Source organism: Acanthopagrus latus, chromosome 12 (assembly GCF_904848185.1).
Source record: "Acanthopagrus latus isolate v.2019 chromosome 12, fAcaLat1.1, whole genome shotgun sequence".
In the NCBI taxonomy this organism is placed as follows: domain Eukaryota; kingdom Metazoa; phylum Chordata; class Actinopteri; order Spariformes; family Sparidae; genus Acanthopagrus; species Acanthopagrus latus.
The window spans coordinates 9853950-10097742 of NC_051050.1; the positions used below are offsets into that span (position 1 = coordinate 9853950).

General features: G+C 42.1%; 10 protein-coding genes across 19 annotated transcripts; 6 read left to right on the forward strand and 4 right to left on the reverse strand.

Moving 5' to 3' along the window:
- The first annotated feature begins 25300 nt into the window (after positions 1 to 25300).
- On the forward strand, positions 25301 to 114987 carry LOC119029651 (A-kinase anchor protein 2). 4 transcript variants are annotated; one of them, XM_037116653.1, is made up of 17 exons: positions 25301 to 25460; positions 34527 to 34578; positions 47622 to 47702; positions 54543 to 54664; positions 69165 to 69279; positions 69646 to 69667; positions 70662 to 70787; positions 72617 to 73441; positions 80913 to 80998; positions 104163 to 104384; positions 104620 to 104982; positions 106061 to 106159; positions 106249 to 106344; positions 106472 to 107933; positions 108108 to 108286; positions 109227 to 109265; positions 110990 to 114987. In XM_037116653.1, exons 1-17 carry the CDS (start codon positions 25417 to 25419, stop codon positions 111122 to 111124), a joined length of 4068 nt encoding a protein of 1355 aa, XP_036972548.1. In that variant the 5' UTR covers positions 25301 to 25416; the 3' UTR covers positions 111125 to 114987. The 4 variants fall into 4 exon arrangements, with proteins under 4 accessions (XP_036972548.1, XP_036972549.1, XP_036972550.1 ...); XM_037116654.1 differs by having other exon boundaries at positions 109227 to 109253; XM_037116656.1 differs by having other exon boundaries at positions 25358 to 25460; positions 34086 to 34578.
- A 1258-nt stretch (positions 114988 to 116245) lies between these two features.
- LOC119029652 (thymic stromal cotransporter homolog) lies at positions 116246 to 125341 on the forward strand. Its single transcript, XM_037116658.1, has 7 exons — positions 116246 to 117298; positions 118446 to 118616; positions 118863 to 119078; positions 119185 to 119356; positions 121544 to 121627; positions 123392 to 123548; positions 123998 to 125341. The coding sequence occupies exons 1-7, from the start codon at positions 116819 to 116821 to the stop codon at positions 124053 to 124055; spliced, it is 1338 nt and encodes a 445-aa protein (XP_036972553.1). The 5' UTR covers positions 116246 to 116818; the 3' UTR covers positions 124056 to 125341.
- A 152-nt stretch (positions 125342 to 125493) lies between these two features.
- snx30 (sorting nexin family member 30) lies at positions 125494 to 142543 on the reverse strand. Its single transcript, XM_037116360.1, has 9 exons — positions 142218 to 142543; positions 137702 to 137917; positions 136072 to 136182; positions 135788 to 135946; positions 134919 to 135108; positions 133658 to 133857; positions 132429 to 132518; positions 131847 to 131999; positions 125494 to 129978 (listed from the first exon to the last, which is right to left on the reverse strand). The coding sequence occupies exons 1-9, from the start codon at positions 142338 to 142340 to the stop codon at positions 129901 to 129903; spliced, it is 1320 nt and encodes a 439-aa protein (XP_036972255.1). The 5' UTR covers positions 142341 to 142543; the 3' UTR covers positions 125494 to 129900.
- Positions 142544 to 143295: 752 nt separating this feature from the next.
- LOC119029517 (SOSS complex subunit C-like) lies at positions 143296 to 145854 on the forward strand. The gene is made up of 4 exons (XM_037116361.1): positions 143296 to 143653; positions 144150 to 144246; positions 144458 to 144545; positions 145322 to 145854. Exons 1-4 carry the CDS (start codon positions 143629 to 143631, stop codon positions 145418 to 145420), a joined length of 309 nt encoding a protein of 102 aa, XP_036972256.1. The 5' UTR covers positions 143296 to 143628; the 3' UTR covers positions 145421 to 145854.
- Positions 145855 to 146214: 360 nt separating this feature from the next.
- Positions 146215 to 150999, reverse strand: LOC119029515 (coiled-coil domain-containing protein 106). Of its 3 annotated transcripts, none has more exons than XM_037116359.1 (6): positions 150884 to 150999; positions 148984 to 149292; positions 148422 to 148893; positions 148073 to 148246; positions 147518 to 147709; positions 146215 to 147401 (listed from the first exon to the last, which is right to left on the reverse strand). In XM_037116359.1, exons 2-6 carry the CDS (start codon positions 149281 to 149283, stop codon positions 147094 to 147096), a joined length of 1446 nt encoding a protein of 481 aa, XP_036972254.1. In that variant the 5' UTR covers positions 149284 to 149292; positions 150884 to 150999; the 3' UTR covers positions 146215 to 147093. The 3 variants fall into 3 exon arrangements, with proteins under 3 accessions (XP_036972254.1, XP_036972252.1, XP_036972253.1); XM_037116357.1 differs by lacking the exon at positions 150884 to 150999 and adding an exon at positions 150729 to 150877; XM_037116358.1 differs by lacking the exon at positions 150884 to 150999 and adding an exon at positions 149491 to 149630.
- On the forward strand, positions 149777 to 163910 carry LOC119029514 (sorting nexin-18-like). Of its 2 annotated transcripts, none has more exons than XM_037116354.1 (5): positions 149777 to 150468; positions 152552 to 153877; positions 154372 to 154665; positions 156072 to 156454; positions 161662 to 163910. In XM_037116354.1, exons 2-5 carry the CDS (start codon positions 153147 to 153149, stop codon positions 161886 to 161888), a joined length of 1635 nt encoding a protein of 544 aa, XP_036972249.1. In that variant the 5' UTR covers positions 149777 to 150468; positions 152552 to 153146; the 3' UTR covers positions 161889 to 163910. The 2 variants fall into 2 exon arrangements, with proteins under 2 accessions (XP_036972249.1, XP_036972251.1); XM_037116356.1 differs by lacking the exon at positions 149777 to 150468 and adding an exon at positions 150596 to 150613.
- A 1568-nt stretch (positions 163911 to 165478) lies between these two features.
- LOC119030517 (chondroitin sulfate proteoglycan 4-like) lies at positions 165479 to 204868 on the reverse strand. 2 transcript variants are annotated; one of them, XM_037118192.1, is made up of 23 exons: positions 204774 to 204868; positions 197681 to 197817; positions 180113 to 180276; positions 178422 to 179495; positions 177880 to 178284; positions 177676 to 177797; positions 177092 to 177200; positions 175469 to 176797; positions 174568 to 174660; positions 173665 to 174162; positions 173384 to 173518; positions 172803 to 172988; positions 172521 to 172703; positions 172038 to 172214; positions 171729 to 171927; positions 171494 to 171625; positions 170385 to 170560; positions 170096 to 170291; positions 169829 to 170000; positions 169322 to 169736; positions 169002 to 169154; positions 168015 to 168596; positions 165479 to 167492 (listed from the first exon to the last, which is right to left on the reverse strand). In XM_037118192.1, the coding sequence occupies exons 2-23, from the start codon at positions 197685 to 197687 to the stop codon at positions 166398 to 166400; spliced, it is 7602 nt and encodes a 2533-aa protein (XP_036974087.1). In that variant the 5' UTR covers positions 197688 to 197817; positions 204774 to 204868; the 3' UTR covers positions 165479 to 166397. The 2 variants fall into 2 exon arrangements, with proteins under 2 accessions (XP_036974087.1, XP_036974086.1); XM_037118191.1 differs by lacking the exons at positions 197681 to 197817; positions 204774 to 204868 and adding an exon at positions 183063 to 183275.
- Positions 204869 to 205052: 184 nt separating this feature from the next.
- LOC119030145 (ras-GEF domain-containing family member 1B-B-like) lies at positions 205053 to 220160 on the forward strand. The gene is made up of 14 exons (XM_037117532.1): positions 205053 to 205273; positions 212539 to 213063; positions 213158 to 213280; positions 213712 to 213849; positions 214067 to 214282; positions 215102 to 215176; positions 216326 to 216418; positions 216770 to 216872; positions 217367 to 217446; positions 217546 to 217641; positions 217738 to 217833; positions 218145 to 218268; positions 218382 to 218454; positions 218562 to 220160. Exons 2-14 carry the CDS (start codon positions 212545 to 212547, stop codon positions 218593 to 218595), a joined length of 1770 nt encoding a protein of 589 aa, XP_036973427.1. The 5' UTR covers positions 205053 to 205273; positions 212539 to 212544; the 3' UTR covers positions 218596 to 220160.
- A 78-nt stretch (positions 220161 to 220238) lies between these two features.
- On the reverse strand, positions 220239 to 233114 carry antxr2b (ANTXR cell adhesion molecule 2b). Of its 2 annotated transcripts, XM_037118250.1 has the most exons (17): positions 232821 to 233113; positions 231463 to 231534; positions 229847 to 229918; positions 229565 to 229646; positions 229237 to 229341; positions 228705 to 228773; positions 227386 to 227466; positions 227232 to 227292; positions 225981 to 226076; positions 224898 to 224967; positions 223125 to 223203; positions 222877 to 222972; positions 222648 to 222698; positions 221523 to 221618; positions 221236 to 221409; positions 220965 to 221045; positions 220239 to 220399 (listed from the first exon to the last, which is right to left on the reverse strand). In XM_037118250.1, the coding sequence occupies exons 1-17, from the start codon at positions 232943 to 232945 to the stop codon at positions 220361 to 220363; spliced, it is 1449 nt and encodes a 482-aa protein (XP_036974145.1). In that variant the 5' UTR covers positions 232946 to 233113; the 3' UTR covers positions 220239 to 220360. The 2 variants fall into 2 exon arrangements, with proteins under 2 accessions (XP_036974145.1, XP_036974146.1); XM_037118251.1 differs by lacking the exon at positions 222877 to 222972 and having other exon boundaries at positions 232821 to 233114.
- Positions 233115 to 236493: 3379 nt separating this feature from the next.
- LOC119030374 (progestin and adipoQ receptor family member 3-like) lies at positions 236494 to 243438 on the forward strand. 2 transcript variants are annotated; one of them, XM_037117895.1, is made up of 7 exons: positions 236494 to 236678; positions 237247 to 237489; positions 237653 to 237815; positions 239809 to 239964; positions 240116 to 240313; positions 240499 to 240589; positions 240816 to 243438. In XM_037117895.1, exons 2-7 carry the CDS (start codon positions 237293 to 237295, stop codon positions 240956 to 240958), a joined length of 948 nt encoding a protein of 315 aa, XP_036973790.1. In that variant the 5' UTR covers positions 236494 to 236678; positions 237247 to 237292; the 3' UTR covers positions 240959 to 243438. The 2 variants fall into 2 exon arrangements, with proteins under 2 accessions (XP_036973790.1, XP_036973789.1); XM_037117894.1 differs by lacking the exon at positions 236494 to 236678 and adding an exon at positions 236766 to 236925.
- Positions 243439 to 243793: the final 355 nt, after the last annotated feature.

Below are 243793 nucleotides of genomic sequence, written 5' to 3' on the forward strand. Positions count from 1 at the left end.
CGACTAGTTGTAGCATTAGCGCCGTGAGTGCCCTGCTGCCAAAACTGGGACAGACACGTTGAAGTGAAGCCCATCTCTGCTACAAGAATTTACTGAAGAAACACTGGTGTGTTCAGTGATCTAGATTCAGGCAGCACGCTACATTACACTCTGCGCTCAGGCGGCCCCTCTGCCAATCCTCGGCTTTTTCAGCCCAGTTCTTCTTCCCCTCTCCCCTCCCTTCGTCTCTCATCGGTGGCCTCCAGTCACATTAACCAAACTGAGCAGAAAAACGGATGTTACTGTAAAATCGGGAAATGTGCAGTCAGCAACAGTTTTAATTAACAATAGTGCGGAGGAGGTCCGAAGACATGGTTGAAGATTTGAGCACTAAATTTAGGGTGTTGTACTGGATCTTAACGAGGGCAGTGGAAGCCCAGAGGATCGGGCTTGTAACTGGAGGGCTGTGAGGTATACGTTCCCAGATTATCAGAGCAAAATGGCATGAGACAGGAAGTAAAAGCACACTCTTACTTAAATAACCGCCAGGGTACCTGTAATGGCTCAGGGCATCTGTCTAATAGCAGAAGACTGTGGATATTTGGGTCAGTGCTGTTTCTGCGTAGATGTGAATGCGGGGAAGGAGCGCCAACTTCCGATGTTATGGAAGAATTCGGAACCTAAAAGTCAGACACGCATAAACAGAGACCTGAGGACTGTCAGATCTGGTCAGAATAGAGCAGGTGATGATCACGCCAGGTTCAAAATGCGGTCTACCTGAACAAACAGGTTCATCTGGCCCACATACTGCATTGAGTGACGGTACTGAGCGTTCCACTCTTGTTTTGACAGATCTGAGCATCTTTTCCTTAAAGGTCCGATGTGCAGGATTTCATAGCATCTGCCGGTGAGGTTGGGAAAAACGCAGAAAGCCCTCCCTCGAGCTTGTGTCTGGTTTTTCTACTGTTAAAACATGGTGGTGCACTACGGTGACCCTGCTCCTTCTATAGATATGAAAGTCTCATTCATAATTCATAATGAAGACACCACATATTTTGGCTGATTATACAATAATGAAAACAGAATTATGATTATATTCCATCTCTGCCATTGAACCTTCCTAATTCCCACACACTGGAGCTTTGAAATATATCCCATCTAACTACTCTAGATCCAAACCAACTCAGACTGTATCAGAATGAGTCAACAAAAAGGAAGAATCACAAAAAAATCTTTCTTCAAGACTATACGTTTCACAAAAGGCGATATGAACATGCAGTCTACTTGCACCGCAGTCATTTTGCTTGCTGCTGGGACTAAAATAAACGGTATGAACACTTCCTGCGCCAGTGTTTCAAAAAACACACTCTATATGGTGATTATGATGCATGGTGCAATCAGAGCTGACTCGGGTCCACGATGGTATCAGACGTGCTGATGCACGGACCAAACAGCTGCACCAGCGCATCATATTTTGCCATGTACTGCAGATGCACCCCTGATTTAAGCTTCAGCAAATCATCTGTCTAGTAAAGTTAAATAGATTAGTGTCTCAGGCTCACTAGGGGGTGAGGGCGGGGGGAGTGTTTTGGAAAAGCTCCGGTTCCCAAGGTTCTCCCACTGGAAGGTCTGTCGTGGGAAAGATTCATCTAGTTGTTTGTGTTTATAAATATTTTGATGGCTCGCTCTCTCTCTCAGCAGAAACTGTTTGCTCACTGAACTGAATGCGTTGTTTCTGTATGTTGATATCCAGATGGATATTCTGCCAGGGTATTCTGTTACACTGAAATCACTTTTGTTACCAGCCAACGGTAAGATGCTGAAGAATTTGAACGACCTGCGAGAACGAAACATAAAGACGAGGTCGGCCGAGTTCAGCTGCTTTCGACGTCAAGAAAGATGTGAAATAAGCGAGCATAATTTCTTGTGCCAGATGCACAGGATCCAGCTTCATGGAAACAGCTGACTTCCTGTTTTTTCTTTTCTTTTCCATGGTGCCCTGAGCTTAGAAAGAAAGAGGCGAGAGCTCACCCGTACAGCTGCAGTCTTGATGAGGTTTGAAAAGGCTTGTTGACAAGAGGGAAACAGTTGGGTTGCAAGTACATGAACAGCGTAGCATAATGGAAGCATGCAGAAGGGCACTTTATACCTGTTAGCATTCCTGGAAATCTAAGTATAATGATCTTTAACCCCAAACCCAGTGCGAGCACAAAGTTAATTAAAAGCTATGGTCTTGGGCTCTTTTGTAAAGGTCAGATGCAAAAAAATTTTCAGGATGTTTGCGAGCGGTTCTGGCATTTATCTGTAGTTTGGACACACTGAATTATTTATCTATTTTCCTCGCCTTTATTTTTCATTCTAAAAATAAGCCTGCAGGTGACCTGTAGTAACACAATGACTCCACATCATATAGTCTTACATGGTCCAAGGTCAAATTAGGTAACAGCATCACTGAAATTGAATATCTAACACACATTTTTCGAAGCAAATGTGAAGAAAGGGCTTTTTCTGAGAGTTACAGAGGCAAAAACTCATTATGGTTCTTTATTTCATTATTTACACTAACTTTGTACATATAACATAGTGCTTAGGCAAAAAAACGGCCTATTCAAAGAGCAAAATGCACACAACTACAGGAACTTGCATAATACATTTTTGTACATTTGAAATCACATGGCTACATGATACATCAGTCATCAGGAGGCTGGTGTGTAAGTTGCTCAGGAGAGAGGAAAAAAGAGAGAGAGTGGGTAACATGTCATCACTAGCTGAATGTTATGGGCTTTAGGGCGGACATAGACACACCTGAGCTGTCAATCATATGGGACAGTACAGTGTTTGTTGGATTTATTACAGAAATACACCCAGACACCTTATTGGTTGCAAAATATTTTTTTTTTTTGTTGATTGTACTTTGCTTGTGTGTTTTTATGTTGAAATAGTTTGCATGAGTAGAACTGACTACACTGACTATACAATGAAACTGAGGTGTTTAGCTGAATGCTCAGCTGTATTTGTAAAGTTGGGCGAACTGTAATTGAGTCTGTCAGTTAGGAGTTTCACCACAAAGCTACACAAGTTCAATGAAATGGAAAACCATTCTGGGTCCCCCCTATTGTTACATGATGATGGCAGGGTGAGCGTTTAAGAAAAAAGGAACGCCAATCCGTGGATCCATTCCTGGCTTTGGAAAAGCTTACACCAGCATGTAATTTACTGCATTTGTACCTGCGATTTCCTTAAATCTACTTACACGTGAAACAAGAGATGTGAAAGACGAAACAGAGCACCGTATGTAGGACGCTTTTGATGATTGGGCCTGTTTGTAGATCCATATGCACACTCATCCTGGGGACTACACACACACAGATACACACAGAGGAATATCAGCTTTCACTACATCACACAGTGTGGATGCTTGTCATCTCATATACTGTACGCCTGCCGTTATTCTGCCAAAGGAACTTTGCACAGACCCAACAGTATAGTGTAGTGTTTCACCCGTATGACAATAGAGGAAGCAATAAAGCACGTTGGGAAAGAGATGATTAGAGGCACACAATAACAAGATTGTGTTTTATTAATAACCAGACCCACTGATGCGCGATGATTTACCAAAATAAATTAGAGTCTGAAGTGAAATATTCATTAGGATGATCTAAAGTTTACATGACCCAGCTCTGCTTCCTACCCGAAGCTATTACTAACTTCCATCGAATCACAACATTGTGAAATGAGCACAGTATCTCAAAAATATGATTAATATTTTACACAAAGGGAAAAGTGTGCAAACAAGGGAAGGACAACATGGAAAAAGTGGAACAATACAGGTGGATGTGAAGGCAGGTGGGCAGAAAAATAACCGTAATAGAAAATAAAGCAAATGCAGTGGGCATATTCACAGACAGTGGCCATGGCTAATTACAAACATAGGGCATTAGCAGGGAGGCACTCTCCTGGTTAAGAGGCTACCTGGAGAAAAGGTAACGGTGTGTCAAAATGAATGACTTCAAATCCCAACTAGTCAAGGTTACTTGTGAGGTTCCCCAAGGCTCAGTGTTTAGACCAGTGTTTTTCAAGCGTTGATCAAACCAACAGCACAGGAACAGGTCAAATCTGCCTGTCATCGTCAGAAGATACATTAAAATATACTAATGTATGCCATATCATCATCTGTGACAGATGCTTACTGTGACCCATATTTACGTGTCTTGTTTGGTGGCGACCTCTAGTGGCCTTATTTATCATTATTACAGCAGCAAAGGAGGAAGTCAGGTAAAGAAGGATGGAGGGCAAAAAGGTAATATTCAGTTGTATAGGTATGAGGATGTGTGAAAAGGAAAAAAAAAACAATTATAACCTCATGGTATCCAAAAGCTGTTTCATATTAAAGAAAATCAGCATGATCGAAATCCATCTAATCCATATAAACAGGATATTTTTCACAATCAGACCTGATCAGGGAAGGGAACAGTTCATTCAGTATTAATTTTACTGTATGTACGACCTCATAACTTCAAGTCAAACATTGTTTTACTCAAATTGTTTATTTCAAATTAGTTTTAATTACCCCAAATAAATATTGAATAGATGCTTTAGCTCCCTAAAATGAACATTAGCCTAAATATATTGACCAAAGGCCTTATTTTGTTGTTTGGTCTTTTCATGCCACTCCAAAAAAACCCTGTAAATGTCAGACAACATCAATCCTAATGTCCACCGTGTATCGTCTGTTTTCCCTGCTCATTTCACTACATTTTTGTGAGAAAAGTGATAGTCACACTCCAAATCTCCCTCTTCAGCAGTTTGCCAACTGCCATGACTCCTCTCTCCAGCACTCAGTTAAGTGTCTCAGTGGGTTTCAAAAGACTCTTCCTGACTCTTTCTCCTCTCTGTACTCCATCTGAATAAGTGGCTGAATTTGTGCTACGATCTACTTATTGATGGAGCTTTCGGAGTCGCGCCGCTTCATGTGTGTCTGTGTTCTGTGTGTCTACGGCCCCATTATTCAAGAAGCTTATTGATCGGAGGGTGTTTGGTTTCTCGGTGGCTCCTAAGTGGTGGGCTCGTTTCCATGGTAACGTAACAGGCTGGCCGCGAAAAGCGCCGGCCTTGGCTGTGATCAATGTTGCTGGAGAGACTTGCAAGCGGCCATACGCATGCATACATGCACACTCACACACATATATACACACACAGTCCAAAGACCAGACAATGGAGATGTTTTAAACATAATACTGTCTGTTTCCAGCGCTACCCAGAGATTCTCTCTTTCATTGTCACAATGGGATGTAATGTACATTTTGTAAACAGTGCTGCACTATGCTGTGGCTTCTCCATTTTATTATCAAACTATGTAGGCTATTGGCCTGACAGACAGGCTGTAATGAAAACAAGCTTTATTGTATGGAAAATGCAAGGAAATATGCATCCATACCATACAGAACACAGATTCAAAAATAAATAAAACATAATGATAAAAAAATGGGGTTTCTTGCTTGCTGTAAAACTAAAAGTTGGTCAGTGAAAATGGTCTAAAAACAAGTGTCTCACTGACTCTCTACTTCTGTCTTGTAAAGGGTCGTTTCAACTAAAAATGAGACAAAAACAATTCATTTTGAGTTTTTGCTGTGAGGATCGATAATTATCATTCATCGTACCATGTTTATTATTGTTTTAGCTAACCTCCTTTACGTTTTGCAGTTAGCAATCCCCTCCCTCCTTTCTATGTTACCACACTTGTACAATTCCTTCCTTTTTTTCCTTCCTTTCTTTAAGTGTTTTTTCATCACTTGGCATGTTCGGCAGTGTTAGCCTATAGAATCTAGTGGGGGTGGGAGCACAGGAATTGGCAGCTCTCCCCATTCCACCATATTTGGTGTTGATACCAGGAGGATCCTGCTCTCTGCATGTTCCCCAAGCAGACAGGACCGCTTCTTCATGGAGTTCTCTCTCCTGATTGGATAAAGTTGACAGGGATACCAGTCTTTTCTCTTTTGCTGCATGAGCAGTGGGAGGAGAGACATATGTTACTGGTCAAGCACTCTTTAACTGAAATTACTGTTGAAATAGAGACCGATTTAACACTTACAGTAGCTTTAATCTGGCAGTCATGAGTTGCAAAGCAATGCTATAACTTTCTATTCATGCTTTCTCTGTTAACTGGGTGTTTTAGTGTTCTATGTTGAAAAAGCGATATAACAGACGTAAGTTGACATGGCATGAGCACCTGTTTGTGACCAGTGCAAACTAACTGATGTGACCTTGATCACACTTGAAAAGTGTCAAAATAGTGACCTGGTGGACATTAAAAGATGAAAAACTGTCCCAAAAACCTTTGCAGAATGATGTTTCATTGACATTAACCCTGTCACAACATATCTTCTTGATGGATACAGTTCTATTAAAATCAAGTATCATCTGACAGGCTGTGCAAGGCACCCACAGTTAGTCAGGGGCGGATTAAATGGACATTTTCCTGTAGGTAGACTTTGGTGAGCGAAGTGGTCAGCTTCTTCTAAAAGAGGAGAAATGTGCGTGTTGACAACAAAACATGCATCCCCTGCTATACCCCATGCAGCATTGTATTCAGTAGCTTTCTAATGTTAGCCACAGGTAAGGCCACAAACAGGAAGTGTCAAATACGTGTGCTGTCAGTGGAGCTAGCCCAGTCAGATCCCACCAGAAAGAGTTAGCATCTGAAACCCAAGAGACTAAATACAAAAATCTATCCACAAGAAAGCTGGATTTTCCTGAAATATAAATGCATCAGACACATTTATGTATATTCATTAATTCATAACCATATGCATATTGCTCTACTGAGATTGAATCAGGAGGAAAAACTTTCTCTTGAAGAGGAAAGTTCACGCTGTCGTCTCCTGGCAAAAATAAAAACAACAACCAGAAAAAAAAAAAAGAAGAAAAAAAACACGTCCACACACAGCCTGTATTGTGTGGGAGTCATGCTGATCTGCTGCTATAAATAACTTGGCTCAGGAGGTTGTCGTGGCAACCAACAAACCGATGCCAGGGTGGGAACGCTCAACTCCTTGAAGAGAGAAAGAGCACGCTGAATGGAGGGACGGTGTAGAGGAGAGGGGCTGGATGGGGCAGGAAATGGAGATGGGAAAAGAGCAATGTACGACAGACAGAGAGAGAGAGAGAGTGGAAAAGATGAAGTGGAGAGGAGGAGGAAAGATGAAAAGGATAAGACAGATGGAGGATAGAGGGTAGGAGTGGAGAGAGGGAGGAGATAAAAAAAAAAAAAAGAAAGGAGGAAGGATAACAAAAATAAAAAGGGAATGAAGAAGAAAAAAGAGGTGAAAAGAATGGAGAGGCGGGAGGAGAATGAGCACCGGAGGAAGATCAAGGAGGAATGAAACAAGAACAACAGATAAGAAGTAGAGCCAAGAGGAGAAGGTGAGGCAGGTAGAAGTAGAGAGGAGGATGAAAAGCCGTGAAAAAAGAAAGATGGAGGGAAGTTCACAAAGAGGGAAGAAAGCAAACAGCCTTGAGTTATTACTACACAATATTCGCCGATATGTGGTGCGTATCCACCATTTACTACATGGTCTCAGTCTGTTTTGCATGGTTTGGGCCCGGCCTCTCGGTTCCGGTTAGTTGTCCGGAGTGTCGCCAGCTGGTCTAGCTTAGATGCTAACTTTGATAGATACTGTATCTCTGCAGCACAATACAAAGACAAAATTCTTCATCCTGTTTATGCATTTAGATGTATTTTTTTTAATGCTTTTACCAATTATTCCCACATATTGCACCTCGAAGGGAAATTGAGTGTGAAGGAAATAGTGAGATCTAGGGGTGTTAATAAACTAACGAAAACATAATAATGAATATCATATTCAATTTCTGACCCTGAATCATCTTTAATCCTTCATCGTACAGTGATAAAGTACACCTCCGACTTTGAAGCATGTTTGTAGTAGACCAGGGTCTTCAGATTGAAGTCCATACAGTACATATATATTCCTCTGAGCCTTGCTTTGAAAAGAAGAGGCCCGATCCCATTACCCCCCAGCCTCACCCCCTCCTTTAGCCTCACAGGACAGATGCTGATCCTGACCTAGACTCTGTCTGCCTCCAACCCCACCTCCGACTAACACAACGGCTGTCTGGCTTAATATGTGGCGCACCGCTGTGTGAACCGACACTAATGCTGACATGAGGCTTTAACAGGATCACAGGGAGAGGAGGGGGTGGGTCACGGCTGGGAAGCCAAAGGGTGCAGAGGGCAGAATTGATGTGCGAGAGGGGGCGATAGGGGAGAAGGAGATGTGTAAATGAGTGGGAAAAAATCACAAGGGACGGGTTAAAGGGGAGCCGAGGGCAGAAATATGGAGGGCAAAAGAAGACGGGAGATAGATGTGTGAGGAGTGGGGAGAGGGTTGATGGGAAAACACAGACCGAAGACGTTCGGGGAGGATGTGGGCTTAAGGAAGAGAGAGACGAGGGGGGTGCTGGGAGGATTAGTGAGGCAAGACAAAAGCCCAGTGCTGTGGAGGGAGCAGGAGCTTTTCATCTGCATCAGCCATAAATCATCACACCCTTCTTCTGTGGTGCTTTTCTGTCCTGCTTTATCTGTTTGATCATAAACACAGCCGGTGGAAAATCCTCTCCGTTGTTGTTGCCTCTGTGTCTACATCCCTCTTCATTCGCCAGCCTCATCTCCAACTCCTTCGGTGTCTTGCCACTTCTCGTTTTCTCCATCGTCCTCCACCGCTTTCTGCGTAGACACGTTTGAAGGCAGTGGAGGGGGATTTCCCCAGAGAAATCCCACAAGACTGAAGCCCTCCGGAGTGTTGCAGTGAAGAAGCTATCGTCTTTTCTTGCGAACTCAAAGTTGTGCTTCAGAGCCTTGTTAGTGTATATCTAACTTTTTCAAAATACGGAATCCAGAGGGAGAAGGTTTGTAAATCCGTCCTTTAAACTGTCGGTCCATTGCTGCACCCGAACTTCACTGAACTTCAAACTGAAGGATGAATCTGATTCAGCAGAATATGCAGTCAAGACTATAGCTTCTTCCATTACAGGACTCATGTGTTAAAGGGCAACAAAACACAGTTTTTAGCATTCATGGCACATATGATTAACACGATTACATATTTAGAAAGATATCAATCATTCAAAGTGAAAAGAGACCGGAGCGCGGTCTCGTTCATTCTCGGGTGCTATACAATTCCTGCACAATGAGCGCACTGCTTGACTAAACAGACTGGCCCAGTTTTCATATCCACCAAAACGAGGATGCCGCTGCACGGGAAAAGACGATGACGCAAACAGACACGACTTCAGATGAGGCTTTCTTCATCAACCACTAAAGAAGTGTTCCGTCTTTGGAAATACGGGCCTAATGTACCATCACAATCTAGTCACTATAGGGTTACAAAGTGTGTTAAATGTGAGAAAGGACCACTGCTCACTATAGATCATCCACTCAAGCATCCACGCTGCCATAATAACATGCTGGTCATATGTATCATATCAACATTTCTGCAATACATTTTATGTCAGATGTTGTGTACATCAGGAGGAGAGTCCAACTGACTCTCTCAATAAAGGCAAATCTTATCTTCATAACTGAAGGAACACAAGTAACAGAGTTGTTTTAAGCCAAACTACGATTATTTCCTCGACCTAAGCAAGTCATTTTAGTGCCTAAACCCAACCCAACTGCAAGTGTAGGAGGAAGGTTCAGCATGTGTGGAATATGTAGTTTTGAGAGTCACTGGCAATCAACCTATGTGTCTGTTTCGCTTTGAGGATGTGTTGTTTTAACAAGACGTGAGAACAATTTTAGCCACGTGCATAGTAAAAAATCTTGTGTTTGAAACCCCAGAGAAGATCTTTTCGAACCCTAACCAAGTGGTTTTAGTGCCTCAACCTAATCAGATCAAGCTATTTTCACATAAAGCTGAAAAATGAAACCTAAAGTCGTGATACGAATAAGTTAATGAATGCCAATATTTAGTCTGGCAGTTGACATAAAGCTGTTTTCCGGTTGCAGATCTGAATCTCAATGACTCTGTCAGCACTGAAGACGATCACGCGTCACCTCTTGCGGTGAGCTGTTTGAGATGAATGGGAGCAGATGTTCTTCGAGGGGCCTGAGACGCATGAATGGGGCCGTGATGTCACTGGATGATGCTTTTGCGGTATGATTCAGCCGTGCACTTTGCGTTATGAAGACAGCGATTGACGCGGATGAAGAATAAACCTTAGGAGCTCTTTCTCTGGCTGAACGCTTTCCCCTTAAAATGAGGCGCTCCATCACATCGTGTCACGTCTGAAAAGTTCACCCCGGCCTCAATAATTTAAATCTTAATTCAAAACCCACATGCTAAACCTTCAGTAACCCTCTCCTCCTCACAACTTCAGATAAATTCATCTTAAGCCTAATCTCAACCCTAAACCCCTCAGTCGGACCCAAAAATAGCTCCTAAAAAAGTGCGAAGAGCTGATTTCTCCCAGGTTGTCCGACCTTGTGAGGACGACGCCCTAATCAGCATGGGGAGACACACGCGCACACTCTGACACACACAAACGTAAAAGCGCACTGTCGCACGCACTTGAGTGGAATTTCATGCGCAGGCCTCGGGGTGTTCTCTGAAACTCTGTACCTTGTGGTCTGACCTAAACGATGACACAGGATTACACACACACACACACACACACACACACACACACACACACACACACACACACAGAGGTAAGTTCGACTGCCTATTTGTGTGATTAAATCAGTGTTGTAAGGTGGAGGAGGCAGCATTCATCTCCATTAGAGACTCAGAGGGCTGAAAGCTCGCAGAAACACTGTGACTCATACGCACGCTCACACACACACAAACACACACATACACACACACTGGGGACACAGGGAATCAAACACATTAGTTATGGAGTTTGCTCGGGGCACTGAAGTGTCCAAAAGACAAACATAAAAATGGGAACACACACACAACTGCACCCAAATACTTCATTTTCTGTGGATTTTGTTTGATTCAGTTCTGCAGTGTGAGTGCACACGGCGGGCACGGGTCCCACACCGAGGGTCTGAACTGTGATTCTGAAAAAAATAAATAAATACTGTCCTCCGCCCCAATAACATCATTTCTTTTCCGGCCAGAGAAGAAATCTGCCGCCCATGAGGATAAATAATGTAGACTTACATCTGCAGCAGATAAATAATCAAACATACAATCTTTTGTTTCCTCCCCTCAGCCCTCTTTAAGCACCGACAACCTTTCCCTCCCCTCCTCTTCCCTCGCGTTTTGTCACCTCTCCTCCCCGAAACACAGTCTCACAGGCCAGTGAACACACAAGTACAAATGTGATGCAAATCTATCGGCCACCCGTCTGTGCATGAATATCTCACATGCTGTGCGATTTGTGCGTCTGGAACGGACCCGAATATATAGAATGTCTTTTTGAGCTCATACTGTCGTGAGCCCTGGCGCTGCAAAGGTCACTGATGTCCCGCCAAAACAAATTTGTCATCATTAATGCGGTGAGCTGATATGAACATGATGTTTGAGTGCACGCAGTAAATTACTAGTTTTTACATCATGCACACATCGAAGTGATGCTGCTGACATTATAGATGTCAGCGCCGAGGTAATTACACTAACAGGATGTGAGAGGGGTGTAACGTAAAATGCACGGCTGGGCATCGCTGCTCTGTTGGTGCTGCTGGAAGGACTTCGTCCAGACACATGCTGCATCTTGTGAGTTTGTTTTTCATTACACGATGTCAAGTCTGGGAAGGCCGATCTGAACTAGGGATAGGAATTGGTGAGATTTATAAATACATGCTGATTCTTTATCGGTTCCCTCACTGATTCCCGAAAAAAAAATGAAGGCCTACACAGGTTTTCAGCACCGACACAACTGTTATCCAATCATGCTGTCTCTGAGTTTGAACATGGTGGGCGAGTTGAGCGTCATCATTTAAAATGGATAAAATGAGTGAATGTACATGCAGGCAATAATGTGTAAGGTAACTTATTCCTCACAGGGTTGCAGAAGGAAATAGAGGCTCATAAAGGCCTTCATGCTGCACATGGGCTGGATGTAAACAGCAGCAACAACATGGTGAAGATAGTACAGCTGGCGTCTTCACATCAAGAGATGTTGAACATCTGTCTGGGAAACAATGTCCGTCCACTCTGACTGAGTGTCAACACCAAGCAGCAGTGTTACAAACACTGAGTACACCTCTCTTACTTACAGCCCGTCGAGTTGCAACAGCTTGATCCGAGGTGTTGTGGTGGAGATAGGTCTCTGTGGGCACAACCGTCTCTCATTTTGTCCATGTCCTTATTCTGCGATCGGACTCCCGGCCAGGAGAAACCTTAAACCAAGCTGGATTAGCATGGCTCTTATTCCAGCTCCCCTCCTCCCCGCGGTGGTCCAAAACGGTCGCTGCTCTTAAACCAAAGCAATCCGCTTTCTTCTCCAATGATGATGAAAGTTTCTGTCACAGGCAATATGTGTCTGAGCACTAAAACGGAAAAAAAATGACAGCTGAAGAAACCAAACTGTGGCATCATTTTGGAGGAGCGACCGGCTGCTGCATCCTCATGTGCAGCATCTCTAAATCAATAATGTTAATAAAATGTGTCGGTGTAACTCGCTGGCTTGATTCCTTAATTATGTCACCCCACTTCACCTTGACTGTGACATCACTATCCATCAAGAGGAATGTGAAATAACACTCCTTTGTGTTATAATCTCTGCTTTGTCTCATGTTAACCGTCTTAATCACGAATTGGGATGACTGCGGCAGGGTGCATCACGTGACTTACAGTCATCCTGCTGTATCATCGGTCTTCTTTTCAGGGTTAGGGTTACACGCACACACACATGCACACACACATGCACACACACGCACATGCACTTTGACACAGATCCTCTTTTAAACACATGAAACATATCTTCATTTAGCGCTAGATAATAATCCGTCAAAGCCACACAGCATTAGTTCAATAATTTAAAAAAAAAAAACCTGAAAACCTGAAGCCAAACCACTGTTCAGCTAAGCGTTCTCTGAAATCTGTCTTTTTGTCCACAGCCCTTTGAAGATGAGCTGTGCAGTACAGAGAAAGCGAACTGCGTTAATTATAGCCTCCTCCAAGTCCTCGTTGTTTGACGCTATTCCCAAAGCAACCAACTTCCTGTGATTTAACAAGATAGGAACCAAGACAGATGTAGATGAGCAAAATCTAAATCAAGTCCAGAAAAGAAAAAAAAAAAAAAAAAAACCATCCTGTGTGAGGGCACTGCAATGCTAATGCTGCACTACAGTATGCTTCTCGACTATGACAAATGAAGTCGGAACGAGCTGAGGGGTTTACAAATTTGACAAATCATGAAAAAGGTATTGAAATGACGAACAAGGGGAATGTTAAAAAAAAAATGTAGGCTTAAATTAAATGATCTTATTAAAAAGGGACTGGAAGTGAAGGGAGGCAGGACAACAAAGACATTTTCCTTGTCTGGGAGAATTTATGACAACAGGAGAGAGGGAGTGGGAGGTGCGGCCTAAATTAGGGAGAGCGAATCGAAGAAGAAAGGGAAGAGGAGGATGAATAAAAAAACGAGATATGAACGAAAGGGGATCTGGAGACTTTAAAAAAAAAAGGGGGGGGGGGATTATGCAGGCAGTAAAAGCAGCTGCATTATGAAACCGTATTTTTGCAGCTGTGGCCTTGGGCACAGCATGAATTTATTAGGTCTAACACACAGGTCCAGTCAGCCGAGTGAGGAGCACACACAATGACAGAGACAGAAACGGACTCATGTACACTGGCACTGTGTCGAACCCACCGCGTGCATCACGGCTGCAGACCATCCTCACGCCACCGCCGATTTTTACGACTCGCTTTCCTTGAATTCATTTTCTGTTTTTTGGTGGAGCAAACACAAAAAAGTCTGCTTGGAACCAAGCGTCTCCCCCTGAGGTTTCCTATAACATTTAGTTTAACCTTTCTTTATGGAGGGGGTGTGGGCTGATTACCCTTGTTAAGGCTTTAAACACACAAACCCACGTATTCAAGCCTGGAGGAATCCAGGACGGGGACATTCCTGCACTGTCGCACACACACAGGACCAGCGACGGACACCAGCAGGGTAATGCAGGAAGGCACGTTAGCTGACTGTGCAGCACGAACAGATTAAACATTTGTTGATGGCTCCAAACATCACAGCCCAGTGTTCTATGTGACCTACAGCTCTGATCTGCAGTTTCCAGAGCAGAATAAGGGTTAGGATTATATTTCTGTCTGTCACATCTGAGCACAGAGCTCACCGAGCCTTGTCTTCATGTTTCTTTAGGTAGAATTTTCAGTTCAGTGGTGTGAAAACACTGTGCTCGCTAGGAATAAGATCATGTTTTAGGCTTACCCGGTTCTGTCGGCTCAAAAGTATCCTGAACACAATATCTGTTGCCCAAAAGATGCAGACGTCAGACAGCTCATTCAAAATAAAAGATATAAATACATGTATATAGAAGAATTCTTAATATAAAAGAATAAAGATAAAACACAGGCACAAAAGTCAGCTCACATACACGAAATGTGAACATCATATGACACATGTTTAATTCAGGTTGATACGATATGTATAGACATTGCAAGTTGAACATACAGTATCTGTTGTTTACAGAAACATAAAATGGAACAGTGTGGGCCATCTGTGATAATACATGAGGGTAAAAGTGAAGTCGGACTCTTGAATTTGATGACCAATATACTGTGCATCACACAGTAGCAGCCACTAGCTCTACACAATATACTTACTTGTACGTATGTACCTATATACTCATCCATTTCCTAATCCCTGACCATCACAGCTCCTCAACCCTCAAACAAAGTCTCCACACTCCAACAGCTCTTTGTAGAAGGGAGGTCCAGATAACATGTTATTGCTCCCCAAAACTGTGCTCTATCTCAAGAACCTGAAAGAGATGTAATTAAAACATAGTAGCACACACACACACACACAGACTACAGTGCACTGTTAAAAGCATTCACACACTCTCTCTCTTCAAGTATCCTGCTGGCTCCGGCTATTTCTTCCTCACACAGCGTTGTTTTAATGGTGTCCAATCATTACACACAGTCACACTCACACACATACACACAACACAAACACACACACACACGGACACACACCTGTGCCCCGGGGGGAATTACGACCCGTTAATTGTAATATTGATGCTGTAGTTGAGGCTGGGTTCCAAAAACACCAATCACATCCCTCATTTGATAAACACCACAACAACCCTTACCTGTGTGTGTATGTGTGTGTGTGTGTGTGTGTGTGTGTGTGTGTGTGTGTGTGTGTGTGCTCACATTGGTGAGTGTGTGTGACTGTACGCTTGCTTTGTCTTCATGTGAATACATTGTGTGTACGTGTTCGTGCATGTGTGTGTGTGTGTGTGTGTGTGCAGGCATGCAGTGGTGTGCTGCTCTCCATTTTAATGGCAATTCCGACGGAGCCTTTCCCATCTCCCCGTCGCCATGGCAACCGAGCGGGTTAGCGGCCACATTTGTCTCGGGGGCCCTGGCCTTCTTTTGCGTGCCACAGCTGCGCACACACACGCACGCACACACACACACACGCACCAGGGCACACACATACACACCCAAACTGAAATCATAATTAGAAATACATTAAGCCCACTGAACAAACATTTACTTCTCAGTGCACACACACACACACACACACACACACACACACACACATCACGCTACAATCTATGCACTCACAGCTCCGCCCCTCCACCCTCTGAGCGCAGGGTTCTCCCCAAAATGATTCCCACACGCCTCCCCCTCCTCCAAACCAATGCTTGGGATTTCCCAGTTAAATACTAAAAGGGCTTTCCCAACTGTTCCTCCCACAGAAAGCTCTATAGCATCTCCCTCCCTCTCACATACATTACACACACACATACACACATACACACACACTACCCCAGTGCTCTGAACCTCTGAGGCTATTAGCGTGGTCTTTGTGTGTGTCTGCAGGAGCTGGCTGGCCAGTCAATGGGCTGGAACGAAAAATTAACACTCCGGTCTCTGATGTTTTATTCACGCTGCTCACATGTGGGAAAACTGTTGACCTCAACTGGATGCTGATGATGACTAATGTAACCGCGAACTGCACCTCAGCTCAAGCCAACAACAAAAAATCCCAGGCAGACGGCCACACCAGCTCAGCTTTCTGCCTTCCCGTCTGGAAAACAATGTCAAGAATCGATTCGAGCACAGCAGCCAGAAAGCGAAGCGGTGACGTTTCAACCTAACTCCCGCACCTCTTCCAACTACTGGGGTCAAACGTTTAAACTTGGTACTGCAGGCTAAAAATGAAAAATGATTCTGCAACCAAGTGACCAAGCCTCTTCTAAAACTTATTCAGACTCTGATTTTGACAGATAATTTTAGAAGATGTTTTGCGAGATGTTTATGAACAGCTGCTGCGATAACAGACTGTAAGAGAATGTAAGAAACTGATGACAGCTCAGTTTATTAACACGCATAGGTTCCTGTTGATGTCTTACTTGTCTAGTATGTAGTGTGCAGCCAATTAAAAATGATGCTTTTCCTCAGCAGATGCCTGTTGGGCCTTTGCAGAACATAATGACTGGAGGCATTTGTATTTTATAGGTTTTAAGTGGTAGAAATGAGCTTCTGTATTTCAGTTAGTAGTATAAGACTCTAAATAATGACTAGCTCTGGAAATTGTGTAAATAACACTTCAGGGACAGTTTTCTAAAAATCCGTCTGTGTGTTTCTATGCAAAATAATCCCTAATATATATTTTCAATGAGCAATCTTTGCCCCCATGACTCTTACTACATCACTGCATCAACCCTCCTATTGTAGTTTCTATGCCTGAGCACACAATTCACTGCAGCTGGATCAGATCTTTTTAGGTGTGAGCGCAGAGGTTCATTCATGACCTTGCGAAAACATGTCTGACAAAACCTGGAGTTAACAGACAGACGGGGAAAAGGTCAGGGAGGCCATCCGCATCAGATCCAGGAATGGCCGTCTCAACCGAGGATGCTTTTTGGTATTCACAGGGAACTATTTGACCATCATTCAAAGGTCGACCTGGTGGTATTGTGTTATTTTGCAGGTGCTGGGAAAAACTAGGGGGAAAAAAAAAACAGAAAAACATTGGAAAATAAATTGTTATGGACAAAAACCTAATCATACAAACTATTATTTTTTTAATTTAATGAATTCTCAGATATCCAAATATCGTGACCCATCCTTTATCAGTTCTAAGACAGATCGTGAAGAAAGCCAAATGCTGTGGAAAAAGATAGTGATTAAACCTTGAGTTAATAAGTTTATCACCGTTAACTAAGCCTTAAAGCCTCTACGCAGGATGCACTTACTTTTGATTAAATTCAAAAAAGGCAACAGGCTGAACACATTCATGTTGCAGTGGCTGATATCATGCTTTATAACAGTACATCAATATTGTGAAAGGTTACAAATCAACTCATAACACATGATTCAACTTTTACTATACTTTTTTTTACTTATTTGTAGATTACGAACTCAATCATTAAATAAGAGTAATAATGAAAATAACAAGATTTCAAAATACTCAAAGATACATAACAAAAGAAACCAACAAATAGAATAGATCATAGTGATATAAGCCTCTGTAAACCTTGTATATGTTGCAACTTTGCATTTCTTTTGGCTCAATTTCCAATTCTATCCTGTGACAATGCTGTAGTTATGCTCTGGTTATGTTTAGGCACAAACAGCACTTGGCCATTACACCCATTTTTCACATATTTCTAAATTGTTTTGGTTACCACAAATATGACTTTCTTTGCCACCAGCACTTTTTGAAATTGTCCCATGTCTACACAAAATCACACTGTGGTCCACAATTTACTTGTTGATGTCAGTGACAAAGAAGAAGAAGAACAACAACAACAACAATAAGATGATTTTCTGGCTATCTGAACAAGATGACCTGAATAATGTATTACTAACTGTTTAGTGTTGTAAAACAAAAAAAACTGTCTAAGTTGTGAGGTTACCACATATCAAAACGCTCTGACTTATTTAGGGCTCTTTTTTTGCCCCCCAGTGTAATAAGATGTCAGATATGTGCTGTAGTAGAACAGTTTGGAGCACTTTTGAAGTGGGTCAGAGTAAATCCCAGTTGTGGTTCCTGTGGTGTCGCTGGTTTATCTAAGCTGACAGACTTTCTGGATCAACAACCAAAACCCACCGGAGCATGAAGCACCACCAGCTCGCTCTCTGTCTGTTTTTTTCAAGGGTTTTGCCTGTCAGTCCGTCTGTCTGCAGTACAGTATTACTGTAGCACTAATGGAACGTCACATTAGACATTGATTTTCAGTCATTAGATGTTGCTCTCTAAGTCTCGGCTCAGTGTTGCCTCCACTAACATTCCCTTTTAATTAACTGATCAGCGTACCCTTTGTTATGGCATCACTGAGGGTATACATAATAAAAGCACAAAAATAATACATCTTGAAAGTGATCATGGCTCAAAATTGAAGGGATGCTCTGAAAGCCCTTGAAAGTTATATACTATCATTAGAATATGTTGCCTCCTCTTGAAATTCTGACAAGCAGTGCCCTCTAACGGATGTCCACTGGTGGTGCGGCCACTGTTTCTCTCTCTATTGACTGTGCATTGTTGTCCACACACGGCCTGCATTATTTCACATGTAAAACATTCGTACACATTTTTTTTGCTTGCCACTATTTTAGTATTCTTGAGCTTAAAGCGAACATGATTTAACAGGACAAAATAAGGACACTCCCACACAGAGTTCAAAAGTCTGCCAACTCCCCTCCAGTCAGTTAGAACTGAAGAAGCAAGCCTCTTGGGTGAGAGAGTGAAATGTCTTCAGGAATCTGAAACAAGTCCATTTGCCTACGATTCAGCACTTGGATTTACATTCCATTAATGATCCTTCAGGAATTGCTGTATGCCCCAATGTCTGTTATAGTCAAGTCACATATTTTCAGTTAGCGCACTAAATCCTCTAGATGGCGGTATACTCCACACTTTCAACAGACATTAACCACCACCACCACCATCATACTAGATTACACATACTGTATGGTATGTTTAATATGGCATGACAGACTACATGACTGTAGTCCCTTGAGGTGCAATGAATGACGACACGTGATCGGCTTGAAGATGATTTAAACGTACAGGTGTAAGAGAGCTGGGCACAGCAACAGGGGCAAATTTTATAACACCCCCCGCCCCCCATCTTCAAAATAAATTACCACTTTCAACAATCAACAGTTCTCAAGCAAAGTACTGAAAATGTGACAGAAACATTTGGCTATTAGTGGAATACATATAAAATTATGTGCATAATAAATTCATTCTTTACTCGCTGTGTGCACTAAAACAGTGCATGATGACATCAAACATGTTGAGCAAACAAGTTGAAAGCACGCTGTGGGCTGAAAGAGTTGGAATATTTGTCCTATCTGCAAATCAAATCCATTGTGAAATTGTTACCGTCTGATGGCGTTGACATACAGCTGGAAAACAAGGGGGACTTGTTTTTCGACCCATGGGAGCTGCTGCCCGGGAGGCAATGTCTCAGGTTGCTGCATTCTGCTGCCACTGACACCAACACCCAAATAAATCACAATGGGAATGTGACATGGGTGCGCCGATAATACAACACAAAGGCACGCAGCACTTAAAAATAATACTAGAATGTCTAATAAAGAGGATACACATGGCCGACATAATACCCTGCACAGCGAAATAAATATACTCATATCCATGTGTTTGTAGAGGGTACACTGATGCACTTGCTGTATGTGATTGTCCCATTTAGATAGATAGATAGATGTCAATCCAGTGTCTTGTGAACTTGTGAACTGTGAACTGAGGTACTATAGCATTGGCCTCCTATCAGCCAAAGGAATCATCCATCCATCCATCCATCCATTATCTGTACATTATATGTACGCCGCTTAATCCTCTGCAGGGTCGCGGGGGGGCTGGAGCCTATCCCAGCTGACTTAGGGCGAAGGCAGGGGACACCCTGGACAGGTCACCAGTCTATCACAGGGCTCCAAAGGAATCATTTAAAAGATATTATCTGTTATGATTCTGTATTATAATGTCAAAAAAAACTCTGGACCTTTGTTATATATCTTGCTGAGTTGAGTACTGACAAGTTTCCAACATTTACGTATGTCCCCCCTCCTGTTTGTGACATATCATTCATGAATTAAACCACATTTTTCCTCCAGTTCCAGTCGGCAGTCGAAGTTACAGAACAAAATCACCCAATAATGGGGGTCACCTCTGTCGACTGCTGCTGCAGTCGGTTTGATAAACAGGAGTGAGGATTAATCCACTTTCCCCAAAAGTTGAAAAAGTAATCTGTCCTCCTGTCAGTAAACGGCACTGAGTCAGAGCAGAGTCCAGTGTGAGTCTGGGTGTTTATTCCTCCAGAATAAAGCTGGTTGGCTTATTTGTTGTTGCAGTTCTTGTGTTGTTGTGTGTTTAATGAGCTAAAGGCAATGGAAACCAAACTGTTTCCTTAAGGGAAAAAAAGCCATAAGGATTTGATGGAATCAGTTGACTAGGCTGTCTTGATTCTCCAAGATGATGATAGGACTAATGGACTCGTTTGACCTAGGAACTTTTTTAGACCTTGTCTTGAGAAAGATAAGTTTCCAAATCACAGTGTTTGAATGTCTTTTGTCATATCCGGCCTTCATTTTTTTTTTTTTATATTCATTCATTTACTGTAAGCTACAAGGTGCCCTCACTTAGCAATAATGATCGATGGTGGACACACTGACAGCTCTCACATACCACACAGCTGGCAGGGTGGGAGTAAGTGAGTCTGGTGTGTGTGTGTGTGTGTGTGTGTGTGTGTGTGTGTGTGTGTGTGTGTGTGTGTGTGTGTGTGCGTGTGTGTGTGTGTGTGTGTGTGTGTGTGCGTGTGTGTGTGTGTGCGTGTGTGTGTGTGTGTGTGTGTGTGTGTGTGTGTGTGTGTGTGTGTGTGTGTGTGTGTGTGTGTGAAAGAGAGAGAGCGTGAAGGGCAGAGGGCGCATGTATGATGTCCATTTAAGGTCACTACCTAAACTCGAAGAGGAGCCTCAGAATAACTGGCATACCACACCATATGATAACCAGGGGCTCTACGTGAAGCTTCAGGCAGAGACAGAGAGGCAGAGAAAGACAGAGCAGGGAGATAAGTTGGGAAGGAACAAGTCTTCCTGCAAGTGTAAACATCTAAATGTGTGACAGGCAGGAATGTGAAACGTCTTGGCACTTTAAGAGATGCGACCTTCACTGTGTGCTCTGAGCCTTTGGAATGACATGCTGTCGACTCAACCGCCGGTACAAAAACAAGAAACACTGAGAAATTCAGCTGTGTTATTAAGACACTCTTTCTTCAGAGCTCATTGGACTCCTTTTATTAATCCACACTATGGAAACTCTGTTACTTCTGCACTATTTCCACCATAAAAATGTAAAGCACTGTTGGTGTTGGACCTCTGTTTCACTTACAATTATACATGCCAAGGCTTTACATCAGACCCTAATCTACAGCAGTAGGGCTGAAACTACCTTTTTTTTTTTTTTTTAAGTTGATCAAATATCCACTATTTTCTCAATCAAGCGATTAGGTGCTTGGTCTATAAAATGTCATAAAATTGTGAAAAATTACATCTTCTGTCCTCAACCAAAAGATATCGGGGCCACTGTCAATTCATAGTTTATCTAAATGGTTGAGGGTTAATTTATGTGCAAGGGCAACAATGTACAGCCATGGGCAAAAAAAGGGCGATGACAGCAAGAAAGGAAAAGAGAGGGAGGAAAGGAAAGAAGGAGAAATGGAGAAGAGGCTAGGATGAAAAACAGGAATAGTTAGAAATAGATGGGATAGAAAAGGTGGGAAAAGAGGTAGAGCAGGACGGACAGAAGCTACCAACAGAAACAAAAAGTAGAGAAATTGCTTTCTCTCTGCCCTCCAATTACTGCTGCTAAGTACTCCGCCAGCAGGTTACAGACCCAATAAAACTGTGCTGGATAAATATCTGAGGCAAGGCACCATAGACTGAACTGTTCTCAGTGTAGCAGCAGCACTCACAGTAGCAGCTGGATTCTTGTCTTGTCGAGCATCGGAGAAGGAGGTGTTTGTTGGAGGAGGAGGCAACGTGCCAAAATACCATCAGCCAGCTCTCTACTGTAAATGTCAGTTGTCTCCGTCTTGCTTAGATTGTGACAGCTGTTTCTTTTTGGCTGCACTGTCATAATTTTCCACACTGTCTTGCTTGACACAGTGAACATCTTTTTGCAGTTTGACTGGTGCTGCTTTGATGACTATCCTCAAGTTCCCAACTTTGAAAATAGTTGCTATCATATTACGACAGGCATTCACATATGCTCATCAGCCAGCTCATACTGCGACCAGAAACATGTTACTGTTCATACTTAAAGGATAACGCTTGAGGAGCCCTACCACAAGTTGCCTTGAGGGTAATGTAGGAGCCAGGTTTTAAAAAGGAAGAAGAATGAATTAAATAAATAAAAAAAAGACTTAACTTAAATCTTTTTTATTTATTTAATTCATTTTTCTTCCTTTTCAAAACCTGGCTCTTAACTTACTACTTAACTTCCTAGCGTGAAACAGTTATGCTAAGCTCGTAGCATAACTTACATAACATACGTAGGCTACATTTGTAACTTAAGTTATAGAAATAGCATACTTAACTGAAAACATGATGTTTTCCTAAACCTAACCAAGTAGTTTACATTTCTAATGTTAACGAAACTGCAGTCAAAATGAAATGATGAACTGTCCCGAACGGCTGTTGCTTTTACGCTGCAGTCAAGTTGTTTTGGGAGTCCGTGGCAGTGGACCTATTGAATTGTTTTTGTAGGAGGATGTTTCAAATATCTCTGGTCCTGCTGTATTCGTTTTGATTTAACGTGTTCATAATGGGTATATTTGAAGGAAAGGCTTCAAGGTTAGATGTTAGTGTTAGTTAGCTATGTCAGAACACTGTGAGGCCAAAGACTATTGTGCAGAGCCTCAACTTCATGTTATCTGTATGTGAATGAAAAAGCGGTGAGTCTTTATCAGCTAACTGTGGTATTTTATTTCTATTGAAGTGAGTGAGTGAGGAGCTTAGATGCTAGCCCTCAATTAGCATTATTAGCCTATGTCACGTTACTTACACGCTAGTTTATGGCCCTCACATGGCCCTGCACAACACATATGTCATGTTGAGTTAAAAACATGTTCAAACCTTTATTAAGTTACCTGTTGTTAGTACAGTTGTGTGCTTAGTGTTGGGCTCAACATAGAGGTGATAGCGTGAACCATCTTTTCCCGATCTGTCGCCGAAGCTTTGCTAACATCGTCACAGGAAGTTACTCTGTGAGACGAGTGACTGTTGGCTTTCACAATAAAAGCATCCCAATTGTTGGAAGAATAATTCAACGCAAATGCACAAAACAGCCAGTGTTATGCTACAGTAAATTGGCATAGCGTTAATATATCTGAATATCCTGTGTAATAAGAGCTTAGATGATAATAGAGTATAAAGGAACTGTCATGCGAATGTACAGCTATTAGCTATCTTCTAAGTTCATGAGACTTTTAGTGAATACTAGCCAGGACATTATTATGTGTTGTAATATAAAACATATTACTGCAAGTATGAGGTTAATGTTTACCTAAAGTTTGTCTTAAATCAGTTGAATTTTGCTATTATTTTCTTTATTGAAACCATCGCAAGATATTACTACACAGCTGTCAATGCATGGCCACTGGATTACCTGTGCATGTGTTACTGTGAGCAAAGGAAGACATAAACGGCCTCTCAGCAGTGTCTCAAATCTGCATTTCATACTCTGGTTATTTGGTTTGCTTTTCAAAACCTGGTGCTTACATTACCCACAGTGCATTTTAGCCACTAAGTGGCATATCTGGAGGCAATTCATCAGATTACCAGCTAAATTTGTTGGTCTCAGCTTCTTTAATATGATGATTTACTGCTTTTCTTTGTCACCTATGATTGTCTTTGGGTCTTGGACTGCTGGTAAGATAGAAGAAGTAGTTGAAGTGATCACTTTGGGTTCTGGGAAATTGTCAAGAGCTTTTTTCACTATTGATATTTTATAAACAAAACAACTGGCCATTTAATCGTAAATTTTAATCGTTGGCAGATTCATTTAAAGTGTAAACTTACCAATCAGTCGCAGCCCTATTAGGCATTATAGTATGACTCTGCTCTGACTCAGCTCAGAACTAAACTGAATGTGATCCTGCTGTTTGATATGACAGAAACCTGAATGGGAACACCTGTAATCTGCAAACACTAAACACTCTTAAGAGATTACACTCAGATTTGAGTGAATCCAGCTGTAAAAATCAGGCATTGCCTCATATTAAAACGACAGCTCCTTGATTTGGATGTGGAGGATTTGGATCCTAAACTGCGACTCAGATGTAAGAAAATGTCTGTCCATTGTGACATGACCTAGTTCTCGAATGTAGTGACGATTGAATTAGAATCATAAGGGGACTTAAATGGTTTGTGTTTTTGTTGTCCAATTGTTTTCCCAGTCGCATCTCAGTGTGCTGACTTCCTTTATAGCTGACGAATGCTCTGAATCATCCAGTCTTATTCATTCAAACATGCATCCATTTAATGTAAACATTTTTCCTTGTATAGGGTTGCAGGACACTGGAGTCTACTTAAAGAAGATTCCATTTTTTCTTTGAGTTTTTGTATATCCTATCTGCCTCTTTAAATGAATCCCTCCTCAGTCCCGGAGGGGAAAGGTTGCTCTCAGGGTAGCAGCCGGAATAAGGCAGGTTGGCCACTCCTTTCATTATACTGTAACTCCCCTAAGGCTCTCCTTCCTCTCTCTTGTCTCTTCTGTCTCTATCCTCTGCTCTCCCTCCTGGCCCCTCTCTCATCTCCATCTATCACACTTGCTCCTAGATTATTTCTCTCTCTTTCTCTCTCTCTCTCTCTCTCTCTCTCTCATTGACAGCATCACGTCCATATTCATACCTACAAATACACAAGTGACCACTCTTTCTCTATTTCTCTCACACATGCTTAGACCCATCCCCTCCTGCCGGCAGAGTGGTGCGATGCAGGAGTGGCAAAGGCGGCAGCAGCTGCTCTGACACATTCTGGCGCGACGAGCACACACCGAAAAGGCAGGAGGAAAGAAGACGAAGGAGGAGGAGGAGGAGGAGGAGAAGACAAGGAGGAGGTGGGAGGGAGGAGGAGGAGAGGAGGAAGAGGAGGACACAACTCTGTCAAAAGGACACCGGAGGACGGGGGAAGGAGAGGAGGACAAGAAAGAGGAGCAGGGGAAGGAGAGCAGAGGGGTGTTGCAGCCATGTCAGACACACCTTTGCAGAGGAACGGCACCGCCACAGCACCGTGAGTAGATGGTCTTTGCATTTTCCTATCTATCTCTGTCTCCATCTCTGCTGTCCTTGCCTGCATCCCTCCACCTATCTCCCCTCCATCTGACAGGCTCGGTTGTCATGGGAACGGGAGCTCCGTCATGCTGAGGCTGCTGCTCAGTCATGACTGGCGAGGAGACCCGCCGTACACCGTGTACACTCCTCCCTCTCCTCCCTTTCCTCTTCTTCACACACCCTCACACACTCTCTGCAACCCTCTGTGCTTTCTGCACATCACCTCTTCATGGCTTCACTCTGTTCCCCTCTTCCTGCCTCTGTTTCTCCAAAATCAGTCCTGCACTCCTTCATCTCTATCTTACTCAGCCTCTCACTCAGATAGTCCTCAGATACAATATGTGTGAATGTGCACCAGCGTGTGTGTAATGTAGCATGTTTCAGCATAGTCAATGTGCTTGCTGCAGGCTCGGTCCAGCCTCTGTGTGTCAGCACAGTCCGCCATGCTGCAGACCTTTTTTCTCCTGTGTGTGATGTGTGTGCCTTTCCTGAAAATGAGGAATCAACCTGAAAAAATATGCAATACACCCGCAGTCGTAAAATCACAGCAAGACAAATATCAAGCAAATACCGGCGGTGTGTTAGGAATTGTAGGAGCTTTTTGGAATTGCTGCACAGATGCTGACTGACAAGTCTTTGGTGATGTGTCCCACAAGTACAAGAGAGGAGCAGCATCAGCATATTTTCAAATCAATCTGACTTGTCAGCTGCATAGCCAGACAAATATAAAAAAATGTAGGGAAAAGGAAAAGTACCCCGTTTTCCCAAATATAACAATTTCTGTGAAAAATGTTTCTTTTTTAATATTCAAAGACAAAATATCCAAATGAATATTATCTTTGTATAGAGCCAGTACTAGATCTGATGTTACGTAATGGGCCTGTTGCTTTGAAAGAGAGTTGTATTATGGGTTGTTGGTAGCCTTGGTACCACGCTATCAAGTTTTCCCCAAACGTCAAGCAGCAGTGCAGCTGTTAGCGTTAGTCAATATTAAAAGTGTGCAGTAAGCCCAGTTAAGCAAAAAGCAACCAAATGGAGAAAGATGGTCTCATCGCAAGGAAGATAAATACTGTTGCTTTGAGTTGGCAATGGACCTGATAACATCAGTATTGGATGACCTGGGAATGTCACTCCAAAATCCACCAGCTTTCTCCCTAAAGTTACATTCTGTCACTTTACCTTAGGTAAACTAATATTTACATTTGGTAGATGTATCTTAGGTAACTTTCCTCAATTCAAATCAACACTACACTAATGTTACACCTGGACAAAACCTTCATAAAAAAGGGAGTACTTTATCAATCCAAAGATTTGCAAATCATCAAACAGCTGAGTCCGCTGGCTCTTCCTGAGTCTCAGCGGGATGAAAGGACAAAGTCAGTAAAATCATTTTTGTTGCACCTGAATGTGCTGCGATCAGCTCCTATATGAATCGGTGTGGAGAGAAGTAGTGACAGTGATACTGTAGTGAGAACAGCAGAGTGGGAGTTGTTCTTAAACATTCAAAGCTTTGTGGGTGTACGGTGTTATATTCCACTGAAGCTACTTTTGGTGGAGAGATTCGGGGGCTGCTAAACAACAAAATCCAGAAATTCACGACTTATTACATTTTGAAAGTATTGAGGTGCTTGTGGCAGATTTTACTTAGAAAACCAGAAATACTAATCTGAATAAGGTACAGGAGAGTCTTGTGCTGAGCTTTGGCTTTAACATCTGTCTGTTTTGAGGAGACAATGTATTTGTGTGATAAAAAACCCTGTAGATGTCGAATATTAGGGGACGCTGTGCAGTCAGCTGGTTTGAGTGACAACCAAGGTGTTCTAATGCGGCTCACCTCCAAGCAGAGAGTCTGAATCAGCTGTCGACAGGCAGTTCGAGTGACAGGTGGGAGTGATTTTTCGCGTCCTCTGTCGGAGCCGCACCCATGAAGCAGGCAGAGAAAGTGCAGTGGAGCGTGAAGCAGACCTGCTTCTTTGGCACATCAATAGTTAATGTTTTAATTGGGAAAATGAGACAGCGCTGTCGTGATTCAGTCTATCACGTCCGATCTCTCCTGAGCTCTGTGTGTTTTCCTCTCTCCTATGAGCTCATTTTTAATCACCATATAGGCCGCGTTTTCTTTGGATTGTCCACTGATTCAGCAGAAAGAAGAGGTAGTATTTGTGGTCATGTAGAGCGCAGACACCACAGTGGCAGATGGCCCATTCTCTGCTGCTATTTATTGCACACTCAGGGAAGTCTTACAGAAAAGGGACTCTCAAAAGCGATGGGATGAATTTAGCATATACATTTTTAGCAACTCAGCGACACAGAGCGAGTGCCAGATAACCATATTAATCTCTGTCATGATTTGTTCTCTTGAAATCAGAGTTGATAGGAATTAAGCCTCATTTATCCATCAAAAATACTCAACAATTACTGAACAAAACAGGCAGTATAAAATTGTGATGAGCAGCTTTTACAGCAATTTAAAGACATGTACACAAGGGTCTCAATGGGTGTATTTATAACCCTGTGAGCAACTTCAAGCCCACTCATAGAGAACAGTTACAAATGCATCTTAATGTCTTTTACAGGGTGGAAAACACATAACATGTTAAAGCATAAACACATACAGACAGAGAAATAGGATGAACTAGATACATGGATTGACATGAATTGTAAAAACTGGATAAGAGGAGACAGGCAAACTACAGAGAGAAGAATAATGGCTTCCAGAGAAAGAGGGAGCAAACAGAACATGCTGAGGTGATGAGAATCTGAGTGTCTGGAGGCCAAGACATCTGCTTCTCCCACAGACTGTATAAAGGAAATAGATGGAATTTCTGAGTCTGAAAAAATGAAGCGCCTTGAACCTGCATTCTTTTTGATGACCCGCAGGGGGCAACTCACCTGGTTTCAAAAGATTAGTTTGATTTTATGTCAGCTTATGAGAAAATTACCCAGCTTCTCATTTGAATTATGACCTCAGTCAACAGTTTTCTGATGAGGTTGTGGTCTCAACCACTAGTCTGAAGTCTACCATGCTACCACGATGTGTCCAAGGGTTTTCTGGCAGATCCAGTCAGGATATCCTCACCAGCTCCACCCTCTAATCCAGATATGGTCACTTCTGGCTCCAAAAAAACAAGAAGGCAAATGGTGAAAATGCTAAACGTGAGGCTTCAGAAGGGTATTTCACATAACAGTGGGTGACATTATGTCCACTTTACATACTCTATGGCTTCTACTTTAAAGTGCATCTCAGGATAATAAAAATACCACTTTAAAGATTATAAATGTGTGCAGACACACAAACATGTGCATTGATACCTAAGGGCATCCATGTGAATTCTCCTCTGTCAATATAAAATCATCCTTAAGAGACAAAAGACTGAGCTGACACACTGGAGGTTGACTGTTCACCAGTACAGCAGTCCACTGCACTTATCAATTCTTATGATCCATACTGCTTGCATCTACAGTGTTGAGCAATCCTAGGTTAGTTTACGTATTTTTAACATTCAAAGCATCGATTATTCATTGCTTCTGTAGTCTTCTGCAGTTGCTAGTCACTGAAATCAAACACTTAGATTTGTTCTGAGCATTTCTTAAGCTTTGAAGCCTATCAGGAGTCCTAAAATCCTTACAGTAAAATTAAGGTTGCAGACAGAATTATTAGTCCTATCATTTAGATTTTCTCTCCTAGCCTTGCCGAGACACATATTTTGTTTTTTGTTAAATCAGACCAGTTCTGCTGTGGAAAAATAAACATACTTTGCAGCAGTGACAAGACTGCAGTGCTCAGGGAACTGGCCACATTGAATTTAGGGGAAAGGGTGCTGAATATGAGGAGGGGGTTGGAGATTGTCAGGTTTTAAATACTTTTTCATAGCTTTTAGCTAAACTATCTGTCAGACAGACAGACAGACAGACAGTGTGGCACACAAACACAGCTTTACCTCCCACAGTGATGTATAAAATATGAATGAGATCAAGGTCTGGCACTCCCATCGCCAGAAATATGTCTGTTTTTGTTTGGGTTGCTTCTTCTCTCCCCCTCTACTCTTTTTTTGTCCCTCTCTCTTTCTGTCATACACACTCACACACACATATAATAATTCAGTCTGCTGCAGAGGCCAGTCTGTAGCAGATGTGTGGCTTTATCTGTGTGTCTCACTTCTTTTGAGAAGCATTTTGGTAAACTGTGGGAGCACCAAGCTCAGAAAAGTTGGGCAAATGAGACGAATACATTAGCATAATACACACACGCGCTTGCACATGCACAGTTTTTCTGACTTATTTTCTTTGTCCATATTTGCTCATTCCCTCTGCCTCCTACTCAACCTTTGCATGTTGTTATATTTGTGTGTGTGTGTGTGTGTGTGTGTGTGTGTGTGTGTGTGTGTGTGTGTGTGTGTGTGTGTGTGTGTGTGTGTGTGTGTGTTTTCGTGCCTCTGGATCCACATCTGGAGGCCATTACCTCTGGGCTGGGATGGGGGGGAGGCGGAGCTGGGCTGGCTGTGCAGTGAGGTCATCGCGTCGTGGCGATGCAGAGGAACAATGATGCTGTTGTCTCGACGACGACCAACCAACGTAGCCGACGCCATAGTTGAGGAGCTGAAGGGGGGAGGGAAGGTGGCAGCAGTTTAGGGGGCGCGGAGAGAGTTAAAAAGTGGTGGGAGTAAAGTGGAATAGAGGGGAAATAAAGTAGACACCATTCTAAAGAAGTAGAATAATGTTCAAGTGAAGAGCATTTGTAATGACAGTGTGCGCAGCCAACATAATGATGTGATTGGTGTTAATCCAGGTCAAACAGAGACTCGTAGAGAGGCCAGAATTCTGGACTGCTGCTGGCTGTAAAGTCAGACAGCTGCAGAGCTGAGCCTGGGTTTATAACATAAACCATATATCACTAAGTCCCCAAACAGGTCACGGTCTATAACCTGCATGTGCCCACATTACAGACATAGCAATATGTTCAAATGAAGGCGGGTCCCAGGGTTAAACAGTACAGTTTTTAATTTGGTATCTTGATGGTGAACCTCATGCAAGCCAATAGTATGTTTGACTTGTGCTGTAGATATTATACAACCGAAGACATCAACAAACTTTATTTTTAATTCGTGAAAACTAGCAAGTCACATGTGTAATACATGTTCTCATCTCGACACCGACCTTTAGCTAAATAAACCCTCGAAAGAGATAAAAATGTAAAAACAGTTCCAGCTCACCAGTATGCAACAGTACTGCAACGACCATTACACCAAACATAAAGTTACAAATACCTGCCAAACCTGCAAACAGCAAGCTGTAAATACAACACTGATGGATTATCACCAACATCAGACCTTACGCAACATTAGCTATGGTTTGAGCTTAGGTTTCTTGCACCCTAATGAATGTAATTATTCCCTCAACTTTCAGCCCTGTTTTTGGTCTCCACCAACTTCTGAGGGAAAAATCTGTCCCTAGATGCTCCATGTGTTGGAAGTAACTGTTATTGTTACCACCGCTTCACAGTATTTGGTCTACAGAGTTGCAGGATGTCAAACCAGAATAATCAGCTCAGGCACAAGCTGACATTGCTCCTGAGAGAAAGACAGAAACTTGAGTATTGCGCCATTCCAACATTGACCAAAAGCAAATAATCAGGACCCGAACCCAGTAATCTACATTGTCCTCACAGTGGACAACTGTTAAAAGGACGCACAGACTGCAGTAATAACTTTGTATCATGATATATCACTTCATTAGCTCTGATTTTAAAGTCTGCATTGCCAGTCAGGGTTAGTAAACCTTAATGCAGAACACAAAGAAGGTCATATGTTGTAGTCGTAAAGCTGAAGTAGACAATTCTAGAGAAAAACAATTTATTGATGAGTCTCATTCCCACGTCAAATACTGATGCTTTTTGGTCAGCAGGGTCCGGCCCCAAGCGTCAGGATGAGATGACTCAATAATCAACTATCTTTCTCTAGAACTGTCTACTGCAGCATTAAATGAGAAGACAAATATGCTTTTCTTTTTTACCATTGTTGTGCACAACAAGTCTTCTTGTGTAACTTTAGAGAATTGCAGCCGATAAAAATTGTCAGCGCTCCAGAACTGATGAAACTGCAAAATACTTGTCTTTGTGCAGTAGCCTGAAAATGATATAATAACACTGAAACATCAAAATCCAGAGAGCCTTAAATGTTTTATATAGATGCTGAACGAGTGTCATTTTTGATTTACTCAACTCTCCGGTGGCTTTACAGGACAGACACTCTCCAGCTGCCGCTATTTATTATACATTTTTCTCTCAGAGTAATGCAGTGGCTGTTATGTCAGTGTGTGTTTGTGTGATAGTGTGTGTGTGTGTGTATGTATGTGTGTTACATGCTTCTGTATTCCCAAATGAGTCGGCCAGGACTGCTGCTGTCGTTTCTCCTTATAAGGACGTCTGCTGGTGGAAGGAGGGATGGAGAAAAAGGGAGAGAGAGCAGGACGTGAGGGATCGAGGAAGAGGAGCAAGGAATTGATAGATAGAAGGACAGGTGGGAGAGGAGGAGGAATTGGGGCATGGAAAGAGAGGATGAGGGGATCGGATTTGATGGGGATTAAGAGGAAGAGGGGGTCAGGAATGAGACGAGGAGGGATAGAAAAAGGGAGAGGAGAGAGGTTGCAGGGGTGAGATTTGAGGGGGAGATCATTTGAACGGGAAAGAAAGGAGGGAGGGAGGATGGAGATGCACTGTGGGAGGTATGTAGGAAAAGTTGCATGGAGGGATAGTCACAGGGAAAGCAAAGGAAAGAGGACAAAAGGAGGAAAAGAGGAAGGGATGTAAGGAAGGGTGGAGGGGAAAAAATGGAAAATACATTTGGTTGTAGGGAAAAAAAGAGTAAAAGAGGACGATAGTAAGAGAATAAATTAAAAGGTGTAAAAGAGAAAGCAGAAGAAGAATGGATGAAACTCAGGTGAACCTAGAGAGTTGAAATAGGGAGGGAGAAAAGAAAATTGGGACACAGGTAACAGTGACCCATTTACACAAGCTGTGCTTTAGTGTGTGTGTGTGTGTGTGTGTGTGTGTGTGTGTGTGTGTGTGTGTGTGTGTGTGTGTGTGTGTGTGTGTGTGTGAGAGGGTGTGTTGTGTTTTTGCAGTTTGTACTCAGTTCTACTGACGTTCATTTGCATGCATCAATGTCATGGAAAGGCACAGTTATCTTCTGTTCTTTTCTTTTGTTTCCGTCCTGTTCCTGTCTCTCTAATGTGTTCGATTGATGTCACTGTGAAAGGTGTGGGAACAAACATAAAACCAGAGTGACCAGAAATAGATCCTGAAGAGTTAGCTGTGGGCTTGTTTGTGTGTGGGCGGCCGGTGGACCTTTTATTAAAAGATCAGAATGATTTAAAATGATAGTAACATGCTATGGTGCAGGTTTAGGCACCTTGGTTCTTTTCTAAAAGTCTGAGAAATGTATTGCATGACCTCTATTATGAGGGAAAATGCTTTCAGCTCACAGTGTTGTGGTGGCCTGTGACTGGAAGGCAGCAGCAAAACAGGAGCAATTCTGTAAACTCCATCACATATGGCTGAAGGTTAGGCTGCTGGGAAATGTGAGGATGCAGTGACAGCAACTGGCCAGTTCTAGGTAGATCTGTAGCAATTAGTCAATTAATCGATCAGTAGATAAAAATTAAGTTAGTCACTGGCTTGGCAGTCTTTTCTTCTTTTTCCGCTACAGCCCCTCCAGCTCCAGACTTGACTGTTAGGGCAGAGGCATGTTATATGTTATGTTAAAATGTCAATAAGGTACATAACCAATGACACGTACAAATGTGGATGTGAATCAGTGGTCGCAGAAACATTCATATGTTGGACAAAAGAAGCAATCTGAAAACGTCACTCTGAGCTCCAGGAAGCTGTGGTTAGCATTTTTCACAAAATTGTGACATTTTATCGAATAAATGAATACTCAGCCCTAGTTCTCAGGTATAAATGCTTCATTTCCCACTATTAAAATTATTTGTGGTTAAGGAATACATTTGTCAGTTGTGTCCAACACATGTAGCATTCCGTGTTTCAGAGTTGAGACTACATTTTGTACCCATGATAATCAAATTTCCAATTGTGAGCTAACTTTAAGCCATGGTTACTCAATTTATCAGCCTGTATATTAGCAGGGTCCGAAAACGAACTTTTCTGCTTCTTTTACTCCTCTGGGACAGTAAACTTTTTTTTTTTTTTTTTTTTTTTTTTTAGTAAACTGCTTGTTTAAGCACAAATCTAAGTGGTCAATGTTGACAGTGGGGAGGATTATAGATCTTGCTTGTTTATCTCAGTAATAAGATGAGCCTAAATCCAGTTAAGATTAGAAAAGGCAAGAGGCAAAATTATTAAAAGAGCAGTTAAGTTAGTCTTTCCTGTTGTCTCCTCTCAGCTTTCAAATATGACAAATTACACCTCTGCTTCTCTTTTTCTTACTTCTGCAATTTTATTATGCTCTTCCTCTTTCTCTCCCTCTTTTCTTCTTCTCACACACCCCCACCTTCATGCCATCACTCCTCTCTCCCTCCCCTCCCTTCCTCTCTCTCTCTCTCTCTCTCTCTCTCTCTCTCTCAGCTGCTCCTCCCAGCTGTTTAATCACACATGGCTCATGCCTAAAAAAGAGAGAGAGGGAGGGAAGGAGAGGACAAATGGGAGGAGAGACGGAGAGTGCAAGAGAAAGAGTGGGTGATAGAGACAGAGAGAGCGGCGGGCTGAGTGTGGAGGCACATGGCCAGTGAATGAGAGATCTTTGCTTCCACTCGGCGCAAGCTCCTTCTCCCACTGCCTCCTATCTCCTGTTGGATTACTGCTGAGGAAGGACCTCGCCTTCTCGGATACTCCTCCTTTCCTCCTCTTCCTCTTCTCCTTTTTTCCCTCTCTCCTCCATTCCCCTGCACCTCTTCACAGAGGGACCCCAGCTCTCGGTTGTCTTCCCAAAGATCTCACGTCTCTCCTTTCTCCTTTCACCGCCCCCCCCCCTTCTCCCCTGCTTCCCCTCCCTCCCCCTCCCCTCAGGATGTCGTGTGAGGAGGCTCAGCTCCACAAAGAGAGGCTGCAGGCCTTGGCGGTAAGTCAGAGTGTGTTTAAAGCGTCATTGACCTCCTGTCTGTTTGTCTGTCAGTGACTTACACAGCCACCCCATCTTCTTCTTCTTCCTCTTCTCTTCATGTCGTTCACTGTAAGGTATCTCGCCTGACTGTCTGTCACCTCGGAGTTCCTGCAACTTCACCAGTCTGTCTGCCCCTTTCATAATTTCTCTCTCTCATTCCCTATCAAGCTGTCTCTGCATAGTCACGTCACTCATTCATGTTCCATTCACGCCAGTTTAAACACATGTAGACGAGCGGGAAAAAGTTTCTGCCTCCGTTTTTGTCTCTTTGCTTCAAGTTCAAGTTTTGTTTTGTTTTTTTACTTTGACCACACAGCAGAGGTGTCAAACATCTTGGTGACCTCTTGGCTGAACAAAGTTTGTAAAATATGGTCACTTTTGTCTCCAAAATACCAAAATGAGGAGACATTCAGCTTTGACATTTAAATCGTTTCCTTCAGTGTGTTTTTTATGTGTTCTTGTGCAAGCAAAAGTTTATAAGCTCCTGAAACGCCTCGTCAGTAGTCTTGCCTTTTAATTGCTTGACTCTGTGACATCACGCTACATCACCATGTCACACATTTGCATGATTTATGCCAAACATCTAGTTTGGCACGTAAAAATTTTATTTAGAACAGCTGCTCAGTTGCTGTTAGGGGTGCTGGCTCAGGCGTGTGTGTGTGCTGACCAATCAGAAGAAATAGGGTATTCAGTAGTGTGGTCATTTAAGAGACAGGAGCTAAAACAGAGTGTTTCAGATAGAGGTTATATCATATGAGCCGAGACAGAAGGTGAAGATACATCTGACATCCAGTGTACAAATTCCCCAAGTTATCCATGGTATGATATGGTACAATATGTAAGAACTTGCCACCTGTCAAATTCATACTCAAAACAAGTAGAGGGCAGCATATCACCGGAGAAGCCGCTGATTGCTGCCCTTAGCTAGTTCAGTCAGCTCAGCTAGTCATGTAGCTAGCAGCTCAGACTGGGAGCTCGAGACGAGTGGATTGAAGTGTTTACACCACTAGCACAGGAGCTTTGGGCCAGGATGGGACAAGCCTAGCTGGTTAGCATGCTAACAACTTTTGCAGATATCTCTTCAACACAATACACAGACAACGTAATGTCAAAACTTATTATTCACATTCTGTTAATATTTTTTGTTGATCTTTGAGTAGTTCATCTAAAATTATTATTTATTGCCCCTTTAGTGTTTTGGAAGCCCTACAGCATGACATCATAGCCTCCTACACCCATTTTGGTCATATAAAACAAATTGATTTCAGTTGCACCCATTATAATGTGCCTCACTAGCCTTCACTCCTGCACTGCTGCTGTGTTTGTCTTTCTGTTCATGTCAGCTTTCATCTTCTTCCATGCCTTTTTTTTTTTAGATGGGAGGGAAACTAACCTCATAGGAAAGTTCTTTCACGGTTTCTTTATGTCTTTTTGGGCAGATGTCTGAGGTTCCAAAATAGAAGAATCTCAACTGCAAGGTGGTCTCGAATATGTTTCGTTACGTTGCCATTGTGTTTCATGATCATCTGTTGAAGCGTTCCACTCGGTGCTGGTAGGACTTCAGAGCAACGGTTAGAACAGGATCGCCGGACTAAATTTGGCGCCAGCGAGGAACCACAGCATACCACACACACTCAAGACGCACAGAGGCACACAACACACACACTCGTACGTACAAGTGGGGGGAACAGCGGCAGCAGATGGAGAACTATTTTGGCCACGTTGAGCATGGCAGCCGCACCAGGCTTCATGTACTTTGAGAGTGGAAAGTTCTCATGATTTTGAGCAGAGGAGAACAAGCACTTCAGTTTCTTGCATCATTCTTGCATGCACACTTGGCAAAATACCACAAAATAGTTGATTATGTGAAAATGAGCTGAGAGTAAACTGCCATATTCTTGTGGCAGCTGTCATAAACACTACAAAGACTGCTCGTCTAATTCTATCATATCAGACATCCTACTGTAAGTGCCAAAAGCTTTGACACACATTAAAGAAAGGTCAGGCACGGAATAGAAGTAAATCATTTGAGCCTCTTTGTCTCCTCCAAATGAGCATCTGTCTTGTCTCACCTCTCTGTGTATGTGTGTGTGTGCAGTATATCAAAGACAATAACAGCACTAATAGCTTTCAAGTCCTACCAGGCACTTAAGTAGAGAAGGCTTACTATTACACTAATAGTACTAACAGCTCTCTGAGGCAGCGAAGCACTCGGAGGGAGCCAACCAGCGCAGGTCCAGTGTAAATACAGTAGCTGGACAGAGTCCTCCAGGGGAAGGAGGTTATAAAACCTCTTCTGACTGTCAATCAAAAGCGAGCGTATCTGAATCCTGCAGTGGATTAAAACCTGTCCCTTGACAAAGTTTGATCATCATCTGCGCTGAGACCGAACATTATTGTCTTGGCTTGTCTGGCTTTCATAATAAGCATTACTTAAACCCCTGCAGAGAGGTGAACTGTACATACACACACTTACACACTGTCTCCAGTCCGCAGCTGACATGGTAATGTTTTCATCAATAATTGATACCCAGAGATTTCATTGTCATCACTGTCGGTGCCTGACTTCATCAATACTTCAGCAGATCTTTAGACAAATTGGAAGCTTCCTCTCAAATCGTTGCCGAGGGGATGGACCGGTCGTCTCCAATCCGCCTAAAGACATGCCAGCTGAATCAGACACAGATTTTAATTAACATGTCGTATAGATGCTTGGACTAAAATAAAGATCACCGTCAGGTAGTAGACAGCTGTCATTTTAATGTTCAGTAGCCACAGAGACAGGTCTGTGTGCTGGGTGGTTCATGAATAATGCACGGCACTAATGGGTGTGAATCAACAGCCCTCATTTTATTTTTTTTGATTTAGCAAAAGAGACGACAGACATATCTGCCCAGTCACAACCGTCCGAGTGAGATAGTGTGACATTACAGAGTGGAGAAGAGTGAAGTCAAATCCCGACAGATACATTTCCTGAGCAAATGTGACTCTCGACAGCTTTTTAAGTTTGAATGATCTAATTTCAACAATTAGTGTTAAAACAGGGTTTCTAATTTATGAATTAATATATCAACCAGCCCTAGAATGACCTGTCTTGTGATTTTATTCCTATATATAACTTTCTGTGTATTTATATTTCTTATTAATTATTGAAAGAGCGTATGCGCAATGAATCCCATGTGGCATCTTTCTCCTCATGCACAATTTACGTGCAGTATTTTCTTGCTGCCTTTCGTCCCTGTTACATCTTGCATAAAACTTAAAGGATAAGTTCACCCAAAAATGATAATTCTCTCCTTTTATACTCAGCCCAATGCCGTGGGAAAGTCCGGGGAAGTTTTAGAGTCCATATTCTGGAGCTTTGCAGCTAAACAGCATTGCAGCACTCTCCCGGAAGACTGAAGAAGCCCTTTAGTTCAGTTGTTTAGAAGAATGCTGCAAAACAGTTTTGCTGTGAAGCTCCAGAGATGCTTTCTGGACTACAAAACTTCAACTGCCTTTCTCATTGGTGAGTGAACTTTTCCTTTAACTCAGCAAAAAGCATAGCTAAGATGCTTCTATTTCGAGATTCATCTCAGAGTCTTCCAAACTCAAGAAAATAAATGTGCGACTGTCTGCTTTGTTTTCACATAATAAGATTACTTAGCGTGTTAATCAGTCGATGCAACAAAGGGTGGGTGTTGCCAGTGTTTCATTTAAGAGTAGATGAGTCAATTGGCTCATATGTCCGCCCTGCACACACAAACAAACGGACAACGATCCCCACAGTCTGATAATGATTACGGCCTGTCAGCTGCCAGCAGTGTGGGCTTCCATGGTTACTAATTGGTCAGATTAGTGAACAGTTGTGATGTAATGTCGTTAAATGCAGACCTGTAATTGTTATATTATTAACATGTAATTATAGCAGGCGGATGGAGCGCAGCCTGGTCAGTGTTCCCTAAAAAGTGATTACGTGTTTGTGTGTATGTAATGTGTGTGCATATGTGTGTGGGTGTCTGTGTGCGTGTGTGTTTTTTGTAAATTCGTGTGTGTTCACCAAAAGCCCGCGTGTGGTTTTGAGATCAACCAATGACTGATGGGTGCTTCATCTCTCTAATTAGCTGTTGCCCGTGTGGCCTGCCGACCGCCAAACGGCATGGCAATATACATGTGTGTCTTTTTGTGTGCACTCATTCACTAACTTCTCTTTAGTGTCTGTGATATGTTTACACAGATGACCTCAGCCCGTTGGACTTTAAGCTGCCCCCCAAAACACGCACACACGCACCCACACACACACACTCATATACACACACACACAAGGCTGCAGATCTTTTGGGGCCAAAGGGGAATTAGGAAGTGGAGCATGCGGAGTGAGGTGATGGCGCTGTGTGTGTTGGAAAGACAGAGAATGAGGAAACGACAGCTGCTGGCTCTTGGACCGAGACCGAGACTGTCGGGAACTTCAAGATTCTCAAAATCTGAACCTCTGTCGTCTCTCTTTCTGCTTTATGAGTATTATTAACAATCCTGCAAGACTAATATGCAGTTACGAATGGTTGTGTTTCCTTGGATTCGATCACTGGCTGATCTCCTCGGATGAGCTCTGTGAAGTAATGTGTGCAGCTCAGGGTTGTTGTGGAAGCTGGTCAGTGTTCTGGATCCACTTAGTGAGGTCTAACTGAGCGGAGTGAGTGGGGCAGGGTAAAGGTTAGGGGGATGCTATAGCTAGACCTTGGCATGCGCAGAGATTTGTGGCTGTGGCATGCAGCGGAGGGTTGTGTTTAGAGAGGTAAATAGAGTGGGGGGCTGGGCCGCCTGCAGGCATGTGTCGTTTCAGGTTGAGGTTTTACTTACAGATTGTCATATTGGCAGCCCTGAACCACCGAGAACGATTTTGAAGATATTGAGCGAGGTTGCGGTCAAGTGTTTTCTCCTGACTATGAGTTACTAATATACAATCCTGATTCCCAAAAAGTTGAAACGCTGTTGAAAGTGTACATAACGCAGCTGTTATGTAAGGCAGGTTATACTTGCTTTGACTTGATTACTTGATTTACCTTGGTCTGTGAGTGAAGACAAGCACAAGGACAACTTGTCCTCAGTAAGTGTGTCACCTTGGTTACTGTTCAAAATAAACAGAGAATAAAATAAGGAACTCTACGTAACAAAATAAATCATCCTCCATTATCATTTGCAAACAAACTGTGTTGAATACACAAAAAAACAGATAAGTTAATTACATTTATCTACATTGCAACTCATTGTTTCTCCTGTCACAACACTGTGTTTATGTTCTGGTTGGGTTTATTCACAAAAACCTCATGATTAAGGTTAGGAAACCTTTATATTGTGGCTTAAAAAAAACTGTTTAGACTTCCTGTGAAACCATTTTTTTATTTTTTGTCACCACACATGGCTGGAAATTGTCCAAAGGTCTCCTCTAAAATATGCAGTGGTGTCAGGCTGACAACTGCGGAAATGCCAGGGTCCCTGGTCAGAAAATTTCCCATGGTTTCTTACACAAATGTTGAAATGCAGTGTTGAACTGTGGTCACTGGCTTGGCAGTCTTGTTGCCTCTAGAACCACCACCACCCCCTCCACCTCCAGACATGACATCCAGAGAGGTCATGAACATGAACATGATATGACACATTTTGCAGAAATGTTTACACGGTGCAGCTTGTGACACACTGATTTGAACATATCTGTGGTTTGCAGAAATGTTAACTGAATTTTTAAAGCCTTGAAAGAAAGAAGCATTTCTTACAATCTTACAATGAAAGGTTTGTTACAGATTAGCCTTTAACTTCCTGACATCTGCTTTAATTCGCAGGAATTTTATTTTAACTCAAGTAGGTAATGGAAATTAGATCAAATGTTGCAAACTGCTGCAAACTTTGTATCGCAGAGCAACAACAGCATCCTGAAATAACCTCTGTTTGTTCCTGTGTTAGTTATTTGCCCACCATAAGACACACTGACACTAACTTAATGAGACACACCCCTGTAATGCTGTTCATATGCTCTGTCTGAGGTAAGAGCAAACACAAGTTTCCAGCCCTGGATGAGCGCAGTTCAATTAAATCTTTGACACCTTCATAACAGATGTTTGCTATCTCTTTAAGCTTGTGTTTACAACATGGAAACTAGCTTATTTGGTCTTAAAGGTAGCCAGATTGTTCCCAATTGCTACATTAAATTGGAAACAATGTAAATGCAGATGGGAAAAATACACAGATTCTAGTTCATATGACTCACTTGACGTTTTAGGCGATGTGCTCACATGTGATTGCTCAATGGGCTCCCTAATTCAGTGTCTTAGGTCTTGAATATTTGGCAGAGTGTGTAACTACCAACAGAGCAGATTGGATCCTGTGGAGGCAGGAGGTGGTCAGGGGTGCATTATGGACTTCTGCATTTGATGGGGGTGGGGGAGTGTGCTTGGGGCAAAGTCATTTTAAGTGGGAAACGGGGGTGTGGTTTGTTGGGTAGCAGGGGGTCTGGGGCACGCCAGGCATTACATGCCATCTAAAATTAGCAGCAGCTGTCTACTGGACATTTGAGTGTGTTTGTGTGTAGACGCCTGTTTGTGTGTGTGTACGTGTCCACAGAGACTTGAGACAGGAGAGGTTGGAATGCAGCTCTAGTGGGCACTGCTGGTTTTGAAATTATATTCTTGACATTTGAGCTTAAGTGGATAGTAAACAATACGGAGTGACAGGAGGATGGAGAAATAGTGTAGATGACATGTAGCAAAGGTCATTTGAACAGATACGCATATGAATGCAACACATTACACCTCACATTGCTCCCCTCTGGTTTGCTGATCACGGAGAGATTGTTTGTCGACTCATGAAAGGAAGAGAGAGGAGAGTTTTTAAGGTTATAAAATGTCTGTTTTTGTGTCTATCCATGTGAACGCAGAGGTATGCACGCACGTGTCTCACCTCAATATGGACATGATGAGTATAGTCACCACCTGCTCCTATCGCATGACAACGGCATTCAAGACATTTCAGCAATGTGCTAAGTTTGCATGTGAAGACACCAATGTTAGCTCGGGATTTAGCAGGTTAGCGTTCAGTTCACTGTCGACCTGACAAATTAGCATTGTCTGAGGAGGACATCACATAGTTCAAACATATCACTTTTTCATACTGAAGGTCTCTAGCTGCAACTAATGGTTATTTTAATTTCAGCATGACCAATATTTTAATCTTGAATGTTATCGCTTGATTTATTCACTCATAAATCAAAATCAAATAAAGTTATTATTACGTTTATTCATAAAGCACTTTTAAAAACAACCAGAGTTGACCAAAGTGCTGTACTAATTAGTCAGTGGTAAAAATGCGCAGTAACAACAATAAAGAGACAATGAAACTATTCAAAGCAATATCAAAGCTGTGGGCAATAATGTTAAACAAATAAAGCTTTTAAGATCAATTAATTACAAAAAAATATATAGAAAACACTGAACCACTATGAGGCAACCAAAGGACTTTCTAAAATCTAGGTCTGAATCACACACATTCAACACATTGAGGTGGCGAGTCCATTTCAGTCCCTGTTCTGTAAGCGTTCAGGTATGGATAGCCACTGAGTGGAAGACGATCACTGTGAAATGTCTCCTCTGGGTGTGTTGGCATGTGCAGAATGTGACCCGTCAGATCTGCAGCTAACGTCAGTGCGAGATCTCATCACCAGCAGAACTTTGAATTTAAGCGGAGTTACATCACCGCTTTAACGCATTATAATCATGTATGTGACCTCATGCCGGGTGTGTATGTGTATCAGCAAAGAAGAATGTTGTTAACGGGCAGGTTTGTGTGTGTTTGCGTTTCAGTGCTCGCATGTGCACATTCTGACACTTTTTCATTGTTATTAAAGCCTTCCAATCAGTGTCTGGACACGCAGTAACAAACCGTTTTTGCCCTATTGGCTGTATGTATAAAATCATGATCAGTGGTTATTTTCTTTAATTTCATTTATTTCATGGGCAAAGAAAACAGTTCTAAACCATCTTAGATTTTTGGACCCACCCTTTATTTCCAATCAGACTTTTCCTACTGATAATGGTTTGGGTTTGGGTTATTGGTTCAAATGTCCTTTTTTTATATTCCCAATATTTCCACTTAAACAGCCTATAAAATGACAGTGAATCCTGCTCACAATTTTTGTTAAAGGATCATTCATTGAAGTATTTCTTGGATTCTAGATCTAGATCCTTTGTTTCTACCTTAAAGTCTTTGGTTTGTCCAGTTGAGAATTAGGGTTGGGTAATGTCTACAGATTTGGAAAATGACGATGTCCACGATGATTGTCGATGATATCATATGTGCTGGGGGTCAGTTAAGCTGAGTAGGGAGAATCCTCACCACTGTAGTCACCACTGCTTCCCACTGTCACTCCTATGGCATCGCCCAACTGTGTCACAAAGCCAAGGAAACTCTGGCTCCTGCCACCAGCAAAGGCAGCAGGTAGATCAATTCTCACATCTATGCCATGCAAGATTACCCACAAACATATCAGTGTCAGGTTTAAAAACGGTCTCTAAAACACATCCCAGATAGCAAAATGCTTGTGGCCCAGATCTGGCCCACACCGGCATGTTCATCCAGCCCATATACTGTGTGGAATGCCCAAGAGCTAGTTGACTTTGTGAGTTTGTGGACTGGATGAGGGTGTGTGGGGCAATTTTGCCATCTCTTAAGCCATAACTTAGTTGTCTTCAGCCTCTGAAGTTTGAAACAAAGTAAGCAGATTAGCTATACAGAGGAAACTAAGCTAAGAAAAGTAACTAAAGTAATGTAACCAAGCATCTTGGGTTTGCCCCTTACTGGACAGGTTTAATAAGAAAACAAGATAATACAATCATGATGTAGTGAATTGACGACCAACACCAACAGCTTCTTTCTATTTTCCCTCCTGTATACCACAAACAACTCTTGCCTTATGGCATCTCTGACGGGACACACTACCTCAAGTCCTAATTCCTGTAGTAAACACAGGACAGTGTAAGGGATTTCCTACTAGGGAACAGAGGTTACATACTTTCACGGGAGTAGTTAATCATGTCTTCCCACAACAATGACATCACTGAAATCATGCCTTTCCCAGGACAGTGACCGTTTGATGTTTTATTGGAATGTAAATGCCATCCTTGCCTTCCTGTAACCACCTCAGGCAAAGAGAATTCCCCCACATATTTTCTACCATATACTGATTACTGAATTCAAAACTATTTAATTTCCCACAACAGTATGTGACAGTACAATTGTGTAACTTTTAAAATCACAATGTTATGATGGTAGACGGGTCAGTAGTTGATAGTAAGCCAATGGCGATTGTGCCCAAATGAGAATGATACCATTTGCCTGAAAATATTTGTCTCAGTCCTTAACAATAGAAGTGTTGAACTGTTTGTTAGGGCTGAGAACATTATACAAATCTGCTACAGGAAATCATCAACAAACAGAAGGAGGTGAAGGTTAGAGACTTTAATTTGTCTTTTCTGACATAAACACTACAAAGAAAGAGTGAAAGTTCATTGTGCTGAACTGAAGTTTATTGGAACTGTAATCAGATACTGTAAGTCCACTCCACTGCCAAAATGTTCAACCCTGTAGGATGAGAGGTTACTGAGTTCTGTCCTGTCCACTCGCCTTTGGGTTCACTTATGAAGAAAAATAAATCAACAACGAGACCAAGTAAAAGTTCCCAATTGACCCCAACCATTTTAAATATCGAACACAAATGTTGGACACCAATTTCCCGGATGGTGTCAACAGTAGTGGGAAAAGTGATGTGTCCCTTGTATACGAGCACAGTGGCAAGCCAAGTGGGGCCAAACAGTGAGTCAGAGTGTGGGAAGTCATGAGTTTGTCACCAAGAATGTCAACATATTTTCCTGAGGGGGAGGATGTGTTTTCTGAAGGGAAATACAGTGAACAGAACAAGGTCAGGGTCTGTCTTTTCAACTGTACCAGGCAACAGACTCTTTTCATCTTATTGTAATCAGCTTCTGTTGCAGATTCCCAGAGACAATGACCATTTCTCTAGCTAATGATTTTCAGTTCCGATCAAGAAGTGATAGTTGGACTTGAACGATTCCAACACTCTTCGACAGGAACTTTATGACTCCAGGGAGCTGACTTGTTCTTGGCACTGAAACTTAATTAAAGTACCTTAAACCTCCGTTATTTCAAATGGGCAGTTGGAGACAACTCCATTGGTTGCAAAAAGACAGATTGTGTTTGAGCTTATGAGAAAATTACCCTTCTTCTTACTTGAGTCATAACCACAGTAAAAATGTTCCTGATGACTTTATTGTCTCAATCGACAGTTTTAAGTCTTCTGGTCCCATTTAGAGTAAAATAGAAGATGGAGCAAAGGATGTTTAAGTGCTACCATGACATGTTCTTCTGTTCGAAGTCAGATATAATCAGGATATCATCCAAGCTTCACCTGTCCAAGTATGTTTATTTCTGGCTCCAAAACATCCAAGAACAGCAAACTTGAGGCTTCAGCATGGTAGTCCACAAACCAGTAGTTGTTTACTCAAGGTTAAAACTTACAGCAGCACTACTGCAGTGCTGCTTAGGCAACATTAATGCCAAGACACCCCTCCGCAGTTTTTCTCCTTTGAGACAGGATTGTAGAACAGAAAAATGTTTACAGCAGCACTTAAGGTCTTGACAATTATTACCTGCAGTGTATTTGTACTAGGTGTTTGATTGGCCAGTACAGAGTGTTGCAAGGTTGCACTGATTTGCAGAAAAACAGTCTGCATCAGCTTTTTAGTACAATACTGTTTTTGAAGCAGAGCATTGCTTTGGGTGGGAATGTCCATTATATACATCGTATTTCTGGAATGGTATGGAAACCCAATGGCAGCCACACCATCTTTGATCTGCAGATGTCAAGCATCTGTCTATATGTCTACATATGAGCAGGCATTTCTGCATAATCAAGGATTCACCAACAAAGATTACACAACATTTTTTCCTGAGTACTGTATATCATGTGTATGTATTCGTCCCAGTGAGTGTGTTTGCTTTAGTGTGTTTCTGTGAACGTGTATTTTGTGCCTGCGTGTGTGTATGTGTGTTTTACCAATTCCTGGACCACATGTCCTTAACAGTCCTTGACATCTGGTGACCATGCCTCTGCCCTGGCCCTCTGACTGTACTTCACAAGCCATGGGAACCGCTGCTGTGTAGGTTGCTGTGGTTTGTGTGTGTGTGTGTGTGTGAGAGAGAGAGAGAGAGAGAGAGAGAGAGAGAGAGAGAGAGAGAGAGAGAGAGAGAGATGGACTCAGGTTCGGTGCAGATGTTTTTACAGTCTGGGTGCAGCTTTGTGATGTGTTTGCTCAGTAATACAGATAAAGACATGTTGTTTGGATCTGGTCTGTTTTCTAAGTTCAGTTCAGCTTTTTATGACTAGTCTTTTAAAGATCCATGTTTCTCCTGAGCTTTCTTGTTTTTTTACGAAAGATTAGATCTGTTTAAAGATATCTTCACTCAGATCCATTGTGTCCCTGTGAATTAAAAGATTGTGTCTATGTCTTGCAAAAAGGAAGCACTTGTTCATCATGGTTTGCTAGAAGCAGGGTCCTCCGGTGGTGAGGGCAGCTCAGCATATCATTCTGAACAATAAATCCATGCAACACTTACAGTAATTGACAAAATAGAGGTGCATCTGTAGCTTCAGGGTTGAGACGCATACCATGAACCACAATCCCGACACTTCTCTACTCTCTGTAAAGGCTAAAAATGTCCCAGAAAATATTCACAATGGCAAAAATTGTTTCATCATCAGAGCCCCCAAAAACAACCCAATGTGATGGTCACAATAACAGTCTATATGACCATCTTCTGATCTGTCATCTCTGTGATCTGCAGTTTATGCAACAACAACCACTTGGTCACAATTATTACAGTTAAAACAAGTATGAACTGTTAGAGGGAGAAGTAAGGAGGAATGAAACTGCCAAAATCTGATACTCCACCAACTCTTCTATTCTATCCTGCTCTATGCTTCATCTGTGCCACTCTGTTCAGCTCTAACCTTTTCACTGTGCTTGTCTATATTCAGTTCTCTTTATTCTTTTCTGTGTCACTCAGCCTGACTCCCTTTGAGAGGTGGTCTAAGGTTTAGTCACATTTTGGGGTTTTCCCTGATGCTTATTTTTAGCCGACAGGAAACGTCCCAGAAATCCTCATTCTGCTCCCACTGAGAGCGAGAGAGAGCGATAAAGCCACATACACATCTACAGTATCTCATGCCCTTCAGCCCCAAACGGGGTTGTACTGGGAACTGATTGTTTATATTCCCATGCATATAGTGACTGCACATAGCCTCAGTCTGTTGAGTAATTTCAGTTTCGAACCTCCCACTGATGGTACGTCCTACCCAGCCCCCAAATGTCTCCTTTATCACCTAAAAGAAAAGCATTGTTCTCCCCAACTCAAGTTCAACCACAGTGCCATTTGGAGGATTCAAGGCCTAATCCATCCCCTTTAGATAGCCTGTGGACCCTGTCCCCTCTCAACTTTTGATAAGCCCTGACAACCTACCTCTCTAATACTTAGCTTCCTCCCTGCGTACACCCGGAGGGTCATTTTTCTCCCCATCTCTCCAGAATTGTTGAACAGTGCAGATGGACTCAAAAACATGGATGTAGCTCCTGTGAAACCACCCACCCATCAATTTAAACTGAATTAGAGAGTATACTGCATCTGAAGACATTAAGTCTCTGCTCGACTGTAAATTGAATGGATAAAAGCCATAATTGTCCCAAAGGGATCTTGTCTTGATGAACACTAATATTAAAATGTTACATCAATACAACAGCATGCATAAGTGCATCACTATGCTCAGCTTCTTCATCTCTGGTTTGTTCCACTGCACTATTAAACCTAATAAAACTACTGACAATATAAATATGTATCCGGAACAATAAATGTTGAAGTAATTAATTCGACCTTTTTCTCTTCTGCTTTTTGTCTCTCAGGAGAAGCGAAAGCGACAGACGGAGATTGAAGACAAAAGAAGCCAGCTCGATGACCTGGTGCTGCAACTGCAGCATCTCAAGGTTGGTTTGTGTTGTGGTATATTTAAAACATGGAGGTGCTGCTGGTGGTGAAATTACAGCCACTCCGCCTACAATCTATCTTCATTCAGTGTGTTCCCAACTTACTAGGTGCATGTAGCTGATTACAGATGACTTCTATTTTTGTTGGGCTACTCATAGCATGCATTTTGAACCCACTCTGCCATCTGAATCGTTGTCACATGTCATAAAAAATGACATTATTAGCGATATGACAATGATTATTGTAACTTTGGTGAAAGTTTGACTTTCGTGCAGTGACAGTGTCACTGTAAAGCAAGTCATATCAAGTTCATGTGCAAGGCAGACTGAAGGAGCTATTCTGTGGGATCAAGGTGCAACATGAATAACATGACGAGAACATTTATACAACATAACACAGTCCCTGAGCCTGCATACCTAGCTGTTAAAAAAGTGAAGGTTAAAATAGTAAAACCACTAAAACAACAGCAGTATAAGGCAATAAACAGTATTAAAAAATGTTTTGCCCCTGAAAGTACATGTGCCGGATCATATAATAAATTGTGGCTAGCCAGAGTGAGATGGGTCAGCTATTAAGCAACCTGATGGCCTGTGAAATATATCCCCACAAAAACAGATGGAAATATCGCCAGGTGTCCTTAAAAGTATCCGCTGGTGTGACTCAAATTGTGGTTGGCCGTTGGGCAGCCATGTTGGTGGCAATCACCCCACTACTGTCGTTTCAAACTCCTAATGTGAAAGTAAGCTCACAAGCTGCAATACGGGTGTGATGTTGCTAAGTCTCAACCTTGGACTTATCTGTGGTTTGCAGAAATGTTAAATGCTAACAAATCCTGGCACTTAGGCTGAAAGTTAATGTGCTCTAATCTAGGCCACGATCCATCCTGCAGCCAATTTCCTTGGAAATCAGTTCTGTAGTTTTTGTGTAATCGTGCTGACCAACCAACCGTCCACAGAGAAAAAGACTCAAGTGAAAACAAACCCTCTCAGCAAAGGTAAAAATGTTAAATCCATTTTCATTTTCATTTTCTCTCACTAAGAGATGAAGTATTGCTTTAGACTTAATGCAACCGTTGGTCAGATATTGAGTTTGGGGTTAGATTACAAAGAGGTCAGTGTTATAGTGAAGGTAAGGTAGAGAGTTCGAATTGGGGTCAGAAAATGACTGATGAATGATGCTCACAAGAAAGCTTTACAAATGAGCGTGTGAAACTCATTCATCTCTTTCGTTTTTTTCCTAAACGGACTTCTTCCCTTGACCCTATACGTCGCAGAGATTTAAAGAGACAGTGTGCTCTCAAACATACATCATGTGCCTTTCTTAACAGCTTTGTTCTGGTACTGCTGCTACACGTGCGTGCATTTAATCGCTTGCACACACGGATAAATGTGTTAGCTTGTGGCTGACAGGTAGTGTTTTATTCCAAACACCCAGATCTCTCCGTGCTCCCGGTGTGCTGGCCTGTTAGAGCGGCAGAGTTTCCCTTGGCCAAGCAGGGGCCAGCCAGAGCTGTTTTCTTCTTTCCAGATAAACAGCTCGAATCCAAACACACATAAACATATCCCTTAATAATTGCTGCCAGCCGTTGCTCGGAAGCCAGGATTTTGTTTCAAGTAAACACTGATGTGACGTTCAAATCGTAAGTGGTGCGTAAACAGAGCTACAAACTGCTGACAGATTGTGTGTTTGGAAAAAAAATCAACAGCTTATTTATGTGGTGTTCTTGAACCTTTCGGCCAATGAAAAATGAGTTCCTTGACCTCGCACACGTGATCAGAAAAACACATGATCAGTCTTGTCAGGTGGAGACGCACCAGATATAAGCACCTGATGCACTATGTCATGTCCCTTTAAAATACATTTGGACATTAAAGACTTAAACTTCTGTTTCCTGATTATATTCTTTGAATGCATGCGAGAATAAATGTAGCCAAAAATAGATTAAAAGCAGTTCACTTAAAAGATATTTATACTGTCACTGCTTAGTCAATGATTGCACAGCATGATTCATGCAGTTTTTGCATACTGGACTGCTGAAGAGGAATTGTTCCTAAAATCCTGCGGCCCTAAATGCTCCGCAGATGTAAAGTGGGTGGGGTTTCAGCTGTGGGTACCAATTATACTACAAATATCTATGGCAGCCAGTTTTAATATTTGCTATAAAAATACATTCCATTCTCTAATTACAGCCCTTAAACACACTTGGCATGAATAGTTCCTTTATTAAATAAGTCTGATTCCTGTACACGCCGGTGTTTTCCACCATTTAACACCCACTTACGGAAATATGGACAGAAGAGGAGCATTGATTAAACCCATGTGCACAGTCTGGCTATTAACACAACATGTTCAATGCAGTACAACCATAATGAAGCGATCGCACCAGGGTTTAATCACAGCAGTGAGTCCAGATGATGCAGTCTGTGCATGCTGCATAATAACATACATTATAACCAATCTAACCGTTCCTGGTCTGTTCGTGCACTGCTTGAATTTGAACCTGACAAGCTCCTTATGTGCAAGTACAAGTTTTGTATAATGTATTATATTAATCTATATGCATAATTTCATGCATCTCAGTCAGTTTTCCTTTCATTCCTTTTTGGACCTAGTTACTGTGCATGGAAAGTATAATGATAACAAATTATATATATGACATCAACTGCTGACATTTCAGACCACTGCAGTGACTACACTTTTAACTACTGGCTTGTGTTGTTTTATTTAAATCACGGCTGCATTGCAGAGATCCCCAGGGAACTCTGCTTTAATTACATGCAGCATTTTCATACACAATGTCTGCTTTTCTACTCTCGTCTTTCTAATCGCCAACTTATAATAATTCAAACATGTCCTGGTCAAAAAAGCCTTCCATTTGCTTTTTTAAACACTTGATGTCTGTGTTTTGTCATGACTTTGGCATTTTATGCTTGACTGCATAACCATATCCTTGCATAGCTGTATCTATACTGCAAGGTAGCTGGCAGTAGAGAGATGACAGGAAGTGAGGGGGGAGAGATGGGGTCTCCATTCAAACTCACTTTGCAGCTCATGATTAGCATTTTAAGTCCTAATTCAGACCAAATCAGTCGTTGTAGCAAAAACACCAATCTTCCCATTGATTTGAGCGTGGGTAGTGCATTCAGGCGAACACAGTGGTTGCCGAAAAAAAGCCCTGTGTCAAAAAGTTGAAACAGAATCTGAGAAGCTAACACAGGGACATTAGCCTGTTAGCTTTAATTTCCCAGAACACATGAGGCCTTAAATCCATTTTTTGTTTTTGAAGCTGTTTACACTATATAGCTTTTTTTTTTTTAAATGCTTATACTCGAAGTTTTTCATGTTTTCTTATACACGTTGGTTAACATGATTCATTCAGTGTCATGTATTTATCATGGAAATAGCCTCTGTGGAAGAAGGGATGCTACCAAGCTGGGAGCAGGAAACCACACGTTAAAGATCCTATTTGTAAGACTTATCCAGTAATCATAAATATGTGCGATGGCCTGCGTCTTGTATCTTTTCCCAGAAAAATGAAAAGAAGTTACTGATATCATCTTGATGCTCCCTAACCTAAACATGGCACTGCTTTGCTCTATCATCCACTGAGCTATACAGGGAATCAAATCATAGTCTTAAGAGTCTGCGTGCTGCTCTGTTTAGTGTTCTTGCATACAACACCAGCAGGCTTGAACTCCAGATGTTATCAGCATCTGGTCACAAAGTCCCATTTAATGGCCATTACCTCTGAGTGCCACACAGCCAGGCAGCATGAAGCAGGCTTTGTAGTCTGCTCTCCAGAGACACAGTGGCCTGGGAGAGGAAATGGAGACTGGAGCCCAGAGATTTGATAAGGACCTCTGGGCTGCACGATTCAAGCCGGTCAGAATGGAGGCGCTGATTTTAGTCTGGGTCCACGCTGAACACCACCATGATTTTAGAGTAAAGTTAACCTTTAGGCGGGATTTATGCTTCAGCCTGGTTTCCTCACTAAATGGATGGTTTTCCCTCCAGCAGTCATGTATTTTAGCGTTGTGATGCTCAATAAATGTGTTATTTCAGTTTCTGATGAATAGCATCAGACCTTTTAACCGGCCCTGGTCCTTGCCTTCAAAAGTGCAACTCAGAGCAGTTGTATGTCAGAGCGCTACAGGAAATGGAAAGTCTATTAAACAGCTTGAGAGAAAACAGAGAGCAGGCTGGTTCTCAGACAGAAACAACTGGTCAGTTATCTGACCGTCAAAATGGTCCAGAAACCCCTTTTTAAGTAATGACTTTTTTGTACAGTTGTATTTTGTTCCACATGGTGGTCAGAGGTTAGAGTCAGCTCGATGCCAGCATCCTACTCGAGATAAATGATGGTTTATTTGCCTCACTTTCTTTATGTCATTAAGAAAGTCAGTTTGACTTTAAAGGTGTCATATTTTAGAAAGTGAGACAGCCATGTCTTCAAACGAGCCATTGGGACTTCCATAAGGTTGCGAAGACACCAGCAGGACTGATGCATAAACACAGCAGGTGGTGCCTGTTCAGGCCTGTGAGAGCTGACCAATCAAGGAAGACTGGGCTTTATAGGATGGGGTCTTAGAGTGAGACAGGCACTAAAACATAGTGTTCAGACAGAGGGTGAATAGGGGTGCTGCAAAGATGGACATTTTGAGAAAAATGATGTGCTTTTGAACATTAAAGCATGAAAACATTTTTAACCAAATTAAAATTTTGGACCTCAAAATTAGCATAATATGGGTACTTTAAGATAACTCCAGGTTTCATTTGTATGATTTATCACCTTTATTTACAAGGAGAGCTTTATTTCTTATTTTTCAAGATAGACAACAACGGTTATGCACAAACCGTTTTTCTAGCTCAGCGCACAAAATAACCAGTGAGCAATCTGTAATGGGGAACAATGAAAACCCTGCAAACATCTGAAGGTATTTCAGTCGTTTTTCAGATGTTTAAATTTTAATCAAATGCTCAAAATGGATTTTGGACGAGCGTGTATCAATTCAGCCCACCAAAATAAAGGATGCACAACTTGAGCCTCATTCAGAAATATTTCTGGCCGACAGCTCTGAATACACATGATCTATGCGAGGTTAGCTCGGCCATGTGGGTGTGTAGCAGCCACACACACAGACACAAACAAACAAATAGCCCCGCTGCCACATTCTGACAGCAGGTGGTAAAATGCTTTGGAATCATTTCTGCAGAGCTCATTGTGTGCTGTGTGCCAGTGAATGTGTATATATGTGGAGGCACTCGCACTGTTAATTGTCAGCTCTACGACCTCAAAGCCAAGCAACGGTTTTGACAGTAAACAGCCAAAGGTGAAGCTAAGTGCTTGTCTCTGTTGTGGTAACAGTCCCAGACTGAGACATTAGTGGCATAAACACACAGCTCTGGCATTCATCTTTAATACATTCAGAAGTATTCATGAAGTATTTACCCCTGTGTGATGAGATGATTGGTACTTTAACCTCCGTGTATGCAGCCCTGATGTAAGACCTAATGTCAACTGCACATTTTAAGTAACATAAACATTGTGCAAAAGGGATTATATCAGACATCTGTGTGACTCCTGGAGACAGAACTATAACAATAGCAGTCTCCACTTTTAAAGAATGTTTGTAAGGCAAAAAAAACGCCATTTGTTGAAGTGTTGAAGAAAATGAAAGAAAGAAAGAAAACAGACTCAGACCCCCCATGTGTGCATTTGTATTTTTACATAACAAACTTACTTTATGATTGATTAATGTCGTTCTCTTGGCCTGGTGACATTCTTTGTGTTCTCCTGTGAGTAACCACTGAGTTTCAAGTCCCTCTGTTTTATCTAAAATACTGTGTGTATGTGTGGGCCTACAGTGAGTGCTTGTTTATTTGTTATAGCCGTGCTTGGCAGTGATCTCACGCATCTCTCACGCATTAGTTTCTATGAAAGTATGCTGGCTGGATGATAATGTCTAAGAATATCACAAGAGGCAAAGATAGGAAGAGCTACTTGAAGAGTGTGGTGGTGTTTCTGTAGATCTTTACGATACCATTACTACTGGTGTGTTTTGATGATGGGGTCCATGTTTAGTTTGCTCACTAAACAGCGTATTTGCTGTTCCCTTTGCTCACAAGCTCGCTGGGTACGTACCAGTTTCATGCAATTCAACAGAATCACAGTTGGTGGTGGTAATGACCCAGAGAAATGTCTTAATCCTAAGTAAAGGGGCAGAGACTGAAGAGATGAAGACTGCTAGTTAGCAAACATGTATGTAAACAATGTATGGAAAAATCTGCTTTGCAGATGTTTTGTAGGGAATGAAATGCATTTAAGGATGCACACATTGGGCTTTTAGTGAACAAGTGTGTTTACAAGTCATTTCTACAAGCAGTGGCAGACTCAGGCTGTTTGAGGGGCAGGGGGAAAAAAATAAAAAGGGCACCGCGTGTGTGGGGGGTACCAGGGTGCAAAAAGTGGTGAGAGGGCACTTGACCACATTTTGTCCACTGGATAGGGGAACCTGAAGGGCACTTTATCACATTTTATCTGCTTGAAGGGCGCATTATCATGTTTTATCAACTATAAGGGCACCCAAGAGGGCACTTTGTCATGTTTCAGCTACCATAGGGCCACCCAAGGGGGCACTTCTGCTGCATTTTTTCGAACATGGGTGCACCAAGCAGTCCAGTTGAGTCAGAAAAATCAGACATTTTAAAACATTATCATCTCTTCACATTCATAGTTGACCTGAGGAGGGGGGCATCCAAAATGTCTGCCAAAATATATAACATCACTGATGAAATAAAAAAAACTGTCTGACCTAACTGCATCTCTCTTCCCTCTTCAGTCCAAAGCCATGCGTGAGCGATGGCTCCTCCAGGGAATGGCAGAGGAGGATGGGGAGGCACGGCGGAAGCAGCTGGAGCAGGATGAAGAACAAGGGAAGAGGCTGGAAGACCTGATACACAGGTACGCTGGTGGACACCATGTTGACGCTCGGTGTGGGGCAGTGAGGGTTTCTTTTCTGTCCTCTAATTTTAATATGTAGTCCTCACTTCTGGCAAATGTTTAGCTGTGAAGTGAAAATGTAGATTCTCTGAGGACAGTTTTCATTCATCAGCCAAATTTGAAGCATCTAACCAAAGTCCCAGTAAAGAGCTCTAATTTTGTGAGACTAACACTGCATACTGTACAGTGGTTTAAACACACACACACACACACACACACACACACACATCTCCAAAATCTACATTTTTCCTTTGCATCGATGTGAAAACAAACACCAACAGCAGCTGTACAATTACACATGTTCTCTAAAAACGGATGCAACAAGAGATGAAAATGAAAAGGGGGATATGGGAGAACATTTAATGGCGATATTAAAGATAATGAGAGCTGGAGGGCTGAAACACGGAAACTCATAAAGCAGAGACAGAAAAAAAACAAGTGAAAGCAGGGCGTAGATACCAAAGGACGAGAGTTAGATATTGAGAAGGTTGAAAAAAGGGAGAAAAAAAGAGAGAGTGATGTGATTCTGTGGGCACTTCCTGCGTTTGTGTCTCTGGGAGGAGCTTCCTGATTACCATCAAGCATTGCTGTAAGATAGTCACTTATTCCCCCGGTGAAGGTCGGACATGAGATCACCAGTGCTATGAATAAAGCGCCTGCCAGCTCTTGCCACCATGATGCTTTGTAAACAAGGCTGTGAGTGTTTCCATCGGCAGGGTGTGAGAATTGGGCTGGGCTGCACCTCTTCTTCTCTGAGACAGGACAGGCATGTCTAGATCACGTTTATTTATTTATTTATGTCATTTTTAGGAGCTGTCCCCAGTCAGCATAATAGAGAAAATTCTTTAGTTTTTTCCTGAAGAGAATTAACTGTGAAAATTGTTGTGTGAACAGTGTAGCATATTGGGAACAAGGGCTCTTGACTAGTAGTGTCCCGTCCTCCCGGATTATAAGAAAACTTGGCACAGTGTAACATCACTTGGGGACATTTAAATGTGTTTTTGTCGGGGGGGGGGGGGGGACGGTTTTGAGACAATGCTAAACTATATCTTCTTCCTACTTCAGTAATACTTCAGTTTTTATGCATATCACCATTTATTCATGCACAGAACAAGAGAAGGCTGGCTCTATAATATCGCTGACTTTGCCTTAATAATGTATGGATATACAGTAGCGTGGACAAGAACGCCCTTGAAAGTTGCTTGGGAAATTAAAAGGAAAAGAAAAGCCTCTAAATGGGATCTTTCCCCGGTGTTTCTGGCAAATACAAATAGAAAGAACACAGCCTACAGCAGCAGAAACTGTTGGCACAGTGCAGCAAAGGGTAGAGGAAAATATGACACACACACCCACACACACACACACACACACACACACACACACACACCACACCACTGCATTAACAAAAAATAAAATACAAGCATTTGGAAGAATAGGGGCAGTAGTGAAGTGGAAGCAGACTTCTGTCAGTTTTGAGTAATGGGAGTAATCAGCCAACATGCAATGTATTATTTGATGATATATAATTTGGTATTATACATTCGTGTATTTGGGCAAAGGAGATCAGAGCACACTCACAAAATGAGGCTCTGGGTCAAATTGGCATCCGTGAGTCAGGCTCCACCTCCTCATCTATCACATCTCTGCATGAAAGAGACTCTGTTAGCCGGCAGCTACTGTAGCTTATCACCAGCTCTGAAATAACATCAACATCGTACGTTGCCACGAACGCCAGGGTAACACTCGCTCTGGACTGAACAGAACAAGAGTGAATGGTAAAAGAGAGAGCGTTGTGGACCAAAAGGACAGTTGTGATTGTGAAGCCGAGGCTTGTGAATCACTTCATTCAGCAGCTGTTGAATAGACTTGTTGTCCAATTCTGTGTTTCAAAGAGGACATATTGCAGTTACTTACAAAAGCAATTAAAACCACAAAGATAATTCTTTACTGTGCCACACTGACATATGTTTTTGGTCTGGTTTCACTTTATTTTCCAGTGTTTAGAGTGTGGCCAGATGTGGCTTTATTTAGTTCCACGACAGGAAGAAGAAAACCGAGCAGTATCACAAGGATGAAGACATTCTGTATTTAAAAAACACAGTGCCATAAGTTAAAGGCTCAGTTCCCACAACCACAGATCATCCAAAATCACCCACAGTGGGTCAGAAACATCCTGAGTGCCTTTTTTTCCCAGACTGTTTCTGACTAAATCTTGAAGTTTGTGACAAGTTTGTGATACAACTATCCCTTGCTTTGTTTTGTCTTAGTAAGAGCATTTGTCTCTTTTGGTCAGACTGTGCTGTAAAAATGCATATATACCAGTAATAGTATTAGTTCTCACAAATACAAAGAATGATAACTGTCTCAGAATTCAAGTTTAGTACTTGATTAAGTGGCCAGGCATTTTTCTTGCATGTTTGTATGTAAGGAATGCTGCAGAAGCAGCTCTCATGCAATTACAATAGTGAACAAGGGTCTCAGATGTGAGCTGGAAATTGCTTTAAGTAGAGCTCAGCTGTCTGAGATTCAATCCTTGAGGCTTCCAGAAAACAATCTTTTCTAGTGGGTGAAGTAAAGTCACAGAGCTCATGTGTAGGAGTCCAAGGAGTGCCTTCAGTCACACAAACCTTTATCACTTTAACCATTAAATTACCTCAAAACACTGACCTTGAAAATCCATTGCAAAATAGTTCATTGCTTATAAAACTGTGATGTGACACTGCAGTGGTGAGATTTTTCTAATTTGATTTTTTTTTGTGAACGCGCGTGTGTGTGTGTGTGTGTGTGTGTGTGTGTGTGTGTGTGTGTGTGTGTGTGTGTGTGTGTGTGTGTGTGTGTGTGTGAGAGAGTATTTTGGGCAGAGGGTGTGGCATCTATATTTACACTCTATGGGACACCAGCCCAGAATATCTCGTAACCCGGGAAACTGGAATCTTTCCACCATTGATAGGGACAGAGGTGAATCGTTGGGACGAATATGGACTCTGCATTACCTTTTGTGTGTGTGTGTGTGTGTGTGTGCTTGTGAGTGTTTAACCAACAAAGTGAGGAGATTTTCGGAAAGTGAAAACAGTTTGGCTTCTTCAAAGGGTTGTTTGAGGGCAAGGTTAGAATTAGGTTTTGGTTAGGGCAAGGGTCAGGGTTTAGGTTTGGCATTTAGTTGTGATGGTTAAGGTAAAGGTAAGGGGTGACTGAATGCATTATGTCAATGAGGGTCCTCACAAGGATAGAAGTACAAGAATGTGTGTTAATGTGAGAGAAGAAGAGGGCAACTAAAGCTATAATCATGGATAAACCTGGATTTCCATGAAAAATTCACCTTCCTCTACCTATAAACACTTCTTAAGTAGACTACACTGTCTTGTAACCAAAAGCACAGAAGCCCAGACTTCTGTCTGCCCCACTTTAATGGCTGCTAGACTAAAAGCACATGCACTGTTAGACATTTTAATGACAGAAAGCAACAAAGACAAAGTGGCAGCTCTTTTATGGATGCTCGTATCGCTTCATGCACTGGAGAACATATAAACAAGAGTGGAAGAAAGAAAGAGGAGGAACAGCTATATCTGTCTGTGAGGAACATCTCTAATGCTACTGAGCTTCCCATGCATGAATAAAAAAAGAGAAACGTACAAAGAAGGAACAAGCCACTCTTCAGTTTATCCATACGATTATGCAAAGCTAATGGAAAACACATTATGGAAAACAAAAACTCAAAGGACAACAGCAGCGTCTTTGTGCGGTGTCGTAAGCCGTGCCTGCTGTTGACCTTGAACTCGAAATCATATAAAATGACGTGAGGAAAAAAGGGCGAACAGTGCAATCTTTGTACAGGCTATTTCACACACATACCTACGGTCTTTGAGCACAGAGGAGGAAATGAGACAGAGGCTGTCTGTGAGTGTAGTTGTAACCCAACGTGAGGAACACACAAAGCGACGGAGCGATGAAGAAATAGCAGCCATTGTGTGCAGGGAAAGACGCTTACTTTGCAGAGCCCTGAGAACAAACAGACAGAGGGAGACAGAATGAGAGAGTGTGGCAGCAGCAGTGGTAGCTGTACAGATATCCCTATCATTACACGGACAGGCTAAGTAAACAGAGAAAGGGACACAGCAGCAATAGGCCCTCTCACAATGTGGCAGCGGCCCGACACGTACCCACACCGTGCTACTTTTGGAACATTGCTTGTTCCATGTTGCACATGTCAGTGCAGGGGAGCAGTGTGGTTTTTGCACTGCGTTTCCTGCCACAGCTATGGGACAAGATTCCCAACTCATTAGAGGAGACATTAGGAGGAATGGCGTTTTGTATTTTAACAAAATCAGCGTGTGCAGGAGCATTTCAGGCATGCAAAATTGTATTTGAGTGAGTGAAATTCTATTTTGCAGCATGGACAAAAAGTAGGACACTGCAGCAAAAGGAGCTTGTGCATCTGTATTACTGTGTACCTGACCTCTTTATGTATATACACCCATACTTAAAGGGTAAGTCGACAAACTTAACACATTGAAGTGTGTCTATAGGTCTTGGGGACTGCTACTGCATAGCTGAAAAAGAAGTCTGGAGCATTTGAACACTAGGTTCAAAACAAAACTTTGTGGAAACAAGGCATAAGACTACTCTAATATCTGTGTGTTCACTTCAGTATGTAAAGCTCAGTTACTGACACTTTATATCTAATGTGTTTAACTCATATGAAAGCTGATATGTAAAAAGTTTTACAGGGCAATATTGGCTGGACTATCTCCTTCCCGGTGCACAGCAGCTTACCAGAGTCTCTGCTGGCTGTCAGTTTTGATGCTAAGCTAACTAGATATAGCTTCAGATTTTCTTGTCATGAGGGTGCATCTCATTTGACTCTCTGAAAGGAAACAAATAAGCAGATTTTTCCCAAATATTTAACCATTCCTTTAAATGTATTAGTAGCACATTGGTATGTTCACACAGTGATCTCTTTTCTCTTTTCCTGTTTGCTATGTGTGCTAAGACTATTAGTCTTAACTTCCCTGCTGAACCCTGCCGCTGCAGTGACCTCATTTCTCTACAGAAGATCAATAAAGTCACATCTAATCTTATCTAACTATCAATCAATTACCAGACCAGAAAACCTTCATTCTGAACTGTGCTGAAGAGGCAAATGGAGTGTGGAGGATACAAGAGGTCCAGCAGGCAGACTGGCTGCAGCAAACTAAACTTACTGCAACAAGCCCATTGAAGTGCCCTGTATGGTGTTATGTAACGTTCTAAGAATATTTGTCTTTCGCCTCACAGTGGCAGTATGAGAGCACACACTGACCAGAAAAGTATTTTGTAGAGTAAACCTGCCCTGATTTCTGAATTTATCAACATTTCAGAACTATTTTAACAACTGCAGTGGGAACAAACCGCAGACACCAAACTTGAACTTAACAAATCGTCTTCAAAGTCTTAAATAAGTCATAGGATGTGACATAGTTCAAACAGGACACCATGTTAGGATAGACTGGATTTAAGAGAACAGCACAACCAGGATTCATGTTGGACATTTACTGCAGATAAAATCAGATCCTACACAGTCGTTTGTGTCATCTTTCGCCTAAACGAAAGTACCGGTTTACAATAAACTTGTAAGCATAACACACTCATGTTTCAACTCTCCAAAAACCCAAATCATTTAGTCCTTAGGTACTATCTTGATGTCAAAACAGAACAAACTGTATATACAGAGGAATGAAAGGGTGCTCCGTCACGGCCATTTGCTTAAACGAAAAAACTCAAATGTCCTGTCATTTCTCTGGGAGACTCAACTGTTCGGGATCTGGCTTTTATCCTTTTTATGCCCTAATTTTATTTTTTATCAGTGTATTGAACTGTTGCCCTCATTTAAAGTCAGATCAAATGAGGAAGTCAACTAAATAATAAAAAATTTTAACAAACACAGTAAATTCCTGAGATGGACAAAAAAGTGTTTTTAGTAACAGAGCCTGATATCATTATACCCTTTGGCTGCATTTTGAAGCTCAATATTTATTTTATTATGTTAAAGCAACATGTCATGATTGTAACATTATAGCTTACAGATGCAGTTGTGCAGTTTATATTTAAAGGTGCAATTTGTAAGATATTTTGTTTTAAGTATTCAAAAATGTACTAAGATTTTCAACAGATTTTGACGTTATGTGAACGACGTCTATCTTTTGTCTTTGCAGAGATATCTATTAAGGTTAGCAAGCAAACAAGCTAGCCCCTAGCAACTTTGTACCTCAAGAGGTGATAACAACAACAACACTCCCCCTGGCTCTCCAAGCTCCCAGTCTGGTCAAAGTCAGCTATTAAGACCACTAGCTGCATGGTGAACTGAGCAAATGACAGCTACAGAAAGCAACAGTTACTCTGGCAAAATGCTGCCCACTATCCGTCAAGTTGTTTATTCAAGCAAAGCATCAAACACTTTGTTTCCAGCATCTCCAATCTAAGAATGTTCTGCTCTTTACGTGTTTCATAATGTTATATACTATACTATACTATATATACTGAATATCTTTGGGGTTTGGCCTGTTGGTTAGACAAAGTAAAACATTTCCGTGACTTTTCACACACTGAACAATGAGCTGATTGAGCAAAAAACGAAAAGAAACATTTATCAAAAAGATATTCATTGAGTAATCACAAATATGATGACCCAATTTTTAAAGTTCACATAGCCTCATAGGCTCCTTTGACCACTAATATGAATTTAAAATGATTCATCTTTTCAAAGACTGATGCTTCTTTCATCAGAGTCTCATGGCCTCAGAACCTTCGATGCTGTGAAGTAAAGTCCTTTTAGTTTAACACAACAGTGCTGGGACTTAAAGACAGTTCTGTCAGGCTTTCACTGAGACACTGAGATATTATTATTCAAACCCACTGAATGTGTTATCAACACCTTCCCAGATCTGTTCACTGTAAGCAACTGAAGTAAAACACAGCACTGTCAGATATTATGATAGATAAGTTGCTACCTTAGCTTCAAGGGTGCAAATAATAACAGAGTTGAAACATGACAGGGTGCTACAGTAAGTGCTGACATTTATCAAAGTAATGTTTATACTTACACTACTACTTCTGATGAAGTATTTGTGGGTGTATAGTTTATTTAGTATTCATTCTGCCTGCTCTGTCATGTTGATGGCAGCAGAATCTCTAATTTGCCGTTTAGTTCCCTTTAAACTTTAGACAATGGTACAGATAAGGACTTGGGACAGAGATAGCAAGAGACATATAATATGTCTTTATGTTGAGTGTGAGTCAGCCAAGGACAGTAAGTCATCACAAAAGCCGAAACAACAAAGAGCTCCTTCTCTGTTGTTGTGCCAAGTCTCATTCTTAACTTCCTCTTTGTGATCTGGAAGACAGATCAGCACTTGGGACAGAAACAGGAAGAAGCACACTTCTGTCTGGAAGCATTAAATCTTTAAACAGCATCAGTGCGCCTGAGTGCAGACACATGATAGAACATTGATCCGTGACTTTGGCAGGTTGTGTATGTAGGAACATGGTGTTGTGAAATAGTTTGTTTAGCATGAGCAAGTGAGCCCCCGAAGGACTTTGCAGTTTCGCAGTTGTTTTCAGCTGTAGGCAAATAATGGAGTGGCTCAGTGTTGGCCTTTTTCATTTGGCTCAACTATGGTACATTGAGCTGAGCTGTGTGTATTGATTGTGAATGTGGTTGCGGTTGAATTTGGAGGCCACTTATGAAAACCTTGGCAAAGCAACACTGCTTTTCATGAAAACCATTAATGTAATCACAACTGTGGAAGCTGTCATCAAAGAGCTTGTGAAAAATTAACCACATCATATTAATAACTAACATATAAATATTTATAAATGGTAAATTGTACATTAAGTTGTTGTTAGCAGATATGAGGACATTTTTGGTATTTGTCACCAATCAAAACTTCTCCTATGAAGACATATTTTATATTTATGAAAGTCATTATCTATTTATACAGCAACCTTCACTTGTGGGTATAAAGCCAAATGCATAAATTAACAGCTATATCTGTTTACAACTTAATTTGAGAGTGCCTTTGAGCCATGTTTATATGTTGCTTATAAATGTTAAACAGCTTACAAACTACATTTCTTTTTCTCTTGAATGACATTTTAAGTTGAAGTTGAAGGTCACAGGAAATATGAGCAGAGTCAAAACTGAACAGCCCTGACTTCCTTATTCCAAACCCTCATTATACCTGGATGAATTATGGAAGTTTCAGCCATAAATCAAACTCATAGATACACATTTAGAGTTAAAGGTGCAATACGTAACAATTGGCCACCAGTTGAATTCATTCTTGCAATAAATAGGGATCCCATATCAGCTGAATAGCTGTTTAATGCTGCTACATGTATTATGTTTAAGCATCCATGACAGTAGCTACTGTTAGCTTGTTAGCTCTTTGACATTACATCAGAACTGTTATTTCTTCACATTCTGTTGATAATTTGAGTTCTTTTTTTTTTGTTTTGACCTAAACTTGTTACATATTGCACCATGTTAAGTGGTGTTAAGTTTTGTCTCTTCATGGATTGCTTGAACAAACTATGGCCCTGTGGCTCCACCTACTGAGGCCTAGCTCAGCAATTACAATTTCTGTCATTCTCCTAGTCGCTCTACATCTTAGAAAGTGTCCGAGAAAACCTCCAGGAGAAGAACCGTACCTAGAAAGCAAGTTTTCAATGGTCCCACACAGCCCACATGCAGCGTTATTTATAAATACACAACGCGGTTACACTTCCCCTCTTCCACCCTCAGTCTGTCATTGCTTTTGTCAGTCTGTGTATCTCTGACAGTCCCAACACATACACACACACACACACCGACCAAACATAAAACCAGATGTCTGCTCTTCCTCCTCCTGTATGATGTGGAAAGCAGTTGCTGCCCACCCAGGCGTATCCATGGCAACTGGCCTGCGGTTGGTTGACGGGGTGGGACGGTGACATCACCGGCCCTTTTCAGAATCACCACAGAGATAGCAACACCGCCAGACACAGAAGTATAAAGACGGGACGAAGAGGAAGTAGGGGGGAGGGAGCAGAGGCAGTGCAAGGTCACGGCCTCATCTGTCTCATGTGCACACACATGCATAAATCACATATTCTAATCTGCAACATCCAGCCTGAAATGAAACATTTCAGATTACTTGGGTTGTGAATGCATGGCATTATAGTGTTTAATTATGTAAGTTAATGCGTGCTTTATGAGGACCCTGGAATGTATGACGATAAAGAAGAGACACTGGAGTAACATCTGGTCAGTTGGTTAATGAAAAGGTTACGTTCATAAGATGTGTAGACTTCATGATCAGTCAAGAGTATAAATAAAATTGATTTGATTTGATCAGTCAAGTGCAGTTAAATAAACCAGTAATATTTTATTTTAGGCAATATTTTAGTGAGTTAAAGTGGGAAATACAGCAGGACTTGATTGTCCGATGGGTCCATCATGGTGTTTCTTCTCCTTCTGTGCTCACAGTGTGGGTCATTTTTGTGGTTTGATCACTAGAGGGCACCAGAGACAAGTTTGGCCAGCGTGTTTCTGTTTGCTCTGCAAGACATTCAAGCTGATTGACGCATTCAAAGATGCAGTGGTCTCAACCAGTCTGTTGGGCCTGGCGGAAATGTCACTTTTGAGGATTTTCATTGAGAGAGGTGAATAATTTTGAAGTTGTAGTTTGGTGTTGTGTTTTAGTGGATTATATTGTGACATTCAATTATACTTCCCCCCTTTTATACTTGCCCAGGTCAGACCTTCCCTCCCACCCTTCTCTATAGTAACGTCTTACCTACCCTTCCTACCTACAGTCTACAATTTTTTTAAATTGGATAAATTAATTAGGTGCCGCAGACACGGTATGAGTCCCTACAGGACTATAAAGGTGATATTAGAACACTTTTTCATTTGAGGTGACATGTCCTACTCACAAAGAACGGTTTTGATTATATAAGAAAGGATTTAGACCATTTATTTTAGTGTCAATAGCAACTTAAATATGTGAATATTTCTAACATTTGTCTTGTAGGATGCTCCTCAGGCTATAATAAAGTTCCTGAGTCTGCATCCTCCTCTGGCCACAAATCTTGTTTCTTGCCCATTTTGGCAAGACCTCATGCAGCTTACAGGAAGCACAAGTAAAAGCCATTTCCCGCCAGAATGGGGAAAAAAGGAAATGAGATAGCGATGAGCTGGGAAGAGAAGCAAAAGAGAACCGACGGGGTACAGACAGCTGCTACAGAAAGGAAAGACAATGGTGAGGGCTTGAACAAGACAGGAAATGTTCATTCACCAACCAAATAAACATGGTTACTGAGAAACACTGCTCATTTTGTGTGTTAGAGGCCCAAAACACCATCTGTAGGTCTCTGTGACTCATGTTCATGTACTGGGGCTCACAAACTTCTTACGCTTTCAAGAACTACTTTTAAACTACGCACATCTCTTTAGGTCAGTGTTGACATTTTGGAGGATAACTTTGACACTAACAGGAGAGTAAGTTCAGTTTATACGAAAGACAAGTCTGTAACATTGACTCCTCTCTTGTAACTGTATGAAAAGCGTGAATCTTTGTGAAAGAGTTTTTACTATGACAATGAAATAATGTGGACGATACGGCATAGCTAATAGTCTAGCTAAGCTACAGTAGTCCTGGCTTCTTCCATTTTGGAGTCTCCAGCTGTTAATTCCCCCAAAGGTCAGCATTGTCAAAACGGCTTGATATTGTTCAAATTTGTGTGTCAAAGTTCACCAAAGTTGAATATGACATGAGAGATTCAGACAGTGCTTGTTAGCCTGTTAGGACATGGATATTTTTAATGGTTTCCAGCAGGTTTCCAGTAGACTTGCTGCTGCAGTTTGGTTGGCAGACAATTTTTAGTATCTGTCAGTGTTAATTTTAAAACAATAGTTTTCATTTATTGTCTCTGCTAACATCATGATAAAGCTTATAATTGATAGATTTTTTTAAAATCTATTTTTACTGGAAGATTAGTCTAATTAGCTTCATCAACAGAAATAATGACAACAAGTAAGACGCCTGATTATTTCAGACGTTATCAGCTTTATCTTGTCAGCAGCTCATCCACTGCGCACATCCACTGAAACCTTCAACACATCCTGCTAGCATGCACTTACACGAAAACAAAGTTTGATAGGTCCAGGTATAGCAAGTAGTCTACTTACATGAACTGATTACACATTGTGGTGCAGTCCTTGCAACTCCAATCCAAGGCTGGGTGATTGTTTCTCATACCAGCAAGGCTAGAGATAAATATAGGATGCACAGTCCAGCATTACTGTGTTTATAAATAACTTCCATCTCACTGCTGTTGAGACTCCTAGACCACAAAACACACACAGATATAAAGTTGGAGAAAAGGCTGAAAAGCTACTTCAGAAAGAGTAAGAATGCAGTATCACAGTAAGTACAGACAAAATGAGTGAATAAGAATCTAGTGTCAGTCCAACCTGAGCCTGGCATACTGCATTATGTTGAACAATACATTCTGAAAAGATTCTGGCTCTCTTCGGTATTTACAGTGGTGTTGAAATAGCCCTTGTGCATGCTGCTCTGTTTTGTTACATTCTTAGTTCAGCGGGAAACAATACTCTGTTATTTTTAAATGCACAAACCCACTGAATCAACTGATTTCAAGTAACACACAGTAACACTGTGGTGATCATCTTGATCCAAACAATGGCAAGGACACAGTTATAAGAAGCCAATTCACTGATGAGAAACCGGTCATGTGCATTGTTCAGTCTTCAGATCCCATCCAAAGGAGTGCGTGATTACATTCGGCAAAGACAAACAACAGATTTGTGTGACAGACGCAGCCAATAAAAGCCTTGCTTCTTACTGCAGAATAGCTCGACTGCAGCTCCAACCCAACGCACCACAGCTTCTGGAGTGTGTGCTGACTGCTCGGCTGTTCTCAATTGTCTCCAGTGCAAAAGAGATGTTGATCACAATGAGATTATCTGATTAAATAAAGATTGTATCTACAGTGCCGTGTGCATAAAAAATTACCATTTGGCTAATATTACTGGGAGTATACATGTATCTGTGAAAAAGGGTACATGGTGCCAAGGCAACAAGACAAGATAATAATAACAATTCCTAATTTTTACGCTTTTTTATTGAAATATTTTGTATATATGTGTGTAAGTTGCCACAGCACAGTTGGGGTAGCTGTATCACATCCAAGTATCACGCCATTGAAGCTGAACTTGAGTAGAAACTGGCAGAAGGTGAAGTGATGAGTGTGGACTGTGGGGATTTGTTTAGTTAGACGTCAGTGGTCCGAGCCAAGTCAGCAGGTTTTCTGGCAAACATTATGGACACCATTTTTGATTTTGATAGTGCCAGCTAATCTAAAAATATCCTCTATGGCAAATGTCGATATTATAAAAACTCACCACAGTTCAGGCCAATTCACACTTGAAATCTGTGCCCTTGTGTTTCTCTAAACTGCTTCAGATAAAACGTCTGTAAACAATACAGTCAGGACGGTGTGTACTCATGTTTGTACATGGTCACTGATGCTGATATGATGAGGGAGCCCTATTGACTCTGGAAAACTGTGGGAATACTGTCTGTTGATGGCATTGTTATGAACCTTAATATCTCTTTTACACGCACACGCTTGCACACACTGACGCACAAATTCTTCGTGTCCCAGAGGAGTATACATTGAAGTGTTCTAAGTGCTGGCATTCAGTGAGGAAGCAGCCCCGGTCCTCCTCCCTGACCGCTTCCTAGTATTGTTGCGACATCCATCTCTTAAATATCCATGTGAGGTTTACATGTGTGTGTGTACATGAGTCTTTTTTTGGTGCAAATTTGGGAATGATAGTGATGCCTAGAGATTGGCATCATCAGTAAAAATGACAGAACTGGTTGTATGGATGTAAGGATCTTCTGTTAGCCATGTGCATTATTTGTAAAACTTCTTGTGTACAGTTTGTGTTGAGTGCACAAAACATTTGCCGACAGACAGAGGTTCTCAATCTGTAGTCTGAAGTCATCATTATTTTCTTTCAACCATGATTATCTTTTCATAACATTATCCAATTTGTTCTTGGTTGCTTGAACTTGACAAGACCTGAATTACCAGGGCAGTTATTCACAGAACTGTAATATCTGAAACAGTAATATGGGTGGTTTTGGAAGGCAATGACAAACATAAGGACTGTATCTCATAGGGTTGCAAAATCATCCTGACTACTTGAAATCAGGACGATGATTGATGATTACCATTACATACACTCTAAATTATAAGACACTGATAACCGCGCCTTCTGCAAATACTGCATATACTGTATGGATCATGTCATTCCTCAGCCTAGGTGTCAGAATAATCACACACAACGACTCAATCGGGATAAACTGCACCATAACACTACAGAATTCATGATTTTCGTGGCATATATCTTCTTTTTTTTAATAAAAACAGTAAGGCTATGTCAGCAATCTAACCAACAAAAGCACTGTTAATATGCATTAAACTAAAACTAAAAACACTAAAACCACGGTGCCCACTTGACTAATAGACTACAACCTGCTGATGGAGGATGTACAGATTTGTCCACCAGGCAAAGCTCTCGGCCAGATGGCTGCACATCTCTAACTGATCCCCTGTCTCTGTCTGATAATTTCATGTGTTTTGAGCATCTGGATTATATCCAAAAGAGAATTATACTCTTCAGAAGGCTGGTACAAATTCATCCACGAGCACCGAGAGCACACTGAAAATTGACGTCCAGAAGCAGGTGGTCTGAGGTGCATTTCAACCAGATGTTATACCATACAGTGTACAGTATCTCTCTGCAAGCCAAATGCTAAACAAGAAGCATGTACTGTTGGCCATTCAGTGAAATACATCTGTATTTTTACTTGAACAATATAGCAACTGGATTCAAACCAGATGACCATAGAGTAGATGTGTGTTAACACAAAGTGTGCATAAGATGTGATTAAATCTTTTTTGAAAGCAGACTTGGACTTTTGTAAAGTAGTGCTGTCACAACTTTACAGTGTCTGCCCTCAGCAATGGACTCTGCATGGCAAAAACACCGGTAGAGATGATGCAAAACACTGTGGGTGGTGCCTGTTCAGGCTTGTGGGAGCTGCCCAATCAGAGCAGACTGGACTTTTTCGGGAGGGGTACCTTAGAGAGGCATGACCTAAAACAAAACGCTCAGGCAGAGTGTGAATGGAGGTGCTGCAGCAACGGACAGTATGAGAAAAATAACAACATTAAAAGCACATAAACATTTTCTAGTAGTCACCCAAAGTAAAGGACATGAGCCTGAAAATGGACCTAATAACTTTAAAGCTGTGTTGTCCTGTCCTTTTTTTCCGTTCAGGTCAACCTATTCCTTGGCTCTTGGGATATCATAACAGAAAATATTTTCCTGTATTTCTTGTGTTGGCAGGCTGGAGTCTGAAATCGGTGCACTTGAGAGTGAAGAGTCCCAGATATCAGCCAAAGAGCAGGTTCTGCGGGAACGTCTGAAAGAGACGGAGCGCTCAATAGAAGACCTGCAGAAGGTAAGAGAACATGATCTGCGTCGAGCCTTGCTGTTGAGGTGTTGAGGTGCTTCGAGCTACAAACTGTTGGCTTTAAATGCACTTACTCATTTTCTTAAACATAACTGGTCATTTTTCAAATGGAGTCAGAATGCAGCATCAGTTCCAGCATTGCTAACCCTAACCCAAAAAAGAAGTGGTAAAAGACAGAAATAAATGCTTTTTTCCAAAGATCAAGCTCTAATAGGTTATCTCATTATTAAATACATTCCAGACTAAGTAATCATTTTGAATAGTATAAAGCATTCACTCATGATTATTTAATAAAAACTGCATAGAAATCACTCTGCTATGACTCATATGGATTTCCTGCTGTCTTTCTTTCAGAGTCTGATGACCCAGGATGGAGGTACGAGCGATGATACACACAGACAGACTGAAAATGCACAAACCTCATTGGGATGGTGTCCTCCCCTGAGTTATTGTTGTTTCCTAGCAGTGGGGTCCCTCGCTTTCTATTTCTGTGTGTTTTTGTGTGTGTGTGTGTGTGTGTGTGTGTGTGTGTGTGTGTGTGTGTGTGTGTGTGTGTGTGTGTGTGTTTGTGTGTTGATAATAGTCTCGCTGAGGCAGGGGAGATGCAGGCCAGAGCACGCTCTTGAACCCCCACGGAATCACACATAGACATATGTACACCTGCACACAAACACACATGCGCGTGCAGTGAAACACACGCATACACACACCGAACCCGGCTCAGCGAGACTATTGAAGCTCACACACACACAAGGCCATGACTCTGCAGCCTGCAGTCGCTGGCTTTATCCCCCCCTATTCACCAGCAAGCCCCATAAGCCCCTAAAGCTTTGTTTCTGCCATCACACACATATACATTCACACATACACACACAAGCAGAAACAAATATACGAACACACACACGCACACACTTCTGCTGCATAAGCACTGAACCTCTGGGGTGCTAGAGTTGGTGTGTACACTGAAACAGGGAGACGGGGAGAGGGAGATGGAGTGTGTTTGTTTCTGTGTGCGCATGTTTATGAGTGTGTGTGTGTGTGTATGTGTGTGCATGCGTGTTAATAGGGGCGGGCAGGGTCACTCAGGGGTGTGGTTAGTATCTCTACTGGGGGGCTGGGCTGTAAGTGTGTGTGTTTTTGTGTCAGGGTGTGGTTACACACCACCGAGGTTTGTGTATATGTGTGTGTGTGTGTGTGTGTGTGTGTGTGTGTGTGTGTGTGTGTGTGTGTGTGTGTGTGTGTGTGTGTGTGTGTGTGTGTGTGTTTATCAGCGTGAGCCTGTTGTAGGTGTGTGTTGGCGGCTCTCCCTCACGGCCTCTAACGTCCCCCTGACCATGTGTCATTTCCCCTCTTGTGCTCCTGCTCACTAGATGCCACCGGCTGCATGTCCGCCCCTCTCTCGGACTGCACGGACCCCGATCCTAACCACCTCGTCCTGGCTACACAGCCGCGGACCGGCCCACCTGCCTCTGGAGAGCACGCCATACCAATACCTGGTAAGACAGTGGGAGGAGAGGAGGGTGATGGAGGGCAGAGAAGAGAGAGAGGGAGGGGGGGAGTGAGGAAGAGAGGACGTGAAGGTTTTGGGTCGCAGCCAAGTTGGATTACCAGGACAAACTCGCGCGCACATGGAGGGTGGACAGGCGCACATACGCACACGTTTGCATAAAAACAGACAAATCGCTTATGGACTACAACAGTTTAACATCCAGTTGGGCTATGACAGTGACACATTAATAATTACATACACTTATGTTATTATATGATTATATATACATCTGAAAGCACATGGACATGAGGCGCTGGATCAATATATAAATTGACTTTGGAGAATTAGTGCTGTCTCCAAGCTCATATTAGGCCCACTATTCACTTGGGACGTGACTACAATCCAGACTGTCTATTTAAAATAACTGATTTTCATTAGCAAAATACAAAAACAAAAAATATTTACATTTACTGGCATTTTTGTCAGTATTAGGATCACTTTCAGTTAAAGTTTCAATGTAATGCATTTCTTATCAGTGAGCAACATTGAATTTGCATTAAAGTTAGAATTACCTTCAGTCTCCCTGATATTATCTCTATGTTAGTTTCAGAATTTGTTTTAGCACATGTATTAGTTATTGTGTAGTGGCACTACTTTGCTGTATTACATCACTAGATCTACAGTTATTAGCTTTAGTCTTGGTACTGGTAGGTTTAGGATTAGTAGCAGTTTTAGTCTTGGTATTTACAGAAGTTTAAGTCCTTTCTCCTAGTTATATCTATACAGTGTTTTCTAGTTACAGAAAGAACAAAAGTTTGAGTAGTAAGTAAGTAGTGAAGTTCTTTTTGTGAATGTCTGAATCATTGTATTTGGTGCTGCTGACTTTGCAGTGGGGAAAAGCTCTACAAAATAGAAGCTCAGCTTTTGTGTCAGCAAGATAAAGTAAGTGCTTATGGCTTATCTGCAGGAAGAGAAAAAAACTTTATACCTAAAAAAAAAATAAACCTTTAGTATGATTATTCTTTTTTTCATTCTTTTACTTAATTTTTATTCTTGAAAATCACTGAAATATTATGTTGAGGAAGAACACATATATACAATTACTGCATGGATCCTTGTCCGGATTGACTGTGTGTGGACCAATGGTGATGTTTTTATAATATTTCCAAAATTATCGGTAAGGAAGTGAATAAAATGTAGTTGTCACTGATATAACTTGACTTAGAGTTATGCTAACAATTTTGCTCATTAAAGTGTGTTTACAGGCCCTGAGGAGTACTACACTAGTACTAGGAGTACCCATAATTCAACTCAGCCACTAGGTGACATCACTGGAGGCTATTTTTTTCAGATTATATGCAGCTTCTTCTGGAGCCACAAAATTCTATGTACTAGTTGTTTCACATCTGCAGCAGTACTCCCTAAGACCTGTGAAAACACTTTAATATATAAACTTGGTGCAGTTAGCCTTTAATCCCACAAGATATCTGCAGTTTGCTAGAGAGTACCATCCACAGTTTACTTATCCTCCATTAGTGTAAGCACAGTGAGGAATACTTTTAAGGAATACATTTTTCTTGTTGACTCAACATCATCTGTGGTTTGTGTCTCTTAAGGATAACATTAAGGTAATGTTATGTCTCTTACTAATGTCACGTTTTACAGTTTGCAGATATCAGTTTTATCAAAACACTGTGTCCCCATCCTCACGCTTTACTCCCCCCACCTTTTCCTCCCAACACCCCCCACCTCCTCCACTGGTCTCTCCCTACCCCTTCACTTTTCCTTCTGCATCAACCCCCTCCCTTCTCCCTGTCTCCCCTCCCCTCCTAACAGCAATGTTTGCCATGGAGATCAACGTACAGCACGACCCACAGACCGGCGAGCAGCGCGTCCTGTCAGCCAACCGCGTGAACCCACTGGATGCAGCGTCGCGTGGCATCAAAGTCTATGACGATGGCAGGAAAGTGGTCTACGAGGTCACTTCCTCAGGGGGCGTGTCCACCACCACCGTGGAGAATGGTTGGAGCTCTGCACAGGTTGACCAGCTGATCCAGCGAGCTGCCAGACCTGTTGGAGGAGGAGATGGCGGAAAGGGTCACGTGACAGTGACCCCAGCTGCACCAGAGGCCTACGTTTCCCCAGCAGATATCGATGATCTGTCTCCGCCCTCCTGCGCCCCGCCATCCATCCCTTCAAGCCCCCCAGCCCAGGTCATCCTCCAGAGGGAGCCCCGGCTTGGCATGATGCCCCCTTCTCCTCCCATCACGACCCAGCCCGGCTCCATGGCCCACCCGGGCAATGAGCTCACCTCCCCACCCCAAGCCAGCACGGAGCACCCAGTCACCATGGTGTTCCTCGGCTACCAGGACGTTGAGGACACGAGCGAGAGCAGGAGGCTGCTCGGCTTCGACGGTGCCGTGAAGGCCGAGGTGGTCCTGATCGACGAAGATGACGAGAAATCGCTGAGGGAGAAGACGGTCACCGACCTGTCCATCATCGACGGCACGGCGGCCGACCTCGTGTCGGGGCGGCCAGCCACATCCGAGGCTGTCAGCACGGAACTGTCATCTGACGGCCGTGAGCCTGACAGCGCCTCCTCGCCCCCCGCCAACCCCGACGCCAGCACGGCCCCCCCACCCAGCCTCACCCCTGCCACAGGTACAGACAAGAGGAAACGCTGCGAGTGCTGCATCCTCATGTGACTGAATCTTCTCCCTCTTCCACCCTTTTATTATTACCCACAACACCCCTCTCTTCTCCTCTGTCTCTGGATGGTTACTAACAGAAGCCCTGCCTTCCTCCTCCTCCTCTGGACTCTGATCAGCTGGCGCACACATGCACGCACTCACACGCTGTTGTCTGACCTTTGACTTTTTACTCAGTCACGTTATTACCTCTACATCTCTGCTCTTTCGTTACCTTCTCTGTCGACATGGAGTCTCTGCCCTCCTGCCTCCTGTCTCCTCAGTGTGTTTCATGGATTCAAATTAATTGAATTAATGGTAAAAACAGACATACAGATTGAAAAAATTGACGAACAGCTCAAACCAGGTTACATCAAAGTACTCTCAGTGGTCAATAAGACTTTTCGGACAACTTTTCGGTCACATTACCATGCTGTTTAACCAAACAGTATGTCTGGCTATGAGGACAATCAACCACTCATCTCCTTTTATAAGCCAGTCATATAAAACATTCAAAATGACAGACAGTCTCAGTTATCTCTTAAATTTCTCTATTCAGTCACTTTCCCTCTCAACAGACACACAAAAACAACCACGCATCTCACTTATGAACTCAAACGACACACCCCCACCCTTCCTTGCACAGACTCTCTCTGACCAGGGCGGAGAGGAGGGGACTCGTTGCCTTGGTTTCTTTACGTGCCTCTTCATTCTTCCACATCGATAGTTAACAAACAAAATAGAGATAATTAGAAGTTCTATTAGACTTTCATTTCAGTTTGCTGTTGTTACCTGAATTTTTTTTTTCCTTTTGTTTTCAAAATTTGAAAGGCCATTGAATTGTTGTGACGGCTGTTTCCGTGGGAGGTTTTTGACACTGTAGGACTCTCCTCATTTCTCTCTCTTTCTCTTTCTCTCTTTCTCTCTCTGTCATTTTGTCCATTAACTCCAGCTATTCCACTGCTGAGGTCATTTCCTCCTATTCTAGTACTTCCTAACTCAGCAGCCAATAAGAAGCCGTGGAACACCTTTTGGCAGCCAGTAGGATCTGCACAGCCAACTTTTTCCTATAGAGCACAGGAAGCTAACGGCAGCTTAATGAGTACACTCTGGCAGCGAAGGAACATGTATTTCCACCTATGAAAACAAACATTGGTCACCTCTAACAACTAACAGCCAGGGCACAACAGTGACTAATAACAGGCACTACCGTATAACTAATTATGACAGCTGTGCTCAGAGGAGCTTTTAGAGAAAGTGCAGTCCACATTCACCTTTTTTGTCCATTAAATTGGCTTCTTTGCCACAGAAGGCTGCCAGGGATCCATTATACTCTTTACAATTGAAAAAACACTGCCAGCTTTTGCTCTAGTCATAGACCAGGCCCTCGTTTACAAGGGTGCTACAAATAATGTGGCCTGGGTGTCATTATAACATCATATATATTCCACTGTAGGACATTTACATGGCTGGCTTTCAGAAAAAGCTCTCAAAGGCAGTAATCACCCCCATTATTTTGAATGATAATGGATGCTCTGGAAAGATTTTGCTTCATTTCAAGTGTCTTTGATGGTACATAGAATAGAGAGGACGCTGATGCTTGATGGGCGTCTAGTTAGCCATTGTACACACAAGAGAAATACGCGTTATGTGATCGAAGAAGACATCTGCACGTTTACAAAGAGGTTAGAGAGGCTCTTCAGATCCAAATAGTGAGATTTGGGGTTGCTTTGTGGGTCAGGTGTGCAGCCAGAAACTGCAGTGTCCTCGGTTCAATTCCATCACGGGTCTTAAAATGAATAATTGACATCACAATGTTTTTATTCACATGGGAGAACAGTGACAGTGAACATAACACTAACCTAGAGTGACCTGAAGAGCCTCAACAACCTTTTTTTTTGCTTTTTCTCTTCAGTCTGTAAAAAGAACTCTGATAATAGTCACAAAAATAATGAAAGATAGAATTCACTGAAAGGTCTTCAGGTAAATCAAATCACTCCTCACATGGCTCGGCAAACAGCTATCCAATCCCACCACTTCACTGTCCTCGACCTTCAACATACATGCTTTATTGTGATTGGCCACTGCTGCTGTCAGTCAGTCCCGCTGGCTGTGTGAATGGCCAGCACCATGGCCCGTCGGGTCGAGTCTCCTGTGTAGATAAAGAATGTAAATACACTATATATTCTATTTAGCGATGATTTTATTTTCCACATCTATATAGAGACCTAGAGATAATTCTGATTATAATGGGTACTGTGTCCCATGATGATGCCATATCACAACTGTATGAGTGCACAAGCGCGAGCTTTGTATATTTTCATCCTCTAACTTCACTGCTTTGCTGTGTGTTATATCACTAATAACCCCTCACGACTTTTCCCCCTCTTCTGACAACCACCACCACCTTCTCTGAACTCTTGGCATCTGCTACCATTCCCAGATGTGTTCCGGCGGGCCTCTGAAGGCGTCTGAGGGTCTTAAAACATTGTGCAGAGGCAGGAACTCAAATATCCATACCATTTGCATGATAGCCCATTAACTACAAATCACATTCAATTTACTTTACTGCTGACCATTCCCCACGGTTTACATTGATTCCCTCTGGACAGCCATTGGTTTCCATTCATTTAAGAAAATCCATTAAAAAATGTTGTTACCAATTTTGTAATTCATCTGCAAAGTAACAATTTTACCGATAAAACATGCCAGTAAACTCATACTTTTGAGCATGTCTATGTTTATTCTCTTGGTTTATATCTACCACATAGCAAAGTTGGTCTGGCCCAGTGGTGTCGATCAAAGTGAAACGTGTTCTGGTTCACTTTGATTGAGTGCAAGTGCTGCTGTTCGGCGTTGATTCTACCATGAAACTTTAAAGAACCGGTTTATCAAATTCCCAGTACTGCTAGGAAAATCTGTGACTGACTACATTGCCTCTTTACAAGTGTTGCTCCTGGCTTTTCATGCCTAAATTGGCATCCAAACATGACTGTTTTCCCACTGTTGCTTCAATTTGTAGTCCATAGTAAAAATCTTTATTGTTACGCTACAATCATTCTGGTTTCTGGGTGTAGGTGGTCCTTGGTTGAGATAACCCCGCCCTCACCCCTTGACATAACCAGTTCTTTGTTCTAGACCAGCAAAGTGTTGGACAACAGCCAGATAAACTCAGCCCAAATACAGCAATGAATCACAGCTGCAGAGGTTGTTCAGATCTGGTAGCCATGACATCAACGGTTCAACCGACTGTATGACTGAAGCTGGTCTATGTCATGAGCAGAAATATTCTTGCTACCAGATCTGGACCACCTCCGGACTGTAATTGTTGTCTGTTGGCTGAGAGTATATGGCCGTGTGCCCTCTTGCCCTCCTGGGTGCCCCTCCAGTTGACAAAACATGGTGAAGTGCCCTCTTTAAACATATGAATGTATCACGACTTTCTGTTTTTAGCCCATCCTGAGTCTGCCAGGCCAACTTTGATTATTTTTACACTACACAATTTGTACAACAGATCTCATTGGGCGACATAACACGAAGATGGTTCTTCTCACACTTATTTTCCCATAGAACATTTATTTTCAGCAAACAAACTTCGAGACTCGTGCAGGCTGGGGACAATTGCTCATGGGGTCCTTTTCAGCTTCCCATATTGGCCAAATCATATTCATTGCATGACTGTTTGGTTTTAAAGATTGTGGAGGCTTATGTGGAGAACTCTCAAATGCGTAGTGTTAGTTTCCCCAACGTTTAATGCACACACGATGTGCAGCAGATTAAAGAAGCACTTAATATATGAACCTACAAAAGGAAATGCAATCACAATCTCAAAAACTTTTTAAGAAAACGAGTAAGACACAAGGCAAGTTAATGCAGCCTGACCAATCCGGTTTGCCTCTGTGTGTGTGTGTGTGTGTGTGTGTGTGTGTGTGTGTGTGTGTGTGTGTGTGTGTGTGTGTGTGTGTGTGTGTGTGTGTGCGTCCGTGCGTGTGTGTGTATGCATGACTGTGCGTGTGTGTGTGTACTTGATGTAAAGCGAGGAGCTGCACACGAACAACAAACTTGTTGAGTTTACCAGCCCAACTGCCACGCCTGCAGTACTCCTCTGACTCTGTAGGGGTCTCTCTCTTTCTTGTCTGCCTGCCCTCACTGGTTGTATGGACTGTTAAAACAAAAAAGGAGCCATTTTCTATTGTTCAAACTTTCTCTCTCTCTCTCTCTCTCTCTCTCTCTCTCTCTCTCTCTCTCTCTCTCTCTCTCTCTCTCTCTCTCTCTCTCTCTCTGGTTATGACAGCTCACTCTGTCACATTCTCTCTCTCTCTCTTTCTCTCTCTCTGATGTCTGTACCTTTCTCTATCTTTGGTCAATAAAGCTGAGTTTCTCCAGTGCCCCCCTGCCGTCTCTTGCTTGTTGTTCTTTCCATCTGTCTCTAACATTCACTTTTCCGTTGGCTGCTGACACAGAGATCAAAAGCTATCCTTACTGCACCCCCTATCTGCCACTAACGAGCACACACACAGACACATTCAATACTTCGATTTATGAGTTTATAAGCAGATGTGTGAAAGGGTGTATGAATGATGAATAGGCCTTTAAGACTCTTTGTTTCTCCCTTGATGCTAATTGAGACAGGTTTTACAAGAAAAAAGACGCGCAGGATTTCAAATAAATGCAATCAGGTAAGGGCATCAATCCCTATGAATGAGAAGACGAGGCACAAACACAAGTGACAGTCTGGTCGCACAACTGTTCTCTCATACAGCATGTTCTGTATAAAAAATACAACTCTACAGAGTCAATTTCACTTAGAACTTCTGATTGAGAGTACCTCAGTTTTTTGACTGAATTAGTTTCATGTGTATAAACAAAAAAAAAACATTGCAAAAGTGCCGTCTTGGATGCCCCCATGGTACATAACAGATGATAAAGTGCCCTTCCAGTGGACAAACATGGTGAAGTCTTAAATACAGTATGTCATGAGTGTCTGCGCGCTGGTGCCCCAACACATACATAAGATGCCCTTTTTATTTTTTGCCCCTGGTTCTCAAACATCCTGAGTCCGCCACTGCTACATGTTACAATAAAAAGCTTGAAAACAATTCCAATTAAAGATTATTCAAAGTAAAGAAATATCCCTGTTACTGTTTGCTTTTTTTTAATAGCATCAGTGTGTTCCTAGCAGTAGTAAAGCTAAGACTAATGGCTGGCTGTGCAAGGACACGATATGTAATCTCTTTCAGTATGACTAGCCACTGCTCATGAGAAAATCACTTTAATATTGCTGCAGCATTCCTGCAGGGACCCATGCTGTGTCTGAGGCATTTAATGAGTGCACACACTGCAAAAAAATAATGAGAAGGTAGTAGCATAGGAAGGTAATATCTGAGAAGATAAACAGAGAATAGTATGTGGGGAAGGATAGCTTGTGTTGACAGAAGGAAAGAAGAAGGGTAGGTACGTTGTTAGATAAATAGTCGGATCAATGTGGACCCAACACATGCCCTAGTTTTTGCAGGAGCCCTGGGGCGCCCCCTTGGTATCAAACGTAGGTACTGTAAAGAAAAAAATCATCAAACAGTGTGACAGTCGTTCATTGTGGTCACTCATCTAACTTTACCGATACCTCTGAACTCCACAGAAAGAGATGAGAGACAAGAAAAAGTAAACACACTCCATGAACAGGCCACATATGATAAATTCATGTGATACACTGTCAGAACATAAACATACTGGAAACCATACACTGTGTTCTGTTGATCGGTACAGTGCTGTAACAGGGAGAGTCAGAGATTCCCTTTGCAGTTGTACAACGTCAGCTGTCCACCAGCACTGAGCGTGACACACACTCCCCCAGAACACATCATCCAAAGTGATAAAAGATTATATTAGAGCCCTCATCACAGAAAGGTATCTGAAAACAGGACGAGCGGGAGGAAGCCACACACACACTTCCTGCACAGCGGATGGGTGTTTTCCGTGATGATAAAACACTAATTGATTTATCTTGAGACAATGACAGTCCGGTGTGTTCGACAGAAACCATGACTGCAGATAATTATTAGACGCACACACACACGAGGGGGAGAGGATGATAACACAGTACACGTGTCAACAGTGGAAAATATGTCCAACTGTACGGATTTGCTGTGACATTGTGATTGTTGCTGCTCTAGTCTGCAGTGTAAATCAAAGTAGTATATTTGACGTCTTTTTGAGGGCATAAACAGACACAAAAGAAAATTCAGCAGACTGATGAGCTGTACACTAATCCTGAATGATGAAATATTCTGCGCAACAAGTCTTTTCTGATATCCTGGGTCTCGTTTTAATAAAATTCTACCACCGCTGATGCTACTAATACTGCTGCTACTATCCAGCCACTACTACTAATGCTTAAACTAATACAACAGCCAATACTGGCCCTACTATTCCTCCAATCAGGACTATTTAGTTGATATTCTATATCTTTTACAAGTAGCGATCATACAGTGTAGAAATGCTAACACTAAGAAACAACACATTCCATACAGAATGGTCCATTTTAGAGTATATTTATATTATAGCATAAATACATTACTTTATTGGATTATCATTACTGATGCATTAATGTTTAAACAGTTATTTAAATTGGATAGCTTCATCTATATTTTATAAACTGATCGTACATACATATAAAATATTAATACACAAAGCAGCTCCTAACTGTAGCTGTCAAATACATGCAGTAGAGTAGGAGGTACAGTATTTGCTACAGTAACATAGAGGAGATGAAGTAAGAATTGGCATTTAATGGACCTTTAAGATACAGTGATTTTAAGAACATTATTTTGGTTACTTTCCTCCACTGGCCGCTGCTACCACTACTATGGTACAGCAGCTACAGTATGAAGTGAACTTATTTTGACTGATAAATGTTGGTGCAAATTTTGTGCAAATAACTGAAACAAGTGTGGAAACAAGTGAGTGCAGCTGCAGGATTTATTTTCAATGTCATGCAAATAGGGTTGCCCTAAATCAAAAATATTCTCACAGTGATGATAACAGACAGAACATCAGATGTACACAGTCTGCCGATACACAATCCACCACAAAAGCATAAGTGCAGGTTTGCAAGTGCATGTTTGAGTCATCATCTTTTCACGGTGTTAGATTCAGACATGGAGGAAGGATGGATTTTCATGCTTTCACTACATTTCAAGGTGATACACTCCATTCATTTGCGGTTTGTGAAACCGCTCTCAAAGCCAGATAATGAGCCAAAAAGGTGTTGTTTTTCCTCATGAATGTAAATATTTTGGAGTTATATAAGGTTCATTACCATAGAGGTGGTGGGTATACACTGGAATATGTACAGTATGTGAGACACACGGGCAGGTGAATTTGAAAGTATGATGATGATTGACAAAGATGACAATGGTAACAACTCAAATTTTGTTTCATCATAGGTTATAGCCCAACACAAGGGGTTACCATGACAACAGCAAATGGGTATCAAGCCTCCATTCCGGCCAGACATCCTCACACTACCATGGTGAGTAGTCTGTGTCCCTGTGCATGTTTATTTACTTGAATCCATAAATGTGGGGCAAGGCCAGTTTTTTTTACAGGATGTTCTACACATAATGTTCTGTCACGTTTTCCCAAAAGCTTGGTTTGACTACAACATAGGAATAGGCAACACTCCAAGGCGCTATATCTGCCTGGAAACCTTTCATGATGCAGCTATAAAGAGGGGACCATTTGTTCACCCTTTTACAGGGGATTACAGGCTTCCAAGCGGCAATTTCCATTATCCATTTTTTTGACTGGCACTCGCCTAAATGGTGTGTGTACAATGTGTGAATGCGTGCGTGTGTGTGTGTGTGTGTGTAGACTAGAGGGAGGGAAAAATCTGATGGTGCGATTTTCTATAAAGTACAAAATCAACAATAGTTCAAAAAAGATGTTTTTTGCCATCATTAATAGCTAAATGCAATGTGACATGGATGAAGATATGTAAAAGGAAATTATAGAAAAAGAAAAAAAAATTAAGGGTGGTAAATGCATTTTAACTTTAAAATGAATAAATTATTCAAATGGAAAATACAAATGAGAAAGTAAATAAATAGTCAAATTAATACAAAGTTAAATAAACAGAAATAAATTAAAGCAGAAATGTCTGTTTGTCACATTCTATGCATTAATTAATGGCATCATTAACTCATATTAATGTATCCATTGCGCTATAATTTATTCATTTATTTATTTTGGCAGTTTTAGTCCACTTTATAAAATGCAATTGCATGCAGGTTGTTAATTTGAAAATATGTATCTTTATATCTCAAACCAGTTCTTTGAATTCCTGTAAATCACAGATGTGTTGCTGGTGTGTGTCAGACAACACAACAGCAACAAACGACATTACAGGTATAGAGAGCATAGTGCTGCAAAGTCACAGGCAGCATAGCGTTCCACAGCCAAATAACCATGAATATAAAAAGTACAAAAAAAATCCTTGAAAGGGAATTCATAATGAGTCTGTGGTGCCAAATAGTTTATTTATGGTAAGCTTACTGTACTTTGGGGTATTTTTATCTACTATGGAATCAGGTTAATATAGTACTGTTATAATTCTACTGGGAGACATGCAGTCAGTGCAGTACTGTACAATTTTCAAGTTTATAGTGACCATATTATTCCCTTATGACTCATTTTATCAATATTTTATGTATAATACTGCTGGCTTTCTTTGTTTTTGTACATTGTAGCCACTCTGTAATAAATATTCATCAATTTACCTCTCCTGGAATATAACTACTCTAACTGTATTTAGAGCATAACACTTATGCACATCTCTGACAAATAGCAGTTATGATCCTCAGATGAGGGCTTGACAATTGTTTGGCTCTTTAGACCTGAATTTCATTGGACCTAATGGCTGTAGTTATGACAATCAAAGGAGTCATTTCGCTGGGGTTGTGTTGCCGTTATACGGACACATTTTTCACAGTTTGGCCGATAGGAAAACTGGCTTCGAAAGGCTGGCGCTCGTCCTGGGGGATTTCTTTTAGACCGAAGCACCATCACTGCAAGATTGGGTCCTACACCTCCCATGATGCAAGCTGATTGTGTGCGGTCAGACCCTTTTTGATAACGCTCTAGTCTCTTAAACGCCACACACAAAGGCTGTAACAAAGGCTAACCCTGATGTCATCATCGGGGTCATTTTCTCATACTTTGTAAAATCCCACGTAGGGCCAGAGAAGACAGTAGAAATTACACAGAGTGCCCCTTTAAATGTGATGAGCGACATCTTCAAGCACTACACCAGCTTGTGTAGGCTCGAGCAGGCTACATGTAGGTTAGTTAACTTTTACCACCACCATGGTTCTTCTGGAGCGTTCTGACTCTGTTGTTGTGTCTCTAAAAATGCCACCTGAGCACATTTGGGTGAGAGGGGGGGTGGAAGGGGTTCACAGAGCTGGAGGTGACAGAGAGTGAGAGAGAGATGGGGTACGGGTCGGAGCAGGGGCTTGGTCGGGTGAGGCTGGGCGGAGGAGGAGGGGGGCATGCTGGCTGTCCGGACTGCAGTCAGGTTGTTTTGCAGCTGAATAAATGAATGAAAGGCGGTAACCTGATCCGCGCGGGTCGGCCTCTCATTGTGCTCGGCTGGAGCTCGCGCTGGCGGCTCGCTCTCTGATTGTCTCTGGAACGAGGCAGAAAACGGCTCGCGAGCCCCCCTGCATTATTCAGCGCGCGTGCCTCGAGGAAGAGAAAAGAGAGAGGAGAGAGAGCGAGAGAGAGAGAGAGGAAGAGGAGGGAACTGCTGGTTGGAAAAAGCTGGCGCGTAAAAAAAAAAGCAGCTCAATGTCATCTCAGTCGCCGGTGATACCGCCGCTGAGAGCACACGAGCATCCGCGCCGCTACTTCTCCTGTCCGGCTGCTTCTCTCGACCGGCCGGCGGTGCAGCTGCCGCGGCCACGTTTGAAGTGAAGAAGGAGCAGACAACGAAAGAAGTAGACGAAGAAGACGACGAAGAAGAAGTAGAAGAGGAAGAAGAGGAAGAAGTAGCGGTCAGCAGGTCGGTTACGCCTCCGCTGTTAAACAACTAATCCCGGTTATTAGCCGTTAATTAGTCGATCGTAGTCAAGCTAAGGAGCTCCGAGGGGGGTCAACAATTAGCCACACATCTTCCTACACACAGGTAGATTTAATTAAAACAAAATTACTTCTCAAAACATGACAGAAATGTAATTTTGACTTAAGTTTATGTAGGATAGACAACTCAAAAAGGGACATCAGTGAAAGTGAGGAAGCTTTTTTTCTATGCTGATGTGTTGTCAATTAGCAATGTGTTTGAGTTTTTGGAGTCTGTGTGTGTGTACGTGCTGGTTAATAGAAACAGAGCCTGTAATTACACTGATTGGCTTTAAAGTGGGGAGGACACAGGATACTGCACCCTCCTCTCCTGACAGAGAGAGGCAGCCAAAGGAGGTCAGTGGACCAGACTGCTTGCTGCAGTAGTCTCTGTTTCTCCCCTCTGTGTGCTCCTCCTACTCCTCCTCCTCCTCTGCATCACTTTAACCCAGTATAGAAATGACCTTAACCTGGTTTTCATCATCCACGCGCCGAATGACTTGGCAGAGGCAGAGACACAGTCTTCTCTCTGCTGTTATGTCTCCCTCACTGAGAAAACATCATAGTTGTGACACTGGATAATTGCTTTGTGGGGTTTTTTTTGTCCAGTCTAGTTATCCCCTTCTTTTAATTCCCAATTATTTTGACAATCAGTTGTTTCAGTTATTTTTCAAGCAAAAATGTCAAATATTTTCTGGCTCCAGCTTCTTAATCATAAGGATTTGCTGCTTTACTTTGCAATTTTTAATAGTAGATGAAGAGTGTTTCGGTTTTGGATTGTTGGTTGGACAGAAGAAGCAATATGAACGCATCACTTTCTGCTCTGCGATGAGCAATTTTTGACATTTAAAGACTGAACAATGAATCAATTCAATGTGAAAATAATTGGCAGATTAATCACTAATGAGAATAGTCAGGAGTTGCAGCTCCAATCTCAACGACTTATTATGTCTCTCTAGCTTTATGTAACTCTCAAACATGCATACAAACATGCTGAACATGTTCGTGCTCTCATAAAAAAAACCTGGTCAATGGGCAGTACACACAGTTTCCGCCCCACCCCTGCTGAGAAGCACTCATTTTGGATATTAAATGCATGTTAACATTTTTTTTAAAAGGTAAAAAGAGAAGAGGTAGTCACAACCATCACAGAGTGGAAGCCAATCGAACCAAAGAGACAGCTGGCACATGTCCAGAGCAAAGCACCTGAAGTCAGACTTCATTTGTTTGCTCCAGATTTTTCCGGTGGCGAGTTTTCATTCTTTCTCTTTGCCTGTAGCTGTTGCCAGGCAACTTGCAATTCTTTTGATTGTAGACCTTGTCGGTGTAAATGGTTAAGGAGGGATGAGCTGACCTTGACATGCTTGAGGTAATTGGCCAATGGGTTTTTATTTGCTCGTGGTGTCGGATCAGCTCATCAGAGGGATGTAAAGGTTCAGGTAAAGTATCTTCTCTTTTCTGTGTAGCTAACTGATGAGCACAGTGATGTGCTGATAAATATCCCATACTGGGTTAGCTGATTTAATCCACTTATCTTAAAATTGCACACTCATGGTGCAGACATATTCTAGTTAAATCCAGTATCCCCACCAGATGCGTTTTTTTTAAGATGGTAAATCTTCCTGCTGTTGTCAGAATAGAGAAGGTGTTTGGGAAAAAAAAGAACTTGACCCTGTTTTCCCATTGCTTCAATCAGGCCGATTGATTTTACTTCACTACAGTCATTTTGCTTGGGTGCAGCTGACCCATACAACACCAGAAGGGTGAAATCAAGTGTGTGTCTTTGAACATCCTCACAAACGCTCTGTAAAGAAAGACATGTGTTCATTTCGAGTTTATCTTGGATTTGACAGCCTTTATTTATCTTGCACCTAGTTTACTCACCACAGCAGTGCCTGTAAGATGGGCAAACACATCCACCAGACACAAGGAAGAGCAGTACAAGAAACAAGGCACAGTGATGAGATTCTGGTCAGATATGATCAGTAACATTCAAAACTGAGGGGCAAACAAAGTTGTTTTGGAGGTTGAAGTCCCTTTTTTCTGCCCACCGCACTCTGTTTAGAATAGTTCATTGCCTGTGTTGGCTGTTTTGTTTGGTCATCATTTGAAATTACTAGCTCATTCTGGAAATAACGAAGCGCAGCAGCAAACTGCCAATTCAGGCAAAGTGTTTGCCAATCGCTCTGCCGGGCCCTGGGACAGAAAAATCACAGCCAGCTCTACAGTTTGATTAGATAGTCACTGACACGGGGGTACCTGCCATATACAGTGCCTGTTTGTGTAGCTCAAGATTTGTGTGTGTGTGTCTGGTGGAAGTACATTTTTCGTCCCTACCTCTCTTTTAGCAGCATGAATTGTAACAATGCTGACAGGAACAACAAAGTTATCAATGATGTCCTCTTCCTTCGAACCTCTCCCTCTTCCCAGAAAGCACACATGCACAAACATAATCACAGGTTATATAACAGCTGTGTGGCTGATGATCCCAAAGCTTGGTGTGTACACAGGAGGTGGAAATGGGACTGAAGGAGAGACGTGATGACAGAGACCGACGCGATAACATGAAACAGTGAGTGGAGGGAGAGATAAAGGGCGGTGGAGGTACAGGTGTGTGTGTGTGTGTTTGTGTTGGAGGGTAGCTGGAGCCGTGAGTGTGAAGCGAATGAGGAAAACGTGAGGGAGGGAGGAAGGTGGAAGATGCGGGTCTAGGAAGTCTGTTCAGTCTCACATGGCTCGAAGTGTTGTTGACATTAACTGGCCGATGGCCTCTCAATGGCCGATCTGTTGATGAGCCTCCACTGGCTGTCTTCCAGGAAGAGAGTGATACTCCGCCTCGTGTTATTGGATGAAGTCCCAAACATTACAGTCAAATCAGCGCTGTTCACATGGACACTAATGCTGTCATTGATACACCATTGTGGTGTCTTCTCAGTTGTCAGTTCTCATTTCACAAGTGTAATGTGTGTGCCATCAGCTGACAGGAACAGGAAAGAAAACATTGCATTAAGACAGAGCCTGCTAATGTTTGTGCATGTTTGAAATATAGCTGGAATCTTAAGTAGTTCTTTGCAGTGTGAATGACACTGTGGCTATTTTTGTCGGGCCCTTGGGAATGGATGACAGCTAAAAGTGATGAAAGGACACAGTGTATCTGTGTTTATTTCTCAAAACTTTGATTACACAGCAAAATGAAGTCACCTTGGTACAGTAAGACAGGAGCAAATTTTGGGTTCTTGAAAAGAAACCCAATCATCATGTCATAGGAAAAGATAGGGTACAGAAATGTGTCATGAGCATTAGTGCTGTGATTGGGTGTCCCGTTAGATTTGGCTTTTGGTACCGCCTGAAAGATCAACTTCTTGTTTTCACATTATTACTCAGTTTAATTTTCTCTCCTCATCATCATTGTTGATAGGGAGAGATTTACATTTCCACCTGTCTACTTCAAACGGAATGTCAACATATACATGCGTGTTGATCTTACTCATGAATGTCGGCATTTTTGTTTATTTTGGAGTTAGTTCTCGCTCTGGCACAAGAAGAGGATTTCCCCATTGGTGGTCTTACAAAGTCAGCATTTGCTCCAGCTCAGGGTACGTTGTGTAAAACAAAATGTGTCAAATTGCCAGTACTTTTTGACACACTAAGTTGAAAAACAGAACAAACACAATATATTTAATGTTTTACCCCATTATCTTCATTGACTTTTTTGTAAATATATGATTATACTTTGCTGTAATTAGGGTTGTATTTGGTTTGGTGTAACCTTAGTAACCAGGTTTTTAAGGGCCATTTAACGTCTATGCCCGTGAACATGACAATGAAAGAAAAATGTCTGACTGTACCACCTGACGAGGTCAAAGAGTCAATTTTTGTCGCATTCCATCTCAGAAAAGTATTTTGTCCAGTGTTTTGGTATTTGTTTTCCAGAGGGGAAGAGAACTGGAGGGATGCAGGAAATGCAACAATACAACCCAGCCATGTGATGGCCACCATTACACAACCTCCGCCACCCACTATTGTCCACAACATCCACCGACTATTGTTGCACTGTGCAACAGAAGTCATTCATTCAACACAAAGCAAAGCACAAACCACCTGCTAGCAGAAATACCATGTTTACAACAAAGACGCTCACATAGAAAATGAAAATACAGCGCTGGAATACAGGGAACAGAACATTTTTAAGACAACTGCCTTTGAACAGAACATTTCAAAATTTGAAAACTGTGTAAAATGACTCGTCTGATAGAAGTAGAGCGCTGAATCATTTTTCACCATAAGAAGTTACAGTAAACAAGAAACAGTCTTAATCGGTCGTTCGGGGAAGGAAGGCAGGAGGTTGACCTCTAATGTCAGGGTTTCATCTCACAACACAGTGCTGTGTTTTGGTGGTGAAAGGCTGCAGAAGTATCTTTATCACATTCCAGCTTAAGATTGGAATTTCAGAATACCATTTGGGCTTGAGCTGTTGCAGAATGTGTGAGGGGGGCTCGGGGCACCTTTGTCTGCAGGGCTGTTGTCGTTATCTTTGTGAGAGCCAAGCTGAACCCTCATAGTCAAGGCCATTTAAAGGAAGTGAGGTCCGTTACATCTTTGTGGATTCAAGAATTATGATTTATGGTTGAGCTATAACCATCCAGTTAGTTTCTTGGAAATGACTCAGCTATTACAGGATCGAGGACATGATCCGTAACATTTTTTATCCACTTTTAGTTCCCCTGGTCTTAAGACAAACTTCCTTTGGGATAGCAGGCAGATTTGTGGGCTGTTTGCTCTCTGAGCCAGATGAAACAAGTTCAAGTATGTTCCTATGCAGTGTTGAAAGATCGTTGGGAGAATTCAAGACATCAGTAACTGGATCAGGAGTAGATAAGGTATCTGTAGTGAAAGAGGGAACACAGAACTGTAAATTACAACACTTCATCAGGAAATATCTCCAGGAATGTACTGAACGTCACAGACTATGTAAAAGAATCTGATGGGAGTTTTCCTTAAAGTGGGGCTGGGCAAAAATGTCTCTCCTGTGGCAATCAAACATTCTGTTTGTTGTTGGATTTGTAATTATTGAGATGATATGAACATCAGGAATGTACAAGGAGGGAATCAGTTGAGATATTATATCCACGCAGTTGTAATTTATGCACACAGGAACAGGAATGGGTTTGATCTAAAGTCTTAATTTCAGGTCATGTCTTTTTAACTCTTGAGTCATGTTTGTATTTACTTAATTGTAGAAGGGTTTTTTTTTTTTCAATTCGATACCACACTTTTATACAAAAATAATACTTTGTGCATCTGTTGATACCACAGCAAAAAGCCGTGTTACTGTAATCGTCCATCTTAATGCATGCACACTGGCTTTCCTCCCTTTTTTCTTTTACTCTCTCCTAGCAAGGTTATCTGCTTTCTTCCTCAGCTCTATGTTTTATAAAGTTGCCAAGAAAACATACTTTGTGTTGAGGATATCTTTCACCCGTGACTCATTTGTCATGAAAGCAGATGAGCTTGGTGGTGTATATAGCTGTATAGCTCCCATGCCTGGGCAGCCATACATATACCACAGCAGCCCACCCAAATAAAGTCTACCTGAGGGAAAAACTGAATGATGGTAATTGTTCAGCCTTGGGTCATTTAATATTTAGTATTTTTTAATTGCTCCTGCAGTTAAGATACAAATGTATATGGATCAAAGAGTTGATGAAGTATTGATGCTTTTGACAACCTCGAAGAACACATTCATTATTTGCTTCTCATAATGGTGGTGAGCACAGACTGGTTGCTGCTGTGTTTCAGAATTGTGCTGAAGCCATGCTGCTCCCTTGAAACGACAGAAATAGAAAGCACTGATAGAAACAAGCAGCATCTAAATGAATGGGTAATGCTGCCATTGTCAGGCTCAGACATGTTTTCTGTCACCCGGCTGTTTTCTTCCTGTGTGAAGCCTCCTTCCTCTGTCTAAATACTGCAGCTAATGAGCTAGTTTCCTGAAATAGACAGGTGATTAACACACTGCTCTTCTCAGTGTGAGGCACGGTGGAGCTAGTTAATGCTATAAGCTAACACTGAGTGGAGGTTCACTCTCTTAGGAGAACAGTGTTATTATGCTGTCTGATGGGTGGGAATAGGTTTTTAATAATTCTTGCGTGTGCTGTTCAGGCAGGGCCTGCTACAGCCATGCAGCTTCAGAACATACCGCTGGGATGTTATTTCCAAAAGCAGTGAAAATATCAATCTGTTGCGTGATCGATCGACTCATGGAGAAGAGGAGTACGTTGGTGATGGGTGATAAGGTCAGACACAATTCCTGATAAGTTCATGGTATTAGTCATGATCTCAGATATTTTTTCTGTCGTAGTAGTGTGAGTATTGAGACTAGCTTTCCGTGTGTTTGACAGGATGATCTCTATATCAGTCTTCATCCTCAAAGCTACTTCAACTGTTTAATTTCAACTTGTTTGAGCACTGACATGTAATCCTCATGTGCTTCTCTTGACAAATCATGTTATTTAGTCCGCAACATGTGGTGATAACAAGCCTGCTAATAAGCAAGCATGCTGGAGTGTGATTCTGTAGGTGGGTGTGTCAAGCTTTCTAAACATAGCTAGCTGCTATCCCAGTGTTGTACCATGCTGCAAGTCATTAATCTAATCTGTCTCCACTCTTTGACTCAAACAGTACATGTAAGGTCATGCTAACTTGATTGGCTGATTATGTTAATAATGCAGATAGACAACAACATCCAGCAACCAGTGCAGAAATGTACATGAGAAACTGCAACAAAAGCATATTATTACACAGTTACCACATGCTGTTTTCTGATCTTGTGTAAAGCTAATGGCTTCTGTCACTTGGGATAAAATCCCCCCAGAAAGCTTACATGTTAGCCTCTCTGACCACATATCTTAATTTTATTCAGAACCTTTCGCCCACTGGCCTGTTAGCCTCACTGTGTGGTCGTTGCATTGAGAGCACTGTGGGACAAAATACTAAAATGGGCCGATTCACGCTGTGAAAGGATTAGAATTATATGCTCCATGGCTTTTTCTTCACTCAGACACACACACACACACACACACACACACACACACACACACACACACACACACACACACACACACTGGGGGTAGCAGACAGAAACAGGCAAAACCACATCCTCGAAATACCCTCAAACTCAGCCATCCGTGTGTCCCTTCCTCCTCTAGTGCAGATTTGGTCTTTCATGTCTTTCCTCAGCTTATTTCCTGTACAATCTTCCTGTTATTTTGGATTCTGATTGACTGTCCAAAGAGGCTCAGATCTGTTTCTTTAGTTTCACTTCTGAGATTGCTTATAGTATTTTAATTACAGACTTGTACTTGGAGTTAAAGTTTCTGAAGTTCAGCTATAAATGGACCAGAGAAGCACTCTTTTTGTTGCCTGGTATGATCAGGTATTATAAGGTAATAGTTAAAGGTTAGTGTATTGAAAGGTTCCTGGGTTCACTGTGGGTGTTTGTGTGTGATGTGATAAGAAACAAAGGGAATGAAAGTTGACAGCAAGTGCTGTGTCCTGCTGGATTAACAGCGGGAGAGAGCTGGACTGTTATATAACCAAGGGAGGCTGCTGAAAGGAAGGAAAAAAGTCCTTGGCAATGTGTCCTGAAATTTTGGGAAAGTTTTGTCCTTTTGTCATTGATGTCACTGATGACATTTATTATTCCTGGACACTCACAGGTTACATGGCAGAGGGAGGTTTGCCTTAGTAGTGCTGACCCCTATTGTGTGTTATAGTAATGAGTCCTAAAACCTGGAAATCAGTATTTTTGCGTTTCCAGTTCCTCCATCTCAAAGGTTTGTTTAATGAATTTTAATTTCAGTGTCTGAAATGAGGTCTGTGTTCATCACATGCATCATATTTACACATTTTGTTGAGAAGAAATTGAAATATATCACTAAATGTCCAACAACTGAAATATAAAGCGTTCACATGTCTTAAAAACGGCAGTTGCTAACAAGTGTTTCAGTGAGACTACAGAGGTTATCGGGGACATTAAATGTCATCACACCAAACAGAAACTCATTTAATCTTATGCACTTGTCCGTCTTTACAGGATGATTTTAGGTGCAAACCATTATAACTCTACCTTGTAGTACTATCTTATTTATAACATCAGCTTTTTACTTAATTTACTTAAGGGAAAAGGAGCTCCTCTAGACTGTGGTGCTTAAAGGGATATTCTGGTGTAAAATTAATCCATGGTCTAACACACCGTGACACCGAGTAGACCCCCCCTCGAGAGATTAAGTTTGCAGACGGCTAGCTTATGTAGTTTTAGCAACCTCAGAAAGAGACAGCACGATAATAATACATTGGAGTATATACCTCCACCAAGAAACCACCTTCAAAAAGCCACAAATAATGCTCAGAACAGCACCAAACTTCAGCAACAGAACAAATAGGGCCTCAGTACATAGTTCGAGGCATCAATCCTCCGCTATGTTAGCCAGATTTCTATTGTAAAGTCAACACAACTCATCACTCTCCTGCTGCAGCTTCCTGTTGTGGGGAAGCCCTGCGAATCGATTACCGAGTGCAGTAGAGTTCCACAGCTCAAGGATGAAAATGTATGATTATTACTCCATGGAAATGCAATCAAAGTTCATGTGTCTTGCCTACCAGATTATAACAGTTACTATCGAGAGCGGACAGGGAGAAGAACTGAATTGAACATCTCTAACTGCACTCGGTTATTATAGTTATATAAGTATATACTGTAGGTAAATAACGGCTGCAAGTTTAATAGTCCTCAGAACTAAAGAGCAAATAATTTTTTCTTTGGATCACCATTTTAAATGTTATACTGTCTGACTCTCAATATAACCAGAGAAAACAGCTCTGCAGGCCTGTGTAATATCTAAACTTATTACTCCTCATTTAACATGTCTGGTCCATTTTGTCGATTGGATTCTAATCAAATTCACTAATGATACTTCATGGCTTTCTTGCTGTTTCTTGGATCCTGCCGGCAGAAGGATAAATTACCTGACATAAAATTATGTTTAGTCACTAATTAGTTTCACAGCCTTCATGTAGTTGTTACACAGCTCTGTGTGTAAGCAGTGTCATCTGCAAGAAAGTGTAAACTGGACTCGGATTTGCAACTGCGATTGACTTAACGTACATTATCTGTCACATAATACACACACAGTACACCATTTCACCGGGCAACAAGCCCAGCAAAGTACAGTTTGTTTTACTTTCACAGTGTGAAATATTATTATACACACAGATCTGGGCACCAGTCAACAAAAGCAGTACAGTCGCTGCCATGACTCAGTCCAAGACATTACTCATAATGGACGGCTGTTCAGTGTTACTGTTCGACTGTGTTTTGTCCCAGTTGGTCCTGTACTTGTGCTCTCTGTCCTGACTGTGCTTTGAGAGCTCATGCACACAAGTGGTCACACTCTCTGACTACAGACCTTTCCGCTGAAGAAGAGCCCTCCATCTGTGAGCATGTAAGTGTGTGTGTGAGTGTGTGTGTGTACGTGTGTGTGTACGTGTGTGTGTGGAGTAGCATTAGTATTCAGGATTGAGAGTCTCAGTGAAGCGCCCGTCGGGCCCTTTGTTGTTGTTTCATGAAGGGGTCTGAGGGGGTCTGGGCTGTGTGTGAGTGGTGTCATGAGAGACTTGAAAAGGGACACAAATAGTTGCCATGAGTCCAGACATGCGCTGCATTCCTCTCTAACACTCTAAACTCTAAAGGCTTCTTAACATGATTTCAGTCTGGTTGTTGTTTCGAGCTCTCTGGCAGTTGGTAGGTGCAAATCGCCTTCATTATTATTCTTTTGCGGTGCTGTGTATGCTGTCACCGTGCCTGTGTGTCTCTGCGTAAAGCTGGGTGGACGTGCACATTATACACACTAGCCTTATTCTACCAGTGCTTCTTAAATTGTGATGGACATTTATTGACTTTGATTGAGTGCACTGTTTATTCCGCAGAAGTTCTTGTGAGGTTTGTAGATGTTAGAACAATTAATTAGATGATATCTGAAATATTCAAATTAAAATGTGTTCTTTTTTTATCTTCATGTCTGTTTTTAATTGGATAGGCCGATCTGGTCATATCTTTCAGACTGTTTATTAAGCCAAATGCATGTCTTACAGCATGTGGCGACTGGCCTGTGATTGTGTGTGTGTGTGTGTTTTAGTGCAGGTGGCCACTAGTTTTTGGCATATTTCCTGTGTTGAGGGCCATTTCCACGGACACAAGTAAGCGCAGCTTCCTGGTTTCCTGTTTAGATGACCTGTGAGTTGTGATAGGCTTCTATCCAATCAGTTGCTTCCTCTACATTGCGGCATCATTTGTTATATTTGCTTAAAAGTGCTCACCGCCCATCTTTAAACTCACAGTCTTCATCATGCGGCAAGAATTAAAATAGCAGTATGAGAGTGGAGGATTTAGGAGGGCGTTGGCCCTCAATGCTGGACTCAGCAATTGGCAGCTTTTCTGAGAAATGGGTTGATTTTTAATAGGATTTTACAGCCTTGGAAGAAAAAAACAATTAAAACAGATGATTGGCAGTTTTTTTCTCAATTCTGACGTCATTAAGAATGCTTCCTTTTTGTGCTGTAAATGTCTAATGTCTTCTAAATATCCACCCCTTTTAAAATACATTTGAAGAGAGAAACAGACCATGCTGATACAGAACAGTACTTCATTTTAGGAATTAGGATTATTCTGCTAAAAAACTGTGCTGAATATCAAACGCTGAAAGAAAATCCTAGCCTACTCCTTTAAAGTAAACGATTTGATCTCCTCTCTGTCTCTTTGTATGCATGGTGTGTTGTCTCAGTACCTCAGTACCCAACTTACCTGAGAACTTAGATGAGAGCATCACTGAAAGGTCTCATACAAACTGTGTACCCTGGAGCAATGCTGGACTTAATTACTAAAAGATTAAAAGTGATTTTCAGGTCGATCATATTTTTCTCTTCATACTCGTGAAAACGCCCCAGTTTCTTACTGTACGTGCAAAGTCTTCTGTGTTTGTGCTTCAGAGTATGTGTGTCTCTGGATGGTATGCTGCAGTGGTTAAGTGTGTCATTCATTGATCAATGATTATCAGCTTCCATGACATAAGACTGCTCTGGGCACTGCCCTTTATTGGCAGGACGGTGTTGACCCAGATGCATGCAGTCACATGTAGACACGCACATGAATAAACCATCATGTACACTCCTGCTGTCTTCCTCTTATTCCTCTGTCTTTTCATATTCCCTTTTCATCTTTCACAGCTCATCCGTTACTCACTCTATAGTCTTCAGCTCTCCTCTCTTTAAATCACCAGTGCCAGCATAACGACCACCGCAAGTCTCTTTGTGTGTTACAGGAATTGAACTCCCCAGTGAATAGGCAATAATTGGGTTACTGTCCCAATTTTCTGTGACCGATTTCTCTTCATCATATGAGTTATTTATAGCCTGGGAACTCACCAGGAACTTGTGATTTGCCATTTTAAACAGGGACACCTAAAAGGGACGGAAGATTAAGATGAGGATTTTGTTTGGTAATCATGGTGATTACATTATCCATTTGTTGTACATACCTTATCGACTCATCAATGTATGTGCATGAAACTGTTATTTCCTCACATTTGTTGGTTTTATTTTAAGGAAACATTCTCAAAAAGATTCAACCAAAACTCTTTAAGTTCTACATATTGCACCTTTAAGAGCTGAAGGTTTGTTGATCTTTGAAATAGTACACTTTGTTAGTTCTGTTGTTTCAGTGGTATAAAATGGTATTTAAACTTGACAGCATTATAGGTAATTTTATCTAAAGCCCTGTTTCTGGAATGATAAAGTATATCCTCCAACTAATTGGACTCAATGATGTTATCTAGAGACATCCTCAGTTAGAGAGCGGGGCCAGCGCCTGTTTGTCACTCTCTGACAGGACATCCAGCTGTTAGCGGGCTCACATTGGCTTTTGCCTGCCTTCCTCTGCAGCTACAGGGTAGGATAACCTCTCTGACCTCTGGACCACCCTGCAGTTCTCAACACGCTCTCCAGATTTCAGTTCATTTTCATTTTGTTAACTAATGTCATGGTCTAAAGTTAAATGACTGGAGGTTTGTACAAAACTGTCTTTTGAAGGTTTTGTTTACTGCGCTTAGTTTATTTTGAAGTGACAGGTGATAATTTAGCCCTGATATTCAAAGAAGACAAAAACATCAGTGCTTGTCCTGTGTGTGGCAAATGAGGTAGCAAATTAGAGCAAAAATAATTTCTAGAGAAGAGGTCAAATATCATTCTGTCAAATACTGCGGTAAACCTGGTTTGTCTTTTGCGTATTTAGCTTTTTAAAAAGTAATCTTGAGCGCTCTAATTGCTAAAACGCATTCTGACATCGGTACCACGCTTGTGGCGCCGTCCTCCATCATTTAGCAGCTGCTAACACAATATTGCTAATTGATCCTTTAAATCCAAGGAAAGTGTTTCCAGTTGCGTCTTGATGTGTTGTGTTTGTGGACAGAGAAAGTGAACCATGACTCAGGTGAGCTCTGGTTTCCACCGGCCCGATCCTATGACCCACACACACATACACACACACACACACACACCAATACAAGTAGCCTTACAGTGACCCTTAGACCTAAGAATTAGATTTCTGTCAATTTAGAGTAAAACTGGAGATTGGGTATCTTTCTGTAACATTTAATTTTTGTCACAGTGGACACACTTCTAAAACAGTATATCAACCAGCCTGTTATAAATCCTCCACTGATAATTAAGTACTTTGAAGTTTTCAGGCAGCAGGAGGTCACAGCTATTAGTTTATTAAAAGGTGAATACAACAGGTCCATCAGTCTAACCCTCATGTGGGACTGAGTCAACAGTCCCACAGTGACGATGACAGAAGAAAATATCATTACCGCCCTTATCACCTCCACCCCTTTTCTTCAGTCATCATCTCTTCATCATTCCTGCCTGCCTCTCTCTCTCTCTCTCTCTCTCTCTCTCTCTCTCTCTCTCTGACTCCTGAATTTTGACAGTAGCTGTAGGTTAAAGGGAAAGTGGGCGAGCGACATACGTACAGAACAGGGAAAGAGAGGGCTTGGTCTGACACAGGAAGGGAGGAGTGGGGAGCCACAGGGTGGATGTTTTTGGTGTGAGTGTGTGTGTGTGTGTATGTGTGTGTGTGTGTGTGTGTGTTTGGATGAGGGGCCTGCACAGATGGGGTCTTTGTGCGGGAGGGCATCTGGAGAAACACACATACACACACTCAGCCCATGACATCACAGCTTACCGAGCTGCCGGCAGGAATGTTACTGAGAAAGGAGAGGCTTTGTGGAGGAGAGGAAAGAGACGGGAGGGGAGGAAAAGGAGGAGAAGAAGAGGAGGAAAAGGCTCGGCCAGGGAAAAGTCCGGCACTCCCACTATCTGGAACAGGACGGACTGAGGCTGGACTGAGGGAAACAGAGCTGAATAGGAAAAACGGATAGACAGATATTCAACGCAGGCACATACGTGGTGGAAGTTACTGTAATATTACAAAACTGAAGGAACATTATTTTTATTTCATCATGGATATACAGATGTCGCAATAATAGAGAAAACGTACTGTTGAGACACAAGATATTTGTCAGAGCAGCAGGTGAGTACTAACCTGACTTGACTTTGTGGAGTACTATGGCAGTTCCTTTTGCTATTTCAGGCATTTGTGTTTTATACAATAGATACGATTTTGTTTTGGTGAGAAATTTTGGATTAAAAAAAGGCTAGAAGCCTACTTATAGAGAGAAAAGGGATGACTCTTCACTGTACTCTAGTTTTTGACAGATAAAAGCTCTGGCAACCTAAACTTAAGTAATAGATAAAGTTCAAGTTCAAGTCATAGAGTTTGATTAAGTACTGATGTCAAACTTCAGATTCTGGTGCTCCGGTAGTAAAAACTGCCAAGATTATGGCCGAAACAAATGATTATTATCGATTAATCTACAGGTATTTTTCATGACAATCAACAGTCCAAAACCCAAAGACCCAAAGGCAGCAAATTCTTACATTGAAGAAGGTGGAACCAGCAAATATTTCAGTTTCAGGTCTGAAATGATTAATCGCTAATCAAAAGCATTGAAAACTTTAGCTCACTTTAGATCACCCAGTCCTGATGTTACAACATAATGCTGTAAGAACTGAATTGTGTACCTAACCCTCTGCAAACTTCAGCCTGAAGACCATGCTGAGTCTGGCCCGACGTTTACCTCCAGCTGTTAGCCCCCTCATCCAGCCCACCTGCCTGTCTGCTGACAAACCAGCCAACCACTATGTGTCAATGTAACCACTTGTTTAGTCACTCTAGTGACTGAAATCATGACTAAGTCCTTGATAGTGCTGTTTTTGGCCTGGGTTCATAATCCAGGCTGTGTGGATAGGAACACCGGGTTAACCCAGCACCAGGCTCCGGTTACGACGCAGGATCATATTTAGCCAGGGAACAGAGCCGGGAACACTGACTGCACCGGGTTACGTTTAAACTCAGAGTATGTGTCCACTCCAGTGTGTGCTGATACAAGCCAATGTCGCAATATTAAAGGCATGAAAAATATGTTTGTGTGAGACGGAGAGAAGCCAAAAGATAGAAGGGACATCAAGGATGTGTGTTTACTTCCAGTCAGGGAGGATTCATATTCTGGTAAATGTGTTGGAGCTTACAAACCACCCCAGCGAGCGTGGCATGCAGCCGAGTGTGTATGATTAAAGTGTGCGTGTTTATGTGTGTGTGTGTGCGTGTGCATGTGTTTGTGGGTTTTGTGCATCACAGTCGGAGCGTAAGCATTTCCAGATGTGACAGGAATGGTGACAGGCGGAGAATGAGACAGCATTTACACGGAACACAGTAATAGTTAGCTGACTCAGACTGTATCACTCTAATTCACTATCAGCCTTCCCAGTTACAAACCTAACTGTATTGTGTCTGTTTTGTCTGGGAATTGCTCGTTTTCTTCTGAAGTTAATGATCCGAAAGGGAAACCAAAAACAACACAGCGCGTAGTACACCAAGCTCAGTTAATCCTAATTAGATTATTAACCCTAGACTCAGATTTAAGCAGACTAATCCTTCCCTAATCTTAGCTGTAAACCCAAATCCAGGCCATAAAATAGTATCTTAATCTTAACTGGGATCTAAACTTTCTCCCCAAAACCCAACCAACATTATCCTGTAATAATCCCAAAATCCTCACCCAAATTATCAATTTGAAGGTGCAATATGTAAGATTTTATTTAGGAAAACAGCTGATAAAAATAAATAGAATAAAATTAAAACTTAAATGTGACAAAATAACAATTTTATTGAGATATCTCCTGAAGCAAGCATGCTAAGCAGCTAGCCATGGCCTGTCCCGGTCCAAAGCTCCTGTGCTAGCAGTGGCAGATTGTCCTCAGCTCTCTATCCTTTTTTGGAAAAGCCCAAAAACAGATGGCCTGTCATGTCGGTGAGCGTGTGGCACTGTTCTCACTTTCACACTGTCGCTGTAACATAGACATTTATGTGCATATACATGCTAATGGAGCCTTGGTGGTCCAAAGGTAATAACGCATTCTGATGCCTCCAGACATTCAAATAAATCATGTGGAATTTCAGCTTTTTCATTAACATGAGATTATTTCTTCCTCCACTTTTACACACACGTTGCTCCTCTAGGCAGAGTGTACAGCGTCCCTCATCACAAGCATTAGAGAGTCAGAGCCTTGAGGACAGTCAGTTATGCCTGGAATGTCAGCTCACCTCAATGAGAGTCAGATACACACACGTGAATACACACACTTGAAAGGACACGCTTACACTGCCATGCACTGCTGCACAACTAGTCTCATACACACTCAGTCTATTGTGTGTGTGTGTGTGTGTGTAGCAGAATAGCATTGCATATGAGACATTCCTGTACTGTAGTACTGTTTTCCTGAGGCAGTAACAGGATATCCTCCCCCTCTGTACTGTCCTGCCTGCTGGACACACACTCACACACATTCCTTAATACAAACGCACATACAGTACGCAAACAATGGGTCCAGCGTACCAAGACGGACACCCTTGTCTGTCTGATCAAATAAGAGTGACATCTGGTCCTCACATGAAAAAATCGTTTGACCTGCTGATGGGCAGAGTGCGGGAGAGCGAGAGGAAAACAAAGGAAGTGGACAAAATACTGGAGATGAAAGAAAAGTACATTAGCATGAGCATTGTGTTTTGTGCTGATTAGCAAATGTTAGAACCGTTAACACGCTAGACTAAGATGTTGATCATGGTAAACGTGGTCTTCCTCATCGGCATTGTCATTGTGAACATAGTAGCATGTTAGCGTTTAGCTCAAACCAGCACTGTCACAAACTACAGACTCAGAGAGGTGCTAGCATGGCTTTAGGCTCTCCTTCTTATGACCCTTCACCTCTCAGAGATCACCTGACAGTCACTAAGTGCAATAATGGGCTCCTTTTTCTTTTCCATCTTTCGTGAGATTAAGCTTAAGCTTCTACTAAAGGATAAGTTTGCCTCAAAACAAAGTAATTATCTACTCACCGTCATGTTGTTGGAAAGTCAGGTGGCGTTTTATAGTCCACAAAACATTTCTGGAGCTTCACAGCAAAACAGTGTTGCAGCATTCCCCTAAATAATTGAAGTAGATGGTGTTTACTCAAAAAAATAAATAAGATGAGATGAAATGCCCCCCTAACGATTGTCTGATGTCTCTGGAAGGCAGGAGATCTCAAATTGATCTCAAAAATATGTTATTCGCATCCCTGTATATGCTGAACTCTTGAAGTCTGAACATTGAAGTGGATTCACAATCTTGACTCTTTGTCGAGGGTGCAAATAACAGCTTTTCAAATCAGTTGGAAATCTTGGGGCTGCTGGAGACATGGATTACACCCCAACAAGCTGTATAGAGTCATTTTAGGTTTTATTTTGTTTTGTTTTGTTTTGGTTTTTTTAGGTTTTAAAACAAGTCCCTATCCACTTCAGCTGGAGAATGCTACAATGCTGTTTTGCTGTGGTGTTAAAAATGTTTAACAGACCAAGAAACTTCACTGACTTTCCATCCCTGAGAGGATCAGTAGATAATAATTTTTAATTTGAGGTGAACTTATCCTTCAAGGTTTCCGAATCAAGTTTCAGATCATCACATTTTATGACTCTTTCAGCCTAAAGCAAAATCCTCAATTTGAATAAAGTGAATCATTGGATTTCAATGGATTGTTGAGAGCAAAGCGAACGCAGAGACATAATAAGATTTTTTTTTTCCTTTGTTACAACGCAAATCATTTACTATAATAGTGAAAGAGCCAAAATAGATCATATGTTATTGTGGTTAGGGTCACAATGGTAGATTTTCACAGTACAATAAATATTGTCATAAAACATCACTATTTGAAAGTATCATAGATATTATATACTGTACCAGAATAACCTAAATGAAAAATAAGAATTTTGTCCTGTCAGACATTAAACTTGATAAAACTTTAAATATATCAATTTTAATAACCCTTTTAATAAAATGACTACAGTAGAAGTCAATACTGCATATGAGCAAATGTACACAGTGACAACCACAATGTCAGCGATTCTGGAGAATGATAGCTGATTGTTCAGTCTTCTTCTAGGATTGTCAAATACTGACAATTTGGACTGGGAGCCCCCCAAACCAAAGCGTTGGTAGCTTGTTGCTGGGAGTGAGATTGCAGAATCGCTGAATAAACAAGCTAATAATTGAGAGACAGCTGCACAGCATTCAGATCTTGATTTAGATTTCAAACGTCAACATTAACAATGAAGAAACTGTTGAAAGCAGTTTTCTGTCTAAGAATAGCCTCAGTTGTATTTCTAAAACCACTTTGAAACTGAAGAGTTATAATGATTTTGTACATCAAAAGAGATCACAGAGTTTAATAACAATAGTCTTGAACCAGATGTTGGTGGGGTATTCCTTTAAGAGGATGTGTTTATTCTGAAATATATAACTCTTGAGACAGTATTAAGTGAGGAATTCGCATGTGACTCAGCCAGATGGGTCACTGAAATGCCCTCAGAGCACATTTTTTTTCCTCGCGGTAGAAACAAGAGATGTGAGGATTGGAGGGAGGAGGAGAGTAATGAAGACAGGGCTGAGGAGGAGAGAGGAGAGTGTTGCTCTTTGAGGAGTGGCAGGGTGTTATAATCCACTGTGTGACCTCACTGACAACTGTGGAACAATCCCAGAGAGGAGAGAGGAAGCAAGAGAGGAAGGAAAGAGCAGTAAGAGAGGGAGAGAGGGGATTCAGTGGAAGAAGAGATGGAGAGCAAGAAACTTAAAAGGGAGGGAAAAGTAATGATCGAGATTTAAGGCCAGCCGCCCACTTTAGTCCGACTGAACTCTTCTTCTGATTTAAGTGCAGAAACGCCCCACGTTTATAGTTAAAAGGTGGTCTGGTGGTGTGTCTGAGAGGGGTCAAAAGCAAATACTTCCTCATTATGGCCGTGTGTGCTTAAACTGAACAGTGTTCCAATTCACTGAAGTGCTCCTCATTAAATCTCTGCACACACACTCTCACGTGTTACAAAGACATGGAGGTCAACAACGCCTCATGGAAGTTAAACACATCCTTGGAACAGAGGTGTAATGGGTGCATGGCAGTAAAACAGGAAGCCAATAGAGTATTTGTTAGTGGAAGCAGAAATATCAATAAAGACAGGAGTGTGTAAATGCAGCTTCTTGCTTAACGGTTGGTCTGGAATGTGTCAGATGGACGGTTCACAAAAAACAGAGGGTCACAGGTTTGATCCCTGCATGCCAGTGTGTCCTCTGACCAGACACTTCACCCTACTATGTAAATATCTTCCCTGGATAAATCACACTAGCTGTGTTTACATGGACAATATTTCCTCAGCCTGATTGCGGCCATTCTTGTTTAGAGATTCCAGCTGAGCAGTTAACCTAGACGCTAAATTAAGCGATCCAATTAGATTTTAGTTCACAGCTTGCACGCAAGCTTTTAATCAGAATCTAGCAAGTGTGGTGTACCTCTATTTCACAAAGCAAGAGATATTTGAACAAAATTACAACTATAATAAGAATAGCCACTCAGAAGAGCGTCCGTTCGTCAAAAAAGTGAAGTAAAATTATGCTGCTGGATAGATGGCCTTGGCATAAAATGGGAATGTCTAGGGTACATACAATAGAAAGACAAATTTTGTTTTTGAAACTGGTGCTTCGTGACAGGAGAAAAAATGGGGGAATGGTATTTCCTTTTGTTCAAAAGGTAGAAGACCTACGACAACCACAGTTCCCTGCATCACACTGGATCAATAAACACTGATGGGTGACATATTGTGATTATGAGTTTACCTTGGTTTTAGCTGCTTTCTCTCTCTCTCTCTCTCTCTCTCTCTCTCTCTCTCTCTCTCTCTCTCTCTCTCTCTCTCGATCAGTGTTTTATAAAATCAGAGTTTGGTTTGTCAAAATAGGGAAATGAGAAGTCAAAATCACAGTATTGCATTAACTGGGGATTATTGCTTCATAAGGGTGAAACTTTAGTGATGATATAGTAACTGTATGAGGAACTCTGTCTACTACTGTTCGTCAGCATTAGAATGACATCACTGGATAAAACTGTTCCTCTTTTTATGAACTAAAGTCACCTGTGTTTTTTCATAATGCAATGTATTAAAAACAGTTGGTAGATTTCATTTAGAAGCCTTTGACACTTTATTATCAGTTATCATGCCAGTGTGTACAGGCTTTGTGACCAACTCAGCAGGGAAATTTAGGTTTCTGTGACCTATTCCCTCCTCTCATAACAACCACTGATGATGTGGCCTTGAGCCAGGCACAACACATCAGCAGAGCTGCTCTGTGAACGGCTGAGGATGGGAAGATATAAGGAGTGAATGTGCGTAACAGGGACAATGAGGGGCTATAAAACTTGAAATATATTTAAAGCTACAGAACCTGAAGTGTCTTTGGTGACTTGCCAGTGATTCAGACAAACTAAATGTTCAACAGATATTATGGTTAAGGTGTCAAGTGATGGTTAATAGAACCATCTGACTCAGGCCTTTAATGATGAGGAGAAAAAGACAGTTTTAATGGAAATGGGAAGCATTTCCCTTCATTCACAATTCTTTCTCCAAAACTACAAAATGGAATATCAACCATGCCACTTGCCAGTTTAACTGTAAAGAATAAATGCAAGACATGAAGTGACTGTATTGGAAATATATTTAGATTGTTCAGCATGCTGAACAAACAAAACTGTTATGTTTCTGGTCTGTCATAAAGCAGCAGCATTGGACTTGGTGCCCCCTAGTGTTGGAAACCAGTCAGCACAGACTCCTGCTGCTGCAGAGCTCGAACTCACTGTACTGCTGCAGTGCAGACAGACAGATTTAGTGTCTGTATTAGGTGTGTGTGTGTGTGTCTGTTTTCAGAGAGTCTGACAGGTTTTCTTCTAATTTCCACGTTGAGCAAACATTGTCTTGATCATGAGACAGTGTGCAGCCTCTCCGTGCAGCATCTCTGAACCTCGTGTCTTTTGTTTGTTTGTTGACGCAGAAATCGTGGCGGGCAGCCGAGGATGTCAGTGACACAGTACCAAGAGAGCGAGCCCTGAAGAGTGTCAGTTTCCAGGAATCGGTCAGCGTTATCACTGACAGGCCTGCAACCATGGAACTGGAGAGCCAGCAGATCCAACATGGCTGCCTCAGCAGCCCCAGTAACCGAGCCCACAATGCAGTTGGTGTGAAGGTGGAGACTCCTGACAACGAAGTGGTGCAGGTATGCAGGGTTGTCTGAGAAAGAGCTAGCTAAACTGTTTCTGTTTTTATTCTTCCTGTAATTTTCTCTGAAATAATGGGTTTTGAAATTCATTTTTTTTCTTTTCTTTCTGTTCTTGTTCTTTTAGCAATATGAGCATGTCATCTTATCTTCATATTATGTCTTTCTTTTAAGAATAGGAGGACTATGATGAACATTATAGTACAGTAGCTTTACAAATCTGCTGTGTCTACAGGAGATCCGCTACTTGGACCAGGTTTTAGACGCCGCCTCAGAAACACCCACCAATGGAACTTCTTCTCCGTCGGAGCACACCAGACCGATCAGCATCGACGGAAACTCTCCTTCTGTCTTCACGTCGCCCTCCTCTCCTGTCAGTCACCAGTCAATCATTGTAGAGGGGCAACGACAAACCACGTTCCTCCACCAGGAGGACCCGGCTGTGAAGACCAACGGACACGTGCAGGGAGAGGAGTCGGGACGCAGCGGGGCCAAGTTTGAGCTGAGAGCGTTTCAGGAGGAGAGACGACCGGCGAAACTCTTCACTCCTGGAGAGGAGCAGCAGGTCAGGGTGACGAGGAGGCGACCCACAGAGGAGGTAAATGACAGTTACATAATGTGTCAGCTGTAACAACAAAAACACACCAGCTCTGTTATTGTGACTCTAGGCTCAGCGTCTGTGTTGACAAAGTGATAGGTGCAAGAACAGATTCTATTCTGTTCATATTCTTGTCTAACTCCCACCTAATGAGTTAAATGTAAACCTCCCTAAACTAATGTTTACTTCAGTCACTTCCTTTAAAAGTCAGACAGTGATTCCTTTTGTCATGAAGTATAAACTGTTTGCTTTGTTGTGTTGGACAAGATGTGTACACCAGCTAAATGATGAGAAGATAAGCTTAAAAATGAAACACTGACATCCATCCAGAAGATTCATGACTACTGCTATTATTGATAGTGATAATACTGGTAAATCATTGAGCCCCTCACCCATAGCAGTGGTATTTGACACCCTGGGAATGAGACACAACAATCTTCCTTCATCATCGCTGACTCCCAGAAACATCTGGAAGACAGGAATAAAGATAACCAAATAATAGAATGAGAAAATAGAGGCAGGGGGAAGATACAGACACCACCACACACTGCTAGCAGGTCAAGTGACGATTGACAGAGGTTGTCTTTGTAAATATGTTTGTATATAAGTCTATTCATTGTTTTTTAGGAGAATCCTGCATAGTAGAAAAGAAAAAAAACATGATAGCAGAACTTTTTGAGGAGATCATCATGAAATCAAGAAATTACAGCCTAAAAGGGAGAAATGTTGAAACTGAAATAGTGCTGTCAGTTAACCTCAAGTAACACAAGCACACAAGGGCAGTTGTGGTCACTTTGAGCTAGAAATTCCTTAGAGAACAGCCGAGTCAGGCTGAAAATGATCCTTCTTTAGAGTGGCTAGGTAGAACATGGTTGGCTCGAGGGCAACACACCCTGCTTGGCAAGGTGATGGCACGTGTAAAGCCTGTCAGCAGGCCTCACACGGGCCTCATTGGACTGAAAGACTGATATACAGGGGCAAAGTGACTTCAGATGCTTAATATGCTAATGCTAATAGCAAAAATGTTGTGAATGCTCTTTTTGCATATTCATATTCGTTTCTTCTCCTTGTTTGTCAGGTTCAGGAGCTGGAGCGTGAGCGTCAGGAGCTCATCAAAGACCAGGCAGTGAAGAAAAATCCTGGGATTGCCCAGCGCTGGTGGAACCCTCCTCAGGAGGTAGCCTAACACTTAAACTTCATTTGGAAATTAAACTCTAGTGACTCCCAACAAACTGATCAAGTCGTTCTCTGGTTGGTTAATTCAAGGTTCCTTTGGAAGAACAGCTGGACACAGAGCAGCTCGAGTCTCTCAAGAAATACCAGGAGAGGAAACAGCAGAAACAGACCTATCCACACACACAGGTAACAGAAACACACACACACACACACACACACACACACAGGCTCTGTGCCATTTGAAACAATGCAGAAGGATGTTAAGTTCTCTCCTTACTCTTATTTTCCTCTAACTTTCTGCTTCTATTTGCAGCCCAAGGTGTCAGGTCCTCCCACCGTGGTGACCTTTGACCCGGAGCTAAACAGGAAGGTGGATATTGTGGAGGAACAGATCGACTTCTCGTCTGCCAGGAAGCAGTTTCTGCAGGGAGAGGCAACCAAGAGAGATGTAGCTCCTCACATATACTCTGCCAAACCCTTCTCGAAAACCGTAACCAGGGGCAGCCAGGGGAGCAGTGACCTTCCTGCAGAAACAGGAGATAGTCACGTCACCTGGTCTGATGAAGGTCTGGCAGGAGAATTTACTTGTGCACGAGCTGTTATGACAATCCTGCGTGAGGAGGAAGAAGCGAAGGGCCACTTCCATCCATCATTTCACCCAGAGGAGTCCGACTCAGGATTAGACGAGCTGTCTGTCCGCTCTCAGGACACCACTGTGTTTAGCTTGGATAATGTATCCGACAGCGGGGCTTCGCTGCCACCTACCCCGCTGCCACTCACCCCGGTGTCACCGCCCACCCCTCAGCCCACCACGCCAGTCAATGGACAGAGCAGCGGCGGTCCAACAGAAGATGAGCTGGAGTACCACGCAGGGGTACTCGTCCAAAATGCCATCCAGAATGCCCTGGCAGCTCAGAACGGAGATGAGTGGCAGCCGTCTGACTTGAATTCTTCACAGCTGAGCACCCCCGTGTCTCCATCCTCAGCTTCTACAAACAGCCCAGTGCCAGTTTCTTCCTCTCCCGTGTCTTCTGGTGGAGCTCCCAGTCTCCAATCACCTGTGTCCTCCAGTCCTGCTCCATCCAACCTGTCCCCTCCACCAGAGAGACGGTCAGAGGTGAGAGTCGTTTACCAAGAGAAGACATCAGAATCACAGCAGGCTCAGCAGCAGCAGCAGCCCTCCAGTCCAGCCCAACAACCACACCTCCAGACGCCTTCTCCACCTCCTCCTCAGCCAATCTCGCCACCACAGAGACCCAAAGATGGAGGCCCCAGGATCAAAATCCAGTCCTCTTACGCCAGAGCTCTCGCCTCCTCGGCCCCAGCCCCAGCTCCAGCTCCAGCTCCGGCTTCTGCCACAGCAGCTCCAGTTCCCAGGCCAACCCCAGTCTACCGTCCCCCTTCTCCTCCAAGCCCAGAGAAAACAGAGTTCAGCTACTTCAGCAAATACTCGGAGGCAGCCGAACTGCGCAGCACGGCGGCAACATCACGAGCCCCTGAGGCTGAGCCAGCCAGCGGCCCATTCCGCCTGCGCTCCAAGAAGCAGCGAACTCTGTCGATGATCGAGGAGGAGATCCGAGCTGCTCAGCAGAGGGAGGAGGAGCTGAAGAAGCAGAGGGAGACGCAGCCAGTTGTCGCCGTCCGCCCCAGCAATACCTCCAGCAGCGGTCATGGTCTCGTGAGGTCCGGGATGCGGCCAACCATTTCCCCAGCAGATAAGATGAAGAGCAACAGCCTGCCAGCCAGACTCACGCTGACAGCGAGGACAGCACCAGGTTAGTTTGTTCTGTAACTGTACTGCCTCTTAAGGTTGTTCCTGATTGGTTCTGGTATGTGACACCTGCTAAATCTAAATAGAATGCAGCCACCATTAATTAATATTATTAGCAGAACCTGTGCTAATCTAACAAATCCGTGTCTAACTCGATGTTTGGTTCTGTAATGTTCAGGGAAGATTGAAAAGGTTCGTCCTGCACAGCCCGTCTCACCCTCACCCTCAGAAGGAGCCCTGTCTGATGCCGGCAGCGAGGACTCTGGAGGATCACGGCCTAAAAACTTCATGCAGACACTGATGGAAGACTATGAAACACACAAGGTGAAGAGGAGGGAGAAGCTGGAGGACAACAGTGTAAGTATTTACACCTGAACAACCTGGGGTTATCAGAGAAAAGAAGACTTGTTTCCCCATCTATAAGCTCATTAAAAGCTAGCGATTTTAGATTCCTGCAACAATAAAACACAACAAATGCATTTTTTATGGATTTACTCAGTTAATACTTTACAAAGGTAAGATGAGCAGCAGTTGAAGAAAAAGATTAAAAAAGGGATAAAAGGATCTTTCTCGATCAAATAAAACACAACAGAGATTTTGTAGCATAAACATGAAAAAAGCCTCTCAGTAATTGCTCAGAGGTGAGCACAGCTTATCACACATAATTAAGCACTAGTTTGACTCTTGTGGTTCACTGCGATTTGTTAATGTCAACACGGTTGAACGCCTCCATCCATGGCCTGCGGGTATGAGCTAATAGTGTACAACACCAAAGGGAATTCCCCCGCCTGAAGCAAGAAACGAAAAAATGAAAGTTAGGCTCAGTAGCTAGGGGAATTCTATCCTGACTTCATCTTTTCTCATTTTTTTCTGTGTGAATACATCTTTTCAGGGCCAGACTACTTCTGGCAAAGTGTCAGTGTTCAGAATGAGGTCCCTCTTGAGAGGAAGCATTGCATTTTGGCAGACTAAACTGTCCTTAGAGGACTACAAAGAACAGTTACATTGTTCATAAAAAAAAGTTAACATACACACAAAACCCGCCCATACACTAGATTTAACATTAACATACTAGAAACGATACACTTGTTGGGCAACATTACATAACAACTACCGACAGATCATATACTATAGAAGTAACTATTACATTTAATTCATATTTATCTAATCATTCATTTTTCAAGATACTGAACTGAATGTGCAGCAGGGTTATTGTTGCTCTTGTTGTTGTTCATTCATGATGACATCACATATGTTGACTGTATGTACTGTTGCTTCTCTCCTGCTGGTCGGTCAGTATGCCCGTTTGTTGCTGGCTAACGAGGTAACCAACGAGGTACCTGTTCCCTCTGTTAACTACCTTTACTGACAGACCTGGGTCAGACTGACGTGGAAAATGAATACGTTACTGAATATAGTGGAAATGTTTCTGTCAAGGTTAAAGAGAGACTCACCAGTAGGGAAATTCTTTGTGTTTTTTGGATCTGTATTACTATTCATGGTGTTTGTTTGGATAATTAGGATGATTGAGAAGAGAATGTTTATATTAGATGTGTCACAAGAGTGGAAACTCCCACCAGCAATCACTTTCTCATTCTCCACTGAGTGTAGATGAGTAAGAAACACAAACTATGTCACTTCCATCAGTCCCCCACCTGTGAAACCGGTCCAGAAAACACAGACCGGGTGTATTATTTTTGTTAGAAACCCAAAACCTGATGGATTATGTGAAAGATTTTTTTATTATTATTTTTTTTAATATCTGGTCCCAGGTCTGCTTGTGGTCTCACTGCATTACTGTTCTGCTCTGTGGTGTTGGTGCTGCATGTGCTTGTCCATGGATTTGTTGTGACCTTTGACCTCCCACCCCAACCCCAAACCCTGCACAATGTCATGCACTTGAACCCTGTATGCGAAATATATCCTGTACAACATTGGTTACAAACAAAGAAAAAATCTCTACTACTTAAAGATAGTAGAGAAGAATTAATGGTCATGACATTTAAACATATCACAATGTTACTTAACATTTTGGATGGTCTACGTTTTATACATTTGTAAATGTTGGATATAAACCTCAGATGTTGACATTATTTTACCGGACAATGCAATGAATATATGGGGAAATATACAGTATAAAACTGTGTTCATTTTCATGTTTGGATTTTTCATCTTCTAGAAAATGTTTACATGCTTTAATGCTTGAAAAACACATTGCGTTTCTCATACTGTCCATTGCTGCAGCACCTCTATTCACCCTCCGTCTGAATGCTCTCTCACAACCTTATGGAAGTCCTGACAGCTTGTTTAAAAAAAACTGTTTCTGAGTACGGACTATGTGCATTTCTCTGTGGACAGAGAGCGTTGATAATCCTAAAATATTGCATTATAAATAAAAAGACTTGGAAATCAAATTTTCTACAATATGGGGCCATTAAAATATGAAGTTAACCAACAATTTTGGACATGAAAAGTAACAGTCTAAATGTTATACATACATGAAAGCTATGTGTTGTCTATCAGTGAGTCTTGCTCACTTGTGGTGGATATCTGTGTTATCATCATCGACTGGAGGTTGTAGTTACAACATCTTAGAAGCTTGAAGCTTGATCGGGCTCAGTGTAATCACCTCCAGCCTGAATTCCTGCTCACAAAGACGTCTTTCCTTTGTGTGAAGATGTACTCGAGTGTCTCTAAGTGTGTGTGTGTGTGTGAGACTGTGTGTGATGGCATGAGAGGTGTTTGGAGAATATGAAATATGGAACTAGTGTTCAAGCATGAACTTTCCCCTGAAATGGAGTGAAATTACTTTTTATTGTCAAATACTGCAGGTGCGCTTCATTTGGTGGACTATTGGGTTATTTGGTTGGTAGCCGTGAAAGCTCTACTGCGGGATGGTTCAATTAAGCGCTCCCCCAGTTTTTGACAAACACTGCATGCCATGTTGAAGTCACTGTGGTGTTTTTTGGGTTTTTTTGTTATGTAAAGCATGTTTTTTTTTTTTCAGGCTCTCTCTTGCATTGACTGCGTGCATCTGATTAACTGTTTTGTGACTGACAGGTTCTTGAGGCCACTCGTGTCACCAGGAGGAAAAGCGACATGGCACGGAAGTGGGAAGCCGGTATCTACGCCAACGAGGAAGGGGAGGAAGAAGAGGAGGAGGAAGAAGAGGAGGAGGAGGAAGAAGAGGAGTAAACAGCTCCTGAAGGAGACAGTTGCGGGACCGAGTGGAGAGGAGAAGGAAGCGAAGGATGAGGGAGAGGGAAAAGGAAACAGTATTTATTTTACTTATAGTATTCTGATGATCACACGACCCACTGGCTCGACCAATGGGGCTCATCGAGGAGAGGCATCAAGCTGTGGTGTTTGGACCTGAAGATTGAAGGCGCAGCAGCATGTTGAGTGACTGAGTATGTGAGAGACATTTGAAGTGTTGAGCTGAGTTTGGAGAAAGAAGAGACACTTTGAAAGGTTTCATTGGTGGTGTAGGAGTGCCGGTCAGAAGTGTACTTGGGATGAAAGGTTTTACTAGTTTGTAGACGCTGAATGACTTTAATATTCATAGGATTTTACATTTACCTGTAATTGTTTTTAAATTGAAATATGGGCTGAGATCTACAGATTTTATTTTGAAAGGTTGCCTGAGACTTATATGGTGATGGTTTTGGCAATGGGTGCTTGATAATAACCCCTGTCATCTTGAAAATGTGTGGGGGAAAAAGACAAGCAAGTTGTTCAAGAAAGGAGAAAAACAAGGCCTAATCACACACCCAGACATCCACTTTCACCTGGATTTGATGATGCTGCATGAATCCGGCTGCCATCTTTGAACCAAATGGGACTCAAAGCGTCACCCTCAGTTTTACCGTCTGCGTCCTGCAGTGCCACAGCACACCACAGCACAGATAACACACACATATAACGTGGCGGTTGGCGCTTTCGCAGTCCTTTCAAGCATCTGTATTAAATCTTAAGTGCCGACTCGGGGGTCAGCAACCTCGAACTTAGTGAATGCTAGCGAGGAAATGTGCAACATTAGCATTATGTTCTTCAACTTTGCCTTAGACCAGTCAGTAATTTGTCAGGATGCACGATATGTATGATGTATTTTATCTTCTCCTGTTTCAGTAGACCATAGAGAAAAATACACAGCCACATTAGATAGAAAGACTATAAAACACTTTTTTCTTCAGTGATTTCACGTCTATGAAGTGCTGTAAGTTCAATTAGGGGGAGTTTTAAACAACAAATTGGGAAAGAGGTCATATTTGCATCACTTCGGTCAGCGTGTATGTCCATTAAAGGGCTGGGTCGGGGGTTTTATATTCTATGAAATCACTTATTTTACCGTTTCTGGCTACATCGCTTTTGTTGACCTGTGCTTTCTGATGTAAGCAGTCGTTTTGGTGTATTATACTGAGGTAGGACTGTGTATTTGATATATGAACATGTATGTTGAGATTCCAGTGGGGCGACTGCTTTTCTTGTATCTATTATACCTTGCTAGCTGAGGATAAAGTTTTGATGAGAAATATTGAAAGAGCTTTTTATAGAAAAAAAAAACAAAAAAAACAAAAACATTGTTATACCAAAACAGAATGTTGTTATTTAGTCAGACTGCGCTCTCAAGTCTGTTTAAGAAGTATTGATTGTGTGCATGACATCGCACTCCTTCGCTGACCTGAAACAAGCACACAACAAGCAGGAAGGAGAAGGCAACTGACTATCAGTGGGACACAACAATACAAAAGCAGGCTGAACGTCTCTGATGAGTTGAGATTGTTGTGTTTTGTTTTTTTTAATATAGCGTTGACTTTGCAGGACGATGTTAATTTCTGTTTTGTAGGATGAACGAAAAAATAACCGCAATACAAGCCTCTATGAGTGTGGTGATACTGTGGATTGTCCAGGTGTAGCAAACAAAGTTCAGCTTTCAAAATAAAACAGTGAACGCTAAGGATCATCTGACATAACACTAATACCGATTATTAGTATTCAAAGAGACCGATAACTAATAATGGAAACCGATACACATTAGGTGTGCATACAGTCAGCGTTTAGAATAGAATCCTTAAGTACAATTTTGAGGTAATTGTACTTCTGCTTCCATTTGGCACTACTTTTTACTTCCCCTCCACAACATTTAGGAGGCAAATGTTGTACTCTTTACTCCACTACATTTATTTGAGCTAGTTACTAGTTATATGTGGCTACAGACAAACAGAGGCAGCCGCATCAGAGCCAAAGTAGTGCATTTTCAAATACATTTATCTTTTCAGTAATCAAACAAAAAATACAGATTCTGAAAATCAGAAAAATGCTAAATCCAGTGTTTCCCACACGTAGACTTTACTTGGGTGGGTCACCGAGGTATATGAACTTTGGTGACCCATTTAAGCATTTTATAGTTTTTTTTTTTTATCCGTCCAAGATCAATTAACTAGCCTTCTCTCTTCCCCTCCTGTCTATTGTCAACCACACATGCTTTGCAGAGAGAGGTGTTACTGCACATCCTTCTGTAAATGCAGTGATTGTAGGCTTACTTAATGCTCACCACAGGTACAGGTCTGAGGGAAACACTCATAGCAGATCCAATAGTCGGCCTTGGTAAAGACGTTGACACAAAATCATAAAGCAATCCCTGGAGCCTCCGGAACGGTCCTTGTACAATAATAGTAGAAATCTGTCAACAAACCGGACTTTTGAACCACTTTAGCTGAAAAGTAGCAAAATGACTCCTTCACTAGCTTATTTTATTGAAGCCTCTGAGATTATTTTTTCAGGAGGATGGTGAGAGAAGATTCCAGTTGTGATCACCACATCTGTTAGCGAGGCCTGTTCAAGTGTCCTTCAGCGAGGCACTGACCTTCACCGGCCGAACGCCTGATGTATAACAGTACACTGAGGTAAACTCGCACAACATATGACAAATAAAGTATTGACACATACTAACCCCTTGACAACAGCAACTTTCCTTTATATTTATTGGGACCATCCCATCCTGCGCGCATGACAAGTTTCTCTTCATAAAAATTCTCTGACTCTTATTTAATTACCTCTTGCGATGTGCTCTCTGAGGGAAAAATGCAGTGCCACTAACCTCACTAACCAGAAGTGAAAACCAAGGTCTCGTGCCTCTTGTCATGCGTCCGTTTCCCCCTGAAACAAAAAAGCCCGCACTGGTTCCTCAGAATCGTTCTTGTAATTGTTCTAATACACATGCAATAATATATAAAATGATGAAAGTATTTAAAGGACTAGTGTCCCTTTTTATGAGACGTTTTTTGTGGTGCAGCAGGGACAGTTAACTTAGTGTAGTTTGTCGTCCAGGGGTCGGGAACATGATCCAAGGTGTCAGACGGTATTGAAAGCACTTGCTTTACTGCTATGTTGATGCATCCTCGCGGTTTTAGAGGAATCAAGACATTGTTTTTCAGGATGAATGTCAGGTGCAGATCCTTTCTAATGAATGATAGTTTCACAGTGGCCTATTCTGGGTGCCACCTGAGTGTCCGCTGTGTCTCTCTGCGCTTCATCCACGGCATGATTCGAGTTTTAAGCAACACAAGCAGATGTAGCTGCAGCCTCATGTCGTAAAAACTCTCTTATTGTTACACAAAAACCCCAAGAACATTTTCAGTTCTCATTAAAGAAACGCTACAGAAATTGTGCACCCGCAGAGGAGATAAAACAGTGTGATTTATTATCATTATTATTATTATTATTATTATCATTATTACTATTATTATTATTATTATGCTTTTGTTGTTTGAATCCATGGTGCAGAGGTGATTTATTTATCATTTTTTGAAATGCTGGTAGCTTGTTTTTTCTTTCTGCCCGCAGAAGCTGCAGTGTGGGACTCGCACTGTCTGTGTGTGATGAAGCAATCCTATTATACAGTATACACAGTATAGCCTCTGTTCCTATGTTAACCACTTGTAATGCTCATACTCTGCTTACTGTTATTTTATAGCACATGTAAGGCTCACAGTTATACACCTACTATACATATTATGAATATTTTCTCATTAAAAACAAAACCTGTACACGCGGGACTGCTGAGTGCTTCATTTGTGTGTATTTCGACTGATACGGTGGTATTGTTTTTTTCAGCAGCTGACTCAGCACTACACAGTGGAGGCTGTATCTTCCTTTAATAGGGTCACGAGTGATTTAACAAAGATTTTTTAAAAATTATTTAACTGGTATCATCCCGTGTTCTCATCCCCTTCTCGCAGCCTGACATCCTCAGATCTTTTCTTTGGACTGACCTGCCTGAGGAGGTCATGGCTGCATCTTTTAAATCACTTTTGGAAACTAACATGTTCATTAAAATTACCTTTCAGTTATTGTATCTGCTTTATAAATGTGTGTTACACTCTTCGATGTGTATTGTTTTTATTCTGATCTTGTTTAATTAGCTCGGCGTTTTCTCTGTTACTTGACTGCGTAAGTGCTGTATAAATAAAGTTAGTTGTTATTATTATTACTTTCAAAACCTGCCGCCGGTCATCGGCTCAGGAATAATTATAAACTGCAGTAAACTTTATTGCAGGACAGTGCATGTGCTCAGCTTCTCTGATAGAGAATAATCGCTTCCTGTTCTAGAACAATAGGTGATGTTCTGCTTTCAACCTGGGCATGTTGTTGAAATGAGTGTGGAGCTAGAAGACAAAAAATGGAAATGAAACAAAAATCATCCAGCCGACAAAGTTTGAATTTGCCCATGTTCCATCCTCCACAGGTCAGGCCTGCTCAGCTTCTTTTCTTTAGAAGGGCCAGTGTCAAACTTTTTGGTTTGTTTTGTCTTTTGTTCGTTTTTATAACTGAGTAAGAAACTTTAACAAAAAAATACAGGAAGAACAGCGCAACTTTTGAATCTTGATTCCCATAAATTCCTCCTTCATTTAACAGTCTGTGTTCATACTTTTGAATGAAATAAGTGTATATTTGCACTTAGCAGCAGACATGACAAATAAATGGACTAATATGCCTATTAACACAATGATCAGGAGCAGGAATGAGGTTGTTTAAAGGACACATCTGTTCTGCCGTAGGTTGTAAACGTGTCAGAAACACTCTGAGGTCACGTCAGGGTGTTATCGGAGAGGCTGAGCAGCTGCGTAGAGGAGTCCAGCTGATTCTGCCATGAATCAACCGATTGATGAAGTAACTGTAGATGTCGACTGCTCACCGTCAGTGAGAGTAACCTGATCATCTCTTGGGGTTGAGGAACAGGGACTCATGATACATCCTGCATTGAGTCATTCCCCAGTTAATCATTACTTGCTTACTTCATCATTCCAAGATTAGCTTTTTTCCTCATGTCTGACATCTTTATACACACAATCTCTTTGGCTCTTTCGGTCTGTTGGTTACACGGAACAAGCACCCTGAATGCATCAACACGGGCTCCAGCATTTTAAACCCAACAAGTTACTGACGGGATGAGTGGGCCAAGATCAGCTGAGGCGGGTTGGTGCAATACATGATTACTGTACATTTTTTCTGAGTGCCACACAGATGCTCTGATCAGTTTTACTTTCTCTCTCTCTTGGTTTGCTGTTGTGGTCAAGAGCATGTTGTTTCCGGTGGAAAAAAACGCAACAGAATCTGCTCTGTTGGGGTTGAGGTGGAGCTGGAGGAGAGGAGGGTGGTTTCCCAAACTTCTGTTTCACACACACGAACACACCCCATGGAGGAGGAGGAGGGGGGGAGAAGAGGGCGTGAGAGGATTTCATTTCCTCCATCGCTGCTTTTATTTTCGAGCGCGCAACTCACCCTGTGGAAGCTCAGAGAGCAGAGCAGAGCAGAGCAGGAGAGAACACAACCAGATCTGCTCCGTTGCACTTGAGAGAGAAGTTTGATTTAACTCACAGTGAGGTCATGGCTCTGCCGAGCCTCTGTCTGACAGCCTTCACCGTGCTCCGGCACATTGAGCCCATCCTGGTGCTGGAGCAGCTGGGCAGCACCTTCTTCGACACCGGCCTGCAGATGGTGGTCAAGGACCGGTGCGCCAATGCCACCTACCCCGACACCCATCTCTCCAGGGGGGACAGCCAGCAGAAAGCCATGTCCGACTTCTACATGATCTACAACCTCATCATCCGCTTCACCCCGATCCTGCCTTCGATGCTCCTGGCCTGGCTGAGCGACCGCGGCTGGAGGAGGACCCCGATCGTGGTGTCCCTGAGCGGGTACCTGGTGTCCAGGCTCGTCCTGCTCCTGGTGGTCCTCTTCGGCCTCCCGCTGGAGGTGATGTACGGAGCGGCGGTTCTGTTCGGGCTGTCCGGCGGCTACTGCGCCTTCTGGTCCGGCGTGATGACGCTGGCGTCGCTCGGCTCCACGGCGACGGAGCGCTCCAAGGTCAGTGTGACGGAGCGGTGGTGCGTTCAGGGCTCCTAGTGTCAGTAAGCAATACAGTTGTAGACTACTGTGTAAACTTGTGAGGCCGCTTTAGTGAAAGTGCCTGGAAACTGCTTTGTTATTGTAACCAGGGGCGGACTCAGGATGTGTGAGGGGCAGGGGCCAAAATACTGAAGAGGGCACCAGCTGTACACAGGGGGGTATGATGTAGTACCAGTGGGCAAAAAGTTATGATGTATTATATCACATTTTATTCGACCATAAGGGCATTCTTTCAGGCATGGTTTTGTGCCGAATGACTTAATGGTAGATAAAATGTGATAAATACCCATCCACAAGACAAAATATGGTTTAGTGTCCTTCTCTTCACTGTCAATACATCATAACCTTCTGCACACTGGTACCCTATCATACCCCATCATACCCCCCTGCATACAGCTGGTAACATCCTGAGTCTGCCCCTGGCTGGATTTCTTAGCAGGTTATGGTGTCAGCCACTGTCATGCAACTCAACTTTTTGTTGGCTTAAAAATCTGCCCAACAACAGCATTTGATGTATTATTTCATTTTGTTATGTTATGGAGTGTTATTTTACACGGGTGTGTTGCATTTTCTTAGATAACGAATCTGGGTATTTCTCTTAAGAACTGGTGGCAAAATACGCCCTCTTACTCTGTAGATCTGTTATGTGGTGCTGCCATGATTGATTGATTAGTTGTCAAATGAATTATCTGATTCCAGCTTCATAAATGTGAGTATGTTGTGTTGTTTCACTCCTCTGTGACAGTAAACAGAATATCCTCGGGTTGCGAACAAACTTCAAATTGGGCTTTTAGAAACACTAATAGATACTTTTCACCATTCACAGACATTTTACAGACCAAACAGCTGAGCGATCTGATCTGGAAAATATTCAACAGATTAAGCTGTTATGAGACTGTTATGTAAAAGAGTTTACAGAAATAATTTAAATCCTTATACTAGTTTGTCATTCATGCACCTGGACATATGCTTAATACTGTACATTACTGAATTACAGAAAATTACCACAAACTCCATCATTTGTCTGCTAAATACAAACTAACTGAAAAATCTCTTAAAGCTGTCAACTTTTCACAGAAGTAACATGTGTCCGTGTCCCGTGCAGGTGTTGATGAAGGTGGAGCTGCTGTATGGGATGACAGGTCTGGTGGGCAGCCTGGTGTCGGGTCATCTGTTCCTGCTGTACAGCTCCAGTTTGGGAAACGGGACCATCCTGCTGTCTGTGAGCACCCTGCTCAACCTGCTTGCCTTCATACACTCCATAGTCCTGCTGCAGGTCTGTGTGTGTGTGTGTGTGTGTGTGTGTGTGTGTGTTCATATTCTAACCACTGTGGGAAATGTACCGTACATGTAGTTATACTTGTGTACACGAGTCTGGCCTCTGAGTCCTCAGTCAGAAAAAATGCCTGACTTTTCAATGATGCTCGTACCATCACAGCCATATTTTCACTTTCACTCAACCACAGCAGGAGTGCAATATTGTACAGCTGTCAAATGTCTTTGTGTCTCCCTCAAATTCAAGGTGAAACAAGTATCTGACCCAGAGCCAGAGCAGGACGCCAACGTCCTTTCTCACGCCTCCATTGATGTCACTGTGGAGGCTCCTGCCCGCATAGACATGGTGAACGTGGTCCTGCTGTTTGCTGCTGCCGTTCTGTACAGCTCTGCGGTGGGCGGGGCCTTAGAAATACTGGCCGTCTTTGTGATGAAAGAGCCACTCAGCTGGACCGCCACTCAGGTGACACTTGGATGCATGAAAGACGAAATGTCAGGCTGTTTGTTTGACTTGTGTTTATTATTTACAGCACAGAGTATACTCACCATGTTTCTCTCTCTTCCTCCAGGTGGGTTATGGGAACGCAGCAGGCTGCATGATTTTCCTCACCAGTTTCCTCGGTGTCATTGCGTTCCGTCGATGCGTCAGCGACGTGTTGCTCATCCTGATCGGCATGGTGTCGTTCGCCTCTGGAATTTACTTCTTGTCCTTCGTCACGGCAACTTACCAGTTCTACCTCGGTAAGACTGAGCACCTCCTGAGTCACTGTGTTCGATGGATCATGACTAACGGACACTATTTTAGGTCCTGCATTTTTTATTTTTTTTTACCTTAACCTCCACAAATTACAACTTGAACATCATTCTGTAACTCCTTAACATCTGTCCCATTATGTACCCATATCTATCACCACACAAAATACTGGAATAATAAGCTTGCTTCTTTTTGAAAATGTCATACTAAAATAATTTAAACTGGGTTACTCTGTTGTCCAAAGGTCAGAACCATTTGCTAGACAGGAAAAAACTACAAATAACTGTTATTTTTCTCTTCAGTCTATACAGATCCCATCACACATCCTCAGAGCTCAAAGTAACATCTTCAGATCTGTCTGACCACTAGACATAACAATCCCCAAATAATCAATTTGCAACTATATGAAACAGAGAAAAGGATCGATTGATAACCAAAATGGTTGGCACTCTGTTAGCCAGTCACTTCAACACGTTCTGACATGATGACACACAGACACACAAGGTGAAAACAATACACCAGCCACGTGTTGCAGCTGGCAGGAAGTCCCTTTGTTGTCAACTGGCTGTTCCCACAAAGAAGAACGGGTTCTTACAATAGCAGCCAGGCACTGTTTTTCATTTTCATTTACAAAACTGCAATCGAAGCAAACATTGAAAAGTAGGATTTGGTTCCTTTTTTTAATATTTGACTCAGCAAACGAAGAATGAGGAACTGATTTCATGTCATCGGTGACGTCTTGCGACAGGTCTATGACAGATTTAGGTCAGCACAAATTATAACATGTAGGAACCACAGTGAGGAACTGAGAGTGAGCAGAAGCCAGCCAACCCCTTTTTTTTAACAACTAGCTACAGATACACTGGAGGACATCCTCTTTAACACTTCAGGTGTTGTTTGGATAAACAAACAAGATGCAGCATGTGAATAGTGACAGTCTGAGCCAAGCTAGCTGTTACCCTGCTTTGATGAGGCTTTCTGCTTGTGGTACCAATCTTCTCATGAAACATCAGTCGTCTTTACCCAACCAAACTGAAAAATACAACACATGTTCTTTGCTGAAGTCAAGAGACACAAGCTGTCAGGCTACATAACAGCAAATGGAGGCTAAAGTGAGCTAGCAAAGACAACCACACAAATGGAAATTAATGAAGCAATTGATGTTGAACCAGCCTTGCGTTAAAGCAAGCAAATGGAACGTACATATTTTATAATATCATAATGTTACAGTGTAAGACTGATTGTTAAGATGAGGCGGACGAGATGATACCAAACTAGCTCCATTAGTGACCTCTGATTCAAGTTAGCACGCTGCTAGCAGAAGCTTCTCAGTTAGCTTACAAACATGCTAGCTTCATTATCAAGTGTTGCCAACCTCTTCATAAAAGATTGACTGACTATCTTAATTTTATTTTTTACCCAGCTCTGTTTCTTCTGTTTATTCCAAACAAAACAGAAATGTGAAACCCATCAGTTTCTTTGCTAAAGTAAGCTAGCAGACACAAGCTGGAGGCTACACAACAGCAAAGGGAGGCTAAAGTAAGTTAGCAGACACAAGCTGCGTTTCCATTTCACAAATGGAAATTTGTGAAATTGATGTAATGTTGAGCCAGTCACAGACATTCGTAGGCCTTACTTTAACAGAAAAGCCTGATTGTTTGGATGACGTGGGTGCGATGATACAAAACTAGCTCCATTAGAGACCTCCGTTAACAGAAGCTTATTACTTAGTGTACGCACGTGCCAACTTTGTATCAAATGACAACTTCTAATGAAACATTGTCTTCTTTTTAAAAAGTTATTTTTTTAAATGGTCAACCTGCCGAACCCTTTTCTGTTGATTCCAAAGTAAAACATGAATCACATAATTGTTATGGCTGAAGGACCCTGAAGAGCTTTTTGACGCAAGCTGGAGGCCGCACAACAGCAAATGGATGCTAAAGTAAAGCTATCAGACATTCATATTTGCTAATATCGCAGGTTACAGTATTACTTTAACAGAAAACACTGATTGTTTGGATGACATGGGCGTGATAACACAAAACGAGCTCCATTAGAGACCTGACCTGCCTCAAGAGTTGGCGGTTGTGGGTGGCTTGGTGCGCGACAGGACGCTGTGGAGGGATCGCTGCACCCGAGAGGGAAGAAACTAATCAATGTTCATTTCTCTGCAGCTCGCTCACTCAACCTGTTTGCCCTCATCCCGTTGCCCACGATCAGATCCCTGCTCTCCCAGCAGGTTCCAGCGTCCTCATGTGGTGAGTGTGTGACCTGTGTTTGTGTGTGTGTGTGTGTGTGTGTGTGTGTAGGTGTAGGTGTGTAAAAGCACTACGGGTGAATGATGACAACAGCGGAGATAATTGAACAGTGAAAAACAATTAAATACACACAGCGGTATTATGCAAATACATGCGACTGATGGTTTCAACATAATAACATCATTTTGAGGTTGTTTTTAAAAAGACGCCGTTTGTGTTTTTTCGATTATGAAATGGTCAGTTCGCCTTAAAGGGACAGTTCATCCCAAAATTAACAATACACATTTTTCCTCTCACCTGTGGTGCTAATTGTACATGCAGATTGTTTTTGGCTTGAGTTACTAAGTTTTTGGAGATATCACTCCAAATGTCATCATTTTATGAGCTCTTCCTTTAAATGTGTGTCACTCATTTCTCTAGCATTATAGTACAAATCGTGTCAAAGATCAGATGGAGGTGCAGGATCGGGGAGTGTCAGTGTCAGGGCAGGAGGAAGTTGTGAGGAAAAAAAGGGAAGATGACAAGATGATACGTAAAGTTGCGTTTGCAGTCAGGAAGTCACGGAGCGGTCAGAAATAAGAAAATTGCTGATTGGATACAGATTCGGTGAAAGTTGTGTAATAATACGCCAGCTGACAGATAATAAAATAACTTAGACGATGGTGAAAGCGGGCATGAAGTTCACGGGGATAGAAGTCCTGTGAAAATGTTGCTCTGTAACATCATCTAACATCAGGAATGCTGGAGACGTGTGTGTGCCAGAAATCTGGATTTCATTTGGAAGAATTTTGCAACCTCATGCACGACGCGTCAGATGTTCAAGTGTTGGGGGGAAAATGATCCAGCTACTCAAGTTGAAAAAAAATCAAGAAGGACGAGCCACCTGTGAGTGAGTTCTGCATAGATTTTGATCAGGTGGTGATCCTTGCTAGTCTGCAGATGTCATCTTTAGTGTGTGTGCACAGTGTCTGGCAGCTTTCAGACAGGTTTGTACCCATGGAGGTGTGGTGTGTACTGGAAACCTGCAGTCAAGCTGGTTTATACCAAAAAACGTGACGCAACATATAGAGCCTGTTCTGCCTTTCTTTGTCTTTCTCGCTCTCTCTCTCTCTCTCTCTCTCTCTCTCTCTCTCTCTCTCTCTCTCTCTCTCTCTCTCTCTCTGTGTTCTCTCTCTCACACACACACATACACACACACACACAGAATAGCTTCACTAATGATTACAGACCCGGGGTTATTGATTGTCAGGGTTTTTCCTCGTGTTGTTTGCTCTGACACGACACATGTCTGAGAGCTCAAATAAAAAACAGCACCAGACTCGACTCCTACTGTTCCCACACACACATATGAGGAAATTCAAAAATGTACATCAATACAAGACAGTGTAAACCGTCTGTCATATAACCCCTCATTAAAAGGCTGACTGGCAGTGTATATATGCACTCTATTGGCAGTTGTAGTGATTAAACAAATGGGATATGACGTGAACTGAGGTTTAGAGGGGCTGGACGGTGGATTTTGCTGCATGTAGACCGAGTCAGGCAAGTCGAGTTATGCTAACCTAAGCTAGCAGGCTGATGGTGGCAGCGTCACTTTTATATGAAAGTGGTTCTAATCTTTCTTGTCTCACTCTTGGTGTGAGCGCATTTCCATCAGTTATTCATCTTTGAGAGAGCTTAGAAGTAAATGTAAATGTGCATGTCTCACCTCTGACCCTCCTTTATTTCTCTTTAATGTGACCTCTCTGTCCTCCTTCCCATCAGGCACCACTCTCACAGCCCTGCAGTTGTCTCTGAAAGTAGGCGGTCTGGCCTACACCCCCGCCTTCACCAAGATCTATCAGAGGACCCTGGACTGGTTCCCAGGCTTCGTCTTCATGCTGTCCAGCATCTTAACGGTCCTGGCTATGATCCCCGTCAGGTAGGGCCTGGGGAATGTAACGTTGTTGGCAGTGTAGTGATAACAGCGTAGTGTTTATTTTACCATGTCATCGTTCACCTAGTTTAGCATAAAGACTGAAAACAGGGAGAAACAGCTGGTGCATTTGTAGCTGCTTTACTTCTTTACTTAATATCTGTTCCGTTTTACTTATTAGTTGCATTTATGACAGCATGTATCAGTGTGATCGGGTAAACAGGACTTGCAGTGGAAAATCACTTGAACTTTTTAAAAATCTGAGTTTTGAAAAGTCAGAAAATGAATCAATAAATATTATCGATACAAGATAAAACCACTAAGGTCATGTGACAGACTTCCCCTGCCTCAGTTCTGTAAGTGCCGTGTTGACAGGATGTACAGCCTTGAATTGAAAAACGTATTTTAAATACACAGGTCTTCTCAACAGAACACTTTCTCTCTCCTCCCTCCAGTATCATCAGCTGGAGATCTCCTCGGAGGCGGAACTACGAGAGGATTCAGGGAGACTGATGGCGCCCACGTCGTCACCAGCGGTGGCTTTACATTGATACGAAGTAGACGGGAACTGAGACTTGAAATGGGCCAAAGGAGAGCGCTGCCTTTAATCTCACTTCCTGTAATGTCTGAACCACAGAAACCTCAGCAGAGCTGGTTTGCCTGAGGTTTTGGTTGTTACATGTTGGAGGTTTTGTGTTTACATCAGCATTTTATATAAAACAAACGTTACTTTTTGTAAAAATGTGTATTTTAATTATGCCTACGCAGAGTTACAGTATACATGCACAGGCGTTCTTGCATGAAATTTTGACAGCCCAGTTTGACAAAAGGTTGCAAATTTTTGCCACCAGCCAGTGAAATTTCTCAAAAGCTCTCAGTACACATTTCAAAAGGTTTCTCGAAAAAATGGGGTACAATGTCTTTTTAGTATTTTAATAGACTATATAGACTGTTTACACTTGCAGTATGTTGTCTTTAGACTGTGTTGCTGAATAATGAATTAATTAACCGGCTAGTAGTGAGCAGTGTTAACATACCAACTGCTGCCTAACAAAGTAGACTTGGGTATCATAGCAACATTCACTGCAACATTACGATAGAGGCACTTTGTAGAATCTATGCTGACTTGAGAACTTGCAGGTCAGGGACGGCTGACAGGGGAAAGGAAAAGTCATTTTAAGAAGACATTTTGGTGACGTCGACTGTTCTCTTTCACATATTTGACCTCTTTTAGGTCCTCACATTTAATCTCTTATGCAGTTTATCGTGCTCTTTCTGTTCACTTGTCTCTCTGACAAACAAGCATTTACCTTTTTTGAAATTGTTCGTTTGGTCAGTTCATTTTGCAGTTGGTTGTAAAGCACTTGAACTGATACCAAATTGATATTTTAATGTTTAGCTTGTTGTTGTGTACTTTGGTTGACAGCCAGATTACCTGACAGTTTTGGAAATCAAATCAGCATTGTTTTTTGTTTTTTATTCATTGCATATATGTATTAATACACTTGTTTATTGACACATTAACAAGCACTGATGCAATTGCAGGTCTGTCAGTTATTTACAGGTAATGAAGGAATAGTTAATGTTGTTGTAAGGGTTTGAACACAAGGGAAAATATTTGCTGTAAGATATACACAAGTCTAGTTTTATATATATCTATTTATATATGAACATTATTGAGGTATGTTTTGAAGTTTTAAAATTCAATTCCACTGATATGAAACTTAATGGATGCAATGTTTTATAAGATTCACCTTGATTTTGTAAATAAAGTCATTTAAATCATTTAAAATGTATTTTTTTTATTATTAGCATTGCTAAGACTCATGTTCTGTCCCACATTTTAAGGTTATTATAACTATGTATCTAATCAAACACTTACTTATTTGCATGCATACTAAATGTTACAGAGAAAGAAAGGACACTAATCAGACCCGAGCAGACAAGTGTATCAAATGCATTCATTCTTTTTATTATTGGTCCAATATATCCAAAAAAATCATTTGAGGTAAAGATAAATTGCATCAAAACAACATCAATATACAAGCTTATTTATAATTACAACAAGATGTTGTTAACATCCAAATGTACAATAAAAACTCTGAACGTAAACAGTACACACTGGGGAGGAACAGAGATTTTTTTTTTTAAAAAAGAAGACTGAAGCTAGATCCACACCTTCATAAATCGTCTGACTTTGAAGCTTTCACACAGGTTTGATTGATCAGGTTTGTCGTTGCGTTGCAAATCAGAACTTCTCTTCATGTGTGAATCAATGTGGAGAAGCCAGGAGGAAAAGATGGGGACATTTGGCTTTGAAAAGATTTGATTTGTACATTTAGGAAAGCAAAAAATCCTGTCTCTCACGACACTCCCGTCTTTACAACCGCAGCCAGTTTGTCCCTGTTTGCAGACGATGCCTTTCTTTACATCACCGAGCAAAGTTTCCAAACTGAGACATAAGAAACGCCTCAACCAACTCAACACCACACTATTTATTTTCATTTTTGGCAACTGCAAAAAAGCAATTACAGTTTTTTTAGTTTAATGTTTTTTAGCAGACATGTCTGCCCGAGGGGCGGAGCTCTGTATATAGTGCAAAAACAAATCAGCAGGCACACAGTATATGATGGTGATTTTACAATGGCTAAGAAGAGCTAAATGAATCAGAGAACTACTGTTAGGCTTCCAATGAGCATCAAAAATAATTTACAAAAAACTCCCTTCTAACATGTGTTGCTTACTCAGTGGAAACCCAACAATGATCTCCTGCTTCTTTTGTACAAAAATAGACTCAGCTGCACCATATAATTCAGCTGTACACTGGGGTATATTGAATATACAGTATATTGCCATTAGAGCAAAAAGAATTTCAAATCAAGCCTGAATGATCCCAAAACATTCAGCGCCCCGCTCAGGTCCCTTCATCAGGTCATTACTTCATTTACATCAATAGCAGGAAAGTCTACAGATGCACTGATGCCTCGTACAGTGCTCAGCTGTAACAGACACAAGTACTGATCTGATCCTATCAGATCATTTTTAAAAAAAACTTCAATTATTTGCTACATGTCCAATTCCTTAGCTCTTTTTCATCAAGTCAATAATAAAATGTTCTTGGCTTACAGTGAACATTAGCTGTTGACTTTGTGCAGGTGACTTCTAAATCAAGTTTCAGAGTTCAGCGCGCTAAATTTTGAACAGGTTTGAAATGTAGCGCTTTAAAAGGGGCCCTGTGCAACAATTTGCGGCAATTTACATGTATTAATCACTTTCCACTGTGGGCAGATTGTTTCGCGATATGAAAAAGGAGACCTCCATCTCTCTCGGTTGCCCCTACAAGCCTGTGGACGATCTGTTTAAGCTGTTGAAAGCTGCTGGACTGTGGATTTCTTTGTGAAGGACTCCGGTCGGATTTTCCGCGAGAGCCTAAAGGATCTGGCTGTTTTCACGATCTCGAGTGCCTCGTCTCAGCGTCTCAATAGAGAGCAACAAAAGCTAACATACGCCAACATAAACAAATGAGAGAAGTTCCACAGAGCCCCTTTAAAGTCTGGTATAACAATGAGGTTGAAAGGTGCCCTGTTGAGTTTTCTTGTAAACAAACAGAAGTATTCAGCTTTTCCCCACCAGGATGCTGTGTCTTTCCATGAGATACGAACTAACTGATGACCGGTTCATAAAAAAAACTGCTCCATGGCGCTACTAGTGGTCACATCCTCTCCAGGGTGTTTTTAATTTAGCTTGAATGGCTGCTGTTATTAACTGAATAACCAAAAAAGTCAGTCTGGGAAACCACTTTAAGAAGTTTCTGTTTTGATTTTCAACCGTGGCTCTTCTTAGTTGATTTTAATGTTTTGGTACAAATACAGCATCTTAGCATCAGTGAATCAACAGTACTGTCCGCTGTAACTGCCTCGAGGCTAGATCACAGAAAACCCACCCTGAAAGCTTCTCTCCTTCTTAGAACAAACACATAGAAATTAAGTTGTCTTCACGCGTCGCCTTGCCGACAGAAGAAGAGGAAACAGTAGCTGCTCCGTGCTTTTAAAGCTCAAGGGGAAAACATGAAGGACAGATAAAAAGAGAACTGACAAAGTACCAAAACCAGTTTGCAGGCAGCCACAGTCACTTCCTCTCTCGCATTTGGCTACACCGAGGACAGGCGCAGCAATGTGACAGCAGCCTGAAAAAAATAGGGCGAAGGCCATTCAAAGACAAAAAAAAAAAAACCACAAGATTTTCTGTTCTTGAAACTAAAACTTCTTCATGAAGCACAGACCAGAAAGTCACATCAGCACCTTATTTCTGAAAATCCTGTCAATAAATAAAAGGATGCTAAAGAAACTCAGAAATTCTTTGTATACTTTTTGGAAAAAATTGTTTTCTTTTTCCAGTTTGAGGCTACAACATGGTCGGATCTGTGCCACACATGAACAAAACCCTAAAATCAGCGTCTTTGTAAAGCTTGTTCTGATGAAGATGCCACTGACGGAGTCCGCCCTCGTCATCATTGGTCCAGCTTTTTGCTACTTCATGCCGAGTTAATAAATAAATGTTTGTTTTTTTTAAATCGACAAAATAAAATTTGAACAATATTTAAGGGATCAATCATCAATCAATGATAAATGGGAGAACATTTTGAAAGTAAACAGGTTTTAGCAGAGATTGCACACTGAATGGATTTTTCCTTTAAGGCCACATGAGCAACATTTTGAGCCAAAAAATAAGAAAAGAGGAAACAAGTGTGACGCAAAAAAGTCTGATACTAACTTGTTCACTTCTAACTTCAAACAGTGTTCTGGAGACCTAATAGTCATCTGAAAACAGCTGAATTTGAATTTCTTCTCCAAAACAACATATGGCCTTTTTAAAGCAAGCAACTTCAGCTTTTAAAGTGAGGGACGAACCACTCAGAATATTTTCTTTTTGCTGTCCCGAAAAGCTTTCACAGAACTCTTCTGAGTGCTGGTTGATTTAATTTTCCAGGGTGCTTACATGACACAGCAGGGATGTGAACTGCTCTGTTCCTCTACAGGTTAGCAGAATCAACATGTTTAAGTTATCTCAGGTCAGAGCCCGCTTCCAAGAACTTCTCCTTCTTGAAATGGGACTAACATTTTGTTAATGGGATGCGATTATACCACGTGTTCCCAATGCAGTGTTCGTTCCTTTCAGAGATGTTCTATAAAAGATCTGCCTCTAAAAAGCTGACACCCGATTGTTTTCACCCCTTTAAAGAGAATACATTAGTGTACCACTGGACTCTTCGCCTTTGTTTCTCTCAGTGTGCTTGTCATTGAGTAAACCTGCCCTTTTACATCCCCAGCTGACTTAAAGCCTTCACTGATCTCCCTACAGCCCGTTGAAATTGCCATTGTTTAAAAAAAAAAAAAAAAAACATGTGATATCTAAAGCAAACACCAGTTTCAAAAGACTGAAAGCCATTAGCATCTTAACCACCAGGTGGTGCTGCTACACTCCCTCAAACCACGAGCACAATCAACTTTGCCGTGTGGATCACTTCCCTGATAGAGCTCAACATTCATAACTTGTTGGTAAATGTGGTGCCTACGAGTCAAAAATACATCCTAAAGTTTACACTTTGAAGAATTATCACAGGGTTTTTACTGAGGTTCGTTGCTACACCTCCTGCTTCATCCCCGTCCAAGCGTTATTTCTGTTTGAGCACAAAAGCCGCGTCACGATTCAAGAATGGTTACGAGTAAATGGGAAAACTATAAAATGTATAAACCTGCTGGAAAGATGAGCAACAGTAAATGGCATGTATAAGAGTTAATGTGCTGAAACATGCAAAAACAACAGGAATGGTCCGTTAGATTTAGAGCCGATATGATGCCTCTAAGAGTCGTGAGTGGAGAGTGTTAAGTTGTGTGAAGAGGTTGTTACAACCTGACAGGAGAAAGGTAATCTCCGGGATGCTCTGAATGCTTCAAAACTTCGCACGATATCCATATCTGGTTTTTTGCTTAAGAGTTATCATTCACACTTAAGAACAGGCAGAAAACTCTCCCGAGACCGCAGTTAAATAAACACGGGCAGCGACTGACTGTTAATCTGAAATATGAAGTAGAAAAAAGTCAATAAGAACGACGACAAAAAAACAAAACCAAAAAGGAAAATGTCTGTACATAGTAGGTCTCTCCTCTTTCCTCGCTGTCCTTGAACGCGCCACTCATTACATCAGGTAATGACGACTCCCCTCCGTCCAGTCGTCTCCCAGGCGAACGCGGGCAGAGTCCAGCAGTCCAAACCTGCGGCCCGGTTGGCACTTTTCCTTGGCATGAGAGTGCGTTTCACAGAGAGGGGGGGAGGTGCAGGGACATGAGGAGGTGTTTCAGTTCGTCTCACTCGTTTTGTCCTCAGTCTGTTTGTCCTGCAGGAGAGTTACGAGCGACTCCCACGCTGCCTGGCACTGCAGAGGGCGGAGATGGATGGAGACATTTGACAGAGGCAAAAAAAAATTAAAAATGAAGTAAAAGGGAAAGAGGGAGAGACAGAGATGTTTCAATACATTCTGTGATTTGTACACCTCCTTCATTTCAAAAACTAACCATACATGTTTTTTTATAAATATATTATTTATATTTTTTTCTTTCTCTTGTTGTATTTTTGTTCTTTTTCCTATTTATGTTTCTTGACTTTTACAGTTCTTGCTTTATATCTAATTATTTTTCTCCCACCATGTTTGTTGTTATGCACAGATTCCTTGTCAGTGAAAACTTGCTTGGCGACAAACCTGTTTTTTTGGTTCCGATTTTTATTGCGCATTTGGTTCAGATTTATTCTCACTACTGCCAGTAATGTTGTGAAGCCAATGTTCTTTGGCCTCTGGCTGTGTGTGATCACTTACTTTGTGTTTCCAGGTCACCGCTCTTGGACAGATCAGATAAATCTGGGAGTGAAGTTTAAAAAGTACTGCCACTTTCACGAGCAAATAATTTACCTCCTAGCCGCTTCGGTGGATCAGCCTGTTGTTGTACTGTCTGGGTGTGAGTACGGACAGGCTGTTTCTGTTACAGAGCGTTCGTGGTTTGTGAATCTACTCCAGAAAAATAAAAGGTCAACAACTGACAGCTCATTTCAGCTCATCTGGTGCTCTGATCTGGTGCCAAAGCTCAGCTTACAACAATTACTAGATATTTAACAGAACTGGCTTATTACTGAGTGTTAACCATGGACCAGTTAACTGAAATTGAATCAAGAGACTGGCGATGATGAAGGCTGAGTGTCAAATGTCTGTTTGACTACCAGCTGAATTAATTCTGCAGTGCCGAGTACTGAAAACACATTGATAGATCGTTTTGAATGCAAATAATGATGCTTGTAATTTCATTTTACAAACAGCTATCCCTAAAAATTTTCTCAAGGTGTTGCTGATGTTTTACGCATTGTTACAAAAAAGTAGTATTTTCTCAAATATTATAATGGCCTACACATGCAAGGGCTTCTAAGAAGTGGGACCCAGCACTTTGTGAATTCATTATCACAATAATGGAGCCCTCAAATTCTCCCTTCTATTGCCCTGGTCTTATAATGGCATCCTTATGCGTTGACAACTGAGATTCTTAATGGCTCCTCTTTACTTTCATTTAGATCACATCTCTGTCAGAAAGAGTAAAACCTGTGTGTGAGTAATATGTGGTGGTGACAAATCCCTTAAATAATCAATTAATGAATTGTTCGGTAAATTACGTGAATGCATACTTTTTTAGAATAAAAACATTGTCGTTTTGTTGTAGGATACTCTGTTCTGAGATAACGCATATGCCCTGTTAACATTAGTTCAGCAGCACAGATGAGTTCAACACACACACACACACACACACACACACACAGTTATGTCCTACTGTGCCTCATTCATTTCATTTTTCCCACACTCCTGCTGAATAACTTTCCTTTTAGTGCTTTGCTGCACAGAGCAGGCGTATAATTGGTACTTTAGAGGCGAGTCTCTTTCAGCCTCATCGCTTGCTCTCTCTCCAAATTTGAAAAACAAACTACACTTCATGTTAGCTAAAAAGAAATATCTGTTAATGTGTTGTGATTTCTACATATGTCAGAATGTTGTACAGATTGTTTTTACGCGTACCAAAGATCTGAAACACAATGCACGCCAAACTACCTGACACGACACAGATAACACCTCTGTTTCAAGTAGAAGAATGATTTGATGAATGATCACAAGTCAATTAAATCTCCCCGCAGAGATTCCAAGTCTACGCCCGCCCCCGGAACTTTTTTTAAGTCTGTTCCGTGGGTCCCAACAGCAGCCTCGCATACCTTTTCATAGTGGTTGATGTTTTTGTCGGCCATGCCGGTGAGAAGCTGTTTGAAGTCTTGTCTCTTGTTGCTCTGCCAGCGCTCCCAGTCTGCCTTTAGGTCCGCGTTGAAACACTCAACTTTGTCCTGGCATTTCTCCACCTCCACTGGCATCTACGGTGACACACAGAAAACTACAGCTACAGGGGCCTTCGGGAGAAGTAATACAAGACTACAGGTTACAAGGCTACAACTGCAGGAGTTCTAGGTGGTGCGAGAGTTTTGGATGGGAGGGTTGTATTGGAGAAATTTGACAATGTGACAGCTTTAACCAATTCTCTTAAATCCGGAAAATCTTTCTTTGAGGAGTTACTATGGAAACTCCTTAAAAAATTATTTATAAACTTAGTTTTGGCAAACAAAACGAAGTCCCACATCAATATCATGTGATTAAACAGTTAAATGCCCAATTGTATGATTACAACAGGTCAAGGGATACAAAGTAGTGTGAAGTCAGCTTTGGGCAACTACTGACACACCCAGAAATGCCAACGGTGAGCAGTTTTTAAGTTTTACGCATGCGAGAGGAAGGAGGCAACTTACTGGCGTTTTGTCCTCTTGTTTGCGCAATATGGCTGCTTCTAGTCGACCCTCATACTCCGCCTGGGTCTGATCTCGCTTCCTCAAAACATTCTACAACCAACAAGAAGACGTCAACCGTTTCATTGTGTGACACTCACCGATACAGTGATACTTCTGAGAAAGATGAAATGTGAACAATATTAACAGACACAAAGACATGCTGAGTCAGGAGCTTGGTGAGGACATGACACATGCAGATTCTCAGAAGCTGCTTCCTCTATTCAGGGTCAAGGGTGGCTTAGCTTAAAAAAAAAAAAAAGCAAGCACGTTGCTGTGTTCGAAATCCAGACTGCACACTAACTCAAAGCAGGTTCAAGTCAAAGTCGGAGGTTGGATTTTCCTGGCTGAAATTTCCAACTTCCGACCTCTGAGCGTTCCAGGAGCACGTTGCCAGAAGTTAACAAAAAACTTGGCGGACCACTGAAAGATGAGGTCTCTTTGGCACACAAGTGAACCCTCATGAGTGCAGTATCTTTGCATGTATAAACAAATTAGAGGAGGAAAAAGGACACATGAAGTCAACAGGCGCCATTGTACATTTTATTTTACGGCACTTTTATACTTGGCAACGTATCTAAAAATCCCATTCAGTGACCTAATACAAAAACTGTTGAGTTAACAAGTCGGAATTCCGAGTCCGACTGACATTCCACTGTACTTTTTATAGCAGGAGGTCGGAAATATTTGAGCTCTGAGTTGTCTGGACCACAGCAGTAGTATGCCAATAAGCATGAATGCAAAATTTTGATTGCTGTATGTGCAGTCAATACACACTATTCTCCCAGATTGCAATGCAAACAGCTCAATAAGATCTTTGATAATGAAATCAGTTTAATTGTCAGTTACAATCAAAAGTCAGTTTGATTGATGCCCTACATTGCTTGTATTTATCATTTCCTGTGTAAAATGCTAAAGCGTGTTGTGTTTTTATCTGCTAACTGCCATAGTTGTAAACCATGATGATTAGTATGTGGTACATACTGAATAGAATGTGTATGTACATGTATTATGGATATGGCATACACAATGTATTTGTGTGTCGCAGAGGGAAAATGGCAAGGATGTACTTTTTGTTTTTGTATTATCTTATTTTTAGAATCATAAAAGAATAATTTTTCACATTTTGATGATGGAAATCTCTGGAGGTGAACACATTTGACGGTATCAGTCTCTCGAAATGTCCTTCTCACCTTCATGGACTCTATGTAGAGGATGTACTCTCTGAGAACGGGCAGGAAGTCCTGGCTCATGTTCTCACTCTGGTCCTCCAGCGCTCTGCAGCACGTTGCCACGCAGCTGGCCACGCCCTCCAGGGGACGGCGCAGCTCCTCCTCAGACCCGGCCCAGCTGGAGTACACGGTGCCGTACTCACGCAGCTCCGTCAGGTACTCTAGCGGGGGCGAAAGAGGAAAAAAAAAAAAAGGGAGGTAAGGAAACCAATGTTTGGACTGGGCAATCTATGTTGTAAAATTACGCATGAGAGGGAGAAATGGCTAAACGCCAGGCTGCTGAGTCAAGCATGCATGGCATTTGTTTTTTTAAACACTTTCTATCAGCTCGCAGGCCTTCATTATCTAAAGTTCCCAGAGTTTCCATCTTATCTCTTCCGGTGTGGGAAGACAGACCTTTTGTTCACACTTTATTCTTGGACCAAAGACCACAGTGTGTCTAAATCCCCAGAACAGATGGTGACGACGAGCATTTCACACAGCAGATGACAGGTATTTACAGGATCACTTGTCATGCATGAGTGAAGCCTGCAGTTATCAACCAGGCATCACCTCAAGGCCCAAAGGTCTGTGGGTTTTTCTCCAAACAAATATTGAGCAGGTCAATACTGCAGACAGATTCACTCGAGCTACAGTTAGACACCTGGCTGAAAAGTGAACTGTCTCATGACATAAGCTAACCACAGGCACCATGAAAATAACTGCCAGTAAGCAGGTCCTCTAAGAAAGTAGACTACTTGAGGCCATGTTGCAAGCAGCACACACCACTGTTTCAAAATGTTTCTTCCTGGTGCCAAAAGTAGCTTTTAAGTAGTGGCTTCAGCTCTTGAGCCACTAGAAGTATTAACACATTTCAAACAAACACAAATTAATTCTATGAAAAAAAAAATAGTAATGTTCATTCTAAGTTTGCCAAGTCAATCTGTTGCCTCCAAACATTTAATTCTACAACTGAACACACTCATTGGAAATGAAAAACAATGTTTTTTCATGGTATTGTAACATTTCAGGGTTGACACAGATATATTTCCAGTAGAACATTTCTCTACTAGTGACTGTCAATAGGCAGATGCTTTGAAACGTGTAACAGCCTGGACTTAAAGTATGACTCAGATTTGTGTCTTTGCTAACAACTTTCCAATAAAAGTAAAAAATGCCCCAAAATAAAAAATTCCATCATTTAAAGAAAGAAAAAGAAGAGTCATCAACCTCTGTGCGATACCTGACTGCTCTTTGAGGATCCTCTGAGCGATGCGGTCGATGGTTCCCAGTTTCTGGCTGAATGTGTCCAGGTATTCTCCCATGGCGCAGAACTCAGGCGGCCGTGCCCGCAGCTTGTACCCTCCGGCCACGTGCTTCACGGACTCGCCCACCTTGGTCAGCAGTGCCAGACCCTGACGCTTGTTCAGGTCCTGCAGACGCACAATGAGAACAGGAGACAGTTGCATTTACATCACGAGAAACCAGCATTCATAATAACACTTTCTTTTCTTCCACCTGCTAAAAAATGTTGTGTGTTTATAAAACCCCTCACAACTACTGTTGTTTTATCACCTGTAGTGTCACTTTACATTGTAGACCTGATCCTGTTCTACTATCTCTATGCCCTTCTTTCTTTCTTTTTTTCTTTCTTTCTGTCTCTTCCTTCTGAGTCCAATTATTTTACTGCTGCAACAACCTCATTTCCCCCACAGGGATCAATAAAGTCTTGCCTTGTGTCTCAGCTACTTAGAGACCAAATTTGTGACTGATGGCAGACGTGGAAACTAAGGAAGAAGCAGCTCTGTGCTGTGCAGTTTGCATTTACTGAAAGAACTGCTGAGATCGCTGTTTTTTTGTCAGCATTAAAAGATCTCATGCAGTCTAAGTGGTGTATAAATGTTGTGAAAGTATCAAAACTCTGTCCACGGAAACAGCTACATGGACACTGCATGCAAGTATTCGACAGCAGAAGGGACAAATATCCACCTTGTGTTTCTGAATTAAGCTCTCTTAGTTGTTAAAGAAGTAATAACAGTTTACGACAGTCAAGGAAAAAAAAAAAGATTCTTAAAGAGAGTCCCTGAACTTCCCACTCTTGTGACGTGTTACCTTGGCAGACAGGAAAGCGTTTAGATGTGGGTTGAAGGAGAGGACAGGGTGGTCGGCAACCCGCTTCAGGAACTTGTCCAAAGCTTTCATCCTCGTCTCCACAAACTCCTCCGAGAAACGATCGACCACGCCCTTCATCACGAACTTCTCTGGCAGCGGCTGGAGATGAAGAGGGATTGAGAGGATGAGGGAAGAGGAGAATCAGAGCGGAGACGGTAAATTGAGCGTTTCGAAATGGAAAACAGCATAGAGCGTAGGTGTGCGTCATGGCTCATTTGCCCTACAGGGATGAGGTGGGTCGGCTGGCTCTCCTCCAACTTGATCCTCAGCCAGTCAAAGTCTTGGTAGCGCCGCCGCACACAGTACTCCGGCAGGTCAAACTCTATTCTTGATGTCTGAGGAAACACACACGCAAAAACCTTTAAATTAAAAAAGCAGCTAGTTCAGATACATATTTCCCTGTGTGTACATTCGTAAATGCACTGTGTGTACACAGGAGTAGAATTCATATTAGACTGGAGGGTGACCGTGTCTGCGATCATCACATTGATGCGTTAGGAACATGCTTATTGACCTTGAAATACAGCTGACGTTGCATGCACACAAACACGTAGTCTCACTTTCCCTGATGATACAGTTCTAAAAGACGCCCACCCACATGCTCTCAATTAACACTTTGTGTTCATATGGGGCTGTGATATTTGTCATGGGCCTGTGAGCCTGTGCATAAGGTAACTGTCGTCAGCTCCTGGCAGCATCTCCCTCTGAATCTGTTTCTTTCATTACACGAAGGAATGGCCTGCACAGCTATGATTCTCTGCTGGAAGTCTGAACAAATTAACTCTCTCAGACAGAGAAGATCCTCTGCCTCTGATTACTGGCAGAGGGATCTGGAGGATGGAACTGAGGTTCCAGCTGGTAAACACACATTTATGAATAGATCTCTGGTCTCAAATATAATTTTTTTTATTGATTCCAGTAAAAAGTCTTTCCCTAACTGAAATCTTAGATGTTTCATCACCCCTGAGATATATTTTTTGGTAAGAGTTGGGGACAGTAGCATATTTAAAAGTCTAAATTCCTGCTGCTATTCCTTTTCATTCCTGTAGGCAGCACAGGCTAACTCAAGTGTAAACCTACTGTTTGGTGAACCCTCGCCATCTTGTTTTTTTTTTCAGATCTAGAAATTGGAAGTTAAAAAGGTGAGATGTTGAAGCTAGGAAAGTTATCTTCACTGGATCTGACTGAGAATCCGAGGACAAGCTGTGGTAGCGACTTTTCAATCCCAAGGTAGCCAAGCCCCAAAGCATACCCTGCTTTATCATCAATTTACTCTGAATGGGACAATAATTTACTAAATGAACATCATTCTGTATTGAAGAGGACATTAAGAGACCCTAAAGTCATTGGAAACTGTTTGATGGGGCAATGAATAAAGTGAGAAGTAGGTTCGTTTTCTCATAGGCTTACATACAACCTGACCTCCTTTTGTAACCAGTGGAAATGCCCCCAGCCGCCATTAGAAAGAATACACATACTGAACATATAACATGAAAACTAAAGGTGCTTACATAAAGAAAGCATTGCTGCTCATCAGCAAGCTCTTAGCACTTGGATATCAAGCGTTCAGTAAACACACCACGTAGGACAGCTTTTAAAAACATAAATGCAAAGGATGACAACTAATAAGAAGATTAACTGTCCAGTATAATGGATTACCTGTGCAGTGGTACACAAAATACTAACTGTATTTGAAAAATTAGCAGCAGTAAATTTCAGTATATATAATTGGTAGGTGGGCTAAAACTTGATTACCAAACAACACAATCTCTTTATATCTAAGTTTAATATAGCCTCCACCGTCTGAAGAAAACCAAGGAGAGCGTTTTAACATGACACCAGCCAATAGCAGACCTTGGTGGAGACTCTGTAAGTGATGTAGGTCTCCATAGTGGAGACGTGCTTCTTTGGGTCGTCCACTGTCACAAACAGGTCGCGGGTTTCGGTTGAGGCGTAGAGGTCCCTGACGTCTGCTTCCAGGTCGTCGTCCAGCTGCAGCCTGTTGAACAGCGAGGACGCGGAGGCGGGACTCGACGTCTCAACTGGCGTGCCATTGGTCAGCCCCGCTTCCTGCGTGGACAGAGACAGCGGTGACATCACATTTAGATTGCTGCAGTGGGAAACGCTGCAAACAAAGAGGTGATAGATTGATGCTGATGGTGATGCAGTTGTCGCTGTCTGTCAATGGGGCTCTTGTTGAGGCTGCTGCTGCACACACTCTACACCATCTGACTCTACTCCTGTCTGTGTAATTGAAAGATGGATGAGGGAAGAGAAATGGAGTATCCGTGGCCCAGGGGATACATGATTTAGAAGGACAGAGAAGCTTTCCCGTAAAATGACATCCTCTAATTTTATGGATAAACAGGTGCATTAATTAGTAAAGTCAGTATCTGGATCCAAAATAAAAATAAAAATCTGATCAATATAACTATAAAAACTGAGCAAATCTATGTATAGACTTTTCACAGATGACACTCCCCCACAGGTCTGACTTGTTCCAACGCTTTCAATCTTTCAGTGGTTTTACAGAAACAAGTAGAGATGACAAACTTCCCCCACAGGCTTCAACCAAGCACAGCAAGAGTGCTGTGGATTTGGAGACATTACTATTAGGAATGCACAATATGGATTTTTTTACTTGCTTCTCATGGTCGATACTGAGAAGATAATGGATAATTTTCTCTGTTTTTGTGTGTTAGATGAAGTTCATAAGTCGCTTGTGCACACCTGAGGGTAAGAAAGGCAAAGATGCAGTGAGCCAATGTGGATGATTTAATATTCCACATCTCAGTCAATAGGCAAAATATCATGCATCCCTAGTTACTGTCAGAGAAAAGACAATTGTGTGATTTATTTTCGACTTTTAGGTGCTGTTTTATCACATTTAGGTCGAAAGTTTTGAAAAACAAACACATCTCTACAGTAGATTTAGGCTTGGCCAATATAACCTTACAATAATATTACAATATTTTTAGGGTATATTATGATATATATATATCAATATTTTGGAATCTCCTCAAAAAAAACTTTGCAAATGCTAGTACTGGGCAACAAAGTCATAGATCACAATATTTCTGACAAGACACCTTGATACAGATATTGTGACTGTAGAGATGACTATTGGTTCTTTTACAAAATGCGATTTTACCACAATGAGATTTAAAAAAAAAAAACAATCATAATCAGTCATGTGGATATTATGACTAAGTGGGTAAAAAACAAGTATAAGAAGAAGTAGAACCGGCTGATCTGCTCAGAAAGGGACATCACTTTACTGTAATGCAAAAAAACATGATTGATGTATGGCACATTTAGAGGGGACTGCATTAGCAAACTGGGGGGACAGCAGGCAACAATATGTCAAGTCTAAACAAGATAAAAATGTAAACACCTCAACAGGAAGTAAGGCAGCACCACGGGGCAGCAGGGTCCCTGCCTCATCGAAAGTGGTTCTGAAAATAAAACTAACCAACCACATCTGCCAGCAAAACAACCGGAGTTGATCTAAACTCTTAACAAGCAGTTAAGAGCAGTAACAGCAGTTACTCCTGTCCCGCAGGGCCGCTTCTTGCCTCACATGGGGAAGGAACTATTTTCATCCTCAAAAACATTTAGGTGCATGAAAGCACAGAAGCTAACGTTCAACCATAACACGTCTTTTTCTGCCACACACTTTTTTTTTTTTTAATTACCGTGAGAGAGCAGGTGTGAAATTTTCAAATTCAATCTGTGTTTAAAGAAGGGGGGGAATGACTCTCTCTCCTCTCACCCCTGTATACACACTCTGCATTTCAACACACTGACCACACACACAGGGACGGGGTGCTGACGTTTCAGTGCTCTTTTTCTAACCTGCGGTGGTAATCACAGCGAAGATAATTGCGTTGCGTTGCATCATTACAGAGCTGTGAATGAACAGCCAGGCCACAGCAGCACAAACACAGTCAGACAGACGGGGAGGAAGAATATGCAAATATTACACTGGGGGACACGGATCTCTGTTTATAATACAGAGCAGAGTTTGAATGTAGGAAGAGAATTACCAATGTTGTAATACTGGAACCGATATGTGGAGTTCTGCTTATTGTAATGTTCGGGTCCATATATAGCTATAGGATTGATATTGTGCAGTTGATTAAAAAATGTCACCATAAGTCATGAACAGCATATTCCAGCTTTATCAAAAATGCTTGTACAAACACAGAGTGCTGTTTGCTTTCTCCGATTAAGAAATAAAGTGCAACATGCCAGAGTTTTTGTTGAAAACGTTCAAAAGTTCAATGAACAAAATGTTATATATTGTGTTGCTGAGAGATATGTATTGACTTCAGCATGCTAACCACGTAGCCTCAGCCAGTTTTCGTCTAACGTTCCTGTGCTAGCGGTGCAAACACCAGCACACACAGTCAGGACCACGAGACACAGATGCTACTCAGAGGGCATGTTCATCCACCAAGGCGGCACAAAAATCTAAAAGTATTCTTTTAATTAACAACAAAACAGCTGCAGTGATTCATCAATTAGTTGTCGTCTATTGAATTAATTGCCAAATACTATCAGGGCTCCGGGATACAAATATTTTGGCTTCAAATGCACTAATCAGACATGTTCATTTGTCGCACCAGTGCGCCTGAATTGAGCTGTTCATTATTTGAAAAACAATTGAGGTTATCGCCCCTTTTTTGTTGTGAGTGCTGTGATTTAGAAAAACAAGGATTTTCATCATTAACCATGTTTACAATCACTCACTTAATGTGTTAAGAAACTAAATTAATTTTTCAGCTAATTAAATTATAGGTGATACCTTAAATATACTTAGTGCTGTGTAAAAGGATACTATGGAGCCCTGATTTGGGTAATAATCAAAATCAAAATTCTCTAATTACAGTTTCCTAAATGTAGTTTCTTTGACAGTAAACCGCATATCTTTGGGTTGTGGCCAGGGTTATGTGGAGACATGTTCTGTGGAGGATGTCATCTTGTGTTTTTGGTAACGCTGATCAACATTTTTCACAATTGTTTCTGATATTTTACAGACCGAACAAATAAAGGACTAATCGGAAAACAGAGTAATCAACAAGAAAAATAATAACTTGTTAATATTAAGAAATCTTTATAAATGTCAAATCTGCAACAAGATCTGGATTTATTTAAAATAAAATACAAAGTTGAATACAATCATGGGATGTATGTGCTAGAGTTTTTTTCATTCAGGCAAATATACTAGTTCTTTAAACAACAGCAAAAGACGTGAAAAAAAATGTCAAGAATGCAAAGGGTAAGTTATCCTTTCAGAAAACCTACACTGGGCTCTGTTTCACGTCAATAATGGATCACTTGTTCACTGGCCCACCACCACAACCTGACCTTCCATCAGACCTTATTGAAATGTGTTGACAAATCGTTTTAATATTTGGCTGACAGCCTGGAACTGGAACCATTAATGAACACCACTGGTAGTGGGAGGAAAAAGGGGTATTGTGACAAGCTTCACATTCTTAATATATAGAGGTTTTGCCTCTAGTTGCCAGTGGGTATATGAAATAAAGACATAAAAAGAAGGAACAGGACAGTATGTTACCATGTAAACTAACCTTCCTTGAAGGAAACATGGCATCTCCTACTGGCAATGATTAACTGCAATACCCAGTGGTCGTTAGGGTTGTTACTCCTGTGTATAACATCAGCAGGAAGAGTGAAAGCCTCATGATTTGTTTGCTTGGTCCATTGCTGTTTACACAGGATAGCTCTGCTGATAATGATGCCAGGTCCTTTTTCAGAGAGTGAGATGAGAGAAATCTGTTTTCTGACCAAAACATGTGTAACCTGGAGTCACCACGCGAAAACATAATGCACTTTAAATGGTGTTGACACATGACTCATCCTGTAGTAAGCTTCTGTGAGAGTGTGCATTAGTAAGACCACATTCTCCATCTTATCTTTATCTCTGCGTGTGTATGCTTGATGCTGTGGTGGATCTGTTGCAGTACTATAACTAAGGCTAAGTGTATATTAAAGAATACTGCTAGCTAAGACAGTTTCTGAGATTTCTCGTTCATGCAACAGTGAGTTGCATGAACGATAAATCTGCTTCAGTAGCAAACTCAGACAGTTAAGCTATCGGTAGTTGGCAGTAAAACCTTAAACATTAACCAGAAAAGGCGTTGGTGTAAATGTTTATCCCGTTTTCTCCATTAAACTTCCATTTGTTTACTAGTTCTCACTTGCTGTATTTAGCCATAAACATCGGTGCCAGCCTGTAAACAGGTTAGTTTGCAGGATTTTGTAGGGTTAACTGTCCTCTCTTTACCCCCTGGATGTGTTCAGACCGACAAACCGGTCTCGGTTCAGCCCCAGCGGACCTTACCTTCTCCCCTCCGACGTTGACTGGGACCGAGAGCGGCTCCTCGGCGGCAGAGAGCGGATGAAGGATCTCCGCGATGGGCTTCTGCCCCGAGCTGGCCAGGCCTCTCGGAGCGCCGACACTCATCCTGCAGGAGGCGGGAAGACGTGGCCGGGTAACGGGGGTGAAGGCTGTCCGGTTCTCCGCGGCTGATAACGGTGAGCGCAGACAGAGGGAGGCTTTTTTCTCGGTTCGGGGTCTCCTGAGTTGAGATGTTACACCCGCTGGTTGGTCACAACTGTCAGCTGACCTCCACTGCGCAGCTCCGGACGTTAAACTACACGAACCCGGATGTAAACAGACGCGTCACGTGACGATAGGCATGCTAAAGATCGTCTCTTGAGAAGATCAGTGACTTGTTTCTGAAACTACTATGCTCAGTTTTAGCAAGCTAGTGTAACTACACAGCAAAACTAAAAGGAAGCACTATCTGGAACGCAATCGCTTAAAATAAAATATATACGTTTACAAAGTAGTTCGTTTCAAAGCTTTCAGCTGTATCAGAGGGTATCTCACGGTTAAAAGATGGCATTTTCTGATGAAAATAACTCACTGTCATTGTCACTAAACTATCTCAGTGACAACTTAGCAAATTTTGTCTGCTGACGAAAAGCAGGAAATGCCGTTAAAATACTAGGAGAAAGATTTTTTTTAAATTTTTATTCACCTTACCAAAGTAAAGACTGAAATTAAATGTATTAATTTAAAACATGGGATCGGGTTCACAATTGATATAATTTGTGCTATCAGTGAGCAATTTTTTACTGGCATGCACATGACCCCTATGCTTGGTTTATTGTGCATAAAAGAATTTAAATATGGGTAAACAATATTAGTTTTAATTTATGTATATTTTCCAAAGACTGTACTGTACACACGTGAGCATTCATATGATATTATAATTTATTTAAATAAGTTATTTTCAGGTAACATACTGTCATGCGTCCTTCGCTAGCCTTTCTGCCTCATTTTGGTTAGTCATTACGTTTTTGGTCACCGGAAGTAACAGCAGAGTGAGACCTCTTGTCTTTTTTACTCCTATCTAGCCATCCCATCTAACAGAAAAACCGGTACATGGTCTCCGGAGGCGAAATGTGGCTGACCGACAGCACATAAACAGGAGTTTTATCATTATTTTAAACTTTCACTCACTGTTACACTGGTCTACCACAGCAATTGTAATCTGTGTAGTTTATCCAGCTCAAGTTTGACGTACATTCGTTGCCCAGTGGGACTTTTATCGCTGTCTCTTATCCACCAGTGAAACATTAGCTGGGCGGAAGCAAACGCAAACACAACACGTTTAAGCTAAACCATCAATATAACCTTTTCTGTAGTTTGTAGTTTCGACCTGCCTCTTGCAACCTGCACCAACATGGCTACTAATCCTCCAGGACAAGGTAACTCTGTTGTTTTGGGACAAACTATATCGGTATTCAGGTGCTTTGTCTTCCTTGAATCAACTTGTCCTGGATCCAGGGGCGTAGCTACGATTCCTGTACCCCCCTGAAAACATTTTCCTCTGTGGTTCCTGTTTGGGAAAGTGCTAACTAGTTAGCATCTGTAGTTCCTTTCTTACATTGGCCATGAATAGAAATGCGTATATATATATATATATATATATATATATATATATATATATATATATATATATATATATATATATATATATATATATATATATATATATATATATATATATATATAATTTTATGTATTTTGTATTTACCATTTGTTATCACAACTGCTATGTGGTCAACACAATCGACAACATTTACTCTAAATGTCGCCTGTCATTAGATGAAGTTGGTCATGACAGCTAACATATATTGTTCTGTCCCTTTCTTTGTCCTCTGATGTCTTTCTGTCTCTTGGTCTTCTCTTTTCTCCATCCAGCTTTCCCAAACAAGGCACGGGTCGCAATCCTGGCTGAGCTGGAGAAGGAGAGGAGACGGCTGATGCAGAGTCAGTCTATGAACACACCTGGAGCCAGGTAGGTACTGTGTACTTCAATGGAAGGTAGCAGGGTCGTCTCTCAGTCAAAACCTTGGAGAAACCTTAATGGGGGGCAAAGTAACCACCTATATAGGATATTAACCATAGTAAATATCAATATACAGTAGACTGAGGGTACTGTCAGTGATTTTACCATTGTAAACTATCCCCTTTCTTTCCTTTCTTTTTTTGGCCCTCTCATCATGTAGCATCTCGTTGTCCAGACCGAGTCTGAAAGAGTTCCGGGACAATGCAGAACAGCAGCACATCGCTGCCCAGCAGAAAGCTGCCCTGCAGGTGAGACGGAAGCCAATTAGTGCAACTTCATATCCTTTATCATCACTTTTTCACACTGTATGAAGTAGCACAACAAATTACTATAACAAATGTAATGTAAGAATTTGACTTTAAACCATCCAAAAATGTACTGAAATTATGAATACACTGTGATGAAACAACAGTTTTAACATTATGTCAAAGACTTACATATGCTGCAGAAATACCTACTGAGGTTAGCATGCTAATCAGCTAGTGCTGGCCCATCCTGTGGAGTACTACATTGTACCTGAAGAGATTATAGTGTATAATAGTGTAGCTCAGGCTTCCAAGGAGTGGGCAATGACTGATAGGACTGCTAACTGAGCTAACAGGCTAATTACAGCTAAAGTTAGCAGCAGTTAGAGGTTACTCTGTGACATGTAACCCTGTGTTTGGGACAGTGTGAATTTGACCAGTTGCGCTACAGTCATTAAATGCTGAAGTAAATGCATAGTTCTTCTAAATAACTATGATTTATGTGGAATATTATTTTTGCTTCATTCAAATCATAATGGTGATGTTGTTTATTAAATATCCAGATAGGTTTTCATTCAGTCTTGTCTTCATGATGTTTGTGGCTGATTTTTTTAAGACTAAAAATGGATAAACAGCTAGCATGACTATGTCCCTATTTGCTAAAAACACCTACTGACACCTGCAGAAGCACATTATAGCTTTTTTTTTCAATCTATACATGATTGTAAGCAAAAACTCCTCATTCAAACCTTTGCCTGTGTTTGTCTTTTTTCTTGCAGCATGCACATACACACTCATCAGGCTTCTTCATCACTCAGGACTCCTCGTTCGGGAACCTCATCCTCCCTGTCATCCCGAGGCTGGAGCCTGAGACCTGACCTTTTTACCTCCTGCCCCCCTCCTGCTGCTTAGTTTGAGACAGAGCTTTAAACAACATTCATGAACACCAGACCCACGTCTCTCTCAGTTTCCTCTTTTAAGTCTGTGATTAATGGATGGTTGTTCGTCATGTCGTAAATCTCAGGGGAGTGTGAATTTTTCACTCTTACATTTTCCAGAGTAACAAGCTGGCTGCTGAATTTAGGAAAGTTTCCAAAACAGTCAGAAGATGTTTCCAGATAGCTGTGAAACATCCTGGGAAGTTGTCCAGGAGCTAAAAACAAACTCTTCAGATTTGTTGTAAATCCTGCTCTGTTGCCTTCCACGGTCTTAATCACGTGGCTCTCCATTAAATGCACATTTTGCCAGGTTTTTACAATTATAATGGATTTGTATCGATATTTGGAGAATAAAGTTGTTACATTGAATTGTATGTATAATGAATTTCAGTTTTTTTTCTAAACACATAAAAGGGGGTTTAAATACATAGTCTTAAAAAATAAGGGAACGGATGTCTGCTTTGAAAGCTTGTTTAAAGCTTGTATTTTTAACCATACACAATAATGACCGGGATTTCATTTAAATGCCACATCATACCCATGGATAAAGGCATATATTTCCCTTTTAATGCTAAAAGGTGCAACATGTAAACTTTGTTGTTGTTGACGTCATACTTGAAATAAATAGGGGTCAGCATATCGTCAGAGTAACAGGTAACTGCTGACAACTGTAGCTTCCATTGGGTAGTTAACTTGGTCAGCTGTACATCTAGAGTGTCGACTGGGATTCATAATTCTCATGGTTTTCAGTGGTTTATGGTAACAATGTAGTATTAGTGGTCTGCAACACAAAATATCCTATGTAACAGAATAAACTTGGCTGTGTACAGAAAATGAAAAAAAACTTCAAGCCACAGAAGTTTGAACACAGAAAAGTCGATTATTTATCAGCCTAGGAACATCAAAGGAAGAGCCAAAAATAACAAAGAATAAACCAAATAGTCATTGTTTAATTGTTTTTATAGCGAGGGGATGACATACAGCAAAGGGCCACATGTTTTTTAAAGGGTGAGATCTGATTATGATTAATTCTGAGCTGCCATGATTGCAGCATCAAATTGTCATAAAAAGTTTTGGTCAGAGGAGAATTTAAAAAAAACGCACCACAATATTGCACGGATGTTTCACATACATACAAGGAGAAATGCAACAGACAGGTGGCAGAGAGACTTATTTCTATAACTACAGTTGCAGATATGTGTATCTGTGATGCAGCCACATAATCATCAGAAGTACATTAGGCTGTAAACAATGGCAACAACCGTGCAATGTTGTTCCTGGGATAAGCTGTTGAGCACCGTGGACTCGGATGGTAGAGGAAGAACGTGTTTTCTGTTTGTGCTGAACTTTCTTTACATATGTGGAGTGTAGGAGAAATACCTGAGGTCCAGAACATTCTGACCTCATCAGATATGATGTCATACGTACCCTGTATGAATGTTAGGCCCGATAAGGTATGGATCAGGGCATAGTGACATCTGCTCTGTGAGTTTCTATCTCTCATGGCCTTTACAAACTTAGCGCGACAAACTGAGTCTTCTTCATCTCTCTTGAATGTTCAAGCGAGCTGAAATTCCACAACATAGAGAGAAGTGTGCATCTATCTGTGTCCATCACTTGGACACAATGGGCAGCAGTTCGCCCTTTGCCTTCATCGTCTTGATCTTGGCTTTGATGTTGTCGTCCATCGCCTGTCTGCAGCGGAGGGCATAATGTGCCAGCGTCTCCTCCTTCTCATCCCATGGTGCCAGTGCGTGAAACACCTCCGGAGCGGCCAGGCTGAGCTCAGCTATGGCCGCCGTACGGGAGATGGTGTTGCGGTCCACGCCGACCCGGTCAAAGGCCACCTTCATGGAAACACTGCGGCGAAACTCTTGTAGGGCTGCCATGTAGCGCGCTATCACACCCACCACGTTTTTCACTGGAGAAGAGACAAAGGGACAGTGAGAGAGACATCAGTATGAACTTAAAAAACTAAATAAATGCACAATATGACCAGTGTCATTGTTCCAGCGTGGTTTACAGTCAGGTCCTTACTCCTGACTCGGGTGTTTTCTCCATCTCGGCTCCTCTTGCTCTTCTGGATCCGGTGGCACTCCAGAGGGTGAAGGTCCATTTCTTCAAATGAGTCAAACAGTGTCGCTGAATCAGACCCTGCCACGTCATCAGGAGAGGTCATGTTTGAACTTCCTGGTTCCATCTGATTAGAACGACGATGCAACCTCCTCTCTAGAACCAGAAATTGAAAAATGACAGCTCTAAATTTGCTTACCATGTTGCTAATGCTAGCTATCAAACGTTGACACTGCCAAATATATGCCGATATAAAAATGATGTCGATATGACCGTTGATTTCCATTTTCATTTTGTTGTCATTTTGATTTTGACACCCCTGGACTTCTAAAAGCATTGTCAGTATTATCTGCTTACTTATTTATTTACTGTTGCATGAAATATAATACACAAAAACAGCTGTGGTTTTACTTTAACATATCAACCAACTGTTTGCATTCACCGTAGCAAAAACTGTGTACAAGTAAATGTTATAGTGACTTAATTCATCAGTAGGTGGACTTCCAATCCAAACTCTACCTGGCCGCAGTTTGTCCTGCAGGAAGTCGCAGATGAGCGCGGCTTTTGCGGCGAGTTCATGCTGCAGCAGCTCTTTGTCCTGCTTCAGACTGGAGATCATCTCTGTCATCTTCTGGTTGCGGCTGCGTTCTGCACACAGAAGCTCTCGCAGCCTCGTCATCGCGTTGAGCCCCACTGTGGATGTACATCCCCAAGAAACACTTTCACACTCAGTAACAGGGAGACACACAGGCAGCTGTATGCAAACACACACATGTGCATGAATTTAACTTATTTTGGAGTGTTTTGTAAAAATCAAGCTTTATTCATGCTGATGTGAAAATAAAAATCCCTCACAACAAAGCTGTACCTGCGGTCTTCCCCGTGGTCTCGGTGGCAGAGCTGCATCTTTTGCTGTGTTCCGTGGTCCCTGTCGTGCAGCTGCGTCCTCCAAGCAGCTCCGGCTCTGGGTCCACTGACCCCTCATCACCTACTACCTGTCCATGCACATGCTGAGAGCTGGGTGGGAGGGGCTTGCTGGGCAACAGTGTGTGTGCGATTTCACAGTGTGTGTCTGGTGTGGCCTGACAAGCCAGCGACACAGCGTCTGTCACTGCTATGTTAAAATCCTCTGCTGACGTTTCTTCCTGCTTGACCTTCTTCCCGGCGACCGTTCCTCCTGGTGCCCCGCCTCTTTTCCTCGGTGGGTGGGGCTCGTAGTCGTCATCGTCGTCAGTGGCCGAGGAGTCGCATCCAGCGATGTCAAACAGCCGGCTGCTGAACTCCTCCCCCTCTGATGCTGCTTCGCTACAGGAGAGGTCACATGACGCCCTCACTGTCACCTGGAAGGTAAAAAAAGAGAGAACACATGAGATGCTCCGCCAATCTCTCAACTTCAAGATCTCACCAAACAGAACATCTAAAATCTTTACCTTATTGGATGGGCGCCCTCCAACAAACCTCTCCTGGCCCTTGCCGGTATTCGCTGAGCCTCCAGAGCCGTTGCCATGGTCACTGAGGGGCCAGTGGTAGGCGTGTCCCGCGCTGCAGCCCCACACAGCGACAGGGATGCCGCTGCCGTGGTGACCGGGTTCTGGGGCCGGCACACTGCGGTAAGAACCGGTGGTGGGGTGCTGCAGGCTGGGGATGAGGTTGCAGATGGTGCCGTGGCTGTGAGCCCAACGGACGAGTTTACACAGACTGTCGGAGGTGGTCTGAACCTGGTCGGACATGGTGGAATCCTGGAGGAGAAATAAAGGAGATACAGTGTCTCTGGACCATGCAGCCATTGGATGTTTAGTGTGTAGCAACTCTTAAGGCCCCAACACATTAAATCACTTCATTCAAGGTTTTCAGTTTGGACCTTTTCATTCACGTATTTATTTCATACTTTCATTAATCCATAGAACGGAGACTGGTGAACGAACAGTAATACAAACCCAGCAGGCTCGTCCATCAGTCGTGCTATGAGTTCACAATGAGACGACTGTGTGTTCGTGAAATGTGTTCCCCCGTTCGAATTTTTGCAGGGATTTCATTGGCTGCAGCAAGTTCTCCCTTTTTTTCCCTTCTGTCTCCGTACTATTGTGGTAAAAATGGGAGAACATGTCAAAGAGGAACTGCCCTCCACAATCAATGAGCACTGAGACCTCTAAGTAAATCTGCTGGTATGATATGAAACTAGGCGAACTTTGGTATCCGTTGGTGGCAACCATGTGACACTAGCATATCGTAAAGAGGGCTGCATGACAATTCACATAGGCTAAATTTTCGTGAGGGGAAGTCAGAAATCATCCCAGTTCTGTTTCTCATAAATGTATTAGTAAATGAGAATGTATGAGTACAAATATTAAAAAGTAAATTTATATTTTTAAAGTCTCTCTTAATTTGTGATGTATTTATTTATTTATTGTGACATTTAGTTTTGGACCCTGACACCTTCCACACTGATCAATCTGGTCTATCATATTACAGCAGCAGCCATAATTTTACTCTTCATTTTCTGTCTCGCTTTCCTTTCCTTGCTATCCAATCTTGATGACAAATACAACACATTTAGATAAAACACCCTGATTAATCGGTTGTTTGGGTTTTGTTTTTGTTTATTTTTGGCGTGTGTGGTGATGCTGTGGCTTCATTTGACAGTTCCAGGCTTCTGATCCAGTTTCACACAGCAGGTTTTCCAAAGAGTAGAAGAAGAAGAGGAAGCGACAAGGAGCTGCTGCAGCTAACAGCTCCCCCTGGTGGCCCAACACAAGCAAGACACGACTGAGACATCACCCACAGGCGCTGCTGGCTAGGTCTTCCTCACCACGTTATATACTATTCTACTTTGCAAGTCTGCCTTTTTCAGACACAGCCAAAAAAGGAGAGCGGACAGCGGACAGCTCCACCCGTGGACAGGTCACCAAAAAAAAGTGTGTGTGTGTGTGGGGGGGGGGGGGGGACTGTCCCTGGAGGACAGGGACGCCTCGTCACACTCACACAACAATAACAACAAGCTGGATGAGTGAACTGTGCTGACAAGTCTCACTTTAAACTACACTCGGACCATCATCGAGGGTAAACAGACATCTTTATCCACCAGCAGACTGCACACACGGTCTGTGTGCCCACCACGACTCATCAGGGACCCGAACAAAGCTCACACAGACCCATCAACATGCCTCATATTTACCTTTTATCAACAGAAATTAAATAATTCCTGCTCAGAGTCCAGACAGCATCACATCCTCCACGTTTATCCCGCAGGTGTCAGCAGCTCCACGCAATTAATACTGTTATGACGCTAATGATGTTTGATTAAATAACATGAAAATCACCCATAATTACCAAATTCCTTGTCTGGAGGGTTTAACATGGGACAGATGCACACGTGAAAGCCGCTTTACTGCCATCAGCTGGACAGGAGGAGGAAGTGTTGTCACCTCTCACTGTGCGATGTAACACTGACCCCTGGTGGCCGGGGTCAGTCATCGCACAAAGGAATTTAATATTATATTATATTATATTATATTATATTATATTATATTATATTATATTATATTATATTTCCTCTGAAAACAATTCCTGTAAAATAGGCTGTCCACCCTTTATTTGGGGGCATAGGTCTAGTTAAAAAAAAAAATGTTTAAATGTCTTTGGGGAAGTTTTGAGCAAATGGGCCTACATTTGGTGAAAATCAAAGATGCCCTCCACTTATAAATGTGTTTTGCTTAATGTTATAGCATACAGTTTGATACAGGCTAGAGGGGGAACAGTTTTGTTGCGTTTACCTGGAATTTAAGATGTGTACACATGAGCAGGATTTTGTTACAGCACAACTAGTTTGAAAGACAAATATGGTCTCGTGTTCAACTTACACAAGTGTGATGTGGAAACTTGAAGCCTCCAGTGCACGCAGACTGAAAATGGACTTTTCAGCGAAGTCGAGGACAGTTTTAATATATTATTATATACAATATTTGCATGTTTAAAGATTTTGGGAACCCACCTTATTACGGAAAATAATGCTGTTCAAACAATTATAGATAATATAATCTTATTTAAAGTATTCTTTTTTCTAACCACAATAACACTTTATTTGAATTACATTAGCAGTTTATTTGCATTTGTCAGTGCAGTAGTATTACTGTGTAATATGTGAATTGAATTTGCAGTAATATTATAGTAATATTATAACAACAACAACCATAATAATAATAATAATAATAATAATAATAATAATAATAATAATAATAAATGTGGTCCTAAGAATTTAGATGTTCCTTTTAAAGCCATGTAATAATTAAAGCTGCATGGAACCATAAATAGAGAACAGACCCATAAATAAAGTGGAGGACCCTGCCACCTTTCTAGCTCCAAACAGTGTTCAGAACCAGTCATAGAAAAAATATACCTGAGTTTGTATAATCAGCTCATTAATATTAGAAATATATAACAATTCTGAGTTTGAATTTCTTCTCCAAAACTACACAGTACAATACAATACATGTGTACAATACACATGCGAGTTTAGGAGTACTGGCTTGACATATTTCCATAACTTCATAAACAAGAACACTGTTTGAAGCTGGAAAGGTGGCAGGGTCCGCCACATATAAACAAAGTAAAACAGTTTTAAGGTTGGATTAGTATTGAAATATATACCAATGTGATGCGGTGTATAAACGTGATATAGACTTGCTAGAAAATGAGTTGGGCGGTTAAGTTACAGAAGTCTTGGCTATTTGTAATTTAAATCTGAGCGTGTCTTCCAACAAATGAAGGTTTAATGCAAAAAATATATTCGTTTAAACCCATTAAATGATATGTCGGTAATAATCAAACAGGTTAATTAATAGTGTAATTGACAGCCATTATATCACTACATGATGAATACCTTCATAGCTGCTGACAGGACAGTACATTTATCTATAAGATGGAGTTCATATCAGCCCAGATAAAAGCTTGTGTGGGTTTTTGTTTTTTTTTGTTTTTTCCCCCCATGTATGACTCCAGTGACATGACCGGGCTCGCTCCTGGCTCCACCCTCCGTTAGTCAGCCAGTCTACTACGTGTTAAGACTGGTGCCTTTAACTTACAAGCATCTCGGGGAGAGGAGGAGACACGGAGGACTTTCCCCCCTCCCGGCTCTTATCTGGAGGAATAACGCCGCTACACAACCCAAAGGAAGTCCGTCAACTTACAAAAAAGTCCAACCGGCATCAGAAGAAAAAAAAAACAAAAAACCCCATCCCGTCAGCGCTGGCTTCATCTCCGCTCTCCGCCTGGGATTAAGTTCTGGATGGAAACAAGTGATATTTGAACCCGCAGAGAGGAGGTGGGTGTCGGGTACAGCCCTGTTGTGTTTTCTGCTCTTGTTCTTTTTATGCACGGATCTTTGACACGAGCCTGTTTGCTTCTGACTAAAGTGGCAGAGAGAGAGAGAGAAAAAGCAAACAAACATCCCAGCTGTTGCTGTTGCGTGATCTAAACCCTGTTCAAGTTTGAGACTGATCTGAAAGCTCTGATCCGGGAGGGAAAGGCAGTCCTTGGGGCAGACTTTGCAGTGAAAGACACAGCAACGTAAAGAAGTGACAGAGGTCCTGAAGTTATGGCGTTAAAGGCCAGAGTGCTGTACGACTTCAGCTCTGAAAACCCAGGAGAGATCTCCATAACAGAGAATGAGCTGGTGACTCTGTTCAGCGAGGAGGAGCTGGAGGGCTGGCTGGAGGGGGAGAACAGCAGGGGGGAGGCCGGCCTCTTCCCTGCCTCCTATGTGGAGATCATCAGGGAACACATCACCTCCAACACCAACAACAACGGCTTCTCCTCACCCAAAGCCAAAGCCCAGACGCCCACCCACACCTCCTACACGTCCAGTGGCAGCGGCGGAGGCAGCTTCCACACCAGCCAGGGCAGCGACGACGACTGGGACGACGACTGGGACGACAGCTCCCCTGCGACCAACGCGCCCCAGGGTCTGGGCACCACGCCCCCCTTGTACCCGGTGACCTCCTCCCTGCCGGGGAGGCGCGAGAGCGCCCAGAGTCATCAGCAGCAAGCCAAGAGCTCGGCGACAGTGGGGAGGAACCTCAACAGGTTCTCCACCTTCGTCAAGTCCGGAGGGGAGGCCTTCCTGCTCGGGGAGGCCTCTGCTTTCGTGAAGGACGGAGACAAGATCTGCGTGGTGATGGGGAAGCACGGGCCAGAGTGGCAGGAGGACCCGTACCCGTTCACGTGCACCATCGACGACCCCACCAAGCAGACCAAGTTCAAGGGCATGAAGAGCTACATGTCCTACGGCCTGACCCCGACGCACACCAACGTACAAGTCAACCGCAGGTACGGCCTCTCCTCCTCCTCCTCCTCCTCCTTCCCTGTCCTCCTCTTCTCTCTCTGGGGTTTCCGAACTGGGCTCATTTGTTCACCGGATCCCATCCCGAACACCCACACACTTAGAATAAATGTTGCTGTGGCTTTTCCTGTGGCCACAATTGTTCACACAAAATGGCAAAAACAGAGCTGACCGTGGCCTCTTGCCCTCTGGGGTCCTCAGGAATCTCTCCCCCACCTCTTTCCTCTCTGAGATTCCCTCTGCACCTTTTACATTGTTTCCCTGTCAGTCGGCTCGTCATTCCCAACCAACACGTACTCCTTTACGTTTCCACTCGGCCCTGCTGGGAAAACGTTTTGACAAGTCGCTCATTCATTTTCACTCCTTCTCACCATGTATCTCTGAACCTTTACCCCACTTCCTAATCATTCCCTTTCACTGAACCCTCTCCCTCACAAATCCTCCCATCTGTCTCCCCTTCCATCCCCCTCCCCCCCTGCAGGTATAAACACTTCGACTGGCTGTACGCCCGGCTCGTGGAGCGCTTCCCCGTCATCTCAGTGCCCCACCTGCCAGAGAAACAGGCCACTGGACGCTTCGAGGAGGACTTCATTTCCAAGCGCAGGAAGGGACTGATCTGGTGGATGAACCACATGATCAGCCACCCGGTGCTGGCACGCTGCGACGTCTTCCAGCACTTCCTGACGTGCGGCGCGGATGAGAAGGCATGGAAACAGGGCAAGAGGAAGGCGGAGAGGGACGAGCTGGTCGGGGCCAATTTCTTCCTCACAATCAGGTACAACGCTGGGTTGTGGAGAGGTTGTGGGTTCGATTTGTGAACGTATTTATTACCTGATACACTGATATTGAACTGAAACGTCAGGCAGTAGCAGTTGGGGCTGTTCTGATACTGATAGCAGTATCAGCGATACCTGTGATACTACCGAGCATGTTTGAACCGTATCGGAAAGTACATGAGTCCAATGATCCAAGGTAATTTATTGATTAAAAAACAGGACCCTTCTAAGGTCCAACTGGTCCCATACACATGTCTGCAACTTAAACATCTAACATGTAGAAATTCTGTATTGCATTTTCTGAAAACGACTAGACCATTGTTATATATTTTGTTGAGTTGTTTACTTAAGTCATCCCAAAAGTTCCAACGATTTTCAAACTCAGAAAATCCACGTGTTCACTCAAGCTAATTGTGTGTTTTGCTTGGTTCTACGTCTGAGATAGGGAAATGGGCAAACTAATTTCAACTTAACACAAATATTAAAACATTACCTTGTCTGCGAACATTTGTGAGTCATGTCTAATAGATTTTCATCAGCACAGGTGGTTTTATAATTGTGTATTCATTACCTGTAAGACAAGTTTAACCACAGGATCAATTGTGTTTAGCCATGTTACTCATAGTGTGTTTATCGGCCCTAAAGTGCCAGATTACCACTAATTACTCTGCTCAGAGCTGAATCTGATGAGATCTGGGGTGTTTATTCCTCCAGATGATCTACCTCTGCACCCCAATCTACAGATGGCTCTAGACAGCGAGCAACTTGTGTAACCTCAAGCACACTGGTATCGGTACTCCATATCAGTCGAAGTTCACTGAAGTCATAGACGGAGAAATCCACTGTCGTAGAGGCACAGAGACCCACATGTCCACCAACAAGAGCAGCAAATACACCAGAATACATTGACGATGCAAAACAGAAGGGGTTTTCAGTAAGGGCACGGCTCTCTCTTCCTTAACTTGAACAAGTATCACTCTACTTCTTTAACCAGCCATTGACCTTAGCAGGTTACAGCCCAGATTGTAAAAGACATGCTGGGAAATGTAGGCAGATATAGCAGGTCGTAGAGTTAACAATCAAGGCTGTGGTGTTGGGCTGCATCATAATACAGTGTGAGGTATTCCATTTACTTTGTCTGCCGACTTTATAACGGTATAAATAGCTGTGTAGCATAATTTCCCTTTAGCAAGACAAACTGTTATCAGTATCCCTTGTTTCATTTGCTGTGACTTAGTGCTTTCATCATGGGGAGTGCCTGATAGTAAGGGTGAGATAAGTGAGAGGAATAATCTGCTGTGAATAATCGTGTTTGTGTAATAGAGTTGATGTAATGCATGAATTAAAAACATCAAATTAAAGCTGCAAAGTCTTAAATGGCCACCTTTTTCATTCTTTTCTCTAGCACGCCCTCTGTCCCGCTGGACCTCCACGAAGTGGAGAGCAAGATCGAAGGTTTCAAGAGCTTCACCAAGAGGATGGACGAGAACAGCGTGGTCGTCAACACCACCATCAACGAGTTCGCTCGCAAACAGGCGGTCGGGTTCAAGAAGGAGTACCAGAAGGTCGGACAGGCCTTCAAACTGCTGGCGCAGGCGTTCGAGCTGGACCAGCAGGCCTACTCAGTGGGCCTGAACAAAGCCATCTCCGACACCGGCGAGGCCTACGAGGCCATTGGAGAGTATTTTGCTGAGCAGCCGCGTCAGGACCTGGATCCTATTTCTGACCTGCTGGACCTCTACAGAGGACATCTGGCCAATTTCCCTGACATCATCCATGTGCAGAAAGGTGGGTCAGTGTGTGTGTGTGTGTGTGTGTGTGTGTGTGTGTGTGTGTGTGTGTGTGTGTGTGTGTGTGTGTGTGTGTGTGGGTGGGTGCATGTGTGTGTGTGTGGGTGGGTGCATGTGTGTGTGTTCATGTCTGCAGGAGTGTTAAAGTCTGAGCTCTGTAATACAGATATTTCCACTTTCGAGGTGGGATGTAAATGCCAAACACGTCACAGCCTTGAAATAAACCGAGAAACTGCGCAGGGCTGTGTCGAGCAACGGCAGAAGTACGGACAAAAAAAAAAAAATGCACTCAACTCTGCAACATGCCGGCAAGAAATGAAAGGAGGGAGCTAGCATACTTATCTTCAGAGGGAGGTCAGGAGTCAGAGAATAGCTCGAAGTGGGGCTGGTAGACAGCGAGTGGTCAGGACTCTTGCTCATGGATGCCTGTGCAGGGTGGAGAGTTGCATCGAGGGAGGATTAACACGAGGCCTTTCGCTGAGTTTCCACGCTGCAGGCTGTCTAATCTCTTCTGAAACAAAAGATTTATTTATTTTTAGTTGCATTAGAAGATAATTAATGGCATTTCCAAAGGCCATCCAGCCCGCAGCCGCCCTATCTATTAATCATGTCGGTGCGAAGGCAGACAATGCACAGTCCCAGATTCTGACTGCTTCAACATCTGTTTTCATTTACTGAATTGCAGTTTGAATCTAGGCTGAAAACTGAAACCCATGGCCAGTCCATTGTAACACTCTGGATCCTGTGAGAGCCTCACTGAAAAACCCAAACACAGAAACACACACACACACACACACACACACAGCCATGTACAAAGGACTTGCAGAGGAGCTAGCTTGTTAGTTCCATGCAGGTTGGGAGGAGGGAGGTGCTCCTGGCACGCAAAGTCCTGACGTTGGCCAAAACCTAGAGGCACTGTTTCTATAGTCCGCTGAGCTCTGTTCTCTAGATACAATCAGAGCGCCGAGCTATGGAAACACAGTCTGAATCCCAATAGTCCCTCTGACTGACGGGACTTCACCTACTTTCTGATTGACAAATAACACATTGTTGTACATCGCTGAAAGCGCCTCTAACCTCGAACCGGTTAGAACTTGTCCCGCATTTCTGCAGCACTGGAAGACACTGCTCCTATTATCGAAGCGCTGACTAATAAGCTTAAATTTAAATAGATTACATGGAGAAATACTTCACAAAAATGAATTATCTAATCACCCTTTTCTGATGGAAACTGAGGAGACGTTTCTTAGTCCAACGAAACCTTTCTGGAGCTTTACAGGAAAACTGAAGTAGATGGGGACTTTTTTTTTTTTTTATTTAAAAAACAAAAACATAAAGTCTCCTTACAACTTCCCTCCAGAAGCCCAGAGACCTCAAATTGATTTGAAAAGATTTTATTTATATCCTTTTCAAGCCAAGATCATTGCAGTAGATGCCAAGCTGTTTGTGCGCACTACATCTAACTTGTGTGCACTAGCTTGACTGTGCATTAAGGGTGTAGATATTGTCCTATCAGATCATTTTGGGATCTTGGTTCTTCCACAGACATGGATTATGCCGCACAAACAGTGTGAAGCCCAATCTACTTCAGCTGGTTGGGAAAATGAGCACCGATATTTTGCGTTTTGCTCCAGAAATGTTTTGTGGACTACAGAATTTAGCCTGACTTTCCATCTGAATGGGGATGAGTAGATAATGACTGAAATTAAAGTTTCGGGTGACTGTTCTTTGAACTTAAATGTGAAATTGTCGCTTTTACTGTGTCTCTGTGGAGCATGATCTCATTTGTGCTTACTTGTGTAAAACAGGGCAAAGGCACAAAAAGTAATGGATCATAATGACTCAAACAGGCAGGGGAAGATTATATGACATGAAACATTATGGAACCTATAAATAACCCAGTCACTAAGCTAACTCATTAGATAAAACAACTTTTATCTTATTTGTTAAATTGAACTAAGTGGTACCAGGGGCATTATACTACTAATAGTAATGTCACAGGATGTGATACCAATTTTTCTGTTTTCACAGTTCTCACTTCTGGAAACCGAAGTTTAGAACTTAGATTTGTGGAAGGAAGGGAGACAGCAGTCTCAAAAAGGAACAAAGAGAAAACATATTGTATCACAGTTCAAAAGAATTGGAGTATTCTTGAATCCACACCAACTGTGTCAACTTCAGCCGAAGCAGAAAGCTGCAGGGATGACGTATTTTTGTCTGCCAACCCAGAAGTTTGCCCCGGTTCCCTCAACAATAAGCCTATGGGACTTTTCTGAATTGGATTTTGGATTGTTGCAGAAAACAAGATATGTGGCAAACATGAGTTCATGATAGTTGCACGTTTTGTTGTGTTTTCTAGCAATGTAATGCTGTGAATTAAATCACTAGAAGTGAAAAGCTGACGTTAGGCTGCAAACAGACCATATCGTGGTCACATGACTTCAACGCCAGCACGGCTAATCGTCTTTTGACACGATTACTTTACGCGTTCTCTGAAAAACGGACCAAGATACAAGTTGTAAAGTTTGAGTCGGCCTGCAAAGACAGACTAATGAGTGGAGTCTCCGTGTTTGGCCTGGTGACGTTTAATGTTCGTGACAGCTTCTGTTTTTAAGACGTGTAAGTGCTTTAAAATTAGACTGTGGGGAATTTATTGATGTATTTTATGTCGTAGAACAAAACTTGTAAAGATCCTCATCCCGTGGTAACCGCAGACCTTATTTCAGGCATTGAACTGGAAACCCATTTAAGAAACCCATTGACTCAAGGGGAAGGGAAGCAGAAGTGCAGAAATGTGACCAGATTCCCCGCTTTAAGGAATTCAGTTGCAAATTGTTTGACCAACAAGCCTGTTACTAATACAAAGGACGTCATTGAATCTAAATTCTTGAAACGTGCCCAGCATGTCGTAGATCGTGTAATCAGTCATCGCTGGGAAATAAAGACATAGACTCTGGCTTATTCATTATTGCTGCGTTGTTTTGTCTGCTGAGTAATGCCCATGGACACAACCCCCACAATGCAAAGTCGGCACTTCTGTCAGTTGTGAAATCACTACCTTCAACAATGGATGACTGGTTTAGTCTCTGTTTCCATAAACAGTCAATTTCGTGAAGGACTCGCATGTTTGAGCAAGTGTAAATGTATAAGAAATCTTTTTCCTCTGGCCTTTTTTTCTTTTCTTTTCCTTCACCCAAAAAAAACCCCCAAAACATTTGATGGCATTCTTTTCAATTGGCGCACGATGTAAACCCTGACTGCAGGAGTTTCACGTCCACATTCCACAAATATCTGTCTCATTTGGAGCGCCGAACGTTTCTCTAATACCAACCGTATGACAACATCACGTCAACCTTGCGGCACAGATTGGCGAGAGGAAGGTGGGATGGCTTTGCTGACCTAAATGTCCCCTAAATGTACAGCGTCGGCTGACTGTGCCGGTTCTGTCTGTGAGGTCCAGAGGCTACATCTGAATTGAATGAGCGGAGATTCCTGGGCCTCTTGTCCTGTGTTGCCCTGGGACTGCAGGAATGCAAAATGGAGTGGTCTCAGGATTAGCTTCCCCTCCTCCTCTTTTCTTCTCCCTCTTTTTCCTCCTGGTCATACAGCGAGTTGAAGAGAAGTCGGAAGAATAGGAAGAGGGGAGGGCTGTGTGTGTGTGTGTGTGTGTGTGTGTGTGTGTGTGTGTGTGTGTGTGTGTGTGTGTGTGTGAGGGCGCAGATAGTCACAGAGCCGGACAAGTTTCCCACCAGCCAACAGTACAAGAGTTCAGATTACAGCCCTGTAATCGCCTTGGCAGCGAGGAGACCAAAGTCCAAGTTCATTTCTGTTCCTTAACGTTCCTTTGCAGGAATGGTGTGTATTTTCCACGGGTGCATACGCGGGTGAGATAAAGGCTGAGACAGATCAAGAGACTGGAGGTCAGCTAGGTCAGGAAGGAGGGCGAGAGTGACGGCTACCAGCAAGCTCATCACTTCCTTCACACGCCGTAACGTCCGATCCCTCGCTCTCCGAGTTCCTCTTCGTCCATTTCTTGGTGGGTCATGTCCGTCCAAACTGCGCTACTTCCCCCTCTGAAGGTTTAGTCACACTAAACTAGACACTCTGAGTCACAGATGTGCTTTGGGTGACTGCAAGGAAACAAAGAGAGTGTGCAAACTAGCTCATGTCTGTAGTATTCAAATAAAAATGTTATGGCCAGCTTGGAGAATTTGCCTGCCCTCCCTCCCTCCTCCCCCATGCAGTCTTTTTGAATGTGGGTTGTGGGTTGCTCGTCCCGATGCTACCTCCAGGCTAGCTGCTGTCCCATTAGCTCACTCACTGTAGCCTAATAAAAGGTGTAAAAGGGGAAAAAACTTTTACTAGATATTCAAAGATAAATGCATTGTGAAAATGTGCCCTTGGTGTAAGAGGCTTGTTGTCGGTGTTCTTCAAAGTAGCATTTCGAAAGTTAACTTAGCTTTGCTGATAAAGCCAGAGGGAAACGGCGAGCACAGCTCTGTCCCAAGGTGACAAAAAAAGCAATCTGCCTAACAGTGAATCTGAAGGTCACTGATTTACATGTTGTACCTGGTTTGCTTTGCGCCCATTACTTCAGTTGTGTCTCGGGTGTCCCATGTACAGTGGATTTGTCCCCGCTGCAGCAGCCCTGGGTTCAAGTCCCAGCCTGGGGCCCTTTGCTGCATGTTCCCCCCAAACAAGTTGTTGATCTAAGCTGGAAATTTTTATGGGTTTATCAGAAGTTGCTATTATTTATGAGAAAACTATTAACAGAACCTCCCGAGAATTGAGCTTCAGATCATTGTTTTTGATCGACAGTGTTTTTCTGCAAATAGAATAAACCTCAGTCAGCTGAGCGTTTTCCCTCATCAGGATTATGGATATCGACATACACTACATTATGACACATTACTGGATACTTCAACCCAGAACTCTCTCAACCTTATACACAGAAATACAATCTGTGTTATTGTTGTTTAATTTAATCATCCCTGTCCAGCAAAATAGTGCAAACTGACTATTTTGAGCCTGGTTTCCAGGCTGCGTTTTTAGTCAGTGGCCTGTGATTTTTAATGACGCTGTTTTACTGGAACTAATCCACCGAGTTCTATTTTTAGCTCGGCTCTGTGCTTTGTAAACTTGCCACACGTTCTCAGTCTTCTCCCTCTCTGTCTCTCTCTTCCGCCGTCGCACATCCTCTCCCAGGTGCGCTGACCAAGGTGAAAGACTGTCCAAAGCAGGAGGGGGATCTCCACGACCGCTGCAACATCATTTCCTGCGCCACCCTGGCGGAGATCCAGCACTTCCACCGCACGCGCGTACGGGACTTCCGCTCGCAGATGCAGCACCATCTCCGTCAGCAGATCGGCTTCTTCCAGAAGATCACCGCCAAGCTGGAGGACGTACTTCAGAGGTACGACGATGACCAGTGAGGAGGAGGGGGGAGGAGACGGAGGAGTGGGATTATAAAGGCCTTGACGAAATGGAGGGCTTCTTGTCGTCCTTTTAGAGAGAGAACTATTTTATGGATCCTGGGCCTGGTACAAGTGTTTGAGGAAATACACCACTCTTAAAATATATAGGTCACCGGACTGTGGCGTGACGACTCCTTGGATTATCTGGACCGCTCTGATGAATGTACCAGCAGCAGGGATTTTGCTGACGCCCCAGGCACATCTTGCAACTCAGCGCAACTGTGGCGATATTAAAAACAGCTGCGCTCGACATGACGGGGGCCGCCTCTCGATTCCCGGTTTCAGGCTCACGTGATCTCTCCGTGCCTCCTCTGCCTCACCACTTCAAGGAAGCCCTCCATCCGGGAACACGGTCAACTCGACATACACGTAGAGATGAACCCTCCCCAAAATCACTTAAACTGGATGTTTTAATGATTGAAAAGACAGGACTTCTAGAATTTAATGTTTTATGTTCTCTCTCCATATGTCTGTTTTTACTTGAATGACCTGTTCAGTATTGTTTTTCAATGGAACATGACAGCATGCAAGAGACTGTTGATGGGAAGTGGGCATGATCTACTCTGTTGAATCAACTAAGTAGTTTCATTACAGCTTAAAATTTGAACTACTTCTTCTGATGCCTGACATCTCTCACAGCTCAGACGCTGTCACGTCTTCACCCTGTTATAATTTGGAGCCTTTGCATTACGCTTTATGTGTTGCCAGACCTTAAATAAGAGTTGATTTCAGACTCAGATTTTTTTTTTTCATGGACTCAGCTTGTTTTGAGGTCAGGGGTTTAGGGTACAAACATTCCAACGCGTAGCATTGCATTGGATGCTTCTTGGCTTCAAGATGCGAACCCAGATTTTCCTCTGATGTGATCATAGCATATTTAAAATTCTTTTGTTTGTTTTTTTGCAAAAAAAGTTCGACAATCTTGATATGGGCGTTTCTCAAACCACACCCTGCACCCTCTCCATACACTGTTCCCATTCCATTGCTGCGTCTGGGTGGCAGGTCCGCCACACTAGGTGCCGCCCCACACCACGTAGCCTGGAGTGGAAGCGGGTTATAAAACCTTCCAACAATGAGTGTACACGCTGCTGACTTACGGACCATGTGCAATGCCGCGTTGTGTTTCTCTGCGGAAGATGCTCTGTAAAATTAATAACAAAGTGAAAATCGCTACAGATTGTCACATAGAGCCCTGTTTAAGAATCAGGCAGCTTATAAACGGAGTGAAAAACTGGAAGACGTTTACAAGAAGAAAATGGCGCTTCCAAAAGATGCTAATAGGAAACAGTTTTCTCTCTGCCACAAAGCTTGCCACTGCCCTACATCTTAGTGAGGGGTGATTCATTATGGATTGGGAGCGGGGAGGAACCGGTTTGAGGGAAGCCCAGTGTGCTGTCCTTTTTGATCCTACCACTGGAGGGCGCTGAAGTTAGAATTTCTTGAATTCTACATATAGTGGCTTTAAGGAGGGTTGATTTTCTCAGTATGCTAACCAGCTACTTTAAAAATGTTCTTGTTAAACCAGTAAGTGACCAAAATAAACTCATGTTTGTTGATGCTGGGATAGAAAATCTTTGTTTTTTTGAAGTTGGCATCCTGGGGCACAGACAGACTGTATCTCTGACTTTCTAAAGACATCCTGTATTGATTTAACCAGAAACACAACATTTCAATACAGTGCTTTTGTTTCTTAACCCTTCTAAAATCATTAAATAAATGAAAGTAGAATTTATTTCTGTCATATATCTGCATTGGTGTCTGTTTCTTTAAATGTAACTTATAGTTTCATTTGACACGTTTCCATTAGCGTTTTGATGAATGCAAATGTTTTAATTATATTTAAGATATATATTCATTTCAGTGTTTGTGTTTGAGTTGTCACATGTGAGCGCCAACACTTTTTATTAAGATCAGAGAGGAGCCAAAGTCAGCCACCTTAATCAGCTGCTTCTGTCATTAAACAAAATGCTAAACCACAAACCACTGACACTTTGTCACCTGCCTCATATTCGTTATTCATTTATCTGATTTTTGTTTTTATTTTTTTTTACTAATAATAAGGCTGATTGTTCTTAATTCACGTCATTAAAAAAAACAATGTTGATAAAGAAATGAAAATGCCTCATAGATGACACTCAGCAGCACGTGTACGTAAAGCTGATCAGATCATGTATCAATCTGCAGTGGAGAACAGCATTACGGCCACTTATTTATATGAAAATGACAGATTGTTACTTTAAATCACACTCACAATTTTAAATAAGACATCTGCTCCATTATGTTTTTCATGAACATCTGTATTATGTGTGCAACGTTTTCTCAAAGAGGAGCTGTTATCATGTGTTCTGCCTGTGGAGGCAGCAGCAGTCCGTACCCTGACATCTGACACCTGAGCTCACAGACTGCAGGTCGTGTTACGGCAGGAGCAGGTTCTTCATTATTTAGACCCGCCGCTTTCTCTTCTCCTCCGTTTTGAATTTCTTCTTCACTGTTTTTTGGTTCTTGGTCATTCTGAATCAGCCAGTACTTTCACTTCATAAATATGTTCTTAAAATTAGCTTGTACATATATCAGGTATACATATTCTTCCGCTTCATTCAGAAACAAAGCTCTCCTGCGCTTTCAAAATGCTGCACCGAATCCACCAAGTTTTAAGGTTTCTGGCTGGTTATGGTGTAATTTGAAACATGTACGTACATACACGCATTTACATTATATGTGTCAATGCACATCTGGAAACATTCACGTACTGACTTTGAATATTTACCTTGAGGCTGAAGCCCTGTCCTTGATTATTGAATCTCTCTGCCAGCGGAGCCTAACTTTTACAAGTTACATAAAGCCTCAAGGTTATTCATGTAATCGTCACACAATTATCTACTCTTTACACCGGTTTTATGGCAGTTTCTTGTGTGTTCAGGTCCTCGGCTTATAAAATGTGCGTGATCATTGTCAGCAGAAGAACAGCCTGCTCCTGTTGATCATTAAAGGATCTATTATGCTTTCTGATTTTCCTTGCCCTCAGCGTTTTATCTTGTACAGTATGTCTCATGTTTGTAAAAGACTGAAAGGTTAAAGTCTGGACCAACAGGAGCTCCTCTCTCCCACAGAAAAAACTATCCCTGAAACGCCTCGTCACATTCTTGCCTTTAATTCCGCAACTTTGCGACATCACACTGTGTCATCATGTCACACATTTGCACACAGCAATTTCTGCCTAGCGGCTTGTTTGGCACGTTAGAATTGATCTAAGACAGCTGCAGCACTGGTGTTGTTAATGGTGCTGGCTCAGGCGTGTGTGAGCTGACCAATCAGACTGGAAGACTGGAGTATTCAGAAGAGGGGGCCTTCAAGAAACAGCACTGGACGGTATGAGGAAACTGATAGTGATATTCCAAAATAAAATGATGAGCTCTTTTTAAAGAGCACAACTGTATTGCGCGAAAGTAAGACTCAAAGAGGATTGAAAAGAGATTAAAAAAGGAAGAATTGTGATCCTCTTTTAGTTTCTACTCCACTGACTGTTGTTTGAGCTCAACACAAAGACATCTTTAAGAAATGTTTTTATTAAAAATAAGTCTTTGACAGTGCATGGCAAAAAAGAGGCTGGCATGAGTGTGGCAATAATACTGAGTTGATCAAGAACTGAGGAAACTAAACATGGCTTTGTTAATACTGTGCAGACTACTAGAAACAGTTAGACATCTCGCTGCCGCAATCAAAGGAAAGGGGAAAGTGTTCAACAGCGAGTGACACCTGCGTCTGTGCAGGAAGGTCAATGTTATTACAGTACAGCCACTATAATTTACCAGCTGACATAAATACTTTTGAGGAAGTAACACATCAACTTTACACAGTTACAGTTTTGTAGAATACAAACATTACACATTGGAGCTAACTTAAAATTCAGCTACATGAAATCAGAATGTTTTTTACAGTAAATGCTTCACTCAGTTTATGTTTCACTTCCTTGTTCAGCAACAGTTACAAAAATATACCATATCCATCACAACTATTGACGTGTTTTCAGGAATTAGTCAGACTGTGGTTCTGACTAACTTGACTAATTGTTGCTATAAGAAACCAGTGAGGTCATGTACTGTATGTGTCACAGTATTGCAGTGAAGTTGTGCAACAAGTGGAAAAAAGCCTTGAAAGGACAATGAGAAACAGCTGCCTAAGCATTAATAATGGATTCTGATTACTTTGAATAGTACTTGACAGCTCCTATAGGTAGCTGGTTGGTGTGTTCAGTTTAAGTTGGTTCAGTGAATTGACCTCAATAAAATGGCATTCATTCATTTCCTACAAAAAAGAAACAATTTCTTTGACAAATGTGCATATTTTTGTCCTCGTGAGCAGGTCACAGGTGCCTTAGTTGTCCCCTCAATGGTACACGCATCACATTTACACCCTTCTCACCAAGAAAACACCTGTAAGGCACAGTTTGTCTTAGAGTTGCCTCCATCAAACCCAGTACTGGTTCTCTTTAAGAGTCGGCGTCGGGGACCTAGATCTCACAGAGGTCCTGACGGCTGCACCACCACGGCTTTCACGATTGTTCCCGACTCTAATTTTCCCTTCACCACCTGATCCGTCTGCTTCAAATGGCCCCCAGAAGGTCATCCCAGGAGCCAGACTCCTCCTTCTGGGGTTTATGGATACTCTGGGTGAGGCAGGGCAGCTTCTAGGGCCCAGCGGGGTGACCACCACGGAGGGCATAGCCAAGCTCCGCTCAGCCCGGGCCAGGTAAGGGCTGTCCTCAGTGGGTAACGTCACCGCAGCGAGCTGCTGGAGGATCCGCAGCCGGGCTTTCTCCTTGCGGCGGCGGAACACAAGAATCAAAACTACGAGGATTACGATGAGGAGTAAACAGGCCAGCAGTGGCAGGATGATGAGGAGAGGGTCGGAGGCGGGGCGAGGGAGGACCTCGACCTGGACCGGGTGGGTGTCTGGAGGGCTAACTGGACTGTGTTTGTCCGAGGCAGAGGGGGTGTGGGGCTGTGGGGCATGACTGTGAGCCCCTCCTGCTCCATCTGCGCCGCTCCCCGATCTTCCTCCATGACTGCGCGTGTGGTTCCCCCAGCGACCATGAGGCCTCAGCCTGTGCTGCGTCCGGTTGTGGTTCTTATTTGACAAAATGTGGGGGGGCAAACCAGCCCCGGCCCCACCATGCGTTGCGGATCCCCCTCGTCCACCTCTCCCTCCTTCGGTTGTAGACCTGTTTTGTGTGGGCACATGGGTTGTCGTGTGTTCCCGACTCGCACCATCCGCTTTATTTGAACCGCTCGGACCATGATACATCTGGTGGTGGGGAAAGATGGTGAAGTGGAGCTCTCCTTTCGCTGGTTGGACGGTCCCAGCCTTCACTAGGAACATGAAAGAATCGTTGAGAGGTGTGGCGGGGGCGTGGCCTCGGGCGGTTGCAAGTGCTGATTTGTTGTTGAGGAGCTGGTTGTCACCGTCACTGAGGGTCTCCTCGATGGCGACCCGGCCTTGCACCACATCTCTGAATGTAAACGACTTCAGGACCTCTGATGCTCGGTTGGGGTCGTAGGTCATCTGCATACATGACAGACAGACACAGAAGAGAGGGACGATAAAGAACACTGAAATAAGACAATTAGAGGGGTTTCGACTTTGCTGACCTCCAGTGGCTCAACTTTTCACCTCACAGCACTGATAGACTGGTGTAGACTCAGGTGTGTCAGAAAACCGTGACATCACAAAGTAGGGTATGGGTACAGCGCCCAATTCTGACAATTCAACATCACATTATTAGTGCTGCAGAGTTTTGTCAGAGGTACAGCAGATTTGAAACCTTCGGCCTGAGAGAGTGGAGAAACACTGATGTTCAGCCTGGTGTTGTGTGACTGTTTTAAAGAGTTTAACCTTAAAACAGGTGAGTCAGTCATTTTACAGGCTTACTCATTTTGCTAACACGTTCCTGAGAAGGGTAAATAGACTTCAGCTGTCTGTGTCTTAAACTGAAAGTAATGCAAGACAAGCAGCTGATACGTGGTGAAAATTAATCACGTCACCTTCTTTTAAGCTCTTACAAACACTTTCAACGAGCAGCTTTACCTTCACTAGTTTTCCATGTTTTGGTGGAGACAGAACCTCAAAGACCGGGTTGGCTCGGCTGATTCTCGCCAGCTCAGAGGCGTCGATCATGGCTTTCCCCAGTTTCACGGCGATACCGCTGGGCACCCTCACCGGCTCCCTCAGGTAGATCAGAGGCCGCACAGTCACGTTCACCGTCTGCGCTGTCAAATTTCCATAGTCGACACTTGGAGACGAGGCTGACACCGACACCTGGAAGCTGTCCTCTGATTCGCTGAGCTCAGTCATGTGGTAGACGACACGGCCGAACTGCAGGTCCTCGTGGCGGAAGGTGGTGACTTCCTGGTCGTTAATAGCGATGCGTCCGTGGCGAGGGTGTGAGGTGACGGCGTAGGTGATGTTGGCCGGGCTGCGGCTGTTGGTTTGAGCTGCGAGCTGGTTGGTTGTCAGGACAACAGCGGTCCTGCCTTGAACCAATGACAGGCCAGTGTTATTCACCATGGAGACGGATGGCTTTATCACCTCCAAACTGAAGAGTTTGTAGAGCGGGCGATGATGACCGTCGGTTACGTTGAAATAGAAAACACCAGTTGAGGGCTCACCCTGACGGAGGGAAGACAGGAGGGAAATATAAAAGAAACAAAGAAGAAAAGGAATGAAATGTTAACAGCAATATACACTTCTCTCAACTGCCTCAACTGCAATATCACACAACAGTGGTAAATTCGTAGAAAATAAGAAATGCTGATGAATTACATATCGCAAGCAGGCTAATTATAACATTTAACCTTTTTACGTACAACAAATTTCTATTCTTAAAGCTTTTGTTTGGACAATGACACAGTGGAGGACAACAAACAGAATTCATTGGCGACCCCTAGTGTTAGTATCGGGACACACTGGTAGACAGCGATGCCGGCACATTTTTAAACTTTTGCCATCAGATTCTGTTAATCATCACGTGAAATACGGACACTGTTGGCAAAAATAAATCTCCTGACTGTTCACCTGCTGTATGAAGTGCAGCCGGCCGTGGTTGACGTCGTACTGGGTGAAGGAGGTCACTGGTTCCGGCCTCTCCCCCAGCGTCAGGTAGCCATTGTTGGGCTTACTTATCACCAGGTAGTGCAGCTCCTCTGGAGGGGTGTCATGATCCTCAACCTGGACACAGAGATTTTTTTTTTTTTTTTTTTTTATGAGACTACACCATTATTAAGAAATAACTGGGTAATTGGAAATAATGTATTTTTGTCTTCTATAGGTAGCTTACGTATAGTAGAAGTTCAACTCGTTCCCAAACCTCATTTACTATTTTAATACTTGCCCACCTGCAGACTATCTGGTCCAACTACAACTCTCTCCCCGACAACGACCTTCATATTCAGGGCTCTGCTCCTGATGAGTGGCGGCTGGTCGTTTACTGGCGTCACTGTGATGTTGAACTTCTCCGTCACAATCAGGCCGTCCTTGACACGGCGCTGAGAAGTCACATCTACTGACTGAGGGGAGGATGATGAGGCTGAATAGAGAGGGGAAAAGGAGGAAGAGGAGGAGGAGGAGGAGGAGGAGGAGGAATCAGAGGAGAAAGCAGACAAGGAATTGGAGTAGGGAGAGGGGGAGGAGGGATCCAAAGGAGCCACCCAGGCCCGGAAAGTGAAGCTGTCGCTCGTTGTCTCTGAGTCATCGTGGACGTATGTGATGCCAAACTTGTTTAGGGTGACCTGGGAGAAGTCAGGCTGGGTCCTGAAGAAAGAAACACGCAGTTATTTACCTAATATTGTTAGGTTGGTTTTGAAGAAGGGAGGAGTGTAATTTCAGCGAACTGAAATATGCACCTGGTGAGGTTGTATCCTCGTACAGACAGAGCCCCGTGGCGCGGAGGGGAAATCACACGGTACAGGATGTGGTGGTCTTTCCTCTTGGGCTCGGTGATTTGCTCGAGGAGATTGGAGGCATCAAGTTTAGACCTGTCAATCATCACTTTCCCCCCCTCAGCCACCACAGCACCTGAATAATAGATATAAAACACCTCAGCTGGTCCTCTTGACCTTATATTCTTCCTGTGTGTGGCAGTGTTTATTATCCACACAGTCACAAAGTACCTGCGTTGTTCAGTAGTCTGGTCTTGTGTTGAGGGTTGTCGTGATGCTCGTTGGCCTGGTAGGAGATTAAGATGGTGAAGGTGTGCGGAGGAAGGAAAGCAGGAGGAGAGGACACGGTGAAAGAGAAAGAGTCTGCAGCCGACCATCCCACTGACTCTGGCTTCTTCTGATCATACAGGATGACCCCATCATTCACCTGAGAGACAGGGGCAAAGAAATGAGGAGGGAGAATTTTATCTGAATCAGCAAAAATTTGCCTTTAGCCGCAGAGGCAATAATTCATCCCTACCATGCTCTGTGTGAACGTGAAAATGTCTTGCGTGGAGTTGTCGGGCATATGTCGGACCAGACGACCAAGTTTTGGAGGAGCGGTCACTGCGAACACCACAGAGTGGTTTCGTTTGATGTCGTGGACATCGTTGGTTACGGCCAGAAGCTCCTGCTCAGTGATTGGTGTCACAGAGCCTTCAAAGGTAGCAAAGACACAATGAGAGTTAGAGGGAAAGCAGAGAAGAGGCAGTTAAGGATCATGGTTAAATGTATTTTATACAGCCCGAAAATAAGCACACAGACTGAGAGTATGTGAAATTTATGAATAAACAGGCAACTGAGGGACCTTTTGGTGACGTTTTTCATAAAAGCATTTTAAAAAATATTCTTCAATATCTGAATAAATATAATTTTAACTTTTGTCATCACTTTGATTATTGAAAATTAAATTTTTTAAAGCCTGAAAAGCAGGTAAGTGCTTTTGCAAGTAATCCAAAAGTATCAATATTAGATTACATTTTTTTGTGACCCAACTGATTACAAAAGTAATTACAAAACAATGTCATCTGTAGTCTGTATCTAACTACATTTTAAAATATTCTGAGCCAACTGTTTTATGTTTATATATTTATGATCACAAGGAATATATATTGTTAAAGATACTGTTATTACTGTCTATCTATCATAATAGCAGCTGCACTTATGTAACCTTGATCAGACAGAGTACAGATAAGCGTGTGTTTACAGGTGAAAACCACCAAACCCTGGAGAGTGCCACTACCAGCCTGGCACTGACTGGTCCCAGAGGAACTGTAATCTGTTTGTGTTTGCCAAAGCACAAAGCAGCGTGCTAACTCTCAGACATGTGATGCCACCCAGTGCCATTGCTATATTACTGCACTATGCTGGATAGCTTCACCTGTCAGGTTCTTTATGAATCAAAGGAAGAATGTTTAGAGTATCTTTTCATGACGTTTAGTGCTCTGAATGCTAATGACAAAAGTTGTAGATAAACAGGCTGGTTTCACTGAATTCAAGAGTTTGGATTAAAAAAAAAACTAAACTAAAAGAGTTTGGATTTAAAAATTAATTATACTGTACAGGTTTTTTTTTTTTTGTAAACCTTACCTGGGTAGACCTCCATCGGACGATTCCTCAGCAGGGTGAGGACCAGAGAGTGTGCAGTTGTGCTGAAGATCTGGCGAGGTGCGAAGTTCACGCCGTCGTTCACCTGGAAGTGAAAGCCACCCGTCAGAGCACCTGCACAAGAGCAGAGTCAACGTTAACAAACACAGGGATTATACCTTCATCTGAAAATCTGAAAATCTAGAGGAAAATGCTCCAAATAGCAAAGTGTGCTTACCACTGTGAACAAACACCAGTTGTCCAGTTTGTATGTGATCCTGGGTGAAGTTGAGGATGTGTCTGGAGGGGGCGCTCTTCAGGACCAGGTGGCCGTTGCTTGGTGGTGTGATGACGAACTCCAGCCCGTCAGGATGAGTGTCTGAGTCCTCTGCACTGAGCTCATTCACGGTGATTTCTGTCACTGAGCCCACCCACACCTGAGGCAACGAGAGGAAAGGTGGAAGGAAAGGACAGGAAGATTATCACCTATAAGACGATGTTCAGATGAACATGTCCCGTCCTGTGAGTGTATATTGTCGCTCCCCACCTTCAAACCCTTGTTGACTGTCACAACAGGCGTCTCATCGTTGACAGGATTGACATTGACGTGCACGGTGCAGGGCAGGCTGTGCTTCCTGATTTCTGTCTGGTTGGCCACGATGGTGAAGTTGTCTCCCTGTGTGTCGCTGCCATCGTGGATGTAAGAGATGTACTCACGTTCCACCTGCGAACAGAAGCAAGATGGAGAAGATACCAACATGATACTCATCCAATAATGGTGAGCGAAACAACAGGAGACTCTCTCTCTCTCTCAGGCCTCATGATGACACAATGAAATTAACTATTAGGGATGACTTTCCTGTAGATGCCCTGGAGGAACACTCAAGTGCTGCTCTGAGAGATGGGCATCGTTAATGATCCACCTCTACTGGATCAGACCTCAACACTCTTTACAGCATAGATCTTCTTAATTACCTGTTTGAAAGGAACAATTTCCTCAGCGTACGTGTGTGTGTGTGCTCAGTCAAACCTCAGTGTGAGTGAAAGCAGTGATGGGCATCCCCGGGATCCGGCTGTGCTCCAAGTGTCCGTGTCGTGGTGGAATGATGACCTGGTACAGGAAGTTCATCTCTGAGAAGTGGTGATTGGTGACCCTGATGATGTCAGAGGTCAGCGGCAGGGACGAGCCCTCATCAAGCGTCAAGTCAGACACCTACGAAGTCAACCAGAAGATTGATTAACTGATTGTTGAACTTCTCATGCAACTTCTTTCCTTTTTTGAGGATCTGGATAGCTCGACACACATTCTTACCTGTAGGGGGAGCAGGATAGGGATGATATCAATCAGCAGCCTGACGGGTCCGACCTTTGTGAGCCCGTTTGTTGCCTCCAGCAGAACAGAGTCATTGGTGCTTCCTGCAGCCTGCTGATGGTAAACGATCATTCCCTGGTTGATGTCCTCCTGGGTGAAGGAGGTTGTTGGCTGCTCTCTGATGCCCTGTGCAGAGGAACGGATCAGAATAAATCAAAGTGCTATCTGTGAGTGAATCTTTTGACACTTGAATGTTGGGTTTCTGTGACTGAATGTAAAACTGTCACCCACTTTCTTGAGCTCTACAGGACTTTTTAGAACTTTGCTTTCATTAAAATCAGTAAAATGGGGTTTTAAATATTTAGTACATCTCTATAACCTTAAATATGCATTACTAACTGAGGAACAATTGGAGTTAAAGTTTTAAAAGAAAAACCCCTAAGTAACCATTAATAAGATGTTCAACATTCAGAATCATCAGATTTGGGTGGGTTGGGTTTGGTCAGATTGGAGCCCAATAACTTATTTGGCTTTAAACGTAACAAAATCTGGTCTAAATGTTGGCTTAAAGAAGACTGTACTTGATAGAGGTGCTGCTGTTCTCCATTGTTGTTATGGTGATTGTCGTTGGGTGGAAACCTCAGAAGGGAGCCCAGGGCGGGAGGACTTTGGACAGTAAATACAATTTCTGAGGGCTGGCTGTCCTCATGAACCACCTGTTCCAGGAAAACAGTACAACTTAGAAAATAAGGCTAATGCTTAAAAAATATTTATTACATTACATACTCTTTGACATTGATGCTTTTGATGTCTTTTATCATTTTATTTGTCTACATGTGCTGTGTGATGATAACTGGCTCACCTCCAAGTGCTCCCTGCTTATGGAGACATTCTCTCCCTCGGCCACCACCACTGGACGGTTATTTATGACCGTTGGCGGCCTCTGGTGACTCTCCAGGTAGATTTTCACAGGCACCCCGATGTCCAGATGCACCTCCCTCCTCCCTCTCTCCAGTCGCCTCTCCATACTCTTCTCCGTTGCTCTTGCCGTCACATTGAACCCATCTGACAGCTCCTGGCTGCCATCGTGGTGATACACCAAGCGCCCAGCCACCAAATCTCTCTGGGTGAATATTGAAATTGCATCTGCTTCTGTTACAGTCTCTCGATCTCCATCGTTAAAGCAGAGCACACCGTGTTTGGGTGGAAGGAAGACCTCGAACGTCACTTCCTGTGGGTCTCGGATGTCGAGGTTGCTGAAGACGCTGAGGTTAGCAGAGGTCAAGGTTGTGATCCCACCTCGCTGGACCGTAAGGCCTGTGTTGTTCTCAACCTGGAGGTAAGGATCCTGAGCCATCACCTACACCAGCAAGTTACACAGCAGAGACACAAATGTATTATTTAAAGCAGCATCACTAGGCTTTAATGCTGTATAATTGAATTATATTCTATATTTGTACATTTTTCTGTTTTTCACAAACGTAATCATCCTCTTTTGTCTCTTCTGTTATATAGTTTTATCTTGTTTTTTTTTTTTTGAGGGGGGGGGGATAATTAATAACCAGTAAATAATGTAGAAGGAGTTCTTTACATATTAAAGTAAAACCATCACAAACACACAAACAAAGACAAAAACTTAAATATCTAAATACGAAACAAACTATCATAACTTGAAAAAAACAAACATTTTGCCCCCAGCATTTTTCCTGTAAGAACAAATACATAAAACCATAAAATACATCAAGTGTGAAGATATCATAATCACCTCCAGCAGTGTTGATACGTAATGTTTCCCATCTGTTACGAAGAGCACAAAACGCCCAAAGCTTACTCCTCTGTGGACGAACAGCACCTTTTTCTGAGCAAAGAGAAAAGAGGAGGAGATGATGACAGAAGAGTAAAATGCTGCTGCAGGTGAAAAAAAAAAAGAAACTTCTCTGTTTTGGCACCTCAGTGGTGGAACGAACGCTCGAAACAATGTCAGGACAGCAGAGTCACTCACCAAAATCAAGACTCATATGTTCAGACTTCACCTCGACTCCGCATAGCATGAGTTAAACTGAAGAAACATTAGTATTACTCTCACTGTTGTAACTACTTTATCCAGAAGTCAAAAGCAGTGTGGTTATCAGATCTTCAAACAGCATCTGAACCTGCCTCCCTGCACACCTGACCAGAATTGGGACTACAATTCTTGCAGCTTTTCCAATACTCATAATTTAAAAGTTACGCCCACTTCATGCAGCTGTTGGCCAGGTGTGTTTACAGGAGAGCAACTATGGGTTTGAACATCTCCCTTAAGCTCCCTTAATTCAGTTTCCACCCAACTGCTTCACTTTACAACCAGGTGTAGCACATAAATACCTATAAGGACAGACTATCTGAAAGTGTGCGCTTGTATCCTCATTTTTATGATTCACTGCATCCCTGTGTGATGTATTTGTATGTATGACAAACGGTTTTTCACCCTTTAGAGTCACATTTCCTGTGAAGTAGTTCAACTATTGAAAAGCTTCATCAGTTCTTCTGGAAAGCTGGAAGGCTTTTAACCCCATTATTTGGATCAGTAAGACGATCACCTGAGGTTTGTGGAAATTATGACTTGTGAGTCCTAAATATTTTGCCACCTGTACAACCATAGCTCTTGACAAATAAGGTGTGCTCACCTGCTCGAGGTCCCGCTGTGTGAACTCGTACAGCTTGTGACTAGTATCGCTGGCCAGCACTAACTCTCCCATGGGAATCCCTCTCCGCGTGTACACCAACCAGCTGTCCTCAAAGTCCGAGTCATCGTCTCGGTAGCGAAGGTCATCCAGCGTCACCAACCTCTGCCCGTCTCGGGCCACATGGAAGACTTTATCGACAACCCTGACAGGTCTCTGATCATTGACGAGCTGCACAGAGATGTTAAAGGTGTGCTCGGCTTTGTTTTTATCCTCCTTCTTGTTGGTGAGCTTGTGTGGTTTGTAAACCATTATTTGAAAAGTGAAGGAATCCTGCTTGGTTTCGCTGTCATCGTGAACGTACATGATCCTCTCCTCAATGATATCGTGATTTGAGAATGTTTTAATGTTGTCGTTAATGGAAGTTGAGTTGGAGAGGTTGATCCTCCGTATCTGCCCGTGTCTGGGGCTCACTGTAATGCTGTAGTGGACCTCCCGGTTACTTGCTGTGTGAGTGAACAGGATATCTTTATTGATGACTTTACTTCCTCCTTCCATGATTGACAGGCCTTTGTTTACAACAGTGATGGCAGACGACTCAGCCTTGATGTTGATTCTGAAGTCATACGCCGCTGAGTTGGCATGTGATGAAAACACCTGAAAGCTGAACGTGTCTCTTGTGTCATCCTGGAGCCTGGTGAGCAGCTCGTACTTCACCAAACCATCTGTGATGTTCCTCTGGCTGAAGGTTGAGTTCCTTTGCAGAACTACGTTGTTGAGGAACAGCCTCCCTTTCTTTGGTGCCGTTAGGAGCCTGAAGAAGAGGTCGCTCTCATTGAGCTTAACACCTTTAGAAATCGCATGGAGGTCCTCGGGAGTGACAGCGGCAGCCTGAACACCGTTCAGCTCCATCTTGCTGCGTGTGACCTTGAAGTGGATCCAGCGTACAGCAATAATGAAAACAACCTCCTCCATGGCCTGGGAACCAATGCTGATTTTACATTTGAAGTGATCAGTGATGTTGCTCCGAGTCTGAAGGCCATGGTAAGTGTTAACATATCTGATCTGTTCTTTTTCTAGAAGCTTCTGAGAGAAGGAAGTTGTCAGTTTCCATTCGCCACTTGAGTTCAGCCACTGGAGCTCCCCATACTGTGGCAGCGTTGTAACGTCATAGACAATGTCCACTGCCTGATCAGCCACATTTACTTCTACTGCAAGGTGATCTGTTGTGATGATGGAAGCCCCGCCTTGGTATACCTCCAGCCCGGTGTTATTCACTAGTTTGTGTTGGAGTGGCACCGCCATAATCCTCAGTACTACTGTGTTGCTCAGCTGTGGAAAAGAGAGGGGCATTATGACTAAGAGACTACAGCCATGAGCAGCACTGTGAGGCTGTATTCAGGCACAGTTGTGGTTTTAATGTTCAACAAGCTAACATAGTCACAAAAATGCTGACAAACTGATGTTTAACATGTTAGCCTGTATTTGCTTACTAGCCCTAAACACAAACTATAGAAAACTGTCCAAACTGTCAAAATTTCAGTCATGACCAAAGTCACCCCTAAAGCTAGCTAACACTCTTTATGTTACAGCTTATGGATTTACTTCAAGCTGTACTGTACTTACTTTCTCCCCATCGCTGACCCTGAATGCCAGCCTGGAGGTGGGGACCCCAGTGTGGACATAACTGATCTTACCCTCCTCCAGATCAGTCAGGGAGAACAAATTAATAGCCCTGGAAGACAAATACAATCAAATTAACTGTTTTGTTCTGTTTTGTTAATCTAGTTATCATCACAATATTGTATTATAAGTATGTCTGTAGAGTTTTGCTGATGAAGTTTCCCAGGTCATGGTAATTTTAGTTAATTGTCATTGTTGTACTGTAGGCAACTGGACATGTTTCAATTTCATGAATATGAATAAGAAACTGAAACACATACATTTCCCACAGTACAGCACTTTGTTGAGTATTGATATGTGTGTGTGTGTGTATATATATATATTTTTTTACAGTTTTACATTTAACATTTAACAACAGTCAATGAGTCACTCATACTCTACAGCATTTCAGGCATCTTTCTTCTTCTAGCCTGGCCCTAATATAGATATTACATAAATAAAGATAGGCACTTCTCCAACAGACCTCTATGACTGGTTGTAAGAAGATTTACGATGCACTGTAAAGCCTCACAAGCCATAGCACAAACCTGCCGGGGTAATCCTGGTGCTCAAGATGTCCGACCTCCGTGCTGAGGTTTCCCAGGGAGCTCAACACCAGATCTGCAGGACTGCTGTCAGGGTCCGACACTCTTAGCACATCTGTTGTCAGCTGGGGACATTATGGTTTTATTATTATTCAGTTTGTACTTAACGCACATATTCATACCATCTGGGCATTCCTTTATACCTACCGGCCGTTTGGACTTCTCCACTAGAGTGAAAAGGTTTCCCTCCGGCAGGCTGAGCACAGGTGCATCATTTACAGGGCTGATGCTGATATCAAAGCGGTGCAGGCGGTTGCCCTTCAGAAACATGGGCAGCTCCTTCTTTTTACTGGAGAAGACTGAAAACATGAAGAAGTCCTGATTGACCTCTGACCCACTGTGAACGTACATCACCCGGCCCTGCCACAGGTCCAGCATACTGAAAGTCCGGCTGGCCTCTTCTGCTCCTATTGTGATAGTCCTTCCCTGCCCCAGAATGCCTTCATGATCTGGACTGAGGTCCAACCGGAGCTGGCCGTGGACAGGCTGCCCCTCAATACGAAACATCAACTGGGATGGATGAATGCCCAATTTTCGGAAATCCAGATTCACCTAGAAGGGAATACAAAAAAGGAACTCGACCTATACATCCTGAGAAAACTGAATAACTATGTAATAATGATAATATTTACATTCATATAGAAGAAACCTGTCAAATAACTAAAAGTGACGTAGACAACCGGTCTTACCCTCATGTGTTTGGGCTCCAGTGGTGCCCGGCCTCCCTCCGCTACCTCTAGCTTTCTCAGCAACAAAAAGTTAGGGTTCCTCTTGTTGTTGGTAATTGGTCGTGTGGTTGTAACATCAACATCAGGGCGATCTGTTGGACCAGTGGTGGCCACTGCATCTGCAGCTAGCTCTGTCTTGCAGCCCACTGTGATGTCCTTGGTGATGACAGCTTGAGGTAGGCCCATTCTTTGAGTGTTCACCCTAATTTCTCGGAGACAGCCTTTAAAGGAGCCGGCTCGCCTTGCCTCTCTACGGGCTTCTTCGTTCAGCCCTCCAAGGAAGAGTGGCCCATTGAGCTGGATGACCTGGAGCTCGAGACTCAGGTCAGCCCTGACCAACTCCTCACCCACCTTCAGCTGGACACTGTGGGGCAGCAGGTGTAGCTGGATTGGGTACCAGGTGTGGTTGCTGAGGACATATGTTAGAGAACGCAGCTCAATCTTACTCCCACCTCTATTTCCCACTGTTGCCACCAGGTGACCATCTCTGATCTCTATGGAAACAAACCCTCCCTGGCTGCCAGAGCTATACAGAACCATGCCATCTTCTTCTCTTGCAGAGGGGTGCATGTGGCATTCAAACACCCCCTCCTGTAGCACCTCCCACGGCGGGAGAGAAATAAAGGCTTTAGAGCTGAAAAAACTGACAGAATCTTCTTCTGTTGCTGAAAACTGTGGACTACAGCCCAAAGATACCTCATGGACACTCTTATATCCAGAATAAGGCCTCAGGCTGGCAAGCAGGTTATGTTCATTGAACACAACTTCATCTACACAACCTCTAAACCCGGAGGAGATGTTGAGAAGGTGTTGGTGGTTCAGTCCAGCTGCCCCACCAACAAAAAGACCATCCTCGACACTCAGCTCCAGATCTGGTCCTGGCATTCGGAGACTGGTATGAGAGTTTCGGTCCACGGTCATGGTGACATTATGGCGGTCATGGGTCAGCTTCATGGAGTGCCATGCCAGGTCGCTGAGATGGATGCCCTTTTCTGAACGAAGAGAGCGCTCACCTGAGCCCAGGTCCAGGCGTACCTGAGGGATATAAGAGGATGCGAGGAAAGGAATGAAAGCCAAGACAGATGAAATGGAAGCCTTTTAATATGTGTTTATATGCCAAACACAAACTTTAATTAGTAAGACATTGAGTTTCAAGACAGGCAAAACACATAAAAGCAGACAAAAACATAGTGATTAGATCTTAAGTGTGCGCAACCATAAACAACATCAAGGGGCTTGTTAACTGTAGATCTAAGGACTAGTCCACAAACACAAATGCAACCAAACTCTTTCATGAGCAGCTCCCTTGCCATGCTGGAGTTTTCATTAAACTATTGCGGTCTTCTCTTTAAACGTAGGTCATGAAGGAACTTGTTCTAAAATGAAGCCAGTGCCAGGGGGTTATTTTTTTTTCTCTCTGGAAGCAATCTGACACCAACAGTGTGTGTTCAGTCTTCTCTCAGGCCCTCCTCAGGATAGTAAATGCCAATATATATGAGCTAAAATGACCCAGGGGAAAAATACCTTATCTTGAAGGTGTTAGACATCTTTATGTGAGAGCCTCTGGACGGGCTTAGTTCAACTCACTGGATCTACATTAACAGATTTGTCATGCTTGTTGTTTTCAAGTTCACTACTGTCCTTTAGCCTACCTGCAGGCGACCAGAGATCAGCTCCAGCAGCAAGAAGTCTCTGCCTCCAGCTGCCAAAAACAGCAGCCCTGTCTGACTGGAGGTTCGAAAACGTACATGGAGCAATGTCTGAATGGACGCCTCCATTGTCCGTAGGTGGATGTAGCCATCACCGTAGAATGACACTACAACAATGAAAACAAACAAGAAGTCCATAAAGCTTTACCGAAAGTTTTTACTGACACTTTATGTGATAACAAAGTGGCAATACTGATAAGAACTAATGGCAGAACTTCTTGGAAAACTGGAGATTTGATCTGGGCAGAGATATATTCTAATTGTTTTTAATGACATTCTCAGTTAAATGTACATACAAACAATCTACTGACACAACAACATTTAGTGACCAAAGGCCTTCCGCCTCCAAAGGATTTTCCACTAATTTGTATTGACTGGCTTGTCAATGTGGTGTCTACTGTGCACTTTACACCTGCTATCTGAATTCAATTAATGACAACTAATGCATTCTGGTGCGGGCCATTCTGACATGTTCTGATGCTAATTAGACTTCACTGTTGACCCAAATGACGCAGACTGCACATTGAGTTGTACAAACATTTCTCAATGGCTTTACTGCTCTTAAAGCAAAAATAATGTCATTAGTTGGTACAGCGCTCAGGGGGTGCGAAAGCAAATTTGGTCCGGGTAGGCAAGGGGCCGCACAGCCACACACACTAGACCCACATACAGCACTGACTTACGGTCAAGAGCTGGTCCAGATCTGCTAGCCTGAACACAGGTTCCAATTACATAGGCCTGGGTTCAAGGCCAAAATAGGGCCAGCTTTAATCTAGTGTCTCTGTGATGTGGTGCAAGTGCAAAGTCAAAATAATTCAGATATAGTGGTTTGGAAACATATATGTACATATTTTTACGGCGATTCATCTCATAGTGGTTGAGAAATTTCAGTCTGGGCCAAAGAGGATGTCCATTGACATACCCAGAGTCACGCCGTATTCATGCTTACAAATGCATGAAGCAATTCTGCTGCATTTATATTTAAATGTTTTCCTCTGGCATGCTTTGATCTAAATACATTTATTTATTGATGTACAACTCTTAATAGGGCTGGGTGTAATGGCTCAAAAATAATATTGCAATTAATTACATCACTTTAACTGTATCGCAGCCTTTGAAACCAGGTATGATATCAGGATATAACAGTTTCCAAACTCTAAGATGATAAATAGTGGCATATCACAATAAAATGATATGATATCAATATAGTTTGCCCTAACACTTTTCTAGGATTCTCTAATTGTGTGTCTATGCAATTACAATGCACAGTCTTGATTTTTAATCAATTTGACCTACAAAGCAGCTGTATCGGAGCACTCTTTCAAATGACCATCAGGCCATGGAAACAGGTCAGAGAGGTCAGGAGATGTGTGTGTTTGTGTGTTTATTGTTGGTGATGGCTGACACTCAAAAATCTCTAAATCTCTCTAAACAGTACAACAGTATGGAGTTGCAGTGAGACTGAACAAAAAAATAATAATAAAGGAGTTTAAAAAATAAAGGAGCTTAAAAGATTCAAACTGAGTAATAAAAGACAATAAAAAGGGTTAATTGGTGTTACTGGGAGAAAAACGGAAGAAAAGACATTTAATGAATGAATTAGTCAGAAATTATCCATTATAATTACAGAACAGCCATCAATTTATGTGCCCACATCACAAAAAACAATTTGTCACCACAGGTGGTTAATGCATCTGTCATGTTGGATAACATTGCTAATACAGTAACAGTTGAGAAAGCAGTTTGAGAAAGCAATTATGGCTAACGTTAGGTTAAGTCTTTTTAGTAAATCTTTTGTTGTTGTTGCTATAAATAAGTACAAATTTGCTTTAAAAAAATTGAATACAATAGAAAAAGCATCATCTTTTGCTTCTGTTTGTCTGTACTCTATATTTTTATCCTGCACTGGTCTCATTTGTCTGAACAGCTTATCAATTTATTGCCATTAAATCCGTTTGCAGCTCTGGCTGGGAAATGCACTGCATGCAAAAAAACATAGTTTATTATCAAGGCTATTAATGTGTGTTATAAGACTGGTCCCAGTGAGAAGTACTCAGTCAGCAGGCCGGCCCAGCATGCCGCTCTGTATAAAGCCTATAAGCCCGCTGTCAGTATAACCCATGTCTGTCCATCTATCTCTAATCTGCCTCTATGATACCAGTGAACATTGGATTATTAGTAATCTTCCTATCGACACACCTCGAACGTGAATGCAGGTCTTTAATTCACCGTCATGTGCAGGGACGAGGACAGACATGTATAATTGTCTTCACTCTACCTGAAATGTTATTCCTGTACATGCAGCAACCGGTGTTAGCTTTAAGGTGAATAGACGAATAACTGACTGAATTAAACAAACTGTTCATATTTAGAAAACACTTCTACACTGTAAAACTTATAAACCAAACTGTAGGGGGGCGTTTGCTGAGCAGTTTGACAGATCAGGGGCCCATTTTCCCACGGCATTAACACGAGTAAATACAAGCATCCAGCCAAAATATAATCCATTATCCAGCAGCATATTGCCATATGTCTACAGACAATATTAGACTGGATTAAACATTAAGCTGCCAACTGTCACAGATTTTCAGGTTCTCAATCAAATGTAGTCCAAAAAAACAGCACTGCATTAACAACATCACTACTATATCCTGTTTTAATTCATTACAAGGTGATGGGATTCAGGACAACCACAGCTTGTGTATGTCAAAAGACCATAAAAAAAACTTCTGAATGTTTCTCTGAGGGAAAGCTTTTACAGCATTCCTAGTGCCATAATAGCAATGCCACAAATCTTTGAGCTACAATGTTGACGGACAATTCTTTTCAGGTTAAACTTTTGCATCTCACAGTTAGGATGAAGGGTGCTTCTCCCTCCTCTGCAGTGTCTTACCTCCATAAACTTGTCCAGTGGAAACCAGCAGGAGCAGGAACAGATCAGCCACAAAACTCCCCATAGTTAGTTAGGCCCTTCAAATCTAACCAGTGTTTAGTTAAGAGCAACATCTGGCTGCTTGATTGTGCCGTCCATTCTCATAACTGCACATCAGTGGCTCTGCATGTCACCACTCCCACCACCCCTGACAGTCTCTACCCGCTTTGCTAGCTTTGGCTTGCAGCTTTTTAAAAAAAAATGTACCTGAGAGCTGAGCACAGGGAGGTGGAGCTCCACCCTCTGACCCTCCCATTGGATGCTGTGGTGATCAGAACCGAATATGAACACCAGGGGGCGCTGTCATAACACATACAGAGGCAGAGAGGCAGAGAAAAATATGCAGAGGCCCCATAGACACTACAGCAGATTGTTTGTGTATCTTTGTTCATGAGGAAACTGAGACTGTCCCACCTTGAAGACTATTTTGAAAAAGGAAGTCAGCCTGAACTGAACCCATCCTTACCTCAACCCATGGCTTGTGTTGTGGTGAGCTGCTCTCACATATATACATCAAAATGAGCAGCACTGACATTTTACCAATTTCTACTTTAAATTTATCACGATGAATATCAGTGTAGTTATAGGGCTAGTGTGTGTTTTTTTGGTTGACTTGGAGAAATTGTTACTTACAGTCAATAGGTCAAAGAGTCAATGTGGCATCCTGGCTGTAGCAGCATAACTTCAAACCAACCGCTTTACAATTTACTGATGCCAAACTGAGATAAATGTGTTTGTTATGATAGAAAGGTTTATCACGGATCATTCTTTTGAGGGAAAAGTCGTAAAAACAGTTGTATCCAACTTCTATATGTAGACATGCTGCTTTGATGTTCGTATGCACATAATACAGTGTTAACGCATTGCTAATCAACTGGTATGGTAAACAGCAGATAACAGTCCAGGCTAGCAAAACTGGTATTTCAACTTGTTGAAGTGGAACGCAGTCGACTCAGGTATAACGTCATTCCCAGCCACAACCTCTAAAGTAAATGGCACGCGCCACAACAGTATTTTGCAGCGCTGAAGTAGGCGACTGAAGCAATATCTACATATATGTCTCAGCAGTCGAGAAGATCAAGTCAGTCACTTGAGTCAATGTACAAAAGGGATTTTAAATTGTCACAGAAAGAGAATCGTTTTGCCAGCAAAGCTACCGCCAAAGGAAACATTAATGGAAAGAATGGAAAGGTACAGAGTGTGCAAAATGGCTAAAACAGAAGAGGGGGGGAAATGAAAAGAGCAAGAGGTTAGAGGAGGGAAATGTCCTGTGGCTGATTGAGGTAAAGTGGAAGTTTGGGTGTGATTGTTCAAACTGCAGGACACACTGTATCCTGAACCCGTCCCACCCTCTAACCTACACACACACACACACACACACACACACACACACACACACACACACACACACACACACACACACTGAAATGCGGTGCTCTTGAGAGAGTTTGCTCCATTAAGCTGCTGAAAGAACACATAAGGGCTTTTATTCAGCTGCTGATTCAAACTCTGCTTGGCTCGCACATGAGAGGAGTGCTGGGTTTAGGTTTAGTTCCCAGGATGTTGAATAATAGACTCTGCAGCCTGGTTTCTTAAGCGAAGGGGTCACACCCAAAATGGGTCACAGTTCAGCCGGTGATGGGGTCTTCTCATGACGAGAGGGGCGGTGTGTTTTAATGAGCCTGGATCCCACGCTGAGAGGATTACCGTCTTGTCATTTAGGCTGCAAAACTATTTTTTTTGTGTGTCTTTTATTTATTTATTTTTTTACTCTCAATCTAAAAATAATGTTTATATTGAGTTCACATGCAAGGAATTAATCATGTCTGTGCATCAGGACCCGTTTGCAGGGACATTTCTGAAGCTAAATGCAAATTACCTTCTTCTCTTCTAATAAAAACAAAGTCATTACATATACATACAAGGTTGTGGGTAAAGTGGGTACTGTTAAACAACCCTTTAAACTCCAGCAGATAGCATTAAGTGTTATTTTGGGAACTACAGTAACTGTAACTTGTTTCAAAACACAATACTTAAAGGGAAATTCTCCTTTTTGTCAAAGGTTTTAACATTAATCACTCAGCTAAACACAATTTTATAATATAAAGTAGGTGCATTTATATTTAATACAATAACCTGTAATGCTTCCACAAGAGGGATCTGATACATTTGAACAATTTAACCAGTTTACTGATACCTACTTGGAAATAAAAGCAAAGATGAAAGTTTTACCCTGTTATAGATATTTCAGATTTACTTTGTCATTGAATTACTCTAAATTACGCTAGCTGTGAATACGCACAGTTTTAAAATACAGTAGAGAGAAATGAAGCCTATTTTAACTCCAGTTTGTTCTCAGTTTCTCATCGGCGGTTTATAGATATCTGTCACACTAGAGATTTATTTATAACCATCTGCCTGCTTGATTAGTCACACTGCCTGACATCTTGTACAATGTTGTTAAGCTGTGGCTAACAGTGTCGCTACAATCACAGAATTTGACAGGTTGATGGTTAAAATGTTACAGTAACTCATAGTACGACCCATTCTGATGTATATTTTAGGTGGCGACCTCTAGTGGTTGTATTCATCATGATGGGAGCAAAGGAGGAAATCAGGAGACAGAAGAAGAGCAACAAAGTCCACACGAGGAGGATGATGAGTTTGGTGACTATGACAGCAAGCACAGGACTCTCCTTCAAGAGACCACTGATCCCTGTGCAAAACTGAATGTCACCGGCAGGTTCTTTTAATTATGTAACATACCTAAAATACATCCCATAGGCGATGTATTTTTAATGTTTAAAAGCACTTTAAAAAGGAGCAATATGCTCATCTTCCTGAATAAAACTGGTTGGAGCTCATTTGAATTCCTTCCTCTACAAAACACTTACAAACACGAATCTCCTATTAATACTAAAAACAATGATTCAGCATACATACCAACCCTGAAAATTGTTGGCTAGCTCTGGGAGAGCAGAACCAGAGCCGTGAAACGTATGTATAACACAAGGTAGAGAACAGGAACCACCTGGCTTGGGATAAGGCAAACAGCGCAGACCAGGAAGAGGTGGCCGATTGGGAACAATTTAACTCCATCTGCAGCTAAAACAACAAAAAACACAGCACACAGCTGGACGCACAAACCTATAAGGGCCCTGCTTCAAACCCTGTCACCAGCACTTTGCTGATTAGTTCCACTGAACATGTAAACAATCAAGAACAGAAAGACAAACCTGCTTCCCTCTTGGAAAAATAACGGATGACAAGCTTTCCCCATCCTTCCTTCCATGTGTTGGCGCGTTCGTTCATGCCTGCACACGTCAGGTCCAGTTTGAAACAGATCTATTGATTTCCAAGCTGCTAAAAAAAACAATAAAAATAGAAGAAAAAGCCGAGCACATTATCCACCTGTGCAGTAGAAATCAATGAGTCACCGTGTTTTGATACTGGAGCAGAAATAAAGTTAATGGAAGAAGGCTTAAAACACTGTGTGGGCACTGGTATAAACCTTGGCCTGAGCCTTTAGTCCATTACCAGTATAAATACAGTAATTGAGTGACACATCCATTTTCTATTTATGAGCTGGTTGCGTAAGAACAGAGACAGAAAGGGGCTTGTGGAGAAAGGCCAGAGTCTCAGACAGAGAGAAGTTTTAAGAGAGGCTGTCAAAGAGAAAAGGCGAGGCAGATTCTGTTTCTGGCATGTCACTTGTGTGGCTTTAGTCTTTATAACAGTCATAAATTGATCAGCAGATTCTTAGCATGGAGGAGCTGATGTGTAGTGCACGTAGGCATGTTCGTCTGGTAAACACGTGTACTCTTCCCTTTTCGTTTGTTCACCTTCTAGTGTTTCAGAGATTTACTGCAGCATACTGAGCATTAACGCTGTAGTGGCTCGCATGCTGTCTGCAGAGGCCGTATAAACAAAGCTTAAGAGGGTGGAGATCAGTAGATAGTCCATACACTGACATTAAACCATAAAGGACACAGATAATTAACAAGCTGCAGTTTTTCTTTGTCATTTTTAGCATTTAGCTTAAATATCATGACATTTTTTAACAAAACCCAACAAAAGAGCAGCTCGGGACATTTGATCCTGTCGAGTGGGGGGAGTGCATGTATGTGTGAGTGAGAGGGAGGCCAGAGCTTTCAGCCATTCATTAGGTGTACTCTCTCCATCCCTGGCATACACAAGTTGCATTAGTAGTAAGACACACCAGACTATTCACAGTCTCTCTCTCTCTCTCTGTCTCTCTCTTTCACAGTGTGTGTGTGTGTGTGTGTGTGTGTGTGTGTGTGTGTGTGTGTGTGTGTGTGCGTCCTCGTGTCCCATCTCCAGAGGCACCTCTTCAAACGTTTCGGGGAACTTTTCAGATATTTGATATTTGTCGGCTAAAACATGCAATGTGATTCTGGGAACAGCTGCTACCTTTGCTTGGGGACACCTTGGGGAGTCTTTGTTTGTGTGTGTGCGTGTGTGCATGTGTGTGTGTGCGCGTCTGTGTGTGTGCCTACATGCGCAGGAAAGTGATTAAGGTGTGAGTCAGTTTGAGTCATAGCTGCTGTATTTAGCTCACTTGTTGAAAGAGAAGAGGCGACAAAATAAGACACAGGGAGAGGTGATAATCACAAGATGAGAAGAAAATGTAAGTTTTGAGTTCAATTTTAATCATTTATCAAAGAAAAGAAAACGGACAAACAGGACAGTGATAAAGCTACAGTACCATTAACTAATCTAACTTGTTTTGGATCAAATCATGTGTGTTTGCAGGTGTTGCAGGCTCTCACACACTTTAGACAACAAGACTCTTCAGCCAAGCTAGCGGCTCTGTGAAGCTGTAAGTGGCACAGTAGTGCTCTGAGCTGAATGTTAATGTTGGCACACAAACACTCTCACCATGACGGTGTGTACGTGCTTTTGTATATACAACTGTATATTGGTCGTTCCATTTACATAAGAAGTTGGAGGTCGGAGCTGGGAATGACGACATACCCGAGTTGACTGGGTTCCAGTACAAGTTGGAGTGGCAGTTCTAACCAAGTTACATGTTGTTAACTATTGTTCACAATACCATTTACCATTAACAATGCACTACACTATACCAGAGGACCATGTTCAAATGGAATGAACCATGTGGCTTACCATGTTGACTAGTGTATTGGCATGCTAATATTTGCTTATGATTGCTAAACCCAAACTACAGCTGAAACTGATGGGAATGTCTGTAGTTCTCTAGTTTGGTCCTTCATTTAAGTTATTTTTTTTAAGCTGATGATGCTTCAAAGTAACATAGTGAAGTGCTACTTTTATGTCAACTTACCATGGGGGAGACAGGCCAACGAGCCAACATAACCACCCCTGGAGCCATATAGCTAGTTAACTACCAAGAGACTGCATAGTAGAAAGAGAAACGAGACAACAGACAACAAACCTTTCACTGCAGTTAAAGCACAGGTGGAACCACCAACATTAAAGGCAGCTCAATTCAACTGAAGTGTCCTAGTGAGTGGAATAACGCCATATTTAATGTTACAAGTAACACGAGTGCTTTTCTGGTTTGTCATGTCCAAATGTCTCTTTATTATGCTTTCTTGACGTCTGGAACACTATACTGACGTATGTACAGTATAGTTTGCAAATTAATATTTTGAAGACTTTAAAGCAAAAAGTAAGTAGCAAATGAAATCACTTTTTTCAAAATCCATCCACGTCCAACTCTTACTGCTTACTTTCATTTTCCTCTCCTCCTTCCCAAACCTATAAATCACAGATTGCTCTGAGAAAACAAAGATGGGCAACATTTGCAAGTTCAGCACTTACGATGAGGAGTGACGGGAAGGGAAACTGCAGTGAAGGAAGGATGGGAAGGGATCAAAGGAAACGACCTGTGGTTATCTTGCAATGTGTTTTCTTTTTTTCTTCAAAATGGAAAAAGAAAGTTAAAGGAATGGAAGAAGCCCGTTCACAAGTCAGGAGGTCTTGGTCGTCAGTCCGTGCGTTTTGCAGTGTTCAGCTCTGCAAACACTCAAGTGGTGATTCTGTTCCAAAACCCTGGCAAAACAAGTACGTCAGGAAATCACATCTTAGTTTTTGTCTGAATCAGTTTTCCAATTACTTAACACTTTGAACGCACACACTAAAACAAGCTTACAAGCATGCAGGAAAGCTCTGAGACACAGAAACATACAGGACTACACGTGCAGGTATCACATGAATCCCTTACAAGTCACGCATGACATGTTAGTCTCTCTTACGCCGCTCCCCTGATACAATATCACGCTTTGTTTTGCGCTCCTCTCTTACTCTTCCTCTCCATCTCTGTGACAAAGGTCAGTCCCCAAACACAATGGCCGCTGGCAGCTGGTGGCCTGACTCACTGCCAAACCACTCAACCCTGCAGCTTATCGGGTGATTTAACATTGTTAAAGACTTCCAAGCAAAACATGATCTGAGTCACTGCTTCTGTCTTAGTCATGACAACAAGCCCTCAAACTATGAAATGATAGACACGGTTCATCATGTCACTCACTCAGCTGGCCGTGTTGCATGCATTAACTGTACAACGCACCATTCATACATGTGATCGATGGCACGCACAGGAAGTAGTTTAACTTCATGATGTGCTGCCACAACTTTGCAGTCTGTTACTGCCGGTGGGTCTTTGAAACAGACGGGAATTGCTTGTGCATTGAAAAACAGGATTTTTTTTTTTTTTTTTACCTATCATGTGCTGTACCCAAAGCTAATATCTGGTCTCCCTCCCTGTGATCTTTTCCCATGCAACGTCTAACTTGATTATCTACGGTGATACAACTTCTCGGTTTACGACTCATTCGCCAAAAGCTATTTCTGTCAGAGAGATGGGCCATGGTTTTATTCCAGGAATAACAAAACAAAAACAGCATGCTACTAAAAACACGAGCATCATATTTAATGTGCTGAGAAGGAATCTGAAAGGACACACTCTGTGCCAGGCAAACATACAATGCGCAATTACGTAACATTGGCTGAATTTAAATGAAACATTAAATCAAAAACGACCTTTGTTTCAGCACCAATTTATCACCGAAATGCATGACCAGCACGCAAATATGGAATCAAGAAAGTAGACTCAATTTGAGTACATACAACAAATTGTTGACATGCAATAAAAAAACAATAATAGTTCTTTATATCCAGAGCAGTTCTTGCTTATGTCCTTTCAGACGTATAACTAGATCCGCTATGCATTAAGTCCAGCTCCACCCCCATTTAGTTTTTAAACCTGGACTGCAGAGATTCCTTCGCCCCCACTAAACAAGCACAACCAGTACAACAACTCCTCACTGTCTTGTCTTTTTAAAAAACAACAGTGAGCCTGGACTAGACGGGCAGTCACAGGGATATATGAAAGAGCCAATTGTAAAGTTGAACTAATTAGGAGGCCACGATTGAGAGTCATAGACAAAACTGGGGTCAAAGGGTCAAACTGTAACCTGGTCATTAAGTGAGTTAGATATGAATCAGCTATTGTTATCTTCCAAATGGACACAGTTTTGGGGGGCTTATAATTGAGTTTGACTCTAATACATAAAGGCTTTCACCACATGAACTTATGCAAAGCATTCTGTCAGCACACTCAACTCAGTTTTATTTGTGTCGCATGTTTCATACAAACATGCAGCCCCAAAGAGCTTCATAGAGCAAGATCCTCCTCAGATCCTCAGCCAGACTCTTCCTCCTTCTCATTACTTCTCTCACAGTTTACTGAAAGCTCCTGCACATCACGCGGTGGTGTGATTACAGATGTTGCTGTGAAGCCAGTGTCCTATTATAGCGTCACTGCTTGTTTGTGAACGCAGTCTAAATTTGGCAAGACAAACTCAGATGTGTGTTGCACGTCTTGTACACAATTGTGTGAAGACTTTCTTTCATCACAGAAAAGATTACGGAACATTGCTGTATTCAGTAATTTGTTCCCATAAAGACGCACAAAGTTTCCAGAAAACTAGCTTTTATCTCTGGTTTGGCTGACCAACTTTCTTCTGAGAAAAAGCAGACTGTCCACATCGGTATCGGTACAGAAAGTCATTTGATTCAGTTCTTAGGCAGTCGTTGGCCATGCGCTCTAGAAAGACACTTACTGTAGAAGTGTTCTCTTTAATCTGCCCCTCCTTAACAGAATGTCATTATTTCCTTCCCATGTTGGTTACAAATTATCATAAAATTGTGATTATGTTGTATGATGTGAAGAATCATGTAAGTTCAGGCAAAAAAAAGGGGACCTTCATGATGGTTACAATACTGAAAACTTGACAAGGCCAAGTGTGACAGATAAAGGGGATCTATTGGCAGACCTGTAATATATATTTTCATTAGTGTATAATCACCTCAAACTAAGGATCTTTTATGTCTACAGAGGGAGCTGGTCCACTTCTATGGTGTCTGCCATGCTGCACCGCCATGTTTCTACAGAAGCCCAGAAAGGACAAACTAAACACTAGAGAGAGCAGCCAATGTAGCTTCTCCAACACACTTGGAAGGGGAAGGTTCAATTGGTTGCCATTTGCAACCTCACTGCTACGTGCCACTAAATCCAACATACTGGACCTTTAAGGTTAGGGAACCATGGTTTTGAATAATGTTGACTGTTGATTGAAAATAAGACATGGACAGCAGTCTCCTGTAAGCTGGAAGTTTTATTGACCCACACATCAACAGTGACTTTCTCCCTCTGCAGACTTTGTTACTCTATAGCAACTTCACCTGACTTCCTCCTTTGCTCATACTTTGGGAGCTTGACGTCAACATGTGTCAGTTAGAGGAAAATGTTGCTGTATTAAATGTCAGAGACTGTATTAGCCAGCAATAAAACACACTGCTCTTACATAATACCAGTTTGCTTCACCTCTAAAACACCTAATGGAAACTACTGTTTTGTACTATAATGTGTTATCCCTGCTCTCTCTCTGTCTCCCTCTCTTATTTGGAATGAATCACTCACATGAGAGGAACCGAAGTGGCACTTCACTCTAAAAACAAACTCTTCTTTCCCTTTTGGCGCCGGTGTTTACAGACGAGCTGTTTGTGGCCCGGATTCAGATCACAAATCGTTGTTGTTAAATGAAAACCTGATGTCCCTCATTGTCGATAGTCATATGAAAATCATTATATCCAACGGAAGAATTACGCACTCATCTGAAAACTGAGGCCATCTTCAATCTTACGAAACACTGATAAATCAAGTTGAATAAACCCAGAAACAACTGGCAGCCTGGCTGGAATTTTTTTTTGTTCTTTAATTCTCGAAAACTTGACATCTCAGAGCTCCAAGTTATGGATGATATATAACTATTATAAAACAATTACTTTAAAAACATTTGTTAGAGACTAAGTGCACTATTGCTTAACCCACAAACTGTCTCCAAATTCCTCTAGTATCAGTTACTTCAGAGGAGGCCAAACTAAGGCAAAAGCAATTTTAAGGGATCCTGTTAAAGCAGAAGTTTCCAAACTGTTTGGAGAAAATATTGGACCAAAACACAGAGATTAGCCCTCCGCTGACAAACTCTCTGTCCCAAAACACGATCTCAAGTCTGGTGTGGGATGTCTGGAGTAAGTGGACAACAAAATGCAGACAGGCAGGAATGTTTTCCGTGACTCGTTAGTGACGCACTATTTGTTGTTGTGCCACGCTGCAGTGCCCTTATTGTTGAGGAGGGACACTTCACACTTGTTGGGGGAGGAGAGTGAGGAAGGGGCAGAGGGAGGGGTTTTGTTGTGAGAATGAAAAGTCGAGGGTGTTCTCCTCTCGTTTCCTCGTTTCCCTGAAAGACCCCAGCCCCCCCCCTCCCTTGGTCTGTCACCCTCCCTATCCCCCAGCACTCATGTTGTTCCTAATGTCTTTCCTGTACTGGGGTAGGATCTGTTCCCACACCGTGTAAGACGCTCTCAGACACATACACACAAGGAAATCACACCCTGCTGCCTGTACTTACAGACCCAGATCGTGCTGGAGTCTGGCCAAATACTAATGTAAGATTTGAAAGACAACATATACTTTTTAGATCTTCTTTTCATGAATCCCTAAAATTGTATTGCAGACTATATATTGGCAGTGACACTGGATTCTTTTCAGAGGGCAGTGATTAACTTTGTTCATTTTTTTTTATGGAAGTTTTGAACAAAAGAGTGGTGACTTTCTAGCTGTGAGGTTTGTTATGACTTCTTTGCTCCTTGCTGGAAAGGTTTTCTAGAGGGCTCTGGAAATTTTCAATTTTGTTACCTTGTTGGCCTTTATATCTACTGTTATCCAGTGGTTTACACTGGCTGGCCTTTACTTATTTCTGCTGGCAATGTGTTGCTAACAGTTTTACTGCCTAAGGCTCAGTATGTGCTTGTTTTGGGTCCAAAAGTGTTCTGGCTAAGACAAATAAAAAAGACTTGTCTGGTCCTTCACCAATATTAAGAAAAATATTCTCATAATTACTAGAACCAAATACATGTTTTAGCATGTTGGTGAACATGCTAAAAAAGGCCTTGTTTTGCCATCAGAGGCATTTCCTGAACATCCAGTGGCATTCTGCCAAGACCTCCCATTAAATCCTGACACAGATCTGTATTTAAACAGCGGTCTGTGTGAAGATAAAAATGTGATCAATGACACTGAAAAAAGATTTCACAATGATAGATGTGAATTTAGTCCTTCAACAGGGCCTGTTATGTAAGCTCCTGGCAAAGCATATTGTGTTAGATAAGCCCGTGCAAGGACAAAGTTTGGAATAAACCTTTCGTGTGCACCACTGAGCAGAAAGGAACACAAAGCTTGTTTCCTGTTTGTGCCACATTCAAACCCCTCCCCTCCGTTTCCTTCCCTTGGGTTCGATTGTGCACCTGCACCTAAAGGCCAGCACAAACACTCTCAGCTGCTCGCCGCTCAACTGGGTGCTGACTTCACCAGCTGCACAACAACACATGTGGAGGAACAATACAGCTCCTGGGTGAAAACAAGGTTGTTTTCCACTGATCCTTGACAGTTTGAATAGAAAGTCCAGGATGCCTTCAGATGCCTTTGCATTCCTCTCATTTGTTATTGACTGTTTACCTTCAGTCAGTGGGATGAATATAGATGTTATATCCATCTTATTATGTAGAGGAATGAAAGGAATGTGACCAACTGCTTTACTCTTTGTTCAAACCTAAGGATTCTAGGTCACACTGATGGATGTGGTTAAGGAAAAGTACACTGCAGGGACCTGATGGGGTTTTTGAAAACACCAGTGGAAAACTATTTTGTTCTATCTAATTTTTTTCTTTGTTCATTTCTTATAAGTGTTCACAATATGTATTGTGGAAAAATAGCCTCTGGTTTACCACACATCAAAATAATGAAAGACAGCTGAAACATGTGCTTGTCTATGACAGATCAAAACAAAAGGTGTATGCAAAGAATGCCACAGTGTTGTCTGCTGAGTCTGTTATGTGAAATAATCCACAAGAAGTCATGAGGTTATAGGGAACAAAGCAACACTAACAAGGCAAATAGTACAAAGTCAGTCTTTTCTTTTTAATAACAAGGTTATTGATGTGTTCAAATTGTGCAGTGGTAATGTTCACAGACAGTTTATGACATCATGAGCACTGATTTAGAGAAGTGGTTTAAATGACCATAACTATGTTTGAAGTGCGGTCTGGATTATAAATTATCATGAACAATACATAAACCAAAAATTTGCTACATGGCCATGGTACTGTACAGCAAACCATTATTATTGTATTATTATAGAGGAAGCCAATGTGCTTTGGTTGGCAAGGCAATGGCACATTTAATGATGGACCCTCAGTATTGTAGACGTTTTTTGTATTATAAGTTGTGGCCACAACTAGGACGGAAGTTTCCATTTTTTCTGGTTAAACAGTGACCAACATCTTGGCACAGGTTGTTTCACTGACCTTCACTTAGTTGTTCCAACACACCCTCATACCTAAATGACTGAATATGTCCATTGCCAATGACTCCCAAAACAGCCGTTGTACTGTACCAGCGACAGGCCCTTTGTTGTTTCTGTTAAAGGCTGTATTGATTCAGGCATTAGAAGAACTTGGTTTGGATTCCTTTGCTGCCATAACAATTTTTACAGCCACTACAGGACGCCACCTTAGAATAAAGGTCAATATAGGTCATAATAAGCTGCCTTTAAAGTCAACCTATGTACCTATAATACCTACTAATACATTAAATCCACATCAGCCAATATTTTTACTGCTTGGTGCCAGCACACTTATGTATAATCAACTCTTTGGTTCATATTGTTAATTTGCTAGCATCCGCAGAGGATACAGAGCAACACGTGTTAGTGTTTCTGGGTACCAGAAGGGTTTATGTCCAATATTCATTCTTCTAGCTCTGTTTTTGGTCTCCACCCACTCCTAAGAGAACTATCTGTTTTTTTTAACTGCCATGTTCATCAACCAGTCACTAACTGTGTTCTTTCTGCTGTTTGGCACTCAGTGGTTGGGTTCTTAGAGCTTTTATACAGAAAATAGCTGCATCCGGAAACAAAAATGATGGGAGAGGTGAGAGTAAACCAAAACAATGAGCTGAGAGATGCTGAAAATTATTGATGGGCTTCTTCACTATGTGGAACATCATAGTTGTGTGATCCATACTAATGTAAAAAATATAGATTATGGCATCTTCAAAGCATAGGTCGGTCTTATGCACCACAGTTAATTCAGTGTTGCCTTCATAAGAACATACAACAGCCAGATACAATGAGAAACTGAATATGAAAATAAGAAAAACAAACAACGTCAGGCTTAGTGCACAGATGTAGCCCTTTAATCACGATCGAATAACTAAATATTAACAAGAGTGCTTCAATTACTTCTAGCACTCAAACCAACAGAGATGTACGCAGAACAAAAAACAAAAATTACCCCCTGCCACTACTGCTACAAAACAATTACAGAGAAAACACCGTCATTACTTAAAAAAACATGTTTTTATGTTTCTTGCATTAGGTCTTGTTGAACACTGACATTTCCAGCATTGGTCAGTCATTGTACGTCTGCAGGATGCCCTCTGATTATATTGTTTACAGAACTAATGAGAGCAGAACTGAAGTCATTGTGAAGAAGTGAAAGGGGTAAACAAGTTTCTTTGCATTTTCAATTGTCCTGTAGGAAAAAGAGTGATTGATTAACGTTTGTAAGGACAAAGTCAGTTTGCTCTGAAACCACCAGCAGAATTCCTTTGAAAGAATCCAATTTGGTTTGGACATGTAGCCGAACACACACGCGCACACACACACACACACACACACACACAGTACACATACATTCCCTCCCACTACATCCAGTGCCACATCTGCAGACGGTGTAGGAGTGGTTTACTGTAAAACCACCGGAGCTGCAGTGAAATTACAGAAGTAAATCAAAACACTCACAGACTGTGCTCGCTCCCAGATGTATCTTTACTTTTGTTTTTAGTAAGAGCGTGGGCAGCTCTCATCCCACCTCAGACATCTATTGGGTTTAACGCTTTATTGGGAGGATTGGGAAACAGGAGAGTGGGCACTTCATACTGATATAGAAGCTAAATGCCTACGCTGTGTCTTTAAAAAAGAAGGTTACATGAATATGTGTTCACCGACTCCTTTTAAATATTTACTTTTCATGGGTCCTCAGCTTTAATTAGACAGTAAATTGGTTCATGAGAGGAGGGATGATTTAAAGGAAGAGGGCGAAGGGGGCAGAGTCAGAGGAGAGAAGTGAACTGGTGCGTGAACTCTGAGGCCTGGAGTCAGACCTTTATTTTGTAAGTGAACAATAAAGACACAAAATCAAAACAACAACAAGATTTTTTTTTCTCTGTCATCACAGAATTCTGCTCATACAGGGTCCAGATTTCACCCACACAACAAGATTGTGCAAGTTTCCAAAGAAGTGCTGTGCATGGCTGTGACGGCAGCATTTTCCTCGTCCAAATGGCAAACAAATGGTGTGTAAAGAGAGCGTTATTAACAAGTTGTGTTTTTACTGACCCAAAATCCACAATCTTATTCCTAGAATCGAATGAAAAAGTAGCATTTTTCTTTGTACTACATTAACTTCAACCAGGTAAGCTTCTATAAGTCACGTAAATTGTGACAAAACACACTCCAAGAGTATGTTGCTTAATCGTTGGCCACCAATCCAGTTGAGTATGACTGAGGTTAAGGTTGGTATTCTCTTTGCAGTGATTCACATGTTTTTCATGGATTTGTTGGAAGCAAGTTTATAGTTTTTTGGCAGAACACTCAGTCTGAGGAGGGTTGGGTGAAAGGGTTCACCTGCTTGACGTCCTTTCACAGGTACTTGCAATATTTTATATGCCGACTGCGCTGCAATATGACTCCACATACTTAAAGGTATGCACAGACCATCAAATATTTTTCAAGTTAAGGTTTTACATGCCATTGTTTATGTAAAGCAGATGTAGGTCAGTGTGTGTGTGGGGGGGTGTGTGTAAGGTATTTTATACAAAGAGAGTAATATGTAACATCCAATGTGTGCGTGAAAGTGGGTCATCAATGTGAATGTGTATATGCATGTACCTTCCATCCTCAGAGGATATCTGTGTGTGTGACATGGAAGTCAAGGGCACATCCAGGAAACAGGCCCTCTGTCCGACTATCATCCATCACCATCAACCATCACAGGACTCCCACGTGAAAAGGCAGAGGGGTCAAAACTGGAAAGAAAAAAAAAGAGGCTGAACAAGAGTGTCTTTTTGGCTTCACTCAGAGAAGAGGTGGATCCAAGTTGTTCAGCAAATATGCAGTCTTTCTAAAGCTGATCTACCGATTGAATTCTGGTTTCTTTCCTACTTTAGTGCAGGTGACAGAAAAGATATTTTTTTCTGGTGTAGTGCAGCGAGATGCAGTGAGGACAAACCAAATGCAAGTGCAGAGAACACCAAACAAAAAAGGATTCTGGGTGTGAGTGGATGGTCAGCCCAGTCACTTCAATATTTGAAAAAATAACTTGGGTGTACACTTTGAAATCGTGTGCGGTGCATTCTCCAGAGTCAAATTTTGCAAGTCAGGCAGCACAGGTGGCGGTTGGGGTTGCAGCTGGGATGTCTAAGCAAACACAAGACTTTTTTGTGCCCAAAAAAAGGCAATTTTTAGTTTATGTTGCTTTAATCTAACGTAGTAGTTTTGCTGCCTTAACCAAACAAAACAGCAACCATTACATTTTTTTTCTCACCATGAGAATGAAGGTCACCAACTGGATCTGCTCTCCATATAAGTTAACAGGAAGGATTGGGGTATCAGAAACATGCAATATGCATACGGCACTTCATGAAATTTTGAAATGCCAGTTGTGTTGTTATACAAAGATTACCCAACTGCCAAAATAAACTCTAACCCCACAGGTTAAAGAAAAGACCTGGCTCTGTCCCACACAAATTCAGAACTGTTTGATTTTGTTGGAAAATATCCCACCATCTCCATAAAATCCAACCATCGCGTCTAGCTGTAACACCTTCACCATACCTGACTGTCAGTAAGTGTAATGTGAACTCTACACGACACATCTTGTAAAAAAACGACCTGCGTAAATTTGGCGGCATCCGTGTTTGCAGTAACGTTACATTTTATTCTGACAACACAGATGACACAGACATAGATGAAACTGAGTTGGGATGATTGTTCACATCTAACAGGCAACAGTTCCTCTCGCTCGGTCTGATGCCTCTTCATGCGTTCATATCTGTTCTTAACAGCAGGAGAAAGCACACACAGACGACGACTGACGTTGAAGCTTTAGTCACCAATTGCGTAATCAAACACCTGCATTTTCCCTTTTGTTTCACCAAATAGCCAAATACAAAGAACAAACAGCACAAGGAGAGCATTTCAGATGCGATTAAAATTGGAATACGAACACAGATCAGCTGTCTGCCAACCTGACTCATAATGGAGCATCTCTTCACAAGTTTTCTGTCACATGGCCACTGTTGCCGTGGGAGAATAGGATACCCTTTCAGAGAAGAGAGATGGATCGCTTCACAGAATCAGTATAAATGACTGAATGAGACAATGTGCACATGAATCAATGGGTGCTAGTGTGCATGTGCTCTTTTAATAGGGAGGATGACGATGATGGGTAAATCAATGCATCACAAATGTGTGTGAGTCATGTACTTGTGTTTTTCGAGAAGTTGGAGCCTCTTTAAATCTAATCTTTCAACTAAGCTGACAAAAGTGTAAAAAGTTGTGTCTGAGGATCTTTTTCTGGTAATACATTCATGTCTATAAAACACATACAAATAATCCACATATTGGGCTTTATTTTGAATATAGAGAGTTTCTACACACACTTGCGACTCTTACCCTAGAGAAAGTGAGAGCAGTGGCAGCTGTTCGTTATCATCTGTTCTCTTGCAGCAATCTTTTTGTTTTTATTATTCCAAAAAACTCAAGGGTCTCTTTTCTTCAGAAAGTCAAAAGCACAGATTGTCACCCACTTATTGTCTCCAGACAGGGTCAGGGGGCTTCCAGTAGCTGAGTCAGGCCTCTTACTGGAAGCCTGTGAGTCACCGGTCTTCCTCTCCCCCTTATCCACCCCCCCTACTCCCCTTCTCATATATCCTGCATATTAACCTGAACTCTCCTCACACTTGTGTCTCACTTCAGGTCCTTCATGAATGTAAACGTAAACGCAAAAGAACAGCTAAGCATGTTGGGATTTGAAGCAGGTCGCTGTTATTATACAGCTACATTATTTTCTCTCTTTAACTTATCCAGCATATAAATGCGTGCATTCCTCAGAGAAAAGAATGTCACCATGAAAGCTTCCCCACCACCCCCCCACCTACCCCAGCATCCATTATACCCCGACCCCTCCCCCGGTTCTCGGGTTCTCCCCCTTCTTCTTTCCCCCCTTTCCCGCACCATAATGATCTCACCCAGCTGTCACTGTGTAATCCCACCCACACTCACTACTACACTAAAGTCTGTTGCTGCTGATGGTGGCGGCTGACATAATTTGTTTTGTCCCTGTCACCATTTCCCTGAAATCCAAAACACACTGCCAGTCCGAAGCTTTTGAACATTTTCTTTGGCATTTTTGCTGATCTCTAAGTACTGCATTCACTGTAACTGCTATAGCAACAGCTTTGTAAGCGTTTTTTTTTCCTAAGATTTGCAGTTGGCAATAATTATCATTAGGATTAGGATTATATTGTGAAACTAGGGTTCAGAGTCCAAAGTAGTAATCCTATTGATCAAACAGACAAATTGAACAAGATAAATGGGAGAAATGTGGACATTTAGAAACACTAGAAATGTGAATACCATGTGGTACAAGACAATATAATCAGTAATTATTGCAGAAAAAGTGAAAAAAAAAAAATTCAGATACCATTGCAACAAAAACTAAAATCTGCAACACTGCAACATATTACCTTTAAGGTTGATATGGAGAACTTGTTAGTTGATTATTTACACACCCAGTAGACAAAGACATATATGTAGGTCCAATATTTACTCTGCTTTCAGCTCTGTTTTTGTTCTCCACCAGCTCTTGAATGAAATATCTGGTGCTTTAACCACTAAATGCTCCACTAGTTAGTTGCTAGCTTTGTCAGTCCAAGCAACTAGTGTTAGAGATGTGTTATAGGGTAGCCTTATAGGTTTTTCGCTAACAGCTGCCTGCTGCAGCCGAAAAGTACACTTTGATAGAGGTGAAAGTGAACCAGAGAGGGACAGTTGGAGGCCAGAAAACCAAAACAATAAAAGGAATTCTCCTTGAGGGTGTGCTTTCGCTTATAATAAAATAAAATATTTTTTAAAAAATGTATATCCACTTTAATATGATATCCATGATAAAGTGATCAAAGTGTATTTGAGCATACTGGTGTAGCTAATATACATTTAATTATAAATGGTGTAATTAACTGTACAGTCCACTTACAATTGATCTCAGGTAACATACGCCAATGTTCCCTTTTTTCCCCAATGATCTTCTACATGATTTCATCTGAAGTGACTCATAGTTATCAAAGTCTAATTTCTCTGTAGCACAATCTTTCATTGCTCAAACACCTGCCAACGTGACTGTTGAGTGTCATCCAGCCTAGTGAATTTACTATCAGGCAATACTGAGACATATAAATAGGCTAGTGTTTAATTTAGGGCCTTGTTAAAGTCATCCACTTAGACTAGAGTGAGACAAGGCAAGAGACAGGTGCATTATGACTAAGCTACACCTGTTTTTACTAAACGTCTACTTTTAGGTTGCTTGTAGAATTGGACTGCATCAGATCTCGCTAGAGAAACATTTGCCTTACAGTATATGTTATCATGCGACTTACAACTAAGGACAAGACTGCTACTTCCCCAGTTTCTTCTTTTTCTTCTTCTTTTTCTTCTAATGAATAATGTGAAAATGAGAAACATCTCTTGCGTTATCTGCTTTTGCATTTATGTGTAGGAGAAAGACCTGTAGGCAAGATGATGAGTGGTTTCCATAAATATAGAACAACTCACACTAAACGCTTTCACATCAGCTCTGTGCATTTCCACAGGGCACAGATTCGTTTTTTCATGATGTTCTTTCCCTGATGGACGTCAGAACGTTTTCTTGCTTGACTATGTGTGCAGACAAGAAGCAGAAATCATCTTTAACTCAATTAGACCACCTTTTCATTAACTATTTAAGCCTCTGGAACCATGTGGCCTACGTTTGGTAAAGTCATACTCAAAAGAGATATTTCTTTCCTTTGCTATGTTTGGGAAATATTTTAGGTCAGACAAATCTCAGTGACATTGATAAATAGCCTCTAAATGTCTTAAGGGTTGCATAAGATGTTTTTTAGAAAATCTGAACTTTTTTTCATTTAATACTGAATACTGAACTTTTGTCTTTGTCTTCAAGATTTCAAGAGAATGAGACAAGTGAGAACAAAGAAGAAACAACATCTGACGAAATGTGGATTAAAAAGTGAAAAACTATATGTCAAATACATCCATGAACAACTGTTTGGCTAATGGGGATGGTGCTAACGTCATAGTTGCAGTTTATCTTATTTACATTGACATCCTTGATTTCATATGCCACTCGGACAGGAAGTCTCCCTCAAAAGCAGTTGTGGGCGTCATGCAGTCAATCCAAAAAAAAAAAATGAGGGCCCTCATCAGAGCGTCGCCACGGTCAAGCACCACCGGAAGCAGATGCGGGTGCATGTGTGTGTGTGTGTATGGGCATACTTTGTGTTTTCCGCGCATTTGTGATCCACACATGGCTGAGCACAGCCGGAAGCTGTGCACTTGGGAGCCTGGTGTAGGAGTTGGGTTATTGACGAGAAAACCCTGCAGCCTAAAAGACTCAGAGATCAGCTATTCTCGCCTGAACGGTGATGTGTCAGAATGTAAGAGGCGTCAGTGATCAAAAAATGAGTGCCGCCCACAACTTCAGGGCCCGGCTGTAGTGTAAGTCTAACGCTGTGTTTATGTAATTGAATGTTTATGCAATGAAAAGGACAGGACTGTGCTGAGGTGGATGGCAGCGGTGCAGTGGTAGATGAGGGGGTGGGGAATGGTGTGCACCCACCTTGCTTTAATTACCATATTTCAGAGGAAATTAGACTGTTGGAGACAGAATAGTATATATATTTAGAGTGTATTCTAAACATTTAGAGAAAGAGATGAGGTGTGTTTTTATACTCTGACAGAGTAAAAACGTGTTGTTTTAACCCTGCCTGTGCCTACAACGACCCACACCCCACACACACAGAGCAGGATTAGCAGGATATTCCTGTTGTTACTTGAAAACCTAAATTAGATAATCTTCTTGTTTTCCCTTCAATTTACGGATAACTGTGTTATGGGTTGAGTAATTTCTCCAACTATGTGGGCTTGTGAAATCCTTTCAAAGCCCCACCAGATATTGTCGCCAGACTGTTTTTCTTAATTCCTGAAGATAAAGCTAATGCAGCATGTAAATATTGCAGTTCCTGTGTAAATTACCACTTTGCCTTTAATGCCCACTGTATTGAATAATGTACACAGCACAGCTGAGAGTAAATAACTGTGTTTATAGATTTACTCAGAGTCGGGTACAGTTTAAAGGTTTAGCAACATACAGTTACAGGTCGGTCTTGCGAGAACAGGTATGACCAGGTATAATTAACTGTGACCGCCAGTCTGGTATAAATTACCTAATGTGGTTCGAGAGTGTTGTACCGCACCTTTACGCACAGACATTGTATGTTGAAGGGGTGTGTGGCTCAATAAAAGTGTTACAAACTAGCTCTGAACTCTTCCAACACCACTTAGTAAATCCTGATATCAACTGAATAACCAAACTACAATAAACAAATTAAAGAGTTACAAGAGCTGCGAGAGTTGAAATAATATTTTATATCAACAACTGTCCAAATTACTTATATTTAACTTGTAACTTGTAACAACTTGTAGTAAATAACTAATTATCGAGAAACTAAATTCTCTAGCCTTCCCCTTATGTTCTTTTCGACTGCAAAAGCAATTATTATTCTACTAAATGCTCCTTGCTTGGAAGCAGGTAATGGCCAGACAAAGACAGCTATTGGCCGGTGAACATAACGTAGCATATAGCAGCTTAAAAATCCGATATTCTTTATAGGAGTTTGTGGAAACCGATAGAGCTGAAAGATGAGTATTATACAAATACAATACAGTAAAGTGAACAGAAATATGACTCCAAACAAATGCAAAATGTACTTTCTGCTGGATGTGTAAATGGACAGTGTTTTTGCTAAAATTGTCGCGTAACAACCCAAGGCATACAAAATAAAATATAATAGGCTTTTAAAACATATGTCAGAGGTGTTTTCAGTTTGCTCCACTACCCACTAGTGGCAAAATAAACTAGTTTGACTGGAAGAGGTTATCTGTAAGCCGAAATCTTCACTGCAGCTGTTTGATTTAAAAAGTGAGCATGCACCCCGTCTGAATGAATGCACAAGTGTTCGGCTGAGCATCATAGGTGTACATAATGTCTTTTCAAATCAATTTGGGATCTTGGGGCTTCAGAAGACTTGGATTACACCAGGTGAGCGGTATGGAGTAATTTATGTTTTTTTAAAGTTGTTTTTCTATGTTTTAAAGCAAGTCCCCATCTGCACAAGTCCTTTAGAAAGAATGCTGCCACGCTTTCTATGCTGTGAAGGTCCCAAAATGTATTGTGGACTACGAAACTTCACCTTTCCACTGGCATGGGGCTGAGTGTACAATGTCTGAATTCACATTTTTTGGATGAAGTTATTCTTTAATTAGTAAAGGCAACTTGAAGCCAACAAAAACGTTCACTGGCCAGAATGACCCGAATTGGACCAAATGTAAAGATGTCATCCTCCCACTGCAACCTGATTCCCACACTATGCTGAAATGCAACTGATGACAGGTATGAGATACAGGTAAAAATATTTTCTAATAAATGCAAAAACAATGCTACAATGCTCGAGGATTGCTATTCCTTATAAAGCATCATATTTAAGTAGCCATGAAATAGCTTGCTAATTTTCTTCTCCTGGATCATGCCAGCACTTGCTGTGCCTCATGACATCAATAACAAGATGAACCTTTATGTACACTAAATTAACCATCTTATACACTTATACTCTAACAGACTCTTTTAAAGTCACTGAGACTCACTCACAGCCACACACAAGGCCACATTCCGGGCGAAACCTTACACCTTCCATATTTCAGCTCTCCAACAAAAACATTCACTTCTCCTGGCTGCGGTTGAAAAGAAAGAAACCTCGTCGAGCGGCGAGCCAACCAATCAGAATCTCCGGAGATTTCGATTTTTCGCCTCCTCCGCCGCGATTGGTCCGCGCCGCCCCCAGAGGCCGCCGCCCCCGTCAGGCGATTGGTCGGTTTTCCCGGCTCCATGAAAGTCATTTGAATACGCCTCGCTCTGAGGCTCATTACGGCGCTGCTGGTTCAAATTGACTCAGCCAGCAGGAGCAGGGACACAATGGAGGAGAGATCACGGTGCGGACTCACTGCTGACAGACTTGTGTGAGTGTTTCGCCGTGCGGCTGTAACCGGAACGGAGATTACAAAGAGTTTGGGATAGTCTCGTTTGTTTGTCCACTGTTCGTGCCAGTGAAAGAAACGGCATTCGGACAATTGAGCTGCATCACACAAGAGGTAAGTTGAGGGTGTGGATGATGGGGGGTATTTATAGGAACTTTATTCTTGTTTGAATGAGCTTCATGCCCGCAAAAAACTATCACGACTGTATTAAAACCTGATGTGTATCTCCTGGAGAGGTTTAATAAGATGATAATAAGACATTTTACGGCACAGAATTAAGGTTTATAGCCATAAAATTACGTTTATAGGGGTTTAAATTTCATTTTAAGTAGCTATGGGCATCGATGAAAATGAAGCTTTATTCTCAATAACGACCATAGCTTCTGTTCAGTCTTGAATACTTAGACAAACAATGCTAACATTATCCTCCCTAATGTCTTTTTTTTCTTCTTCTTCTTTGCTCCATTTGTTGTTGTTATTGTTTACCACCCATGTGGGTTTATAATTGGGCTGGCTGTCAGACACACATAACAAACCTTACTCACCAGCACCTGTGATGGGACTGTGGTTACACAGCATGGCGTTTTTCACAGTCAGCTCTTACTTTTACTGTGTTATGACTAAGTCAGAAGCCCATAATGCAGACCAGGCATGGTGGCCTGGTGTGTGTGTGTGTGTGTGTGTGTGTGTGTGTGTGTAGGAGAGAGGGGAGAGAATAACAGATTGTGTATGTGTCTGCTGGGAAAAGAAAAAAGACCGCGAGAAAGTGTGTGTACTTCTGGCCAAAACAGACTTTAAACAGCTTTATTCCCTCCACACCTCTATATATAAACCGACGGGCTCTTAACTTGCTGAAATGATTGCCTCGGCTCCCTCTTACTTCGCGAGCTAACGTGACAGGCTGCTTGAACAGACCTCAATAAAATGGTTTAACTCATTTAATAATTAACACAAAGGCAGCCTGAGGAGCACGGGCAACGTTTTGAGGCTTCGGCTGGTCTAAAAAAACAATCAAGTGCAGTTGTTTTCCAGCTTTAATCTTGTTCCTGTTGTGCTGTGAAGCAGTGGTTTGTGGGATGTGCAGATGTATCGGCAATAGGAACTATGTGTGTGTCTGTGTGAGAGAGCTTAGATTTATTGTATCCCAGAAGCGGAGGAGATAATGTGTCTTTATCCTTTCTGACTCTAGGTTAATACTGTACTAGCCTACCAGATCATACAAGGGACAGGTGTGCGCCTGTGCCGAGTTGGCATAGTGTGGCTGTGCCTACGTCCATTTAAAACACTGTGGGTGTGTGTGTGTGCGTGCGTGCATGTGTGGCGCCTACACACTAAGCAACAAATGCTTGAACGCAGTGTGTGTGTGTGTGTGTGACTAAAAGATGAAAAACAGGACCAGCAGTGGGTGAATTGTGCTCCACGTATCTCTCCAGCCAATCTGAACATGGTGTCTGTTTCCGGCTCTGTTTGCCCATCTATCAGATTCAGTTCAGCAGGTGCAGGTTTTATAAACTGGTCAGCGGGTCTCGGCGTCTGGTGTTTTGACAGCAGCCACAGGCCTCGTCTGACCCCGTACGCTTACTCGAGCGTGAAGTGGAGCAGTTTGTTTGAGCTCTGCTGTGTTTTCCTACTTTGGTTTTGGCTCATTTGGTCAGGTGATGATGACGCTTGAAGGCTGGTGGTGGTGATGAGTTTGCAGAGTCAGAACTGTGATTATGGGTGTGCAGTGGGCTGCCAACCAGAACAAAATTACATCTCAGCGGATGCTTGCGTTCAGCTGTTTGTTCATGTGTTCTTAAATAGGGAAGGAGAGAGAGCTAACTGGACAGAAGAACGGTCGCACTGACTCGTATAATTTGATCTAAAAAGAAAAACGGAGAAAATTGCTCAAATGTCTTGAAGAGGTGTATGATTAGTGAAGTAATTGGATAGTTGATTGAAAGAAAATAAGTAGCCAGCTATTTTTATATTAGATTTGCACTTTCATTAAGGTGCACCAGTACATGATTCTGGTCCACGTAATAATACATTTAAAAAAAATAAGAAAAACATACAACGTTGTTAGCTAGTTAGCTCAGTTAGCCGCACAGCTGGTGTTCAGGACTGGCAGCGTGGAGCAGAGGGGGATGCTGATGCTGATGTTTATACGACTGAGGTCGGGACCAGGGCAGGCCAGGGCTGGCTGGTTAGCATGCTAACATCACCAGATATCTCTGCAACACAATAGACCTACACAGATATCATAATGTCAAAAACTGATATTTCTTTACATTGTTAAATTCGATAAACATATTTCACCTTTAAATGCAGTTCTGCTGACTGTAATTTCAACAGCAGAATCAGCGTAAGATGGTTATCAGTAAGAGGATGTGAAGCTAATTGGAACTATGACTTGCGTGAGTATTATTCATTTGCCAACAAGGTGTGGTGAATTAGTCAGGTGTGATAGAATGGAAAGGTTTCAGCAGGCAACGTGTGAGGTGCTGCATCAAAACAAATTCAAGACCAGACTGTCACCATTCCGTATATTTAGGTGTCATAGATTCATCTCACTTGACGTAAGTGACAGTCCTCCGCCTCCAGGAAGTAAAAAATCAAAGTGTAGGAGTGAGGAGGCGCTCCTTCCAGAGAAAAATGGGCTGACTAATGTGAGCTCACTTTCTGTTGTTTTCCTTGGTAAAGGTGCTTTGTTGAAATTACTGACATCATCTTGACATCATTATTTCTGTTTATGGTAGTAAGCTGTTTAAAGGGTTAACTCTTGTATGTGTAAAACCACGAGTAAGTGATACGTGCCTGGACTTTAACCTCATTTATTGTGACGAACAAGGCTGACTGTGAAGGGTTTCCCCTCACACTCTGTACGCACTGCAACTTATTAGTGCCAAAGTACATAAAGTGCAAAGTAGAACAAAGATAACATTGCATTAGATTGCAATGTATTGCACCGACCTTTTACTACTCTGATAAATTGTTTTACACGTCCTGTTATCAGCTGCTTCGCTCTCACACCACATTGTGTGAAGCTATACGGTGAACTTTGCACGAGTTAGTGCATTTGAAGGGGCTTGGCATCCAGATTATTGAGCCCCACTGGAAAAGATTAAATTAGTTTCAAATAAACTGAACAATATGGACAGAATATCCCAATCACAACAAATTAATTACAGGGCCCCAAGGTTTGACTATTTTGGTTATCATAATGTTTTTGTTGCCCGTTCTCTGATGTGTTTTCATCCTCATTCCTGTTTGGGATCAATTACATATTGTGTTAAGAAATTAAGTTTATTATGCGCTGGTGCATCCTAAATGATAAAGTTAGTCTGGAGCCCTAAATTAGTACTTTAAATAGTTAGTCTAGTGCTTCACAGATGCTTATGACAATTTCACTGTGGAAAGACACTAATGTTGTATTGTTTTCTAGCCACATGTCCTCCTTTAAGCCTTCCAGTTTAATTAAGCGTCTCAAAAAGCAGGAGTCTTCGCAAACACATCTTCTCTTGTTCCTTTCAGCTCCTGTTGTGGTGAAGCATCAGGGGGTTTCAGGACCAACTCTTATTAGGTCAGTGAGTGTGTAGATGCGTACTGGGGTCAATTGGCTTTGATTAGGGGCAATTTAGACCGACCAGGTTAGCTGCAGAGTGCTTGCACACAACAACCCATGATTAAACTGTTGTTTTTAATAGTCTATATGCGTGCTGTGCATGGATTACTTGCACGAAATGAGAGCTGTCCTTGAGCCACGTGCAGATTTATCAGCTTACGTCAACATGCAAGTTTCGATATGCTCCTTTACTGAAGTCATCAAGTCTACCTTTATTGCACTGGGCAAATAAAACTGGAGACTTTAAGGCATGTTACCTCAGAGTAGATGTCACCTGTCAGAGTATAATAAGAGTTCACACCTTTCTGAACATGACAAAGTCTGCTTTAATGGTTCGACTGATGTGAAAATGATCCCAGGCTCGGTTCATGCACAGGCCAGGGCGTCATACGGCCCGACGACGGCAAGCAGAGTTTGTGAAAGCTGCTGTGTGTGTCTGATCTGCTGTGATCTGCTCTGATCTCTTCCTGGGAATCCTTGTGTTGCTGTTAATGCCATGACAGGATAGATAATACCTCTATTGTTGAAGACCTCCCCCTCATTCTCCCCCGCCTGTTATAACTGGCCTCAGCATAGCTGGGTGTACCTTCTTTAAAACCACATTATGTGATTTAGGGGGTAAAAATGGTCTGCCTCAGGTTGAAAGATGTAGGTTGTGTTCAGCTCTGGAACAAACTGGAGTGAAGTTAATCTGGGGGGATCTAAGAGGGAAGCTAGTCCAGCAGCAAAACCAGCGCTTTCCGTTAATCAGTTTATTCAAACACCCTCTAAAGACGCTTTCAAACTCTTACTGGACAGACAGTAAAACTAAAGCTGGAGAACGACAGAAAAGTGTTCACAAGCTGTAAGATATTTGACCGCGGTCACATCCATTGAAACCACCAAATTATGTTGTCTCTTTAAACGTGCAACATGTCAGAATTGTACTTTAAAGCATTAAAAAAATGAATATTAGAAGAATGTGAAAAATAACAGTTTTGACATTATGTCAAAGATGTGTATATGCTTTGTTGTGGAGTTATCAACTGAAGTTGGCATGCCAACAGGTACCACTTTATACATTTCAAGATGGTATAGTTTGATTGTATAGCTCAGGCCTCCACGGATGGGCTCTGACTGATAGGACAACTAGAAGCATGGCTAACTGAGCTAACAAACTAATAGCAGCTACAGTCAGCAGCAGTTAGCGGGTACTCTGTTGACCGGTTAAAGTATGTATTTTACAGGTGGCCACTTCTAGCATATGCACCTTTTTAAAGCAGTTTGGACAAATTCCACTGGTTTAAATCCTTTAGCAGATGATATTTTGGCTTCAGCTCCATCAAACATTCAATTACTTCTAACCTTTTGATGAGCCAGGTAATGACATTTTAGGCGCCCCACACAAACAGTCTGTGCCATTCGTCAACACAGGAGATATTGTCTGTTGTGCCACAAATGCAAAACTTATGCCAGTGGAAAAAAAAAAACTCTAAGAAATATTTTTTGAAAAGTTGAACACTTGAGCAAACCCTGCACACATGCTAATGTATTCTTGTGGTACTGTTGGGACCATGTTCTAACAAAACTGTACATTTCTGCCTCTTCCTGTATTCTTTACCACCACATCAAACCGCTGTGTAAGGCTGCAATTTCTTAAAGTTTACAAACAAGAGAATTTAGACAATGCTCTCAATATGAAATTATGCTCCCAACGTCATCATTAAGTCGTCCATGGAGAGTCCAACCTATGATTTAGAGCGAGTAAAATGTCAGTGCTGCAGCATGGAAGCCGCAGACTAACCAGAGGTCAACTTTTCAGGAAGTGTGACTGGAAAAACTCAGATTGGTTTTTAAATTTTTAGACGTTGTTTTTCATGTGTGTCACCTTTCAATGCAAACAGGGGCTTGGAGACCGATAAAAACAGCATTCAAACCGGAGTAAATATCACACAGTGAATTCTTATCTCAAGCGGCGCTGCTCCAGAAAGAATAGTGTAACTTTAGGAAGGTAAAGCCTCCATAATCTTTTAACCGAGTTAGAAGGAAAACAGCAGGCGGAGATCAGAGAGTTCAGACGAGGGGCTGGCACTGGACTGGCTTACACTGGCATGACTCCAGGCGCAGTGGAGTGTGTGTGTGTGTGTGTGTGTGTGTGTGTGTGTGTGTGTGTGTGTGTGTGTGTGTGTCACTCAAGCCATCATTTGTTTATGTGTGACATGTGTGTGTGTTTGGATTATACCAGCGTGGGGCTAGGCGCCATGGTGGACAAGGGTGTGTGTGTGCATGTGTGTGTGTGTGTAAGATGTTGGCTCAGGCAGACACTCCTCTGTCGGCGCTGTGATGGACAAACAAAAGTCTGCTGGAGTCGCGCAGGGTTTTGTTTTCTGGCACAGTGTACGTGCATGTGTATACGTCGCTGTGTGTGGCACATGTCTAAGTGTGTGTGTGCGACTTGGCATGTGGTTCCTAGACTGACAACAGTAGCAGGATAAAGATGGCTCCAGAGTTAAAGCACGCCTTGGTAGTGATCTGGGATCGGCTTACCTACATCAGATCCAATTATCTACACCATTAAGACAGAAAAGATCGTTGCTGTCTCTAGATCCTCCATCTGTTGGGCTATTTTTTTTCCTTATGCAGCGCTGATGCCAAAAATATTTGCCTCAGGAATGTGATAAAGCAAGAGATGGTGGGAAAAAAAACTCAGTGTTTAAAAGCCAATTGCTAATTTTTTGTACTCACAAATAAGATTTGGGAAAGTGGATTTCACAACAGGCATCTTTCAACAGTTCAGAGCCAAAACGGTAAACAGAGGAGGGGTAAAATTATGTGATTAAGCGTAATTACTACTTCCACAGACATGTCTAAGTCTCTGGGGTGCGTGATTGAGTCCTCGAACAGATACTTACACAACATGCGAACACAGCAAGAAAACATTCCCAGGGAGTGAAGGGGGGATTGTGTCATAGTATAACATCAGGAGACATTTGTTGTCATGATTTTTTATTCAGAAAATGTGCTGTGGCTTCTAATGTTGACTGAAAGATACACAGCAGCATTTTCAAAAGCAGGGAATGTCAACGTTTGAACACCTAATCTAGATAGAAATTCTTTCATTAATTTGGTGTGACAATAGAAAACGGGTGTAAAAAGACATGACACTTAAAGAAATCACAAATAAACACCAACTGTTTCATAGTATCAGTACTATGAGACAAAATGACTTTGTCTACCCTCGCTTGGTTGCTATCCCTTTAATTATCTTGGTGTTTTAGGTCAGTGGTTTCCAGGGAGGTTGTAAGATAAATATGAGGGGTCATGAGATGAATAATGTAATAGGAACAAATCCAAAACCTATTCCTCTGCGCAACAGTTTTATTGTGAAATAGTTTTGTCCCTTCAGGCTGCCAGTTATTACATAACAAGGCTGCAACTAACTGACAACGAATACAGCAAATCCTTACATTAAAGATGCTAGAACCAGCAAATACCTGACATGTATGATTGTGAAATAATGAAATGAAATGTAAAATGACCTGAAACAGTACATAGCACATACTGTGTTGAATATGGCAAGTGGTCACAAGTAGAAGACCCCTTTGTTTTAAAGGGAATTACTATCAGATTGCTGTGGGCAACGCTGCAAATCACTAAGCAACTCCCCTCGATGTTTTTTTTAATAGGATTTTTACGTCTGTGTGTGAAATGTGATGAAATACATTACTGTTGATTGAGGAAATATTGAGAATATATTGAGATGTCCTACAGCCTCCTCCTTGTGTCTTTTCTACAGGTCATCATGCCTCCCACGACCCCTTATGCCGGAAAGTTCAACTCTTACAGCAACAACAACAACCACCCTCAGCCTCACAGCCCGTACCGCAACGGCACTGTCCCAAAGCCCGCGAAGGAAAACGTCTACAACAGCGCCTATTCCTCCGCAGAAAACCCCTACGACATACCACAGCGTCACAGTTCGTACCGCAGCTCCTCGGTCTCCTCTTCGACCACGAAGGAGCACCATTACAACAGCACCTATGCCGTGTCGGAGAACCCTTACTCCTCACCGCAGCCCCACAGCCCGAGACAGCATAGCACTTCCTGTCCTGGACGCGCGTACCGCCACACCAGCGGCAGCAGCGGCGGCAGTAGCGAGCAGTCGTGTCGCAACAACTCCATCACAGCAAAAGGCCGGATTTACCCACACGGTGTCACCGCTAGCTATGGCGAGATGTGTTACCATGACAACAGTTTGGTTTCAGCATCCCTTGAGGCACTGATCCAGCACCTGGTTCCCACAGTCGACTACTACCCCGATGTAAGCGCCAGTAAACTGCTCTAAATGTTGTTGTTGTAATGGTTACTTCTCTTCTCCTGTTTCTCTGAGAGCTGTTCTGTTTCCTCATCATTAGAGGTCGTACGTGTTCACCTTCCTGCTGAGTTCACGCCTCTTCCTGCACCCGTACGAGCTCATGACGAGGGTTTGTCACCTGTGTGTGGAGCAGCAGCGGTCCGGAGATGCCCTGCTGGATAAGGTGGGCAGATTACACACTCACACGCGTTCACACATACACACAGGTGTAATTAATCCTCTAAATTTCACCGTCCTTCCTACACAAACTCACACCTACTTTAACACTGTTACACTCACTCTCCCACACACATACAAACCTCTGTATTTCTTTTTTGGGAGAAAATATTTATTGACTATTTCATGAGCAAAGAAATTCCAGAGAAGACAGACTGGGTTCAAATCAACACCAGGGAAATAAGAATGAGCGCAATAAGGCAAACCAACACACAAATGATGGCACCATGCAAAGACAGACCACGCTGGCTTCTGAGCCAAACCACTGGTTTGAGAAGGGTCAAGAGGTTTTATCTTGACATATAACACTCCAAAATATTGTCAAATTACAGAATGTCTACTTCAGCAACACTTGACATGGCATGTGATGTCTTTTAGATCCGTTTCCGTGAGGTGGCGCCCAAGCTGGTGCAGCTGCTGACCGAATGGACGGAGACGTTTCCGTACGACTTCAGGGACGAGAGGATGATGCGATGCCTGAAGGACATGACGCACCACGTAGCCCGAGGAGATGAGGTCAGTGTCAAATCTACTGTTAAAAATTAAAATAAACAGTTTCAGTGTATACATATTGTTGCTACAATTGATGGAACATTAGCTAAAATCTAACTAGTTAAATTTTCATTGCTGCAATCTGATCCGTTGTTTGAGCTGGTTAATGACGGAATCATAATCAGGCAGCATTGCCTAGGAGCAACTCTTATGACTTGTTCTATGTGTGTCATGTCTCCAGTACTCTTGGCGAGCCATGCAGCAGATGACCCAGCGGCTGATCAAACGCCTCTCTGCCCTCGGCCAGTACGAGGAGGCTGTAGCTGCGCTCAACACCGTGGCAATGGAGCGGCCCGCTTCCCTGAAAAGCAAACAGGCCTCGGGTCAGCGAAGCGACGTGATGAGCGTGTGTGAGGACGCCTTCATCCTCGCCCAGCAGCTCACACACATCGAACTGGTAAGACATGAGATGGGCTAAGATTTGGGACTCTGTCAGGAGTGTCCTGTGTAACCATCTGTTGTTGCCTCTCTGATGAAATGTGCTGCTTTTATTGCATGCGGTTACTACTCTACGGGCGGTTTTTACCCATCTAAATTTAGTGAATTTATTATTTTGGTGGTGTAAAAACTGTGTTTAAGAGCACTCATTTATAAGCTCAATAATAATGTGTAAACTGCTAAGTTGCTTGTGTGTTGACTTACTGAGTTTTTTTGCTGTTATTGTCATCTCTTGGTTTTATTGTTTTTGCAATAAACCTCTTTTTGTGGTCTGTTCTGCTTCACAGCATATATGGAAAGTTAATAAAACTGGAATTTTATATGAAGATAAATTGTTTTCACTCATGCTGTTCTTATTCAAAATCACATCTTAAAGCACATTTAATCTCTACTGAAGTTAGCATGCTAACCAGCTAGCTCTGGCCCATTCTGGTCCAAAAAGTGTAAATACTCACATACTGCACAGCTAACTAGCCATGGGCAGCTACAGTTAGCAGCAGCTCATAGGGGGTATGCTGCCACCTGTACGTATTGCATCTTTAAGATGTAGGTGCGGGTTTTTGTTTAGCTGTCTTTATTTGTTTGCAACAAACATGTATTATAGTAATAGCTGTCCTTCCACACAAATTACATTTTTTCATCATCATCTCCAATTTTCTGAAGCATCACTTTAATCTCATTTCTTTTATCCATCTCCTTGTCTTCTTGATTATCTCCCTCTTATATAATACTGTTACCGTCATCCTGATGATTTTCTCTCCCTCTTCACTGCCTCCAGGACAGACTGAGCTTTATTGGCCCTGAGGAGTTCATCCAGACATTCGCCATGAAGGATCCTCTGGAGAACCATAAGGTACAGTTGGTTCGAATGAAAGCCATTTATTAGCCGTCTCTCTCCAGTCTGTTTTTGGACACCATAACTCAGATAATTTCAGAATTATATGATCCTTATCGCAACCTTTGGAAACAATAAGGCATTGAACATAATCACAACAACTCAAGCAGGAAACACATTTGTTAGTTTATTTTATGTTGCTGATTACAAGGCTTTGTCAATGATTAAAGCAGTCTTTCAATGGGTGACATGTCTATATAATTATCAACATCAAAGCAATGATACAGAAAAGCTCCAGTTTGTAGTCATTCCTTATTTTGATTTCGAGTGTCTTCATTTTGGGCCTGCTCTCAGTGTAATTTGCGGTCTGCTTCACTTCAAGTTAATTTGCTTTAGAAACCACATGAAAGGTCCTCCTGGCAAATTTGGGGAAAATGTGCAGCTTTTATTTTTTTTTAATTTGGTTTTTATACATGCATCGAACACAGCATGAGAGAGCCATTGTGTGAATGTCTAAGTGTATCTGAAGGGCTCTTTCGCTCCTAAGTGGTCCTGTGAGTCAGCTGAAGGGTCGTTTTCAATCAGCGCTGCCGAGAACAAGCTTTCATCCGCTGTTTGTGGCCGCGCGGCATCTCGGCCCTCACCGGTGCTGCGCCGCTTATATAAGATCCATTTTGTGTAAAAGAGCGGTTGAGTCAGTGTAAGGGGTCCTGAAGTGTAGAGGGGAAGTTTGGAGTGGAGTGGGCTGCCGGTGTTGTGTAAGTATTTAATAGATCCATGAATCTCTGGGATTACATCACCACGGCCAAGTCAAGGTTATTTATACAGCTCTTTTATAATATTTATTTATATAAAAGCACCTCCGGCGAGCAGGATCACTACTGAGTGTCTCACAGAACACCAAAAGCAGATGTAAAAGAGATGGAAATAACAACAGACACGTCACGGACTCCACTGTGCAGGTTCCACGGGTTGTGTGGGTGTGAGGGCTGTCAAGGTCCATATGCAAAGGATATCACAGAGTAGCAGCAGTCTGTTTCCTTGTATTTCTCTTTGATACAGTTATTTATAGGATACTCTATAATTATAAGTCAGGATTTCATAAAGCTTATCAGAATTTGTCTTGACAGATTTTGACCATGTCATCTTCCTCCTCCTCTTTGTTAGGGTTTCTTCCGGAAGCGTAAAACCAGCAACCTGGAGGCCTACATCAACTGGTTCAACAGACTGAGTTACTTGGTGGCCACTGAGATCTGTATGGTACGTTGTTCTTAGGAGGAGAAGTTTGTAAACCTGAAGTCTGTTACCATTTACACAGCAGGGCTCTTGTTGTTAATCAGCAGGATTAATTTTCACTTTTCATCCCTGCTTCATTCTGAAACATGCAGCTGCATTCGGCCATTTAGGTTTTGACGTAAATAATTCTGAAACACAGAACGATAACACAATGCTCAATCTTCTTCTACAACATAACCAATACATCTTTCTTTGCGTTTGCTCATTGTGCTCCAAAACATATATTAACAATAATCATTAAGGTTAAAATTGTACATATATTTCATTGCAAGTGATTGACGAGTCATTGATTCACTTCCTGTTCTCTCATTACAGCCGGTGAAGAAGAAACACCGAGCACGGATCATCGAGTTCTTCATAGACGTGGCTCAGGAGTGTTTCAACATCGGCAACTTCAACTCCCTCATGGCCATCATCAGTGAGTACAGAGCAGAAAAAACATACAGGAAGACACTTTTTATCAACAGACAATTAAACACAACCCACGCACTGTCTGACTGACAGGTGAGTTCTCTGAAATTATATGAGGAGTCACCACGGTGCTTCAACCCGTGTCAGCACACATTAAAGAAAGTGAAAATCCAACACACATCGCATAATGCTTAATGCGCTTGATATTTCTGAAAGGCATTTAACAGTCGGCACTTAAAGCAGTAATTAACATTACTTTTGAATTCACGAACCACTTTGTCGCTGCTTGTTTTTGAAGTACAAGACACAGTTTAAATGTGGTCCCCACTATGTCTTTGTCCAACAGCCAGTAATCCAATTCAGTGAAGTCAATAAATCTAGAGCCAGCTGGAGTTTAGGCAAACGCCGAACAGTTTAAGGACGTACAAACTGAGTTAGTGGTGGCCTGAAGCTGTCCAGTCTGCTCATGTTCTTACTTTCTTACATTTCTGTGTCTCTCAGCTGGGATGAACATGAGTCCTGTTTCCAGACTGAAGAAGACCTGGAGTAAAGTCAACACTGACAAGTTTGAAATACTGGAGGTGAGAAAACATGCACATGTCGCTGATTCACATATTCAAGTGAACTGGAGATTTTGTGTTGTAATTTGACCGATATCTCCCCTGTATTACCTCACTCAGCACCAAATGGACCCCTCGAGTAACTTCAGCAACTATCGCACTGCGCTCCGTGGCGCCACCCAGAGGTCTGAGACGGCACACAGCAGTCAAGAGAAGGTGAGAGAGAGCACATGACATGACTCTTGAAGACAAATAAAAAACTGAAGTCCCAAATGTAAAATATCAAAAACAACTTTTGTCTCTTTCCTCTAGATTGTGATTCCTTTCTTCAGCCTCCTGATCAAAGACATCTACTTCCTGAATGAAGGCTGTGCCAGCAGGCTGCCCAATGGACACATCAACTTTGAGGTCAGTCCACAACCCAAGAGACACATTCAGTTGTTGAATGAATGATGTTGAAGTCTGTGCATTTGACTTGATTTTTATTATGAACATTTACACATAGAACTGTGTTATAAGCTCACCTAAACACAATAAGAAATTTTCATTTACTATACAGGCCCTGGCATTTAATGTCATGTCTCCCCCCTGTGGCTAAAATGGACATTACATTTCTCCCCATCTTCCCCCTTTTGTGTATTTTCTGTATCTTCATGTGCCAATGAGATGAGTCCTATAAAACTGGTGTCATAAAGTCTGTTGTCACTGTGTACCAACAGAAACTGTGGGAGCTTGCAAAGCAAGTGAGCGAGTTCCTGGTGTGGCGTCAGGTGATTTGTCCATTCGACAGAGACCGCCGCGTCCTCCAGTACCTCGTCACCACACCTGTCTTCAGCGAAGACGGTCAGTTTGCGGTTTTATCTGCATTTTAATCCCACAGATGTCATGTGTAGCACGGCTACTAGTAGGAACACAAATTCAACTTACTTATGCTTTGTCTTGTGTTGTCGCCACAGAATTGCACCTGGCCTCGTATGAGAGTGAAGGACCTGAGAACAACATGGAGAAAGACAGTCGCAGGTCTCTTCGGTGAGTTTACACACACTCAATACAATCAAACCACCTCGACTGTAACATGACAAACCATTTAAGACAGTAAGGCTGATAATCTTTGTTCTGCTATGTCTATTTTTCAGATCTTCCCTCCTGCATCGAGAGAATCGGTCCTAAGCGATGTGAAGATAAGGAGATATGACAATCCCCTCTGCTCTGTGCTCTACAGACTGTACATAAACGAGGTGTTTTAAAACTACAGGTTCCTCCATGTTATCATATGGACACGCTCTTACATACTAATGGCCAAAGTTAAGGTCTTGGACCTGATACTGATACAGGACAATAAATGCAGCAGGGAATCCTGTATATTGTCATGGATGAACAGAGTATATTACAAAATGTGGGCACTGAGCTCTCGAGGATCATACATCAGAGAGTCCTTGATGAGGTCCATCCGGTGCCAAAGCTCCTCAATACTGCAGTTATTATTATAACACTCTGCCTTGCAAGCACTCATGGCCCGAAATCATCAATCATTCCCAAGACGAGCTCAGATTACCTGATTTGGATCATCTTCTTCAACATTAGCTCTGGCCAAGGCTCTTAGAGGAAGAACATGTATGGATTTTGTTTATATCTCCACCGAGCCTTCATCATGGCGGCCTCACTTTGTGGAAGGACTCATGCTATGGAGGCACAAAGGGAAGGACCAATTTTGCCTCCAAATGAGACACGTATGGACCCAATACTGCAACATTAGCACTGCTCCTCTGCTGTGTTGAGTCAAAAACCACAGAGAGAGATAGAGAGAAGAGATCCACTCTGAAAGGACGAGTTGATTGTCATCGATTTGTATTATAAGTAGCCGGCTAACAACTGCTTTCAAAAGTGGCGTTGGCGGCAGTGTTGTTTTGTTGAGTGCATGATTTTTAACGAGAGCATCTTGACAGCAAACGCTCCACATCCAGCCTATTTGCTCCCAGTTTGCACCGATATCACGCAGTCACGCGAGCCTCTTTTTTCATTTAAACGCAAGTCGATCCATCAGCTACATATTACCAAACACATTTACAGACAGTTTTCAACAATCATGCTATTTGGTTCTAAACATTTTGTGGTGTGTGCACTTTGGTGATGCAGAATTGTGCTAATCGTGCAAGTTGAATCAAATGCACTTCAGTGGGTTAGGTGTGTTGTATTATAGGATGTGGTGACTCCTATTTTAAGGCGTCTTTCTATACAGTATTATGTTGTATTTTGTATCAGAAGGTTTTAAAAAATAAATGTTTTTCTGTGTGTACATTTGCTGAAGTTTCTCAGTGAGCTTGTTGCTGGTTGGCTGGCTCTGCTTTGGTAAGCTATTTTGTTAATACAACACCAGTTATGACAAGGAAGTGTATATGAGTCTGAGTGAAGCACAAATCGACGTGTGTGTGCGCAGCTTCAACAGGATCCTCGTCCTCCTCCTCTTCATCTCATCTGTGATGATGTGAGTGTGATGTGATCCTTTAAAATCTGCCAGTGAATGAAAGTGATGTGATTTGTATGTTGTTGTTTTTTGAAAAAGCTCATTTTTGTGTTGACATGTGTTCATTTTATAAGTGTTTACCCATGTATGCTTTTTTCTATCCTTTTTTCCCCCGTGTATCATCTGTGTTACCGGTCAGGGTACTTGTACTGAAGGTCTTTTGTGAAAAGAGAATTATATTTTTTTCTTTCAAATAAACAGAATAACTGAATTATGTGTTCTTTGGCTTGGTTCTTATTGATGCACAGAAAGAAAACAACTTACTTGAAATACAATAACAACACAAAAATATAAGTAGAAACATTTATTTACAGCACACATTGAATCAGTTTATCTCTTAAGTTTACATGTCAGTCATCTTTGGCCAAAAACTGGAATAAAGTGAGAAGTGCTGAACGTCTTGTTTGAACATCAGCGACTCTGAACTCTGGTGAAGTTAATGCAGCGGCCCTGGAGACAACAAAAGACAAGTATACAATATAAACAGAGAACACAAGCAAACCGAAGGTGGTTGTGATTTGAAGCTAGAAAGTCAGATTTGCACAGAAATAGCAAACAAAATGTACGCTCAAAATGTTGGCTTTTCACTCGAGCTCAGCATGATCAATGTAACACTTCACACAGAGAGACAAAACATGACGATAAATCATCAGATTTAGATCAGAGAGGGAAACAATCCTGGATCATTAGACGGCCTGCAGCCCGCTTGATGACGCACTGCACAACCGCTGACATTCAGGCTGTTATCTATAACAGCTTAGCTGATGGAGTAAGCTGTTAATTTGACTGTTGGGTAGATAATTATAGGGGGGAAATTGGGCTGTGTTATTATCTAATCAAAGTATCATGGAGTCAAGAGGGTGGATTCATTTTCTAATCAAATTAACCGGTGACAAAAAAAAAAAATGTCAAAAACTTCTTTGTGCCTGCAATCAAAGTAGTCTAAATTAATTAGCGGTAATGTTTTCTTTGGTCTGACCGACAGTTGGAGGGAAATGCTGCAGATTTTTCTTACCTTGTCCTGAGATGTGGGTCTCATGACTGCCACTCTGTCGTACTGTCTCCTCAGTAATGCCAGCAATGCATCAAAACGCCCCTGAGATGGAGTGAAATCAAGTTGATTCAGTGATAGACGGAAGATAAAAATACCGATTAAGAAAGTGTGCGAAGAACAGCAGTAAGAAATTCAGATTCAGATAGATATTCAAGCCGTAACGCAGTCAGAATCTGCTGATATCCAAAGAGTGAACAGTAATGACCTGTGAACAATGACACTACCGTCTCACCTTGATCGGGGTGTACCATTTGGACTGTGGCGGCGGGTTGAAGATCGGAGGAGGTCGTGGTGGGGGTCGGGGTATGATGGGCTCCTCCACCTCCTCTGGCAGAGTGACCACAGCATCTTTGGTTTTCTCCAGCCGGGAGCCTTCCTCTGTGGACCCCTTCTGCCCCCAACGCACCTACAGGCCATGGGTATGTCACTGCATTTATATACCACTGGGTGTGTATTTGTACATTTCACTACTTCGTCGTGAAAATGCAAGTTTTCCTCAATAAACATATTTGTATTTACCTCCATGCGTTTGATTCCTCCAGGACCTCTGCCTCCATAGTACGAAGCATCCACTGTGGGCCATCTGTGTTTGGGCAGAAGATCTTCTTCTGGTTCCTTGAAAACAACAAAAGTACATTGAAATAACTTTTATGTGTTAAAAAAACAAAATTCCATACCATAACTATCTAAAATAGAATTCAGGATCTAAGTCAATCAGTCTTCCCTGCAATTAATGCTGAGATAAACATCTTTAAATGAGTCGAATACCAAACAGTGACCACGATGGCTGAAAACTGAAGCAAGTGCTCATGTGGTGCAGTTCCACTAACAGCCACCAGATGCTGCTCTATAAACTAACTAGCACCATCAAGAGTCTGCTCTCTTGGAAAAGTTGACTTTTTTTTTTCTCACATTTGGTGGAATAATTTGGTGGCAATGAAAAAAAATGGCTTTTCATTATCAAGGGAGCAAAGTTTAAAGAGCAGCATGACATCGCTGTGGTTACTTGTGTCATGCACATACAAATGCCCAGCCCATGTAGACTTAGAAGACACTGAGAATACAGCTGCAATGGTGGAACCTTCATCAGACAAGAACATAATGTAACAAACAGAGAAGATAAAGAAAAAAAAAACACAAATCAATTCTCTTTTTTTATTACGAATGTAACTAAACTAGTAACTGTTGTGTTTTGGCTACCTTACGAGCCCTTTATATCTACAGAGGGAGCAGGTCTTCTTCCACTCAGTCCACCACGATGCTACGGAAGCCCAGAATTGACAATCCAAACACTGTATTTTTAAATTTCTTTTTTAAAATCTGCCAGAACTTCTTGATTTTTGGTTAAATTCGACCTCACAATATGTTCATAGTGTAGGTTTGCGCGAAACCTACCATCATTTCTGATGCACAAATTGCACTGAGAACCAAAAGAAAGAAAAACCAGGATGATGACTATGGTGAGGGCTGTGAGCCAAAATGTGTCGGTCTCACTACAGCTCTGTTCTTAAAAGTACAATGTTTTGACCTCTTCAGAATCATGCCAGTCACAGGCAAAAGTCCTGGCTCAGGTTGTCCCCTCAGAAACATTCTGATGATATAACAGAGAAATACGTTTTTTTTTACCGTCCGTGGTTTACTCACAATGACAGGAGGTGGAGGAGGTGGGCGATCAGGGGGCGGGTCTCTGATCACCTGTAAGAGACAATATGACCAAAAAGGAAAAACAGTCACATTACAGTTATCGTGGTGTTGCTAAAGGAAACACTGACACTTAAAAAATGTGGCCTACTCCCTGAATAACAATGGCACTGAATTATGGTTCATGCTTCTGCTGGGCCAGAACTGGCACATATATGGACCTTAAACTCACCACAGTGCAGCAGAGAGGCCAGAACCACCAGAGCAGGACCAGAGCCAGCAACAGCAACAGAGCCAAGAGCAACCACAGCACCCAGGTCCCATCTGACTGAAATATACTCACACTAATCAGCTGCACATGTTACACCGCACACACACCTACGTTTTCCTCCTCAGGGACGCATAATGGGTGAGAGTTGACTGTTTGGCAGTTGTAATTGTTGCTGACCTATCATGAGTTGTCACATTTATGCTACTCACACATGTTGTGGCGTAGATGGTGATGGGACTGGAGATGTAGGATTGTCCATTGTTCAGGCTGACCAGCACCTCGATCGATCTGCAGTCATCAGACACAATCAGAAGAAGAGGAACCGTCCTTAGTTGTAAGCCTTCGTTGTCCAGTTTGTTAGAACAATCCCACCAACATGTGAGCATCACTTTTGGCTATTTGTTTCATTCCTCCCAGTATTCACTGGATAGTTACCTGTAGTAATCACTGATTATGGTGATTTAGTGAACTAACCTTGACCCCTATGATCTATCAAGATAGATAAGTTACTCAATTTCTCATTTCTGAATTTCTCCTGTTATTCATTAGTAACAAGGCCGTTGTAATCTCACAGTTGCTGTCAGTTTTATCAAAACCTTCACAGATCACACTGCTCAGCTGTCTCACTGTTGATGTGAGGAGCTCTCTAAATATTACAATACAAATTTCTTCTCCAAAACTCTTTTGATACTATCCTTACCTTTACTGGGGTACTATTGGTGTGGTGATTATTATGTTTTCACACAATATCTTTACCTTCAATCAAGAATGACTTTTGGGTTTGACTTGTTTTCCTGGTAACCTTATCAGGTTCCCTGCCATTTATTCCTAAATCATTTGTGCCAAAAACACTGACTCAATAAAAAAGGGAAGCCATTCCCATTTATATTCTTATCATTTTAGGGATCAGATTTCCTTGTTCACCGTTACAGCATGCAGTTAAATATTGTTTGGTTCCAACTTTTGAGGTTGGACTCAAATGAGATTGTTTCAGCTTCATCCCTGCGGAATTATACAGACTATGTATGAGCGTTTTTGCGAGGAGGGAGTGTGACAGAGTGGGCGACACATGATGGAAAGCGAGAGAGAACTGGGGACAGATAGGGACAGAGGGAGGGAGCGCTTAAGTGGGTGAAGTTAAATCAGCTTTGGCTCGCTCGCTAAATGCCACAGAGATATTTATTCTGGTCGGACCGGCTTCAGATCATCCAACACTTTGCGCTGTTCGCACATATTTCTCCTGTAAACATTCTCCTGGCTTCTCTCTCTGCTGAGCACATTTGTACTTTCTAATTTCCACCTGTTGTATTTGCTCAGGCCTAGTGCGGACGGACACGTACAATTTTGCTGCTGTTTTAATTTACGAGCAGGGGGGAGTTAGGACTGCACACTGTCTGTGAAATGTTGCCACACCTCAGTGTTGTCCTGGGGGGACACCACCGCTTTCCACTGGGCCGATGAAATACTTTTTTTATGCGCTCCTTGGGCCAAGCCAGTGTTGTCAGAGAAATACCATGGTCGTGATGTTATAATATGATGTCAAGCGAAATAGCTTTCCACAACCGTTTCATCTTTTTCCTTTTTTTTTTAACACAGGCTCAGTATTGGCGTGAAAGTGAGAGAAAAGGCTGATGCAGCGTGGAGAAAAACAAGGACAAAAGCCAGATCATGCGAGCGTGCATAATGAGAGCTTCACTCACTATTTTCAGTGTTGGAACACAAGTGTGGTTTCTCAGCTGTAGATTAAGAAATTCTTGTGGCTCCTGTTTAATTTGAGGGCGACTGCAGCTATACACCATTGACTCTACTTAACAACGATCAGAATGCGAGGCTACAATGATATAATTTGAATTCAATTTTTCATCAGAATTGTTTCAACTACAGAAAGATAACACGCAAGTAAATATAACAAAACACATCAAGCTCAGTTTTTTTTTTCTTCACAAATGTTTTGTTTTTTGTGTGTGTGTGACTTGACTTACTGTCCGACCTCGTGCAGAACAGGAGCAGGACACAGCAGATGTCCGTCTCTAACCACTGTCGGCTTCTGGTCTGAGAAGAAACAGAGACAGACAAACACTGACACACTGTGTCTTGCAAGAAAAATGCAAAAACTTCCTAAAACAAGTTAAAAATAATTCAGTCAACACATCAGTTTGCCTCTCTGTGCACTCAAGGTTGCCAATACAATTGGTGCTAATGGTGTTTTGACTCCTGAAAGGTAGCTTTCAAATCATAGTCTTTAGTGCATTGTGTAGTTTACTCAATGGGAAGGTGGTATGTGTCATGGTTTGGGTTTTTGGTTTGGATATCACATGTTTCCTGTTTTATTTTGTAGTTATATCCTCATGTGTCTTGTTGTGACTTCCTGTCCTTTTTTCCCCGCCCCTTTTTTTGTGTGCACCCATGTAACATTTGTGGATTACTCCTGTGTATTCCAGCCTGTGTTTTCCCCTCATTCTTTGTCAGTTCCTCTGCAGCTCCTGGGGTTCCTGTGTCAGTTCCTTTTTCCCTTGTTCCCTTGAGTGTCCTCTGTGTCCCTGCTTTGTTCTCTTAGGCTTCTGGTTTATCTTCTGCTTTGTAAACCTTTATGTATTCCTCTGCTGGCCTCTCTGTTATCGCTCACATTTTTGGATTTTGGACATCGGCTCATTAAAGCCCACTTTTTGTTTGCAGCAAGGGAAAGAGTGACAGGAATTTCCAGCAGAACAGATCAAAAACAAGAAGAAACCAAAGATAAAATACAGTTGTGTCCTCCCAGTGACCCCCCCTCCCTTCGATCCGTTAATAGACTAATGACATAGATCTTCTCCCTCCCCCTGCTCTCATAATGTCTCCTCTGTTCTCCGGGCTGAAGTCAATAAAAAGCAGCCACTGTTTGTTACTGGACATCATGACTCTGACTTTCCACAGCAACACAGAGATCTGCACGTTGTGCCACATTTCACTTCATAGATGATGTTGTCCCGCAGTCCCATGTGGGCACACGTTTCAAGCATCACTGGTAAGTAAACACATTGTATATCACATGTGATGAGTGTGGTGAGCGTGTGCCGTTCACTGACTGAATGTCTTTTGATTGACAGTGATGACGCAGAGGACGTTGTCTGCCCTCTTGGATCCACTGAAGCCGCTGCCCCTCAGCACCACATCGAACGACTCTGAGAAACATCAGACACATTTCACAGTGGTGACGTTTTATGTAGCTTACAGCTTACAGACACAGCAGTCCTTAAACAGCAAGTATAGTGTATGGCAACTGAGCAAATCAAAAGGAGCAAGAGGCTCTGTGAGGCTTCTTGGGCACAACTGTGCTTTGTGCCAAGTGCTAATGCCAATATGCTAACATGCTCATAATGCTAAGGTATCAAGTTAATCGGTTGTTTAAAATATGGATGAAGCTTTCCAGTGCAGACAGTGTGGATGTACATCAAACCTCCATTCTTTATAATGACCAACAGAGGGCGAATCCACCGGTTTCAAAAAAAGTTGGGTTGCATGTAAGCTTATGAGAAAATGACCCTACTTCTCAATTGATTTATAACCTCAGTAAACAGTTTCCATGTGAATTGTTGGTCTCTGTCACCAGTTTCAAGTCTTCTTAAATACAACATGATGTTAATGTAGTAAATTATGGTCTCATTTAGGGCATGGCTACCTAGTAGTTGAAAAATCGCCACCATAAGGATAGAGGCGAGGCAGTGAGTGCTCTCCAGCTCAAAATGGTCACTTCTGGTTCCATAAAACCCAGATGGCAATGACCAAATGCCAAACTCGAGGCTTCAGAATGGTAGTCCACAAACCAATGGGTGACTTCATGATGGCTTTACACTGACCTATCATGTTCACTATCTCAGTTTAGCTTTTTAGCATGCCAACCCTTGATAAAGAGCATTAAACACAGTGTACTGTACGGGCAAGGCTAATGGGAGTGTCATTAGTTTTGGCCATTAATAAAATTGCTGGACAAAATCCTCAACTGAGGATGTTGCTAGGAGGTTGTTAAAAATCATCCTGACTGTGTTGAACACTTTCATTTAAAAGCACTAAATGTCAGCCTCATATTGGCAGTAAAAGGAGTCAGTGAATCACCAAAGCCATTAGGCATCATCCTCTAGGGATCATCAATATCTGTCGGTGCAAAATGTTCACAGCAATACAGCCAATCTCAGTTGCAATGTTGTAGTTTGGTTCTGGAGAACAAAGCAACAGACCAACATTCACTTGCTGGTATGGGTGAAATATAATTTTACATAACATTTATTTCCATCATATTTATCTGCACAGATGCAACAAACTGTTCGCCCCCAACTCACCATTCACACAAACACTTGACGGCTCTATTGTGAACACATCTGCGCACGTCTGCTTCAGGATCTGTGTGGGGACAAAGATAATGATAACAGCTCATGTTGTAGGTCTGCACTCTCACACAGTGTGCCAACAACTGTTTCTGTGGTGTGACCTCACCGAGCTGACGATGTCCTTGAGGGCATGAAAGCCGGACAGCACTGGGAAAACCTGCTCCGTGCCGTCTGCTATTTCAGCAAGCTGTTCAACAAAATGTATGTTATTTTAAAACGGATACGTGAATATCAGTGTTTGTTGATTCTGGTGGCCAATGTGGATAGAAGTGGTATGAGCACCACCACCTAGTTTCCTTGATCTGGATGGCAAGTGCATTGGCTTTGAAGCAAATGGAATAAAGATGCAACATTTTCTTATGGACATCTTCTCTTTTCTTTTCCATGAATTTACATTCCACTTCTTGCCTCCATTCCGGGAGGTCTTCTGCTTATTTCAGTTCAGTGCTTCAGCAGCGTTTAGGGAGGAAAAGACGGTTTATAGGAGATGAAGGCTGCGGACAGCTGGCTGTAGCTTTCATCTCCTGCTTTAATGATAGCAGAACAGGAAGCTTGTCTGGCGTTATCTAATTAGAGTGATGTAATTATTTCCTCCTCAGACTGCAGAGTACACTCGGTCACTAACGGGGCAGAAGGACACTTGCACCCGTTGACTACCGGAACTTCCACAGTCATGATTTATAGGACTTTAAAGCATTACAGTTATCTTATTACTACTTATTATGCTGATAGAAAATGATGTGATAAAAGCTGCTGCAACAGCACCACAAACAATATTAATGTGTAACTGATAAATGAAAAATTGCAGTGTTATGTTTCTCAACCAATGTAATTACAGTTTTTTCTTTGCACTGTAAATCTTATTATGGATCACATCTGACCCATGCTGACTGCAGACCAATGGCTCCTCTGGGATAATGCCTGTTTTTGTATTCCTTTCCAAACAAAGTCAGCAGGACACTTTTGGGTTCATTCTTATTCAGCATAAAAAAAAAAACAAGGTTTCATCCCCACTGAGTTTAGTGTTTTCATTACTAACACAACACTCCCTCTCAGTCACCCGATACCTGCACTGGAGGGAATCAAAGTCTCTCAGAGGACATGGGAACTCAAACCAAAATGTGTTCCATGTTTTGACACAATCCAAATGCAGAATAAACTACAAATCCCTGCCAGCTGCGTGCTGTTCTGTCCCCGGGAGGTTTCAGACCAACCAAACGAGGTCAAGGTGAGTTGATAAATCTGGGCCAAAAACAGAGCGGCCTATTGAAGGTCTGACCCTCACACACTGACACACAGAAAGACAAATACAAACGCAGTGTTTGAACAACCTACGCTATCAGGACGAGAGAGAAGTGTCTCTTTCTCACAGGCCAACAAGTGAAACTAATGAGAAACAGGGTAAACAGAAAGAAGTCCTCCTACCTGGTTGTGGTCAAAGTCCATAACCCCGACACAGTACACCCGGGCCCCGTACCCTCTGGCTTTGTCAGCCTGAGAAGCACAAACACAAATTTCTACTGACGTTCTCATGTAGATCATATATGATGATATAGTATAGTATCATCTTAAAATTAACTTATGTTAAATCCCATATTTTTTATATCATCGCATAAGAGAAGTCTTACATACAGACCGACTCAACTGCGGACCTGTGGGCTGAATGCAACCCGTGAACAACCTCATTCTGGCCGTTTAATCATTTTATTAGTTATGGCCGTTGCTAAGCATAAAAAATACTCTTATTTCATAAAAAGAAAAACAACAAACCAAACTGGAACATACTATACAATGTATTGTTTTTTGTACTGTTCTTGAATGGAAGTCAATGGCTGCTTTATATAAAACTTGTGGTTTGTGAGAGATGCGATGCTTATCTTGATCCTTCTCGTACGTACAGTGTCATCACACGTTTGAATCATGAGCAGCAAAGTGTGTCTTTGTGTTCGTTCGATACCTCCTGCACGCTCAGCTCATAGGGGTAGATGTCCAGCTTGCCATCGGTCAGAACGATGATGATGGTGGATGACGGTGAAGTCTGTGAATTCATCTGATCCGACACCTGACGAGTGGAAATACTTTTATAGAAAAGTTGGATGAATCTCTGTCTAAAGATCAGCGCATCATCCACTTCACTAAACTTTAGTAGTCTGATCCATGGTCTCATCTAATAGCATTTGTGGCAGTAGGGAACTAAGGAGCTAGTGGCAGTTCATGTTGAAAATAATTAAGTGTAAATGACAGGCTCCCTGCAGGTATTCATGATGTCAGATAAGAGCACCTACCGCTCTCATGCCTTCGTGCATGTACGTTTCACCAGCAGGTCTGATTTGGCTCAGCTTCTCCAAACCATCATCTATCTTAGACCTTCACAACCAGATCACAAAACACAGAAACACAGTGTAAATACAGACCGATAAGAGCTCTGCGTGATGTGGTTATCAGTGTTGGCAAGCTGTTTTTCTGTGAGGAGGAGGAAGAGGAGAAATATGGAGAGGGAGTGAGGAGGGTTAGGGTTAGGAGGAACAGCAGACGAGAGAAGGAGGTGTAAGAATTGAAGAAGGTACCTGTCTCCTGTGAGTGGCAGTATTACAGCTGCTCTGGCTGAAAAGACGATGTAGGAGACCCTCATCCTGGGACTGAAACACACACAGGAAGCTTGTGAATCAACAGATCAATACAAGCAAACAACACCAGAAATATATATATATGTATATTTCAAAAACTGGGCTTGGATCTGAAGACAACAACAGAATTCCTGTCAATTTTGTATAATAATTAGCTTTTCATTGGACAGAAAATAGATTCAAACATTATAGTCCATAGGATTACTAGAAATTACATGATAATGTGTAAAACCTATATAATCTGAAACTAAACATGGAAAAACACGATTTCATTTATTTTTCTCTAGGATAGTGCTGCATGTACAACACAACAGACTTCTGCCTAAATTTTGCGAGTTCATCTTCTGGGTCGTAACGTATTACACAACAAAAAATTGTATTTATCAAACTCACATGTCTGCGGGTACATCCATTTTTTTAAATTCATTTAAACGTGCAATATTTCCAATGCTTGATTGCAAGTACCCTGCTTATCTTTGTATATCTCTATAAGTATGTCTGCTACTTTATCTGGTTGAATGCTGAACTATATTTCGTTGCCCTGGTAGCCTTCTTATGGTGTATTGACAACAAAGTTTGGAATCGCTCACAATGCCAATTTCTACATAATGCTGCTTTAACATTACCAGTCATCACCCAGCATTTCATTGAATTAAAGGTGCATGAATTTGGAGAAACATCTTTGCCTGTCGGGTCTTATTCACAGGTAGCTAAATACTGATGCTTTGGGTTGGTGGTGCCGTCGACGGCCTGACCGAGAGTCAACAATCGGTTATCTTTCTTAAGAATCACACACATGCACTCACATCAATACATGGCCGGCCCTGGTATGAAAACCACAGACAGAGGAGCTCAGATTATATCACACGCAGAGGGAATGTTATCTTCCCTATGCTCAGGAAGCCATTACTCCGCTATGTCTCTTCATAGCATGCAGATGTTTGCTGCTATACTAATGCTCAACATGATCGAAGGTGGCATATGAATATCAACCACAACAGAATATGGTACGATGTCAGTGCCTTGCTCACCCGCTGATTTCCACGCAATGGGGAACTGAACCCCTAGACCCCATCAGTGTTGCTTCCCTGCTCTGCCCTGTGGAGGGGGGACAGGGCTGTCTGTTGTGGTCAGCACCACCTTCAACATCTGGTTGGATGTTTTACTCTCATATTTAGCAACCCGCTATTAAATCTAAAGATATCACACACCCTCTGCACCAGTACCCAGAAGGGTTTTGGTGTAGTTGGTGGCCCTGTATGATGTCTGCTGCCCAAAATAGCCATGGCCTACTTTTCTACTCACCACCACTGTTTGTTCGGTAATTTAAAGACCTATAACGACTCCACACTCTTTAAATAGTCTTTTTTTTTTATAAGTGTAATTTCTGATGTATGACTCTAGTTCACATTTAATATGCTGGGCTGTCTGTTTCACATCATTTTTTGACTGTAAAGTGTTGTATTATTTCATATTTACTCATTCTTTTTTTATTGAGAGGGAGAGAAGGAATAAAATCACAATATGTGAAAACACACAACAGCAGCTTTTCTCACCTGACAAACCTGTTGGTGAGCTGCTCCACAAATCCATAGATCTCATCCCAGTGTCCAAACACGCTGCCTGACCTGCAAAAAAACAACAACAACAAAAAAAAAAAAACAGGCAGTGTGAAAGAGATAAGTCACGCTCACCCAAACATAAAACATCACATCTAACACAACACAAGATTAAATCGGCAGCACACCGAACCATGAGGGCAGCACAAGAAGAAAAAAAAAAAAGGAAAGGTCCCTCAGTCAGAGCCTAACTTCATTCAGAAAGTGTGTATCTTATGTATAAGCTGTGTGAATTCAGCTGTACTGACTGAGTGGTTCACTGAGGAGGAGAACTACAATAGAAGATTAAATGAGGGAACACATATGTAACACTATGCTATAATGAGGTCCTTATAATAAGTGTTAATAAGTGTTTATTTGTTCTCAAACTGGGGTCGGGCCCCTGAATGAGGCTTCAAGTTAATTCCTGGGGGGTCGTATTTTAAACTGGAGGATATTTTTTATGTTACATTGCTTGTTCCTGCGATATCATTTGCCTTAGGGGACACGTTCACAAAAAATGTAAGATACGGTTATTATCAACCCTCTCCCATGCCAATGAAAGCAAAGAAAACACAAGCTCATCTGGCAGAATCCAAGTCTCCAGAGGCCCCCAACTCCCAAACCGATAAGAAAGACGTTATTTAAGCTCTCAATATGTGACCGATGCTTTAGAACATTATTAAGTTTATGAGATTCTTATAATTGTTTACAAACACAGTTATTGAGTTTTACAAACGTGTCTTCTATGTCATTGTTGAACCTTTACGGAGCTTTTGTTATTGCTTTGTTAAGATTTATACATACTTTGTTAAACATTTATTGACAGTTAACCGAGAACTTTGCATAATATAATATAATATAATATAATATAATATAATATAATATAATATAATATAATAATTTAAAGCATAACCTTTAATCAATAAATGTAGGAATACCAGGAATACATGTTGCACAGTATAAACACAGAACAGAAAACTGAATCAGGCATTGTGTTCTGTTCTGGACTCAGTTTGTTCATATTTAGCAAAAAGGCACCTCACTGAGAGGAGCTCTGGAGGCTCTGAAAGTGAACTTTCTCCAAGTTACCACACACACACACACACACACATACACACACACACACACACACACACACACACACACACACTGATGTTCAGAAGAGAAAAGAGTAACACAAACTGTCAGACCTGCAGTGAGGCAGCAGAGGGACATGGAAACCAAACACAGCCATACAAGGAGAGGAGTGAGTCTCTGCACCGTGGTTACAAATATTACATTAACACAGACAGAAACTGTGTGTATCCGCTCACCTGTCCAAGACAAAATAAATATCAAACGCTCCATCGCAGGACGCCTCGTCACCGTCACGGGGCGACGAATTCACAGCAACACCTAGAAGAAGCAGGATCTGGCAACATATCCACATCCGATCCATAATCCATGTGTTTCATATCAGCAGTCAGCCCGTGCAGCTACAGTGCGAGTCCTGCATCACTGTTCACAGCATCAGGCCGGAGGATCACATGTTGGATCAGTGATGTCTGGAGGCACACACACGCACTCACACACATACTGGAGCTGTGAGCTCTGACAGAGGGCTCTTAATAAAGTAAACGGGGCAGGGCTCCCAGCTGCTGCTCCCTGCTGTCACCGCAGCAGCAGCAACACAGAGACAGCACTTCCCTCAGGACTCTTCAGAGTAGACCACAGACATGTAGCACTTTTATAATGTTGCTGCTGGAATACATTCATAAATATATCTAAAAGCATTTATTTTGTGATATACCACAGAAATCTTCACATTTTTATCTATTTTATAGGCTTTTATATGTTTCCATTTATTTTATTTACATATTTACTTATTGTGTCAGATTGATACTGCTGTAAATGTGCCAGAGTCAGCCTTTCTTTCTTTCTTCTTCTTCTTTTTTAAAGTTAGGCCTAAATCTATAATATAAAAGCAGATTAATACAATCCATATAACATATTATGTTATATGGATTGTATTAATCTGCTTTTCAAGTCCCTGGACAGATGATATATAATCAACATAAAAAAAAATACAATTAGAAAGAAAACAGTTTATATGAAACATTTGTTTTAAAATAGTTTGTATAAGCATGCGGCAAAAAATTTAAATACCACAATTGTTGACAGTAAAGATGCACAGGTAATAGGGGTATGGTCTATATAGATTAATTGCAACCAAATTGGATTTTTCTATTTTCTAAAGCTTTGTCTTTTTGTATCACTGTGTGGAAAGCCTACAGAGATTTTCAGGCACATACATTAACAACATAACTTTAATTCAGATTTCTAACATACAAAGAAACAGTTTAAAGTTGATATAAATGATCATGCAAACAAAAAAGTCACTTCATGAATTGCTTGTGTTAAAGCGTCTACAATAAAATTAGAGAGAATATGTGAAAAAAATCATCAGAAAGTTTTATTCAGTGTGATTTTATTCCTGTTTTGTCTGACTCTGATATGCTTTTATTTTGAAAGGGGGAAATCCTTTAACTTCCTGTGTTGGAGAGGCCACTCAGACTTGACTTTCAGTTGCCAGAGCAGCTGGCACAAATACTGACTGACTGAGATAACAAAAGCACAAAGAACTTAAAATAGTGGCAACGGAAACTATCTGACCTTTAAATATCCCTGTATTCTGAATAAGAAGTGAAGGGAGGCATTTTCCTCTTATATGTATAAAAAAATATAAAAAATTCCTTCTCCCTGAAGAGAAGAGTGTTTCAAGAGTGTATCAGGATGCTGTGCCTCAAGATTTGATCAAAATTTGCTTGTCAGCCGATGAACAATCCAGCAGTGGCTTACTCCCTGACTCTTAAATTACTCTCCCACTAATGAACTCCACCGTTTTCACTTCAGGACAAACAAGTGCATCATGTTCCTGTAAATCTGTTGCAGATGGAAAATCCGAATAGAATATGCTAACACAACGTCCTTGGTATGTCAGAGTGATTTGCAGCTCGTTGCGTGGGCCTGTTTCCACATGGCGACTCGTTCAATTCAGCTTGTCCGAGAGCTGAAATTAAACCGACCCCTTTGTCTCAAGAGAGCGGACCGGGCTTGTCACTAAACACACACAACACCAATACAGCCAATCCCCTAAAGCGCACTTTGTCATGCCTCAAATACTCAATCTGAGATGATCAACACATTCCAGTAGTTCTCTTCCAGTGTTGTGCTGTAATTATCTATGTCACTGTGTTTGCAGGGATGCAGTACACGGACTGCCTGTGGCTTCCCAGTGGGTTTAATTGTAACTTTTGAGTAGGATGAAGTCATGACAGTAAACAACTCAAATAATAACATACCAAAGTCAGGATGTCAGCAAATGTCATTTACTGTGTCTAATCTTGTGCTACAGCCTGGGATCCCTCAAGGGTATACAGATACAGACGGCTGTTCTGGATTATGTGATCCGGGCTTTGTTCATGGGTGAGGTTCTTGGACGGGGCCGGAGCTCTTGCTGCACGTTCCCTCCAATTGTTGCGATTTCTTCTTTTATTATAACAAAGACAAAACACGTAACGTTTAACACAGCTGCAGAGTGAAAACATGAGCAAAGACAGAGAGCACCAAGTCATCATTTGAGCAGTTTTAAAGGGACAGGTCACCCAAAATGTATGGAAATTCAGTCATTTACTGATCAACCCCACACCAGTGGAAAGTTGTAGTCTACAAAACAATTCTTGAGCTTCACAGCAAACAGCAACAACACTGCAGCCTTCTCCTGAACAGCTGCAGCAGACAGGGACTTGTTTTCAAATTTTAAAGGTGCAATTTGTACGAATTTTAAAACCATCAACAAAATGCGAAGAAACAGTTTTGACATTATGACATTTATGTATTATGTTCTGTCTACTGCATCTAACATGCTAAACAGTTAGCCCCCTCCCACTCCGGTGGAAAGCTCCTGTTCTAGTGGTGTAAACACCAACACCTGACACCAGAGCACCCAGTCTGGACCGCTAGTTGCCTGGCTAACTGAGCTAACTAGCTACCAGCACTTAAGAGCTACTCTGGTGTTATGCTGCCTCCTGTCTTTTATGAGTATGAATTCCACAGGTGGCAAATTGTCATGTATTGCACTTCATAAAATGGCTTCATACAGCTCATCCAGGCACAGAGGCCCAGGATCTCAAATTGATTTGAAAAGACAATATTTACACCCTTGACATGCTTGTCCAACCACTTCAAATGGGGTGTGTGCTAATGCTTTCAGTGTAGCAGCTACAGTGAAGATTTCAACATTTAAAAGGGTGTGAATAACATTGATCCAATTTTGAATCCAGTGACCTCTGGAGTTTTGTTCCAGAACTGTTTTGTAGACTATGAAACTTCACCCAACCCTCCATCTGCATGAGAAGGGTCATTAGATGATGAGTGAATATTTTACTTTTAGGGTGAAAATATCCCTCAAGGAAGATACACACTGTGCACAAAAGGACTTAATGTGGGATGCGGATGATGCCTCTTCAGGCCGACCATATTGCTAATGTGAGGAGGGCTCACCAGATGCTCTGCTGACCTCATTTAAAAAACAAAACCCAGGGTGTTTCTTCATACCACTGCTGATGAAGCTTGAACCACAGCTAAACCCTTCATCAAAAACACAACAGATGAATTGCAGGGTGTGGTCACAAGTCTGCTTTATTAAATAGAAAAGCATTTATACAGCCAGAAAACAATCTGCATTGTAATTAAACTGTTGCCAAAAGCAAGGGTGTGATCTTCCTCTCAGCTTTGGTGGAGAAATCTGCAAAAACCACTAGAATAAAATACGCCCCAGGACATGTAATGCTCGTGCTAGACAAAACAGACTGGCTCTAAGCCTTTAAGAAATTAATTCAATATAGGATTCAAGAGATATTTTGCAGGAAAGTTCAGGAAATTATCTTGTTTCATGAATGAATGAATGAATGGCTACAGATGCAGTTCAACACACCCACCACTTGGTGGCAGCAACGTACGGCGGCGTCGTTTAGTGTAAACACCAGAAAGAAGAAGACTTGCTGTATTTAGCAGCGGAGTGTCTTTTAACAAAAATGTGATCATCTTTTACCGCAATGCCAGCCTCATAGCCATCCGGATATGGATGAATTATCTGAGCCAGGACATCGACAGTCGGACCGCGACTAACGGTGAGCTTTGTAACCCCGTTTTCAATCAGTCCAGCTGTCTGACATACCGTCTGTCAAGGTTAGTTTAACGTTACCCGGATGCTAACATGGCTCGACAATAACATAACGGTTGGACGTGCAGTGAAGATGTCATTGTGTCTTCATTGATCTTTTCCAAGCCTCTATCGCAAAGTGGAAGATGTGCTAGTCTCTGAGTTGAACAGTCAACATGTCTGGCTCGATAAATGCTGTTTGAGAGGGTGAAGGAGTCAGTAAACATCAGCGACTTCGTTAGTTTTAGCTAGCTCACCTGTGAACAGTAACGTCCAACTCAGCTATCTTACATTGTTGACATATGGAATGTAACTAAGAACATTTAAGGATTTAAATGCATCGCTTTTACTTTACCAGAGAATTTATTTCTACACTGTGGTACTGCTGTGCCTGCCATGTCAAAACATGTTTGCCCCGTTTTCTTCTCTCGAATGTCTTTTGTTGTTTCTTGACAAACTAGTCTAACCGCTACAACCCGAACAAAGATGACCTGATTACTAACTGGTGTTTTCTCTTTCCGTCTTGGCAAACTCAGCCTTAACCTCCCCAGCTTGCCTTGCGCCAGAGGAGCAGAGGACAGGATGCTGCTGAAGATGCCTCAGAAGCTGCTGAAGACTGCCCACTACATCGAGTTGGGCAGCTACCAGCACTGGCCCGTGCTAATACCCCAGAGAATAAGACTGTACACCTACGAGCAAATCCCCCTCTTCCTCAAAGAAAACCCATACATCACGGACGGCTACCGGGCTCACCTGCCCTCCAAACTCTGCCTGAGGAGGTGGGAAATATACACTTTTTAAATCCGAATTTAAGACTTATTTAAAATACTCCACTCGTGTTTCTTTTTTTTTTTGTTCATGGTAGAGAACTATAATCATGCTTATGCAAAAAACCTGCATGCCATAACACATTCAGTCTTTGTTTCTTCTTTTCCGGCACAGTATTTTTATGCTGTCTAATGAGACGGTGAACATCTGGAGCCACCTTCTGGGTTTCCTGCTCTTCTTCTTGTTGGCGGTCAATGACCTCTCCTCAGTCCTGCCAGCCTCTGGAGCTAACAGAGAGGACTATGTCATATACACTATAGGACTGTTCTGCTTCCAGGTAAGATTTTTTTTTTTTTTTTTTTGGCGAGTGGGGCTGACACAGGGTGGAGAATCCCTGTCTTGGAAAACTTAATGACATTTGAGAAAGTCTTGTACCCTCATGCAGACCTCGTGATGCTGTTTAGACATGAAACTGAATCCAAAGATGTTGGGCGATAAGAACATTGCTGTGATTTAGGGCATTAAGATGCCTCATGTTTACTAGAATAAGCTCTCTTCAGTCCTCCCAGCCGTCATTTTTACAGAAAGAAGGTGTAGGATCAGCATGTATTTGTAACTTTGCTACTTATAAATTCTAGTGGCTTCTTCATTTTGTACAGCAGTAAGTATTATGTGTAAATAATTTACACAGTGTCCTGTGTTTACAGTATAATTGTATGGCTTAACAGACTGATTCATGCCGATTCACGTTTCCTGCCACAGGTGCACTCAGTTCACCTCTGCCCACCAGGTGTGTACGCTGTGTATAGCTATTACTGTTGTAAAGGTTGGGCTCAGTGTATTATAAAGAGCTACAATAGGAGTGGTGGTGTAGTTCAGAGTCCCTAGTGGCAGCTGTTGAATTGATCTCTGTAGAGACCATGTTTCTTCTTTGTGTTAGCTGTGAACCGTTTTTGTTGTAGGTCATGTAGAAGCTGATAATGGGACAGGTAATGTCAGTTAGTATGTTGTGTAGTGAGCATTGTGAAGTAATGTTAGCCTACCACCCTTCTTCTTAAGCCCCTTTCTTTTTCCATAGCAGTACATGGTGTGAGTGTCTGGATTGTTTTTACAACCATATATTAGGATTTTGTTGACTTCTAGTAAAAAAAAAAGAGTCAAACAAAACAATGAATGATGATGAAGCCATAAATGACATAAAACCATAAGAAAACAAGTGCTTGAAATCCTTCAAAACACTAGGATTTTATGAGATGTTTCCGAGGTTTGAAAAGTTACTTACATGTTGCATAAAGTGCTCGAAAACTGCTTGAAACTGTAATAATACATTCATGAAATATGTTTTTATACTGGCTCAGACAGGTTGTATAGGATGCTGAGTCTGACAGACAGTTTTCCTTCATTTTGTCCATTTTGTCACCTTTCTGTAGAATGCTCTCACAAAACATGATGTTGCTTGTGTATAGTAAAGTAACATATGATTTAATGTGATGAAGTGAAATAATCATTTTTAGTATATGTCTTTAAAATTGTGTATTTTTTAAAATTTCATGTATCCTTTATCTTAGTGGGGAGGACCCACTGAGACCAAAGTCTCTTTTTCAAGGGGGCCAGTGACTACAAAACGAGAAAGAAACTCCACAAATATAAACACAGCTATACAAATTTACACACACATTCATGTACACATTTACATCCATGCCCATAACTCAACACATATGCATACAATTTTAACAACTGCAAGTATTTTCCTTTAGCAGTCCAACCACTAGCTCTTTGAGAATACACCGTATGATACCAGAGAAAAAGGCTTGAGACTTGTTCCACATAATGGCTGCAGCAATACTGAAGGCAGCCTCTCCATGCTGTCCTATACTGTGGCACTGTTAGTCTGATCCAGTCATGAGATCTAGTTTCATGTGTCATGTTATTGATTGACAAAAGACTATTCAATTGCAAGGGGAGTTTACCCATTAGTGCTTTTATGAATATAAAATAAACTATGTTGCTTCCTCCGTTGACCCAGAAAGGGCCAGCCAACAGTGCTATACAGAACACAGTGGTGAGTTTGAAACCCAGCACCTGCAATAAAATGCATTGCTCTATGACATAAGGCATCCATTGGCTTTAAGATCGAGACTGCCGCATGAATATAGAGTGTCTCTATAAGTCTAATACTGGCAAAAATGTTGCCTGCACATGTAATTAACCACCGACGTAAGATGCTGGAAAAGCTTGAAAATGCTTCTTTTAAAAAAGCTTGAGAAGTGTTTGAGTTTGACTGTGGATGAGGTGTCGGCCTGTAATGTTACTGTGTGTTTTCGTCCCAGGTGTGCATGTTGTGTTCTGTGGGGTATCACCTGTTCTCGTGCCACCGATCAGAGAAGACTTGCCGTCGCTGGCTGTCGTTGGACTATGCAGGCATCTCTGTCGGCATCCTGGGCTGTTATGTACCTGGGCTCTTCTATGCTTTCTACTGTAATGCTGTAAGTGTGCACATTTAAGATATCAAGTAATTTGTACCGCAGTGATTCAGATAGAATAAAAAATAAAATAAAGTAAAAGATGTAGACTTATAGGAAGAGATGCCCCAGCTCTGATAAGACTGCATGTAATTGTTTTATCCCCATCTTGCAGTTTTGGCGACAGGTCTACCTGCTGACAGTCCTGTCCCTGATCCTGGCCGTCTTCTGTGCTCAAGTGCACCCTCGTTACCTCAGCAACGACTGGCGGCGGATACGGGTGACGATCTTCTGCTGTGTGGCTGGAATCAGCGTGATCCCTGCGTGTCACTGGGTCTGGCTCAACGGAGGGTTCGGTACTGATGTCGTACAGGTGAGAAAGTACAGTGATGGTAGAAAACAAGCAAAGTGAGAGTGAGCTGATGTTTGCTCATTTGATGTTTTTATGCCTTTGTGTATATGAGTTTGGAGATTTATTAAGTGTTCCTCACTCATGAATCCCTGCAATTTTTTTCTCTCTGTTCCGTTGTACAAACTTTGTTTTTATTACGTGTGCAGCTGTTCCTGCCTCGTGTGATAGTGATGTACCTGATTGCTGGATCTGCCTTCCTGTTCTACGTCACCAAGATCCCTGAACGCTATTTCCCTGGTGAGTCCTCCTTCTTTCTCTCTCTTACTTTCTTTGTGTACAGGTCTGAAATGGGGAGCCTTAAACCAATTGAGACACTGGGTCACCAGAAGAAGAATTCAACGGTTAAAGTGACTGTATCAGTGACTAAGCAGTAAAACATATATTTGCCAGTGTTAATTTGATTTTATTTTGTCAGCATTAAGCTGGTTTGAGCAGAAAACAACTATTTCCTCTCTTCTTCTAGGCCAGCTAAACTACCTGGGCGCCAGCCACCAGGTGTGGCACGTACTGGTGGTGGTGATGTTTTACTGGTGGCATCAGACAGCCGTGCACATCATGCACTTCAGACACAGCCAGTCCTGCCCCACCCGGAACAGCAGCAGCTAAGTTAAACTGATCAGATATTGCGATGGGAAGGCCATCAGATGCAGGCTAATTGTTAGTAGGTATCAGTTAAACTCATTGTGTTATTATTCAAGGATTTCTTACCAGTTAGCTGCTGATTAGAAGTTGCTACTAACTGTAACTAACTACCAGCAGCTCGAGACTATTATCTCCTAAGGTCAGAAACCAAGAGTCTGACAGTAGCTTCCACTGAGCCGTTGGTTACTGTCGGACTGTTCGAAAACCAGTATCGTGTCCAAGTCTACTGAAGATGCCAGCTAAGAGGTTTCAAGAGCTACACTAAATCTTAAATCCTCTTAGCAAAAGCTGAACTGATGTCAAAAGTTATGTAGCCGCTCCACACTGATGGACAGAAAATATCACTCGATGTTGCCCCGTAATCACTATGATCAACGCATGAAACAAGAATTCTTTTGTAGAAACTGACTAACGTTTGATGTTTTTTAATCGGTCGATAATTGGTTATCATGTTTTTTGTACAGAAGTATTGAAAATCTGTCTATAAGTATGATTTTGAATTGAACAAACATAGCCTGTGTGAACTCCTTTTTGCATTTATTTTCGTTTCATCAATCAGTTCCTACAGGATTAGATTGTATGAAATGTCTTGAATAGTGGAAAGCGGAGGAAAAGAAAACACAACAACTGGAAATTCAACACTGTGAATCGAGCATTTGTAGCTTTTGAACAAATGTTTTAATCAATGATCAAACTGGAACATGTTACAAAAGATGTGGGAACCCTATTTAGGCCACACTGTTTTCTTAGCACTTCTTGATTTGTGTCCTTTTTTTTATTTTGTGTGTTTGTTCTTTGCAACAATGGTGGCAGTTCTAGAAAAGAAAATACTGTAATATCTCTTTACAGTGCCCTCACAGTACGTGGGCTGTCACATCAGCCTAAATACCACACAGTTAATCAACATGTTGTATAGTCATCATCACCTTTGAAATAATTGTCATTATTGGCCTGCCATTACAAGGAAAGTGATGAAATTATTGCTAAATCTCATTGATAATCATATCGCCACTGCACATCAGTCTACTGACATCATGTTGCATGATTTTGGTGTCTTATTTGTTTATTAGTTTGCCTAATTTGCCCATCACAGCTTTCGTTCGTAGATGCACAGTAAATCAGATAAAGCTGAATACAGTTCTGGCCAGTGAGCAAGTATAAAGTTGAGATTTCCAATGAACCGACAGTGCAGTGTTTAAGTATTGTGTTACATCGAAATGACAACAAAACTATCTGTAACTTGCCTCTACAGGGTACACATAGTTTTGATTTTATACATTGTGTGATTAATTCAATGAAGGTGAATGGAATTTAGCTTTTGGTGTCTAAACCATGAAATGACATGAAAAACACAATTCTAACAGTTTTTTTATGGACTGTCTGCCATTGTTAGAAAGTGTTTTCAAAACCTGGGCAAAAACAATCCCAGTTCCCTAAAAAGTTGGGACACTGTAGACAGTATAAATAAAATCAACTGAAAAAAGAACAGGGTGAACAAAAGACTATAAAAGTTGTGTAATGTTCCAAAAGCACCTGTTTGGAACATTGCACAGGTAAACAGGTTCGTGCGGCGAGGTTCAGCACTTTGTGAAACACATATAAAGGACATCACTACATGGGCTCGGGAACACTTTGTAAAATCATTGTTGGTGAATACATTTTGTAAATGACTACATTTATGTTTTTACACAGCGTCCCAACTTTTTTCGGAACCAGGGTTGTGAAACAAAAACGAAACATAAATGTTGATATTTTACTCTTTTTAACAGTAGCTTGCGTTGTTCGAGAAAGACAATGAAATCACATTTTTGCTGAGAGCTCAGTGAACAGAAGTTCACAGTTCACAGTGGTAACCAGTTATCAGATGTCCTCTCTCTCATAAAGGCTGCCGGTGTGTTAAATCATCAGTGTCTACTTGAAGCTGTTACATAGGGCCAGTGTTTGGAGCAGATACGTATTTAAATGTTTAGCGTTATGTCTTGTGTTTACTTTTAGATATTTTTAATCACATTTGTACTGCATCTGCCTTATTATGTTCTACCTATTTATACCGTATACACTCATACTGTTCGAATCTGTTCTTGGTCCAGAAAGAAACAAAAACCTAAAGAAAATGATTGAACATGGACCGACATCATCTTCGCTGTCACACCACAGGGCCATTATGGTTTTTACTGTACTTCATTTTGCCTTTTTGAGTGTGTTTAGTTTTTATTCTCGAACATGAACTCTGCCCTCTCATTATCATATATACTATGCCTGATGTTTTTCTGAATGAGCTCATGATTGTTTGATCCTGTGTTTGAGGTTTTTTTTTTTCTTGAATATCATTTATATGATGAAGCAATGGCACTGACCTGCAAGATGTATAATATTTATTTCAGTGCCTATGTGAAACTATATTTTTAAATATTCTGAATGAATAAAGAATGCTGGAAAAGAAATGGCCGTTCAGTCTTTGTTCTTGGTTTTCAGTTTCTCTCCATACAGAGATGTTCACATTATTGACCAACAGAGGGCAGCATTGACACAAAAGTTGCACATTTACATTAATGAGTCCAGAGAAAATGATTGTGAACATTTCAGATTTTTGTCACATCACCGTCTCTCTCCCAGTGCGTGGGAAACATGTTTTTTCTTTTGCTTCATTTGACCTACTCGTCCATCCATTGTCCTCTAACGGAGGTGGTTCTTGCTGAGTGGAGAGTTTTCTGTTCACCCAGAGTCGAGTGATTCACTTCACTTAGCAATTCAACATGCTTTTTAAACACAGGGGCTTCTCGTTGACTCAGCAAGTCA

Coding starts and splice junctions, on each gene's coding strand:
- LOC119029651 (XM_037116653.1), top strand. CDS start 25,417: ATGTCAGACACACCTTTGCAGAGGAACGGCACCGCCACAGCACC. Junction 47,703..54,542: donor TGCAACTGCAGCATCTCAAG/GTTGGTTTGTGT, acceptor TTCCCTCTTCAG/TCCAAAGCCATGCGTGAGCG. Junction 73,442..80,912: donor CAGCCTCACCCCTGCCACAG/GTACAGACAAGA, acceptor GTTTCATCATAG/GTTATAGCCCAACACAAGGG.
- LOC119029652 (XM_037116658.1), top strand. CDS start 116,819: ATGGCTCTGCCGAGCCTCTGTCTGACAGCCTTCACCGTGCTCCGGCAC. Junction 118,617..118,862: donor ACTCCATAGTCCTGCTGCAG/GTCTGTGTGTGT, acceptor CTCAAATTCAAG/GTGAAACAAGTATCTGACCC. Junction 119,357..121,543: donor AACTTACCAGTTCTACCTCG/GTAAGACTGAGC, acceptor ATTTCTCTGCAG/CTCGCTCACTCAACCTGTTT.
- snx30 (XM_037116360.1), bottom strand. CDS start 142,340: ATGAGTGTCGGCGCTCCGAGAGGCCTGGCCAGCTCGGGGCAGAAGCCC. Junction 133,858..134,918: donor GATCCTCAAAGAGCAGTCAG/GTATCGCACAGA, acceptor CGCCCCCGCTAG/AGTACCTGACGGAGCTGCGT. Junction 129,979..131,846: donor ACATCAACCACTATGAAAAG/GTATGCGAGGCT, acceptor CGCCCTCTGCAG/TGCCAGGCAGCGTGGGAGTC.
- LOC119029517 (XM_037116361.1), top strand. CDS start 143,629: ATGGCTACTAATCCTCCAGGACAAG. Junction 144,247..144,457: donor ATGAACACACCTGGAGCCAG/GTAGGTACTGTG, acceptor CTCATCATGTAG/CATCTCGTTGTCCAGACCGA. Junction 144,546..145,321: donor AGCAGAAAGCTGCCCTGCAG/GTGAGACGGAAG, acceptor TTTTTCTTGCAG/CATGCACATACACACTCATC.
- LOC119029515 (XM_037116359.1), bottom strand. CDS start 149,283: ATGTCCGACCAGGTTCAGACCACCTCCGACAGTCTGTGTAAACTCGTC. Junction 148,247..148,421: donor GACCACGGGGAAGACCGCAG/GTACAGCTTTGT, acceptor GTACATCCACAG/TGGGGCTCAACGCGATGACG. Junction 147,402..147,517: donor AGAAAACACCCGAGTCAGGA/GTAAGGACCTGA, acceptor TCTCTTCTCCAG/TGAAAAACGTGGTGGGTGTG.
- LOC119029514 (XM_037116354.1), top strand. CDS start 153,147: ATGGCGTTAAAGGCCAGAGTGCTGTACGACTTCAGCTCTGAAAACCCA. Junction 153,878..154,371: donor AACGTACAAGTCAACCGCAG/GTACGGCCTCTC, acceptor CCCCCCCTGCAG/GTATAAACACTTCGACTGGC. Junction 154,666..156,071: donor AATTTCTTCCTCACAATCAG/GTACAACGCTGG, acceptor TCTTTTCTCTAG/CACGCCCTCTGTCCCGCTGG.
- LOC119030517 (XM_037118191.1), bottom strand. CDS start 183,126: ATGGGGAGTTTTGTGGCTGATCTGTTCCTGCTCCTGCTGGTTTCCACT. Junction 171,928..172,037: donor CAGTCAACAAGGGTTTGAAG/GTGGGGAGCGAC, acceptor TCGTTGCCTCAG/GTGTGGGTGGGCTCAGTGAC. Junction 170,561..171,493: donor TCCGATGGAGGTCTACCCAG/GTAAGGTTTACA, acceptor CTACCTTTGAAG/GCTCTGTGACACCAATCACT.
- LOC119030145 (XM_037117532.1), top strand. CDS start 212,545: ATGCCTCCCACGACCCCTTATGCCGGAAAGTTCAACTCTTACAGCAAC. Junction 215,177..216,325: donor ATCCTCTGGAGAACCATAAG/GTACAGTTGGTT, acceptor CCTCTTTGTTAG/GGTTTCTTCCGGAAGCGTAA. Junction 218,455..218,561: donor GACAGTCGCAGGTCTCTTCG/GTGAGTTTACAC, acceptor TCTATTTTTCAG/ATCTTCCCTCCTGCATCGAG.
- antxr2b (XM_037118250.1), bottom strand. CDS start 232,945: ATGGATCGGATGTGGATATGTTGCCAGATCCTGCTTCTTCTAGGTGTT. Junction 229,342..229,564: donor TGCACGAAGGCATGAGAGCG/GTAGGTGCTCTT, acceptor TCCACTCGTCAG/GTGTCGGATCAGATGAATTC. Junction 221,410..221,522: donor GAGGAATCAAACGCATGGAG/GTAAATACAAAT, acceptor CATGGCCTGTAG/GTGCGTTGGGGGCAGAAGGG.
- LOC119030374 (XM_037117894.1), top strand. CDS start 236,903: ATGCTGTTTGAGAGGGTGAAGGA. Junction 237,816..239,808: donor TAGGACTGTTCTGCTTCCAG/GTAAGATTTTTT, acceptor TTTTCGTCCCAG/GTGTGCATGTTGTGTTCTGT. Junction 240,590..240,815: donor CCCTGAACGCTATTTCCCTG/GTGAGTCCTCCT, acceptor CTCTTCTTCTAG/GCCAGCTAAACTACCTGGGC.